The 288358-nt window shown below is 31.8% G+C and overlaps 5 protein-coding genes, 2 long non-coding RNA genes and 1 pseudogene across 15 annotated transcripts; 3 read left to right on the top strand and 5 right to left on the bottom strand.

Annotated features, from left to right (window-relative positions):
• Positions 1-48110: 48110 nt before the first annotated feature.
• Positions 48111-95835, bottom strand: Neurl4 (neuralized E3 ubiquitin protein ligase 4). The gene is made up of 32 exons (XM_088236588.1): positions 95350-95835; positions 94771-94884; positions 93715-93828; positions 90612-90734; positions 89824-89965; positions 88246-88327; positions 86602-86734; positions 84074-84229; positions 82993-83133; positions 81771-81855; positions 80835-80973; positions 78993-79169; positions 77368-77461; positions 76583-76700; positions 74311-74404; positions 73733-73929; positions 72983-73147; positions 72783-72907; positions 72560-72651; positions 69851-69980; positions 67852-67993; positions 66095-66264; positions 64981-65125; positions 64740-64874; positions 64179-64261; positions 63542-63697; positions 62049-62234; positions 59961-60984; positions 54049-54226; positions 51678-51755; positions 50929-51022; positions 48111-48262 (listed from the first exon to the last, which is right to left on the bottom strand). The coding sequence occupies exons 1-32, from the start codon at positions 95500-95502 to the stop codon at positions 48242-48244; spliced, it is 4986 nt and encodes a 1661-aa protein (XP_088092714.1). The 5' UTR covers positions 95503-95835; the 3' UTR covers positions 48111-48241.
• LOC148284705 (uncharacterized) lies at positions 68189-76726 on the top strand. The gene is made up of 3 exons (XR_015824198.1): positions 68189-68314; positions 72195-72258; positions 76597-76726. It is a non-coding gene; the product is annotated as an uncharacterized LOC148284705 (long non-coding RNA).
• Positions 95836-102081: 6246 nt separating the features above from the next.
• LOC148284703 (uncharacterized) lies at positions 102082-110839 on the bottom strand. Of its 2 annotated transcripts, none has more exons than XR_015824195.1 (4): positions 110732-110839; positions 108938-109149; positions 108474-108528; positions 102082-105354 (listed from the first exon to the last, which is right to left on the bottom strand). It is a non-coding gene; the product is annotated as an uncharacterized LOC148284703 (long non-coding RNA). The 2 variants fall into 2 exon arrangements; XR_015824196.1 differs by lacking the exon at positions 102082-105354 and adding an exon at positions 106984-107164.
• On the top strand, positions 105469-117811 carry LOC148284702 (fibroblast growth factor 1-like). The gene is made up of 4 exons (XM_088236568.1): positions 105469-106009; positions 106803-106966; positions 111236-111342; positions 112758-117811. Exons 1-4 carry the CDS (start codon positions 105870-105872, stop codon positions 112941-112943), a joined length of 597 nt encoding a protein of 198 aa, XP_088092694.1. The 5' UTR covers positions 105469-105869; the 3' UTR covers positions 112944-117811.
• Positions 113905-148979, bottom strand: LOC148284701 (putative sodium-dependent multivitamin transporter). Of its 3 annotated transcripts, XR_015824189.1 has the most exons (13): positions 148762-148979; positions 146377-146514; positions 145709-145930; positions 142309-142465; positions 140992-141175; positions 140644-140740; positions 133109-133209; positions 129099-129318; positions 124711-124935; positions 124097-124284; positions 121987-122284; positions 120737-120922; positions 113905-119435 (listed from the first exon to the last, which is right to left on the bottom strand). XR_015824189.1 is itself a non-coding variant. In XM_088236553.1 (12 exons), the coding sequence occupies exons 2-12, from the start codon at positions 146494-146496 to the stop codon at positions 120896-120898; spliced, it is 1839 nt and encodes a 612-aa protein (XP_088092679.1). In that variant the 5' UTR covers positions 146497-146514; positions 148762-148979; the 3' UTR covers positions 113905-120895. The 3 variants fall into 3 exon arrangements, 2 of the variants coding, with proteins under 2 accessions (XP_088092679.1, XP_088092671.1); XM_088236553.1 differs by having other exon boundaries at positions 113905-120922; XM_088236545.1 differs by lacking the exon at positions 120737-120922.
• A 7269-nt stretch (positions 148980-156248) lies between these two features.
• On the bottom strand, positions 156249-197753 carry LOC148284700 (uncharacterized). Of its 2 annotated transcripts, XM_088236532.1 has the most exons (13): positions 197040-197753; positions 192986-193078; positions 190131-190251; positions 188974-189010; positions 186573-186649; positions 175546-175997; positions 173789-173896; positions 172758-172895; positions 170986-171117; positions 167929-168159; positions 166282-166412; positions 157568-157792; positions 156249-157230 (listed from the first exon to the last, which is right to left on the bottom strand). In XM_088236532.1, exons 1-13 carry the CDS (start codon positions 197427-197429, stop codon positions 157134-157136), a joined length of 2232 nt encoding a protein of 743 aa, XP_088092658.1. In that variant the 5' UTR covers positions 197430-197753; the 3' UTR covers positions 156249-157133. The 2 variants fall into 2 exon arrangements, 1 of the variants encoding a protein (XP_088092658.1); XR_015824184.1 differs by lacking the exon at positions 166282-166412.
• A 6720-nt stretch (positions 197754-204473) lies between these two features.
• On the top strand, positions 204474-239554 carry LOC148284699 (uncharacterized). 5 transcript variants are annotated; one of them, XM_088236517.1, is made up of 12 exons: positions 204474-204710; positions 211560-211687; positions 218094-218161; positions 218258-218431; positions 219113-222804; positions 229381-229540; positions 229623-229694; positions 229811-229988; positions 231401-231592; positions 233517-233851; positions 236772-236916; positions 237962-239554. In XM_088236517.1, the coding sequence occupies exons 3-12, from the start codon at positions 218145-218147 to the stop codon at positions 239201-239203; spliced, it is 6207 nt and encodes a 2068-aa protein (XP_088092643.1). In that variant the 5' UTR covers positions 204474-204710; positions 211560-211687; positions 218094-218144; the 3' UTR covers positions 239204-239554. The 5 variants fall into 5 exon arrangements, with proteins under 5 accessions (XP_088092643.1, XP_088092634.1, XP_088092628.1 ...); XM_088236508.1 differs by having other exon boundaries at positions 204475-204710; positions 211537-211687; XM_088236502.1 differs by lacking the exon at positions 218094-218161 and having other exon boundaries at positions 204552-204710.
• A 17599-nt stretch (positions 239555-257153) lies between these two features.
• On the bottom strand, positions 257154-264592 carry LOC148284698 (endocuticle structural glycoprotein SgAbd-2 pseudogene; annotated as a pseudogene).
• Positions 264593-288358: the final 23766 nt, after the last annotated feature.

The raw sequence follows: 288358 nt of genomic DNA, 5'->3' as shown, positions 1-288358 counted from the left end.
TCCTCAACTCTTCCATCTGTTTACTTTTGCCTAAAAAAATTCCAATTAACTAGGTGTACGACTTGCCGTTGGCTGGTTTAATTAGCCGCTTTACACATTGTGTAACACTTACCATTCTGTCTATGTTTAAATATCCACATTTTCTCAACTCTTCCATCTGTAAACTTTTGCTTAAAAAAAAATAATTTTTATACTTCTTCACTTACCAGTTAGTTAATTCAACAATTTTTTGAGTATATCCAAATGTTTGCAGACAGGCGGGACTTCCTCCCTAATTCGGATCTAAATTTGTTGCGAGTTGCAATAGAAGGAAAACATTTTTGAGCAGGGAATATGGCAGTAAACATAGGCAGAATGGGGAATGTTACACAGTGTATAGAGTGGCCACTTAAACCAGCCAAATAAGCCTAGACTTCCATATTCCGTTCTCAAAAATGTTTTCCCTCTGTTGCAACAAATTTACATCTGAATTTACTCCCTAGGGAGGAAGTCCAGCCTGTCTGCAAACATTTTAACATACTAGAACATTGTTGGATAAAAGAATCTGCCTAATGTAAATAGCCTATACGGTTTTAGATTAATTAAAATGGTTTTCATTAGTATGATTAGATTGGGTTGTGGTCCTTTGGCTAGTGTCTCGGACTCACGGACCAAAGGTCTGTGGTTCGAATCCCACTTTACCCCAACTTGATTCCATTTTCTAATAGTGAGTTATTTACAACTCGTTGAAAATGGCCCTCAAAATTAAATATTTGGGTAAATCATAAATCAAATATTTCTTTTTCTAAAAAAAAAAAATTATATTATCGCCTTATTTCCAGTTTTTACTGACATCCATTCCATATCCCCTGTCTGTATTTTTTTTGTTTATTTTTTTTGGAAAGCACAGCCGTAATGTCAAAGTTTATTTAACGGAAATGTAGATAATGTGAACTGCCATCAACAGTACTATTCAATACTTCCCATGACACCAAGAACAATTACTATAGTCCTTAAAATTTAGCTTGATTAAAATGACAGCTGTCAAACTCATGTCAATAGTGATGAAAAATTACTGATCACTGACCATGTACCGATCAAAAATCGATTTTATCAGTTTTTTCATGCAAACATATAACTCTGTTTCCGAAATTTGATATAAAAACGTAAAAACAAGCCTATTATAGAGCGTTGAATTCAATTATTCACCAAAAAGCGAAATATTTAAACTTTTTTCGTGAACATTATCAAACGAATTATTTTTTTATTCGATCAAATTACATTGATCAATTTGTCCCATCTCCAACGTTTTTGCAAAATGATGTAACCTTGAACGCCGTTAATAATTAGGTTTATTTTTGTTTTAAATCTGAATTTATATATTTATGTTGATTTATATGTCAAGCATTTTATTAAAAAAATAAATTAACATACCAAATACGAATGATTTTTTGTGTCAATATAAATCACTCCTTAGACGTTACTGCAAAGTTATGTCGTCAGTTTTTCTAACAACTGTCATTCTAATCATACTATATTTTAGGGACTATACAGTTACTGATGCTGCAAAAACAATTGAAAATAAACGCAACATTCGGTCAAAAAGGGTTGGTCTTCTTTCTATTGCCTACTTCCATTGTGCATTGGGAAAATTAGTAAATAATTTCATTATAAAATCGTTGCTAAGAAATTGATAATGGAGGTGGAATTAGAGGTGTGTAGTTCGCGAACGACTCGGTCATACTGACAAGGTCGGAAACATTGAACTAGAGATTCGTTTCTCACATCTCGGTCAGTTAGCTCTCGAACAAAAATGGCGCCGAACTAAATTTCGTGTCATTCATATCTTCGTGCTTTTTGAATCTCTAGTTCATTTAGTTCATTAATTGAACGAGATCGTGTCCTTATCTCTGTGGTTAGTAGGTAGATTAGGTAATATGCTTTGTATCTATAGTGGGTACCTAAATGCCTATACTGGCTGCTTTGTTCCTTTTCCTTTATCGCCCGCGCGCCGTTTTGACGCCGGCTGGTGAAGGAATCGCACTTGAAATTTAATTGACACTAATTATCAATGCGCACTTTAAAAACGTCATTTTATTTTATTTTATTATAATAAACGGCACTTGGTGCCATTTAAATATTAGTTACAAATAACGAATTTACGAATTATTATTTATGTTGAGATGTAAATATTATGTTTTCACATTTCATTTATGCCTTTGAATGTGAAAAAGACGTTAGTTTGTTCACTCGTTTTTATAAGTTATGATATATTTTGCTCTTCAGTATCAATATTTAAAGAAACACTTTTATTAATTCATTTATTTATTTTTTCATTATTTTTAAAAACATTTATATTTTACCTATTATGGCTTTTTAGGCTGTGTCCGTCTTAAGTTATAATAATAAACATAAAAAATAAAGAGTATTTTACATAAAATAAATACAGATTAAAAGAATAAAACTAAAGAATAGCAATCGAAATAAAAGATAAAACCTTAAATAATAATTACAAATGAAATAATGTAAAAAAAAAAACAATCTACTGTGGAATATCTAATAAGGTTAGTTATCCATTTTGTGATGGAGGTGATGTGAGGCTGATTATGGTTTTTTTTTTCATTTTATTTACATTTTTTTCTCATCTGCTTTTATTTATTTTATAATATATTGTATAACTACATACGTTATAAATATAAAAACCTACTTTATAAAATAAGAAAATTCGCTAAGGTGGCTTAAAATATTTATAATTTAAAAAAAGGAAAACATAAATTATAAAAGTAAATAAAAAATAAATAAACGTTGCATGAAATATAATTTCTGTGTTAATTTGTTCAATTAAAAATGCCGTATAGAATTAACATTCTTTTTGTAAATAAAATAATTTATCTGTTTTCCACAGGTTTGCATTATTACAATATTTAAAGAACAATATTATAAAATCTTTAAAGAAAATAATGTTGATAAACCAGCCAAAGGTTTAGAATTATTAGTTTCATTTACCGCTCGTACACATTCGGCTCAAGCACACAAAAGAACTAAACGAACTAGAGACACGAAAGATACGAAGATACAAATTATACGAAGATGCGAAAGATGCGGAGATATGATGACCTATATGAGCCGAATGAGCTTAAGAACCACTTAAAAGATTCAGTCACTTTGGTGATGCAGATCAAGTGATACGTATCCTCTCGGTGAAGGGTCTTACCCACGTCCGGGCCCATTACAATGGAATTTTAACATGTATCTTTAATTTTATCTACAAAGTACAATTAAGTTTTCCGTATGAAAAGCAGAATACGCATACATTTTTTTCATTTGAACATGTTTAATTATAGGTTACCGATAAAGATACTTTAAATGTTCATGCAAATAAATGTACTCCTTTTCGTACACAAATATTGATTTTTCTTTATAGAACGTCGAAGATAACCATTCCATTGTAATCGGGGCCCAGGTGACATACGCACGGATTTATGAGTGGATCAGGGCCAACAGTTAGAGAATGTTTTTTATTTATGCAATTCATCCCACAAAATAAATTTATTAGTTATCGGCTAAAAAAAAAGTTTTCGCGAAGAAGAACCTTTTCTAGTTTTATGCCTTAAACGAACGTTGTAACGTTCATTGAAGAGTTAAAATATGACTGTGTATTCCTGATTATTAGCAATAATCTAATTCCTATAAGTATGGAGAAAAAAATGATATTCTTCCAATGTTAGATTTGATTCCTGCAATGTTTGAAACACAAAAAACTGAAAAGTAAGGAATTTTGACTTATGTGATTGTTCCCCCCGCCCATAGAATTGTAAAATAATTGTAAAAGAAATAAATAAATGTAAACCCTTGAGATAGTTACCTACGTCGCGCGGTCTAGAATGAAAGTGAAATAACGTTTGGACGATACTCACCTACTTACTTGCTCGATAAGTACGAGGCGTCAATTTTTTTATTTTTTTTGAAATGTTTTCATTTGTTTATTTTTCCATACCCATATTATTTATATAGAAATATAATTACAAAAGTACACTTTATAAAAATACATCTTAAAATTAAACTATAACATGAATTGGAAAAAAAATGCCCACAAAGACTACAGCGTCTGAGCGTGGGCCATTCATTTTTTAATTATTAAAAAGTTTATAGCACCATGAAAAAAATAAATAAATAAAAGAATAGAAAAGAAAAAAAAAAGAAAAACCAAATTAACATATGCTGAAATTACGAAAATATGATTTATTTGCAGTATATATTTTTATTTTTTTTAAGAATGTGTATCTGCTCCTTCCATGCTTATCCAAGATCTCAAACCTACTTTAAACTGTACCAGTGATTTAATATTTTGTAGTTCCTTGGTTAGAAGATTGAAGGATCTTGGACCAACAAGTAAGGAGTGCCTCTGTGCGAACTTAGTTCTGCATCCTGGAACTGACAGTACACTATCAGATCTATTACTAATACGATTTAAATTATTACTAAACAATTCCCTATTTAAGTAAACATATTTCAGGCACTAAAATAAATATAATTTTCCAAAACTAAGGAGTCCACTCTCTGCGCATAATTTATTACTAGGAAATAGTATATGTTTTTTGTAAATTATTTTAATTTTATTTTTCTGTGCAATTTCTATTGAGCAACCATGCGCGTCCAAGACTCCTCCCCACCCTATTATTCCATATGTTTTCGAAGACTGGATTAAGGCATAATAAACTATTTTTAACTTTTCTTTGGTTAAGATATTTTCCTGTCTTTGGAAAATATAAGATAAATATCTGAGTTATCTGTTAGTTTAGCTATATGTTTTTTCCCATTTTAGCCTATAATCTATGTATATACCCAAATATTTATAGCTTTTCCCTGAACTTATTGTGTAGCACTTATTTTAAATATCAACATTACATTCTAAATCATGGATTTTAATTGACAAATTCCGCAAAAGGCCACTTTTGTTTGAGATTTGAAAAGGCAAATACATGGTTTTTCCTTGATTTAAACTAAGTAAATTTGTTTCAAGCCAGTTATTAACTATTGTAATACTTTTTGTAGCGTCATTAAAGGTTGACTCCCATGTTTTATTATAAACAATAATAGCAGTAATAATAGCAATAATTCTCCTTCTACTTTAAGATCACATAGATACATATAAAAATTGAGAGTAACACAATCATCACAGTTACTCGTTAATATGAAAAAAAAATGTCTTTGAATTACAGAAACGGTAATAGTAAGTACGTAGGTTGCTTTACTGAGCATCATTTTTCATCGTGACGATGACGGCAAACAAAATTGACCTAACATATTACAATAGAGATGGAGAACATTTAAAATAAGGGTATATGGAAATATAGGCATTTACAGGGCTTGTGAAACGTTTACACACTATCCAAGATTCGCCATTATGCCTATTTTTGAACAACCGTATTTCATCAATTCTTCCGTCTGTTGATATTTGTGAAGATAAAAAGCTAAAATTTTTATTGCTGTATTTATTTATTTTCAAATCACATATAAAAATGAATACATTTATATAAAGTTGCTTTGACTGTCTAACTAAAGTCTGTTCATTATTACAAGAATTTCCAAATAAACAAACCAGCCGCGTGATATCCGACAGAGAATAGCCTATTTTAAACATATTATCTTAATCTAAATGGCACGGTAAAATTATAGTGGATGGATATTTATTAGATTCGTTTGTACCTATTTAAATTTGATAATATTTGTATTTTTTGTTTTTCTTTATAAAACTACATAGTTAATGATTTTAGTAAAAATATCAATAAAAACGCCTCGGTTTATATATTAAATAAAAAATAAACATTCTTTAAATAATATAAGTGTTTTTTCAATTCTTTATCGGCCTCCTGGTGTAATGGTCAGCGCGTTTGCCTACTATGCAAGAGGTCTTTGGTTCGATTCCCGACATGGTTGATATGAAATGTCTATTCAAATGGGTGTTTTTACACCAAAAATATTTCATAGTCCTTGGACTGGTACCGAAAACGTGAGACTGATCATCTTACCTATATGTAACAAAAATGATCAAGACACGCTCCGATCGGTGTACCAATGCAGTTCCCTATGCACCATTAGGTAAGGAAAGGGGATATAGGTGATGATGATGTTTTTTTAATTTACCCAAATTGGTGACCATTTTTAACGAATCGTGAATAACTTACTGTTAGAAAATGGAAATCGTTGGGGTAGAGTAGGGTTCGAACTTCTGACCTTTGATCCGTGAGTCTGCAATACTAGCCACGGGACCACAACCCGATTAAAATAATATAAAACTTAACAAGAGAGATTTTTATGATAATTTGATTAAAATCATTATTTGAATTTAGCGAGTTAAATAAAAATAATTGTAAAACAATACATATCGATCTACCGTATTATATTTTATTAGGCCGTGTAGATTTTTGCCGTGGTGTGAAATGGGCCAATCATGCGATATCGCGCTCACGCAGTGGGCTCGTGGTTTGCACGTGCACAGCGGTTCAGTCTCCGTGAATGTGCTTTAGGGTTATTTTCCCCGTTCTGATGCGGGGGAGATTCATCTGACTTGATTATCTCACTATCAATGCTTAAAGCATTAACATTTTTGTTAATATGAGTATTTAACTACTCAATGACTTTTTATGCCTACTGGTTTCGAAACTTGCCCGTATCTTCGTCGGAATACTCACTACACCAACATACAAATACTAAAATACACTTTCACACTTACCGTCGTGGTAGTATTTATAGTATTCTTACTATCTTGAAACCGGTAGACTTAAAAAGTCGGTAAGTTGTTAAATACGAATATTTACTAACATCAATTTAATTTATTATTTCACTCAGACGAGGTAACGCCTGAAAATATTGCTCAATTTTATACTTCAACAAAACAAACCTTTACGCTGTTTCCCCATGGGGGTAGGCAGAGAGGGTAGAACACCACATCACTCTTTGCATACAAATATCGCTTCATCGGAGATTGGAGATTATCATATGGACGCGACGGTGGAAAGGAAAAATTTCCTATGCGACATGCAGCTAACTTTACAGAACAGCGAATTAGAGTTTTTTTCAGTTGGAAAAAAATCTCGTATAAAAGTTTTATTTAAATTAGATTTTTTATCAATAAAAAAAAACAAAAATTGGCTCTTGTGTAATATTGCTACATATCGCTTAGTAATTTTTGCTTTTCTACCGTCTATATAAAAAAAAAAACAAAACAACTACAATCGAGTTGTGGTCCTGTGGCTAGTGTCTCTGACTCACGGACCAAAGGTCTGTGGTTCGAATCCCACTCTGCCCCAACTTGATTCTATTTTCTAATAGTGAGTTAATTGCAAATCGTTGAAAATGGCCCCCAAAATTAAATATTTGGGTAAATCATAAGAACGCAAATATTTCTTTAAAAAATTTTTTTTTTTAGTATTAGCTAATTGGTTTTCACAAGTAGCGACTTACGTATGAATGGCTTACACAACATGAATTGATATCAACAAACATACAAAAATGTCTTTAAGTTGTATGAATAAGCTGCCGAAGGCTTAAATAATGTGTCATAGCGAAGCGTACGTTCATTTTGTACGTTTGTACGTTCATTTTTATGAGAGCGTATAAAATTAGAATATCCTTAAACACCAAAATATGTCGATTTTTTACTATTGCCAAATATGTTTTTTGTTCGTTTCTTTTATTTTCATCGAAATGTTTTTTTAATCTGTGGGAGAGTAATAAAATAAATTTATTTGAAAATAATAACTGTTACTTTTACACAAAAAAATATTCAGTAAATAAGATTTAAAAAAACAATAATTATTCTTAGGAATACCTACCCGAATATAAAATATGTGATAACCTCTTAAAACGACATATTTAACTCGAATCTCTGTGAATTCAAATCATCTCTTTATGAATATTTTATGATGTTCTATGGTCTATGGTAACGGTTAAAGATAATTTTCAAAAGTTACTTATGCTAATGATCTGCAGTTAACTCATTTTATATTCATAATAAACTTACCGACTTTTTAATATTTTTTGTTTCCTGACATACATATACCGATGTGTATATAATTTTCTTGATATTTTTATAAATTCATGTAACAATATTGTTTTTTTTTTTTTTTATATGACTGAACTCAATATAATGTTTTACTTTATATTGTAAAACGCACATGTGCCGTATAATAAATAAATAAATATAAATGTTATATTTGAAACTTTATGGTTATTCATTATTTATTTATATAGTTCAAGTAACCTTTTACAATAAAAAGTTTTTCAGAAATAATCACAGCAGTGAATAATTCATTATATAATATATAATATGAAATATAATAGAATAATTAAAACTAAACAACTTAGTGAAAGTAAAATATAAAAAAAAAACAAATATATAATATATATCAAAGTAAAGTTGAGAAAAATTTAACATTAACATAAAGTGGCGAGTGTTTAATTAGATAATTATAAAAAAAGGCAATGCTACAATAATACTTTATAAATAATAAGTTTTTGGACCAATATGAAAACTTAAATTATCTAAATAACACATTTATTTTATCAGTTGGTTGGAAGAAGTTGCCTTTTGGCAATAAATCCACAAATGTGTAATTAATAAATATAAAAAAATAAAGAAAAATACGTATCCAAGAAAACAAAGATAAATTTAATAATATATAAAATAAATAAAACTACTTTGTTTTTGACCACTTTTTTTTTTACCGACCGGTGTCAAAGCTATACAAGCTTCTTTATCAAGGTATACTTAACTAAATATTAAAATAAATATATATTTTGAAAAAACTTTGCATTATTTGCATTAGAAGCGTCGTTGAAAATATCTTATGCGAGAAAGATTAGAAAAGTGCTTGCATCTTAAGGGTCGGCATTTAGAAACTTTTGTCTTAAAAAAATTAAATCCACATAAGGACATTCAACATTAAGTGTTATTTAAATAACTTGTCTATTTATTTTGCTGTGTTTTTTTTAAGTTTGAAATTTGCCACTGGTCACTTGTACCTATATATAAAAAGAAAATGTAAAATAAGAAAAGACTTTCAATTGATTTAAAATAAATATTTTTAGTCCCGAGACATTAGCCAGGGGACCATCAATTATAATGTATTACTTTTAAAAACTCTTACAAATTTTCTTCAATTTTAATATTATTTCCATTTGTAAATACTCACTACAAACTACAAACTTTAAAATATCTTTTTTTTACTTAAATTTTAATTTTTAAACAACTTTCATTTATGTTTTTTTATTTTCCTTCTCTTTTTTATACTTTCATAATTAACCTTACATATAATTGCTTTATAATATGGAAACTTCACCGGTCTTCACTCTAATGAGTTAAGTCTAATTATGTAAATATTAAACTTTGCAACTGTACTGTATGTTTCCTAAATAAAAGAAAATAAAAATAAAAGGATAAAAAAATATAATAAAATAAATATGTTTGTGTATATACATTTATGTTTGTGTATGAATATGCATATATTATTCAGATAATAACTATTATAACTGGGAACATACATATTTATATCAAAATTTTTTATCAAAAAGAGCAAATCATCTTCAGAAGATTGGGTTGGAATAGTTATAATTTGATTGATTAATGTATTTTGTTATTGTATAATTTCTTTAAAATATGTATGTATTTCAAGTAATTAATAATGTGTACAGTACGAGTATATTAATATTTCACACTCGATTTTATTTTTTTAAATATTTTTATTTCTAAGCACTCTTTATACCACATATATGTAAATGGCAGAAATGCCGTATATAAATAAATAAATAAATAAAATAAAAAATATTTTTATTTATTTAAACGAATAACCTGTCAGCAGGTGGGAAATAGGATATGGAGGAAGACACTACAATACCCGGACCAATTGAGAATAAAATCTATCTTCGATTTTTTTTGCAATTAGTGAGAAACCCGGGACTCCAGTTTCACAGTTAGCCGTCTAACCAACAGCTCCACGGTGTTTGGCCTATTCGCGGGTCGTGTCCAGTGAGTTGGTCGTGTAGAAAAAAATAAAAGCATCTTGTAAAATAAAGAAATAAAAGCATATATTTTTAATTTAAGAACATTCATAATTGACAAGTGAGCCGTTTCTGTTCCGAGTAATTTACAGGATTTTTTTGTCGTTAATATGTGCTAGATCATGGAAATCAATTTGCGAGATATAATCCTAGTTCGAACCTTGGACTTCTGATTCGTAAGTTCGGGACACTACCACGGGACCATAACCCAACTCGGTTTCCAAGTAAGTGTGTACTATTCGATCATTTGAGGGGAGTTTATGTGAATTCCACCAACTTACATAATTACCTCTATAAAGGTTTCAGCTCTTTTACTTCAAAAAATCTAAATTAAAAGCCACCTCCACTTACGCGGATCCGTTCTAGAGGTTGTGTGGCCTCTATTAAAAAATAAAATTAAGCTTTAATGGACGAAAAATAAAATTAATTAATAAAATAAAAAGGTTTATTGAAACATGAAATATCGGACGTTCGAATCACTAAGATAAAATAATTCAATTTAAATTACACTATCTGCACCCAATGGTGCATAAGGCTGCACACTGGAATATCAAATACAGCATAATTTTAATAACGTGTTACATAAAGGTAATGTGTTCAGTTTTACGCTTCAGGTGCCAATCTAGAGGCAGTAGAATATTGTAGTATAAAAACACCATTCAAATAAATATCTCACGTCAACCTACCATGAATCGAACCCGGGTCTGAAAGCATGATAGGCAAATGCATCAACCACTACACCACGAGGAGGACTTATCACCACTCTATTTACATTTTCAGTTCTTTTACCAATTGTATTCTTCATTCGCTCGGTCACAGACAATATATTTATCAAGTATCATAAATAACAGTATCGCTTTGATTTAACCTTATTTAAGTATACACATTCGTGTACAGCTATCTATACTGACTCTAAGTATTTAACAATGTTACTAGTGAATGTATCTACCTACTAACATAATTGATTTTGAAGTTCCGGTTGGGATATATTTCGAGGGTCTTATGCCACCCGATTCCCTCTTGGGGGAGGGCGTTCATCCCCAATCTATAGAATTAATTCAGCCAATAGTACGTCCGCATTGCCACCCCTTTGGAGGAAGGCCACGCCCTTAGGAGGGTCTCCTAATATAAACTCCCCCTTGTGAAAGACTAATACAATGAACTTTCAAGTAGAATGTGGAACATTTGCAAGGCATAAAGTCGTGTAAGCCTTTATTATACATAACCAGCATTCTATTTTAACTTTTTATTGCTTCTGCTATGAGTTTGTGGAATTATGATTTAATTAGTAAGAAATAATATTTGTACAGAGTATTATTATCGTTGCTATTATTACTAAGGTCGCTTCAAAAAAGTGATATTAAGATCAAAACTTAAGTATTTCATCATCATACTTGTATGCTAGGATTTCGTCACCAAGCCGATACCTACGTCACGGCTGGCTGGGCCATATGTTGAGGGTGGCTCCCGAGAGCCGTAACCACGCTTGTACAAAGCCTCGTGGTTCTAGCGGTCCTGGACGTTCACGGCTGACACTCGTTGGCGGTTCATGTCTTCTGAACGCAAACCTGGCGTGAGAGGGCGCACGAGAGTTGCGAGACTTTTTGGATAATGTATGCTCTACCGAGGGAACGGCAATGGATTAAGTAAGGAATTCTTCGAAACGATACATTTAAAGAATCAGTGTGAGTTTTACGTTTTACGTTTAACGATTTCGCATTTCCGGGAGAGCATTCCATGCCAACACAATGACTTGATTGTACTTCAGTGACATACTCGAATAATTATTATGATAACTTATATGAATCCATTTTTGTTATATAATATCTCACTGACCTGCATTACAAAAGTGATTCAGAGCGCTATTAAATTCAAGTAAAACAATTTATTTTGCCATCTAAAGAACAGGGGTTATATTTTTTTTTCGAAACATTATTTCACTCTCACAGTTTTATACTTTTGCTGGGAGAGTATTTCATGCCATATTACTTGCGACTGCAAACACGCTTTTGTCGAATTTAGTATGCTGGTTTCGTACATGTGGGTGTAATTAATTTTCATATTGTTATACTGCCGACCTAAGCAAAAAATTACAGTTTTTTAGCAAAAAATAAATATGTTGTAATTTTCCATATAAAAAAATCGAACTGTTTGAAATACATTAAAACTGTATTTATTTGTTGAAAATACTAAATATATCAAATATGAGAAGTGTTGTTTTATCATAAATAAATTATCTAGATGTCAACCCTTTGGTACTGTGGTTAGCGGTATTCTATTCTATTCCATAAGCAAAAAACAGCTTTTTATCAAAAATCACAAAACGGATAAAATAGAAGTCAATATTCTTCAAGAAATTCATAACCATTTGATATATAGCTATGAGCAGTAAAAAAGACATTTCAGTTTTAAAAAAAACGAATACCCTGATAAAATCAGGCGAGAGTGTAAATCTGAGTCAGGTATAATTAATAAGATTATGAAAGGGTCTCTGAGATGGTTTGGTCTTGTAAAACGAATGGACTTAAACCAGCCAATGACAAGTCATAAGAACTGTAGATGCCTAGACTTCCATATTATAACTTCACAAACATCAACAGATGAACGAAATCGCGGGTTCGATTCCCGCCAGTTGCAAGAAAAAAATCCAAGTTTTTTTTTTTCTTAATTGGTCTGGGTGTTGTAGTGTATTTTTCATTACCTCCTTCCATATTCCCTCTATCCCACCTGCTGACAAGCCTTAAAATAGATGCTTAGCGGCAGTGGCGGTATTTCCATAGAAGCCCATAAGCCGGGCTTGCCTATTAATTTTATTTCAAAATTACCAAATCTGGACCAAACGCTTAAAAATAATTCATTTCGTTGTTTAAATTTCGCACCAAATGAGAATTAGAGATCTGTTCGACGTTAGTACTGTCACAGATTATATTGTACGCATCCCGAGATCCGAACCGTATGAAATCCGTGTGCGCGAACGACATTCTTATCTCGCTCTCGCACGTGGGGTTCTTATGGGGCTTATTTCACGGTGCAATTCGCATGTAATCTCATAAAATGTTTGTCTGTATATGTTGAGTTTTATATGGGAATCTGAAGCCAGCTTCTTTAAGGTAAAGTTGGCAGAGAGCGTATCTTGTATTTCGTATCGAACTAACTTTACGATTGTTTATTATGTTTTTTTTTGCAGAATTTGATAATTTTAAACGGTTATTTTTATCTTCATTGATCAAAGACCCGTACTGGTTAAGATTTATGATAATTTACTTCATTTTGTGCAAACGTCATATTTAAAAAAAATTTGGAGATGGCCGACGTTTCTTTTTTATTTGCCTATCTACTATCCTTTTCCAATATTATATATCAATTATAATTTATCTTTATTATATTTATGTATCTATGGGTTCCGATGACTATTATTCTACTCTACGCATGCTATATTTTATTAATGTTACTTATTGGTAATGGTTGATATCTGAGGAATTACTTTATATAAAATAATATTGTGTTTTCTTTATTTCGTTTATTTAAACGAACTCAGAAAGATTATCCTATGCATATTTTCATAAAATATTGTTATTCATCATATTATACCTTTTGGATGCTTTGTAGACTGTACAACTGTAGTAAAGAAAGCATACATCATGTTTTCACAAAAGTGAATTCATCATCATTCCTTTTCCGCACCTAATGGTGCATAGAGCACTGCAATCGCAGTAGGTATATCTTAATATTTTTTGCTACATGAAGGTAAGATGATCAGTCTTACGCTTCAAGTACCAGTCCAGGGACTATGACACATTCTAGTGTAAAAACACCTTTTAAAATAAATATTTCAAATCAACTATGTCGGGAATCGAACCCGAGACCTTTTGCATGGTAGGCAAATGCGCTGACCACTAAACTATGAGGCCGTCAGGGAATTACACCACATGTGGATTTAAAAATATATACATATATGGGCTTGCCTTACTCGTAAACCCTAGGCACGCTACTGCTTAGCGGGTTATTCCTTTAAAAAAAAATTTGAGGGAATACAGATGTTCAAATATGGGCAGAATGGTAAATGTTACACAGTGTGTAAAGTGGCCACTTAAACCAGCCAAAGGTCATAAGCTCTGTAGATGCCTAGATTTCTATATTACCTTATTTAAAATGTTCTTCATCTCTGTTGTAATATGTTAATAAAAAAAAAAAGTATCTTCGTCAGTAACCCGTGATAAAACATATCGCGTATTTTTCATATAGAAAACATAATTTTACTTTGTATAATCTGGCGAGAGTATAAATCTAAGTCAAGTTTGATTGATAAGATTAAGATGGTTTGGTCATTTTGAACGAATGGATGACGAAAGAATGGTAAAACAGGTAGGTATATATGGCGGAAAAGAACGGTAACGTGGGACGAGGACGATCAAGGAAGACGTGGCATGATCAGATAAACGAAAATCTTAAGTCTCAAAAGCTGACAGAACCGAAGTACATGTGTGACAAAATATAGAAATGTGGAAGAATCTAGAAAAGTATGCCAGGATAGACGTGTGCGGCAGTCCATTCTCGCTGCCTACCCCTACGGGGAAATGGCGTAATGGTAGTAGTAATAGAAAACGAAATTATGTTTTTTAAGTTTTTAAAGCAATGACACAATATCTAGAGATCCTTAAGCAAAAAAATAGTGTAGATATGACAAACATTAGTTTTATGCTTTAGAAACTATTGACATACTGTGTTCTTACTTACGATTATTTTCAGTTTTTTCTTGAATTTGTATAAAGTTGATAAATACTGAAAAGCGTCATGTCTCAAAATATGACATTTACTTGTGAGGGCAGTATAGATGTACTTGATCTAACCAAGCGTAGGATGTCTACAAGCTAGCTCATCTTAAATACATAGTACTTTTGGATATTTGATTTATTTATTTTAAATATTACAATCAACAATATGAGGATATAGCATTTTAGAACGCTATGTAAAAACGGATACTTACTTACGTAAGCCATCAAAGTTTGTACTCCACCCTTTGTGGAAAACGTAGCTAGTGTAATTCCCTAAGGTATATACTGAATTTAGAAAATTATTCTAGAGACTTAGTACCTATTAGTAATAGTAAGTACGTTTAGTCTGGGTCTACGTTCAATGCGCACGGAAGGAATGCGGTTATGTGTTTTGACGCTGCCTGATAAAAATTTGCCACCAAATTAAAACATAATGTAAATGGGGACTAGATTTCTTACCGTCTATGCGCTATGTAGCTGCAAGACGTGCTGTAATATAGCTCTGTTATAATTGAAATATTTCATAATTGGAAACGAGGAACTAGAATCTCAATCGTCCTTGCGCTTTGTAGCTGCTAGACGTGCTAGGATAATTATTTATTAGTTGAATAATTAATACGACGCTTTTTTTTAAATATCTCTATTGCATCAACATTTTACAAAGAAGCGATCGTTTTTTTCAATTTATACATTGAACCCATGTTATACCTAGTTGATTAAAAATAAATATATTCGTTTTTATTATTTACCCAAACATTTTGGTATTAGGGGCCGTTTTCAATGAGTTATAAATAGCTCACTATTAGAAAACGGAAATCAAGTTGTGGTAGAGCTGGGTTTAAACTTTGGACCTCTGATCCGCGAGTCCGCGACACAACCGCGGAACCAAAACCCGGTTCTAAAATCAGTCGCAAATCGATTTAAGAAAGCCTAAAGCCCATATTGAATAGATATTGCGTTGATAGATAACTCCTTTTTTAAAAAAAAATAATATTAAAAGAATGCCGCTAAACATCTATCCGTGCCGATGGCAAAGCTTAAGACAAAACCATTAACTTCTCTTTAAGGGCTCAACCCAAATCCTTTCTTCCTTATAACTAAATCAACAAAGACATATGGCTGCCTAGTTGACTACAAAACCCAGTCAACATGTGAAACATAAAAAAATATGCATATTTATAGATCTTTCTAAATATATTTTTTTATTGTGATTACAAAAACTATATATGTACTTCCATAAAAATAGGCCCACGGGCAAACAAAATTAGACTAGCCATGAATAATTTAACTTGAACTCGTGTTTTTTTTATTGCTCCTTGTTGAATTAGGTATAAACTTTAGGAAGTTTGTTCTGTTATGATTTTTTTACGGCAACAATTATTTCCACTTCTAAGGACATTTTAAAACAAATTCAGTACCTACTTTGGTACACAATATATTTTTTTTAATGTCAGCAGCAGAGCAGAGACTGAGCAGGGTCAAACTTATATTACAAGGGTAAACATAATAATATGTATAAATGTAAGTTTTTCCAAAATTAAACTCAATTAATTCAATTTGAATTTAAATAAAACAATTTTGTTTTTAACCTCTTATTATTTTATTTTTTTACCGACTGGTTTTAAAGCTATACAAGCTTCCTTATTGAGGTATAGCTTATTAATTATAGGAAGTTTGCGTAGCTTCGAAACCGGTCGGTAAAAAAATAAGTGGTTAAAAACAAAGTTGTTAATTCTAATCAATTATCCTTGCTTGGTTATGAAATAATAAAAAAGGTTTTAAAAAAATGACTGGTTAAAAACCTAGTTGTTTACTGTCATAGTTCATAATAAATTGTTTTTTCTCGGTTAATGGAATAATAAAAAGATCAAAAAATGACTGAAATAATAAAAAGGGTAAACAAAAACAGTCAAAAACAAAGTTGTTTTATTTTCATTTTAATTACTATATAATGAATGACCACAAAGTTAATGCTACAACTATGAGTTTAATTTTAAAAAACATAACAAAAATAACTACAACATTACCTATGCGAAAAAAATGTTGTTTCAATTAATATTTAATGTATTATTTTATTTGTGTAAGTAATAAAAACATCAATATTTTTTTATTCAGTAAAAGGCTGAATAGTGCAAGGCCAATTTTACCATATAACACTTTTAAAAACATATTTATGTTTCATAAAACAACATAGAAATAACGAATATAGTGTATTAGTAAATAAAAAAAATAAATGTATTGTAAGGAAAACAAATACATGAAAGAAATAAATTTAAATATAATATATCCTAATGGCTGTCTCAGAATTTGTAGTCACTGCTTGAACAGGGGTGAGTGGATCCGCTCTGCAGTGGCTAGGAGAAGTGTATTGTTGGAGCCTTTTTGGCGTTGCCATGCCATAAGTTCCAGGCTTGTTAAATAAATATAATAATAATCTATGTAAAAAAAACATTTGTAAAAGCTCACAAAAATAAAATTGTAAATTTAGATAAAGCAACAAATTAACAGTTTTCCACGGCAGATAGAATTTATTATTTCTTTTAAGTGCTGTAATTAAGTACACATGCTGATACGGGTTGATAAATGCGTAGAATTTGTGCATTTATGAAAGCGCTACTTGCAAGGCAGGTATTTACAAAACCAAATACAATTTAAGAGTACGCAATATTTTAATGCAAAAAATAATTCTTGTTTAGTATTGAAAATCAGTCTTCAACTGGGTTTTAAAATGCGGAGCAAACCGCGAAAAATGTCGAAAAATATTAAGGAGATCTATTTAATCCCGGGAAGATGCCGACAAAAGCTTGCTACTGGTTTCGTTTTATCCCGGGATTACCTGGACTTCCTCGGGATCCGGGATTTTTCTGTGATTTAGAGCTCTGTAAACTTCACCATGTCTGTCATGAATCTATACAATTCCAGAATCTATTTCGTATTCTACTTAAATGCCCAATTTCGGATGAGAAGAAGCCTGCTTACTGCCTGGAATGCCGTAATTTATTTACTTGACAAATAACAACGTTTTGTGCTTAGGATAGGTCTCTTTAGGAAATCAAATATATATCGATTATTTTATTTTCTGTGGTTACTTACTATTTCGTAAGATGATTTTTTTAAATTATAAATTCCAAATGTGCCGTGCCTGTTCTGAGACTGCCGATTTGTGAAAACGACGAAATAAAATAATTATGAAATCTATAAAAGGGATAAGTTTTTTTGCAGTACATTTTATGTAATGCATATATTTTTCAATATTTACAAAAAGGCTTCCTTCTTAGTTAGGTAAACAAATAAATCTATTGCGGTATTTATTAGTTATTACATATGAAGTAGATTAGTATGCTATTATGTAAGTATCCTGATGACTAACTTTATTTGTTATTATTATTTTTTATTTTTTTATTTGGAAGTTCAACAAGGATACATAAAATACATACATTTTTAAGTAAGAATTACTAACATTCTTTATATATATATCCTCAATTATAGAACTCCACCATCTTTCACAAATTCTATGAAATAAGCGTGTAAAATCAATTTAAGTAATAATAAAGATTAAGTTTAGTGAAAGATAAAAATTAAATTGAGTTAAACATAAGAAACTACATTTTTTTTTTAAGAAAAGAAAAGAGAAAATAAAAACATATAAGATGTAATAAAATAGACTAAAATTAATTTACATTCACAAAAATAAGGGTTAGGCATTTGACACATAGTAATATATTTTTTATAATCAATGAACAAAATGACTCGCCTACAATCTGTATTGAATGCCGAGGCGAGACTTATTTTCGGAATCTCTAAATTCAGTCATATCACTCCACTACTTCGGTAACTACACTGGCTACGTTTTCCACAGAGGGTCGAATACAAACTCTGTTGGCTTATGTATAAGTCACTGCACAACTCTGCTCCGGAATATCTAAGGGAACTATGCATTCCAGATGAACTAGCTGACAGGCGTCTAACGCTTAGATCAGCTACGTCTACGGCAAGAGGAAAAGTTATTTTACCTCTACGCAAACAGCGCACTAAATTTAGTGAACGCGCATTTGCGGTCGCAGGCCCTATGGCATGGAATGCTCTCCCAGCAGAGGTGCGAGGCTGTGAAAGTGAAGAGATGTTTCGGAAAAAACTTAAAACCCACTTGTTCTCTAAATCATTTGAATAAATCCGTAGCATGTGACAACAAAATAAATTATTTTAATTAAATTACAAATTTAAAAGAATCACTATGTAAAGCGCCCTTGAGGTATTTTGTTACGAAAATGGCGCTATATAAGTTATCCATAATAATAATATATTATGATAAATGTCAATGTTAACTTTTTCCTCGTCTTAACACACTTGTTAAATGATGAATTTATTTCAATACATAAAATGTATAGAAGAGGAAGAAAATAGAACAACAAAAAGATGACGAGGGCGCAATTTTAAATAGTTATTTAATCAATTTTTTTATTGATACAAACAAATACAGAATTTTCGAAATATAAAAAACTAGTAATTTACCAGGTTTAGGTCATGTCATAAATATGCATAGAAATTATAACCAAATAGTCAAACTTTAGATTAGACGTGAAATGACGATTACCACTTATTATTTATTGCATACGAATAACAATGGGGTCCTGAATTGGAAAATGAATGCTCGTTCTAGGGGCATTACTTTACAAAGTTATATCTGTGTAACCGACTAATGAATGCCAAAATGGTGAATATTAAAAATATATGAGGGTATTAGATTGATGCTAAAATAAACTATACATAAAAAAACCTACCTAAATAAATAATAGCGTAATTAAAAAAAACTCTAAATCTGACAAAAACTGATTTCAATTTTCCTACATGACATCGCAAACTTAGCATTCTCCAGCTTAGTTATTGAGTTAGTGAAGCATAATAAGAAATCTCACAATGCTTTTTTCGAAGTTTTTCAAATGTGTCATTAATTTTAACTATCCACAATTTAAATCACACCTTGAATTATTCAACATGCTGCCAATATTTGATCCTACATGTTTCTAAAAATTTTTGAGCTCATGTGATGCGTATTGATAACATCCGCAGACATGTTAAATTTTGAAAATCATTAACGCAATTAGTTTTTTATTTATCGTGTTTGTACATTTCAAAAGTTCGGCCACCCACTTTCAATAATGAATATTCTCCGATGATCTACCAACCACCGCGCGCCGCACCGTAATGATCCTGTTAACATTGTGCTAGACGAGACGTCAAGCTGACAGCTGTCAAAAATGACAACCGAGACGAGACACGGCCGTTTCCGACAGCAAATTGCCAGTGTCGATTTACCAAAATCGTCAAATAAATGCGTCAGTTTTTACTTTATATTACCTACCAACCTTCTTTGAAATCTAAAAAAATATCGTATTTTTTACTATTATTTTCTATCGAAAACATATTATAATACATACTAATATGTTTGTATTATGTCCATGACTTCAAAAAAGAAAGCTTTCTGTGGGACAATACAATGAAATTATTGTACTGTTATCTGGTGCGGTCTTAGTTAGAATATGCATCTCAAATCTGGTCACCTACATATTTATATTACAAACAGAAAACACTTTTAAGTTCTCTTTAGATAATCCAGATAAAGTTCCTGCGATACAAAAACACTAACATATGGATATTAGAATTTTATAAATATTCTCGCTTTACACTAGGCGCATAATAGATGTTGGTAAATAAAATAAACTTTAGGATTCCATATAAGACCACCAAACTAAGATGTGCTTTCCACGCAAAATCCATTCAAACAAACTATGCCTAGTTTTTTTAAAAGTTAAAATGAAATATTTACGTTCTCACGATTTACCCAAATATGATATTTAAATTTAAAGGCCATTTACAACGAGTTTTAAATAATTCACTATTAGAAAATGGGAAGTATGTAAGTTAGAGCAGAGTGCGGTTCGAACCTCAGACCTCTCATCCGTGAGTCCGCAACACTAGCCACGGGAGCACAATCCAACTCACTCGTCATTAGGGCGGTATCATCTGAATGCCAAAAAATTGGACGATCTATTTTATATACATTTTTAATACATCAACAACAACAATACTTCTCCAGCTTTAATTAAACGAAAAAAACATGTCGAGTACATTATAATTAGTACTTAGCAAAAATAATGTTAAAATTATTTACTCCTATACTACTTCATTATTATGTTAGTAAATGTTTTCTTGCGTTTGTTTATATGAATATTTGTGTGTGTATGTATAATAATGTATGTTTATTTTTATGTTATGTGTGTGAATCAAATCGCCCACTTAAAAAAAACATTTTAGTTTTTTTTTGTAAAGTTTTTTTCTTTTAGATAATAAATATTAGTATGCAATATTACTACAAAATACAATTTTTATATTAATTAAATACATATATTTACATTAACGTTGCGTAAATAAAAAAAACAATTCTTGTGTATACAATAATGGGGAGTGACGTCCTACAATAGTTTTTTAATTTTATTTATAATTATTAATATTTTTAGGGTAACACATAAATTACATTTAAAAAAATTATAAACGGTGTTTTTAATCAGTGCTACACAAAGAAGAGTTATAAATGTCACTTTTTACTTCTTGCTTAAATATATTGTATTCCTGACTGCTCTTTTTATTTTCTTCGTTGGAAAGAAGTTTCTTTGTTAGAAAAATATTCCTCTGTAAGTATAATTGTGCTGTAGTTGTTTTTAATTTGGGAATTAAGATATTACCACCTGTTGTAGATCGCGTACTTACGTTTTGTGGCCTAGAAAAACAACTAGTTGGCTTCTTTTAATTGAGTCCTTTAACTGAGTAGGTACAGAGTAAGGGGCTAAATTGCCACAAATATTGTTTTTTTAATTTTTTTACTTTATTATGTAAACATTGTAAAAGCCCTCTGGGCGTTTAATGTAAAAAATAAATTCCATCCTATCGTCGTTATTCCACCTTACCTTCATGTAACAAAAATGATCAAGATACGCTGCGATTGGTGTACCAATGCAGTGTACTATTTATTTATTTATTCATTTTTTTCCATAACCACTTCCTAGTTAGAGAATATAGTGTTTACAAAGAATCCCCAAGCTATCTCTGTCAGCTGCCAGCTCCAAAGCATCCTTTCAAGTCAGGTTCGCGTCCCGTAGTTTTGACATGAAATCCTGACAAACAGTCAGCAGCGGACGTCCAGGACGTCGAGAACTTGATGTCGTGTAAAAAAGGCAGGTGTAGTTAAGGCTCTTAGGAAGCATCCGCAGTATATGGCCCAGCGAAACGCATCGCCTTCGCTTACTTGATGGTAGTTGTCACTGGAGTTTGCTGCGTCCGTTCTCTTATTCTTTATTCCTCGCAAAGTCAATCAACCTCACACTTAAGATTCTTTTGGGACACCAATTTCCGAAACTGAGTATTTTTCTGTACACAATTTGATATATTTTTGACATGTAAGTAAGTGTATTGCAGAATTTTGAAAACAATCATCATCGCCATTCCCTTTCTGCACCTAATGGTGCATAAGGAACTGCATTGGTACACCAATCGCAGTGTATCTTGATCATTTTTGTTACCCGAAGGAGAAGTGATCAGTCTTACGCTTCTAGTACCAGTCTAGGGACTATGAAATATTCAAGTGTAAAAACACAATTTTAAATAATATTTTAAATCAACCATGCCGGGAATCGAACCAGAAACCTCCCGCAACGGTTGGCAAATGCGCTGACCATTACACCACGAGGCTGAAAATTCAGAAACAATAATAAGTACACATTAATAAAAAAATTAAAATGCCAACAATGTCACAAAGAAATAAAACATAAATTAACTTTTATATTTTTTTTAATCCAATACGAGTTTGGTATTTTGGGATCTTGTAAGAAAGAGAATAGACAAAGTACCGCCTGGCCACTACAATTTTTTTTTAAATTTTAATAAATATATTGACTTCGCCTACACATATATGTAGGTACGTTGTCAAATGGCGTTTTTTTTTCAAGTATACGCCTCGTGGTCTAGTGGTTAGCGCGCTTGCCTACTATATATGAGAGCCTTTTAAAATGTTTTTTTTTTTTATGGTGTTGTGTTCATTGATTACAAAATTGAGTTATTTTCTTAATTTGTTAAGTATTACATGAGAATTTATTTACTTCACAAAAATCAAAAGATGAAAGAATCCAACGATGAACATTTAAACATAGACAGAATGTTAAAATTACAAAATTAAGTTATTTTCTTAATTTATTGAGTTATAAAGGATCAAATGAGAACGTATTTACTGCAAAACAGACTTCCATTCCGTGTGCCATCTAGACCGACAAGACAAAATCTTCTGTTTTACACAGACAACGCGTCAACAGACTTATACCTATAAAGCGAGCAATATAACAATAGATTTACCGAGGCTGATATTTTTTATTACAATGTGTGTAAATTTAAGAAAAAATCACAGAAATATTGAGAAAAACAGATATTCAATTAATTTTATTATTAACAACATAATATTTTTCATTTTTTATCTATTACATTTGCTATATTTTTAACATTTTTTTTTGGTGTGTGCACGAGCGTCCTACACTAATGGGGAACTTCAGCCCTACGGGAAATTGGATACAAAAAATGTTTTCTTGCGCGCGGTAAAAATTAGAGCATTAAATTGTACCGTAAAATTTCTTTAAAATGTACAAAAATTTATTTTTAAATAAAAACGCACAGCTTTGAATGACGTCAAATACGCACAATGTACATCTCTGTTGAGATACCAGTCCATATTGTGTTAGCGTCCCGGCACACAATGATCACCCAGCCGCCGCGCCGGGCCGTAAACAACCGACCGGATGCGGAACCTGTCCAAAATGGCGCTATATTTAGGCCGTAGAAACATGTGGAAGGCGTCAACACACGAACATGTTTTTGGGGGTATGTTAGCTACCAACTACTACAAAATTATTTTATTGTGGGTACATTTAATTTATTAACATATTACAACAGAGATGAAGAACATTTTAGAGAAGGTAATACAGAAGTCTAGGCATCTATAGGGCTTATGAGCTGTCATTGGCTGGGTAAGTGGCCAAATATTCACCATTCTGCCTATATTTATCATACAGAAATTTAAAAAAAATAAATTCAGGCGTTGCCTAGTATGTAGGCGAAATAATTCAAATAGATGAATCTCACCCGCATAAATAAAGGTTTCAGCTCTTTAACTTCACAAATATCAACAGATGAAAGAATTGAAAGAACATAGATGTTTAAATATGGGCAGAATGGTGAATGTTACACAGTGTGTAAAGCGGCAACTTAAACCTGAGTTTGAAAAAATAAAGTTTTGAATGCTTGAAGGTCAAATTTTGGAAAAATCTCAATTAAGTATGAAAATTGACATATCTCCCAAACTATAAAACTTTAGCTAAGGAAAGTAAGGTCCAATAATTAGCAAATGACCTCCTCTAAATGTGAATTTGCTATGGTGGGTTCAGTTTCAGTCACCATGTTTATATTATATATATGGTGGCTGAAACTGAACACATACATATAAAATAAAATAAATAATTGAAAAAAATAAAATATAAAAAATAAAAAAATCATGTAAATCGAGCTCCGTCTCTAAATACGAGCTTTCGCTTTAGAGGTAGAAACTTTATAATTAACTATGTACGTAAAAAACATTTATAACTTTATACTTACTTTATTAACAAAAAAAAAGGTAAGGGCAAACACAATATATTATTGAGCACAAAAATTTCTTTCAAATGACGAATAACCTTCACTATCTTGTTTTGCTGTTTGTACTCATTTTTAAATTTGAAAATAAAATGGACAAAACTTATGTTAACACTTAAGAATTAACATATAATAAAAATACTATTTTAATTTACACAAATAAGTATCTATACATGCAAACATTTAATATACCCATACGCAGTACCTATCCACTTAGTCTAGAAGGTATTACTTTTTTTGATACACAGTTGTAAGAAGGCCTAAAATGTTAACAACTTCGGTAACAAAATCGTTTCAGACCTGAAGTCATTTCTTACGATCAAAAAAATTCAAGTTTGTTGTAGGGGAGGCCAAAGCAAAGCCGATGGGTTGAGGAAAATATTAAATTAATCATACAAAACTAGCATCTTTCAAAAACTGTTATAATGTAGTCTTAACACAATTATTAAATAAAATGAGTGTTTTCTCGAATAAAAATGTTTAAATAATATGTTTTACAAGTCCTGTTATTATTGTTGTTGTTCCGGGTACCAAAGCAAAAAAAATTAAACGTAGTTATGCAAAAAGCAGCCAGTCTACAATTTTGAAAAATAAAGATATGGGTGTTATCGGGTACAGTAAAGTCAATTATACTCTGCTAAAAACAGCCAGGCCGCATTTATACAAAAACTGTAATAATCACCTTCTGAAAATATTGTGGATCACAGAAACGGTATTTAAATTTGTTGCAACAGAGAGGGAAAACATTTTTGAGAAGGGAACATGGGAGTCTAGGCATTTACATTTATTTCTGGAGGCATTAATCTTCTCATCAGCATCTATACCGAAAGATTTTTCTAGTGCTGTGGGTGTTTTCTGCAAATTGAGAAATACCCTTTCAACAATGTTTTGAGTATGTCCAAATGCTTGCAGACTGGCTGAATTTTCTCCCAGGGGAGTTGTTTATATTTAAATTTGTTGCAACAGAGAGGGAAAACATTTTTGAGAAGGGAACATGAAAGTCTAGGCATTTACAGGGCTTATGACCTGTCATGAGGAAATGTGGATGTTCAAACATGGGCAGAATGGATTTTTCAATTTCTATACTTCTTCATGAACCAAGTAGATTTATCAACAATAGTTTGAGTTTGTCCAAAACTTCACAAAAATCAACAGATGAAAGAAAGAAAGGAATATAGGTGTTTTAAATATGGGCAGAATGGTGAATGGTACACAGTGTGTAAAGTGGCCACTTAAACCAGGCAATGATATATCATAAGCTCTGTAAATGCCTACACTTCCATATTTCCTTCTCAGAAGAGTTTTCTCTCTCTGTTGTAACAAATGTATACCTAACCTTCATATTTCGCAAGAAAATCCACGAAAACAAAAATTTTAACAAAAGTCGCCCACACTCCAGTCCAATGATATATACATACAAAGTGTCATGGTGTCAGTTGCGATGTGTCACACTGATTGTGAGACTTCAAAGGGTATCTTGTTTTAATTTCCGGAAATATTAAACTCATTCGCTATCCCCGGTCCATCCGCTTTTCCTGGGTCTGGGTCTCCCCTATTCTCTTCGTCCTTTTTTATCAAATCAAGTTTTACTGAACTGCATGAAATGCAGCTCGTCACCAGGTGCTGATAGTTGAGTTCTTATATTGAGTACATACTCGTAAATACATATATATCAAATGAACACAATCGAAAGGTTTATATCAATTATTTTATTTAGTCCAAATTAAATATGCACGTATACGTTATTATTTTTGTGTTTCGATTTACATAAATTGTGAGGACGGAAAATATTGATAAATAGGTATTCGAACATTGTTTTCCTGTCACTGTCTCGCGATGTCTCCCCGATACTGTGCGAAAAAGACAACTGCATGTCAGACCTTTTATTCGAATAGACAAAATCAACGTTTCGTTGTCTCGTTTTCCACACCTCAAAACTCAACCAATTTTGTTAATTTTTAGAGAGAGTATCAGAATAAGCTTTCTGTATCGGTACGTTTTGTGTTTAAAAAAAATAGTTTTTATACCGTGCGCCCGAAGACAGCAGATCAAACTTTGTCAAGTTCCCATAGTAAATGTTTTTTTGTAAAAACAGAACAATAGGGACACGCCAAGAGTAAATATCTATTGTGTGTGGAAAAAAACACTGCTCTAGTGTCATAATTCAGAGAGAAAATACGGGAATACGTTTGTATGGAGAAAAATCGGACCGCATTTCCTCTTAAGATTTAGTATACTTACAAAACTTTACTTCATAATGCTTTTATGTAACCATAGATACAAGTTCGGTGTTCTTAATTAAAACTATCTACCTATTAATACTCAAAGACGCACCCGGAAAAAAATATGACACTTAACTCCTTTATTTATTTATTTATATATACGCCCAATGGACATTTTAAAGGAAATATTTATACATAGAAAATTATTATAATGGAAAGTAGAAAGACACAATAGTATATGGTAGAATTGGTGGGAGTGGAAGCGGGAGAGAGGTGTTTATAATTGAATTTGATTCAGTGATTGTTTGAAGATCTCAAGTATGATCATGATATGATCATGTCAAAGGCAGACAGGTCAAAGGACATGTATGAATGCGAAAGAAGCTAGGAATGTATGTGTGCCTACCCTTGCGGGGAAATGGCCTGATGGTAGTCATAGTAGTCTCGACAGGTCAGTCGTGAGAAATGCATTCTAAGTGTATGTGTTGGAAAATAACATTTCACGTAAGTATAAACGTTCGTTCCAATGCATCGTACGATGCTGTTTACGGTTTACGCCTGTTCAATGTTGCTATCGACTAAACAACCTCTCAACTCTTTATGCCACTACTTGCATAGCGGGAGACTGCATACATTGAATAAAAATACAAAATAATTCTTCTTAACCAAAAAGAGCTAAAATTTTAAATCTATGTTATAAACTAATGTGAAAATTAATATCATAATTCTATTCGCTATCGATAGGGCATAAGGCACTGCATTAAAACTCCAATCGAAACGGTTTAGCGATGATTTATAATACACGTGAATGTAAAATGTCTTCACGGCGATGTGCGCCAGTCAGTGCTACCGTTATTGATTTATTAATTTAATTAAATTTACAATACAGCACAACAACCAATTATGCTGTACATAATATCGAGGCTTTACTGACAGAATCCAACTAAACAAATTCCGAGATAATCGCCTTTAAAGCTTTTTTATTCTTTCAACGCAGTATTTCTCCCATGATTATCTTTTTTTTTAAAGCTTTAAAAGAGTAATCTTTATTCTAGGTACAGCATAAAATTCGAAATCAACATCTTGCACCTATATTTAAAAATATATCGAGGCTATACTGACAGAATGCATTAAGTCAACAGAATACAGATTTCTCTTTTAAAGCTTTAAAAAAAATTAAATAAAAGAAAAATTTGGGAGAAATAATGCGTTGAAAGAATAAAAAAGCTTTAAATGCGATTATCCCGCAACTTATTTTAATGCCTTCAGACTTCACTTTTAATGACATACTGTCAGTAAAGCCTATATGTATGCTTAGTTTTACAAAGGCTCGTTTGAAAAAGTTCACGATGTATTTAATAAGATATAACAATTATTCCATAAAAACTATAGCAATCAAAGACAACTGTAGCATTTAACTGAAATGAAATAGTTACAATCTGAATATATAAAATATCTACAAACATATTTATAAAGAATTCACTAATATAAATTATGATTTGTTGGAGAGAACAGGGCCTGATTAAATTAAATAATATACATGGCTGAATAATTGTATACCTATACCCATATTGATATAAAATTATATTAAAATGTAATCATTTATGTAATCAAACATGGAGAAAAGTAGGTTGAATACTGTTGAAATCCGATCTCTCGGGCGAGTGTTTGGTAAAACTTCGTATGATAGTTGCACAAGAGTAAGTATGTAAGGCTGAGACAAGCGCCATCGACAAAATTAAAAAAGAGGAGCTGCGTTAGTTTGGGTATGTTGAGCGAATTACGATGTGAATGTTGATAGATCCAGAAAACGAGAAAGACCGATAAAGACATGGCATGACCGAATCCTACAATTAATTGAAGATGGCCGTATCAAATCGAAATAATCGCCGTGCAAATGTGGAAAGATATATGAATATAGAAGAAGCAAGATCCGTCTGCAAATATACTAATATGTGTGGTAGTTACTGGTACAACTATCATCACACCATTAGAATAGGCAGAAATAGGCAGAGAAGATGGACTGCAATACGCGTCTAATCGTCATTCCTAGTTTCTAATACATTCATAAATCTTATCATACATGCCCTTCGGTTGTGTGTTTTTTTGACATGATCAGACTTGATATTTTAGTGTATCTGATCATGCCACGTTTTTCTTAGTCGTCCTTGTCCTACGTTAATATTCGTTCTTGCCATATACATATTTCTTTTTTACCATTATTATATCTTGATTTTACTTGCAATTTACTTTATCTAATTAATCCAAATAAGTGGATTATAAATGTGTTATAACACATGATTAAATGTTTGCCTCAAAGTTTTCGTAATTTTTTACTAACTGAAAAAAATGTGTAATTAAAAAAAACAAAAGCAACAGCACCCGTAGTAGTGTCTGTTTTACCACAACATAATTGTAAAAAAAAGTTGCGTAAGCCTAAAAATATTTTTTTCCGTGTAACAAACTACCGAGATTGAGTATGGAAAAAGCTATTAAGAATTTGGTATTCGGTAAAAATGGCTTCAGTCAAACGGTGTTGCGATTATTTTATGTACATTTTTTATTCAATGATTACAGCTGTTTGCTTTAAAAATATAAATAAAATTTGCATCGGGTTCGTTACCCTTTCAAATGTATGTAATTTTGGTACATTTTTTTGTATGTATTTATTTAAATTGATATAAAATTAAAGAGAAATACATTCAGAAATTCACTAAGTAGCCTGTGTCTAGGGCGTCTGGGCCAATGAGGAATCTAATTATGTGTGATAAATAGAACCAGAATCGCTACAAAAAACCTGAAAAGGGAAATTGAATGGAGATAAGTCCGTCTCGTAGTATAAAGGCCAGGGGTTTGATTCCTAGCAAGGATCACGTGAAACACTAGCAGAAATAAAAAGAAAAATAAAGTAATTTTATTTCATTCTAATTTGACAAAATATGTGTTTAACAAATAAGTTAATTCTTTAAAAAATTAAAGTGTATTACAGTGTACTTGATATTGATTGACACTCGGAAACACAAATTTTGTTGACTTTGATATTAAACTTTTTTTTACTGAATTTTGAAATTTGAATAAAAAAATTCCCCCGGTTTTTAGCTGTCAAGTTAACTTTTTGTGCTAAAGGATATCCTCTTTTTGTCCCAAAAGTCGTACAAAATGTGCATACAAAGGAATATAAAGAAATAAAATACCAAATATACAATTCAAAGAATGTATGAACATCTTTTAGTTAATTCTCGGTGTCATGTAAGGTTTTGCCGCGACCGATATTTGTATACTTTCGAGGGCCTCCTGTGCAAAAAATATAAGTATTACAGAATATCTAAAACTATAACTGAATAGTCAGTTTCGTCGACTACTGGAAATGATTGGTCACGAGCGGAGGGAGGATTGCGAGGTGACGTTACTGCGCTGTGCGTGGGGGTCTGAATTTGGGCTTGTGTGGGCATGGCGCTCGTTCAGTTCACTTGTATCTCCGGAACGAGTGGGTTGATTTTAGTAATCAAGGTGTTGACAGAGAGCTGGGAACGTGAGTTAGATGTTTATTTGCAAATAAAATCAACATTGGAAAACATAAAATATTAAGATATTGTGAAAATGCCGCGTCTTCAGAAGAGAAAGAAGGCTGTCGACTCTGGAACTCCGAACAAAATGCGCGCATCATGACTTACACACGCAGAACGTTGTCGGCTACGTCGATTGTAACAAAAGGAATTGGAAAGATGACGCCAGAACTCGAATTTGGAATAATTATTCATCAAAATATTTCAATTTCAGGGCCATTTTAAAATGGATGTAAATATTTTATTATTTTTGCAACGCAGAGGGTTAACATTTTTGAGTAGAGAATATGAACGTCTAGGCATGTAAAAGGCTTACGACCGGACTTGGTTAAGTGGCCACTTACACACTGTGTAACATTCTCCATTTTACCCTGCTGTTTAAACATTCAGATTTCCTCAACTCTTCTTCTTGACTATTGTGAAGATGTGAACCTTTGTAGATGTGACCGATATCGGTGAGATTCGTCTGGCTGAATTATTTCACCTACTGGGCAACGCCTGAAAACATTTTTTAATTTTTGTCTAAATTTTTTTTTGTCAGAAATAAAAATAAGAAACGCAGTCTGACTTTTCTATATACAACGTATTCCCGTATTTTCTTCATAGATTATGGCACTAGAGTAATGATTTTTTTTCAAACAATAGATATTTACCATTGTCGTGACGCTATAATTTTGTTTCTTTTTGATAATTTTTTTACTATGGGAACTAAGACCACCCAAAAACCTCTATAAGCACCCAATTTTATCTGCCATCATCGGACGTATGGTATAATATGAAGTAACTAATTTTGAAAAACGCAAATAATTCCGACACAGAAAATTGTATTTTATACCCTTTCTTTAAAAATCGACCAAATCGATTCAGTTTTATAGATTTTAGTTGGACATAATCAGTCCAATATGCAATTGTCTTTTTCAGACAATATCGGGGAGAAATTTGCGAGAGAGTTACGGAAAAACAGTGTTAAAATTTATATTCATCTAAATTCCCAGCCACGTATATCCTCCCAATGACATGTACGTGCATGTGTGTGTGTGAATATGTGTATACTTGTAATTTTATATTTTAATTATCTGTTCTTTCTTTACTCTTGTTTGCTGGGCAATTTTTTTAACAAAAAATTACAAAATGCGTAAATACCGTATTTTTCGGACCATAAGACGCATTTTTTTTACTCTGAAAAAGTAACCGAAAATTGGAGTGCGTCTTATGGATCAAAAATTTTTTTTTCGTAAAATTTGACAGATACATTTTAGGGAGTGTCCGCAAAATACGGTAATTTAAAAAAAACGAGAATACATTCTACATAGTTCCTATAGACGTAACTAAAGCTCTTGTAAATGCTTATGTCGTTTCGCGTAATAGATTACTGTAATAGAATATACTAAAATCTCCCAAAATATCAAACTAATAAACTTCAATCGGTTTTCAATGCAGCAGCAAGGCTTATTACGGGAGTAAAAAAATATTCTCACATCTCACAACATTTTCGAGATTTGCACTGGTTAAAAAACCCAGAGATAATAAAATGCAAGCTTTGCTGGACAGTATTCAAATCCCTTCATGAAATGGCTCCAAGATACCTATCGGACCTTTGTATTAGGGAAAATACATGCCAAAGAAAATATACTCTTAGGTCAGCTTCATTCAGGAAGAGGAAAACTTGTCGAATTTTGTCGTTGAGATGTTGCTTTTGCTGTTGCCGGCTTCTCTGCCTGGAACCAATTGCCTTCAAACGTACGAATCAACGACAGTCCCAGTCAGTTCAAATCCCAACTAAAATCTCACTCCTTTAGATTATCATATCCTCAATTTTAAATCAGAAAATATAATATGTCACTTTCACTTAGAATGTAGGTATACAATTTTAAAGCGCTCTTGAGGTGGTTTTCCACAAAAATGGCGCTATATAAATCAGCCAAATATTATTATTACTAAAGTTCAAACGGCGTTTGTGTTCATGTGAAGCAATGGGTCTTTTTTCAGGCAACATGAAGACGTGAGGGGGTCGAGACAAGAGAAAATCACGACTTTACGATCGACAGATGCAAACAAATCTCATAAACTGGAAATACACTGCAGTAGATCAAACCTACCACCACACTGTTTTAGTGGGCAACTCGTAGTACCCATTGGCGAGAGGACAAGTGCTTAGTTTTTACTTATTATGTTTATTGAATATATTTTTTTATTATTTTTTTGCGCCCTTATTAATACTATTACAAAAAAATTAATTTTAATTTCATCATCATCATTCCCTTATCTGCACCCAGTAGTGCATAGGGCACTAAATTTTAACTCTAATTCCAGCGTATCTAGATCATTTACACGAAAGATAAGGTAAGATTTTTAGATAAGATTAGATTCTTATTACACGAGATAAGGTTTTTTGAGATAAGATTTTTATTACATGAGATGAGATTTTTATTACATGAGATAAGGTTTTTTGAGATGAGATTTTTATTGCATGAGATAAGGTTTTTTGAGATGAGATTTTAATTACATGAGATAAGGTTTTCTGAGATAAGATTTTTATTACATGAGATAAGATTTTTATTACATGAAACTTAAGAACATCGGTAGTTGCTCCATCTTGCGAACAATAATATCATAATATGTGAAAACAGTGCTTTATGTATTAAGTTCTTTATTGTTTACTTTTTATTATGAACACTTGACTAACTTACTACTCTGCTAATGCGTGTTTTTTATTTGAATCAGTGTCATAAACTATTAAATAATTTCAAACTTAAAATTCATAAATATGGTTTAGAATTCAAACTGTCTATGTGCGCTGTAGCTGCAGGATATGTTGTAATTAGGATCTTATTTGTAAACGATTTTGAAAAAATGATCAGAAAAACCAAAATTCAATTTTTAAATAATGTAAATGGGGCTAGGCTTCATACCGTCCATGCGCTCCGTAGCAGCAAGACATGATGTAATCTAGCTTCTATCTGTTATATGTTATTGAATTAAATTATAATTTTAAACGAGGAACTTGAATCCTAACTGTCAATGCGCTATGTAGCTGCGTGTTTAGATATTGTAAAGCGCCCTTGAGGTGATTTTCACAAAAATGGCGCTATATACATTATCCACAATAATAGTGGCTGCTTCAATAGGTAAATGTTATCTACTATTAAATACCTAAATTTAGTAAATGGGGTCTAGAATTCCAACCGTCCATGCGCTCAGTAGCTGCAAGACTTGTTGTAATCTAAGTTCCATTTTGATAAATTAGTTTTTAAGTTAGTTTTTAAAAATATCACTTAAACTCTAAACTGTCACATATTATATACATAAAAATGCAAATAGGGGCTAGATTACTTAATGTCCATGCGCTCTGTAGCTGCAAGACGTACTGTAATCTAGCTCCTATATATCAGAATTGTAGTTTATCATAATTGGAGACAAGGAACTAGAATCCTAATCGTCCATGCGCTCCATAGCTGCAAGACGTGCTGGGATATTTATTTATTGTACAGCGCCCTTGATATGATTTTCACAAAAATGGCGCTATATAAATTATCCATATAAATATATATATATATATATATATATATATAATAAGGTGATCAGTCTTACTATCCTTCAGGCGCTAGTCCAGAAACAATAAAATATTGCAGCGCAAAACCACCTTTAAAACCAATATCGCTGCCCTAATTCTTGTATGTTCAATAGACCATTTTGCAAATTTTGCAAAAGATATTTTATTCGTTTTTAAAGTCAAATAAGTAAAATTAGTATGGGAGATTTGTACTAAAAAAATGCCTTAAATACATTATAATTTATCTACATGGACGCGTAATAAGATAATTTCTATTTTGACTAAACTCAATTTTGCTAAAAATGATCTATTGAACATACAAGAACTATGGCAGCGATATGCCATGTCCCCCTTCCAGGAATCGAACCTAGAACCTCAAACATGGTAGGCGAACGCGCCAACCACTAAACTACGAAGCGAACTTATCTCGATATCCATTTTCAGGAGTTCGACACTCGTCCGGGGTTCTGGTTTTATTTCACACACTGAACTGTATTCTTTATGATGCTAGGTGCGGATAGGGAAACGATTATGATGAAATAAAATATAATAATCAAGAAACAAGTAGGTGAATCAAATTGTGGTCCCGTGGTTAGTCTCGCGGACTCACAGATCAGAAATCCGAGGTTCGAACCCACTCTACCCCAACTTAATTCCCATTTTATAATAGCGAGTTATTTACAACTCTGTGAAAATGGCCACCAAAAATGAAATATTTGCGTAATAATAAATATAAAAATATTTTTTTTAACAGAAAAAACAAGCACAAACATTATCAACTAAAAATTTTTTTTTTATATAATGTTATGAATTATTAAATTACGCGTTTATTTTTAGTTGGTTTCATGAGCATTTTAACAGAATGTGATGGTAAAACTTTTTATTTTGAAAATAATAACAACGCGGTTTTATAAGTTTGTCCAAAGTTTGGAGTAAAGTTTCTAACACGGCCACGAGGAGATCGAGTTAACTAGAGAGCGACGAGTATCCCGTCGGTGTACAGAAACCAATCAAGCGGCGATAGCCAAAGAAAATATTGACACAGCCCCACGCGGCCAGAAGGCATTTCAATTTGTTATTATTTGCCGTAGTTAACAATGAAAATATCCTCCCAAAGAGCCCAAATAATATCTAAAGCTTATCGGTTCCTGATTCCCAGGGGCGTTTCGTAATTTATTCATTTTATTTATTTAACTTTTTGTACAAAATGTTATTTGTACATTGGCGGGCTTACTGCCAAATGACAATTTCTTCCAACCAACCAATAAAATAAAAGTTTTGTTTTTATAATTCAAGTTAAAGAACATATTTAATAAAAAAAATAAATTAAAAAGCTAAACATAGAAATAAACGTATTTGTTTATAAATGACCTTAAATCAAAACTATTACTCAATGGGGAAAAGGAAAGGAGGACAGATTAGGGAAGAGAAAGGAGATGTTTCTTCAGACGTGATTTAAACAGAGATAATGTAGTAACATCTTTGATGGTGGGTGGGAGATGATTCCACAGTCGAGCCGCATGGACACTATATGAGTTAGAGAAGAAAGAGGAATTGTGGATGGGTATTAAGAGAGTGCCTTGAGAATTAGGACAAAGAGGTAAACCATGAACTGATAAGCGTTGAAATTAAATCGTTTAAAAAAACAGAAAATTAAATCACCAAGTGCGGAAGTAAATAAAAAATACATTTCGGTTTTCGCAAAATATTCAACGCCCCGCCGCACTCTCTTACTGCGTTTCGCCTAAACCTACCTACTTGTATTATAATATCCCGAGTAAGAAGTACATACACATATACGCATGAAATCTCTCCGGCCCGTCTGCATCCACCCCACATCCGCGCAGTCCCGTGACCTTGTTCATCTATCTTTAAATTAGAAGTCGTGAGACGTTACCGTTATAAAATATCACAAAAACTTAAGGTATTTCCACAACGGAGAAACAAATTAAACTGAAGCAGTGTACTAACCAGTTTTAACCTTAAAATATTTCAAAAGAACGGGAAAACTTTACCGTTTTAAATAAACTGTGAAGACACACAACGGTGTAGGCACGCCGCGCCGTTTAAAAACAACTGCGTTTCAAATAAATCCGGTTTAAATATTACGGGGGTGATAATTTTTGCATTTTCGACACATCTATCCAAACTCAATTCAATATTATCGGAATTTACATACAGTAATTTTACATTGACAATTTCTTGTATATCCAATATTGATAATTTTACGTGGGTAATTTATTATAAATGTTAAATTAATCATTAATAACATTTAATAGGTACGCATATAATCCTAATAGAAACATAATTACAGGTATAAATGAAATGACATTTTGTGAATTTAAAGGTCTCTATTTGCATTTAATAAAAGTTTTAAACTAAAAGTACGAGTATTAATGTTATTTCCTAAAATAAGGTTCCTATAAAAAACATTGAATAGTAATAAAAAATATTTTAAAAATTAGCAATTTTTTGTTTCTTTATTATCAAAAATTGAGCAACGGAAAAACTTTCATTTTTTTCATATTTTTTATTTTATTAATAACATAATATAATATATATAAGGAGGCATCTAGTTGGCATCAGGATTCTGGTTTAATGTCAAACAGAACTTTATTCATCACCAACCCGGGCATGGAAAAAGTTAATTATGATAAAATGACTATTTATGTTTATTTAATTCTAATAATTATCTCGACTAATTTCCTATACCTATAAGAAATTATAGGTAAACGTTAGTTTTATTTTCAAGTAGTTTTCATACGCGTAGTCGATTCTTCTCCGGCGCGACAGCACTGGAACATATTGGAGTGTGGCCAGGTGGCGAGTAAAGACAACTTATGGAAATAGAGCTGCCACTCGTCATCGCCTATACTCCAAATGCGAGTAAAGAGAGAGATATCCTCCAAAGGTCCACAGTATCTGCCATAATGGTTAAAATATTAGACTAAATAAAACGTCTCGTCACTAACGCGTTTATAAATGTTTTCTTAGGTTTACACCAAACCTCAGAGAAAAACTTACAAGGACTGTTTGCTAAACTTTATGTAGGTTTCTAACCCTTTATCACATTTATTGTTGCTTTTTCGGATTTTATTAATACTATATAAACTATTTATAAAATGTGTATTTTTGTTCTCTTTATATATTAAATTATTTAAATTTTAGGCCAAGCCACATTCAGCCTTTTTACTGAAATAAAATTATTGTTACACCTGATTTTCAAGGAGGTAAAAATATAATATTCATAAGCAGTGAAATTGAAATGATGGGTTGTATCCTTACATTACTTTAATTTAAATTTTATTTATAGGATAGGTTTTTTTAACGTAAATGCTTAGATATTTATTTATTTCAACTTAATTAATCAGTTTGTTTTTTTTTAAATTATTTATTTTCTCAAAATAAATAAACATACACAGAAAGAACAAGAAAAACATGTACTAGGTATTTTAATTCCGTGGAGCTGCCAGAAACCGCTAGGAAAAAAACTACATAGGTACTCGTACATTCCATGTCATGTTAGATTATTGATGATTTAGGGGCCATTTGAACTGAAGTACTCTTTTATGATAGAGAAAATCCAAAAGAAGTTTCTGAGATATCTCTACATGAGAGAGCGCGGTTATTATCCTTGGCTCTACCCAACCGAGTTTCTCCAGAGTATGCTTAGCTACAACAGTTTAGAAACTAGAAGGAATGTGTATTTGGCTACACATTTTTATCGATTTTTACTCGGTATGATCGATAATTCTGAGATTATGATGATCGTCGATTTGTATGTTCTTGATAATTACCTAAGACAGCGTCAGCAGAGATAGTTTCATATTCCGATATGCATGACCAACCTGCCGATGATTATGCCTGTTAGAAGGGCTAACGCTTTGCTGATCAACATCGCTCTAGATGTTGATCTGTTCCATGTATCCGAAGGGGTTTTCCGGAGCAGGATTCTCCTACTATTTTGACAAGAGTCTCTTTATGTATTTTTTGTCTTTTTATAATATGTACGTCTTGTATTTTAGTTTGTGATGTACATGTTACTTTAAATAAATTAATTGAATTGAATTGAAAAAATAAATAATTGGGTTGGATCTAGGTTCACAATTACTGCATAATGATACATATTAGTTCCTAATAATGATTAATTATCTGTCAGTATAATATTATGTAAATGTGTCTATGTATATCACTTGAATGATTATGTACACAGCCCCGACTTAACACGGATTTATCTAGCGAGTCGGGACATTAAAATAATTAAGAATTATGTCTTTTGTAATTTTGTATACATATATCATTATAAAATTAAATTAGTAAACTAGGATAAAAAATGATAACAGGGCAAAATATCTACAAAAGGTTGTTGGCTTAATGTCACAATTTTGTTTCATAATTTCGTTCGTTCTAACGCAATCATAGTTCGCTCTCGTTCCCTCTCACACGATACAAATGAATTTACACAATGAATTAGCTACAGAATAAGGCCACTATTGATGTCTATCGGTACATATCGAGACGGTATAAAGTGAAATCGATATTTATGTACGAAAATGTGTATATTTGTTTGAAAATTTAAAGTATCTTCGTCGATAACCTGTGATTGAACATGTTTTATTTTTCATATGGAAACCTTAATTTTACTTTGCAGTTAACATTGAAGATAAATGTTGACTTCCCATTGTGATACGGGTCCAGGTTTTCTTAATGAAATTTTCTGCACTTTTCGCAAACGAGAAGTTCCCATAAATCTGAAATTCCCTCTATTTTCAACACTACACATATATGTAGATAGCCAAAAAATAATATCCACTTCCGAAACATACGAGTATATTTAGAAGTAAGTATGCTTTTATCGTATTGATGGCATCGGAATTCAATGTGCAATTAATACTTCGTGATAAATAAATTTTATAAAATATAAAACTTTTGTATGTTTCTCCTAACTTTTATTCCATATATTGTCTATTATTGTATATTAACATTCGTTCTAAAAAAATAAACTATTCAAACAAAATCAACGAGTTGATTACAAATTCTTCTTCGGAAGTCCGTGACCTTAGTGTTGTACTCGATAGTAAACCTCCATATAACAAACATATTGAAAATAATGTAGAAAAAACTTACAAAATATCAGGGTTTATCACACGATCAACCGAACCTTTTACAAGAACTGAAGCATTAGAAAACTTTTTTTCTTTGGTTTGGCTCTCCGATTTGAAATTCTCAAAATAATATTAATAAAAATCGCATTGAACATGTTCCAAAACTGTTTTCTTAGGCAACTAGATTTTTGAAACGTTTTCAAGTAGGGCTGAGTCCGCTAATTTTTATAAAATTAAAATCCCGCAACTCGGCGTATCATACCGTTGGATATGAGCTTTCTCTATAAAATTCTTAAACCTTCTTAAAACCTAATCGATAGCCCAAAAACTGTTAAAAGCATTTCATATCGAGTCCCTGTCCGTAGAACTCATCATTCTGCAGACCTATGACCCTAGACACCCCCTTCACGACCATCGAATGGCTCCTCCGAGACTGGGATCGAGAAGAAGTTTCCTCAAAGTCATAACTGACTTGGAGACCTCTGCAGAAAAACGCAGAGAGGATCTGTGGAGAGAGGAACTCGGCGATAGGCTCTGTATAACACCGTCCACAATTTGGACTTCCCTTCGTGGAAAGTTCTCAATAGACTAAGGGTAGGGGTGTCTAGGTGCAAATATAACCAACGGAGGTGGGGTTTTTTGGAGGGAAATGACATGAGCTGCGATTGTGGAGAGGTGCAGGATGATTCTCAACTGCTGCGGTGTCCACAAATGCAGTTAACTTGTGATGATAATGATTTAAGGATGGCCACTGACAAGGCGATATCTGTTGCTGCACACTGGAGTGGCATTCTAAAGTCCAGACTCGAGAAGTAAGTAAGTAAGTCATTCTGTACTCTACGACATCCCGAGCTCACAGACTAATTATATGCAAAATAGCACTCTTTGAAGAATACAGACTACCTGCAATGACAGTTTTAGTGACAGCGACATACACTGTAAATATGTACTATAGTTAAACTAAATTTATTTCCCAACTTTTAACATTTACTTTTACATGAATTATTGTCGCTTGTGAATTTTCAGTAATACATATCAATGTTCATGGAAGCAGAGAGAGAAGGGAGGAAAGTAAAGTTGGGACTATACCATGTCTTCTCCCTTTTATGTACTTTTTATTTAATTTTTAAAATATTTATTTTTTTCCCCTTTTTTTCTGTAATTATAATAAATTAATGTGAATTCAGTAATTGGACTTTTTTAAAAAAAAAAATTCTTGTACCTTGTGTTTATTAAAAAGAATATATGATTTCCATAATAAATAAATATAGGTGATGTTTTTGTTTGGTGTTTTTACATCATTAACTGTGTTCGGCATTTGTAAGTTTAGTTTAGTAACACCCGTTGATAGTTCTCTCCCGAAATTACAGTCGTGTTCTTTAAACATATTTTTTTTAATTGTTTGTTTATCTTTTCATCTTTTAAGAGTTAAGGGGTTAACAGAAATCTAGGGACTAGAAAAACTTGAATGGTAGCAATAAGGGATATTGACATTCATAGTTTAGGTGTTCATTTCTTAAAATAATATTTTTCTTAAAGTTTTATTGACTTAAATTACCAAAAACATCCTTAAGTAGGTCCTTGCGTTCTAAGACCTTCTTTGAAAAAATCTATTTAGTATTTTTTTATAAATTCCAGACTATCACAAATTTTCCGACTGAATCGATAAATATTGAGAGTATTATTGAAGATGGGTTGCTACCCGAAACCTTACTTCACCCATGTCCGCTCCCAAGACTCTCCAAGCCTCTCTGTCAGCGGCGAACTCACGTCCGTCCTCCCGACGAACTTATGCCTCGTAAAGAAGGCAAGCGTAGTTAAGAAGAAACGCGGTCTGACTTTTTTTCGTACAAACGCATTCCCGTATTTTCTGCCCTGGATTATAGCACTAGAGCGATGATTTTTTTACATATTATAAATATTTACCATCGGCGTGTACATATAATTTTGTTTTTTGAATAAATTGTTAAATATGGGAACTAGAACCATCCAAAAACCATTATAGGCGCCTATTTTTATCCGCCGTCTTCGGACGTCGGTACTTGTATACAAAAATGTCAACTATTTTTGAAAAACGCAAAAGGCACTGAGACAGAAAATTTCATTTTGATACTCTTTATTTAAAAAAAAAAACATAAATCGGCTCGGATGCGGAAAATGGGACAGTGAAACGTCGATTTTAGTTAGGCATATGCTATTTAGCAAGAAGTATAGGAAACTAATCGATTTATACGAACATAATATAACTGTAATAATATAAATGGTCTTGTCCCTTTCCCCTTCTCTATGATTACCGAATGGAGCTTCTCGCTACTATCCGTGGCCCTGTTATAGGTCCTGTCGGATATACGGATCTGGTGGCTTCCAAAAATAATTTCTAGGCTTTTTAAAAGTTTTGTAATCATTTCGCCGAATTGATCATGTCCAATCAATTTAATCCCAGTCAGTGAAGAATTCACTTCCCTCTCTTCTCAATCCAATGAAATACATATTTTGTACTTCTGGATTACTTTCTTTCAGCACAAAGATGCTAAGGCTACTAGATTTTAGAGAGCTCCTTCGGGCAGCTTTTCTCGTTTGACAATGAGCAAATTTTCCATGTATGTGGGCACCGCCAAGGAGACTTATGTCCTCAGATGCGGTGTGCGGTATGTGGTGGGCAAGCTGTAATAAAATAAATAAAACAACTTTGTTTTGAACCACCTTTTTTTTTTTCTACCGACCGGCTTTAAAGCTATACAAGCTATTTAAATTTGTTGCAACATAGAGGGAAAACATTTTTGAGAAGGTAATATAGAATTTTAGGCATTTGCAGGGCCTGTCATTGGCTGGTTTAAGTGGCCACTTCACACACAGTGTAACATTCACCATTCTGCCTGCATTTGGACATGCTCAAAACATTGCCATACAAACTGTGAATAACCGCAAAGTTTTTTTTTTAGGAATAACCCGATAAGCCTATATTTTGAGGCTTGTCAGCAGCTGGGATAGAGGGGATATGGAAGGAGGTAATGAAAAATACACCACAACACCCAGAACAATTAAGAAAAAACCTTTCTTGGATTTTTTTCTTGCAACTAGCGGGAATCGAACCCGAGACGCCAGTTTCACAGTTAACCGTTTAACCAAATGCGCCACGGCGCCAGTAAAATATAAAAATAAATAATAATACAACTGTTTTAAAAGTAGGAAAGTCGTTTTTATAATTTTTTTAATGGCACATGAAGTTGAATTGTATCAATTCTAACCCGAAATCTAACCCTAACCTAACCTAACCTAACCCGAAATCGACAATATTTGTGAGTAGCTACTCATATTATTGTGATTTCTTATGTAACCACTTATTTCGTGGCGTTTAAATTATTTTTGATGTCAAAGGACATAAACTTAAAGACATGTTCCGAACAAAAAATAGAATATAATTCGAAAACACCTATGCTAATAAAATATATATCGCATTGAATATTAAGTCTAAAGAAAGCTTTTCTGGTTACGAAGCTGTTTACATTATTTCATTATTATTTACTTTTATTTTATTATAAACTTGACGATGATTAAGCGAGTATTAATACTTCTGTCGAGATAATTGTAACAATCAATACTTCGAATCATTTTCAAAAGGAAGACTTTTATAACATGTCTTACTAATTTTCAAGAAACCAATTCTCAGGTAAAAACAATAATAATACAGAGGTAAATGTACAATATTCTGCTCTAGGGCCCCGATTACAATGGGAAGTTAACATTTATCTTCAATTTTATCTACAATGTAAAATTAAGTTTTCTGTGTGAAAAGCAGAATATGCATACATTTTTTTCTTCTAAATATGTTCAATTATAGATTACCGACAAATCATGGAAATTTATTCATTTTCGTACACAAATATCGTTTTTTTCTTTATAGACAGTCGAAGATGACTCTGTTAACCTCCCATTGTAATCGGGGACCTTATGTAGGTATATATCATGGAACATGTAAAAAAAAAATTGGTTCCATATTCTTATAGCGAAGAATCGGTTGACGAAGAACGCACGAAAATAAAAAGACGACCGCAATATGAAATTAAGCCTAACAAATAGCGAAAGAGCGAAAAAAACGGATAACAATGAAAAGGGGCTTAGAATCGTATTTACTTCTAGACATATTGTATGATAATATAATTGTCCAACAGTGAACTAATTGATAATAATTATGTACAATTTTTTTATTATTATTTACAATAAATATGCAACTCTGCTTTCATATTCATGTCCCGACTTGCAAGAAATAAAACCCGTGTTAAAACTATGTTTGTATATAATAGTATATTCCTAAAGATGCACTCAGAGCAGACTATCATACCGGTCAGTCGCACAGTGAGAGAAATTTCAAAAATAATCTTTTGGTTTTCGAAAATTATGTAAACATTTTTTTGTAAAAATTGTTGTAATTCATGTTTACGCCTTTTATGTAATTTATATGTAACAAGCTTTAAGCTTTTCTATTAGGAGAATAGCATTTCAAACATTTTTTTCCTAAAGACCATCTTTGATAGTCCATCTCTGTTGACACCAGTTCTTTCGCCCGTCCGTCTTAGTGGCGCTCCGCGCGGTGCCGTGTCAATTTTTGGCATTATTCATATTTAGAAGGAAACGAAGCGGACGGTGACGGTCACGTGACGGGGAAACGTTTTTGTTGCAATATTATTGCGAATATGTCTAATGAATGTCATTGTTTTTTTGAAAGTTTATTAAGAAAAAAACATATATTAACATTTCCCATAACGTAAAAGAAAAAACAATTTTTATGTACATAATGGGGAGTGACGTTTTAAAATACTGTATTTCTTTTAACATTTTAATTAATAAATATTTTCAGTATAAAATGTAAATAACAAAAAAATATACGGTGTTTTCAATAAGTGCTACACAAAAAAGAATTATTAGTATAACTTTTTTCTTATATTTACTTATTTTTTTAAACATTTGCATTTATGAACTGTATTAAAATAATGGAGAATATACCTACATATTTCGCAAAGTTATTAATTGTTGTTTAAGTTTAATTGGTGGATTATTGGTAATAATTATTAATTTTAAAAATAAGTAGGTATTCCATCTTCTGTTGTCAGCAGGTGAAGCGGAGAGGTGAAGTTGATTTCACATTAAACCATAGAAAAAGAAGCCATCTATATACTTCATTACGTATGAGTATGTACATGCAGGTACAAATTGTTTAGATTATAATTATGTTCAATCAGATATTTTCAACATGAATGTCTTTCACTTCTTTTCACATAATGCAAAACTACTACATCCAACTGGCAGTGGATTAATTATTTGGCCTTATGAAATACGAAAATCATAAACTTTTAACACTATTTTTTAAATTTTGTTTCAGAGATAAAATAAAACAATATTTTTTTATACACCAATATTTTATTTGAAAAAACAAAAAAATATTATGATAACCCATACATAAAGAAAAAAATAAGGAGAAATGAATTTATTAGGTGCTTACCTATAAAATTGCCCTTTTTTGCAAACTGGCCAATTTGAATGTGGCTAACTTTCCTTTGCGTAGGGATTGCAAATTTAATATATTTTTTGCTTTAACGCCATATTATTTTTTCTCAAAACCAGTAAGTCATCTGTTTTTTTCGTCGCTTGTTATTGCTTCGATATTTTCATTAATTCAATGATGAATAAATTGAAAATATAATACTGAAAGCAAACAAACTGCACATTTTTGGTTTGATCACTTACGTTCAGGAAATTTAGACCTTAACAAGAAAACCCGTGGAAGACCGGAGACTGAGTTTAAAGAAGAGGGAATCAAAGCAATAGTGAAAGCAGACCAATTTCAAACTATGACTGAGTTAGTATACGCTTTCAACTTAAGTAACAAAACAATTTAAAGTCATTTACTTACAGTCGGCAAAGTAAAGAATCTTGAAAAGTAGGTTCCCTATGAGCCGAATAAACACCTGTGGCAAACTCGCGATGTTACCTGCATTGCTGCATTGCTCGGCTGAGCCGACACAATAATGAAGGAATTCTTAATCGGATTGTAACTTGCTAATAAAAATGGATCTTATACGACAATCGTAAGCGTTCATTGCAGTAGTTGTATAAAGCTCTATCAAGCTCTATCCAAACAATGCCCAATGCGAAAGATCACCCAAAAGAAGCTTATAGTAACGGTATGGTGGTCCAGTGTCGGCGTTATCCACTTACAGGGGAAAAAATTCAACTTCAAAGAGTTGATGAAAAATGCATTCATAGCATTGGTCGATTCCCAGCCACAGGACTTTTAAAGAATAGGAATCAATCAACTACCATTAAAATATTTAAACTAAGTAGATAATACATATTTTAACTTATTCAATATATAATTTTCAAACAAAAAAATTGTATATTTTTTTGTTTGAAAATTGTATATTTTTTCTATACAACACGACAATTTCATAGGTAAGCACCTAATATATTTTTTCATGAAACACTGGAAAACAAGTTTTACTTTCCCTTCCAAACTTCATTTTTTAATAAAAACTGTGTTTAATTACTTTCAAATAACAAAATAATTAAAATTATATAATATACTGTAATGGACAAATATTAACAAAGATGAATGTTAATAAATATGGCAATGAATAATATGAAGCACATCAATACTTAACACTACTATTGAAGTCACTACGACACATAGAGATGACATTTTAAATTCAAGTGGAATGGAAATTTGTTGGAAAAGTAAAGAAAAATTATTGTAAACTGATATTTTTCATATTAGAAAAAAGTTTAATTTAATCAAATCATTAAATAAATGCATAAAACAGGGATTTAATGAGTAATATAGAAGCACATTTATACTTAACTTTAACATTGAAATCACTACAACACTTCAAGATTACATTAAAGTGGAATGGAAATTTATAAAAAGTGAAGAAAATCGAAAATTGATATTTCAATTTATAAAAAAGTTAAATTTGACTCAATAAATAAATAGGGATTGAATGAGTAATATTTGAGCACATTTATACTTAACATTACTAATGAAATAACTACATTACTTAAGTATTACAATTAAGTAAAATGGAAATTTGTAGAAAAAGCAAAAAATAATAATCGAAAATTTATATTTCGTGTTATAAAAAACTTAAACCTAACTCAATAAATAAATGCATATAAATAGGGATAAACAATAATTACACAATAAAAAAAAGTCAATTTTTTTGCTAAATTAAGACTTTAGACTAGATTTTTTAACTGCTTAAAATTTAATTTACAAAAAAAAAATTCTTTAGATTTCTTCATAATACATTAATCATATTTATGATATGATTCTGATAAAAATAATTATTTAGAAAAGCAGTAGTATTTCATTTAAATAATAATTGACATAAAATTATGTAATATAAACAACTTTAAGCATTAATTTTAAAAGGGGTAGTATGTCCATTATTTATTGATATTTCTCATACTAAACATTTACCCCAGGCTAGGAATCGCTGATCTATATAATTGATTACTTACAGTGTTTAATAAAGGTACTAATATAATTCCAACAAAAAGAGATAGATAAAGAGTTAGAAAAAGATTAGAGGCCTGTGAGATGTGGTGCTACAGAAGAATATTAGAAATTTCCCGGAGTGACCACATCACTAATGACGAGGTTCTCGGTGGAATCGAAGAAGGAAGGCACCTAATTAAAACCATCTCAGAGAGACGAGCCCAATGGATCGGCCATATCATGCATTATGAGAGTCTCCTGCATGATATTATAAAGGGAATGGCTGAGAGGACAAATCACAGAGGGCGCCCCCGATGGGAGTATTTGTAACAAGTGTGCGAGGACTTGAACTGCACCTCATATGTTGAGCTGAAGAAGGCTGCAGAGTAGCTGTAAACCAATGCCTGGGATAGAGAGTATGAAGAAAATAAGGTTGTAGATAAAAAGAAAATAGTCAATAAAGAAAACTATATTATGCCTTAGAAAAAGGCTACTAGATTTCTATTTAGTAATAGAAAAGTTTAAAGATAATCATTGTTATAAAAGATGACAAATATACCACTGATATCAAATCATGCAATTTATCACTATCAAAACACATGCATATTCATGTGTTCTTTACATGTATAGCATATAATAGGTAGATGTATTGTAATAATTGTATAAATAAAGGGATTGCACATGGGCAAACCAAGTTTACTGAGTATTATAGAAGATTTTGAGCATTATTAGTTTTAGTTCATATGGATCTGAGACATATGTTTGAAAAAACCTGAATTTAACAATAAGAACAGAGTATTTCATCGAACAATAATATGTATCTTTATCATAAATTTCTGAATTTTTGTGACTCGGAAACATTAACCTTTCAATACAATAAATTGTCCCTAAAAATGTATTTCAATACAATCAATGAGCCCCCATTTACAGCATTAGTGTCAGTAGTGTGTGTAGTTTAAAACAGGGCATATAATTTTTTTTTTAATAACTCAGCATACTTTCTAGATACCATAATAATCCAATATAAAATATGAGTATTTGCTGGAAATGTTTTGCTTGAAGCTTAATAAATTGCACACTAATTTATAATTTATAATAAAAACTATATCTACTTTATAATATATTATAATAGATTAATATGAATATGTACACAATTTTAATAAGAGATAAATAACTCTTATCAGATTTGAAAAAACATTTGAGTTATAAAATTCTGCATTTCAATGCTTGCCAAATATGGATTTAATTAAACAACCCTTGTTGATCCAAGATCACTCGTTTAAATAATTTCAAAGTTTGTTATATGAGAACTTATTTTTTGCAAAAGATGAAACAAAAATCTTGGTAGAATTTCTGAATTTTTTTTCAAATTTGTGTGATCTTTAATATAAAATATTTACTATCATTTCATAAATTAAAAAGTTCAGAATTAAATCGATTTCCCAATTTAATTTAAATTTAATATTTTTAATAATAAATATATGTAGGTATATATTTATGGGACTTAAAAAAATTAAACCTACCACCTCAATCAATCTTAGTAAACTGGTATCCTTGATCCGCATCAACCTCAGACTTTAAACAATTAATATAGCCAAACGCCGTTAAGGCTAATTGGCAATATTAATTTACACTGTAACCTTCGATAAGATTCGATAACGAATTCTTTCAATCACTTCATTTCCATTTTATGTTTTTATACAATTGTGATACAGAATGCACTATGTTAAATTATCTTGTCTTGAGTTCTCTTCAAATTTAGTCCTCATCCGAATCCACCTAAAATAAACATATGTATTTCATAATATTTAAATTTGCTATTATAATACATCACGGAGAAGAAGTAAAATATTTTCTAGCAACAATATATCATTGATCTATAAACAAACATAATGTCAAAATTATTGGAAAATTGACTTCCGAACTGGGAGGATACATTGGATATATATTATATATATAATTTCGTTATACCCAAAAGAAATCAAAGTAGTTTTTTAAAAAAATATTTAATGAATTACTTTTCAATAAAACTACTCTAAAGTACTCTCCATTGGAGCTAATGCTGTTGTCCAATATTATATTCCATTGTTAAAAACATTTTTAAAATTAGTTTTTCATGATGCTTGAGAGCGCCTCCGTTGTTTTTTTTAACCTCAGCAACGTCGGTAAAATTCAAAGGAATAAAAATAAGTCGTAGGGAGCTAGATCTGGTGAATAGGAGGCGTGAGGCACAGCGATCATATTCTTTTTGGACAAAAATTGGCACGCAAAGAGAGCAATATGAGAGCAAATTTGGTAGTCATCCTTGTCATGCTCAAATCTTTACTAAAAATTCACTTCACTGAACTCCAAGTCACTCCAGATAGCTTCACAACTTCTTTGGTGGTCTGTCGTCGGTTTACCAGGATGATTTGTCGAAGGACGTCCAGAGCGGAGTTGGTCATCAATTGACTAGAGACAACTACTCAAATACTTGGGTTTTTCTCATAGCATCGTGTTCGTTAGACCATTGTTAACATTTCAAGAGGTTTTGTGCCAGTCTCAATCATCTGTGGTAAAAATGACGAGCACACAAAACAACTGTCACAAAAAAATTCACACCAGCCACTAGCTCTACATGATCCTATCAGCAGAACCCCATATAGCAAAAAGTCCGCCCACCAAATTATTAGTTTGATTTTGTATGCTCAATGCAATACCATTTGAAAAAAGTACACCAAAATAAAGTGGTGTAGATGATGGAGAGGTTTCCTAGTTTAAAAATTCAGGATATCAAAAAACTCAACTGTACATCAATTCCTTTTTAAAAATGCTAAAAAAGATTAGGTATTTACTATCACTGTCAGACAAAAGAGGTACCTGTTTACCCACATTTGTTACAACGTTGTTCAAATCAGTTAAGATTCAGATGTCTAGAGTCTTCCGTATACCTCTATACACCCACCGAATAGTAGGTAAGAACATGCAAGGGGTATATGTAAATCCAAAAATAAATACATAGTACAACTTTTAGGCATTGTTAAATTTATGTTTGAAAAATATAAATAATTTTTGCATCATGTTATTTTTAAACTGTGTGAAAAAAGTGTAAAATGGTAGTCAGGTGTATGGTCAAATTATTTGTTGATAAAACAGAATGAACCTATATTAATCTTTATTTATTTATAAACGCCCAGAAGAGTACATAAATTATTATAGCAATTTCTTGAATTTAATTTTGTAATGTATATGCTATTTTAAATAAATGAATTGAATAATTATTAATATATATTTGCATACTATTTAATATACATATCATAATATGATTCATGTAAATACCATACATTCACGGAGACTGGACTGCTGAGCCACGAGCCCACTGCGTGATATCAAATGATTTGCCCATTTCACACCACGGCAAAAATATACACGGCATGATAAAATACAATACGGTGGATGGACATTTATTGTTTTAGAATAATTAATTTATTTAATTCCTGGCAAACGAAATAACCAGTACACCATGAGGCCGACTAATCTTCAGTCGATTTCCTTTGGCACGATTTTTACCTGAGAGTACTCTCTAAATTTAAATAATGATTTTGATAAAATTATCAATCAAATCTCTTTTGTTAAGTTTTGATATATTATTTTAATCGGGTTGTGGTCCCGTCGCTAGTGTTGCGGACTTACGAATCCGAGGTCCGAGGTTCAAACCTCGCTTTACCCCAACTTGATTTCCATTATCTAATAGTGAGTTATTTATAACTCATTGAAAATGGTCACCAAAATTTAAATATTTGGGTAAATTATAAGAACGCTTATAATTATGTATACATATATATATTTTTTTAATAATATATTAGCCGAGGCGTTTTTATCAATATTTTTATTAAAATCATTGACTATGAAGTTTTATAAAAGAAACGAAAAACATAAATATTTTCAACTTTAAATAGGTACAAAAGAATCTAATAAATGTCAATCCACTATAATTTTACAGTGCTATTTAGATTAAGATGATATGTGTGAAATAGGTTATTCTCCGTCAGATATCACGCGGCTGGTTTGTTTATTTGGGAATTCTTGTAATAATGAACAGACTTTAGAAAGAACAATAGAAGTTTACATATTTACAAAAAATTCCACATAGATGTAACAATAAAATTTAAACAAATTAGCTTTTAAATCTATATTAGCTCTTACATCTATATGTACAATGCGTCGTAAAAACAATTCTTTATTAAATAATTTTTGGTATCGTACCCTTTTTGTTTCTTTTTGTCTCATAATTATATTTATATATTTTTTACTATAATATATAAAAATTACAAAACAAGCTTAATACAATTTTCTTCCTCCATAAAACAAAATTTAAATATCAAAATACACAGTTAAAAAATTAACAAAAATTAAATAAGAGCAAGGACGTTTTATATGTAAAATAAGTTTTACAATATTCATACCTCGTTAACAATCACAAAGTGAAGATGCAGAGCTACAAAGCAGTGAGAATTCACTTTATCCCAAGAGCCATACATACACTGACAGCCACCGCATCTATAAATGATTAAAAAACAATTATATTTAAAATTTGGGCAGTGGGGTCGATAGAGCAACAACTGCAAAAAAAAAAGATTTGTGAAAGAGGCAGAATCAAGGATCACGTTGCAAGATGTGTGACGATCCATCCTCTCTACCAACTACCTATGGGATAATGGGGTGATAGTAATGATACGGTAGTAGTAGAATTTTTTAAATATTATTTATTTCCCTGTTGGAATTCAAATCCGGATTTCAAACCTTGGGAACCGATGATGCAATTAGTACAACATACATTAATGATGAAAACAAACTAATATATCGTCATCATAACCCTATCTTAGACCAAATAAACACATCTCTATCATCTGTTACAGGAATATAAAGTGATCAGTCGTATGTTTAAAATACTAGTCCAGTATCTATGAAATATTGCCAAGTGAAAAACCACTGTTAAAACAAATATTTAATGTCGACTTTGCCAGGAGTTGAACCCGAGACCTCAAGCGTGGTACCAACCTCTGCACTATGAAGCGGACTTAACTCCACTTAATTTTCCGCTTACAGGATTTTAAACTGAGAGAAGTCATCGAATCGAAGAGGATTCTGGTTCTATTGAAATAAACCAGAATCCTTTCAAAGAAAATGAAATGATTATAATAATAATAATTACTTTTTGTTGCTGCCGATACATAAAGCCATTTCTAGAGCTGCTCCAACATAGTAGACATCCCCGTTTTCTGCATTATATCTAGAAATTTTAATCAATGCAATTGATTATTTTAACCTGTTACATTAATTTTTATTATTTATTTATAATATTAGATGAACAACTTTGTTTCCGCCGCTTTCTTTTAAAATTTGAGGCGTTATTGTAAAAAACTGATTAAACCTTTATGATTCAAAGTATTGTCCATCGCTGGCCACTACTTTCTCCCATCTTTCGAGCAGTGTACGAATCCTGCGTTGAAAAAACTGGTCATCTGTTGAAGTGATCCATGAATTGATCCAATTTTTCGCTTGTTCTCTAAGACCGGAAGTGCTTCCCATTTTAATGTTTCCAAGTATGTTTTGACCACTTTCGCAACATGGGGTCGATCTTTGTCATGCTGCAAAATCACTTTATCGAGTTTCTAGTTGTATTGCAGCCACTAGTCTTTCAATGCCCGGCTCAAACGCATTAATTGTGTTCGATAACAATCGCCTGTGATTGTTTAACTCGGTTTTAAAAGATCATAATGCACTGCACCGAGCTAGTCCCACCAAATACACAGCATGACCTTAAAGCCGTGAATATTCAGCTTGGCCGTCAAAGTGGAAGCACGGGTGGGAAATCCCTATGATTTTCTGCACTTGGGGTTATTGTAATGGACCCATTTTTCGATCCCAATCACAATGCGATGCAGAAATCCATTCTATCTTTGCCTTTCAAGCAAATGTTCACAATCAAACAAACACAGTTCAACATCTCTCGGTTTCAACTTGTACGGTACGCAATTTCCTTGCTTTGAATCATTTCCATGGTTTTGAGACGTTTTGAAATTGCTTGCTGAGTCACTCCCAATGATCAAACCAATTCTTATTAACTTTGACATGAGTCTTCATAAAGTAATGCCTCCAATTCTGCATCTTTGAAAATCTTCTCTATTCCACCGTTATAGCAGTCTTCGACGTGAAAATCACCGTAGAAAATCTTGAACGACGACACATTCTTTCACTAATAGCGGCCTCACCATAAGTATTTGAGAGCATTCAATGAACCTCAGCAGCAGATTTCTTCATATTGAAGAATAAAATTAAAACTTCCTAAAAATGATGACAATTTGGCTCGTATACTGTCATTTTCATTTTCAATCAAAAATAACTTTATGATGCAGACACAAATCGACTAATATTTCTATAAGGTTATGTTGACAGATGCTCAAATTGATTGCATGACGTGGATCTATTTATTTCGACCACTACTTGCCGCTAAAGCCATTTGCAGAAAAACGGCGGAAGCAAAGTTGTACACCTAATAATTTAAAAGATATATTTGATTAGTTGTCCACATTTCTACTCTGATATATGTTCATTTATTCAATATAATCAGTATAAAGTCGAAATATTAAAAAAAATGTACATTCTTTATTTTGCTACAATACAAAATTGCAAAAACATTGCAAAAACAAACACTATTATAAAAGATTTTTAGAAAAAAAACTTAAAGTCAAAACAAAGAAACATTATTTAACCATGCTATTCTAAAACTCTAAAATAGCATACACAGAAGAAAATGATAAATCAGTAAAAAAAGGTCAAGACATCTCGATCTAAAATCACCTTGTAACTTTTGAACTTTTCGAATTTGTAGTTTTATATTATTATCCTCAATCTTATTAGCGTCAAATCTTGAAGCAGTAAGTAAACCGTAGCGCAAGTAAAAGAAAGCAAAAACATAGAAAAAAGGGACCTTTTGAATATGTGTCACCATTTATTGTTACAACAGGGTCTCTGTCAAATATGATAAAAATTTAGATTGTTGATAATATAATATTATTGTAATAGAAACTAAATTATGATAGGAAACTTTGTTTAAAATCTTCGATAAAATGCTGACAAAAAGAACAAAACTGATCTTTCATCGTACAATAAACTAAATAAATATTCATAATTCTAGCAAAAGTATAGCTAGTTGAATAACTTTGCTAAGTTCCAAGAATTTAGCTAGAATTAAATACATGTAATTTATTTATATATATGCGTTGACAAAGAAAGTTGTATTCCAAACAAGACAATGATCTAATATTATAATGTAAATTTGTCTTTTTTGATACAGACTTGTGTGTAATAAACCTGACTATAGATAATATAATCAGTCCCACATTTCAAGTGCCAGTCCAGAAATAGAAACAGTATCGTGGATGAGTTGATAACATCTACGATATTGGTTATTGGTTTTTTTTCACACGCAGACCTGCGCACTATTTACTTTCCACATGGATACGGACTTGACAAAGTTAATAAATCTATATACATTTGAATTATCAAATAATGAAACAAACTTTTGCTTGCTGTCTTTATTTCCACGAATAGGGCGAAGAACTTTCTCCAGTCGGAATAGTGACTCAGACTCCATAGTGATCAGCGCTGGGCCTACTTCCCAGGGTGGAATATGCCAAAATCCACGGTCCCAATTTTGATCTACTGACTCGAACCCACGAATCGGAAAGCGAACCCAACCTAAACATGGTACAGAATTATTTATGAAATGGACATACATACATAATAATAAATTATCATTATACGTGTACAAGTGACCATCAGAATAAAACTCATTTTACAGTTGAGCAGTTTTTGTGATATATTTTTCTTTAATAATTCAATATTCGAGTCAACAATGAAATTATTTCAATGATATTTTAACAGAGATTGAGAACTTCTATAAGAAAAATTTAAGGAATTATTGGGAAATATGAAAGTCTAGGCATGTACAGGATTTATGGTCTGTTTAAGTGATCACCATTCTGACTGTTTCCAAACATCTTATCCATCTGCTGATTTTCTAATGACAAAGCCATAAGCCCTGTTTATGTCTAGATCTCCATATTCTCTTCACAAAGAAGTTTTCCATCTCTTATGAAATAAATGTCAATTTTAGAGGATTTTCTTCAGTATTCATTTGTCTACATTTGAAGATGATAAGAATATTGTAATAAGAATAAATTTTCCTCTTTATAATTTAAATATTAAAATTGTGAAATAACAACCTTGAAAAGTATATCAAAAGCAAATGATATTTGCAAATACATATATTATATAGCTCGTGCAAATCGTTGGTGTACTGATAAAGTCCTCTAAATGCACTATTGCCTATACTGAGAAAAATCTATTTAAATGTTTGACTCAACAAAACTCTTTTCCGGTCTTCCTGATTCATATTTTGGACATGATACCTACTTAAAAGCTGGAAAAATACATAGGAACAACTGCATTTTTAATTTGCTTTCTAAAATTCTGAGGGTCATTTAGAGTTTTATCAGTAAACCGACGAAATGGGCAATGGCGAATTACGCAAAACGCGCACATGATCAATTTTGCTTACAAGAGAAATATTTATACCGCGCAAATGCCAGTGTAAAAAAGTACTTGATCAATTTCATTTGTAAAATAAAAATAGGTATTTGTATTCCGCAAATCATCATTTGTCCAGCAAAATTGTCCATTAGTATGTGATCTGTTTTGATTGTGTAAGCGTATTTATGTAGATCGTGATTTCTTTCATCTGTGTACTTCTTCATGCAATAATTTTGAATGAAAATTGACAATTTTCCATGCATGATAAAGCTTATTGAATGTTTTTTTTTCACTATCAATACAGGGTTTAATATATTACAACAGCGATGAAGAACATTTTAGGGAAGGGAATATAGAAGTCTAGGCATTCACAGGGCTCACGACCGGTCATGGGCTAGTTTAAGTGGCCACTTTACACACTGTGTAACATTCACCATTCTGCCTCTGTTTGAACATTCATATTCCTTTAACTCATCCATCTGTTGATTTCATTAGGTAATAGATTTATTAATTTATTATACTTTATACATTTACCTTGAAGACGATGAGGAGGGGGAGGGGGTTTAGAGCGACAGTGTAAGGGACATTGAAAGTTGTAAATGTAAATATTTGTTCGCGCTTTTCCTTACTGAATTTGGTTAGTAGAGGAAGAAATATAATCAATTCATAATGAAAAAAAAAATGCTTGCTTGTATGAGTGAATCCGAAGAAAGATGTTTAGTCTTTAAAACGGATTCGGGTATGTGGTAGATGCATTCAATGTTTTTTTTTTTTTAAGTTAAAGAGCTGAAACCTTTTATTGATGCGGGTGAGATTCATCTGACTGAATTATTTCACCTACATACGAGGCAATGCCTAAAAATAATTCGAAATTTTATACTTCTTGCTCTGTTAATAATTCCCTAGGAGGTGAAATCCAGTCTTTGACTGCAAACATTTGGACAAACTGAAAATATTGTTTCATTTACTTAAGATTAATAATAGGAAGATAAAAGAAAAGATTTTAGTAGGAACCTACCTTTTATGCGTTAAAATAATACGCGTCATGCCTAGATTGTTGAAACATAGGTTTGTCTAAATTAAAATCTTCAAATAAAAGTATTACATACATATATACAGACAGACTAATTAATGTCTTTTAAAATTACACACTAGAATTTATTAAAATTAGGACTATTTAAATTTACCAGCAGGCTTAGACAGGTTCATATACTGGTCGCTATACCAGCGGCAACATATGATGGCACTTTTGATAGATTACAATACTGCCCGCTAAGCTTAAAAGGTGTAATTAAAAACTTTTAGTTTTGTTTTTGTAATAGATATTCGATAGCCATGAACAGCCCTGTTTTTGCTTTTAGCCCACTCGTTTATTGTATTTTAAAAGAACTTTATTTATTTATTTTAATTGGTTATTGAACAAGAATACATAAATGCAAGGTAGGACAAAAAAAAGAAAAGTTATAGGATAACAAAGATAGTAACGGTAATACATTAATAGTGATGATATTTATAATAGTTAATGTGTTATATAAATGTTATGTCTAAATAAATAACATTCAATAACAATAAGTTACTAATTTAAATTAGCGCTTAACATAAGGTCGACAAAAGATAAATGCGGGGGTGGGATTAAATTAAATTACAGGTAGTCGTTGACTTACGACTCTTTGACTTTACAACCGAAATCCGCGCTCAGCTGGACGTCTGTGCTAAGTGTGACGATAGTGATACGAGCATTTTTCAAGCTGTATACAGAAATGAAAATGACAATTTCTCAACGTGGTAATGCAAAAGTGAAGGGTACACGGGAAAAATGGCTCATTCCATTTTTTCGATTTTTGAGATTAATAACATATTTGAGGGGGTTAAAAGCAAAACTGCCACTGTCCATGATCACTGTTGTTGGAAAGACGAAACCAGTAGCGAAAGAACAATTTTAAATAAGTTCAATGCGCAACTTGCGCATGGTATAACGGGTAGTGAAAAGACTTATTTGTTTAAAAATAAATAGTCTTTTTGCTACTGGTTTTGCCGGGTCTTCCCAAAAATAGTGATCATGGACAGTGGCGATTTTGCTTTTAACCCCCTCATTTTCTCCTAAGATAATGAAATATTATGAGCTATCAAAATGTGTTTTATTGTTATATAAACTATAGGAAACTCACGACTGGCAAAAAAAACAGTCTTGCGGCATTAGGCTCGTTTCTGTCTGTTCAAAGGAGTTCTTTTTTCAATTTAAAGAAAACGTTTTTGTTTCCTTCAAGCGATTATAACAAGAACAAAGAAAACAAAGACAATCTAAAAAAATAATTAACCATAGAATTCGTTTATCGTAACTGACTGTGGTCGTAAGTCAACGACTACCTGTAATCGTATTGTGAATATTTCATGATAGACACACAATATAATATTCAATATAATGTCAATATAGTCACTTGACAGTAAAGTAATAACTTCGATGGTACGTCACTTTTGTGGTGACTACAACAATGAAGTATGGTATTTGATCCCTACACTTAGCTGTCAATATTTACGAAGCATGTAAACCTCAAAAGTACCATCATACTTGGTAAAGAAAATAAATTAGGGTTAAATACTAAAAATTGTGACTATAATCTTTGATTATTACATGAATGGTGAAGCCCTTAAAAGAGTTACGGTGTGTTAAGATATGGGAATTGTGTTTGGAGTAAAATTGGCTTTTGTAGAACACATAAATCAGTTACTTCCAACATGCCATAGACTACTAGGAATTATTTGTGATTTGAACATGCAAATAATTTGAGAATACTTAAGCGATGACAAGTATGTTAAGTGGATTAGTGCACTCGAAACTTGAATAAGCTAGTAGAATTTAAAACCCCTATCACAAGAAATATATTAATCAAATAGAGCAAATTCAGAGAAAGTTTATCCGGTATTTTCATATTAAAAGTTATGGAACATTTCCTAAATTTATGCACCATGATGAATTATTATTTGACATTTTAAGTATTTTAAAAATAATTAAAACTTAACACAAAGGACGCTATGTAAAAGGGTGATACACCTGTATTGTCACAATTAATATATATACACACTTACCTATACATATATTATATATAAACCTTGTCATTTCAATATCGAAGGCTTAATGTTAAAAAAATATTATGGATATACGAAAGTATAACTATGCAAACAGGTATTTATATTTTGTTGTGCCTTGATTACGCACATTTTTTGTATGGTATTATATTGTGTAGCACCAAAGATTTATAAAGAACAAATTCAATATTTATAATATATTAAGTGCTTATCTATGAAATTTCCGTTTTGTATAGAAAAATTCAACTTTTTGTATGAAAATTATATACTGAATGAATATAATATTGTCCCATATTATCCATTCAGTTTTTCCATTTTAATTGTGGTTGATTGATGCTTTTGCTGTAAAAGTCCGTTGGGCAGGAGTTGACAAATGATGCGAAGGCATATTTCACCGACACTTTGAAGTTTATTTTCTCTTGCAAAAAATATCAAAATTTCCAAAAAAATGGTAATCAATTGGAGCTAAGTCCGGCAAGTTGATTTCAGCTCTTGCAGCTTAGAGACTGACGGGCGTTGTCATGAAGCAACAGTGAGGATGAGCGATTGACCAGCTTCAGTAGTTTTACTGCAAGCTTGTCCATCATTGCCAGCTCTAAGCTATAGTTGATAACGTCAACACAGAACAACCATAAGCTTATTTTGGGTGGTCTTTCGTTTCAACCACTGCAATGAACGCTTATTGTCGCCATGCAAGATCCATTTCTCATCGCAGGTAACGATCCAACTCAGAATTCAATCCTTATTGTGCCGGCCCAGCAAAACATTGCAGTCATCAATGCGTGCTTACCGTTGGAGTTCATTCAGCTTATAGGGTACCCGCATCCCAAGCTTCTTTACTTTGCCGACTTTATTTATACGAACTTCCGCGGAGTTCATTGTTGAGGTTGAAATTTCACAAAAGCAAGCAATCAAACCTAAAACATGCCATGTGTTCGCTTGCGGTGTTTGGCCCTACACATAATTGATGTTGCGTGTTGTCTGCACCGCATTAGTATCACAACAGAACTCGCATTTTAAAAAAAAAGTTAGTTTTGAACTTATCATTAAATTCATGAAAATACAAATGACTGATTTTGAAAATAAAAAAAATATGGCTTTAAAAAAAAATTCATTTTGAAATTCCTACACAAAAGAAAGTAAGCCACGTTTGGATTGGCCAGGTTGTAAAAATAGAAATTTCCTAGGTACCTAAGCAATTAATATAATATGAATATATTACAAAACATTGGGTATCTGGTCCGGAGTCCGCAACACTACCACAAGACTAATTACGTTATGACTTTTATTCATTTGTCAACAGGTATGATACACATGCTTAATGATATATTTTCCAAATATATAATGTTTCAAGACAATATTGAGGTAATAATTATAGGCAGGTAAATATGTAAACATTTAAATTAATACTTGTGTATAAATGTTTACATGCCTGCCAATAAAAAAAATTAAAATAATCAGATTGTATTTTTTCCAAAAAGGAATATTTCCATTTTTGGGTATCTGGTAAATTATTTTCTTTGAAAACATCCTCTGTTTGAGAAATATTTCTCGAGTGCAGTAATTTCATTCTCTGAGTACAATATTTTTAAAAAATATATAAAGCGCAAGTAATACATAAAATTTTCACGCTACATAATTTCATAAACAATATACATAAAAATATTATAAAACATATTGCTAATAAATATCATTATTTAAATACAAATTAAATCACTAATACTTTTTTCACAGAAACGCACAAAAACAAAATTGAAATAAATATGTACAAATCGCAAAAAGAAACCAGGTAACAATTGAGTGAAATACGTACCACACGGCATAAGACTGCTTGGCAATGGGTTAAAGCATGTGGTACAATAGCACCTCGGATATATGTTTGAAAACACATCAGGAAGAAGCATTTTATGTTTATACAGAATCATCTGTCGCAAATACGTGCAGTTCATATTGTTCACGTGAAATCCTTCAGTCAAAGGATCTCCATCCACTACGCAGGTTCCGACTTCTGCTCCATCGGCAGTAAATCCACAGTTTTCATCATCTTCTGGGTTTTTGAACTTGTTAAGGTCTCTTAATGCTGCCTTCATTTCTTTCTCCTGTTTCGAGCGCATAATACTCATTTCTTCGGGGGAGAGAGCGCTGTCAGTTTCAATGAACTCTGACATAGCATGCATGATTTTTGAAAATTTTCCAAGATCCTCGACAACCGGAGTAGCGAGAAATACTGGAACATGCTCGTCTGGTAGATCGCATTTGCTGATGCAAGCAAAGGCTTCAGGAGGGGCTATAGCTGAGGCAGTAGCCAACGATAATTGTTGAGATGAAAGGCTTTTGGAGAGAGAGCTGTGTCCAGCTTTATCATCTTCAGATATGAATGGAAATGAGTGTTGAAAAGACGAACGAGGATCTGTCAATAAATCTGACATCGAAAATTCAATATTGTCAAAGCATTTGGTCCACACATTACTGCATTCCTTGCGCTGAATGGAAAGAACGGATTTGTTTTTTATCTCAATGTTCTTAAGCTCATTGGCAACACAAGGGTTTTGTAGCAAAATATCCAAACTATCATCATAAGAAAGGCTTTTACTTATGGACGACCCTTCAGGCACCTTAGCCAAATCTTCATACCCGTGGAATGTTTCTTTTTCATGATATTCCAAATCTGCCTTCTCACACTGAAGAAGAGTAGCGTCATATCCCACAGGAATATTGTCGTTACTCGTATCATCGATTTGATTTCCTTTCACTGTTACCGTGACTGGATTGGATAAATCATCTATCATGGACACTTCGACAGTGTCAGCTTCCTCTATTGAGTTCATAAAAGTAACCTGTAGAAAATTTTAAACCATAAATAGGTATTTGTTATAATAAACTGATATGGAGAATATATTGTTACAAATAAATTTGGCGTTCAGTAATTAAGTAAATTAAATTAAATCATTTTAACAATTTACAACAGAGATACAGAATATTTTAAAGAAGGAAATATGGAAGTCTAGGCATTTACACGGCATATAACTTGTCATTGGCTAGTTTAAGTAGCCACTTTTACACACTGTGTAACATTTTGCCTATGTTTTTACATCCATACTTCTTCCATCAGTTGATTTTAATGGGTAGGTACCTTCTTACTAACAATCCATTCACTTTTGTTTAAATTGAAGTAGTTAATACCCTTTAAAAAGGCAGTGCCACATGCATAATTGCGGGATTTATCTTTTGGTGACTTATGTGAAGGGCTTCGGAGTTAAGTAATTAAATAATAATAATAATAATCCAATCTGATGTTACTAAATTTATCAAATTACAATAATGAATTACAATAATAATGGCTATTGTTTTATAAGTAAATACAGTTTTGCTACCATTAATTTTTACAATGAGGATAAATGAAAATATCCATTAAAATAAAATAATATAATTCAATTAAAATTGCAATATACACAATTGAAAATTTTAAAAGAATAACTCATTTATTAACAAAAAAAAGGTTTTTTGTATGAGTGAAATCGATGGGAAGACCCACAGTCTTTAAAACAGTTTCGGGTATGTGGAAAAATGTACTTTAATGTCGATTTTTGTGAAGTTACACAGTATGTAAAGTGGCCACTCAAACCAGCTAATGGCAGGTCATAAGCCCTGTAAATGCCTAGACTTACATATTTTCTTCTCTAAAATGTTCTCCAGCTCTGTTGCAATTTTTTAATCTTATAGCTCCCCAGGGGGTGAAATCCAGTCTTTGTATAGAAATATTTGGACAAACTCAAAAAGATTGTAAATCATTTTAATTTCGTGTCTTCTACACTGGCACTTAATTAGTTTCTACTGAAAATTTGGTATTCAACAAATCAATTTCTAATAAAATAAAAAACGTTTAATAACTAGGACTTACCTGTTCGCATTTCCCATAGACATCTACAATTGGATAAACTTCCCTGAATTTCGGGTTAATCTTTGCAAAAGATCCAAAATTGACACCATCCACAAACAACTGAAGCTCTCCAGATTCAGTGAACAATATGGATGCAACAGATCCAATCCGTAGACGATCCAAGATTTGTCCATATTCTGTCTTTTTCTGAAATGGAATGATTTGTGTGAAATTCAAATGTTCAATTTAAAACATACTCAAATATTGTAATGTTATCTTTTCAGTGATATAAAAATGAAAATAGTTCGGTATTGTTTTAAATATTTTCAATTTTACTATATTCAGCATTATTAATAATATTAATAATAATAACAATATTAACTAGCAGGCAAAAGCCAACGATCGCCGACTGTTACATGCTAGGAAATTTGGCCCTTCAGGCCTCAGTTGATTAATTAGAATCTCACAACAAAAAATTAAATGTGATTTTTCTCAAAAAACAAATAATCGGTAGGGTGCCAACCCGATCCTCCCAAGATCTATCGATTTTGAGTGAAATCTAGCGATCATAAATGAATAAACAAAATACTCACTTTTTTCTGTTTTCTAAGAAAGTTACTTTTTCTGCCCGTCTGTTGTTAATTTTTTTTTTTCAATTACACCACAAACCAAATACTCACTTTATTCTGTTTTCTCAGAAAGATACTTTTTCTGCCTGTATGTTATTATTTTTTATTACACCACAACAGGCCAGGAGGCCCAATTACAGTGGTGAATTGTAGCACAGAATAGTCAGGCTTGAGAAAAATCACATTTTAAATTTTTGTATTCTCACCGGGAATCGAACCCGAAACCTTCCGTTCGTGAGTCAAGCGTCTTAACAATTACACCACGGAGGCCGCCTATTATGTTATATATATTACGCCTATACGAGAGTTGCTACTTAAGTTTTGAGATAGACAAGTAAAAACAAATATTTATAATCGAAATTGGCTTTATTGTTTTTCAAAATATTCTCCTTGAAGGTCAATACACTTTTGCATGCGTTTGAACTAATTTTCAAAGCACTTTTTCCAGTCCGATTGAGGTACACATAAACATGTGATTTGAACGTATCAACCGCTTCTTCAGGCGTCGAAAAACGTTGACCTCGCAATTTATTTTTGATATGGGGGAATAAGGAAAAATCATTGCGTGCCAAATCAGGACTGTACGGCGAATGACCCATCGATTCGATGTTTTGAATGCTCAAAAATTCACTTGTTTGAGCTGATGTGTGACAGCTTGCATTGTCGTGGTGGAGAATGATTCGTCTTCTGCAATTGGTTTCCCTTATTTTTCCGAACACTTCTGGCAAACAAATCCCAAATATTAATAATTAAAAATATAAAAAAACTGCTGAACCCCATTGCATAAGTATCTTGTCTAAATACAAATAGCACATAATAAATTATTTTAGACAGTTAAAAAGTATTAATCTTAAAATAAAAAAAGGAATAAAATCGATTATGTACCTTATAGCCATCGAGATAGAGTGTATCAGAAGAGACCATCCAGTAGCCAGCACTGAGGTCAGCAGCTGATGGAGGATTGCAACGAGGAAGCCAGTACTTACTGACACCCATTACAAGTCCAGAAGACCACTTGTTATTTATCTTCTGCACCGAAATCTAAACAAATACATATTACATCATTTATAATGAATGAGCTTGTGTGTGTTATGTGGTTTACATGCATGTACGTAGTGTAGTGGTTAGCGTGTTTGCTTACCATGCAAGAGGTCTCAGGTTTGATTCTCGACATGGTTGACATGAAATATTTATTTAAAAGGTATTTTTATACTAGAACATTTCAGTGGCTGGTACATGAACCGTAAGACAGATCACATTACCTTCATGTAACAAAAATGGTGTACCAGTTTAGTGCCCTATGCACCATTAGGTGCGGAAAGGGAATGATGATGTATGTATGTATTACATGTGTGTTTATTTATACGAAATTGTAGCTGGGTATTTTTTTTTTAATGGCTCCTAAACCATGAATACTATAAAACAGCTATGTAAATGGTATTTTTGATCCAGAAATTTATTAACAGCTACATAAATTTTATTGGATAATTTTTTAACTATTTTTACTAAAAATGTGCATTACCTGATAAGACTGTCCTCTTGTTATTTGGCGATTTATCACAACCAGACCTTGATTGTAACCCCTAATGCGATGGGCAGAATGAGCTATAAATCAAAGAAAACTTTTTTTAGCATATATCAAACTGATACACAAGATAACATAGGCGCACCAGCAAAGGCTGCTTCCCTACAACAAATAATAATATGAAATACAAAAACCCTTACAAGGTATGAGAATATAGAAGACTGGGCATTTACAGGGATAACGACATGCCGTTGGCTGGTTTAAGTGATCTCTTTGCTCACTGTGTAACATTCATAAATTAAACACACAAGAATACAATTTACAAAATAATATTGTTTATTTTTATTATTTTATTTACTTTATATTTTACGTTTAATAACTCTGAGTGTGGATAAAATGATTAATCCAAAAATAAAATTTGCTCAAAAGAATACAGGCGCACTAGCGAATCTTATTTTTTTGGCCAGCCAGAATTGTAAAATCAAAAAAAAAATATTTTGATATTAAATTCAAGTCAAGGTATTGAATTTGTATTTTAAGAGTTTAAGGATATCCTACCTTCATTATCCATAACAATATTGCTTCCATGATGACAAAAGAACTCTGATGTGTGGAAACTTTCCAATGGAAGACTCAGCTTGCGCACGGGTTGTGTTCCTTTCATGAAGCGATTAACAGGAGCGTAGCAACAATCTGGAAAAGAACTTACAAGTTTGAAAATAGTTAGTAAAAAGAACAGGAAGATCCTTATAAAATTTATGATGAAATCAAAATGGTTGCATGCTCAAATAAATTAAACCTTCGCTGTGGTATCCAAAAGAATCCAACATGTGAATACTGTGAAGATTATCATCAGGTCCACCACTCATATCCAACTGTCCATCTAAAGAAGTTACACGCAGACCCTGGGGTGGTCCAGCCAAATCAATCACCACAAATACCTTCTGGAATCAGAGAAATCATACAATTTTAGATACATACGAAATTATTTATTTTATTTGAATATTTAAATTTTAAATAGCAGTATTGAATCAGAATGTTGCACATCCGATGAAATACAGTCATACCTCAAAAAAATCTGATTATTTAGTTAAGTATACAGCATAAATTATTTTTAAAAAGCCATCATATGCTAAAAAACTGACATAATTCTAGCCTTACGATTTACCCGTTTGATGGCTGTATAACACACTTACACTAACACTTATTTAAGCGCCGTCATTATCTAACAGCGTCATACTTAAAAAAAATTTTGGTCAAAAAAGTCAAATCTAAACAAACTTATCAGCATTACTTTTAAGGGTGTAAAAAAAAAGAAGAAAAATACACTGAGTTATATGTGCTTATTGAAACCATGGTTTTGAGATAATAGCCTAAAAACTAACATAAGATATTTCATTATTAGGCTCTCCTGAAAATTCAGCTTTCTTGAGTTATGACTCTATTTTATCAAATGTACCATATACAATCATTGTAATAATGATAATAATCATGGCCCATGTATATATCGCCGTTTTTAAGACTATTATCATCTTAATTCCATATCCGCTTCCTAATTGAGAGCATATGGCATTCACAGCCTCCAGGCCCATATGTCAACTGTGCGTCCTCCTACACCGAGTTCGCGTACTGTGGTTCTGACATGAACTGCCAACAAACAACTGTTGAAATCCAGGACCAGAGAATCTGATGCCATGTAAAGTAGGCATGCGTTATAAATACTTTTAGGAGGCATCTGTTGTATGCAGCCCAGCCAAACATATTGCTCCCACTTAATGACATTTGGATTCATCGGAGGTTGCTTCATCTGTCGTCTTATTTCTATGTTCCCGAAGAAGTCAAACCACCGAAACATTTAAAAATGACATACTTTAATAAAAATATATTTATGAAATAAAATTTTAAAAACTTACATCCGGGACATTTTCAAAAATAACCCCACGCTCTACAGAATTGATAAGCAAACAAATGGCATCCGTGTATCCAATACGGCGTAAAGCAACTGTGTCTTTGCTTCTCAGGTTTCTCATATTGAAAGTGGCAAAGGATGTATTAGAATTCATGTTATTCTTCACAAAATTTTCTAAAAAAAAAATATTAATTATTATCGGTGGTGGGGGAGGGGGGGCAATTACAAACGCTATCTTCATCGGTATGTATCGAAAAAGCATACTTAACTTTTCTACCACCTCTATCTATCAAAATGTTGAGCAAACACTTTAATAATCCAAAAGCTCTAATAAAATTATATCTTGGGCCTAGATCTAGAAGGGCCAATATCAGATTTCATGTTTTTAAATATAAACAGGATAAAATATAAACAGAGATTTAATGGGCCGCGGCAAAGGGGGTTCTGGAGCTGTCCATTCTATCGACGTGATGTCTCCAGAATCTTCTCCTCGTTCTGCTCCACCATACTATGTCTCGGGTATCGCAAGTCCGTCTAATTTCTTGATTCCGGATTCTGTCCCTAGGGTTTTTCCTGGCATTACCCTTAGTACTTTTATCTCTGACATTCTGAGCACATTTTTTGTTCTCATCATATCTGCCCTCGTCTCTACTGCATACGTCATGATTGGTCTGACACATGTTTTTTTTATATACGGACATGTGTTGTAATGTTTTAAATTAATATTTGCTTTCCAAGACGTCAAACAATTCATTATAACGCCACAAAATGATATATAAATTACTCTTTAATAATATTACGATTAACGACATTGACCCTTATAGCTCCAAGCTACAGATATAATGCTTTTGTTAGAAGTTACTTAGAATATACATCTCACATATGGAATTCCCAATATAAAGCAGGAATAGAAAACGATCAAAATAATTATTTACAATATAAAACATTTGTATATGTCGCCGCCAAATTGTTAAATCAGCCACTCAATTGGACGACTAGGCTATTCATTTAATGCCAGCATTCAATCGAATGGCTAGGCTGTTCGTTTAATGAATTAAGATAGCTCAACGTTCAACATGTTGGCTGGTTAAAAACTAGCCCTTTGGAAACAGCTGACCCAAAAGCCGCCTGGATAGGTAAGGTTAGGTTGGATAAGGTTAAGTAAAAAACATTATTTTTTATTATTATTAAACTTAATCCATCCTAACCTCACCTAACTTCACATAACAAAATAAATTTTTAAATAAAACAATTAATATTGTTGTATTAAAATTCAAAGCGACGTTCAGCCCTTTCGTTAAACGTTGCCTTCAACATTTTGGCTAAGCATCTGTTAGCCATTCAATTGAATGCGGACATTTAATGAACATCCTAACTGTCCAATTAAGTGGCTGATTTAACTATTTGGCGGCGACATATCTTATAAAATTACTATGTTTGGAATTGTGTTGACATTATTTATTTATTAACACCCATAGCCCATAGGGCATATACATATACAGAGGTTATAGACAATTTCCAAATATAAAATATACAATTTTTAATTTTTAAAATATATGTATACACAAAAAACAAAAGAAAATACTAGAAACTCAATTATTATTTAAAAATTTTAAGAATAAATGGTTCTTGAAGTTTGATACAGTAAAAACACTTATTTTTTGGTCATTAATGTGTTATGTGGATATATGCAATTCGATTATTATAAACCACTTTGTGAAGGTTTTTTTAAGAAATAGCCAAAAGAACAAGATAATTTACCATCGATGAAATAAGTTAATTTCGGCAGACCCTCAATGTTTTCAGGAATGTTGCTGTTGACGTGTGCATTCAAGATATTGAAATCTGTTACACCAATTTTCATTGAACCGGTTATATCAAAATTACATGCCATTACCTCCACCTAAAATGAAACAAAAATAATTTTATCCCACAGTACCTAAATAAAAAATATTATACACAAATTTTTCATAGGTGTAGTTTATTGAACCAGTGATCGTTTGTTTAAACATTAATCACAACAGTGGAATTAGATTCTATACAACTGTTTAAATAATTATTGTTATCCAACTAAATAAATTTGCACATATTTTTTTTTGCATCACAAAAAGCCAAGAAGCCCAATAACAGTAGTGATTTACAGCTCCAAACACCCAAGCATGAGATTACACCGGGGTCCGGCAGATGAAACTGGAAAAATGACAGATTTTTTTCAGCAAAATCGGTAAATCTCTTACATTTACATTGTAATATGGGTCCAGTAAATTAAAGTATATTTAAATGTACATATTTAGTTTTTCTGGGTTAATGTGACATCAACCCTGATATGGACGGCTGCCATGCATGTCAGCGAAGAGTGCAAACGACACACGCCACATAAGGAAAATTCAATGCCTCTAAAAAAATGCGATATGTTTGGCATTGATAGTTGTGACGTCAAGATTCGTGACGATGTTTTATAAGAATTTGAATGGTTTGGAACAATGTTGAAAATGAACATAAATCGTGACGTATTAGGGGCGTGGCCAATGCAATGATCGTTTTTGCGGGAATTCAAAATTACAAATTTAAAAATATTTTTTATGATACTTACAAGTAGCAAAAACATTTTTTTCTGGACTGTATTTCATAGAACCCTTATTACTTTAAAAAAACGTGATATTGCGTAGCACTAATGATAAAGTAATTTTTATAATAATGTATCACAAAGTGTGATATTTAACAACTTAAAAGTGAAATAATTAACAAACAAGTTACTATGGGTATTCTAAAATTTCTTTTAATTTAATCTAATTAATTTTACTATGTATTTTTTATTGTTAATTATTATGGCTTGACACGGGCACAGCCTAAAAAGCCTTAATAAGTTCATTAATATTTAAACAAGTGTAAATGAATTAATAAAGACTCCAATAATATAAGGATCGTCAGTATACTGATAAAATCTATTAGATGCTCGAAATTTGAGAAAATAAATTTAAAATGAAGTTATACCTATTTTTAAGATTTATCAACTGATAAAATCCTCTAAATCCTCCGAGGTTTAGTTTCAAAGTTAGCATGTATAGAAACCCACAAAAGGTACTTTAAAAAAAAGATTTCTGGTGAAAACCATTCATTTCAATTACCAGATTTTTTTTCAAAATATCATTTGTAGAAACAATTTGAAGGAACTAAGATAGTTTCATGAGTATGTATTATGCCCAAAATATGAATAAGAAAGACTGGAAAAGAGTTTTGTTGAGTCAAACATTCATTATTATCCATATATGTATATCATCACTGTCATACGTAGTATTATAAAACGTTTCTACATTCCATTTTTTGACATGTATAAATTTTTATTATTTATATTTTTCTATTATTATTTTGTATATTTCTCTATTATTATTTTGTATATTGTTTTGATTATTTTGCATATTGTTTTGATTATTTTGCAAATTGTTTTGATTATTTTGCATATTGTTTTGATTACCTGTATATTGTTTTAATATGTAAATAAATATTTTTGATTTATATATCGAAGAGTCCCGACTTAACACGGAATTTTCTAACAAGTCGGGACATAAAAAACATATAATTGTGTCTATGTAAATTTGTGTATTTTGTGCAATAAATAAATAAATAAAACATTAAAATGGAAGCAATTATGCAATTAGAGGGTTTTATCAGTATACCGATGATACATAATACAGGATGTTCACAATAGTAAGAAATCAAAAAATATAGGAAAGCATACTAAATTTAAGTTCATTCAGACCTCAAAAATTTCATCTGGTTTCAAGAGAGAAGAACTGAAAACCAGTTTTCCTTTCGGTTTGGGATTAATAACTAGTACCCGAGATCCATCTTGAAGGACTTTGAGGTTCGGGCCGCAGTATTCTGAGAATCTAAAATGTAAAATAGGAAAAGGTATGATATACAGACAACAATATAATTATTGTGAGAATTAGAATAAGTGTGTTCAAGTACCAAGAATGTTTTAATCAAATAGATAATACGCCCAAGTATGGTATTTAAGCCAAAACAATTTACCAAACAATGAAATTGTACTATTTCAGATAACAACTGAAGTACGATTTTTTTCAAATGGTCAACTGACATTTGGGAAACTGTGAATAACATTATTTATTGATTTCCAATTCAGAACAAATGAATTAATTCAGACATTTTTGTAGTAACACCTATCATTTTGATCTATCAAAATAATTTAGTATCAACAATATTTTAAGTATGTCCAAATGTTTGCAGACAGGCTGAGAATTATTTAAATCTGAATTTGTTGCAACGGAGAGGGAAAACATTTTTGAGAAAGGAATATGGAAGTCTGGGTATTTACAGGGCTTATGACCTGTCATTGGCTGGTTAAGTGGCCACTTTACACACTGTGTAAAATCCACCATTCTGCCTGTATTTGAACATCCACATTTCCTCAACTATTTCATCTGTTGACTTTTGTGAAATAAAAGAGCTGAAACCTTTATCACATGGGTGAGATTCATCCGACTGAACCAATTCCCCATTTTTATACTTCTTCTTATACCAGTTAGCCTAGACTTCCGTATTCCCATATAAATGTTTTCCCTCTCTGTTGCAACAAATTTATATAATTTAGTATGTTTACATTTTGATCCTTGTTTTACCAAACTTAAACATAAAGTTGCCAATTTGTACATAAAAATTCAAGTTTTTTTTTGTATGAAAATTATTTATTGAATTAATTTAAATATTATCAATGCAGTTTTGCTGGTACTTGACCGATGCCTTTGCTGTGAAAGTCCTATAGGAGGGAGTTGAGTGAAGGGATTTATCACAGACTCTTAGTATAATTTTTCCCTTCAGCTTAGAAACCTTCTGCTTAGAAGTGAGCAGCCGGGTGTTGACGTGAAGTAACAGTGGCAATGAGCGATTGACTAGCTTCAGTTGTTTTACTGAGAGCTTCTCCATGATTGTCTGCAATTCTTGACAATATACGATTGCAATTATAGTTGGGCCAGATCTCATGAAATTGTAAGGGTATCACTGACACAGGATCCCATACCGTTACCACAAGCTTCTTTTGGGTGATCTTAAACTATTGGCATTGTTTGGTTGGAGTCCCTTTATCCAACTATTGCGATAAACGCTTGCCGCTGGCAGTTGATTTGATTTTGCACATATAGTTTTGTCACTTACGTTTTAAGCTGCTGCCATTAAAGTCGTTATTTAATATGAGTCCGCTTCCACAATCGCTTTTAATCCTTCATCTTTAACATTAGTGTTCAGTCTTCCTAGGAGAGTATTATTGAGGTCTAAATTCGCCAAACGGAAGCGATCGCTTGCTGTGTTAAGTCAATACTTACTCATTTTTGGTGTTCATGCCATCTTAGTACCGCGATAGAACTCGTATGCAAATTTTTAATTTATCCATCAATAACTACATGTAAATATTTGAGCAATAAGAAACAACGTTAAAACAAATATGTAACTACTCGTAACTGATTTTGAAAAAAGAATAACATGGGTTTAAAGCAAAAAACATTGAATTTGGCATTGCTACCAAACGAAAGTTAGTCATGTGCGAACTGGTAGGTACATATTGTATTCATTGTCCTTTTTCCAATTTCCTTAATTTGGAATCATTCCTACATTTCTAATACTTTTAAACGTTTGGCAACTGTTGTTGTTTTTTGGCAACATCTGCATGTTGTTTCCGAAAGAGCATGGTCGCCGTAAGTCTCCACAAGAATTCTATGTGCTTCATTTGCAGATTTAAAATAAAAAAGTAATGCAGTGAAATTCCCCACAAGAATCTTTTTTAGGGCACGAAATTCAACATGTTTAATGCGATGAAAAAACACACTTCGGCGGAATAACATATATGCTGTAATTTCAAGATAGAAATTGGCTGCAGTATTTCCCGATATAAAACGGCTAAGATAACACCATCTGTTGTGAAACAGCGAAAACTTATTCAAGTCTCTATTAAAAATATTTTTAATTTTATATACTTACAGGATTACAAAACTTTGACTGTAATTTTGTGGATCGAATTTGAGAATCACCACAGACTAAATAGGACTTTCAGAGTGAAGCTTTTTCAACAATCATCCTTTTTTTTTTAGATAATATTACTGAAGAGTTGTCACTTGCAAGATATCGCACTCGTCGCCTGACACGACACCACAGGTATGGAAAGAGTTTTGGTCGTGGCACTGAGCAGGTTAAAATTAAAATATAAATTGATTGCGTCTTTTCCCGAGGAAGTTACAAACTATTTCAAATTTACTGTTGCATTTACTTTTACTCGTACAGGTACGGTAATGGAATTTTCAAAACAACAAATTTTCAAATCAGACCATAACTTTTACACCAAAACGAGCGAAAAAAAATATTCAAAAATGACCCACTTCACAATGAGATAGCTTCACTTTTATGTGTGCTTTAATACAATATCATATTGATTTAAACATAATTGATATATACATACGTATGTTGCTTCATTTGAGATGATCCAGTGTAGAGCATCAAGGAATTTTCCGAATTTGCAAAAGCTCGGGGCTTCGGTGGTGTAATGGTTACCTAGAATTTAATATAAGCATTTGAAATATATCTTTTCAATCATTTGAATTATAAAATATTTATTAGAAACCATTTTTCACTGCAAGAAATCATTTACTGATTAAAATTTAAATGATAATAATTACAAATACCTGTGTACATTGTCCAATCAAATCTATTACTGCATACATATTAATGCTTTGAATATCCCAAGATTTTCCTTGGTCTACTCCATCAACGTAAAAATGGACACTTCTGTCTGCATGGCGCATTATACCTATAGAAATATTTTTATGAGAAATGTGTATGTTAAATTATAAGAAAATAATTTTAAATAAATGAGATAATATACCGAGCAAAGTTCCAACAGGAATAGAATCCAAATCGAATGTGTAAGGACGCCGATTACCAGTTTTGTAATTATATAAAACATTTCCATCTAGCATGTATACTTCTTTACACAACTCGGCGGGAGTAGGGGGCAGAAATACTCGTGTAGGAAACACAGTTGTTATACCTTTAAAACATAAATAAATAACTTGGAAGCTACACTGATAATGTTTAATGGGGTTATTTTGACATGTATATCGCTAGGCCTTTCATCTGGGCTGATGTTTTGATATTTATTTATGGTTCGAAGAACCTTTTACAAAATAGTTTAAAAAATGAATTACAATAGTATCAAACATGTTTTAAATACAATCAACATACAATATAATAAAAGAAAAATGGAAATGAAAATAAAAATAAAAAACAGCAAAAGATAAGAATTGTGTTAAAAGTTGTTTTCAAAAAAGCAGAGGAGAATATTATACATTATATTAGGAATGTTACTGAACTCCATGACGGAATCCAATAAAACATTATTAATCCTATCCGCATCTAAATACGAGATATTATATTCCCAAAAACACTGCATACAGACAAAATATCAGCCCGGGTGATGATGCGGTTTGAAACATTGGCCAAAAAAATAGTCACTTTATCGACATACAACATTGTAATGCAGAATAAGCAAAGGGTAGTAAACAATCTACAAACTTAACGTAGAAGCTCAGTTTCAGTAAGTTATATAAAAGTATTTATTTAGACTATTTCTTACCGATGGAAATTAACCTATGGCAACTATTGTACTCTCTATTATCAACTCGAATTTGAAACATTTCAAATTCTCGGAGGGGTCTGTTGCTGATAAGAATACAATCTTGGGTGAGAGACTTCTTGTACCTATACGCCACATCTCCATTTCTTCCAATTGTTACATTATTTCCGCAGATGCGGTGAAATGCGAGTTCCCCGCTAAAAATTATAAAAAACAATATTTTGAGTATGTTAAAATTTTGTAGACCAAGCATGTCAAACTCGCGGTATGGGGCCTTTGACAATAAGTTTTCAAAGTAATAACTACAAACACAATTCCTCCCAAATCAGGAAAGATAGTAAGCAGTTTCCATGAAAATTTTGAAGATTTTCTTTTCTTTTTTGGGGCTTGTGTAAACTTAAACCATAAATATTTGGCACAGCTTTTTAGTTTGACACGCTTGTTGTAGACAAATACTGGATTTATCCCTCGGGGGGTTTTATCATTCCGAATAATTATGATGCATGCAGTTTCGTGTTTATATAACAAAATAATAATACTATGCCTGTGTATATTATAAATCAAATGTGAAAACTAACCCGTGCAAGGTTGTGTTTGAGTATGATGAATGTAGAGACTCTGAAGGGCTAGGAAGGCGAACAATCGAAGCTTGAGCTGCTTGCCCATAAAGATCTAAAACAAAATTAATACATATATCGCTGCAACTTTACCATATATCAAATAAAATGTTTTAAATAATATACATACAGTAAAACCCCTGTTTTACATTTTCCAAGGGAGCAACAAAAAAGTGTAAAACTGAGGAAAACTTTAATGTGAGGAAATGAAAAATGTACAGAAAAAATGAAATTTCAATAAAATATAATTATTGTACAAGACTATACTAAATATACTGCAGAAAAAATGTAAGAACTATCATGATTGGGGATTAATCATATTTACCAATGATTTAATGAAATTTTTTTTGTATTTTTTCAAGCAATACAATGTGTTATTTTTTATTGAATTTATAAAAACACATGTTTCAATAATTTTATCTAGGTACTAAACTCTAAAAACACGAAAATAAAAATTTGAATTTGCATAAAATGCATACAACAAATTTTTCCTAAATATTGGCAAATTTTATTTATATGGTATCACTTTTTTTGGTATGACACCACAAAATTTCAACTGTAATTTTCATCGCGGCAAAACTGTTTCACACTTTTATGATAACTGTTTAAACTATCTCCTTTTCACATTATGTTTATAACATCAAATATAATTTCTATTGCCAATTTTCTAAACATTCGGCATCGTAATTTATTGATGTAAAGACTTTATTCTTCCTAAACATGTGTCAATTGCATGTCACTGTTTAGTAAAATGTCAAAATTAGACACTTGAACAAAATGGTCAATTGCACTGCACTACTTTGAATTTAGTTTGAGCCAATAATTTACACATTTTTTTTATTTACCTTGATTTTATGCTCCATTCACGCGGCGGCACACAGCTCGTCTTTTGACAGATCAAATGAGTTATGAAAAAATTTCGACGTAAAACCGGGGTTATGAAAAACCTTAATTGGGGGGAATATTTGGATAAGAATGTATGGAATAAAATGGGACCAAAATATTTCGGTGTAAAAAGCGGGAAAACGTAAAATCAAGGAACGTAAAAATGAGGTTTTACTGTATGTAAATTTACATAGTTGGCTCTATGTATCCTGATAGGTAAATATTTTTTAAAACATTCCAAAGTTGTAACATTTTCTAAAAACTGATAGTGGGTAGGTAATAATGCCTTTTATAGTTACATATCATCGGTGATACTGCAATACCGCGTAACTATCAATTGATTTTGTTTGGCAAAGGAACCTAAAAAGTGTTATATTACTTATAATTTTAATAAACCAAAAATTTTGCTGGAGTATCAGAAAAACTATAATCATTTAGAGTAAAAATAGCAATAGTTTAAAATTAACAGTTTTTAGTCCATGTAACAAATTTAATATGCAGTAAAACATTTTCATTAAAAAAACAGGTTGCGCAGTATCATCATCGATATTCTTGTTGCGCCAGCAATATCTGTTAAGCGATATTGTAAAGATAGTTAAGGAGAATAATGTACCTTTTGATGATGGATTTCTTTAACATATTTTTTTATTAAATCTTCAAGTACAGTAGAATTCTAATTATCCGAACTCCGACTATCAGAATCGCTGATTATAAAAAAATCGCCTTCAGAATTCAGAAAAAAATAATTAAGACGGAAATTTACTTGTGATTTGCAAAATAATGATTCTGTCTATGCGCACTATTGTCCTTTCCTCCGCAAATTGTCCTCCGTTTCTCCACTGTTTGTTTCGATTAGTCGAGTCAGTGTGTCATTGACCTGCTAAAAATAGTTTTTTTCTCCCATTTTCAACATACATACAGCAATTAATTAAAATAGACCCTCTTTACGGAAAAAATCCAATTTTCCCAATGGGGTCCAGTCCCAATTGATTCGAATAATTGGAGTTCTACTGCACAAACAATAAGTACTTTGGTAGACTTTTCGTCAAAAGTACTATCTTCCAGCCAGCTAAAAAAACAGACTGGTAAACAGAAGAGCTGGTCAAAAATTTATACTAAAAAACATAATCAAGAAAGATACACTCATGAATTAATTCAAAATAAAAGCAAAAATTTTATTTTGAAAAAAAATTCAAGTTTATTTTGTTGAAACAAAGAATTTTGTTATCTTAGTGGGAAGTATTTTAAAAAAGAACAATCACTTAGCAGAAATTGCCGGCGCAACGACGTTATACGTAAATGTATTTTACGATAAAATGGTGTACCTGTGAAAATTAATAATGTTTACCTATTACTCCGTAGATCTCATCAGGTATTCCACTTGTGGCAGGACCTTGATCAACACCATTTACAAAGAAACGAAGAGTTCCACAAGACTGGCGCATCACACCAACACGGTCTCCAACCTAAAATTAAATTATTTAAAATAAAGATGAGATCTGATATTGGTCTTATTGTATCCGAGATACAAATTCATTTTTATTTATTTATTCTCAAAACCAGCAGTTATAATTTTATACAGTAAAACAATATTACAAAAGTTTAAAAAAATACAAGACTAATAAAAGGTTTCAGCATTTGCCATACTCATAGATGAAGGATATATTTGTTTTTTGCCCATATAGATAACTATAGAGTAAAGCGTACAAAACTTAACACAATGTTGCTCGTGTGTGTCCATTTTAGCACTGAAAAGCATTTTGCAGTGGCCTGATGGCCAGACCGATGTCTGCTGTAAGGAAAGCATCGCAGGTTTTAACCTGTCTCTTGGTACTTTAGACGCAGGCGTATTAGGCTACGTAATAAATACACATCTGCTCGACTGGCCAACTCGAAGCGTGTCAGGGGTGGAAAATATCAAGTAGCCCTCGTATTTGAGTAAAAAAATGTAATAACTAAATATAAAATCTATTGATTAAGTAATATTAAATGTGGCTTAAATATTTTACTAAAAAATATGACAATAAATGTACATTTTAAAGATAAACAAAATATTGAGAAATATATAAAATAACACAATGTATTCAATGAAAAAGTTGTACAATATAATGTCTACTGAAGAAATATACGTACAACTAGCTGATCCAAACTGCTAGTGGCGTACTGTTCACGGACTGTAACACGATTGTGCATTATACCGATTCCAGTCATCATCCAAGTTCCCGAGCTGAAAGATATACAAAATAAATTGAATTCATTGATATGTAACAACCCCTTAGCGTGGTTTTTCACCCGTTTCAATTGTTAATAAACCAATGGAATGTACACAGTTTGATAAAAAAATACACGGAATTCATGTTTGTTTAAAAACATATAAAAAATCTCAATATTAATATTGTCCCCATCAAAGTAATCGTAATCAGATATGCCACTTATACCAACGTTTTTTCCAATCCTTAAAATATTTCTGGAATGCACTTTTTAGTTTGACCTTCAGTTCCATCAGTGATTCGGTCTTTATCTTCTTTATGGTCGTTTTATAATCCTCTCCGTCTTTGGGTACAGAAAAAAGTCACAGAGGGCCAAATCAACGGCAAGGGGCATCAATGCGGTCTAATTTTTGCCAAAAAGTAGCGAACAAGCCGTGAGGCTAGATCTGGTGTTTGTCGTTTTTAATCTGGAATAATCTTTAAAATTTTCACCGATCACACTGAAACGCTTACTATTCTTACTATTTTATTTGTCAAAAACAAAATACGCATCCGAAATGGGTGAAAATCAATTATAAATATGCGTTCTAATCTAGTTAAACAAATAGGCTGCTACAATTACATATTTAGATTCAAAATTCAAATATATTAAAAATTCAAAGGTATTTTTTTATCAAACCTGGTACATATGGTCTCATTACACAATTTCGTACCTACATCCTCAGCTTTAACTTTCATGAATGAAATCTAGGTTTGAAATTTTAGCATTGCCTAGCTGTATATATATACATAATTTCACTATATTAAAAAACCAAAGCTATGGTGGCCAGCAGACGGAGAGGCATTAGCATCCATCTCACTATAGATGGTAGTGGGATAGAACAGATTACCCAATTTAAATATTTAAGATGCTGGCTAAATGACAAGTGGAATTCGGATTTAGAAATAAAGACCAGAAATGAGGTTGTGGGATCAGTGTTCTATAAAATGCAGAAACTATTGAGCAACCAAGATCTGAAACTAAGCACGAGATGGAGAGCAGTGTTGCTGCATGCAGTGGAGGGTTGGACTCTCAAAGTCTCAAGGATGAACAACATTGAATCCTTTAAGCTTTGGTTGTGCAGAAGAATGCTTTGAATCTGATGAATTGATTGTGTCTCCAATGAAGTGGTTTTAAGCATTACGAACAAAGAGAGGGAGTTACTGACCACCGTTCAAAGAAGAAAAACCTCATACTTTGATCACATATTCCATAATGAGAAATATGCCCTTCTCCAACTTATTATGGAAGGAAAGATAGAGGGCAGGTGGGGTATGGGACGAAAAAGAGCGTTGTGACTTAGAAATCTTGACAGTGGTTTGGTGTGCCGGATGCAGCAGTGCTGATTAGACTGGCCCAGGATCGTGATGAATTCAGAATGATGGTCGCCAACCTTTGGTAGGAGCAGCAAAAGAAAAAGTCATTTAAAAAAAAGAAGTCTAATTGGAAGGGGATTTCCTAGTGAGGAATACTTTATAAACTGAAAAAGAACAAACAAATTTTCTTACCGCATGTTGGTCATGGTGAAGGGAAACTCCAAATCATTGGGAGAATGCATGGTTACTCCGATTTCAATGGATCCAGCCCACTTGCTTATAATTTTTTCCAAACGAACTTCAAACAACTCATCAGCTTTGAGAGGGCGGTTAGTCAAGACGACACCGTTATTAAAGTCATCGGTAGCACTGAAATCAAGATTTTTCTTTTATAATTTTTTCAAGGAGGTTTTGTTAGATTTAAAGTAAACAAGAGGTACACATGATAAATTATTTGTATCTTCCTTTGTTTTGAATCCATACAATAACCTGACTAATGCTGACCAATCTATGGTAGCCAATCACACTAACCTCTACACCACAAGGAGGACTTGCCAGTCTGGATTCATTGGGTGATTTTAATGATTAAAAACAATGTTTATTTGTTTTTTTTGCACAACAAGCCAAAGGTCCAATTACGTAATCTTAGCTATTTTGCACCACGGAGACTGCCTTATTTAAATAACATCATCATTCCCCTGACAGCTCTAACTATATGTAATGATACATAGCATACTACATTGATGTGCCAAATCAAACTTATTTCTATTAAGATAAATTTTCAGGTGCCAGTCCGTGGACATTATTAAATGTTGCAGTAAAAACACAACATTATCAATGGTCGACTATGTCGGGAATTGAACCCGGACCACATACATGGTAAATATTTCAACAAACAGAGAACTTTGTATGAGAAACAAATATGAAAGTATGAAATTTACAGGGCTTATGCCTGTCATTTCAACGCAGGGAAGAATTATAGCAATACGGATGTTCGAATATAGGCAAAATGGTGAATGTTACATTGTGTGTAAAGTGGTCACATTGTCCGTCTTATGGTGTAGTAGTCAGCGCATTTGCCTACCATGCAAGAGGTCTTGGGTTCGATGATTGACATGAAGTATTTATTAAAAAAGGTGTTTTTACACTAGAATATTTCATTGTCCCTGGACTGGTACCTGAAGTGTAAGACTGATCATCTTACCTTCATGTGACAAAAATGATCAAGATACACTGCAATTAGTGTATCAATGCAGTGCCATATGCACCACTGCCTATGGAAAGGGAATGATGATGATGATTAAAGTGGTCAGTTAAACCAACCAATGACAGGTCATTAGCTTTATATTATGTATACGTCCATATTTACTAAAAGTTCTCTATGAATTACCGATCAAAAATTCCAATATTAGTAGTTTAAACAATATGTGATAGTAGTGTTAACAAACAAACTATCACACCGTTTTACTGTAGGGGTAGGCAGAGAAGACAGAATGCCATATCACTCCTCTTCCTCTTTATTCATACATCTCATAATATTCCGACTTTTGACATATTCATCTACAAGTATTTGTCAAATTTGCTCGTGCCATGTCTTTCTCAGCCTTCCTCGATTTCTGTATCCAATCGTTTTAGCCGTTCTTTCGCTGTCCAATCACTTACACACTACTACATATCCAAACCAACGCGGAACTCTTGTCTTGATTTTATCGACCATGCTTAAAGTCAGCCTTACATAATGCACGGATCTCGTCATTTATGCACCTATCATACCATAGTTTGACCACACAGAGATTGCAATTCAACAGCATTCAGCCTACTTTCACCCTTGCTTTTCCAATCCCATACTTCCCTTATATAAATAAGGGTCGGCGGCACCAGGACTCACATTAACATTTATTTGCCAAAGTTGGTTTTAGTGCACCGTTCCCCCTATTCCCAGCACTCACCCCCCTTTCGACATATTTCTCAGTATTTCCATCCCTAGTAAACATACGAAGTGTATCATTATGATTAATAAGTGTATGTATTAACTAAGGTCGGTGTGCTGTCTGTCCTCCATTGATGACTACTGCATGAGCACCACAGTTTGGGTGGAAGGCCAGAATGTCGCTGAAACCGAACCCACCATAGTTGGATGCACGGCGAGGTGGTGGGGGATACATATATGGACCTGAAACAATACACAGTTATTATTCACTACCTTCGCATAATTCATTACATTTATGATTATATGTAATTCATCATCATTATAAGACTCCAAGTAAATGGGACATACAGCCAGGAGGAGAAAGAAGTTTATTTACCGACTCACACAGTTCATTCAGTTACAGTAAAACACACTACAATTTTTAATATACAAATACAATTAAATCAAAATGTTAATTTTTTTAAATAACGACCTCGAGATGAGTTCTGGTCTATTTAAGTGATTGTTTAAATCTAGAAAGACTTACACCAAAAAGTTCAGATCCTGTCTCGAATTTACAATACAACATAATTGGGACATTGGTGCATGCAATCCATAGTTTGCGGTTTGCTGATCGGGGAGCAGCACATCATTATTTAGCAACTTACGGATCGGAACATTAAATGTTCCAGTTACAATGGTATATCAACTAAGCTATTTAAAAAAACCTAACAAGAAAATGAAGTCTATGTTGTTTCTACACTTTTGTAGACTTAAAATTTTTAATATTGACTCTATATCTCCATAAAAGTAGTCTTCCCTCTCAAGGCCAATCATCCATGCTACTTTTCTTAGACGATAATATTAAAAAATTAGGAGAGTAACGCGATTCAGGCTCATACAAAATATGAGTAATTTTGGTATGTGTATATATGGATAATCCATGCAAATTTATCCACATATACTTTGATTTTGTTTGAAATTCAGCAGAAAATGGCACAATAATTTGTGATAAGTACCCATTTATTATTTTTCCAACTTATTTTTTTTTCAAATAATACCTTTTGAGGATTCTCCAATCTCAAGAACATTCATAATATCCTCATGTTCTTCAAGATCTTCACCATCAGGATCCATGATGGAAACCTATAACAGAATATTGTTATGAAATAATTTAATCATTGTAAAATCCAAGTTTATTGTTGTAAAATCCATTGACTACAGAAATGTTTAATGACTTTAAAAAAAAATTTTTTAAGGAATAATCGGCTAAGCTTTTTATTCTAGAGGCTTGACAGCAGATGGAAAAGACAGAATATGGAAGGAAGTTATGAAAAGCACATCACAACACCCAGACAAATTGAGAAAAAAATCTTTCTTGGATTTCTTTCTAGTAACTGGCGGGAATCGAACCTGCGATGCCAGTTTCACGGTTAGTGGTCTAACCAACTGCGTCACGGCGCCTGTTAAAAATACATGTACATGAATTATATACCTGCAGTTGCAAATCACAATATTTGTAATGAATTAATATAGAATTGAAATAGTTAATTTTTGTGCTTTTTTTAATTGTTTTGGATAATCCACCAGTATCTGACTTATATCATCATAATGATCCCGACAAATAAGAAGTTTTTTTTATAAATTCCGCAATATAAAACAATGATTTAAATTTCGATTTTTCTTTTAGTTTTGAAAATCATTATATTAGCTTAATTATTTCATTGCAAAAAATATATCACCGCCATTGATTATCCTTTCGAGTTTTTTTAGAGATGATTAAAATATAATTACAAATATTAAATGCAATTTTCTTATAAGGGGGGTTATTTACCCATGTCAAAGCAGCAAAATCCATAGTTGAATGTGTACAATACGATAAATAAAATAAAAAATTTAAAAAAATATTCTGAGTAAGGTTGAATTGTACATTTTTTCTTAAAAACAAATAAACATTAATATGATTCATTTCATCTAAATCTAGAAACCTAGCTTATGACAAGAATTGTATAATATCCTAGTTAGTTTGGAGCAATACATTGTCAAATTATAGAGTGAGTCAGCAGTTATACCCACGAACAGGCTATGCCTTTGTGGGATTTTTTGTTTACTATTTTTACCGTTAATATGTATATAACTATGTAATTATTCTTTATTTTTTTTACTACTCTGTTTTACCTCTTATGTACCTATATAGTACAAAAAAAAATTTAAAACATGGGGTCTATAAGTAAGTATATAGCACTTATATAAGTTTTTAATAAATTAATATTTGTAAAATACCTTTACTGTCATTCCATACAGGTCCACAACACCCCAAACTTGTTGGTTTATTTTGGAGACAGCAACACCTTGGTCCAATCCATTGATGTAATAATGAAGATTACCATTCCCTTTGCGAATAAGACCAACTTTATCTCCCGCCTAAAATATAAATAAATATTTTTTATTTTTTTTATTAGTTAGGGCAACCCATCCTAACAATGATGAGTTGCGCCATAATAAGTGCTTTAAACATTAAAAAAAATATATATTTTTTAATTTTCCAAATTTATATCATTTAAAACAATAAATTTGAAAAAATTAAAAAATACTTCTGAGGATAGTACGACCAGACATGAGATGGACAATATTAAATTATTATTCTGTCAATCAGTTTTGAGGTGACTTCAATAAAAATAATAACTATTCAAATTGTTATACCGGTGGTTGGAAGAAATTGCCACATGTCAATAAATCTGCCAATGTACAAGAATCATGTTTGTACAAAAAGTTCAACAAATATAATAGGAAATAACAGTAATTTTATCAAGTTTCTCATTTACTTATACATAACTAATTTTTCTACTTTTGATATTCTATAATATAACCATTTCCCTATCCACACCTAGTGGTGCATAGGGAACTGCATTGGTACACCAAGTGCAGCGTATTTCGCTCATCTGTTACATGAAGGTAAGGTGATCAGTCTTACGCTTCAGGTACCGGTCCAGGAACAATAAAGTATTGCAGTGTAAAATGACCATTTAAATCAATATTTCACGCCGATCCTTCCAGAAATTGAACTCAGGACCTCAAGTATGGTAGGCACATGCACCAACCAGTACACCATGAGGCGGACTTATCTCCACTCGATTATCTTTTACAGGATTTTTACATAAGGGTAGAAAAAGCTCGCCCAGGATTCTGATTCTATTTCATACACAGAACTGTATTCTTCATTCGCCTGGACATAGAAATACAAAGGTTTTTTTAAACATAGAAAAAATGGAATCATCATGATTAATGATTAAAACAGCATACTGTGAAAGAATATGCCATTTTTGTGATGGAGGTAAAATGAAATTTTAAAAAACTTATTTGCCTGAAGTTGGTCCAAATTGAAATTTCCATATTCCCTTCGAGTTCCTCTGCCGTTAGTCAGAATTCCACATCCTGACATCATAATAGTGCCGGAACGCATGTTGGTCATGGTAGCAGGAAACTCCATTGCACTAGGATTGTGAGTTGTCACACCAACCTACCATGTGTAAGGACAATCATTACTAAACAATCACAATCAAATTATTCAATGATAAATAACAAGTTTTGTTTTATAAAAATAATAATATATTTTTGCGATATAAAGTTCTTATTTTTAAGTTACACATTTTTTGTATCTTCTATCCACTCTAAATCATATATTTAGTTGCTATTAGTTGTATTATTTTTTATTGAAATGTGTTATTTTTTAATAAATATATGTAACAAAATTCTTAAAAGTTGGGAAAGGTTTTACTTATAGAGTTTTATCAAAAAATATTATGTACAATAAACACCAATGATATGTTCATTTTTTAAACTTTTTTAAATATTAATCAATTAAATAAATATTTCACCTATTTTTAATTTAACCAGTAGGTATTATAGTTTTGCTTGATGCATTTATGTATTTTCAAACTGGTAAATATACAGATAAAGTTATAAAATAAAATGTATCCATATGGGTAATATACGGTATTGGGTATGTGGATGGCCCAATGAATATTGTTATGCATAAAACGCTTTATAGTAAAATTATAATTCTCATTTGAGTCCTCTATTTCCAAATCCGATAATTAAGATTGTCTTTTTTAAGGACCATTAATTTAGTTTTATTATAGAAATCCATATGGTTTTAAAGATAAAGTACACCATAAATGTCCTTTCCCCTGGCTTGCCCCTTCTCCAAATTTTGATATTCAAACATAATTTATTTTATCACTAGTGTTAACCCATTATTCTTCTTATCAGCCCGTTTCTCTCCACTTCTTTTCCAAAAATTTCCGTGTTTTTCTGTCTGGGGCAATCTGTTTCCACCCATGTCCCACGAATTCGACTATGTCGTCAGTCCATCTCCTCGGTGGTCTCCCTACTCTCATTTATTTTGGTAGGGTCTCCGATTCAGTATTCTGGGGGCCCACCTATCATCTTCTTGTCTCGCCGCATGACCCGCCCACTGCCATTTTTGTCGTCCCACTCTTTCTGCAATATCAGTCACCTTCGTATGGTGTCTTATCTTCCCATTATTAATTACATTATATAATCAAAGTTGAATACTTCCTACAACTGTTAAATGGAAGAGCTTTTCATTTAACAACCATAATCATCAATAATTTTTAATTTTATTTGTAGCCCATGAATTTATTAACTCCTCCCTTGGCATTTTTTGGCTTCAAATATTTTCCCTAAAATTACTTGCGGAAAAACTGCAAATGGCCCTGTAGTATTCGCAATCAATTTAGCTACAAGACACGGTATTGTGCTTTTCTGCACAAACAAGCACTGCTTTCAGCCAGTTGATCTTAGCAAATGGCGTATGGGGCCAGTTGTTGATGTCTTTATCAATCCTGTTAAATCACATTTATTTCATATTCATAAATAAGGACGTACAACTAATGTCAATGAGTAGATTTGATGTGAATAAAGATTGTGTTAATGTTTTCTTAGAATTTTAAGTTATGTTTAAATTTGTCACTCCCTTGGCATCTTTCCGCTGGCTTCTTTAGTGCTAGGGAAGATACATACATACATATGAACCAGTGATATACTTTTTCTACAAATGAAGTAAAATTATTAATGTTAAATCAGTAAGAAGTTTAAGTTTGTTTTGATTTATTAGTTCAGGTTACATTCAATTTATCTGTTTTTAGTTCATCCAGTTGGATGTTGTATAAAGAGTAACTAAATAAAATATTATTATAATTTGTATGTCATATTCCAAGATTTTATGATTCCTAATTAATAATTATTGTTTTTTTTTTAATACATATATTAAGGTGGTTCGTCAAATGTTTAATACTACTAAAAACACCATTAACTTAACTCAATTTGTGCTGGTTTAACCAATTAAATTATTCGTTTTGAATTTACCTTAAATTATAACTTATAAAACTTATTGGTTTTAATTTCATGTATCACTGATGATACTATTATTATATTAGTCCTTATAAAATAACATCTAATTAAATTTGACTTGTTCTTTCAAATAGGTATGTTTAAAGCGATAGTCATTTGTTTTTAGTTCAACATAATGATTGTAATGAAGATTATTCACAGTGTCTGATTTCATATAAAAGTCAACTTTATAAACAGATATTCATTACATGTCACTTCCCTGGCCAATTTGGCACTACGCTGTCGACGGTGTCATTCTTTTGGCAGGCGATTTCACCCTGGACTTTATAAATCACACAAAACTTGATGCATTGCAATGGCCAGCTTAGAACTAAGATTTGAATAGTGCCTTGTATTCACATAATCAATATAAAGTGTGTACAATTTATTTTTACCTGGGGGCAAAAGTTCATAGACCAAATCCTAATACCATATATTTATCCATATATGAAACTCATACATCAAAATTAACCTCACCTCAATACTTCCACTCCATTTATTTACGAGGCAATCAATCCTGATTTCAAATAATTCATCATCATACAGGTAACGATGAGTCATAACTACTCCATTATTGAACTCATCAAGAGGGTGCCGGCGTTGAGCAGATCTGTAATGTTTAATAATTCAAATGCTCAATATATTTCAAACAGAAAAATCTACCAACCGTAGAAAATTTTTAAACATGAATGGCATCATTTTTAGGATGCATTTTCCTAAAAGTAGGTACATATATTATTGTGGCCAGCGATTCAATTTTACGCGATAATTATCCCTGTCAAGAAGGGATAAATTAAATCTATTTATGACGGCACATTTAATGGAATTCTTCTTCGCCCAGAGATGGTGGGCATCGTTTTCGCTCGGTCGGTATAACCGCGCCTGAGGAAAATCCGAGTCGTGCGAACAGAGAAAAACACGGACTTGACAATGTTGGTTCTCTCTGACTTGTTCTTCAAGATTTTTATCGCTGCATTGTGCTTATCAAATCCATACAATTCACCACATTGAAGTTCTTAACAAAAAACGGATCAAAACAGATGCCATTGGATATTCAAAGGTCAGTTTTCTTTATCCTTTTTTGACGGGTGATGATTTGTCGTGTTTTGAACTGCTGACAATAAATATTGTATGACATTTTCTATTGAATATGAAAAAGGGCATATAAAATTGAAGTACTATTTCCACGTACTGGAATTTATTATGCATAAAATAGTCCTTCGAGCTGGATATATATTAATACATCCTTAATATTTAATTCATGAATTCTTTCCTGCGGTATTATAAACTATTATAGAGTATTTATTTATTTTAAACTTCTTGTTCAAAATAAATACACATTAGAGGAGTATTTGCTAAATTAAATATCTTCCGACCAACCAAAAACAGACTGGTGTAAGTTGGCCTTAATTTGTATTTTTATTACAGCTATTTTTAGTGGGCAGATAGAGTTTGTACAGTTTACGATGCATTACAGAATAATTCTGTAACATTTTTAATGCTGAGGTAAGAAATGCATAGAATGCGGGATCAGGTGAGGAGTTTGGAAGGAGAAATGAAGAGGATCCTGGAAAAAATACAAATTGAATTATGGGAAATTAGGGTTCTAAGGATATATTGTAATAATTTTATAGGGGTTTAAGGTGATCAGAGGTGCATTTTTTACATGAAGACCTAGTTCATTTCAGGATCTGGCACCTTAAACAAAAAAGGAATTGCCAAAGAATTATATGCCGAAGAATGGAAAGTGTTCTCTCCTGAGACTGATATGATCAGAAAGATAAATGAAGTTTTCAACACAATATTTAGGGTGGTTAAGAATGTTGCAAAGTGTTGTGAAGATTTGCAAACGATATTAGCATAACACAGAGAAGACAAAAGGACATAAATATGAAGACAGTTTTTTTTTTGGTCTTTTAGAGAATGAATTCATTAAACATTATGACATGGTGTATTCAGTTTTTTTTCATTCCAATTTAGTACAGCTGGTTGGCGCAAGGTTTTTAAAAATTCATTCAATGATTGGGCTAGGAAATTATAGAGAGTACAAAAGTCCAATTAAAATATCTCAAAGCATGCATATAATAATGTAAGTAAGTTTATTAAGATCTGTAAAATTACCTGCGACTAGCACTTAGTTTTACTAAACTACCAGTTCTCTTATGAAATCGTAATTTATCTTCATGTGTTTTAGCGGGTTTTTCTGAAAGAATAAAAATATGTATTTAATGGAATACTCATATTTGGTTTTGTTAGTTTTTTGGTTTTGTAATTCCCCATTAACCACTTGAATACTAGAGCGTAGATCTCAGCTCTCAATTTCGGTACTCATTGAGTGCCGGAACTGAACTCTGGGCTACAAAATCTTCAAGAAAAATTCGCCTTATTTTCCTTATTATTATAGACTTTAGGGCCTAAAACGTAGAAAAGATTTTTCGTACTACTTTCCGAATATACATCGGTCATCAAATAACATCGTTAGCGTCATCACAACAGTGCCAAAAACTGCATTCAACAGATTACAATTTAAAGGTTTAGTGTTTTTCAATTTTGAGAGATAAAAAATGTTTTTTCAGAAAGATATATATAAAGGAAACTATTTGTTCATTATTGATTGTATTTAGGGATAGATTCAAGTAATAAAATCGCCACTATAGTCAATATTTTGATAGTTTTATTCAAATGAAGTGACAGTGGAATAAATTGTGGGCTTTTTTATAAAAAGTATTTAACCAGAGGATTTATGCCAATTTATAGAAAATTTTGTAAAGATTTTAGAAATACATTATACTTGATATAATAAAACAAAATTACGATTTTTACAATCAAATCAACACAGTAAGCAGGTAGATTGGTTTGAAAATGCACGCCAAAGACTGAAGAAGGTGCCCATTTTATCCAGTATTTGTGTAAATATGTACTGTTTTACTACTTTTTTGATAGCCTGTATATCCTACATTGGTTTTTTTAAGACACAGCTTTGTGATGCAGTCTTTGAGTTATTCGTTTTTTCTAAGACAAAATACAAACTTTGAGTTATCATTCTAAGAATGTTGTGTTATTTATTTATTTTGTTCATTAACGCCCAAGGGACACTTACAAAAAAATAATAAAATACATGCTAACATACTTAAAAATAAAACACAAAATATACAGAAAAAAGATATGAAATTAGTTAGATCAGTTAAAAATTTAGAAGAAAATATAATAAAAAAGTTATATATAGTAAAAAAATAAATTATAATAACGAAGGTAATAATGAAAAAAACAATAAGCATATAAAAATGCATAAGTTAAAAAAATAAGTTCTGAAAAACAAAGTTAATAAAGTGTTACTGTAGCAAGAAATAAAAATGTGAGTAAAATTATTATCAAGCCAGCATATTATCGCGAAAAAATAAGAAATAGGAAAATATACAAAATGCATAATATATTTACAATTATAATCTTATATAGACATCATTACAGAGTTAAAAGCACGTAAATATACAGTTTATATATAAGGGCCAACCAAGAATTGCGATTATGTTCAGTTTTTACTTAAAAATTACGATAGCAAAAAAAGGTTTAAAAAATCAGGCAAAATGCTCGGCAGTTGGGGTTTTTTGCAATTTGAAACATTTTGCATTCGAGCAGTTAAATATAAATGAGATATTGAAAGCATTACCATCATATTTAAAACAAACGTATACTAATTACCTTTTGGAATAGCCCCTTGTGTGGTAGTGTCTGCCCTTGAAGGACGATTACATTCGAAATTCATTTCGGATAGAATTTCGAACTTAGAAAAAATTTTGTCGGCAGAAATACGTGACACACGTTCGAAAGAAGATTCTTGAAACTGAAAGTCAAACAGTTTAAAAAGGTCAGAAGAAAACAATACAATTAAATCAAAAGATAAAAAAGTACATAGAAGAAATAAATTTAAGAGAAGATAGACAAGTGAATATACTTATAATTAGAACAATGCTTTGGGATTTGCTCTATTTTACTCAAATAAACAAGGTATTTGGTACCTTGATATCAAAGATATTTCAAACAACGGGATATATTGTGATACCAAAACTAGTACTAAAATTTTGAACAATGCTTCCAAAAAGTGACATCTAAAGCGTTTTAGTAATTGTTGATAAAATTCTTAAAATCTCTTTGTGTTCCATTAAATCACATAAAAATGCTTCAAAATAAAACAGTTAATGTGTAAATTTTCCTAAAAAGCCATTAATATTTATTTTCAAAAATGAAAAGTATACAACACCAAAACAAAATTGACATACCTAAAAAGTTGTATTTATTTATATGTATGCCAAATGCTCATGGATTGAAGAGATTGAATTTTGGTGGCGAAAAAATACCGAGACTGATACTACAAATGAACATTTTAAATTATTATTTTAGAACTAGACACGCTATCAAAATTGATTTAAAAATCAGTCTATGAAGTTAGTACTCGTATCTCAATTTGCTAATTATAAAATAAAATTAACCTTGCTATATATTGACACTTGATATGCCAAACCACACAAATCTATAACACCATACACATTTTGTGGAAGGTCTCTTGCGGCTACTCCTAGATTCCTTCCATTCACAGTATACTCTAAGTTGCCCTGAAATTGCAAAATATTTATTACATAATATAAAGGGAGCAGCTTAAAGTTAGTAAACTGAGCATTATCAATTATTATATCAATAAATCATTATCAATTTATTTATTGCAACATAAAACAATATTTAAGATAATATTGGTAAAATAATAGGGTATTTTCACGTTTTTTTTTTATTTTGCAAAAAAATAGAAAAAAAAATTACAATGGTAACTGTACAGTTTTTATTTTTTTATGTCCACGCGTTAATTTTTCAGAGCGGTTTAAAAACGTATACTTTGAATTGGCGCCAAAACGAACATTCGGTTGCCGTATGGGCTTGTGACGTCACGCGTTACGAATTTGACTGACCGTTCAAACAAATTCATACGAATTTGTATAGCCTACGTGTTGTTTTTGTTGTAATTGGTTGTTTTAACTAATTAACGCGCATTAAATGTCTTTAGTTATAAGATACAAGTACTGTTTAATTCCGATGTGCACAAACACTACGGTGAAGACGCAAAATAAAGCTTTTTTCACCATTCCTAGTACCTAATGAAAAAATGCAGAAAAAATGGTTTAACGCATTTGAACGTTATGAAACGAGATGTTAAAAAAAACAAACCACTATTCTTTTTTTCCGTAGGTCTTGTTCAGTACAAAATACTATATTTTATGGTGTAGACTGTAGACTATAAACATTTACTAACAGTAGGTACTGAAATTAGCACTTATAAAGCTTGACAGGTACTACAATACTTAAATAGTTTATTCTTTGAACGTTATTGTTTATATTTGTATTATATTTCTGTACTTATGTTACTTAGTTTAATTTGTGGAACTGTTGGTTTTCTATATGAATAAAAAATTAAATTACAAAAAAAATCCTGTATGAAAACCTACCTTATTTATTTGTGAAATTTATTGCATTTACAAAATGGCAACTGACCTTGAGATGCTGGACAGTCTTCACACTTGCAGGAATCTATTATTTCCTAGACTTCATCGCAAATCAACGTCACCAAGTACGATTTGGTTCTAACTTTAAGTTCTGCTGGGGTGACTCGACCTTTTACCATTCAAATATCACCCGTCCGTTTTACTTGAATGTAATCTATGGCACTGTCTCCGTAATTTACCCTAGCTGATATATTAATAAGTAAATCACATTTAATAAAAAAAGGCATTAATACGCACTCGAGCAACAGAGATGTTTATAAGCAATGGTATTTTATGGATTATGTTGTGTCAAAGTCACGTTACTTCCCTTTTGCATTAAATGTACGCTAAACAATATATTTATAGTACATGCAAATAATACAACTATTTGAATGAATACATTCTGGAAGCAAACATTATATATTTGCTTACCTTACGGCCTTTACATTTCTATACTCGAACTTAAAAAGTTTGTATTGGATGAGAAAAAAATACCCATCATGATTATATCTATTTTGGGCAAGTTATCGGACTTTCCTTGTAAAAAACCAATTTTAGTCATAATGCTATGGATGTTTATAAATGAAAACAAAAAAAAAACAAAGGAAAAGATGAAATTTAACTAGAAAAAACAAATAAAAAGCCACAAGCCGCCCGCGTCGGAGTATCTCAGTATAGGATTTGAGTGAACGTAGGATATATAAGTCACGCGTGACGTCATCAACCCTTTTGGCCAGTTACGGGCCGTTTTATTTCTATCAAACTTTAAATAGGAAATTATAAATGAAATCATTCGTTTCAGATTTTGATAGTAATATGGTTCGAATGGTAAAAATATTCTTTAAATACTGAATACATTAAAAATCATATCCCCAGTTTATGAAAATACCCTATTACAATAATTTATATCATTTTGCACTATATTAAGCCAAGACTTTATTAGAGCACCCAGACTTATGAAAAATCACATATGATGGAAATGTTAGATATTTTATAAATGAAATACATATTACGTAAATCAAATGTTTATTTTTGATTGTAAGATGTAGAAAAATAGCTTTAATGAAGCACAAATAAAAAATACATGTGATCTCAATGGGATTCGAACCATCACTCGTGGGACAAGCACCTTAGCCATTACATTTCATGGTATTTTATTCCACCCGTCGTATTTTATTCCCTTCCCGTACATTACTTATGCTGGAAAAATGGAAATCGTCTTCTGGTATAGTGGAATTTGAACCTCGGACCTTTGGCCCGTGAGTCGGCAATACTACCACAAGACCACAACCCGGTTCGTGATGGACTGGAGAAGTAGACCAATTCTCTTTGACCGAATGTTGTGTTCATTTTGATTGCTTTTGCAGCATCAGAGTGGATTGTCTAGTAATTTTAGTAATTGTGTTTTGTGTCATAAATAAATAACTTTTTTGAATAATTTTTGCATGCATACATTAGTAAAACTTTTGCATAAATTTGGTTTAAAGTCATAACATTAAGTTCTTAGTTCATGTCGAGGGAGCTTTATGTATATGTATATGCTACTAAAATAAAAAATAAATAAATAACAGCGCTTTTGAACGTTTAATGTTTAATAACCTTTGTTTGTGTCGAGGGAGCTTTATGTATATGTATATGCTACTAAAATAAAAAATAAATAAATAACAGCGCTTTTGAACGTTTAATGTTTAATAACCTTTGTTTGTGTTAGACACATGCGCACAGGGTATTAAATATTGGAATGGACTGTTCATTATTGCTTACTTGCAGTTCGTCAGCCGGTTCATTTGTAATATTTTTATTTAACTATTTTATTATATCCCAATACAAAAAATAAACACAAAAAACGAGAAAAGGAAAATCAAGATTAATAAACTAGATGTACTTTGTCAGTTTACTGCATTTCCAAATAGTTTAGATAGAACTGGGAATATCAAATAATACCGCTAGCGCATAACATCCATCAGTAATGTTTTTTTTTTATTTCTTTCTTTTTCGAAATGTTTACCAGAGATTATTTTTGCATGTTTAAAAATATTGCAAAATTAAACAGATGTATTACCTTGTAGGTTCTCACTATCCCAACAGTATCACCTTCCTTCATGGAATTAATATTACCTCCATATCGAACACCATTAAGACTTTTATTGTTGGCCACCCAATCTCCGAATAGAAACTGCAAAAACAATAATGCGTGCTTTTAACTCTTTACTGTTTAATGCTCAATGTTTATTTTTTAAATTTATTAATAATTTAAAGTCACTGGATTTTCACTCGTCCATGCGCTCAGTAGCTGCAAGACTTGCTGTTATCTGACTCCTATTTTTAGTTTCACTAAAACTCTAAACTTCATTGTCAAATTAAAAAAATGTAAATGGGGGCTAGATTTCTTACTGTCCATGCACTCTGTAGCTGCAAGACGTGCTGGGATATTGATTTATTTTACAGCGCCCTTAAGGTGGTTTTCACAAAAATGGCGCTATATAAATTATCCAAATACAAGCAAATGCAAACCATACATTCCACTACATTATTTGCAACAATTTATAGACAGAAAAGTATTAGTATCCATTTTGCATACATATAAGTATTTTTATATTAATTTTAAAACTATTTCATTAAAAATTATCCGCATTTTTGTCACATTGAAATAAAATGAAAATTACTGAAAAAAACAGAACAGATTTTAGAAATGAAAGTCTTTAAATAATAAAAATATGTTATATGTTTAAAAATATAAATAAAATAAAAAAATCGAATTTATACCTTCACATAATTATAGTTAATTATTTTTTACAATAAAGGCAAACACTTTCCAAAAACTTTTGGCTTGTAAACAGATTATTGTAAAAAGACATTATATGTGATGTATACAGAGAAAATATTTAAAAACAGAAAAAATCCTTAGGTAACATCTATTATATTACATATTTGATATAAATTAATAAATACTATTTGATATTATTTCATTGCATGAAAGCAGACACTGTAGGCAGGCAAAAATATCTGAAAACTAAAAAATTATAAAATAATATCCAAACCTAATACAATTAAATCAATAACTTACATGTTTATAATAAATGTTTTTTACGTGTGGGTATAAATAAATATGACATACCCAGGTATCTGCAAATTTATGAAGAGCCTCGACGGATTTTGGAAGAACTGGTGTAGAATTTGGATCTAGAGTTGTTACTCCCAGTTTCATGATATGGTTTCGATGACCTTCATTCTGTGGACATTAAAAACATATGGTTTATTTATTTGAAACAAACTCCATATGTTGAGCTAAAATATATGAAAGAGGTACATACAAATTTATAAATAAAAAACTGTAAAATGTCATCCCACAAATTTAAAAAAGTTTTTAGTTAAAAAGGGATTAAAATCGAAATAAACAGAGTTTAAATTCAATGTAAAAATTAAACAGACATGAGCAAATAAAATTCATATGAAATCTGTGAGCTATTTTTATCCATGGAAGCCACAGGTGATCGTTTTAATAATGTGACGAGTCTTGCATTTAAACTGACTGTTTTAACTTTTAAATACCTATGTACAGTCTGTCGTTTACATTCAGAAGATATTTACTTCTTTTCTATAGTTGGAAACCATTTATTACAATAAAAAGTTATATTTTTCTTCAAAGGAAAACAATGGATGCTTTAGATATTTAGTGAATTAAATCATTACTTACCTTCTTGATTATACGAATGTAGAAGCGAAAATCATTAGTTAATGGATATCCACTGAACAAAAGAGTATTTTGGTTGACATGGGGTACTTTTTCAGCCGTCAGTCGAGCATTCACCAGTTTGATATTCTCGCCACAATTCGGATGGAAAAACATAGTTTTGCTTTAAATGCAATAGAAAATTGTTTTCACAGCATCAATAGACTTAAAAAAACCGAAAAAGGACTGAATTTGTTCGAAATGTCGTCTTATGCCACAACCGGGTACCACTGGTAATAAGCTGTTCGACGGCTCCGCGACCCCAGTTCCCCGGGGATTATCGGAAAACGTAATACACATGAAGTACATACGTACAAAACCCCTTGGTTAGAATCACGGAATTCTGTAAACTTCCATTGCCGTTATAATTTTAATTATTGATCTTCCCATTTATTGCAGGCGCATGACAGCTTCCAAGCGTATTATTTATTTGTTATATTATCCATAGATACATGCAAATACCTATGTGTCAAAATAATTGTCAATCGTGTCTATGAAACAAAAGTACACCAACATTGTTTATGCCTTGGCCACTTTAGTACTGCCGGTGGCAAACTGGAATTACGGATCATCTATGGTTTGCATCATCAGACATTTCTGACGCGATTGTCTTACCGACTCGAATATTTTTTTCTATTGATTGTGCTTAAACCATACAATAATTATAAAAATGATTATGAGTGATAAAATGTTAATAATCCTGTTTGTAAATAAGCTTTTAAGGACAAGAAAATAAATGGAAAACCAATGATTTCATTCCAAAATTAGTTCGTAGTTGCTATTGTTCCAGAGTCTGACCAAAAAGTTTATACTTATATTTTTATTACTAACTCAATTTTACATCTGAAAAAGCCTAAAGCTTTGTGTATAGTTGCGAAAATTATACACTATTATAATATTCTAGGACAGTGTTTTTCAACCTTTTTTAATGTGCAATCATTATGCGACCCCTATAACATAAAAAAACTGGCGACCCCCCTGGACCTTAATTTGATCACATTACTATTATGCCATTGACTTTAACGATAGTGTATTTAATTTTCTTTCCACCAAGAACATATAATTAATTGAAAAATCGTGTGCAAGGTAGGGATGGGGACAGCGAGCTATTAGCACCTTGGCCTGTAAATCTTATAAATCAGTGGTGGCAAAACCATGGCGCATGCGCCAAACGTGGCGCATTGAACGATCACAGGTGGCGCATTGCATTATTGTGGCCATTATTTTTAAACAAGTGCCATGACGTAAATTAATTAATTGAATTCCGTGATTGAGGTATTCATTTTACTCTCATAAGCGAAGCAGTTCCTATTACTATCTTTATTTTACAACTCTAAACGTGAACGTAATAAAGTTTAAAAAATTCGAGTTGTACTGCACATCTGACCTTGTATGTGAAAAAAAAATGACGCATGGTATACAAAATGCTGGCCACCACTGTTATAGATCTTGTTATTGATGGCATGCTTAAAATTAAATTCAATTCCCATAAGATCAACGCCTTCAGGTCGAAGAGAAAAGATTTTTTATTTTAAATACGTTTTCTTCAATGGTGGAGATTTTCTTTTGAATAGACGACTTCGATTAGAAAACGATTTGGTTATTTTCTTCTCTAAAATAGAACCACAATTTGAAAAATTCTTAAAAATTATAAGGCATAGCTATCGCACTTGAATTATTGTATTATACGAACTAAAACCCTAGCTTTTTGGGAACCTACTTGCGATCGCAACCACCCAAGTAAGGTTTTGCAGCCCCCCTGGAAGTCATGACCCATAGGTTGAAAAACACTTATTTGGGTAGACCTAATATTTCTTGTTATATTAATAATAAACAATTAAAATATTATGGTATCTTCACCTTTATTTGGTTCCTTTACAATTAGGAATAGTAAACAGATATTTATTTTATTATAAGCATATTTTCCAAAAAAATGTTGCTGTGTTCTATTTATTTGATTTGTAAAAATGTTTGTAATCCACATTGTAATGCAACCCTATGGCAGCCATTTTTCCAGCGCTAAAGCCGGCTGGAGCCTTTTATCAAGGTGGTGCTGCTATAAAACACAAAAAATATATGATATGGAATATGGTTTATGGTAGCAGGTTGCTATAGTAACCACCAGGATAGCAAAAAGCGGCAAATTCAAAATATTTATTATGTTTTTATATTCAATATGTAAATAGAAATACGTTCTCATTAATTATTTGTATCTCTAGAATAGCATACATTTGTTAAATAAGTTTCCATGATATACTTTTGTTGTAAAATAAGTATTATCAAGATTTTGGGTTTTTTTCTTAATAATGCATATCATTATTTCGATTTTTATTTTATTTCCAATTTTTGTTATTTTAATTTGAATATCTATATATTTTCAAATTGTTTAAGGCTTATTTGATTTTTCTGCCTTGTTTTCTGTATTGTAATATTGTTTTGCTCCCGTTTAACATTTATAAATATTGTATACCTTCGGCTAATATTACCAAGAATGGTATTTTAAAATGTGATTCAACAAAAACACAAACTTTCAAAAACATACAATCTGTAGATATTTGTTGATACAATTTGACAAGAAAAGACAGAAGAAAAACATGCATTTAAATTTGGCATATGACATATTATTATATGTAAGACGAATTATTCTTGTACAACAAAAGTTTTACCTGCGTATTATTAAATATTGTTAACTAAAATGGATTTCTAGGATATTATTCATAAAAGTTGAGAAAGCATAATGATTTAAATGTGTCTATCTTTTGCTATTTCGGCAGTACATATATATATGTTATATTCCTGACACGCAGCTCGGCTCACGTCGCGATGCAGGTACTAGAGCCAGATATGTAGTATGTTGTATGGCACGTATAGTATGTTGCATTTCTTGAAAATGGAGGCAGTTTGAATATATCCCGATGTCCTAGTTTTTATTTGCATTTTATTGATGATTTTATCGGGTTTTTGGTGGTTTATTTCTGGTAGTGCTTGTTATAATTTATGTAAAAACTTTATTAGTTTAGCCGTGTGTTTATTATTGCAACAATCATTTAAAATTATTTTTATGTAAATATTTGCATTGTTTTTGTGTTTGTGAACTTATTTTTATTCATTGTGCTTTCTGGTTTTGTTGTTTATAACACGCTCATAATAATAATTTGTAAATACATTGTGTCATTATTTGTTTTCGGCCGATTTTATCATGTTTTGATAAAAGGCCTCAATGCAGGGAAAAAAATATACATGTAATTAAACTGAAAAAAATATGAGCTTCACAAAGAAACATACTTTGCGTTGGCGTTGGTGCCATAGAACTATTTCCTTCCTTTAAACAAGATAATAATTTGTTTGGTATTTTTTAAATCCCTTTGCTAACCTGCAATATTAAATGGTAAGTGGATTGCAAGACTAAAAATGAATTTTTCGGACTTTTATTTTTGATTTTTCACTGAGTTACTGATGTGCAATGAAACTCCAGCCCCGTTCAATTTACCCGAATGAGTTTCACCTCTAAGCGTGACGGATCAAACTCACTCAATGTCTAGCAAAAGGTGTGTCCGCGGGGCATCGTTTTCACTTAAGAATGACACAAATTATTATTATTGTAATTAATATTCTTGTTGGAATAATTTATAATTTAACGAGAAGTTTAAAAATAATGATTTTTTATGGCTTTTAGATCAATTTTTGAAAACATTTGAAATGGGTACTAAAAATAAAGATTTATTTCAAGATTTCTATTCCTATCACCTCAACTAATAACTACGAGTACATTTACGAATGCTATATCAGAATCGGTTGATTGAAACGACGGAGAAACGTCATCTAACTGATACAGTTTATACCGACTTTAGTAAGGCCTTTGATAAGGTTTTCCATATAATCTTAACGCATAAATTACATTTATTCGGAATATCTGGCGATATTTTAGAATGGTTCAAAAGTTACTTGTCATCAAGAAAAAAATAGGTAAAAGTATTCGGTTATTCAGTTTGAGGCGTCCAGTAGAATACCCAAGGGTTCTCATCAGGGTCCTGTATTGTTTTATTTATTTGTGAACAATATTGTATCGATATTCGACGGAGTAGATGTTATTTTATTTGCTGATGATCTGACAATCTCAATGACCATTACCTCTTCTAGTGATTGTGAGACTCTTTAATCTAACCTTGTAAAACTAAATGATCGGTTTAAAAAAAACAAGATTTTTTTAATGTTGACAAGTGTGCTATAACGTTTACTAAAAACAAAAACCCAGTGTTTTTTTTTGCTATAACATTAATTTTATTGATCTATTAATAGTTAAACAAATGTAAACTTGAGAATACTGTTCGATGTATAATTATTGTTGTTTGCTCCTCAGATTAATGATATTACTAACAAGGCGATGAAATGCCTCGGACACTTGCTTCGAACTGTTAAAGATTTTAATTCCGTTCACTCCCTTAAAACTTTGTTAGCTGCCTTAGTGAGGAGCTTAGATTATATACATATAGTGAGGAGTAACTTGGAATATAACTCAACAACATGGGCAGCTTTTTACAATGCCCATACAATGAAGCTAGAAAAAGTTTGAAATAAATTTCTCAGATTCATCAACTTTAAACTTATTTTTTAGAATTACTTTATTTTTTGCTTGACCTTTTAAACTTGTCATCCCTTTGATATAATCATTTTTTATAAAATGGCACACTGGACGTCCCTGATTTCACGAGACTGATAAGTATAAAAGGACCAAATTGACGCACAAGGTTGTCTACCTTTGTTGTGGCGTATGGTAGACATAATTATTTTGTAAATTCTCCAATCGTCAGACTACACCGGCTCGGAAACGATTATGGAAAAATAAGCATGTTTCGTTTTCCATCGTCAATTTTTAGCTTTAAAAATCTTACGGTGCGGCGATAAAATCAAAATAACTTAACACTATTCGAATCTTAGAGTATGAATGCTGTAAAAATCACTTTGGACTTTTTCTATTTTGCTTGCCTGCACTTAAATAAAACAAGTACCTACTGCAAACCTTTTTTTTTTTGTCTATAACTGGTATATTTTTTCAAACATATTTAATAAGATATATTTCTCAAACGTTTGGACGTGTTTAAGTAAGCTTTTAATGTGATTCCAATTCGCTTTATTATTTCTAGGCAATAAAATCTGGCACTCTAATCCGGATAATTGGAGATTAAATGTTCTTAAAAAAACAAAGCTAGGCCAAAATACATAGGTAACTTTGTATTCCCATCGAATCGATCTTTATTTCTCTAGAACAACCCGATGTTGAAGCTATTTAATACCTATTTAATATTATTTAATATTATTTAATAAGCTATTTCATACCTCCGTGGTTTGAAGGATCACTAAAGCTGCAAAAAAAAAACGGCAGCTCTTTTACATAGATGACATAAATATTAATAAAAAAAGGTACGACATAGGTAAGTAATTAAAAAATCGGAAGCCATGGGTAGTGGGATTATGCGGAGTGCTTAAAATATACTCATGCTCCATCCAGTCAGTCCTAGTTTCAATATCTAAATGGATATATATATGTATGTAGATACCTATATTTGTAAATTATAGTATATATGTACCTACGTATATATACAGCTAACATTAATTTTATGAACCTACTGGTGTTGGCACCGCCAAGTTAATATTAGCTGACTGATCTAAAAATAATATCGTAGGTTAATATTTCCTATGGTACAGTTTTTCACCCAAAATTTACGATCAGAGTGGGCAAAAAAATATTAAAGGGAAAAAAGATATATACACAGTATGCAGAGGACTCAAAAATGCGCATTCCGGGGAAACCTCTTCACAGTGAACTTTATCCACGTACCTTTACGTTTTTGTGTATTTTCATTTACTCAATATGTTTTATAAATAGTTACACACAAGCGGTACACATATGGACAAAAAATACATTTCGAAACTAAAAAATCATGTCGAAAACTCTTATCCGGGATTCTCGTTCAATTTCAAACCGATTATTATTGTTTTATTTAAATTGTTTATTGACTATTCTTGATGGAATTCCATTGTAATGATGTAATAACTTATATTTACATATAAGTTTTTAATTAAAAAATACTTGGTATCCTTCCACTTATTTATTTGACCAATTAGCGCTTTCACCCTCTAATGGACATCTTCAGACTGGGGTGATTATGACTTCAGTCCAGTCTGAAGATGCCCATTAGAGGGTGAAAGCGCTAATTGGTCAAATAAATAAGTGAAAATGTACTAAGTATTTTTTTATTAATAACTTATATGAAAATATAAGTTACTACATGATTGTAATTCTATTTTCGTCTGAACACGAGCATAATTTTCTGTTTTATTAATTATTTTTGAAGTGTTTTAATTATACTCGTTTATATAAGTTAGGTACTTAAAAAAGGCGTCGGCGTCGTTAAGGTAGATTTTCTAACAATTACTTTTTGTGACATTAATTTAAATCATTTATATAAATACGTGTATTTTTCCTCGTAGTGTAATGGTTAGCGCGTTTGGCTAAGTCGCAGAAATGTAGAAAGATTTAAAGACCTTGATTTTTTCCCTTAGAGTTATTTTTTAATTGTAAAACTCGTATGTTCACAAATATTTAAAAATGATATTTCGGTGTTTTCTGATTAAACTTTAAATAATCTACATGTGCGTAAACATTTTATTGCATTATTAATAAAGTGTTGTATTATTTTAATATATATATACAGTGCTCGATTTCAGGCGGAACGCGGCGGAACGGCGTTCCGGAACCTCTCTCTGTAAAAAAACTAAATTATTTGAAAACAGTTAAATTTAACTGATTTATTAAACTTATGTTATTATCTATTATCTATTACGGTAAATTAACTCGCAATTTATTAATAAAGCATATAATTGTAGCTCGAAGCTAACAGATAAACAGATAGACTCATCCGCCGCCGCGCACGTGCAGTATAGCTTCCTCCCCTCCAGGTTAGAGATAGACTCGTCCGTCTGGCGTCTACTCCCCACTTCGTTCATCACTAGATGCTCAGTTGCTCAGTCGTAGTCCCGTAGTCGGGAGTCCGTGTTGTCCTGTACTGTACTCTACTACGCGCTACCCACTTGCACACACGGTCTTCTTTTATTTATCTCTGTTACGTTACTGTTACGTGTTATTGTTGTGAAATAAGATGAACAAAAAGTTAACCGATTTTTTTTTACCCTCGGGTGATACTAAGAGACTTAAGCGAACCATTGATTGTGAAGACAACCTCACGCAACCATCTTCAACGACCTTACAACTGTCAACTAGCACTGAAAAGGTAACCAGTTCAGATTCTGACGAACATCACTCTAAAGAACAAGGACAAAAGGTTGAGTGTAACGACAATGCCTTGCCAGATTGTTGGACTAATTTTCAAAAAACTGAATTTTGCGAAAAATATCACTGGTTGTTAATTAAAAATGGAAAGTTAGGATGCAGTACTTGTAAAAAAGTAGGGATCTTATCTGTTAAGAAAAAAACAGGTATGAAAATTTCAAAAGAATGGGCAAATGTTGAAATAGACAGTTATGGTGACACTAAACAGAAAAAGCAAACGTCTTTAAGGAAAAAGATTTTTGACCACAAAGAGAGTGCTGGTCATAAAGCAGCTGCTGAAATCCTAACCGAAAGTAAAGACGGAAAACTGGAGAAAACTATTTTGAGACAGAACTCTCATGAAAAAGAAATAACGGGGAAAATTTTCCGAACGGCGTACAAGGTTGTTAAAGAAAATCAGTCTTTTAACAATTTTGAAACGGAAATTGATTTGCAAGAACTAAATGGGATTAACATGGGTCGCATTTTACACTCAGACAAAGCCTGTGCTAAAATTGCTTTGCATATCAGTAAGGAAATGAAGAAAACCTTTGTAGATGAAATCATTAAGAATGATACAAAACTTGGTTTGATAATTGATGAATCCACGTCCTTAAGTAATAAGTCAAGTTTAATAGTATACGTTCGGTGTTCTTTGCCTAAAACTGGTATGAGTGGCTCCACTAACGTCTTTTTGGATCTAATAGAACTAGATGGCGTTACTGCTACAGCTGTTTTTGACTCTTTGATGAACTGTCTTCGGTCTAATGGAATATCTGACGTATTTTTAAGTAATAATTTAACAAGCTTAACTTGTGATGGTGCTGCTACTATGATCGGTAAGCACAAAGGCGTTGCAACATTATTTCGTGAGAAATTTCCTTCTGTTATTGTTTGGCACTGTGCAAACCATAGACTTGAGCTGTCAGTGTCAGACGTTATTAAATCTGTTTCAGGAGTTAATAGGTTTAAATCTTTTATTGACAAACTCTATGTTGTCTATCATGCTTCACCAAAGAACAGCAGGGAACTTCGAAGCTGTGCAACTCTTTTGGATACAGAAATTTTAAAAATTGGAAGAGTCTTGAGCACCCGTTGGGTGGCATCTAGTTTTAGATCTGTGTCAGCTGTTTGGACGTCATATGAAGCATTAGTCCAACACTTTAAAGAAGCTTCAAATGACCCGTCTAGAGACAGCAAAGATAAAAGTACTTTTTCCGGACTTCTTAACAAAATCACAGAAACTAATTTCATTCTAGACCTGGGATTGATGGCAGATGCTTTGCAAGAACTTTCAGAACTAAGTGAAGCTTTACAACATCGGAATGCAGATTTGAACTATGCGAACAGAAAATTGCTAATCACAGTTGGTTTATTTGAAGAAAGAAAAACAGTTCCAGGGTCCTACTCAACAATGGCTCAAGAAGCAGTAAACAACTTGTCTTTTTTCGAGGTTCCTCTCCACACAAAAGAAGGGAGATCAGACAATCAGCCGTTGAACCCCAAAATATTTTACGAGGCCCTTAAAACTTCTATTGAAACGAGACTACTTGATGACAAAGATGTTGAGTTAGCTACAACTCTTGAAGTTATGGATACCAAAACCTAGCCGACGAAACTCCCAATAAGTTTTGGGGAAAATGAAATGAGGAAACTTGCTTCCAGGTTCAAACTTAACGAAAGACAGTTAATTACAGGTTTACGCGAATATATCTACTCCAGAGAGTTACCAGAAAGCCTCAATCCTGTAAAACAATCAATTGACTCGGTTGCCATTTCATCAAGTGAATGTGAAAGAGGATTCTCTCAGATGAACTTAATAATTACACCGCTGCGATCTTCACTCAACATAAGAACGGTTTCTGGCCTGATGTTTTTGAAAATTAATGGACCTCCTCTTAGACTGTTTGATCCAGAGAAGTATGTTAACTCTTGGCTGGTTTCTGGACACCACTCGGCGCTAGCTGTCAAGAGTAAGGAAAGATCAAGAGAAGGCAAATACGAAGAAAACATGATGAAGTTTTGGAGTATATTTTAAGAACAATTTTTGAAACAGTTATGTTGTATTGTTTTACTGCTTTTCATTATGTTTATTAACATGTTACATACATAAACATGTATGTTTATTAACTGAGAAGTAAAAACAGCCTAAAAATGCGTAATTTTAAACTGAAATTTTGAAAATTTTCCGAGGGCCCCCGGACCCCCCTTTAGCTGGGGGGGTATGGAATACCCCCCAGACCCCCCGGTGTGTCCGCCCTTAACAGAGTTCCGGTACCTCAATTTTTAGAAATCGAGCACTGTATATATATATATATATATACATAAATTACATTACAATTTCCTACTGGAGTTGAAACAGTTTTTACTCTCCTCTGAACATAAGTAGGCCAACGATATCTTTACCCTAATTTTGATCTAGTAGGTAGTAGATGTGGAACTGAAAATAGCTGTTAATCAAATAACTATAATAATATAAAGGCAACATAGTTTATTTTATCTTCTGCATACCTACCACTCGTACTCAATATAATATCTATACTTTTATGATTCACCTAGTTAGAACAGCGTATCTTGGTGGTTGGTTGTTAGATTAGTTAGATAATAGATGATCCCTCAATCTTTGCCGAGAATTGAGCCTGGAAAACAATTAGGATGGTAACTAATAGTCATTTAATTGATTTTAATTTGAGTATACTTGTTTATTTTGTGATGTTTTTTTGTTTATAACAATATACATAAGAGATAAATCAAAGTATTCAATAAAAGAAATAATTACAAAGCAATGAAATACTTATATATTAATAATAATAATAATAGTAAACAAAAAATCCCACAAAGACATGGCCTGTTCGTGGGTATACAAAAAATGTTTATGAATTGTTTGTTCCTCCAATAAATAGACAGGTATAATATTTTTATATAATATAAGAAAGAAAAAAGTTAAATATCTACAACATTTTTTATGTTTTGGGTTTTTCATTCTCATTGAAAAACTGGACATACCTACCAGCTTGGTTCTGTCAAACTAAGTAGTAAATGTGTTCAAACATTTCCTGCGGTGCTTGGTCAGAAAGAGTAAATGTCTATTCGCAAGTAGAAGCATGTATATTCCGTGAAGATAAATTTCCCATTTTGCTATTAGGCGGTTGCAATGAAGCTTGCTGGCGGCAGTTATCTTAAGCCGTGTGATGGAAGCAACAGTGAAGCTTCTTCGTCTGACGACGAGGAAGATGGATGCCTCTCTAGGACAAGGCGTGGCCTCTCCCATGGATCATTCGCACATGCACTTAAGTACGTCCATTATAATAATTTACATAATGTGTATAAATAAATATTGGAAATAAGGGGTGGAGAACTTTGTTGTGGAAATTCTGAGGTTTACGGCGTCTTTAAATTCTCCGCCCCTAAGATAAAATTGTCAGCAAGTACTTTTAAAATAAGATTTAGACATGGGCGCGAAATATAAGTATTACTACTAACCGGGATGAAAGCCATTGACTTTTATTTAGGTTTCGTAAAAAAAAATGTTTTATGTAAGACATTTGTTTTTTATTTAAATTAATTTACATTGAATAAAAAAGAGGCCTTTATCACAGTACCTAATTACCGAGTAGAGTATGAGCTTTTTATATTTAATATAAAGATTTTATCTACAGAAACATTAAAAACTTTTATCAAAGACTACGGCATGGCAACGAGCGTCGAGACTGTTAGTGTTCATTTCATTTCAACTAACTTATTTTATTTATTTATTGAATTCACATAAACGCCCGTAGGGCTTTTACAAGTATGGTACATAGATAACATATATAAATTAAGAAATAAAATTTAGCATTTGGTACATACAAATACATATTCTTGCATATAACTAGTAGGAATATAAAGATGATATGATGTACATAAATATTGTAAAGCATTTAAAGTAATCAACATACCCAGAAAAATAAAAAAAAATAAAAGTGTTGCTATAGGTACTAATACACAGTTGTAAGCGGGTAGAAAATAACATTTTAAACAAATGCACTTTGTCTTTATTCAGTAATTGGTAAAGGTTTACACCTAATCTTTATTTATTTATTTATAGATCCAGTCGTCTACAAAGTTCAGCAGTAAATTCTTTTGACCATTGGAATAATGGAAATCCTTCTTATCGAAATTTGATGCTTCTTTTTTCTCGAACGGGGTACCATTTAAAAATTACAACTGATGGAAAGGTTTTCGGAACTCAGGACGAATCTGATCCATTTGGTAAATTATTACAAAAATTTATTTTTATACTTTTATTGAATATACAATAAATAAACACGTTACAAGCGCGAAGTCGATGGCATTTTAATTCGTGGGTCTACCTTGCCTTTATTATTTATTCTCCAACAGACTTTCGGCGTGAACAGACGTTACGCTACGCACGGGGCCCTCTTAGGCCATGTTGGAGCTCTTGGGTACCTACAAAGAGTTTGGGGCTCTTTTAGAAAGCAAAAAAAGATAATTTTTGTTGTGACATTTTTTAGACCCCCATCAGACCGGACCGTAGCCCTGGCTACGCGTAAAATGTCCACTTATAATAAGGTCGTGTATGATGAGAAAACTTTTTGCATTTCAACTATGAAAAACAGAACAAATATTATATTCTTTTATTCTAACGGGCAACGGGCGACATGAGTGTAGCGAAAGAGTCATGAACGTGTGGGTGAAAATAGAAGGCCGCAAATAATGGAAAAAAAATACATAAAAAGCAAAAATATGCCGGCATATTTTTGCCTTTATTGAGTATTTTTTTAGCTGTAAATGGGATAGCTGCACAACCAATTATTCGTTCTTTTTAGAACAACGTAATAAATGAAATATTAACTATTTTAAGTTTACATAATATCACTATTAAAAAAGCATATAATCCTCAGAGTAATAATGCGTAACCTAACAATCCATGTGTTCGTTTTGATTTTTTGGAAAGTCTTATTGGTCATACTCGTATTGCGCGGGAACGATTTCGTATTTTCGAATGACCTAACTTCTGTTGATTTTGTTTTATAAATACAAGTCGTAAATACGACTGCGATTTTTTTTAATTTTTAAATTATGCTCTTTTTATTGATTCAATTGACTAGATATTCACTCCCTCTCACTTCTGTTCAATGTACTTCATAGTCCTAACGCTCCTATATACCTGTGTGAAAAATTTCAACGCTTATCAGTTCATGGTTTACCTCTTCGTTCTCATTCTCAAGGCACTCTCTTAATACCCATACACAATTCCTCTTTCTTCTCTAACTCATATAGTGTCCATGCGGCTCGACTGTGGAATCATCTCCCATCCACCATCAAAGATGTTACTACATTATCTCTGTTTAAATCACGTCTGAAGAAACATCTCCTTTCTCTTCCTTAATCTCTCCTCCTTTCCTTTTTCCTCTTTCCTCTTTCCCCTTTTTTCCTTTTTCCCATTGAGTAATAGTTTCGATTTAAGGTAATTTATAAACAAATACGTTTATTTCTATTTTTATATATATTTAAATTTTTAATCTTTTTTTTCTATTGAATATGTACTGTAACTTGAATTATAAAAATTAAACTTTTATTTTATTGGTTGGTTGGAAGAAATTGCCATTTGGCAATAAGCCCGCCAATGTACAAATAATCATTATGTACAAAAAGTTAAATAAATAAATAAATAGATATATGTAACAATTACATTTTTTTACAAAAAATATTTTAGTTTTAATATCCCGATGTTAATAATGGTGGATATACTTACTTTACACTTTATCTTTAAATCTCTTTAACTCTTCACTGCATGACTTGTTTTTTGGCTGAAAAATTTTTCGCCGATAAAAATAGTATTTTTAATAATGAGAAAAATTGTTATTAAAATATTTTTGCATGGGTTTTATTTATTTTCAGAAAAAATGTTACTAAATCATGTATGATGCTTCATGCATTCGAGGCATATTTTTTTAGGGATGTGAAAATATTATAATTCCAATGAAATTCAATAAAGCAGTTTTTGCAACCAAGCATTTACAATCGTCATATCAATAAGGTGGTAGAGTACCCTCATATACCATATCTTGCTTCTGTCGAGTAGATCTACCCCTCCCATGTGTCTGTTATGGTAAAGGGGCAGTTAACCGTTTTTTTTCTCTTTTTTTGTCATAACGTGCAAAATTTATTTTCTTCCATCAAATGTTTTTTAGTTTAGTTCCTTTGTATTTGACTTACTGCAAAACGGTAGATGATCAATATTTTGAATATCAGTATGGTTCCTCATCGCGCCGCTCTGATCATCTTCAGGGACACAGTAAGTTTCGTCTTCTATGCTCTCGTTATTGGAATAATCCATGTCATCATCACTATTTATCATATTCAATTACGAATCAAATATCTATCACGATTTCATTCAATTCTTTTTCAGACAAACCGTTTTGTGCCATCTGAAACAACAAAGGGTACGCAAAAGTCTAGTTCGGAAAACCATAAAAATATGGTCACAATGCATGAAGCATCATATCTGATGTACCGCGAAACCGTCCAATTTTGCCCTGGATAGATTGTTTGCCCAAAAAGTCTAATCTATGATCAACAAAATATATTTACATTTGATTTCGGTAAATTTGGTACATTAAGAACGAAAGTAGATTTATGTCACCAACTTTCCTCAGAAGCTTTAGTCACTAACTTTACTCAGTGGCTTGTCAGAACCTGTCAAAGTGCGCGTGTAATTTGTTGCGGGCTAAGTGTTTTTTAATATACTGCTCGATAACAAAGATAAAGGTAAGTTTTTCTTGTTGCATAATATAAACAACGGTTTTTTAATCATTTCTTGTTTAAATTATGTGTTGTCAGTAGCCTAAATCAAGAATTAAGACGATGGGCAAATTAAAAGGCATAAGTTGAGCCTCTGGGTTGTCAATTTTGCCCAAACGAAGAAATGTGTTAGGGTTGTCACTTTCTTATTTTAATAATTAGTTTAAATTAAATTAAAACTATTATGAAGGTATTTTAGATTTCCAAAAATATTATCATTATTGTGGATAATTTAATTTAATTCTTCTTTGCCTTTCTTAATTCGTTTGATAATGTGTTTTTAAATTCCTTTTTAATAAATTCTGAAACATTTCTCATTTTTTGTATGGTATACAATTTGTTTCTATATTAGATCATTTTCATTATATTTGGAGTTAACCAGCCTCAATTATTATCCACCCTCAAACGATATTTTTTCACTTTCGTAGCTATGGACTTAGATTCCGAAATAATTTATATAAATTTTGAAAATTGATGTCGTCTAGTTTTAACCTTCTTAGCTGTTCGTTAACTATATTCCTGAAACAGTTATTATTTCTCACAACATAGGTATAAGTATTTGCCATTTCGATAAATGTGTGTACCTACCTGATATTAAAAAATGTCATTTAGGTAATTAAGACTAACATTATTGGCATGTGTACTTAAATAAATCATTTTTTGGAATAAACAAGATTTATTAATTTTTCTTAAGTTAAAACCAGATTTTGACAACCCTAACGCCTATAAATCGCTTATAAGAAAAAAATTGTAATAAAGTTTGGCGGGTAAATTTGCCCAATTGTTTTTAGACGAATATTTTATTAGTTAGCTATTGAAAATATGCTCAAACGACAATTTTGGCCTTGAATTAATAAATCAATAAAGTAGTTCTTAGACAAGAATGTCATATGAGCTACAGTTCAACAAATAATGGTTGCGGGCAAACATGGAGGAACATGCAGGTAATTTTGCCCGCCATCAAAATTTTAAATTGCTAGAAACCGCATTTGAATATGGCTGAATTTACAATCGTAACCCAATTCAATGATTACCAGTCATTCTTCGTAATCAAAAAGTAAAGCACGACAAATTTTTTTTGAGAAAATCAACATAATTGCAAAAAAGCGGGCAAAATTGGACGGTTTTGCTGTAGTTATTATTCATGATTTTGGGAATGAATGGAAATGCATTTTATTATTTTGATTAGTGTATATCACAAAAACATACCTTAAGCTTCACGAAAATAATTCATTATAATCCAAGATTAGTCAAACAAGACTATACTGGTTTTAAAAATAATATCCGATAAAACACACACAAGAGAAAATTTCCAACTGTCAAAAAGAATGGTAGTTTTTAAATTGGTTAGAGCCTTAGTTAGAGCCATCTTCCGGAATCCTTTGACCCTATTCAAATAGAAATAATAATTGGGGTGCTAATTGTGTATTTAAAATAAATTTACAGATGTCGTTGAGGAATATAATCAGAAATTGCTCACTAATGCATATATGCTGTCGTATGTAGTGAAGGGTTAAGAGCGGCAGAAACATTTTCATTGCAGTCACACACTATCCACCTAATTGATGAAATATGACTAAAATATATTTACCAACTAAACATTTCAATATAAAATATACATGTATACATACCTAACCTAATTACCAATTTTCAAAGATCTATAAATTTAAACACCCTCAGCGCTCTGGTAAACCTTTTTATTGTTATTTTCAGCAATTATGGAAATCAACTCGGCAGGATTACCAGGACATGTTACTATAAAAGGAAAAGAAAGTAAACTGTACATTGCAATGAATAAAAAAGGACGACTGTACGGAGAGGTTGGTCTTGTTGCTTTTTAATATAAAATAAACAAAGTACTTTGTATTCTTAACTTGGTTTCTTATTTATGATACTCGTGTGTGGAATAAAATTACAAAGTGTTTAATTTATAAATGCCAAAATAACGAATTGTTGCTTTTTCTCTACTTGCTTACTTACTCAGCCTTCTTACTTGAGTCCAGTGTTGAACAAATGCCTCCCATTTGGACCTCCACAATTCCCTGTCAGCTGCAATTCCCTTTGCACTTTGGACATGCAATTCTTCTGATCTCGTAGGACCATCTGATATGGGGCATCCCTGCTTCTGCGTCCTATTCTTGGCTCACTTTTTTGTCCGTCTACCGTCTGACATCCGGGAAACATAACCCGCCCAATTTCACTTCAGTTCCGCAATTCATTTTCCCACATCTTTAATTTTCATACTTTCCCTGATCCATTGATTCGTTTTGCGATCGCCGAGTGAGATGTTTAATATTCTTCTTTTCATTGCTCTGCATGTCATCTCAGCTTATGTAGAATTCTTTTATTAATGGGTGATGTTTCAAACCCATAAGTGAGCACAGGGAGCATGCATGTGCCGAACACTTTTTTTTTTCGAGTGTATTGGGATGCTTCTAGATTTCAGAATATAAGATAATTTGCTGAGTGCGGCCCATCCTAATTTTCTTCTTTCTAATTCAGTTTCCAAAAGTTTTTTTCCTTAACAATCTTTAAAATGTACAGAATGCAATTTTATATTAACCGTGTCTAAAACCTATTGTCTTAGAATTAGAAAATATACATTTTATAATTTACTGTGTTTTCTTATAATTTATAATTATGTATCTACCACACATTATTTTTACTAATTAAAATGCAAGTGCGTAATATGTTATTTCGTTATTCCTTTCTTTCATAAAATATTTTCACGCTTTTCTTTTCAATCAGAAAACAGGAAATTCAGGTCATTGTTATGTGATTCTAATATAATATTATATTGGTGATATTCAGATGTTATTATTTGAATGAGCTATACAAATTGCTTGGCGAGACATTAAATATCTACATATTGAATGGTTAAATTTTCTGCGTCACATAATTGTTTATTATTTAAATATCTTGAAACCCTTAGAAATTACTAACAAATTAATTTACCATCACTGCCAGTTATTTGCATTTTCTTAACACATTTATGTTAGAATGTAAAATATTGAATGGTTAAATTTTCTGTGTCACATAATTGTTTATTATTTAAATATCTTGAAACCCTTAGAAATTACTAACAAATTAATTTATCATCACTGCCAGTTATTTGCATTTTCTTAACACATTTATGTTAGAATGTAAAATATTATATGTAAAATTATATTAAATATAAAAATACGCCGAATTAAATCAATGATACATACCTACCCATTTAACGCTTTTGGTACAGGTTGACAAAAATCGTCAGGAAACAATTTGGCTTGAAGAACTTATAGGATCTTACAATACTTACATGTCGAGAAGTTATGCTCACCTGGGCTGGTTTTTGGCTATAAAGAAGTCTGGTAAGCCAAAAAGAGGATTGAAAACTGGCTGGGGTCAAAAAGCAACACAGTTTCTACCAAGACGTTTTTAGTCCAAGGTGAAGATAACACAAATTCAACTCGTGTTGTCATCTGGACAATAATTATGCATATAAGAAAGTATTTAGAACAGAATCAATTTCTGGCCAAGATATTTATTTTATCTTTCATGTAATTATCAATCAATCAATCGTACTGGAATTTTTATAAGAAAATTAAAATATTTGACAATTTAGTAAGAAAATTTGTCAGGAGTTTGATTATACAAAACTTTATAAACATACGTACTGTATTCCAATTTTCTTATAAATGAATTGAGTTGATCACTGTTTGTTCGATAATAAACATTGATAATGAATAATCATATGACTGGTGAATAATCACATCCACCTGATACGACTGTATGAAGTGTAATAATTACCTGTTTGCAAATTGTGAAAAAACATTGGCACGTCATTCTACCAAAACTACACAACATACCTGTATTTATAAAAATATACCATAAACTTTATTTATTTGATTGCATTTTCCAAGCAGTATTATTTAGAATTAAATTATATATACTTAACGTATTCCTCTGTAAAATGCATTAAGTGTATTAAAATATAAATTAATTTAGTATAAGTAATTTATAAAAAACTAAAAACAAGTATTTTTTGATATCCCTTTCTAACATAAGTTTATATCTACTAACAAAATTAGCGATTTGCATTACTTTATGTATCATGTATGCGTATCATACTAAACAACATTATAAAGGGTTTAAGTGATTCTCTATTTCGCTTCCTCATATAAAAAAAAATTCAAACTTCTCCGTTGCAAATTTGGACATGTGCTTGTTTTTTTTTGATTGGTAGAACATAAAAACAAGAGCCAATTTTAAAAATTAAAAAGAAAGGGGTTTATACCACGGTTATTTTTCCAATGTTGGGAATCTAGTTCATTTAAATTTTATTTGAATTTTTAGAAATTTATTTGATAAGCTTAAAGAGATAAAAGTGGGAAAAAATAAGCAGTTTAATAATTAACAATTTATTTGGTATATTATTTAACAAACAAATAACATTTAAAATAGTTTAATAAAACGCAAACATACATTTTTTTGTTAAACTTTCGGCTCGAATCAATTCAAACTAAAAATAATACAAACACTATTTTGAGTATGTCCAGATGTTGGTAGACTGGCTGGATTTCACCCCCTAGTTATTAAAATCTTAGTTTCTTGCAATAGAGCGGGAAAAAGTTTTCCGGGAAGGAAATATGGAAGTTTAGACATTTACCAGGCTGGTTTAAGTGGCCACTGTATATACTGTGTAACATTCACCATTTTGCAATTTAACAGAGAGGAAATGTGGATGTTTAAATATAGCCGAATGGTAAACGTTAAAGTGTGTAAAGTGGCCACTTTAATCAGCCAATGACAGGTCATAAGCCCTGTAAATGCCTAGAATTCCATATTCCATTTCCATAATTATTTTTCCTTCTCTGTTGCAATAAATTTAGATAAAAATAATAACTCGTACATACATAAATATATAAATATGAAGCTTCTAAATGAATGTAAGCTTATAAAATTTATGCAATGAAAAATTTATGGAATGTAATTTTTGAGTTCATTTTATGTGAAAATTGAATTGTGTTAAAATAATAGTAGGTATAATTATTTGACCCTTTGTTACGGCCTCTAACAAATACTAAATAAATGTTAAAAACTAAAATGTGGTAACTGTAACAGATTTATATAAGAGTTCAAAAGAAAAGAGTGAAAGTTAATTGGAATGTCACATTATATGTATGTATAAAATATAATGTGAATATGTATATGCAAATATATGTATGTTTATGAATGCATTACAAGTGTCCCGGACTCAACGTGGATTTTCTAGCGAGTCGGGGCAAGTTCACAGTCATGGGTCATTTCTGATTGTGTCGCTATGAACTGTGTCTCTGTCCCTAATAAATGTATGTATTATCATTAGGATTTTTTTAATGGGTACTTCTACTACTAATATTTCACTTGGATCTTTTTATCACCAAGATGACTAGGTACATGTGTAGCCAAAATTCAGAGTTTAATAATTTATGTTTCACACAGTAGAATTACTGTTGAAAATGTTTAAAAAATTACTACATTTAACTATATTAATCAAACATGAAATAAAAATTATAATATATGAAAATATAATTGTCAAAAAATGTTTTTTACTTTGAAATAAATCTATTGAATACCAAATAAATATTTGTACAAGTTTATGAATGACAAGGATATGTTAAATCAACAGAATTGATGTAAAGATAAATTTGATGGTCAAAATCAAATAAAAATGGCAAAAATTAAAGAACAAGTCACTTGTCGTTGTGTAAATAGATTTACACAATTTTTTTATCAAAATCAAATTAAAAATCACATAATTTGTAAGCACCCTTATATTACAAAAATGGTGCAATATAAGTAACCCATACTCAACATAATAATAATACAGGCGTGAATAGAATTTTTAGCAGTGGAATTTTTACGTAATAATGGAATTAATGTTTCTAAAGTTGATTCCATTTCATATTAATCTTATGTTTGAACATCAATACAATATATAGCGCCCACACTGCAGATCATGTAAGAAAATTAGGGAAACTACAAATATGGGTGACATCATCAACCGTGAGCCATTATTATAGTAAAATTATGCAGAGGAAATTCACAATATTATTCGAAAATGCATCATATTTTGTTGATTTTAACAACCTTGTCAAAATGCATTACACAAAATGATATATATGTACATGTTTTTAAAAAAACATGAAAAAATATTATTTGAGAAATATTATGCTCATAAAACCAAACATTTGTAGATATGCATTTTTTTACCAAAAACTAGTGTACATTGTTAAAAATATGAATATAAAAATGGTAAATATAATGATATGTATGTTTTATTTTTTAATCTGCTGCTAATTATTAATTTTGAACTACTGCTGCATGTGTAATATAATTTAAAGGTTTAATTTTTTATTTTATTTAAGTAAAATGAAATGTTTTTTGTATAATTAATTAAATATTATAACTTTTTTAAAAGGCAATTATACAAAATAATAATTATTCATCTACATAACGTATGTACAAAATATCTGTGGAACATGTTATGTTAACCTAGGTCCTAGAATAACACGAAGAAAAAAAAACAACATTATAAGCTATCTCTGGTTTAAAACATTGAGTAACGTTTAAGTAGGATTTTCAATCCAATTTGGAAGCCCTCGATTAGAACTAAACCATCACATTTTAAAAAATAGAAATAAACATCGAAAATGGTAAAAAAAATAAGTACAATTTTGTATTTACATACTAATTTACACCAAATATTACTTTTTATTCAATTGCGTTCAACATTTTTAAATGTTACAGTTGGTATTACTTAACTTTCAAATAAATAATTACATATTTAAACTCATTGATGTATTTTTTTTGTTTTCAATAAATACATTATGTAATACACTTGTATGGATTTTTTAGTCGTATAATTTTTAATGTTCAAACAACACATATTCATTTATTATTTTCATATTTTTAAAATAACCGATCTGAAAACTTACTGATGCAAATGCAATTACTAAAACAAGAGTGTTTTAGTGTGTAAAGATTTACATAAAAATAAAGTACATTTATCCACTATTAAGTAGTTGAGTTCTAAATTTGACCCGATTTGAGGTAAAGGGTTATTTTTGCCATTTTATTAATTTTCAATTTTGGTTTCAGATATAATTAATAGAATACATTCTGTCAAATAAATACCGGGACTGGGTAATTTAAAAGGCCCGTGTAAATGATTTTTCAGTTTTTTTTTTTCGCTAAGTTGGGACAACTGTACTGACTATACTGTATATTGACGCTAAGTTTGGGCGCGATCTGTCATTTAGTTTGTTGTCAGCAGTCAAAAATATTGGTTGTACTCAAGTGGAGTTTACTATGGAGAAGAAAAAAATTGTGTTACAAATGAAATTTCAGGTTCAAACGTGTTGGAAATGTTGCAGAAAGCCTACGGCGACTCTACTATATCGCGAATAAGAGCATTTGAGTGATACAGAACGTACAAAGAGAATTGTGAAGTGGTTGAAGACTCGCCTCGTCCTGAACATCCTTCAACGTCGAATACTGAAGAAAACATCGACCAAGTGAAGAAATTAGTGCTTTAAAATCTTATTATAGCTTGAAAGATCTAGCACGTAAACTAAACATCTCTTACAAATCAGTTCGAATGATTTTGGTTGATGTTTTGGGTATGAGACGCATCGCAGCATGGCTTGTTCCAATTTTTTCAAATACAGCAACGAACTAAATTGGCTAAGGACGTGCTGGAACAATTCAGAATGGACCCCACATTCATAGAGCGCATCATAATTGGTGACAAGACATGGGTTTATGAGTACGACATGCAAACTAGCCAACAGGCATCGGAATAGTGCTTGTCCAATGAGCCGAAACCAAAAAACCACATCAAAGTTGCTCGATAATCAAGGTCACGCTCACTGTTTTCTTCGATATTCGTGGTATTGTTCACTCGGAATTTCTTCCTGACGGCCAAACAGTGAATAAACAAAATTATTTGAGCGTTATGAAACGCTGAGAGAGAACATCCACAGAAAAGGGCCAGATTTGTGAAAGAACAACTCTTAGATTTTGCACCACGATAATGCACGGTCTCTACAAAGCCATCATTGTGAATTAATTTTTGAACAAAAACTCAACAAATGTTATTGAACAACCTCGTATTCTACTGACTTGGCTCCCTGTGACTTTTTTCTGTTCCCCAAACTTAAATTATTGCTTCGTGGAACTCGTATTGACTCGATTGAAGACATAAATCAAAATTCGCAGAGGGAACTCAGGGCGATTCCAGAGTGTGCTTACAAAAAGTGCATGGATGACTGGATTTTTTATTGGAAAAAATGTATCGCTTCAGAAGGAGCCTATTTTGAGGGAGATTCAATTTGGAAGAATAATTGATTTGTTTTTTTTTACTGAGTTCCGGTATTTATTTGATGGAGTGTTAATCAATAAATGCACTAAAAAGATGTATGTAAATACTTAGTTTATATGAGTCGTCCAATAATAACTATCTAACCATCACACTTTCAGTGGGCAGAAGAGATAAAATACCATACTACACTATCTTTGCATACAGATTTCAATACATGTCGATTATTCTAACATTTAACAAGTCCGGTTTCAAGAAGTTGTTATTGGTTATTTATTTAAGTTTCTTCATACATCTATTTCTTCATCTTCATCTATTATTATATCTCTCGTTTCTGCGCCCATTTACATTCTCTCTATAAGCCATCATCATCATCATTCCCTTTCCACACACCTGGTGGTGCATAGGGCACTGCATTGGTACACCAATCACAGCGTAACTTGATCATTTTTGTTACATGAAGGTAAGATGATCAGTCTTACGCTTCAGGTACCAGTCGGGAATCAAACCCTAGACTCTTGGATGGTAGGCAAACGCGCTGACTATTACACCACGGGGTCGACATTTATAAATATTTTGACGAATTCTTTCGTCTTGCATTCCCTTCACATGCCTGAACAATCAAAACACGCCTTTTACAATTATTATTGATACTTCAGAAAATTGTATTATACTTATGGCAAATATGTTTATAATTCTCAAACGCCTTATGAAAATTCACAAAGTAATAATGTGTTTTCAATGCCAGCATATTTAAAAATATATATTATTTGTATTTATATAAGATAAAGAATCAAAAACAATTTTATGATAACACTAAATCTCCCTTTTGTAATTTACATTAATAATGTGTAGTATTACATAAACAATATGTACCATGATATAACCCTAACCCTAAACACCTAACTTTTAATTTAAATTTGTGGCATCTGAATTATAATAATTTAATCTTTAATACATCAACAACAAACTACTGATAAATGCGTCAATTTAAATAGGGCACACAAAAAGTTTCTTCAATTGAATGTTGGTGTTGATGTAAGTATTTTTAATTAATAAATATAATCCTAAAAACCATCCGTTTTACCATTCCTAAATAAAACACCATAATATTATGTGCGACATATTCAATGAAAGAACTTATTCAACAAAACAAACTATTTCATAATATTGTCATTGTGCCGTCAATATCTGTTAAGTAATATAGTAAAAATTTGTTAAGGAGATTAATAAAACAATGTGCCTTTTGATGGTGGATTTTTTCGGCATATTTTTTTATTGGTAACAAAAATGAAAAATACTTAACTTTATTTTGAAAAAAATATTTAAATATCTTAATGATAATTTAAAAATAGTTTTAAAAAAGAAAAATCACTTAACAGATATCGCCGGCACAATGACAATATATAAAATATATTTTATTTTTAAAAATTTTGCCTGAGTTGTCCTTTATTGTGCTATACAAAAGCCGTCAAGTATTTGGGCCATATTTTTAAACATAATTTTGATTTAAAAGACAATAAAATCAGTAAGTAAAATCTATAAATCTTGGACGAATGGTTTTAATTCCATCTGGAAAAAAACAATGTTACAAAAACACTTAAAAACAATGTAATCAACAATATCTTTATTAATATTGAAAGCATTAAATTTGTGGTCAAAGACTTTACTAAATATTGTTAAATATTTTTATTCTTTCATTAAAAGATTCCTCCGTTTTCTCCATTCTATTTCATTCCACTTTAATTGCAAGTAAAATGCAATTTTTCAAATTAGCAAGAAAATTACAGAGATGGAGAAAAATTTAAAAGAAATATGGAATTCTAGACATTTACAGGGCTTATGGCCTATCATTGGCTGGTTAAAGTGGCTACTTTACACAGTATGTAACATTCACCATTCTGTCTATGTTTACCAATCCATATTTATTCAATTTTGTATTTGTTAAAAATGACAAGTTATTGCGCTTTTATGCTTATTTTTATTGCTAACTAGAGGATTTTTTGGCTGAAATAAAAATGTCATTACATTATGGGCAAATTTGGTCAGCATTTGCTAATTGAGGGGTTTCGGTTATGTGGGTAGTGTCGCGGACTCCAAATTAGGAGGTCAAAAGTTCGAATCCCGCTCTACGACAACTTGTTTCCCATTTTTATTTATGATTTTTAAAAAATGGTTTCAATACTGAAATATTAAGGTTAATAATCATAATAACACAAATGTATAATAAATACTAAATAAATTTTTTTAAGTGTTAAGTACTCTAACAACGATTTTTGACCCAAACTACTATGTTTATCTTTGTGTTGCACAGTCTGACTTGTTTTCTATTAATTTTCACTACATTTTACCAACAAATTTCCAACACCCCCAAGAGAAACTCAAACCAAAAACCCCACTCCCCTGATATTAGTGAAAAATATTCAAAGAAATTGCGAAGCGTGAAAAAAAAAGTTTACTTTTATGTTGTTGACAGTCTAATAAAGCAAGATTTGCATTTTTTTATTCCCTACTGAAATTCATAATCACCATTTACTTCTAAACATCAAATAAATTAAATTAAATAGTTTAAAAAGTAATAAATAGGTGCAAGAATAAAGCTAGGGTTTCCTAGGACAGCGGCGCCCGTATCTTAACGGCCGTAGTGAACGGTGATGTGGTGGACAGCCGTCGTAACGGTGACGAGAGAGTGGTTTTCTAGGAAAACGATGTTGATAACACCGTTAAAAAATAAAACCACTCTCTAGTCACCACTTCGTCGGCTGTCCACCGCATCACCGTTTACTACGGCCGTTAAGATACGGGCACCGCTGTCCTAGGAAACCCTAGCTTAAGCGATAATGAGTATTAAACTAAGCAAATATAATACATACCTCATGTAATAAAACAATCCAATACTATATTTCTAATGTGTAAAGTTTAAATAAACCCATACCATTACAACTTTTTAAAAAGTAGATAAATAATAATAAAGATAGAGTCAATAGTCGATAGTCCAGTCAATATATTTGGTGCAGATAATTTACTAAAGTTCAATGTGCTTTATTACCAGGTGCCATCTATAAAAAAAAGAATTAAAGTAAAGAGTGCAGTTACACAAATAAATGATATATTTATAATAAATATTTGAAGCACCTTTTTTCCTTTATTGAATAACATTTTATGTAAGTAAACTTTGTTTTAGATCTCTTATACGAAGTACGCCAATCGTTTCAGGACACATTTTATTTATTAATGTGATAATAAATTATTCAATTCCTCAATTATACGTATAACTATCATTAATTCAGCTGCATAATTTTAGACAGTATAAATAGTTAATAGCGAGCACTGGAGACTGACGCATTTAGGGAGAATCACAGTGATATTGTACTAAAAATAAAATTACCCTCCCACTGCTCCCCCGCCAAGCTGAAAGTTTATGTTTTCTCATTCTGTTTGTTGTTTGCGTTTGGAAGTCTGTATTATTAATTACAAAGCGGAAATTTTTGAAAAGTTACAGTAGAAAATTAGTATTATCCTGCTGTGAAGAAAAAATAGCTTTAAAAAGGTTTCAAATAGCCGTTAGATGAAAAAGCGAGTTGCCACGATGGCAGGTACATTTTTAATGTGTTTTAGCGATGCCATATACAAAAACATTCTCAACTATAAGGGAAAAAATCGTTTATATATTTTATGCAATATTTCATCAAATATCTTTTTTTCACTGTGAAATTACAGTTTTACACATTTAAAAATTAAATATTTTAAAATAATAATTTAAAGAAATATTTTTTGTTGTTTTATTTGTGTGAGTAAACACTTGAATCGTTAATATGTCCACTTTGTTGTATATTTTCCCAAAAAAAAACTTAATGAAATAAAATACTTAAAATGCAAACAAATAATAAATTAAATCCTTCACCAAAAATTTGGAATGCCACCAAATAGGCAAACTCCAAACATTATCATTTTTGTTTAAGATATCCATACAATATGTTCTTAAAGCATTTAATCAGTTTTTTTCAGAATGCAAAAAAATATACTCTACAGGAAGCAATATAAGAAGCCAAACGTAAATCTTACCCAACTTCAATACCATTGGAAGATGAAGAGAAAGAAATAAAAAAAACAATACACTTACCATAATACTTGCATCGGCAATTTTTTTATCATTAGATTTTCGGATCCAGCCACACAATATCGGTGTAAATAAATCAGGATTTGGTAATGAAGATTCCAAGTATGCGTCAGCTGAAATGGCATTGTTGGGTTTTGTGCTATTCTCTCCCCTACTTTTAGGTTTTTCCCAACTATTACCAAACATCTTGGGAGATATTTTGAAGAGTATGCACGACATGATATAACCAATTGTCATTGTTATCAAAAAGCCAAGAACTCCTGACCACATATAAGATAGGCGATAGAGATAAAAATAATGTCTGGAAAAAAACAGTAAAAAAATATATGCATGTGGACAATTTTTTGGCTTGGGAGTAGCAACTAATCAAGGATTCATTTTAGAATAAAGTCAATTGTATTGAGGACAGAACTTTTAAAATATACTATTATCATTGAGCAATAGGAAATTTTGAAACATTTGTAGGTAAATATCATATGAATAAATGATTTTAAACTGGCTTTAAGTTATAGATACATAGTTATTCTGCACATTGCATTTACGAATTATAAACTTAATTTATTATTGAATTATTTTCTATTAATTACACAGTACCAGTAGTGCACCCAGTGGGCAGGCGGCCCTGGCCCCATGAAAAAACAAAGATAAAATAACAAAACAATAAAGGTTTATCCAAGGAGGAAGATGCGTGCATTGGTTGTATTATTTTAATTTCCAATGTTATTGATTCAATTGAGCAAAGGAGTTATTGTTGTAATTAATAAGCAAATTCTCTTTTGTAAATATTACGAACTGCAATTCACGGTGTTAAAATTACAATATCATATTTATTTATTTTTTACAAATTCAGCAGTGTTAAACGCAGAACTCAAATGAAGGTATAAAACATTTTAACAGTCTTTTGTGATAATTTTACGCAAAAGAATCTTCGATGGTGTTTAAAAATGTGACAGAATGACATCCTAACATACTGAATGATATAACCTATCAGATTACCACCATAGTCATTGAAAAGCTAGGTAAAACTTGGGACACCAATAGATACATATTATTTGCAACCACACAATGAATTTTCATCCTTCAAGCCCCAAAATGGAAATAGTATTTACCACTGACGTATAATAGGGTGTACGATAAAAAACTTTTTTTGGAAACTCAAAACTTCAAGTTGATACAAATTTGTCACCAGTCAGACATTAATAAAAAAAAATTTTAATCAAATTAAAAAATATTGAGGTCTCCCGGAATGAGCCTAAAGTTCGATTCTTTTTGTCAAAAGCGCAGATTTAATATAAATACAGGACATTTTCAATAGTAGTTCAGGTTTTAAGATAATCTTTGAAATGAGGAACTTCAGCCCTACGGGAAATTGGATACAATAAATGTTTTCTTGCGCGTAGTAAAAATTGTACCGCAAAGTTTCCTGAAAATGTTAAAAAAAAAACATTATGATAAAAACAAACTACTTTGAACGACGTCACTGGTTCATATGAATCAACAAATGATGAGAGTTTTATGGAAGATTTCCAGTTTGCTTGCCGTGGATGGACCAATGGGCAGAACTAATTGAGAATAAGCGGAAGAGAACCTATGATGTCATTGCGGAGTTATTTCAGAAATACAAAACTTTAAAAAATCGTAGCACTGATAAAACGTAATATAAATTTTTTTTTTAAAGTTTTTTGGCTTATTTTAATAGTCTTTCAACAAATAAAAAAATAATTAAAACCACTGAACTTCCTCATTAATAAAAAAAAAACATTAACAAAATTTATAAACGTCGGCCTTGTGGTGTTGTGGTCAGCGCGTTTGCCTACCACGCAAGAGGTCTCGGGTTCGATTCTCGACGTGGTTAACATGAAATATTTATTTAAAAGTGTGTTTTTACACAAACATATTTCATAGTCCCCTGGACTGGCGCCCGAAGCGTAAGACTGATTATCTTAACTTCATGTAACAAAAATGACCAAGATATGCTGTGATTGATGTACCAATGCAGTAACCAATGCACCATTAGTGTAAAACAAGGTTTTCAATTTTTATTTGAACAACTATCTAAAATAAATACGTTACGTTAAGTGCGGAAAAGAAAAAATTATGAATAAATATTGACCTTTCATCTGTTTCGTCTCTGAAAGCCTCGTAAACGTTGATATGATGGTAGTTTACACTAGCAGTAGAAATTGTCAAGTTAGTGCACCCTGCTATGCTAGTTGGCAGATACGGTGGAGGAGGTTTAGGTCCCCCGAATCCAATCCAAAGTGACATTGCTAGTCCACAAAGGAAACCAACCATGGAACCCTAAAAAACATAAAAATTATAAAAACAGAAAAATAAATACGAAAAAAGTGAGTTGTGAGCATTTCAAAACAAATTTTAACATTTTAAATCTGAAAAAAAGTCATGTTTCATGCAAGTTGCCCGGCACATCAATGTGTAAGTAATAAGTACAAAGAAATTTCCCGATAATAATGACATAAAAAAAATCAATTAAATTTCATTCAAAATAACAATTGCGTATTGGCTTATTTAATGTAACAAATGGCATCCCTGTCACATAGCCCACTTTTTTGCAAATTTTCAAAGGTGATTAGATCTACTCATATTAGGTATGTGTACAATACAAGTCTAGTTAAATGAAGATTTATTTGATTATCTTCTAGAATGTTGTTACTTTCTATAACACTGGGATTAAGTAGTAGTAAAATACATCTCTTAATGAATCACCTTTTCGTTTGCTCGCAGAGTAAACATTCCCAGTGTAAAAACTCCAAACAGAGGGCCACCGACAACACCAAAAATAGTTAAGGCTGCTTGAAGGACTCCGCCTAAGTATTGTGCAAGGAATGCTATGGCCAAGCAGATGAGTCCATATATGCAAGCCATGATTTTTGACTGCAGAGCCATTTTGTTTTCTGGAAGAGGTGCCTTCTTGATATGTTGATACAGTGGCTGTTAAAAAATTAAGTTATCGTTGAATTAAAAAATCTATTAACATATATCCAGAATCGGTAGATGAAGGCTTTCATCACATCACAACTACTCGTATACTCGTACTCGTAAACACATAATACAAATATACACATATATATAATTAAATTTTAAGATCCGTGAAAAACAGAAGCGTTCACTTTCACCTTCAATAATTACTATAGACTGTCAATGTATGGTAACATATTTATTTACATGAAAAAGAATACTTCTTTATTTCTGACTCGCCTATTATTGGTGGGAATATAGAATTCGCTCGCGTGTGAGTTTTTGTTTTACAGTTGTGTGATCTGATAACATTTTGACATAAACATATATAAAAAAGGAGCATAGTAAAATTAGCAGTGCAGCAATTGATAAAGAATAAAAAAAATGGTTAGTAAAACACATACATATTAAGTAGCTGCAAAATATATCGTCACCGTTCAGGCCAAAGTCACTAACCCAAAAAACATCATTTAGAAAAGTCGCAATTTGAAAGTTTAGAGACCAAGGAAAAATCAGATTTTTGTGTTTTGGAGGTTTTATGTACACAAAAAATTCGTTCGTGTCTTTTTAATAAACTCCATTGGTAACTTATTCCTTCTGATACATTTTGAAATATCTGGAAGGTTTCTAATGAGGCAAGGTGGCTAAAATTTGGTTGGGTGACTTTTGCTTATTTATAATCTGGACAATGCAAGCTATAAAAGTTAGTGAAAGGAAGGAAATATTAGAAATAATTATTATAACATTTATAAATAAAAAATATTTTTTATTTAAAGAAATATTTTTCGACATGTTTTTTTAATGTTTTAATTCATAATAATCATAGAATTATAATATACCAGAGGGAGCGTGACTGGACTATAAAAAAAACGGATACTTTCATTAGGCAAACATATAAAAAACATTAAATTATTATTTAGTAATTAAGTAAAATGAATAGAATTTAATATTATACTAAGGCTTATTAATAGAAAGCCGGGTAAAACAATTGACTACCCTGGCAATACTAACAAAATGTCCGCCTTGTTTTAATATAATCAAATTATTTGTGAATCCGCTACTTACAGATGAAATGTAATCCCACCCTATCCCCTTTTAATCCCAGCAGTATTTTAATACTTAAAAACGACACAACACGGCGTAATTGAATTTAAATCGGCAGTTGCGTACTAAGCAACGTCTCCAGAGTACCTAATGGCCAAAACGTAAAACTACTCATTTCATCATGTGCGTACGCAGTTTTCGGACTATTATGATTCTATGATAATAACATTCTACAAGAGCCACATAATAAGAAATAAAAAAAAATCTGATTTATGCATTTATTTCTAACATTCCCTCGGTGATGTTAGCCTCTTAACTAACATTATTTTAAACTTCGAATGGCATATTTAACTCAAACTTAACGGCAACGATATAATACATAGATCCTACGAATGTATTCTGGCATTAATTTTTTCTTGCTAAGAATCTGTTGGATCAAGTGGATGCCAACTATTTTAATGAATGACAAAAGCCAAGAAATATACACAAAAATATTATGCAAAATCGCACTGTCATAAATACAATGTAAAAATACTCATATTTCTTTTCACGCTTAACATATAAAATATTACATATTATGCATTATACATGTACTATTTTTTATACACAGAAAAGTATGCATGTAAATTTGAATTGACTATAAGTTCAATGATTTTATAATATATAAATATTACTAAAATATCTTACGCACATGTAAATCTCTATTAAAAGTCGCATGGGGGTATGCTGTAATTGTAAAAAAAAAAAATAAGGGTACCGAAATAAATAATGGAAACTATTTGATAATTACAAAAAAGCTAAATTAATTTTTGATTATAGAGGCCAAAAATTCTTAACATAGAACCACAGTTTATCCATAGTAGAAAAATAATTATTTTAACCATTCAATAAATTATTTTGAGTTTCATAATTTATACCAAATTTAATTTAATAAAATATAAATCCTTTTTACAGTGAAATAAACCAGTAAATAACTATTTAATTCATTATAATTTGACTGTGGGTAGAGTACAAAATGTCAAATAAATGTACCATGTGCCCCGAGCTAATTACTGCCAACAACTCATTTACGTGCCCGAGTGTAAAATGGTCACTTCATTACAAGTGTGGCAGTTTACCTGAGGGCCCATCGAAAGCTGATAGACGCCGGGCGCTGAAACGCACTCTATGTATCCAGATTTATGTAGTTTTTTTTCTAACTATTAATGTTACATTATATCCATTTTTGTTCTGTGTGAGGATGCAATAAACTTAAGTGAAAATCATTAAAAAAATTTAAAAAAATATTATAATTTATTACAGAAATAAAACAATAAAACTTTCTTCTGATCTACATACTTTGGATATCTAATGATTGATTTCTTTAATTCCGAAGCCATCTGTCATTTATAAAAATATATATATATATATATATATATATGTATATATATGAGGTGTGTTCAGAAAATAATGGGAATTTTTAAAATTTCGCGGGTTTGGAGAGTCCGATTGTCATTTTTTTTATTATGTTGGTATACGTGCCCCTGAAGTATGCTAAAAATTTCAGCTGTATTCATTGTTTACTTTGTCTGTGGCAGCCGCTAATGTTAGACGTGTTTTTATGAGTTGAGTTTGTAAAAAAAATTAATCAAAGAATTTGTATAAATTTTTGTGTAAAAAATTCAATAAAGTGTAACAAAGTGTGTGAAATGTTAACACAGGCCTATGATAAGACTGCTATGAGTAAAACAAGAGTTTACGAGTGGTATAAGCGTTTTCAAGATGGCCGTGTAGATGTTGAAGATGATGAACGGCCCGGACGCCCCGGACGAATTGACAATCGGACTCTCCAAACCCACGAAATTTAAAAATTCCCATTATTTTCTGAACACACTTGGTATATTTATAACGAAGTGTTTTATTATATTCCAGGTGATTTCAACTATCAGTAATAAATCTGTGGCTTCGATCTAAAAAGGCCAATGTCAAATTTCATAATTTTCTTGCCACCATTGTGTAGAGGGTTGATGTCAATTAAAAGAACTAGTATATTTAATTATTTTATACACACATATATATTGTAATGTTTTTTATTAATATTTGTAATAAAATATGTCAAACAATTATTTATAACGCCAAAAAATGGCTAAATAATTATTCTCCTGCAAGATTACAATTTATGATATTGGCCCTTATATGGACAAATAAATATTTAAGTATATTTTTCTGGTAAACTTAATTATATCTATAGACAGGGTTGTTCAAGGCCCACAGAAGTAATGCGGTAATGTGTTTTGACGCTGCCCGGTTGAGTTTCGATAAAAATTGGAGCCTTAATGTTCAAGAATATGACATATTTGTGAATATCAACCAGCTAATTTTTATCTAAACTCAACAGCGTCACAACTCATAACCACATTCTGCCCATGCGCCTTGAACGAAGACCCCGACTATACGTACATGATATGTCAACACAATTTTATTTAAAAGGGAATATTGATATGCAAGTATCTACAGGGCTTATGATCAGCCATTGGCTTGTTTAAGTTGGCCTTTCACATACATTATTTACGATTCTGAGAGCATTTTTTTTCAATTTCTTAAACTTATAAATTTATTGGTACGGATATTCCCTTCTTAAAAATATTCGCAAATAAAAATATTTACTTTGACGCTTAAATCCAGAGCTAATACTCAAAATATTGTTGATTACATCGTGTTACTAAAGAATACCGCAATGAAATTTTTCAACTGTTTGTAAAATTCAAAATATCACAAAAACCTTTTTCCTTCATCTCCTAATAGGAACAATATGTATTTATTGTGTATGCAGACAATCGGTAGAATTTTATATAAAATTTGGTAATGTATCCAAAATAAAACAGATTTATTAGATTTTAATTCTACTTTACTTTTTAAACAATATACCCTCTTGTATATTTTTTTAAAAAAGGGTAGAATTAAAATCCAATAAACATGTTTTATTTTGGATACATTGCCAAATACAATAAGTATTTCTGAGTAATTGTCAATATTTATATTTATTAAACAATCCACAAATTAATATATTCTAAAATAAACAAGTACCAAGGTAACAATATACTTATTTTAACCTTAACGTAATCCTGCAAGGTGACAGCTGCTAGACTGTTGCAAGCCGCAGACACAGTGGACAGGGAAGCGCTGAAGATACCGGCGATGAAGAGTCCAGCTAAGCCGGGAGTTCCACCCATTGTGTCCACAACATAAAACGGCATTAGCTGGTCACTAGATGATATCTTCCCAGCCTTCACGGGGTCACAATTGTAGTATTTAGAATATATGGCGAGACCACTAAAATAATAATACAATAAAGATTTGCAATATTCCAATTAGTGAAATTTCTAGGTATCTTTCTTTCACCAGACCAGTCTCTTATCATGAGACCGATGAAATCAGTGGCTGAATATCAAACCAACACTTTTCATAATAATTTAGGTTTTGATGATTTACCCAAATATTCTAATTTAAAAGTAGTTTTCAACTATGTAGTTTTAAAAATATTCTAAACAGAGTGATATCTCAGAGGCAAAGGAATAATCATTGATAGATATCTTAACTGAGATTAAAGGACTGTGGAAGTTATTTACAGGGCAAATAACCTTTTATTGGTTGGCTTACGTGATTACTTTACCCTATGGTTCTACAAAGATTTAAAAAATATTGTATTTTGTGATGTCTGACCGTCAACTGGAAATTTGACAAATATTCCAAATGATAGAAATCACTCGACAGAACAAAATATTGAATACAAATAAAAGAGTTTAATAAATAATGGCAAGTTTTGCATCAAATGTTAACTTTTACAACAATACGAATTGTAAACTTATCACCTTCTTTAAAAAATAGTTACCTATTACTATTAACTATAGTAAACATGATAAAGTGAAACATTTTTTAATTACTAATAAAGGTGTACCTAATGTATGTTCAATACTATGATTATCAAAAAATATATATACTACCGTTGATTATCAAAATATTGTGTGCCAAAAAGAGTTATAAATTCATCATCAACAAACCCTAATCCATACCTGGCGGTGAGTTACAGTTAGTATTATAATACATATATATTTAAAAGGCAATGCTCGTATGTGTGTCCTCGATGGGCTGAATAACTACTGGACCAATTTACGTGCGGTTTTCAGCGAAATATAGATCTTTGACATGAGCATATTAAAAACTCTTAATATCGTCAATTTATTGAGTAGAAAAAAGTTAAGAGCGAAAATGTTTTTTCTCATCGCCAAGCATGCATATACAAAAAATGGAGGGATGTTACTTTTTTGTTAATGTTTGTTTTTGAATGTTTACAAACAACTTTAGTTTTTTATGGATCACAATCAGATTATTTCCTATAATTCCTTATATTTTCTAACTATTTATTTCTTTTTACTGGATTTTTGGTAATACTAGAAAAATATTAACTGACATTTGGAATTTAACCATAAACAAGTACCTAGGTACCAATGAAAAGTTACACCATCTTTTTAAAGTTAATCCGAACGGTTTTAGCACGCTTTCACAACACAATCAGGTATTTTGGTTTTAAATTAAATGTCAAGCTCACATCGACAGCAATTAAATATGAACAAAGAACGACTAAATATGTGTTGGGCATGAGTTAAGTGTCATAATTTTAGAGTGCTCAGGGTGTGTGTGTATTAATAGGTCGATGGTTTTATTTAAGAACACTGAACATATTAATATGGTTAAGTAAAAGTAAAGTTTAACTTTAACTTTAACTTAATTCCATAAAATTTTGGTTGTGTTCATTTAATCTACATATATACGAGTATATGCTCAAATCTAGCAATAGCAAAGCATTGCCGGGTTCAGCTAGTATATATATATATATATATAATAGGTTGATCAAAAATAAATTTTGTATTTTTCAAGTTATTTCAAATGTATTTTTTTATTTGCTCAAATAAACAGAATCAATCCAAATACTGTCCATTATTATTGATGGTCTTTTGCCATCTTTCTGGTAAAGCCATGATCCCATCCTCATATAACTTGTGGTTTGTGGGCAAAAAACTGAGACAAGTGATTTTCACAGTCAATTCTTGAATTCAATTTCTTTCCCTGTATAGTTTTGAAGAGACCGAAACAAATAATAATCTGAAAGCGCAAAGTCAGGGCTATACAGTAGGTGAGCCTAAACTTCCCAGCCAAGCTCCTCCAGTTTGTGTCGGGTGACTAAAGATGTGTGTGGTCTCGCGTTGTCCTGTTGGAAGAAAACGCCATGGGATTTTAACAATTCTGGTTGCTTTTTTAAATTGCTTCGCTTAGTCTTGTTAGTTGTTGACAGTAGTTATCCGAATCAATAGTTTTGCCAGGCTGGAGCAGCTCATAGTGAATGATACCCTTGTGGTCCCATCAAACACATAGCATCACCTTCTTATTCGTTAATCCCGTCATTGCGACTGTTTCTGGAGCTTCAGATCGCTTCTCCCACGACTGTTTCCGCTGCACATTGTCGTACGTGATCCATTTCTCATTTCCAGTAACCACTCATTTCAACAGCTGCTTGTTTTTGAACTTTTTAAACAGCTCATTTGCACACGGAACTTCGGTCCATAAAATTTTTTGCACTCGGTTTATGTGGCACCCTCTTATCGAGCTTCTTGACCAATCCAGCGGGATGCAAATGGTTTGAAACAGTTACATGACCAATGCTTAACTCCTGAGCAATCTCACGAGTGGTTGCATGTAGATTTTAGAATACTTTTTTCCATTATTTCGTCGACTTTTTCCATGATAGGCCGCCCAGAGCGAGGTGCATCTTTGACATTGAAATTTCCCAAATGAAACCACTTGAACCATTGTTGTGATACACATGTTATTAGAGCATCGTCACCACAAACTGTATAATTTTTTTCACGGGCCTGCGATGCATTTTTGCCTTTTAGGAAGTAAAACTTCAAAATACCACAAATTTCTTCACTCGACACATTCATTTTCAAAATGGGATAACTTTTACACGATTGATTAAAACGAAGCTTTATTTCATTGAAAATATTCTTTGAAATGCTACCTTTCCAACGCGAGCCTATTTGTCAAAATCGGTACAGTATTGCCAGAACAAATTAAGTTCAACCCCATCTTGCGACAAAATACTACTACTTTTTTTACAACCCAATACATATATATATATAATATAATAGTAATTACGTCTTTATTTTAGAATTCATCATGAATAGCAAAATTTGAAAAAAAAATTATAACAAAGAAATTATACATACTCTAAAAAAAAATTTTACTCTCTGAACGCATCTGTATCATATGTATGTGACCCAGGCTCCATACTAGATTTCTTTCGGTTCAAAGCAATAATAAAGGATTTAGATACGCCAAACTTTGGCAGCTGATAAAATCTTTAACTTGCTCTCTATGATAATTCTAATAATAAGTAAGTGGGATATTTGAAACTACTAATGCCATCTATGGTTTGTCAACGAAAATAATATGTTCGTTTATTTAAAATCCAGATCTAACAGATTACTTATTCGGGTCGCAAACCAAAGAAAACAGCTTATTACTTCGACATTCGTGCGGGCTAGCATCAACCAATAGTGCCTCAGGCTCTTCTCACTAACAACATCAGAGTCGTGCGCAGTAGGGTAAACCTAGAGGCTAATATTTTGATTCGTAATTTGTATACCTTTGAATTTGTGTGCCGAATAAAGTTTTGTAAAATGTGTGACATTACAAACAATTTTTTATAATTTTTTTTATTATAACATTATGTAGTGCTGCTTGTTTATTGAGGCAAATATTTACTTGAAAATTAATCCTAACATACACAAATAGTAAGATACCACTGTTCCCGAATCTCATATTTTTTACACACTGTCTATGCTGATGGTTTGTTAACGTTATCTTCGTAAATCGAGGTATGGTAATGTTTATTTTAGTTCCCCAAAATGTTCTTTGTACAGTTTATGTCTTCTCAAGTTTATTAAATAATTAAGTGCCTTATTCACTATACAAACATATAAATAAATATTTAGTGAACAGTTTGTTGATAGATTACTAGAACATCAGATATGGAAGGATAATATATAATCATATAACACACCTGAAAGATGTGCTGAAGCTGAGTAAAGACAGAATCGGCCAATTCCACCAAAGACATTTCTGTGAAGTTTTCAAATCCTTAACAGTCAAAAGCCGTTGGACCTGAAAAAAGAGTTGGACATGTTAAGTACAGTGGAATCTTGCTTAACGAGCACCTTTCATAATAAGCAAAACAAATTGTTAAAAAATATTAATTTAACAAGAGTCGTTTCGTATAACGAGTGACAAGAGAGAATACAAAAAAGTCCTGAATCATAAGACCATGGAAGAAATTTTGGCCAGACAGCGTTGTTGAACGTGGCTTTTAAGGGTTTCAGACAGTGCCTGTTGAGCATGTAGTCAATGAGATGTATCTTTGGCCAACATCATGGGAATGAAAGAGGATAACAATGATATTGATGAGCTTGTGTAAGAGCACAGCCAGGAGGTGACCATTGAAGAGCTTAGAGCAAGAAGCTGCAGAGGAGGCAGCGGGTAAACTAGCTGTAAAGTTATTTATAGATAAAGCTGTCGCATTGTCACAAAATTTTGAAGCTTTGACATCAGAAAAACGAATGTCTAGACAGCTTTCTAGTAAAAAAAAAAGTGTAATTTTGTTTAATTAAACATAATTTTATGAGTAGTATTTTCAGCATTGACTACATTAAAATGGGGAAAATTGTTTCGCTTAACGAGTGTTTCGCATTACAAATTGGATTTTGGAAAGAATTATGCATGTTAGGCGAGATCCCACTGTACTAATAATATATAGAAGTATTGTTCTGTAGCGCTATTGGACAAATACAAAAAATATCATCACAAATTTAATTGATCATTATCATTACCTAAGCAAATAGTTGTGTTTAGGTTTGAACTTTTTTTATTTTATTATTATACACGGCTTACCGCCTGATTCCAGCTCAACATTTAACCTTTCAGTACATTTATTATAATTTATCTGAATGGACGAAGACACAAACAACAACAAATATATCAACTTATTATCTCAGTAGCCAATGTGTTAAAGGGTTGAGATTTAATAGTTGTAAATCATGTGATACAATTATATGACAAAGTTATCTTTATTGTTCAGATGATTGCCAGATAAGGAGACAGCCACACAATATTAAAATGAAGTTAAAGATCTTATCTGACATTTTAAAATCAGCATATTTACTTAAACACAATAAAATTATAAGATTAAGGGAGATGACGCAATTAATTAAACAAACTTACACACAGTGTAGAAATACATACATATTTTTAATTATTGGTTTATGAGTTATATGAAATAATTCAGGACTAATATATGTAGTTCTTCGAAAAACGGTAAGTCAATTATTTATTAATTGACCCTTCTTCGAAATTCACATTATGGCGCTTCAGTCATTTATCGTGAAAATGTATAAATAATTATATTTTTGCTTTCCTTTACTTCTTACATCTCTATGTAACACCAACAATGAGATTATAAACCGATATATTAAAAAATATATGTACATGTAAAGGTATCGATATTTGACATGACTTCATAAGAAATATGCCGATATTACACCGATAAATAATCTCTATTCTAAGAACTGACTGATGTATACATTCAGGAAAAAATGACATTGTGCTTTATGGCAGAGATTATTTAATTTAATACAAGTAAGGGATAATGCTAAAAATTTCCTTATAATGACTAATATCCTATCGCAGTGGTTCACAACCTTTTCGCGGTCACAAACAGAAAACTAAGAAAAATTAGCGGACATAACTTTTATTTCATTGATCAGGAAGGCCAAACTCATACTGTGTACAGGCTGCCGCATGATGGATAAAACCAACGGCAGTATTTTGGATACATGCAGCCACGGTAAGACCTGTGGTCACCTATGGATGCATAGATTGGCACAAAATAACCCAACAAAAGGTATGCAGCGGTGCATTATCCAGCCTACAAAGAATGGCCTGTAGCATTACCAATGGAGCAATGTGCTCTACTCCAACTACAGCAATGGAAGCGATGTCATGCCTAAATCATCTACACATTCATGTGCAGATGGAGGCGGGCATGGCCATGCTATTACCATGTAAATCTAGAACTATGAGGAATTTGCAGCAATACCTCATCTATAATTCGATGTTAGCTATTCAATCGGATATAATGATTCGGAATTCAACTTCCAAAAGCACTTTAAGATCTTTATACCTGTATACAGAACAATGGCTGCCCAATAGCCCCCTACCTTACAGGGAAGGAAACATTGTGTAGTACACCGATGGCTCCAAGAAAGATGGGCAAGCAGCTGCTGGGATACACGGAGTTAGACCCAGTAAAAGGTTTTCCATTTGCCTAGAGCTCTATCCCACTTTGTACATGAAAATTTGCACAGACAATACAAAAACAAAATAATGTTTATTCTCTCAGACAGTTGGGTTGCTCTAAAACCACTGAGCTCGGTCGAGATAAATTCTAAATTAACTTTAGTATGCCTATATACTATACACTATAGTGTAACATTGATTTGGATACCTGGACACTCATACATTGACAGCAACGAAGCAGCTGATGAATCGGCAAAGCTGGGAGCTGAGACACCCCAATAGGCTCTGAGCCCTACTGTGGGTTGCCCAAATGTGCTCCTTGTAATGAGCTTAGATCAAAGCATAATGCTAAAGCAAAAAGTACCTTATAAAGGGGTACTAGCAAAGGTTTGCTTTCGACCTAATAAAGCTCAGCCGAAATCAATTGAGGGTTATCATAAAACAAGCCACATCCTCAGGGGACCACTGGTTAAACCTGAGGATGCTAAAGAGCTCACCCTCAACATAATAGCCAGATACTTTACGGATCTGGGCTTGAAGGGGGAGATAAGAACTCTCCCAGTAGCCAAGCTCTTTAAAGGCTGGACTTGGAGGGCTATTCACAAGAACCTGTCACAATAGATTTTCACAGCTCGCAATGACGTCAGGAGCTTATAAAGTACAGACGAAAAGAACTCTGTTTACAAAAATCGGTATTTTGCATTCTACAAGGTGGCGCAAAAGTCATCACCCTATCGGAAGATGCCATAATTTTTGCAAATGGAGGCAAATGTCAGTTTTGCTTTGAAGTAAACAGATACAAAATACACAACAACAAGATATGAAGCGCTATACTCCTCAAAAATGCCAAAAAATTGTTTGGTTTTTTTTGCGGACTAATTCGCCAGTGGTGTTAGCGCAGCGAGAATTTAGGTGCAGATTTCCGGTCGTCGGACACTAACTGGGCAAACACTAGGGAGTTTAGCCGCTCACCTAAAAGAGTATGGGACAACACAAGATGTTGCCAGGTCTGGTCAGCCCTGGAACAGCCATTCTGCTTCTCGTGGTTTAAGATATTACAGAGGGCCCTGGAGTATCGACCGTAACATGCAATTGGGCATCAATCGGTGATCTTTACAGAGAATTTTGGTAAAAGACCCGAAGATGTTCTTTTACAAAATGCAAACAATGCATCAGATGTTAGCCGTTGACCGTCAAGCGCGTGTAACCTACGCTCAAGCCATCCTAAATCTCGACCACGAGGAAAACAACTTTTGAAAATCATCGTGAGCGACAAGGCCCATTTCCATCTTTGTGGATATGTAAATAAGCAGAATTATCGCTTCTAGGGCAATGAAAATCCACGTATAATCCACGAAGAGCCATTACACCCGCCCAAAGTTACTGCATGATGTGGCGTTTACGCTGGGGGCGTTATCGAGCCTAATTTTTTTGATAATGCTGAGGGCCAAATGACTACTGTGGACGGTGACATTTTCCTTCCTAAATTGGATTTTTTGTTTTTTTTCATAATTTTCAAATTTAAATTTTTATGTTTTTACTAAAACTAAAATCCCACCAAGCCACTTTCTGTAGACGAATTGGGATCGGAGAACATATGGTTCCAACAGGATAGAGAAACGGCGCATACTGGACGAGCCACAACCAATATTCTGAGGGATGCATTTTCGGGTAGCCTAATCTCTCGTTTTGTTGATTTGCACAGGCCGGCAAGATCGCTTGATTTAACCATTCCAGTCTTTTTTTATGTCAACAAGCCTCAGACTATTGAAGCTCCCAAAGAGAACATCTGTCAAAAATGCGAGAACCTATCGACGGAAGTTCTGGGAAGAGTGATAGAAAATGCCATAAATCGGGCCCGCATCATTTTCTCAACATAATGGAAAATTAATTAAGATATCAAATAAACACAATTCAAAAGCAGAACCTAATTTTTTAATTCATAAAAAAAATTACAGCCAAAGAACATCGGGTGACAACTTTTGCGCCACCTTGTATATACAAAAATTTATTAGTTCTAAACTGTACAAAGGTCATTCACAAAATGAAGCTAAGGGACTTTTTTTGTTTCAAAGTTGGCACACCTGATGTGTAGGGGAGATGTCCTAATGGTCATTGATTTGGTCGTGCGTGTTTGTCGCAAATTTTGTTTAGTTGCAATAAATTTTTCCAATGGAGAGCACATTGCCCACTCCCGCCACCTCCCATTTGTGCGAGATCCGCACGGTGATCCAGTTTAGGACTTCTTTGGGTTTTTTTTCGTTAGGTTGTTCAGAGAAGGCTTATTGATACTCACGACGAGACAAGGAGTGGGAGACCATCAGTGATTGCTGACGAATTTGTGCAAAAAAATTTAAGAAAGGTGCGATAGGACCGCCGTGTGACGCTTGGCAACCTTCACGAAAACTTTCCTGGCATTCCTCGAAGTTTTCTTCGTAAATTTATGTCGGAAAAACTTGGTTACAAGAAGTTGTGTATGAGGTGGGTGCCCAGAATGCTCACACCAGAGCACCGTCAAAATTGCGTGACCACCGCACGTGAATTATCGGATCGTTTTGCACAGGAAGGAGAAGCTTTTCAGGACTATCATAATGGGGCATGAGACGTAGGTGTGTCACTACACCCCAGAATCTAAAAGAAAATTCACTTCAGTGGCGTCATTCATCTTCCCCGTCCACCAAGAATTTTAAAACGACCCATTCAGCCGAAAAAGTTATGGCATCAGTTTTATGGGACCGTGAGGGGGTCCTTTTGGTTGATTTTATGCCTAAAAGGACTACCATTAATGCAGAGGCTTACTGCAATTCCCAAAAAAACTCAAAAGAGCCATACAGAACAGCAAAAGGGGAACGCTGACTCGAGGAGTAAGCCTCCTGCATGACAACGCTACGCCCCACACCGTGCGAGTTACACAGGAGCAGTTGACATTGCTTGGATGGGATATTGTCACCCACCCCCCCTATTCACCCGACTTGGCGCCTTTGGACTATCACTTTTTCACTAAATTTGAAGAGTTTTTAGGTGAGAAACGTTTTTACAATAATCAGGAGGCCGAAAAAGCAGTGACACTGACAAGAGTCTAATATAATTGTGAATTATTCTGTGAATTTCAATTAAATACAAGCATTTTTCAATCCTACATAAATGTTGTAACCTTATTTTGTGGATGACCCATGACACTTGAAAACACTTATCTTTTTTTTTTATTGATTTCAGTGGTAAATGACATCACAGAACATCTAGGCTTGAGAAAAATCACATTAGATTTTGCGTTCTCACAGGGAATTGAACCCGGAACCTTCCGTATGTGAGTCAAGCGTCATAACCACGGAGGCCGCCATTTTGAAAAGGTATATGCTTCTATTTAGACCAGTTGTTTTAATTTGCTTGCCAAAAATCAAGAGATAAAGTAGTAATAGAAATTAGGCTTAACATTAATGGACTATCTTATAAATAATTTATGTTTAATTCTATGATGCATATATAAATGTATTCTTAAAAGTCGATTTCATAAAAAAACATCTACTAATTTTTGTATATGTGACTATTTGATTCAAAATTAAAGCCGTTCATTTGTAAATAATTCCACTTAAAAAATTAACATAAACATGCATGAATTAGGAATGTCACATAGGTTAAATTTAGTTGGGAATAAATACGTATTTAGAGCATATGATGTCAAGAACTAAAATAATTAAATAATCACAAGAGTGTTGCATTTTTAACAATACAATTTTCAACAGACTACAGTATGCATTGTGCCCTTCAAAACTAATATTTAAAAAATATTCGTTAATAGAAATTTTAAATGCCATACAAACTATGTAATTGTTTTTAAGAACGAAATTAACATATTGAATTATTCTCCTTTTTTATTTGAGGTGCTGTTAATTTTTTTTTTCTTCATTAGTCCTTTAAAAAAGTAAATCTTTATGACTAATAGGGAATATAATTTTTAAAAATGTACAATTTTAAAGTAATAAGGGCATATGAAATACTGTCGATTAAAAAAATATTTTAGCATAAAGAAACTTAACTAAAACTTTAAGTACCATAAAAAATATTTTTTAATTTATAATTTTTAAATCCCACGAAATTGGTCATTGCACTGGCCACGCCCCCTAATAAGTCACGATTCATGTTCATTTTGAATGTTGTTTGAAACTGTTTCAATTTTTATATAACATCGTCACGAATCTGGATGTCGCAATTATTATCAATGCTAAACATGTCGCGTTTTTCTAGGGACATCTTTTTTTATAATTCCTTTTTCAAAGTTATGTATGAAAACATTTCTTTACAATATCCACATTGATTTTGAAAATACAATTGATTTTCCTAAACCCATTTCATATATTTTTATTGGTATTTGTAGTATGTGATATTTCCCTATTATGACTTATCATTTACTAGAATATTCAATTCAATTTTGATCTTTATATTTTTTAATAGTTTACATAGATCAGTAAAATTTAAGAAATATTCAAATAGAAAGATAAATTAGACAAGTACGCCTCGTAATTTCATGGTTGGCACATTCATTTATCATGCTTGAGGTCCCGGAGCCCGTATTACAATGGGAAGGTAACATTTATCTTAAATTTTATCCGCAAAGTAAAATTGAGTTTTCTGTATTAAAATACAATAATAGATAAATCATACACATTTTCGTGCATAAATATCAATTTTACTTTATACGGTTTTGATTTGTACTGATGAAGATAGCGTTTGTAATCGCAGCCCAGATTCGATTCCTGGCAAGGTCAACATTAAATAATGATTTAAAAGGTGGTAGTACATGGCAAAATTTCACTGTCCCTGGACTGGCACCTGAAGCCTAAGACTAATCGCTTTATGTAACAAATGATCAAGATAATCTGCATTTGGTGAACCAAAGCAGTGCTCTACGCACCACTGGGTGCACACAGGGAAACGATCAAGATAATGTAGGTCTTGAAGACCTTATCACCACTCATGATAATGTAATATAGCTGTAACTTATTATTTTTATTTTTTTTAAATAAATTATTCAACAATATTTTAATTTTGGGGACATTTTTCACGAGATGTAAATAGCTCACTGCTAAAAAATGGCAATCAAGTTATGGTAGAGCGAGATTTGAACCTTGGCCCTCTGAGTTGTAAATCTGCAACATTATCACAGGTCTACAATCCAATACATATATTAATAATTTTCATAATCAAATATTTTGGTGATATTAAATTCAAAGCTTTGTTAATACTAACCTGAGTTTGATTTACAGCGTACAGGGAAAGATATGTAACCATTCCACCTATTATAAGAGACCACCAAGTGTGTCTCACGGTTGGATCCAGGCTGAAACTATAAAATAAACATTCAATTATTATGAATATATTTTATTAATTTATGTACCCTTCATCATACATTTATACATGAAAAATTACTTGCATTACATCTCCCTATTTATTTGAATATTAAATTCACTAATTTGCACTTAACGGCACATAGGGTACTGTATTGGTGCAGCGATCGCAATCTTTCAAACTTAAAAAGGGAAAGATGATCAGTTTTATGTCATATTTTCTGTGATGTTAATATAAATAATAACTTACTTGAAGAACTCAATTCGGCCACCATCTTGAGCGATTCTCCAAATACTATCCAATCCACCGGCGGCTATGGCCGCGTATATTATGATGCTGTACACTGCAGCAAACATCAACAGGGATTGGAACACGTCAGTCATCAAAACGGCTTTCATTCCTCCAATTGTAGAGTAAAATGTACAAACAAGGCCTGAAATACAAGCGCTTATTTATTTACTAGACCTCTTGAATTTAATGTTGAAACACCAAAATGATTTTAAAAACGTTTGAATAGGATTTTTTTGTATTTTTTAAATAAATATTTTCGTTCTTATGGTTTACCCAAATACTTAATTTTGAGGGCCATTTTCAACGATTTGTAAATAACTCACTATTAGAAAATGGGAATCAAGTTGGGGTAGAGTGGGATTCGAACCACGGACTTTTGAGCCGTGAGTCCAAAAAACTAGCAACGGGACCACAACCTGATTCATACGAACCCGATTCATAAAAATTATGTTTTATTTATGATTTGTTAAACAAATACATCCAGATAGTTCTTTTTTTATCATTTAAGAAAACAAGGCAAGGTGGACTTCCTTGATTTCCTTTTTCAAGATTTTTACTTGAGAGCAACCATAAGAGAGTATCATATTATAATAAATCCTAAATTCGTAACCCTTCAGGATGCCAACTTAGGCGAAAGCGTTTGTTCGAAAGGTCAACAAATACATAAGTTAACTAAACCAAGAAGCTTGAATGATACTTTGTATCAAAATTAAAATCTAAATTCCTGACCGTTTATTTTATAGATTCAAGTTTATTCACATTTTGCTATTTGAATTTTCTAAAATATTACATTTTAAATTAGCCACAATTAATTTTACTATCAATAGCAATTGAAAATAGTTATGCGGAAAACAGCCAGCCATAGAAAAGTAAAACTGAGATAATAGCGCCTTTGTGAAAAGAGTGAATAATCAAATCTACACAACAGTTGGAATGTTTTTGACTTTGACAAATCTGTTTTTTTATACTACAAACAATAACCTAAATTTGTATTTGACCAGTTTTAATGATTTTTAAAGTATCGTAAGTTGTTTCTAGTTCTGTGGGTGTTTTCTGCAAATTGAGAAATGCCAATTTTGTGATCGACAGTTTGATAGTTTTTTGTATGAAAGCGGTCTGGCTGTTTTTAGCAGAACATAGAATTGACCTTACTATATCCGATAACACCAATATCTCATTTATTCCAAATTGTGCACTGGATTTCTGCATAACTACGTTCAATTAATGGCTTTTAAATTATGTTATGTTGAAAATAATATTAAAGAAAAAAATTACCAATCAGCAATATTGAGAATGTTTTCGATAAGCCAGTGACTGCTTCAAGTGTAATTGCTGGAGCATATAGAACTATTCCCATATATAAAACCATTTGAAGAGTATATGCAATAGATGCCAGCAGCCGTAATGAAGATCCGTATCGTAGACCCAAATACTAGAAAAGTAATTGATAGCAATTAAACTCATTTGAACCTTAAGAGTCATGATACAAGTGCACATTTCAAAATGATTAAACCAATCATCATTACAGCTCATTGTAGATGTCAAGTTAATCAGTAAGTTGGTTTTTCAGCTTATAAGTATAGCCAGTAAAATAAATGTGCACAACCATAATTAATGTAATAAGTAAGAGACTAGTATTATTGAATTTAGTAAATTCATTACCTACTTGTTATCCTTCATGATCTTGATAGACATATATTATATTGAAACTTATTGTATGAAACATCTCAATAATTGGTTTTAGGTTTTACAATATTAATCTTTTTTTACACCAAGACAAAAAAATTATTTGATATTTTCAAACATCTATATTTCTTCATTGTTATGGTTATAAGTGATGTAATTGTAAATTAATTTATATCAGAGTAAGGCTTTAATTTGAACATTGACTGCAAAGTTAGCGTTACATTTAGTTAAATTAAAGTGTTAGATGCATGACACACATTTGTACCTATCATAGCTGATAACATTAGGGAAGTTATAAAACAACTTTTTGTTAAAAAATAATTTTTACATGGTCAAACAAACAAAGACTATGTGCTTAGCGTATTATTTATTAGATTTTAAACAAACTGTATTGAAGGTAAACTCCCCTCTATTACACCTGTTTTTTTCATTACTTTGAAGTAAATTTAACTGTATTTTGAGTTTGTCCAAATTTTTGTAGACAAGGACTGGATTCAACTCCCTGGGGAGCTGTTTATATTAACATATTACAACAGAGATGAAGAACATTTAAGAGAAGGATATATTACCTTCTTTATTAAAATTTGGACAAACTCAAAATATTGTTGATAAATCCACCTGGTCCATGAAGAAGTATAGAAATTGAAAAAAATAACATTTTCAGGCAATGCCTAGTATGTAGGTGAAATAATTCAATTAGATGAATCTCACCCGCATAAATAAAGGTTTCAGCTCTTTAACTTCACAAACATCAACAGACGAAAGAATTGAAGGAATATAGATGTTCAAATATAGGCAGAATGGTGAATGTTACAGTGTGTAAAGTGGCCACTTAAACCAGCCATTGATAGGTCATAAGCCTTGTAGATGCCTATTACCTTCTCTTAAATATTTTTTATCTCTGTTGTAATATGTTAAATTTAACTAATTTAATGTACATTATTTTCACAATAGAGACTTGAATAAGTTCTCGCTGTTTCCTGACAGATGGTAATATCTTAAGACTTTTTACATAGGGCAATACTACAGCCAACTTTATCGTGAATCTCCATCATCAGGCTTGAAATGGCATTTTACGTTATTCCGCCGAAGTGCAAACAATTATTTTTATAACGTAAAACACATAGAATTATAATAGTCCAAAAACCGCGATAAAAAATTTTGGCCATTAGTTACACTGAAGACGTCGCTTAGTACACAACTGCCGATTTAAATTCAATTACGTTGTGTTGTGTCATTTTTAAGTGTCAAAATACTGCTGGGATTAAAAGGGAATAGGGTGGGATCACATTTCATGAGTATGTGGCTAATTCACAAATAATATTATTTAAGAATTTAATTACTTTAACCGTCTGTCAGATTATCAAATAAAACAAGGCGGACATTTTGTAAATATTGCCAGGGTAGTCAAATTGTTTACCCGGCTTTCTATTAATAAGCCTTAGTGTAATATTAAACTGTATTTATTTTACTGAATTACTAAATAATAATTTAATGTTTTTTATATGTTTGCCTAATAAAAGTACCTGCTTTTTTTTATAGTCCAGTCAGTAAAATATTTTTTGTGATAAAACATAATTCAAAATTATTTTATTTTTGTGTTATAATAATAAAATGTTCGCGGTTTAGCAACATTACGCGGTCACTTCACGCATGTGCGCAGGTGGGATGTGGTGCGGGGGGGAGAGCATTTGGCATTTTTCGAACACAGTGCAATGTATGCGAACTTGATTCTACGCGCCTTCTAGTATATTGTAATTCTATAGTTAAACATAACAAATTTCGCGCCAAAAAAACAGTAGTTGCGGGAGTTTTACTGCTATAATTATTACGAAAAAATCTCCGGCTGAAGCGCATACAATTCTTGCGGAGACTTATGGTGACCATGCTGTGTCGGAACATCACTGAAAGAAAAACAGCTGCGATACGAGAAAAGACACAACAAAGCAATTTTGTAGCTTGACAATGCTCGGCCACATGTTTCAAAGTCATAACACACTTGGAAATGCTTAAATCGGAAGACCTACCCCACCCGCTGTATTTATCGGACATTGCTCCTTCAGATTACCACTTGTTCCGATGAATGACCAATGGCCTGGCTGAGCAGTACTTCCATTCTTATGAAGATGCCAAAAAATGGCTCGATTCATGGATATCGTTCTTTTGAGATGATATTCGTATGCTGCCAGAAAGATGGAAGACAGTAGCCGAAGTGATGGACAATACTTACAATGACATGTTCTTTACTAATTTTTAAGATAAAGCATCAATTTTCACAAAAAAACAGAGAGAACTTATTCATGTCCCCAATATTATATATTTCTACATACTTCCACAACAGCCATTACAAAACATGATATAGTGAGTTAGAAAATTATCCTCATGGCAACATTTTATAATTAGCTAAGAAATATTTCTGATTATTTTTTATAACATCTTGCTACAGTTAATCAGACTTTATATAGTGTACACAATTTTATCATTTACATCTCATATTGATTAAGTGCCGGAGATTATGCGTCATCATAAATAATATGTAAAAGATTTGAAGAAATACATAATACAACATAATACATTTTTTTTTACTATATGGTAATAAACTCAAGTAGAAGAATACAGTGTGATTATAAAAAAAAATTGCCTGAAAGAAATAAAAGATAAACATTTACATATTCAAAAAAAATATATATACCTATACATTCTTTAAAAATTGTCAGCATATTTTCCAATGAATGGATAAAATAATATAATTGGTTACCGGCACACATTTTACATTGACTTGTAGAACATCAAATGAATGAACATAAAAATTAGCATAAATTACTAGGTATGCATATAAAAAAAATCAATCCTTAGGAGTCTCTTATATAAATAAATAAAATCTCAATTTTAGTCTGTTGGCAGAACAAGCTTATCTCGATCAGACCATTTTCGGGAGAAACGTACGACAATAAATTATTCACAAAATAAAAATAAGATATGTACTTACCTCATATGCACTAATTTTTTGTAATTTGAAAAACACTGGCAGATATAAATAAGCTGCTATCGGTGTCGAAAGGCCATAAGATATATTAATGATGACGAATTGAGTTCCATAACTATAGTTTTCAGTTGATACTCCAAGAAGTGTGATGGCAGACATGAATGAAGCCATCAAAGAGAAGCTCACAGGAAGGAATGACATGTTTTTATCAGCTAGCAAATATTCCTGTAAAAGAGGATATGTTTTATATTTTTTAATAAAAAAAAAAATTGTACATGTATAATAAATAACTTGAAAGGATAACAATTAACAATGCGTTAATTCCACCATGTCAGACAATAATTTATATATGAAGGAAAATAAAAACAACAATTATTTATGCATTCAATAAAAATACATAGGTGTAAATTTTCACGGTTATTGCTATCAACATGTATTGTAAAAGGATGTGTTTGTTTGAACAATAAAAAGAAAGGATGCAGAAAGTTACGCAAAATGATAAAAAAAAATACTTGTGGTTTTTATCTAAAAATGCCAAATAAATATTTATTATTAAGAAACCTAAAATTACCTTCACTACTACTCCACTTTTATATTACAATATAAATCATTTACACATTTTCATAATTTTAATTGTATAGGTACCATCAATAAAATACAATAAAAATTACCTGAGTTGTTTTCTGTTTTCCTCCAGTGAATCTGTAATAGACCCCTATTCCTATTGATATTATGATCATCAAAACCATAATAGCGTAATCCCACCCATCAAAATTCATTTTACTTCCCATTTTAAGAACTTTTGTACACTAAAAAAAACAAAATAATACTTAATAACAAACAAATATAACAGGATGAATGAACTAAAAAAATTCTGTGAAAATTAATTGCGAGTTTGGGCCAAAAATAGCAAACCTTTTTCAAACTAAAATTTATCAGTTAAGATATAAAATAAAACTTAATCAAATCTGGAGTCCCTAATTTAAAAAAGACATAGATTTGTTGGAGAAAGTCCAGAGAAGAGCAACTAAAATGGTAGTTTATCTAAGAAATAAATCATACGAGGACCGCTTAAGGGAGCTCGGGTTAAGTTCACTGGAAGGCAGCGTGGTGACTCGATTGAAACATTCAAAATCTTAACTGAGCATTATAATGTACCAAAGTTGAAATCAATGTTCACTATGAATGAAAACCACCATCTCAGAGGTCATTCATTAAAACTAAACCCTACCTACTTCTCATCCAACCCCAGGAAGAACTTCCTGACAAACCGAGTTGTGGAGAAATGGAATGGCCTTCCCGAAAAAGTGATTGGTGCTAGTTCAGTAATGTATTCAAAAACCGCCTAGATGCACACATCAATTTATAATGTACACTTGATATACAAGCATCAGCTTAATAGCTGCTAGTGTATTATTAATAATAATATATTATCCAGAGTATTTTAGATGATGGATAATTGACATTTACTATACACAATAGTTGTAGTCACATTTACAATAAAAGTTAATAAAAACCATTGAAAACAAGTAAAATAGAAGGCCTGTTTCTATCAATTGTAGGGCTTCTTTTGAATGAGTTTTCTCTTAGCAAATGTGGTGAAATTTCCATATAGGTCAACAGCCAAAATTCCCTTACTTTCTTACAGAACTCAGATATGATAACCGGGGAAAAAATCCATTCGTGAAATACAAAAAAATAAACAAACTATCATGCCAATTTGCCAGTACGCAGAGAAAGATAGAACTTCACACCACTTTGTCTTTGCATACAGACCTCGCTTCCTCTACTCTTACATTTTAGAAATCCAATCACCCATGCGCTCGGTAGCTGTAGGACATGTAATGGAGCTCATATTTTTAAACATTTTTTTTTTTGAATAAAAACATTTAAAAGTCCATTTTTAAAGAATGTAAATGGTGCCTAGATTTCATACCGTCCATGGGCTGTGTGGCTGTAATCTAGCGCTTTTCTGTTATGAAATTCTATTATACAAAAAACATGTTTGAGAAGGGAGAATACTAGATTGATTTAATTAATTTAGTTGGAAATGAGAAACTAAAATTCTAACCGTTTGTAGCTGCAAGACAAATTGGGATACTTATTGTGCAGCGCCCTTTAGGTGGTTTTTTACAATAATGGCGCTAAGTAAATAATCCATAATAATTTGATTTACAAGATAAGTATTTAAGTTTTCAAATAAAAATGGCTTATTATGGCAAACTATACACTATTAAAATATTTAACGCTGATCCCGCAAATAAAAATTTAAATATTCTTTGAAAAATGTACAACAGAGATTTATCTAAGGGGGCTTAATGCATCAAATGATTTGAAATTTAAGTTCTTTAGAAAAAGTCAGAATTATAAAAATGTACCTCCGTGTCCTAATATTATTGGAGTCTTTGATTGAATTAAATGAGTAGTAAAACTCACTCAAGCAGAATTTCTAACCTCACCTAATTATATTATGAATATTCTCAAATAATAATCCAACTGGAAACAACACTATTAGCACATTCACTGCAAGTAAAATGTTCACTCGTTGGATAATCATAACCGAATGAATGTATTTTAACAATAATACTACTGAATAATAAATAATTAGTAATCTATAAAAATTATATTCATGCTTACAATGCAAAAAATTCTAATAGGTATTGTTTACACGAGAGTATAACTGGTTAAATCTTGGTAACAAGATTTAATTGTGACCACTTTTTGTGTGTTGTTGTGGACAATTTTGTTTTTACTTGTAAAATTATTTAAAAAATTAGTAGACAGTTTGAAAAGACGTAATTCTAGATTTTTTTATCCTAATAATCAAATACTAAACTACGTTTTTTTTACAAACGTTTGGGTTTATGCAGAAATAACTTATTTAAGTGTTTGTTAAAAATAAAGAAAATTAATAAAGAATCACTGGAACCTCGAACAGTTTAACATGAAATAATTGTGAAACCTTCTCGAATACGCAAAAGTTAAGTATCGTATCACAGATTATATGGTGTATCGTATCTCAGCTCAACGATATTTGCGAATTACTGAATACGTACCTAGGTATTTTACAGAAAAAATCTGCTAGCCACAATTTCGAATAATGGTTAATTCAGAAATTCGATGGTCGATTCCTATTATTCGCATGAGAATAATTATAAAACTAACATAGAGACAAAAAAAACTATCTGGCGAATGGAATGTTTGAGGTTAGGTTTTTATTTTAGGTTGATTTGTATATTGTATAGCACTTGTATAGCGAATTGTAGCGAATCGCAAAGTTTAAAGTTTAGAAACTATAGAGTATAGAGTAAACCACAGATTAGTAAACACATCACAAATGTCAAATTTTACCCGAACGCCTAGAAGTAACAGGAATCTGGCAAAAAATATATTATTTTCGTTTTTCTTGCAATAGTTTATGAGGCCTTCCTTTTTCCTTATAAAGCCAGTTCCAAGTAGTATAAAAATCTAAGAAGTATTTTTTTATGAAAACGCAACTAGAAAAATAATTTTATTTGTAGTGCAACTTGGTTTTTTTATACTGCTATTAAAATATATAGTGTTTGAAATATGCCATTATAAATAGTTGTTTGAAATAGTTGTTATAAATTTTCTAAAAACCGAGAAGAAAAAGTGTTTCATTTGATTTCAAGAAAGAAGCGAAAGCGAAAAGAGATTCACGATTTATTATAAAATATTGTATTTAATTATTACAATGTAACTAAAGTTTTGGTTAGACTGTAAGAAATTGCTAGTGTCAATAAGTCCGCCATTTAACTATGTATGCCTTTGTTATTATTTTTGTATGTATGACATTGTATGTTATGGTTAATAAAGATATATTATAATTATTATATTTTATGTCAGACCTTTTTTTAGTACCTTTAATAAAAACACAAATTGATTTAGCAGAAAGAGAGAAAAAGCTTTTTTGTTCATCCTTTGTATACTTTTTTCGAATTAACTTCTTGCCAAGTCCTCTCCTATACCTTCTCCCTTATAAATATATATTTGGTCAATTCAAATATTTAATAACCTCTGCTTTATGTGTGCGTAAAAATAAGTTTTCATATAAATCATTCTAGTGTACCTAATACCAAACGAAATTTGTATGACTTGGTTCACCGACAGGCACTAACACATTAATAGAGGGTTATTAAATATTCAAACACAGTGCACATTTTTTTACTACGCACTCACACACATATTCCTACATCCATATACACACACATTCACATCACATACCCACATAAAACTCTTAAACACAAACGTCGCACACACACGATTATGTGAACTATCTTCCAATTGACAGTGGATTTTTCAGAATTGCCTCTAGTATTGTTAGCATATTTATTCTTATTGTTGTGTAATATTATATGTACCCACTGTAAAAGCATATACAACATGAGACTTGAATGTAATTTGAGACGAAACTTCTGCGACACGTAATATTACATGTGGTACCATTTGCTACTCAGCCAGCACTGGCAGAGACGGCAGTGTCCTTCCAAAGTTTTTTGAGAAAACTCAAGTATTTTTATAATTAGGTACGACTAGTGTTATTTTATTACAGAAAAGTACAGACTGTGAATATAGTGTATGCATTTTAATATTTGTTTATAGTTCTAGCGTTATACATGTCTCAAATTACACACAGTCTTAATTATGAGTTTTAAATTAGTTTTTTTTAAACGATTTTTGAAAGAGGTTTAATTTTGTTTTTGATTGGATTTTTTTTTATTTGCTGACGTCTGCATTTCAAATCATATCATGCTTTTTAAAGTTGAAAATTTGTTTGATTTAATTTCTCTAATTGTGCATGACATATTTACAATAGGTATTATTGATGGAAACTGAATATTTAAAAAAAAAAATTGTCTCTAAGTTAAAGCGGTAAAATGCTACATGGGAAACTACTCTTTCTTATTTTGTCTCATGTTTCCAACAATTTGCAGGCAAATTGGGACAAAGAAAAAAAATATTTGAGGGATATTAATAAATTTATTGTGTATGCAGACAATTGTTAGAATTTCATATACGAAACGCATCACAGTAACTATACCCTTTGTATATTTTATAAAAAATAAAGTAGAATAAAAAAAAAACTTGTTTTATTTTAGAAACATTACTAAATTGGATATTAATATATCCACACATGTGGTATGCTTCTGTAACCTGAAACATAAACTCAAATTTGTGTTGAAATTTGAAAGCGTAATATTAAATATATAAAAAGCTATAGTCAGTTGAAGTAGAAAACTGTCTCAAGTTGTATGCTTGAACGATAGCTGTAAAAAATCACGATAAAATAAAAAAATTCTATTATTTAACAAAAAAACATATTATGTATACCATACTTGCAGCTGCCTACTCAATACGTACAGTAATCACCATCATATTATATATTATACCATCGAAAACTCTAGCTAGTGTACCTATCAATATTCAACCAAATGTGAAACTTTATGAAACTATATTTTATATAATTTCTAGAATTTTTGTCCGGCTTTGCTCGGGATCGAGTTAAAATCAATTTTCATTGGTTATAAAAAATAATTTCTTATTTTAATTTTGTACTCCTTGCAATGTGATTTCATCAGATAATAGTGGTCTATTTTAAATTCAACACCGCTACGACTTACCTTCAGCATGTCGGTTATGCACATTTACAGGTTGATTTTAAATTTCCCATCACGACTTACCGTTGAAAAGTCAACTTTATACCAAGGAGTCCGAGAAAAGGTTTGCCTGATTACAGCAGGGTTGATTTAGCAAAGGAATTGGAATGTTGATTCGAAATTTCACTTTGTTACGAATTACCATTGAAAAGTTCGATTTTATATCAGAGAAATTCCTAGAAAAATTTGGCTTTAAATAGACCAGTTGATTCTGAAAATGCATTTAAAATTCTGATTTTAAATTTCACATCACTACAACTGGTATGTCGTCAAATATATTTGACATGTAAATACTAGCCCATTCAAATAAATTGCTTGAAAACAGGATAGTTTATCCAAAAATTGTTATTTACGTGTTGATTCTGTATTACCCATTGAAAAGTATATTTTTTTTAGAGGAAGTCTGGGAAAAGGCTTGCCTGAAAACAGCAAGGGTTTATTTTTAATTTTTAAAGGAATAACCCGCTAAGCCTCTATTTTGAGGCTTGTCAGCAGTTGGGATAGAGGGGATATGGAAGGAGGTAGTGAAAAATACACCACAACACCCAGACCAATTGAGAAAAAATCTTTCTTGGATTTTTTTCTTGCAACTGGCGGGAATCGAACCCGCGACGCCAGTTTCACAGACAGCCGTCTAACCAACTGCGCCACGGCGCCTGTCGTTGATCTACCAAATTCATTATGATTGTTATTCTTTGTTTCACGACGCTGTGACTTACCCTTAATGAGTTAAAACCAAATAAAAAATATTTATTAAAAATTTTTTTGAACTGCAATCATTCCTGGACTGGCACCTGAAGCTTAAGGCTGATCACCTTACCTTCATGTAAAAGATTATGGAATGGTGCATTTGGTTTACTGCAGTGCCCTCTGCAGAATGTTGGTGTTTTTGGTAGATATTTTGTGATAAAAATATCAATAAAATTCTTGTGTTAAGTTTTATTTATTATGTAAAAGGCAAGTAAAGAATATATGGAGAATGCAAAAAAGTGGGAAATACAACTTTTAACATATTAATTAGGTTAGCATAATACCTTCCGTTTTATGACTTGTTTAATCCCAATTTTAGTCCAATAACAAACTTTCCTAACATAAAAATGAACTGTTTTGCCAACTACTTAGTTATAATTATATTATGTTGTCTGTCCCTAAAAAAAATACTTATTTGATGTTCTAATCTCCCAAAAACTTGTGTATAAGTTGAAAATGTTAACGGTTTAACAGTCCGGAAGATGCCTATATGTCTGTTAGGGGCGTACAACATATTTACTCATTGTGCTTGTGTAGCGTCTGTGAATAAGCGCTTGGCATAAAGACACAAGGTATACGCATGATGAAAATACTTTCTGTTTCTCTCGCGCCCAGATACGCTTGATGAGCGCAACAAAGACAACTATTGTTGCCAACTTTTAATATTTTTTATTTATTATATATACAGCCTAGCCCAACAATAACAGTTACATGAACATGAATAAATTAAAATGACGATTTTAATAAGGATTCAGTAGTTAAAATTTTACAATCCAATACTAAAAAAGGACTTAAATTAAATAATGCGGAGGTGTTTCACATTAAAAAAGCTTTGGAAAATAATATTCTCCTAATATGAAATCAAATATCTTTTTAATATGGCCCACTTTTTTATTTAAAAATTAATCGGTTGTGTAACATTCAACCTTCTAGTCCCTCACATTTCCAAACCCCTACCCATTCTCCAACATACCACTGGATATTATTTGCCTAATTTTAGCGCATGTTCGGACATGGTGGTGTTTGCATCCCCTTTAACTCTATGTAATTTATGTATTTTTTATAAATATTATGTATACTACCGTGATGGTAAAGGTGAAAGTGTATTTTAGTGTTTGCATGCTGGTGTAGTGAGTGTCCTGACAAGGAGAGGGGTATGTCTTGAAACCGCTAGACATAAAAAGTCGGTAAGTGGTTTTATACTAACATTAGTTATAACAAGGAATACTAGAAAAACTGGGAGAATGCATAGGTAAAGAAGTAAATAAAATTAAAAGATCGATATTGAGTAATTTAATTACCTTCAAAGCAAATCATGTCTTAGTTATGTAGTCTATTAAACTGTGATGAACAAATTGATGGATATATTTATGTACATAAATTGTTGTAGGCTAAATATACAAGCGATGAATTCTTTTAAATATTTTTTTGCTGAGAGTGAGCTATCATATTCACTTTTTGATACTTCTTTTTATACAAGTTATTTTTAAAGAATATTTTAAGTAAGTGGAAATATTTATAGACAACGACGAGATTAATTAAAACCCAGTGTTTGTTTACAAAGATTTTGAAAACATATTTAGAAATAACTGATATAAAAGGAAGCAAATCAAAAATTAAGTTCAGGCTGCTAAAAAATTCAATAAAAAATTTAATTCCAATACACATTTTACTGAAAATTAATTAATTTTATTTACGAAGCTTTTCTACACATATCTTTTACAACATCAAAAGCGCATTTATCATTGCATGGCAATGTTTAATGACTAAAATTTCAAATAACAGATAGTAGGATTTTATGAACTTGATAGAATGAATAGAAATAAAATCAATTTATTTAAAAAAAAACAATCCTTTCTAGAGATACTCGTATTAAAAGATATTATGTCTTTGTGATAGAATATTGTGTAATTAAACTACGATTGTATTTTATATAATAGTAACATTTCAGCTTAATATGTGTTGCAACCATAAAGTATTTACACACATATTTAAAAATAAATAAATAAATGAAAAAATAATTGACAACTTAAACATACACATAAAAGTATGATGATAACTTATGAGTTGAAAAGAAGAAAATAATTAAAGGGTATAAATATTAACATTAGTATGTAGTATTAACATTAGAAGTACTTGTACCATAAAATTGCTACACTAACAAATTGACATAATATAACATTATAAAAAAATAAATTTGTAAAAAGTTAGTTACTGGGTTTAGGTAGAGAAAAATCAGAAAATTTACTCAAAAACATTCTTAAATAATAAATGGTATAAATTAATATTGTATAACTGTATAATTAATTTAATAGTAGGTAGTATTGTTATTCTTTATTTTGCATAAAAATGTCCCCCTTTAAACAGGCTGTACCTAGTTAGGCAGACTAGACATGATCCAGAGAAATCTATTACCTAAGTGTGTATGTAGTAGATAAATAAGTGGTTATTTTTTTTAATAAACCATAATTATTATTACTATGCACATTAATGACAAAAAATCACATGTCCTGGAGCCAACCAAGTCCAAGACTTTATAGTGAAGTAGAAAAAAAGAGAAAAAAGGTATCAGAATTGCACTTGCAATTGTTAAAAATGAAAACAAACAAAGCGACATACAAAATTAACAATATTTCCAGTAAGTCTAAATGTTTGCAGGCAAGGCTAGATTTCACTCCCTAATGAGTTATCAATATTAAAATCTATTGCAACAGAGAGGAAATTTTTGAGAAGGAAATATGAATGTTCAGATATTTATAGGGCTTATGACCTGTCATTGGGTGGTTTAAGCGGCCACTTTACACACTGTAACATTCACCATTCTGCCTATGCTTAAACATACTAATATCCTCAACTCTTATATCTGTTGACTTTGGGGAAGAAAAGAGCCAAAACCTTTATTGATGTAGGTGGGATTCATTTGACTGAATTATTTCTATTTAAATTTTCTAATTAATTTTTTTTCATTCAACTAACTGTTATATAAATTTAAAAGTATTTTTAGGCTTCGCCAAGTAGGTGAAATAATTTGAAAAAAGATTAATCTAACCCACATCAGTAAAGGTTTCAGCTCTTTACTTGACAAAAGTCAACAGATAGAACAGTTGGGGAAGTGTGGATGTTTAAATAGGCAGAATGGTGTAGGTTACAGTGTGTAAAGTGGCTACTTAAACCAGCCAATGACAGGTCATATACAATGTAAATGCACGGACATTCATATTCCCTTCTCAAAATTGTTTTCCCTCTATATTGCAATAGATTTCAATAAAAAGATGTAATAAAAACCATTTGATTTGTTATAATTTAGAAAAACACATACAAAACAAGTAATTTGCAAAATTATTTAAGAAATATGCGATTAAATTAAAAACAAAAAAAATACTGCTTGTGACCTTAACGACCCTTTAAAGTGATTAAGTGAGAAAATAAATAATAAGATATCCCGAGATCTTTACAAAGAAAATCAAATCATTAGGATTATCTTAAATAAATTCACTTATTTAGTGTTAACATCTGTGTCTGTCTTTTTCAAAATTGAAAAATGACGATTAAAAGTAAAACAAAATAGTGAAAGGCATCATTTGAAAGAAAATTTTCTGCTATACACGATATTGTGTTTGCTTTTACATTATTTAATCTGATTACAAGCCTTCAAAATGAAATCTCAAGTAGAAGAATGTGAGCATTTCTGACACCTCCTTCTGTTTGCGTTCAATCAAGGAAATAAAGCTGCCAAAGCTGCTCACAATTTTTGTGCAGTGTATGGTGAGGACGTTATAAATTATTGCCTAATTTTTTTTTTCCTCTTGTTCTTTTCATTTGGAAAAAACCAGACACAAATTATTTTGACACATTTGTAGTTACATAAATATTAATAAGAATTTTCAACAGGTAACAATTATTTACGAGTTATTAGATTTAATCTCTTAGCGCATCTCTCTCTCACCCTGCAGTTTGGGCTAATTTGTATTTCAAGATTATGTCAAAATTTAAACTGTCAATGACATCGGACGATACCTAGAGATGTAAAATTACCGAAGCACCCGTAAGATATCGGGATTTTACGGTAATTTATATACTATAATGTGGTAATTTTACACAGGAACATGGGAGACTTTTTATTTGTTTTTTACATTTTACAAAACAAACTTTTCTATGTAATGCTGATCACCGAGGTTAAAAAAAAATAGAGACACACTTAGGGGTTCCAGTTGTTCAATAATAAACTCGTCGCTTTTGAATTTTGGTAGGTACGAGTAAAAACAATCATAAAATTCATGCATATTTATTTGAATGAACACCCGGGCTGAAAGAGTTAAAAATAATTTTATATGTGTTCCAGCAACATCATATAAAATGGCAAAAGAATATTAGAAGCATAAATGAAAGCGGGGATTTAAAAAAACCCTTTTTCATGAAAAAATCTGAATGTCGTTAAAATAACATGAAAAATTTTTATTTCAAACCATCAAAAACAGATCATTACAATTACAAATAATATTTATACTGCTAACCAGTCCAAAAATTAATAAATATAAGCAAATCAAATAGTATTTTGCTTAAAATTAATACAATAATAAATAACCATGATACGTCTTATGCAAATATTGCTTTTTTCTTAGAAAATAGGAATTGACATCGAAGCCGAATATGTCAAACTGGATTTAATTTCAAAATTCATATAGCAGGTAATTGGCTAAATATTAGCCAAATACGGCATGAATTAAATTAGATTGGAGCACTAGATAGTAGACTTACTTTAAATGAAGCAAATATATGTAGTAAAATCACCTAAAATATTGCCAAAAACTAAAGCTTTATTACATTAACCTTAATACTAAGGATAACCTAATGTGAATAACAAATATGAGATCTGCTTTATGTTCTTGATACGTTTATTAAATAAGGAGAAACTAAAGGTGAAAAATCAAAGGATAATGATCTTTGAGAACGTTTTTGGGATCTTTGAAAATGTTTTTTGGATCTTCGGGAATTATTTGTCATTCATCTTTGCCTTTGGTTTTTTTTTCAACATGAAGATGCCTTCTGGACTTCTTCTTCCCCTTTTGCTGTTGAATCCACGGCAGCCGAAATTTGCTGTAAAAATGGAATTAGATACGATTATTTCAATAATGGACCTTGAACATAAAATAGTACATATATTGTCGCTCTCAGGGAACAACCCTCCAGTAAACAATATGAAATCTACGAGATAGAAATATTTTTAGTTATTTTTAAAACTGAAATATTTAAATGAATCTTGTTGAATAATATTTTTAATCAAAAAAATATATAATTAACTGACATCAATTTCTCCTTAACTAATTTGTGTTTTGTTATTGAGGCACATTTATTTATTTATTTGACGGTTTAAGGAATCGTTAACAAAATATATACAACATATAAATACAATATTGTACTTAATAATACATACCGTGGTTTGAAAGAGGGTATTGGCTCACCAAATGAAGTTACAGGCAAATTGTCAGTAATTTCAATGGCTAAAACATTTTCATAAGATTGCCAAAGAGAATGAGGAATAACTCTTCTGGGCTTGTATGGACGATAGAGTAGTTTTTTACCACCAGGGTTTAGCTTTTCTTGCCTTTCTTTTAGTTTTTTTAAATGCAGTTGTTCTTTTAGTCTTTGAAAATCCCATCTGAAATACATATATTTTTTTTTAAATAACACAAATCCAAATAACCAAACAATGCTCGCAAAACTGGCATTATTTGAGAGAAACAATAGTTTATTAAGTAAGATCATGCTGATATTCAGTAAACAAAGAATCAACTATTTTATTGCAAATTAATTAGTCTTTTATTCACATAATGTATTATGCATTATGTTTTAAATCCAATTAAAATAAACAACTTTGATGTTTGAATTTTGCTTTTGAATAGGAATATTCTCAATTGAAATGTTATTAGAACAGGGGGAAAAAATAAAGAAAAGATTTCAATATAGGTACATAATATAATCTCTTCCCGTATCGGCAAGTGGCTAGTATTTTATTCTTTAAAAATGTATTAACCCTTTGCACTAAAGGTTTTTGTTTTGAGCATACTACGGACTTGAGGCATTATTTAAAAAAAAAAACATTAAGAGTATTGCAGTAAGCCTCTGCATTAATGGTAGTCCTTTTAGGCATAAAATCAACCAAAACGACCCTCTTACGGTCCCAGAAAACTGATGCCATAACTTTTCCGGCTGAATGGGTCATTTTGAACTTTTTGGTGGATGGGGAAGATGAATGATGCGATGCCACTGGAGTGACTTGTCTTTTGGATTCTGGGGTGTAGTGACACACCCACGTCTCATCCTCTGTTATGTTGGAGTCCAGGAAAGCTTCTCCTTCCTGTGCATAACAATCCAAGTCACGCAATTTTGACAATTGTGTGAGCATTCTGGGCACCCACCTCGCACACAATTTCTTGTAACCAAGTTTTTCCAACACAATTTCACTAAGGAGACTTATCTCATCACATCACTATTAAAGTTCCACGAGCTCCCAATAGATATTTACGGCGGTATTGTTCTGCAAAGTCAAGAAACAGATGACCGAGCGGATCTCACATAGATGGGAGATGGCAGGAGCGCGTGACGTGCTCTCCATTGGAAAAATTTACTCGACTAAACAAAATGGTTGACAAACACGCGTGACCAAACAAACTGACCGTTAGGATCCCCCCTTCACGTGAGGTGTGCCAACTTTGGAACGAAAAATTCCCACGGCTTCATCTTTGTAACCTTATTTTGTGGATGACCCTCGTATGAGAACACTGCAGGTCAGAGTCGTAGTCTTTGCGCCGTATGTAAGGATGGGTAAGTCTTTAGGGAGATTGGAATGGAGCTTTGAAATGTGGAATTTAATTTATCAAATGCCACCCAAGCGAGACCTATCCTTTCTACTTCACTGGTTTGATTATCCCTGCCGACAGTGGATTTATGAACCAAGTATATATTTATATACAAGTGTTTCTGGAACAAGTTGATAACTAGTGTTTTATTAGAAGTGAGATATTGCACTTTTAAAGTTAAAATCTCATCCCAAATCAGCAATTCAAATAAAACTGCTCTAGTGAATATTATAAAATAAAAAATATTTTTATTAACTATTTAAACAAATATTATTTTATGCCAGTTATGAATCAATCTCATTTTTGGAAAATTTATAGCTACCAACTTGTTCTAGAAACCGGACAATATAGTGGTAAACCTTGTCTACAGGTAGTATTCTGCTATTGGTGTTGATGTTGTTCATTATTTTTGTTTTGTTGAGGTTCATCTTAAATCTAATTTTGGCAGATATCATTAAATCATTAATCATCCCATTCATCTCATCCACGCTCTTGGAAATCAGGACAATATTGTCTGGAAATCTTGGTAGTGAAGCCTCTCCCTGTCAATATTCAGGGCTCTATAAACTTATCAGTAAATAGTTTGGAAGATGTTGTATCGCCTTGTCTTACACCTCTTTGCATGGCAAACTTATCAGTATTTTCATGCAGTTTAATTATTGACGTGGCATTACAATAAATGTTCCTCAGGAGGGGGCATATCTTTCCCACATCGCTATATATAGATAGCCCACATCTCAACGGAATCAAAACCTTTTCCATAGTCCACAAAGGTAACAACTAGTGGTCTTTTGTATTTTTTTTATCTTTCAGTCACCATTTTAAGGATCTGGAGATAGTCATTCGTGCAGCCTTCCGAACGAAACCCAGCTTGTTCCCGTAGCTAATAGAGATCTAACTTTGCCAAAACCTTTGTGAAAAGCTTGTACAGATGAGAGACAAGACTTTTTGGTCTATAGTTACTAATATTGTGGTGTCACCTTTCTTGTGAAGAATAATTGTTGGGTTGCTCTAGTCTAACGGTATATTCCAAGCATTTGTTTAACAAAAGAGTAAAGATTAAGTGACTAGTTATTTTTAGTCTTTCGGGAATAATATTTTTTTTTTTTTTTTTTCATTTGCCTTAGTGACATATTTATTTAATCCACAACTATACTAGGTGTATCTTCTGATTGAGGCTCTTCCTTGATAATTATAGTTTACAGAAGGGGCTAGTCTTGTGATTTTTGACTTATAAGGATTTTCATAGAATTTATAAGCAACATTAAGTTTAATAAATCATCTCGGTTTATAACAACTTCACCACTTTCATCCCTCAACTTAAAAATGTCTTGTTTTCCGCTTGATAGTTAAGGTATTAACACCTTTCTACTACCATCATATCATGTATAGTTTATTCAATGTTTTGTATGTTATATTTTCTTATGTTTGGAAAGGCAGCACTTTCCAAATATTAATATTTTTGTTATATTATATATATAAAGCATTTTGAAACTAATAAATAAACATAAAGCAATAAAACACCAGATGTAAAAAGCACAACCTAGTATATTGGCTGATGACTGAGATACAGTGGGTTAGTGCAAAATATATTTTTAAAAAGTGCAATTCATGTAATATGTGTATGAAGGGGTTGAAGTATAAATCGTTGGCTGTATGGAGAACTATAATAAATGGGCCCTAAAAAAGTATTAAATGAGTAAAATATTTCAATATTTTATGTTTATCCAAATGTTTGTAGATAAAAGACCGGATTTCATCCCCTAGGGAGTCATAAGATTAATCTAAATTATTTATGTTTGCTAACATACTATCTACTTACATTGTGCAGAAGTATTTTAAGTGAAACATGAATTTGATTTTTTACTATTTAATTATAAATTGCTCTTCTGTTAATTTGAGTAAAATGCAATTCTAATAGTTTTGAATCCAGCCAACGAAATAGTATCTGTCATATCCAACAGAAAAAAATACTTAACAGAAATACATACTTTCAAAATCATTAAATTTGAACAGTGATATAATAGTAAATTAAGTTATCTAAGATATGTACATACTATCATTCTTTATACTCAAACCCTTCATAAAATTTAGTGAAGGACATTTGCAACCTCGGCTTACACTCTCAAATATCTCCTAGCACAGAGGTTCTGAACTGTCAGATAGTGGGGGAGGGGGACGATAGACAATAAGAATGTAATATCAAAGCTAAAACGCAATTAATAGCCTGTAAACAATACTGAAATATAAAATTTAGAAATAATAAAACAGCAGACAAGAACAAAGTGATTTCAAATTTTACGTGAAATGAAAAAGGGTTTATGTTTTATTTCAAAAATCGTTTGCATCTTTAATCTTAAATGTCTTGATTATAGTGCATTTATTTTACTAAATATAAGACCTGCGTAAAGATAAATCTAACTAGTAACCTTATTTTTATTTGTGTTAGTTATATTTTCATGATTTAAGAACAGCAATAAAACAGAGGGAACTAGGTTTAGTCACAGAGGAGGTGGGAATTTATTTTATTCAAAAAATGTTCTATGTGAGAACCAGTAAAAAAATACTTTTAGCACCCTACAACTTCAATATTACAGAGAACATAGAAAAAAACGAACTAAAATTACAAAACATCTCATAGCCAATGTATTTGTTGATCATCCGCATAACGGTGAGAAAGTAACCTGAATGAGTGAATAATTTTGGACACGTCGTTGATGAACAGTGTGAAGAGCATAGGACCAAGCACGCAACCTTGTGGGACGCTAGATTGAAGAAGGGTAAATGAAGACTTTTTACCTGCAACTTGAAGTGATTACGTTCGCTCTGAAAGATAATATTGGATCCATGCTTTAGTAAGTCCAGAAATTTCAAAAGTTACTTCTAATCTTTCAATATGAAAACTATGGTCAATTTTTTTTTTACATAAACGGCATAAATTGCCTTTAACATATATATTAAAAAAAACATTTATAAATACATAACAAAAAATGATAAAATTGCATAACTATAACAATAGTAACAAGTAGGTAAATACACAAAAGCAACCAAAAATATTAACAAAATATATACATAAATACAAAAAATCAAAGAAAAACATTTTTAAATATAAAGAAAAGTTTAAGAATTATATTGCGAGATAAAAAAAAAACAGACTCGTTTTATAACTATCAAGTCCAGAACCAAATATATCAGCCTTATCCTCATACTGATTACCATATCTGTGAAGCCTAGGGATAGGCGAGTGCATGTGATAGTTGGTTTTAGAACTTAAAGAACAAAAAGGAGATCTGTGGCGGGTATGTCGACCAGGTACACGGAAACACGCCAACTCCAGCAAATCTGGACAGTCAGTGAATGAATTGATCTTCTGGACGCGCTCGAGTTAGTCAGAATGTACACTATAATGGGGTGACCAATTGTGTCAAATGCAGCACTCATGACAAGGAGAGCAAGTATCGCTAGTTTTCCAGACTCATTTGCTAGAGCTATGTATATCTGATAGAATCCTCAACAGTCCTGTTTCAGTTGAGTGAAATTTTCCATAAGCTGATTGTAGGTTAGAGGGCAAGCTGTAATTGTCTGTGTGAACTGAAATCTGTTTAGCTAAGATTTTTTCTAGAATTTTAGATATAATTGGAAGGTTAGATACTGGACGAAAGTTCGCCAGATCCTCGGAGCTCAATTTAGGTTTTTTTGAAAGGGGGTAACAATCGCTTCTTTAAATGATTTAGGAACCTGTCCTGTGATAATAAATTCATTGAAAATATGAGTTAAATATAATGAAAGAAGATTGATACATTTTTCAATAACCAGGTGGGGATTGGATCTAGGAGCACTGTTTATTTGGAGAACTTAAAATTATGTTAGTAACTTCTGTGACATTTGTTTTAAAAAAATGCTCAAGTATTCCTCCAACATTTAAACTAAAAGAAATAGGAGTGTTAGTACTAGTAGAGGCTCGAATACACTCAATTTGATATCTGAAGTAGCTTGCAAAATCTTCTAGATCATAGTCAAAGGTTGGCAATTATAAAATACGAGCTGAACCCAGTGCTTTGCTATTGCTAGATTTGAGTACGTACTCGTATACAGATTAAATTAACACAATCGAAAGTTTGATATCAATAATTGTATTTGGTCCAAATTAGATATACATTATTATTTTTATGTTTCGATTTACATAAACTGTGAGGACAGATAATTTTGATAAATAGCCATTCGAACATTGTTTTCCTGTCACTGTCTTGCAGATGCCTCCACGATACTGTGCGAAAAAGACAACTGCATGTCAGATCTTTTGTTAGAATAGACAAAATCAATGTTTCAATGTCCCGTTTTTCGCACCTCAAAACTGAACCGATTGATTTTGTTATTTTTTGAGACAGTGTCATAATAAAATTTGCTGGATCGGTATGTTTTGCGATTTTCAAAAATAGTTATATTTCTACACTATGCGCCCGAAGACAGCAGATAAAACTGTACTTTTTTACGGGTTTTGATGGTTCTAGTTTCCATATTCTTTTTTCAAAATTTCAAACTACTTACAGATCGGTTTCTTCTATTAATATTGAATTTTCAGAAATTATCAACTGTAAGTGGCCCGATCGCAAGTGATCCGGACGCGCGGGCTGAAGAACAAGACCGCCGATAATTATAATATTTTTTTGATTATGTGTTTAATAAAGATATTAACTAGTATAGGGCCTCGGTATATGTAACAAAGTCAAGTGCTGAATCCTCAATAAAGACGAGTTGTTTCACTTTCGGATTCGGCCTTGACAAATACCGAGGTGAAATAAATATCATATAAGGTAATTTAATTTATAAAATGTTGGATATTAATTTTGTATGATGTATGTTTATTCATATGCATTCTAATATGTTACGGTCGACTAAACCTGCGCGCGGGCGGACGACGCTATTTACGTGGCCGGCCGTTGGGCAGAGAGTGGGGGAGGCCGGGCGAGTGGTTTCAAATTTGATCAAAGAAGTTAATTTTGATTCTTGGAAAGTGGAGTGGAATTCTTCTGAATTGTCAAAGGAATTTTTTTGATAGATCCAGCCTGATATTTTCTTTGAACCTTGGTACAATAGCGCGTGTAAGCTCAATAGGTCTAGGATTGTAATTTTTTGCCGAATCAGGTCTGGCCACTGTTTTACTCCATCCCATCTGTTTAAAATTAAAATTTTTGACTCCAATGCCTTCAAATGTGGAGGCATTGGAGATCTAAATCACTTTTTTTATGTCCTTTAATGACTGGGAGGCAAAAATTATTTGATATTTTACTTATGTTTTTTATAACCTTTCCAATTCATTTATCTTAATTATTTTTGTACAATTTTTTTATTGATCAATTCTGTTTATATTCAAATTGTTCCTTGTCATGATTTGTAATATTTGTTTCATTGAAATAATTATGTTTAAATTAATTCTCATTTTTTTTTACAAAAAATCTCTTATATTTCTAGGGTTATATTAAATATTTATCATTATTATAAGATTATGTTTGTTATTAAGTTTTATCTTTCGTTATTTATTTTATTGTAAGTTTCTCTTTTCTGTTAAATAGGCCCTATCAGATTTTGGTGGGTATTTTCTGTTCGTGACTATTTCAATTTATATTGAAATTTTGTTAGTTTAGTTAGATGTTTATTATTACAAATATTATTTTATGTTATTTTTGTACATACATTTTTGTTGTCTATTGTTAGTATCTATATTAATATTTCTTTCTGTTTGTGTTATTCTTATATTTATTGTAAATTAATGTAACTTGTTTTTGGTCAATGTATCATGTTTTAGTAGAAGGCCCTAATAAAGGAAAGAAAATACAAAAAAAAGACAGGGGTGGATTGTATTCAGGAAAACGATTTTTAAAAATGTATAGAATGTCAGTTGATATTATTTTAATACATATTACCAAAAATCCAGTAAAAAGAAATTAATGGGTGGAAATAATAAGGAATTTGGGGAAATAATCTGATTGGAATCCATAAAAAACTAATGTTGTTTGTAAACAATCAAAAACAAACTTTTTTTTGTACAATAAAAAATAATATCTTCACAATTTTTTTTATATGCATTCTCACCGAATGTAACCCTGGTGATGGATAAAAAACATTTACGCTCCAAATTCTTTTTCTACTTAATAAATTGAAGATTTTAATAGCTATAAACCCCCTCATGGCAAAGATCTACATTTCGCTGAAAACCGGCCTTAATGGTTATAGTTATTCAGTCCATCGAGAACACACAAAAGAACACTGCCTTTTATATATGTAGATTGCCTTTAAAAAATTCACATTCATGAACACTAAAAAAAAGTTTTTTTTTAAATACCATAATTTTCTATAATTTTTTAAGGTTAGAAATATGCCACTGGATATTTTTGTAACCATGTATGGAAGAAACAGATATGTGTTTTGGCGGTTAACTCAAAAATCCTAATTTTGAAGTTACCTAGTTGTAATAATTACCCCCCAAATTGGTTCTATTACATTTAAAATTATGTACGACGCTTTCTGTTTTCGTGTCAATTCTGGATTTATTTATAGAGAAAGGCATATTATTATATTTGTACATTTGATATATTAATCTCCTCTGTGGATGTGAATCGTGGCACCTCACTGAGCCCAAAACAGCAAAATACTAAGTTTTGAGAATAGATGTCTCAGAAGAATATTAGGCGTGCGGTGGTTTGACTTTGTAAGGAATGGAGTAATAAGAAAATGGAGGCAGCAAACTCCAATAACAACTGTCATCAAGTGGAGGCGATACGGTTGAATGGGCTATATACTGCGGATGCTTCCTGAGAGCCTTAACCAGACTTGCCAACTTTACAAGGTATCGGGTTCTCGAGGTCCTGGACCTCCGCTGCCGACTGTTAGTCGCCAGTTTATGTCAGAAATACGGGACGTGAACCTGACTTGCGAGGATGCGCAGGAGCTGGCAACTGACAGAGATGCCTGGAGGCTCTTTGTGGAAACCGAATGTTCCAACTAGGGAGCGGACGTGGAACGATGATGATGCAGGCATATAGGTATACTGTCCGGGATATTATCATTCTTGTAGGATGGCGTTCAATATTTATCAGAAGAAAGGTAAATTAACAGGCATGGTCATGCACAAATATTTCATTGTAAGAAGAATCAGAACCTCTGACTAGAGAAAAATAAAATATGCTTGTTAGTAAAGTCAAAACTAATAATTTGGATGCAGATTTGTTCATACGTAAAGAACACGCATCTAAAAATTTGCCTACATTTTATGCCACCTAAAACTTACCTTTTAATTCTCCGTTCCTCGATTTCCATTTTACCGTGTCTCTTATTGAAAACAGAATCATCAACGTTTTCTTCATTTTCAGAATAAGACAAGGCTTGAGGCCGAATTCTTCGAATACGCCATTTCGGAACCTAACACAATAAGTAGTCATTATGACAAATTTTGGTTTTCCGATTACTTGGGCATTTTAGAGTGGGAGCCAAAGCATTTTAGTTTAAAACGTTCAATAAAACATGCAAAATCAAACATTCTTGCGACGTATAAAAAATAACAGTAAAATAAATTATGTTGCCAGCCATATAATTACTGTTTTTTTTTTTTAACAAACAGATAAATCCATTTAACAGGTAAATTTTATCCCTTTTTAAATAAATTATTAAAACAGCCATAATTGAGCCATGATTGCTAAAACATCGTAACCGACAGGAGCAAAATTTTGCAGGATAACAATAAAACAAATAGTGGAAACAGAGTTTATTCTCGAAGTCTATTCCTTGTTAATTGAGAGGACGAAATGTTTTCCTGTAAAATATTGCTTTTGTCGGTTACGACATAACAAACATAAAAATAATAACCAACCATGAACTCAATATAATATTTAATCAAACTGATTGCTCATCAATAAATAAATATTGAAATGATACAATTTTTTATTTAAAATATTTTTATTATTAAAAATATTTTTAAATATGAAGTATATTGACAAATTAATAGGTGGCATTCGTTTATGAATTAAACGGGATAAAATTTATATGTAATACATTTGTCTGATTATGACAAAAGTCACCCCACCCCATTAGGTATGTCTTCAACTTTAGGTCCATGTTTGAAACAAATTATTTTATATCAGGTGATTTATAAGCGTGATACTAAGTTGAAATAAAAGAAGCAAATATTTGTTGGAATGAGTTTGTTCTTATCGTGTTCAAGAGAATGAAAATTGTCAATTAAATTTAACAATCTAACCAGAAATTTAAAAAGAGATTAATTTATCGAAAATGATATCCAACTAATCATGTCCTCCGGAACAAGCAGTTACGTAGCACACTTTGTCAGTCCAATTTTTGGCAACTCTTTCCAACAAATTTAAAGCAGAGGTTGCTCCGATGTTTAATCTAATTTTTGGTTACATTTTTTAAAAAAATATAAAAAACATTAGTCATCCAAATCAACCAAAAGAGCCATAAAATTGATAGTAATAATAGAAAAGTTTATATCAAAATTAAGACAGCATAAAGTCTTATAATTTTTTTGAAAACCACAATCACATTCCAGATTCAGTATTTTATCATGCTATTATTTTCTGGGAAAGCAAAACCATATTAATATAAGAAACCATAAATGCCAGACTGAATAGGTTTGCAACACAGCTTTAAACAATTAAAGACTTTATGAACCATTATTAAACATATTGAAGATTTTTTTTAAAAAGTACCAATTTCTTTCGATTCAGTCAAAAATTTAACTACAAGGTAGATTTTAACTCATTATTGTATTGAAAACACCACAACTACAATTAATTGATTTTAATTGATTAGACAGACCAAACAGGGCGATTTATCATGACCCATTTTTCATTAAAACATTTAATATAAAAAATATTTTTTAAAACAAAACCAAATTAGTAAAAAAAAAGAAAAAGAGTACCTCGAGGTTATTGGTAGATTCCTGCTTGACAGGCTGAGCTGCAGCCCCAACAGGTGTATAGTACGGGTCTACAGCAGAGAGTGGAGCAAGAGATTTATTCTTGAATAGATTTTTGTCATCTGGAATGCCGAGTACACTGGATGCAGATTCGGCTTGCGAAACGGCTGAGACTCTGGAAGAAGTACTTTGAGCCCGTTTCCTTGCTTTGGTAGACGCAGTAGGTTTATCCTCCTTCGGAAAAACACTCATAAAATATTAGTTATACTTCTTTTCAATGCTACATCTCTGGGCGGAATTAGGTCCCTTTCACAAATGCAACCACTATTTTCAACATTATCTTTTCATCACCATCATGTCCCTATCCGCACCCAGTGGCGCATAGGGAACTGAACTGCTACATATCTTGATAATTTAATAAACGAAGGCAAAATGGTATTCGCTTCAGATCCAGTTGCGGGACTATTTTTTTTATTTTTTTATTTTACAGAAACAAACAGTCGACAACGATATAATAAAAAAAAAAAGATACGGTTTAAAGAGAGACCAGCAAAGTTTCTAAATAAAAATCATACATATCAAATTGTGGTACAACAAAGGGGAGTGTTTATGTATATTTGTATGAGAGTAAGTGTATAGGTGTGTATGTGGGAGTAAGTGTTCAGGTGTGTCTAAGTGTGAGCATCATTAAATAGCAAGTGGGATCGTATCGCAGCCAAAAAGAATCAGTCTTAATTTATTTTTAAATAAGTTAATGGGCGTGTTAAATATATCAATAGATGAAAAACTATGAAATGAACTATGAAATATAGTAATGAAAATCATCAATTTCAATAAATATTTCATGTCATCCTTGCCAGAAGTCGAACCCGAGACCTCAAGCATGGTACGCGAGTGCGCTAAGCCCTTCATCACAAGGCGGACTTATCCCCACTCAATTTCCTTTTTCCCATGTCCGGGGGGAATAAAAAATACTATCCCATGTGTTTTTGACTCAATGGCAACTCTTACCAATTATTTTTTACTTTTTAAAAATCAACAGATGGAAGAATTGAAGAAATGCGTGTATATTTTTATGTTTTCTGGTGATAACTATTAATTCCATTAACCAGATATTTTATTTTCGAAATTTCTTCAATTGAAATAATTTAAAGGAACTAAGATGGTTTCATTAGTATGTATCATGCAGTGGCGAGTTTTTAAATTGGTAAGCTACGAAAATTATGATATAATGTCCATAGCGGTAGTATGGCATATAAAAAACAAGTCTATTTTATATTTGATAAATAATCCCTAACAAATGGCTCCAGCGACTAATAGTTTCAGTAAAAATATTTTCTTGATTTATTGATTGATTTGGTGTTTATTTTGTAGAACTCCATATTTAAACTTATAATATTAGAAATCAAGCACTGATTTGAGTCTACTGAACACAATGATCAGTAATTTCTAATATTATAAGTTTAAAAATATTTTCTAATGTAGCACAAACATTTGATTTAAAAAATACAATTTAAAAAAACATAATAGCAAAAAAAAAATGGAACCCTTAAGACTCGAACCCCCGCCTTTGTCATTAGAAAGCAATTACCCATCCGCGCAGCTATTACATGTTTTGGACCAAGCGCCGAAAAAGTCATTAATAAAACTGGATAATTTATTAGCGTACCGGTGCATCCTTGGTTAAGTCTGACTATTATAACTTGTCTTGAAGCAAAACACTATATCTTAATAAATGAGATAAAAACTAATTTAAAAGTATTCCTTACCGAGTACGATAGTTCACCAAACAAAACATAAATTACGTTTTAAGAATCATTGTTTCATCGACTTTTATATCACATTATTATTCACAAAACGACATAAGTTATGCATTTTATAATTCTTTATATATATTTATTCTTAACACTATACACTAGTTACATTTTTATCATAACTCAAACTTAATTTTTAAAGTTTAGATGGATACTGAAGAATAACCTACAATATTCAACTGTCATCGTATGCACAAAAACGAATTACAATTAAAAAACAATTAGCGAATCTTTGTTTTTTAAAACCCACTAAAGGATTTATACTATATTATGGATTAAAATATCAATTCATTTCGATTAAAATATCAAAATGTTAATTTATTTTAAAGCGAATTTCCTTTCAAACCACCGAAACATAAGTATAATCAATTACTTACCTATTATTGTGACTTCCGTGTTAAGACATACAAAATATATTGGTTTTCTCTTTCTCACACATAACGAGTGCGAATATTGTCACCTCCCTTAAACTGTCGTAAGTCAAATTGATGTATTTTAAAGAATACTAGCCCTTATGAAAAAGTATTTAAAGACTAAATTGCATTAATGAAAGCTGCAAGATTTTACTGTAATCGCGAGTGTAATTTTTCGAACAAGATTCAAAAGTTTTAGATTAAAGACGTATTTGAATTTGTGTTTTTAAGTCAGCAGAGTAATCTCGTGTAATCCAGTAGTAATAATTTTGGCCAATAGAGGCGCAAATGGTCGCTGTATGGAATAAAGGAATATGATATCAATTTACTTACCCAAGAAAAGTAATATATTTTTTTGGTGATGTGTTTTTTCCTAATAATACTGTAACATAAAACATAACTTTCGATGTCAAAAAAATATGGTAAGCTGCGTGTTATCAATTATAAGGAGCATTCGCCCTGGTATTATGTCAAATTCATTTGAATTTATCACTCAACAAGTCTTTTCAACATATTTTGGACATGATACATACTCATGAAACCATCTAAGTTCCTTTATATAATTTCAATGGAAGAAATTTCGAAAAAAATATATCTTATAAATGGAATTTAAAAATTTTTCACCAGAAAACCTTTTTTTTATTTTTTTTTTTATTCATCGGTTTTTATCGATTTCATATATATAGATACAATTTCACAGCTGTTCGGATGCCAATAAATTGAGTTTTTTTGGATACTACTTTGAATACTACTACTAAAATGTGTGAATAAAAATTAGCAGTTATAGTGAAAATTGGCTTAAAGCATTGAAGGATACAAAAAGTTATAATTACAACTCGGGGTTCTCCGAAAACTCCAAAAGCTCGCCCTCTTCTTTTCCCCATGCGGTTGAGGGACTCTGTAACACTCAACTGTGGTTCCATCACTTTGCGGCTGTCGGCTACTTTAGTATCTTGACTGTCCTCCTGAAATCACCATGATTTATAATCACATTAATTTATCTATACCAATGCAATGCTTACTTTTATTATTTGTTAGAGGCAGGCAGTCTTTGCTGGTGCGCTTATATCTCATGTACTGCTTTTTATTTGCGTTCTTCTTCCTTCAAAAAAGCATCCAAACGGTTATTTAACTGGTTGACCGAAATGGATAACTGTGCTTGGCAATTTATTCCAGTCTGAAACTACCCTGTGCTGGAAAGGACACGCTTCTTGGAATTGAGGTGGAATTGCAATTAAATTCTAGAGAAACTCAATTGTTTTTTGCTTATTGCTTTGAACGGTGTTTTTCAGTGCAAGAATATAACACGATTTGAGTCAGTCAGCTAGACAAGTAAAGTAAATGATTTATTATTTTATATATTAAGTATCTCTAGAGATAGAATTTAATTTTTAAAGGCTGAAAACTATTTTACAAAAAAAGTAAATACACAATTTGAATATTTGTGGAGACTTAATTGATATTAATTATGTAAAATAAATCATTTATTTCCTATCTTATATACATACATACATAATTTTTAAAATAAAAAATACTGCTAGTTATTATAATTATAATAAGATGTATGCCCAATAGTAGGCAGCATAAAGGGTTGAGCAGAGGTCAACAAAGTATGGCAATTTTTCTCATACAAAATATAAATATGTGTAACTTGTAGGGTTGTAACGAAAGTATTTCATAGGTATATAAATGTGTATGATTTGGTTATAATCAAGGCTCAAGAGTTATCTTAGCAAAAGGAGAATTGCTATAAATCAAAATAGCTATCACTCTAATGAATTAACAGCTAGATCGGGGGTACCACAGGGTTTTCATCTTGGTCCATTTCTATTTGTACTATTTATTAACGATCTACCCAAACAATTTTCTAATGCAGAATTCTTACTATGCTGATGATTTGGAGTGTGATTTGATTTGAAATAAATTGCACAAATGACATACCTTCAAGGGATAATCTATATACTTCTTAAGTGGTATGAATCCAACCATTTGTTTTTAAATGTAAACAAATGTTTTCACATGTCTTTTTGTCGTTCCCGAAAATTAATCCGTAATCATACTCTATTAACAACACTTTAATAACTACTATCCCACAAATCAGACATCTCGAGGTAACTTTTGATGAAAAGCTAACCTTTACGCACCATAGAATGACAATTGCTAATAAGGCTATGCAGATGTTGGGCTTCATTATCCGGAATACAACAAGTTTTAGTAGCATCGTTTCAATAAAATCTTTGTATTGTGCTCTGGTCCGATCACAACTGGAATATGCATTATCGGTCAGGAGCCTTTTTACAACTGTTTAACTTTAAAGAGTTCAGTGGAAGTTTTGACAATACATACTGTTCAAAAGGGGCAAACCTGTAGATGAAATTTTGATGTCTGAGTTGAGGTTACAATTGCTCTTCACCAGAAGGACAATTGCTGACCTCACTCTAATGCACAAAGTGATATGCACCTCCATACAGTACCAAAAATATTTATCAGGAACTCTGTAGTTTTCAGTTATTTAGTCATTCCTATTATTTTGGAAAAATCCCAACTAATGCATTAAAGAGAAACATCTGATATATTTAAAAAGAGTTTTTTAATAAATACTTACGAAAGAATATACGGATGCTGATGGAGAAGTTCCGCGTTTGGGTAGATCTTCTTTCTTGTGGAGTAAGTCAAGGTTATCCGATGGGTCACAATCGTAGATATTGTGATGAGTTTTCTTTCGCAGTGATGATTTGGGTGGCTGGGGAAAGAAAACATAGTTCAATTAATAAGGTAAGGTAAAATTTTTTTTTAGTCACAACATATTTGGTGGCCCGCGAGGGGTGATGGCTAAGATGCTTGCCTCACACACGAAGAGTTCAGGGTTCTAATACCTAAAAAACACCCGAGGAAATATGCATTCACATTTCCCAGACTGAATAGTGGGAAATACTGCAATGTCAGCACACAGATCGCTTGCTGCTTTCATGTTCCACTGAACACTCTCATTGTCAGTTTGTCCTGAGACCTGACTATAGCAGCCATACGATTCCAGATGCCGTTTCACTTGACTACACCAATCCCACTATGCCTAAGAAGTTAAATCACATAGCGAGATTAATTCCAAATTTACCCCTCAGCTCAGTAGGAACCCTGACATGACCCAACTCCATTCTAATAATAAAATTGTTAATCAATGCTCTATTTTTTAACAAATCAAAACAATGCTTTATATATTTATTTTTTGAACTCATTTTGTTTTAATAACTCGCCAAGAGGCTCAATTACAGTGATAAATCACAGTAAAATATACTGAGGCATGAAAAAAATCTCATTTGATTATCATGATCTCACCGAGATTTGAATGCAGAACTCTCGGATATGTGTATTAATTCATTGATCGCAACCTCTATGATGCAATAACGTTACTTACACAATATATTTTAAAAAGCACAATTGTTCATGATGCCTGATTATTCATTCTTCATATATATTATTACTGTTTGATATCACAGATGACCTAGTTGCCAATTTTTTTTAGTTATTGTTTCAGTAATTTTGTAATTTAATCCTGTTTTAAACTGGTATAAATAAGACAGTGCATATTGTTAAAAAAAATAAAAAAATACTGTGGATAAGATGAATATATTTTACCTCATCAGCGGAGACGTCAGCCATGAACATTGACCTAATGATTGCATTAGAGTCTTGCTTTGTTTTAACGCTCTTAGAATCATCAATGTTCGAAATGTTTCCAACATCCTGCAAAAATATGCAATAAAAATATGAGGTTTATTTTTTGCATAGTACTCGTGTATCATAATAATGTACATAATATATAATAATGAAAGCAATTTTTTTTTATAAAATGGGATTCTTATATATTATAAAACTTTAAAGCTTTGAACTTTGCATTTTATAAAAACCATACCTGTTTTCTTTTCGTCTGAAAGTAACATAATAATTTTTCAGTATTTTTAGAGAAGAGTCATTTATCCAAACTTGATTTGACTGACCCAGATAAATTATATATAATAAAACATAGAATTATGCCATTGATAATAATTTTGATGAAAGAAATCAATTAATCTTCTTTGTTTATTCTCATTCAGTGATAAGCTCCTGACATCACTGCGACCTGAGTAGATCTTTTGTGATGAAATTTTTTGTTTGTTTTACTAATTTCTTTATTGACCGACAAGCATTTTCGCCTAAATAAGCATCTTGAAAACTGATAAACTGTTTGCAACATTTTCAACTTATATCTTATAAATCTCTTCCCCAATTTATTTAACAGAAAAATATCAAGAATATTATCACAAAACCTAAAATATAAAATTTAAAGAAAGTTTTTAAAAATCAAAACATCCTTATTTTAAAGAATTTCCACAAAACAAGAATTCTTTATAATGTAAATGTGCATAGATGTAACACAAATACTGCATAATACCTTTACCCCTTACTAGGAAAAAAAGAATTTTGATGAATTAAATTAACAAAAAGTACCCGGAAGTTGTAAAAAAACCACATAAATTGTTATTTAATTTTCAAAATTTATTTTGTCCCCTTCAAAGTAGGCTCCATCGAGTGCAATACAGCTATGTCAACGTTTAACTCAATCCTCCATACACTGCTCATAGGCCGCCGAAGTTATCGCCTTCAGCGAATTTTGTTTGATGGCCTCACCATCATTTCAAAGCGGCGACCCCGTAGTGTCAATTTTAGTTTTGGAAATAAGAAAAAATCACAACGAGGCATATCCGGTGAATACGGTGGTAGCTTGGTGAGATGGTGCGTTGTCGTCGAGATGGCCGACCGGTGCAAGGCAAATCTTCGATGATTTCACGGCCCGCAATTAACTCCTTATACTACTCTTAAGCCTGTGTTTTGGACATACACGAATCACCAAAGGCCTTATTTAACATTTTTAATGAATCTGCACATGAAATTTCATTTGCGACACAAAATTTTGAGCAAACGCGTTGTTCTACTTTTTTAAAACAGGTTTGGTAATTAAGGAAGGGGCTACCAACCCTATTAATCGGTTCATTTAAATCCAAATTTCCAGGTACTTTTTGTATGTAACGTAAGTTAGATAGTTAAAATCCAATGAAACCCACATTATATTAACTTACATACTGTATTAAACATTTTTTTAATTTATTATCAACTATTACTTTAAAAAACAATGAATGAAAAATTAAAAAATGAACACTCTCTAAACATGAGAATATTGCTCCATTAGAGAGGAAGCAATGTTATAATTGTATATAAATGCACCTATTTTAAACTTTCAAATAAAATAAATATTTTATCAAATATTGCTCCTACATAAACCCTTTATGATTGCTGCCTATATTTACTATTGGTAAATTAAGAAAAATTATAAAATAAATTTATTTTGTACTCACAAATGATGGCGGAATGCTTGAAAGCATTGGCTCCTTAATGCTCTCGTCGATACTTTTGAAAAGTGCATCATCATCAGGGTTTGGCCACATATTGAAAGAGGAATATTCATTAGCAGCATTGTTAGCCCTCTCAATATTTGACAGAATATCATTGCCAATATTGCTTATAGATTCACCATAGGAAAAGTCTCGACAACTGGTTTCAATTTTTCTCAATGACTCGTTTGGTTTTTCAAGACCATAATTTTTCATGATATAGGCAGTTTCCACTGAATTTTTACGGCTGCATGGAGAGGAAATGTTTCCAGATTTGGTGTATGGTTTTGTGGAGGCGAATTGAAGAGTAGTGGATTTTTTGGAAGATTTAGACTTCCCGCCTTTTGAAGATTTAGGAAGGGTATTGAATCCATATTGGACGGCAGTCTTGTCTGTGCAAACTGAACTTGCAGAAACTGAATAAATAAGAAAATAAAATACCATTAGATACATGCTAAAAAAATAATAACAAGCAAAAAAATACTTAAAAAAAATAAGAACAAAACCAAATTAATAATGAAAATTTAATATTTTTAATATTAGGTGTACAACTGTACTGCATCCGTTTTCCTGTAGATGTCTTTAGCGGTAAATAGTGGTCGAAATAAATAGATCATACACGTCACACAATAAACTTGGGCATCTGTCAATATAACCTCATAGAAACATTAGTTGATTTGTGTCTGCATCATAAAGGTATTCTGGATTGAAAATGACAGTTTACAAGCCGAATTCTCGTCATTAGCGGGAGGTTTTAATTTTCTGCTTCAATAAGAAGAAATCTGCAGCTGAAGCTCATCGAATGCTCTCAAATACTTATGGTGAGGCTGTCATTAGTGAAATAATAGTGTCATGAGTGGTTTCAATCCTTCAAGAACAGTGATTTTTACGTCAAAGATTTTCAAAGATGCAGAATTGGAGGCATCACTTGATGAAGACTACTGTCAAAGTCAAGAAGAATTGGCAAGATCATTGAGGGTGACTCAAAACACCTTAGAACCATGGGAATGATTCAGAAGCAAGAAAATTGGGTGCCAGAGGCATAGAAACGAGAGATGTTGAACGGAGTTTGTTTGCTTGTGAACAGTTACTTGAAAGGCAAAGACGGACGGGATTTCTGCATCGTATTGTGACTTGGGATGAAAAACGGGTCCATTGCGATAATCCCAAGGTCAGAAAATCATAGGAGTTTTCCTGACGATGCTTCCACGCCGACGGCCAAACCGAATTTTCATGGCTCTAAGGTCATGCTGTGTATTTGATGGGACCAGCTCGACATAGTGTATTACGAGCTGTTAAAATCGAGTGAAACAATCACAGGTGATCATTATCTAACGCAACTAATGTGTTTGAGCCAAGATAAAGTGATTTTGCATGACCATGCTCAACCCCATGTTGTGAGTGGTCAAGACCTTAATCCCTGGAGGTGATTTTCACAAAAATGGCGCTATATAAATTATCCAACTATATATATCACTTGTTTCGATCAATAGCACACGGCCTAGCTGACCAGCACTTTCGGTCTTATAAAGAAGTTGGATCAATCGTGAATTGCATCAAAAGATAACCAGTTTTTTTAATGCCGGATTCGCACGCTGCCCAAAAGATGGACAATACTTTGAATCATAAATGTATGAATAGTTTTTTACAATAAGGAAACAAAGTTGTACACCTAATATAACTTGAGGACTACTAAGGTTTTATATTTAGATTTAAAAAAACAGAAAGTCCTAAATAAATTAACATAAAGGCTTTTTTCAATTATGGATTGTTATATTCTAATTGCTGGTGTTATTTTTTGAGCCATTCCTTGAATTAAATCTTTTTGTAGTGAGAGAAAAACAAAAACCATCAAGTTGAATGTATTGGACTTGATTTAGATTGCAGAAAAGGGAAAATTTCGCTAGCAAAATTACAAATTAATTTTTCATCAGTAAAGCGTTCATGAAAGTGCAAAACGCCAAAGATAGGATAACTGATAGTTAGTTTTTATTTAATAACAAACAATTCATTTACAAATAATTGTGTGAAAATCAGTTTATGAATATTCGGGTAAATGAAAAAAATTTGAACAAGTTAAGCTTTTAAGTACACGTGAAGCACATTACCACCATCGTATTTACGGTATATATTTATATTTTATTTTAATTCGTATGCACATAAATTTAAATATGGTTTAAAAATAAACTTAAAGGGATTTGAAATTTTTTTCAAGTGGATTAAATACAGTCGAACTTGGTTATTACGAGGAAGATGGGATCCATTGAATTTGCTTGTTGTAAGCATTACTCGTTGTACAAACATACTACTTTTGAAATTTACAATGCGGATAAATGAACATTTTTATTTTTCCACAATATTTACACTGTGGATAAGAAGATTTTTCACATACCTCAAGATTTTTTGCGCACATTCTATTTTACAAATAAATGCCACTTTTCACAAATTGAGAAACACTCCCCCTTGTTAGTAGACATGTTTATAATTCAGGGGTTAGTTGTTAACTGATCTGACATCACCCACTCGTTATGTTTATTATGTACTGATCATTGAACATTAAAAAAAATTTAAAAAGCATTGTAAAAACTCCCGAAATAAGGATGTCATTCATAAACTACAAAAGAAGTTGTAAATTGTAATGTGGTGTAGTTCACAGAGCTTGGATTTTTTACACGCAATTTCAACCATGTGTGTAATATTTATACAATGTTGTCGGCAAAAACACCAATTAGGTACTTGGACAGTTATGCAGTGTCATAAACGTCACCCGATCCCGATGCCCAGCGGCATCAGTCCTAAGTTAGCCGCTCGTTTAGGTTTAACAATTCAGGTTCTTATTTTTAAAATTATGTTTTGAACGATTTAAGAATTTTTTCTCAACTTTTGGCAATATTTTTGTTTGGTATGTCCGAGAAGTAGCTCGTTATAAAAGTGAATAAATGTATGGAGAAAACCATAAACTAAAGTGTCTATGAATGTTTCCTCGTTACATTTTAGATCTCGCTATTTCCGTGATCTTTATAACTAAGTTCGACTGTACATCAAATGCTCGATTTATAATTAAAAATTCAAAGATTTCCTTAAAAGCTTTATTGTTTTTGTTTAGAAACTCTGCAGCTGATAAGTTGTATTACCTTTCGATTTCCAATGCTTCTAAAATAAATAGAAATAAAATAATAGTTTAAATGGAACCCACATTATATCTCGCATTTGGCAAGATTCGACTATGAAACTACAAGGTCGATAGACAATGACCGTTTTTAGCTGTAACGGTGAAAGTAAAAAGAAAAAAGATGGTATAGAAATTTCACTACATTATAGGTAAATGCTATGTATAAATATTTTTTTTGTATGCACCCAGGAATGTAATCTGCTCGGGCATATAGAATATAAACAAACTTACACTATTTATAATTGGTAAATAAATAATAATTGATTGCATCAACACAAACTGTATTACAAAATAAACTAAAATAATGTACTATATATTTTTAATCATGTCCGGAAATTTGTTCGCCAACAGTTGTTCGCAAGACATTTGTTCCCGGGCTTTTCTTCGCAGTCAATTCACCGCCAGCGACTTGTTCGCCACAGCACTTTTTCGCTGAACATTTATTCGCAATGACATTTATACGTTAAACATTTAATCGCAAATGCACTTGTTCGCGAAATATTTAATCAACAGATTATTTTTAAGCAAAAACGGAGGATTTAAATTTTGCTCAGATATTTCGTTTAAAACACATTTAAGTAAAAAGGTACAACTTATGGATGAGAAAGGATAAGTTAAAAACTGTGACTGAGAAGATAAAATGACTCATCTGTATAAAGGGGTTGAAAGGGAGGATAGAACGCCATACTTCAATATTTTATAAACATAGTTTAATATTTAAAATGACATACGAGTATTTATTTAGGGCAGGTAGGAATTTCTGAATTTTAAAAAATATGTATTTTGTGGCGAATTTTTTTATTGATAATATTAAACGCTGGTTTCCTGGAGAAGTAAATATATAAAATGCCATACTTATTTATTTAGAAAAACATGTGTTTTTCAGAAATATTTCATTTTCTTGCAACATATATTTTGAAAATATGTATCGCCTTACTAAATAGCATACATTCTACCCGGAGACGTAAACAGAGAGGATAGAATGCCGTACTTTCTAGTTTTTATACATTTTTATATGTTTCTAAAATTTCACGGCTTCACCTGAATGGTAGGGAGAGTAGATAGAGCGCCATATTTTTTACAGTTTCATATACACAAACTATTTTTTTTTAAAGTATTTTTTTAATGTCTTTTCAACACGGTGTGCTAATTTCCCAGAGTAGGCTGAGGATAAAATGCCATGCTTTTTACAGAAAACATTTTCTTACGAAATTTTGAATGTTTTAATTGACCTACTAAGCAGTGATTCAATATATTTACAAAAAATGACAGATCATGGGCTCTTTATAATAAATAGTCTTTGGCTTTGATATTAAAATTACTTTTTAAGTAACTCTTTATTCCTATTGAGATACATTACGAAATACAACAAGACATACAAAAACAAACCGTAACGCTGTTTTTCCTTAAGGGTAGGCAGAGAGGATAGAACGCCACATCACTCTATCTTTGCATACATATCTCGCTTCCTCTACATTCATACATCTTCTCATGCTCGCGCGCAGATTATTCCGACTTTTAACATGTCCATCTTTAAGTATATGTTGGGTTTGGTCATGCCATGTCTTTCTCGGCCTTCCTCTATTTCTGTATCCATCAACATTAGCATTGTAAATATTTGTAGCCATTCTTCCGCTGTCCATTCGCTCTACATGTCCAAACCAATGCAGAGCTCCTTTCTTGATTTTGTCGATATTGCTTATCTTAGCCTTAAAAATGTACGGATCTCAACATTTGTGCATCTATCGGGCAACGCTTTATCACACATTTGCCTGAGAGATCGCATTTCGACAGCATTCAGCCTACTTTCATCCTTGCTTTTCCAAGTCCATACTTCGCTTCCATGCTTCAGGGTCGGGACCAAGACTCCATTGTGAACTGCTAATTTTGCCTCTTGCGACAATACATTCACTCTGTTCCCGGCATTCACTCTCCTTTTAATATCTTTCTCAGTCATTCCATCCCTAGTAATAACAATAAAATATTTGAATCACCTAATTTTATGAAACTTAATTAACAAATTACAACAGGGATGGAGAATACCTTAAATTAGGGATTATGGAAGTCTAGGCATTTAATATTGTAATGAAACCAACTGGTCCAAGAAGAAGTTTAAAAATTGAAAAATTGTTTTCAGGCGTTGCCTAGAATGTGAAATAATTCAGTCAGATGAATCTCTTCACAACAATAAAGGTTTCGGCTCTTTAACTTCACTAAAATCAACAAATGGAAGAATTGAAGAAATACGGATGGTTAAACATAGGCAAAATGGTGAATGTTACACAGTGTGTAAAGTGGCCACTTAAACCGGCCAATGACAGGTCATAAATGTAAATGCCTAGACTTCCATATTCCCTTATTTAAGGTATTCTCCATCCCTGTTGTAATTTGTTAATCTTAATGACTCCCGAAGGGGTGAAATCCAGTCTTTTGTCTACGAACATTTGGACAAAATCAAATATTGTAATGAAACTTAATTAATATTATATTCTGAATTAAGAATTAATGAAAACCAAACACTAATAAATATGTGTAAAAATCCAATATGTGTAGACGGTATCTACATTTAAGGCGCACGAAATGTGATTTGACGCTACCCAGTTGAGTTTTTATAAAAATTGACGCGTCAGTATTCACGAATATATAATTTTCATGAATATTACTAGCCATTTTTCACCAAAACTAAATCAGATAGTGTCAAAATATTGTGCGCCTTGAACGTAGACCCTGTCTATACACAAAATGCTATGTTTATAATAATAATCAATCTTTGCTAAGTTATTTTGAAATGTTTTGCTGCATCGCAAATTGACCTGGGTACTAGGGCTTGCTTCTGGAACGCTAAAAAAATACATTGGTTCAACGTTTAACATGTGTTTCAGTCACATTACTCAATTTAGGTATTTAGTGGCCTTTCGGGTAGCATTGAGACAAAAGAAACAATAATGACCAATGATAAACCGACCACCAGAAAGTGGTGACCGATACTGGAAGGGTCAATTTTTTTTGGTAAACGGGGTCTATTGTCCTTCAGAAAACTGAAAAAATATTTGGTTCACAGTTGCATTCTATCTTCTCTGCCTTCCGGGTATAATGCGTGATATTTAGTTGCACAATATAATATAAATCTATACATCTGTTACTTTTCATTTTGTCAGTATAAACATGAAGAAGTATGGCATTATATCCTCTCGGTCTACCAGGGGCAATTAGTATATAATTGGTACATAATAATATATACTGCCCTTAAGAAATTAAAGACAAACTAAACACTAATATGATTAGAAATAATAGCAATGATTTCACATATCTAGTAATAAATTGAAATAACAAATCAACCAACTTCACTATATATACTATAATAAATAACTGCGAGTATTTTGTGGCGTTATATTTTATTTTACTAAAATGCAGTGAAACCAAAATTGATATTATCTTATTAAAAAAACTTGACTTGACTAGAACGAAAAAGAATGGGTCATTTTTTATTTATACTTTTACATTGTTTGTATTCTTTTTTATACAGAATAATGTTCCCTCACTGTCCTGGGGTGTCCTACGCCGAGGGAAACATTTTACAAAATGTGAAACATGCCTAAGATTAGCTATTTAACAAAGTTAACATAATAATAACAATAAAAAAAATGTAATTCATCCAATTAACCTAATGAAGAATTCCACTGTTTCCTAATATTTTTTTTTCTATTAGCGTACTATTTAACTAAGCAAAAATATATTTTTTTTTTTTTTGTGCGTTATTTACAAAGATATGATTTTTTAAAGTTACATTTATCAAATACCGCGCCAAATGACTGTAATCAGTGTGTCACTTTTCAGTAGTGACGTCATGAAACTGTTGGCGTTCTTACTTTCACTGACCTGACAAGAATCTATGGAATATTGCTTTGATTACTTCATTTAGTTGATCGTAATTTGCTCATTTCTAGGTTATGGTGGTTTTTCGAAGCGTTTCGATTTAGAAAAACCTAGAAAGGTGACATAATCTCTGGTTGAAATGTCAAATTATACAAATTATACTCTTTTTTTTCTATGGTCAAAACGTTCCTTACAAGGTGCGGGGCTTTAAGCGGAAACTGGAAATACTACACGTAGATATAAAAGACGTCATTATTTACGATTTTATTTATTTTTGCGTGCGTTTTTGAGATATTTCATCCTACTCCAAAATGTTTAAATATTCACGTGTACACGAAACATTTTTTAAATTTAATTCCGGGTTGGGCTGGAACTCCTCATTATCATTAACATAATAAACAATAAAAAACTAAAATAATCATAAAAAACATAACCAATTTATATAGACCAATAGAACAAAATTCATAAACAGTACACACATTTTACCTATTTGGCTTGATCCACTCATCGATCCGTGTGCAACCCACCTCCACTATCCATTTCTTAATAGCAATTTTATATTCTGAGAACTTACTAATTGTCCTTTTAGATAATGGAAATAGATTGTACAATTTAACCGAGTAGTAGGCCAATCCTCTTTGACCGAAGGTTGTATTGATTTTTTCATTTTTTTGCAGCATCAGGGTTGAGTATCTAGTAAATCTTGTATTTGCAACGGAAGGTAGAGAATAATGTTTACGTGCGTATAGTAACAAAGCTTTTACATAAGATTGTTTTATAGATTTTACATTATGTATTTCAAATATACCGAGGGAGCTTGTTCTGATTGGGACTCTTAAATTTTAAATTTAAAAAAAAAAAAATTTAAGATAATTTTTATTAAAGCTCTTTGTGCAATTATTATTTGCTTGATCAGTGTGTCATTTGCACATCCCCATCCAATTATCCCATATTCCAAAACAGATTGAGTTATTGCGTAATATATTTTTACAAGTTCTTTTAAGCTAATTATATTTCTTATAGTTTTAAAAAGTAAATTTGCTTTTTCAATTTATTTTTAATATGATCAATTTGATTAGTCCATTTTAAATTCCCATATATTTAAATTCCCAAATATTTAATTGAATCTACTCTGTCCAACGATTTACAAATACATTTAATATTCGGAATTTGGTTATTATACTCGTAATTACAGCTGTGAAAAGTCAAGGAAAGATTTGGATTACTTATAGTTTTATTATTCATTTTAAATGCATTATGAACCCGAAAAATCAAAATATGTAGTAGATTATAAACTTTTTTCTTAAAACAAATCAACATTATATTGATATGTTTGAATTAAATTCTAAATATTATTTTGTATTCCTACTAATAATAATTCCTAGTAATCTAAATGTTAGGTATTATGAATGATGGTTAATTTATTAAACATGCTATTTTATAAACATTATTTGGCTAAATTTAGGGGAACCAATAGTTCCATGCGTTCTATGAGCGGACCGCGCATGCGGTCTACATCTCCGGAAAAATGCGTGATATTTAATTAGAAATTTAAAAATACCTATAAAAATGTACAAGAATGGCGTTTTATCCTCTCTACGTATTCGGGTAAACTGAGTAAGGTTTAGATAGACAATAAATACTTTTTAGAGATTTACCCAGGTAATCAAAGTCAACAATGTTTTGAGTTTGTCATAAATTTTGTAAAGTTTTTTTTGCCGCGTAAACCAGCCAATGACAGAAGATAAGCCCTGTAAATGCGTAGACTTCCACTATTTCTTTTATAAAGTGTTTTTAAAATGTGGGTGTACAGCGTTCTATTGTCTCTGCCTACTTTGGTGTAATTAGCACATCGTGATGGTAAGACGTATACATAGAACACAATTTAAAAACTTTACCTTAAAAGGGCTTGTGCTAAAAATAAATAAGCTTGTGTGGACAAAACTGTAAAAATATGGCATTATATCCACTTTTCTTACCATTCGGAGAAAGCTGGGAGATTTAAAATAAACGTGTTTTAGGTTAAAATACGTGAAAGCATGGCAGTCTATCCTATCTACTTACATCTCCAGGAAAAATGCGTCCTATTTGTTTAGACTAGAAATATATATTTTTTTTAATATTTGTGATGTTATACGTTAGTATGAAAATGTATTGATTTTATTATTCACTTTCGTCGTAAAAATACATTTTTAAGTTTTAAAAAAAATATTTATGGAATCTTCATTTTAATAAAATACACTAGTTATAACAATACTAATACATTATAAGAAAAAAAACATAAGGTATTAAAACATATTTGTCTATAAATTAAAATATATGTAAACGAGGAAATAATTATTTACAAAAAAATATTTCCCTAAAAACGAAGAAGTTTGGCGTTCTATCCACTCTTTCTAACTTTTCAAGAAACAAACAATTCAGCATTAAAATTTTAGAAAAAAAAATATCTGTCAAGAAACCATCGCGTGAAGTGGAAATGAATATGTATTTAAAAATAAAAAGTTTGTAAATTGTTGAAGAATAGCGATCTATCCTCTCTGCTTACCCCTTAGAGTAGTCTGCGTAGTGGTGTACCGATAAAGTCATTTTATCTTTTCAGCCAAAGTTTTTGACTTACCCACCCTTTCATGATTTGTACCTTTTTACTTGAATGCGTTTTGTACAAAATATTTTAGCAAAACTTGAATCCTCCGTTTTTGGTTAAAAATAATCTGTTGATTGAATATTTCGCGAACAAGTGCATTTGCGATTTAATGTCGAGGATCTTTAATCCACCCCTATAAAAAAGGCGAAGAAGCGCTGTGGCGAACAGGTCTCTGGCAGAGAATTGTCTCTACGAAGAAAAGCCCGGGAACAAGTGTTGGCGAACAAATTTCTGGGAAACATTTTTAATTGTTAATTAATTTGGCTTACCAAGAGCACAGCTTTAATAAGTTTATGAATATGTTAACTAATGTAATTTTGAATAATTAAATAAATGAATGAATACATGTAAGTAACGCAATAAATACATCGCATTTTTAAGATTACAAAAAACATGCTTATAAAAGAGATAAATAACTCAGACACAAAAAATAATACTTTATCTTAGGTACATATCCAATAGCCATAACACCATATTTGGCAGTTAAGAAGATTGTTTTTATTTGAAAATATAAATATTATTCTATGATATTTCCCCATAAAACAATAAATTAAATTCTAATGCAGAATGCAAAATATTCATTTAGTTATATATTTTGTTTAGTATTCAAAGTTGAAAGACAAAGATATTTTTATCAAATAATTTGCAGTCTTGATAAAATTTATTATTAAAAAATAGTTCTTAATACATTGACAATTATTATCATGTTTTTTTGGAAAAGGCAGTTTTTTTCCATCCTTTATCCTATTAGAATAATCAATATTATTTACAGCTCTCTATATAAAATACTTTTTTTTTTACTCTGTGCAAATTGTATAAATTACTAGTAACTAATGCTAGCCTGTTCCACAACCACTATCGTTTCCTTTGTCAAGTCACTTATTGTAATTTCAAATTTACATAATTAAAATTATTATTAAAGGATGTATATGTTGCCTGATTTTTTTTTCTTAGTTTTGAAATGGAAAAAATGCTTTTCACAAAAAATTTACCTGTTTTATGATGATAAAACTAAAGGAAAAATCCTGTAACATATCTCACTATTAACACAACATTCAATAAATAAAAACAACGCTTTTTAAAAATAATATCGCTGCAATGACATCGCTCTTACTTACAAAAAATAACACTAAAAATTCTGAATTTTAAAAACAATGTATTATTACAAATGACCCATAATTCCAATATAATACTGTTAAAAGAAATAGCCTTAAAACACTATACAAATGACTATAAAAAAAATACATATGTATCTAAATGTAAAGGAAATAAATATTTAATAAAAAGATAAATTACTCGGCTTATAAGCGTTGGCTTTTTCTGCATAGCGCCCAAATGATTGCGTTTTGGACGGTCCACTCATGTCATATGATCTGTGAATTTTTTTTACAATTATTAGTAACATAGTATTGTAAAAATTTCTGGTAAAAAAACATATAATCGCTGAAAATGAGGAATTAAGGAAGCTTAATGTTTTTTTTATTTACATATTTATAGATTGAGTTTTTCTACAGACATTTCTTGATGGTAATGCATTTTAATTATAATAATAAACATATATATGTTGTTTTATTCCACTTTTATTTATAATTTTTACCAGTGACCGGGTTTAATCGTGACCGACATTTTCAGCTGTCGGTAACAATATCGGTCATTACGAAACCTGGTCACCAGTAAAAATTATGAATAAAACTACATACGTATTTTCATTATTATATTTACATACATATTTTGTAATTTGAACTATTTAACTAAGCCAAAAGTAACAGTTTTTTTTCATCACAATATAATTTTTAATTGGCAATACTGACACTCTTGAACCTCTACCACTTGAACAACGCTAGAAAATTGTGGAAATCTTTTTAAAAAATCAGCAATCAGATCGCCTAACGTACAGGGCTCTTCGTGAAACTATGAATTCTGTAGTTTAGATCTATAAGGGCCAATGGCATAAATCGCAATAACACAAGAGTAATTTTTCAGCGATTTTAGGCATCATAATAAACTGTTTGACATGTTTGATGACGAATATTAATAAAAAACATTACCATAGATGCATGTGTATACAAAATAGTAAAATATATATTTTTTCAATTAAAATTGTCCCTCTACAAATTGACAGTAAGAAAAAAGTAAAATTTGACGTTGGCCCTTATAGAGCCAAGCCACAAAATTGACTGCATGACAAGTTAGGCGACAACATTATTTCCAGAAATTGTCCCATTAATTGGCTTCCTTTATCCTGTGATTTGACCCCATTGGATTATTTCCTATGGGGCTCCGTTAAGTCCATGGTCTTTGGAAATAAACCAACAACTCTCGAAGCATTGGAAGCCAATATAACAGGCACTATTTTGGAAATAACGCCAGATTTGTTTAAGTGGCCGAAAATTGGACCGATTGAATGTACTTTCATTCTTTCGAACACAATAAAAACAAATTCATTCTTATAAATATTTGCTTCTCTTTTTTCAGTTTATTGAAAGTTGTATCATGCTAAAAAAAAACAGTCGATATTTGTATTTAAAATTTAGTTTGGTGTTATTTTCAAGGTGCTACAATTCACGTTTTTAAAATCCGCATTGGGATTTGGTATGAAGATGCCGTCACAAGTCTGATGTCATCATTTATCCAGCGTAGATTTGTTAGTTTGATTATAGCATCATTTTATATATTTAATATTTACATTTTATACAATTAAAAGGCAGGAATAGGATAATCATTGACACTTTAAATGTGTATTCAATCAAAAACAATTTTAATGACTTTTTCCTTCTATTTAAAAATGTTTTGTCTTACAGTTTGGTGGTAGTCTGATGGCAGAAGGGACCATCTGTAATTCTCAAAAATTTCAGGAGAGCTGAAATAAGATTTTAATTCAGTCTACAGACTAAAATGACAAAAAAAAAAAAAAAATAGAAAAAAAACAGACTGAATCGACTGTGGTCCTGTATGTAGTGTCTCGGACTCAAGCTTGAGCTCGGGCTCAAAGATCCATGGTTTGTATCCCATTCTACCCGAACTTGATTCCCATTTTCTAATAGTGAGTTATTTATAACTCATTGAAAATAGACCTCAAAATTAAATATTTGGGTAAATCATAAGAATGAAAATATTTATTTTTTACAAAAAAAAAATTAAAAAAATTAGGGTGTTTTCTCCAGTATTCAAAAAAATAAATTAGTTTTCTAAATACTGTTTTTTTTTACTTTTCTATGTGTATTCACTGAAATATTTATTAAAACAGTCGTCTGACTACCGGATTAAATGTTAGCATTGTAATAATAATAAAATCCAAATTCAAGGAGTATTAACTTCCTCATTATTACCTCTGAATAAATTATATTCAGAACTCACGGGTTTTATGTTCTCTTCGTTGGAAATTCATTCTAAGGAAAATAATATAATGAAATATTTTCTTTCCGTAAAATCATTACATATATTTAATCTGCCGACCGGTTAACCTAAGGTTTTTCTCAGTCAGGATTTTTACAGGATTATTATTTATGGTTGAATGAATTAAAGTAGAGATTCTTCAAAGAACCTTCGCCTGACAGTTCTAGTTGTGAATGAACCAATTTAGTGCCCTATGCACCATTAGATGTGCATAAGGGAAAAACGACATACAAGTACTTATTTAATTAACTTCAGGTTTAAATATTTTAACTTAAAAAAAAAAAAAACTATTTTTACTTACTTTGTTGAGCTGTGAGATGCTGAAGTGTGGCGACTTACTGAAATAGTAAGAAACAAATATTATCAAACATTCTCAATACAGAAATACATATTTAGTTATTTTTATTTATTTAAATGTTTTGACTCTGTTATGTGAATTAACTCTGTGAATTAAAATTCACAGTAAAAACGCTATAGGGTGCCCATACGGATGGAAATCATTCTAGGACTATTAATCACGAAGTTAGCATTAGTTTACAGCAAAACAATGGGACGTAGGTACACAGGTTGAGAATAGCAAGCGCAATGACAAAACCGTCAGTTACATGTTTGTTGCTAAACCAAAAATTTGCAATGCTTTTGATCTATGCAATAGTGACATGTCGTCTCTACAGCTGTAGCCCACAATTACTCGAGTGTTTTTAATACATATATTTGTATTTTCATACTTTATTTGTTTTTGGCACCACCACACAATCACGGCGGCGAACAGCACATAACGCCTAGTTTCATTACTAGAGTGGTAGTATTTTATGAGAAATAAAATTCCCCCTCGACTTCTTCCTTCACCCCTAATGTTGACATTTGCGTTTTGAATTCTATATTATAATTGTGATGTGGAAAGTTAAAAAAAGTGGGAGTTGAAAGGTTTGAGCACATGTTATAAACTACTGTGAAGGAGAAAAGTTTAAAAAAAACCTCCAGAAAACTTTTATATAATCTTAAGAAAGAGTTGCCGCGATGACAAGTACTTTATTTCCGATATATTTAGTAATGTCATATAAAAAACATCTACATCCAGAAAAATAGTTCATGATATGATGTTTTGTAACATTTCTTTTTTTTTGTTTGTAAATTGAACTTTTTACATTGCGCTCATTAATTAATAAGTTTTATTTAATATTTTTACTCAATGTAATAGTTGTCATTTAAATATCGTAACAAATATAAGTATACTCTTGGATCTTTATTTTAGTTAGTTTGATTACCATTTTACAATCAGTATTTTCGAATAGTGGAAAATGGCCCCAAAATTCAAATATGCATTTGGGTTAATCATAAGAACATTATTATTTAAATTTTAAAAAATATTTTTTGTACAAGTTTTAAAAACATTATTTAAATTTAAAAAAAATTGAGTACGAATTTCCCAATACAAAAAATATTTGTATAACTCACTTTTTACTTTAGGCATTGTTTGATCAAATGTTTTCAACTCTGCGATTTGCCCAGGAAAACCTTGTCCTGATGTTGAAGGACCAGCAGAAATTAGTGTGCCAGTAAAGGGTACAGAAAAGGTCTGAAACAAATGCGACATATTTTATTTCATATAATATAAATATTATCATAATTGCATTTTCAAAACTCTGTGCCATTCGTAAAAATGTTCAAAAGAAACAAAAAACAGCATATATAAATGAAAATACCAGATTACATGATAATAGATGTTCCAGGGTTTGAATTCTGATGGGAAGTTAAAATTTTTCTTCAATTGTATCTACCAAGTAAAATCAAGTTTTCTGTATGAAAAATAGAATATGTTTATAATTTTTTTCTCTAAACATGTTCAATTATCGGTTAATGTCGAAGATACTTTGAATTTTTATTTTAATATACACACTTTTGTGCATAGATATCAATATTAGTTTATACTGATGAAGATAGCCATTCGTAATCGCGGCCCAGACACGCCAAAGGTGGAAGTCCTAGGTAGGGACTCTGGTGTCTGTAAGCTAAGTTCTCGACTCAAGTACCTTCTCGGTTTCATCTGCTTCTAAAAAATATTTTGATGACCTTGTTCTTTTTTCCAATTTCTTTTGCTTGTTGATTTTTTTCTTTTTGAATTTCTTCCAATCTATGTTTTTGGGAGTGTCGGTGTAAATAAGTTATATTGCTTATCTCAGCCTTACAAAATGTACGGATCTCAACATTTGTGCATCTATCTGGCAAAGTTTTACTACACATTCGCCTGAGAGATTGCATTTTGACAGCATTCAGCCTACTTTCATCCCCGTTTTTCCAAGTCTATACTACGCTCCCATACATCAGGGTCGGGACCAGGACTCCGTTGTGAACTGCTAATTTTGCTTCTTGCGACAAACATTTGTTTGTTCTGCTGTCTTATATTTTTTATTTAAAATAACCAATAAGTTGGGACGGTTATTTAATGTTCATTTTGATCAAAACTATAAGGTTTTCACATTAAAGAAATGTTCAAAATGAGATAGATTAGATAAAATATTCACTCAAAGAAATTTCAAACCCTCGTAGTCGTAGGAATACTATTAAACCCAAACTCTCTTATATTGAAGTCTTATTATCCTTTTTCTCGTACGTATGGCATAGCGCTGCTGCCACAGTTGTCTTGTTTTGGCACTCCCGTGTCTTTTTTTTCCCCATCTTGAGGATAAAAATAAGACAGAATTTTTATTTTTTCCCCCTTAATAGTAATAGTACAATTGTCAAAGAAAATGTCTAATATGATGAAAGACTATTCAAACATATACATTTATGTCTAAAATATATACATCAAACTAGATTCATTAGTGAGAAAATATAAAATATATAAATTTCATCTCATTATTACCCCTCCAGACCCTGGGGAGAAATGTTCCTATGGATGCAACTAAAGCTTGATGTACTTGAGGTAATTTTTCAAAAAAATGGCCTTGTATGAACCAGCCAAACATTATTATTATTATACCTAAGGCATAAGACCAATCACCTCAATGTAATAAACTACCAATAAATACTGCAATCAGTGTTTCAATTCAGTGTCTTATGAACTGTAGGGTGTGGCAAGGGTGACAAAGGAGATATTTTATAACCGAATACATATTGTATAAAGATTAACAAATTACAACAGGGATGCAGAATACCTTAAATAAGGGAATATGGAAGTCTAGGCATTTACAGGGCTTATGATCTGTCATTGGCTGGTTTAAGTGGCCACTTTACACACTGTGTAACATAAAGATTAGCATTTTGCCTATGTTTGAACATCCATATTTCTTAAATTTTTCCATTCCTAGACTTCCATATTCCCTTATTTAAGGTTTTCTCCATCCCTGTTGTAATTTGTTAATCTTAATTACTCCCGAGGGGGAGAAATCCAGTCTTTTGTCTACGAACATTTGGACAAACTCAAATATTGTATAAAGATTAGCTTTTTGGTAATTTAGAATATTGTTACAATATCAAAGAAACGGTTAAGTAGGTAAATCACAATTTCTATTTAAAAAAAAATATGTGTCCTTATTCAAACACAAGGGGGCGCTTCAAAGCAGCACAGAGTTATTCAAATGTTTGATTCAATATCTACACAGGTAGTTGTCAACGTACGACCTAGACGACTTTGGACTTTCGGACTTGACAACCACAATCCACGATCAGTTGTCCGCCTTATAGTGATAACACTTCCTCCACATACTCAAAAACCATTTTAGGACCGAGTGTTTTCCTATTAGTTTCGCTCATACTAAAAATAAATTTCATTAATTACTTATATTTTTAAATGTCAATTTCATACACCGTAATTTAAAATTAATTTAACTCTATTGCTTTCATTGCCCATTTCACTGTGAATTTGGGAAATTGTATCCAAGGCTTATGTCGGATATTGTCATTATTCATGACCATGTTGCAATTACAAAAATTGTGTTTGCTTGTAATAAATTCAGTAAAAACTCCAAAAACTGATGTTCGCCTGCGTTAAGCGTGGCGAAAGCAGTCCAAGCATTTTTTGAGCCCTTCCGAGACGCCTACAATAAAAATATGTGAATTTCTCTACCAGCAAAGAGGCCATTGAAAAAAAAATAGAGGAACCTGATAAAATGACAAGTGGTGACACACAAGAACGTAGAAACAAAGGCAAACTCGGAAAATAAGAAGAATAAACCAATAAGCCAATAAACCAATTTACTAACCACCTGTATATCAAAGCTGACTGTGGTCCTAAGTCGAAGATTACCTGTATATATGGAGATCAGTGTATAGTGAATAATTGCATAAAATGTACAATTCTTCTTAACTACCTGTAGATCCTGGTTGGTAAACACTGTTTCAGAAACTGATACAGCCGACTGGGATTCTTCAATTATTCCACACCTTTGTAGACGCAATTTTAACTGAAAACAGAAAAATATGATTTTTAGTATGTTTCACCTAGTCTGTATTGAACGCCGCAGCAAGACATATTTTTGGAAGTTTCGTCATCACTCCACTACGTATTGGGGTCAAGATAGCAAATATTAGCATAGCACAGAGAAGACAATAGAATAGATTGGGTCATATGTTTTGGTTGTGGTCGGAAGAAAATTCTGCAGTCTTTTCAGTGAATGGAGGGTGCGATGAAACTTCTTCCCAACCTCAGTAATCTGTTCTTGCCACGTTAAGTGTTGGTCCATAATAATGCCAAGATTTTTAACTGTTTTTGTGAAAGGAATCCCATTTTGGTCGATCACTAAGGCAGGAAAAGTTGAAAAATTGAGAAGGAAGGTTTGTCTATGGCAGGGGCGAATCGTCAAAGTAAGCGATTATGCACAGCTTACCATTATATTTGACTTTAAATTGTAATAATTTTTAGTAACCATGTTTATGGGAAAATATATAAAGTAATTGTTATTTATTGTAAATCACCGTTTATATCTTTCTACAAAAATATATCTATGAAGTGCGCCCAGCGCCAGCGCCCAGTCCATTCTCACTGAACGATAAAACTAGCCGATTACCTCAGCTTATTCTTCCATACAAAAAAGTACACTGTATTTTTCATCTTTAACCCAAGTTGGCTTTTTTGTACTAAAACTGTGTGACTAATGTCTAACTAATGTGTCATTCCAATAGCAAAAATAAAAAATTCAATTAAGGGTGAAGAATACAGGCCAATAAACACCCTTCCAAAATATGAACAATTATTGGAATATATTGTAAAGAATGAGTTAGTTAATTTTTTGGAACAATGGGAAGTATTATGCAAAGAACAATGTGGATATCGAACCAATCAATCTTGTGAAATGGCTATTAACTTGGTTTTAGAAGATTGGAAAGAGGAAACCGATAAGAACATGTTCGTAATTGCAGTTTTTTTTTTATTTTAAAAGAGCCTTCGAAACAATAGACCGAGAAATAATTATTAAAAAATTGAAAAAACTAGGAATAAAAGGAAAAACTATAAATTGGTTTGAAGAGTACCTTGACGATAGATACCAAATAACGAAGGTAAATGATGAAATTTCCGAGCCCCTCAAAATTTCATTGGGAGTACCACAAGGATCGGTTCTCGGACCGGTTTTGTTTATTATATACATAAATGATATTGTCGAAACATTAAAATATTCAAAAATAAGACTCTTTGCAGACGATGCCTTAATATATATATCGGGAGAAAATTATAAAACAATTATGGACAGACTAAATCATGATCTCAATAATGTATCACTGTGGCTAAAAATTAATAAATTAAAATTAAATGTTAACAAAACTAAATATATGAATATAGGAAACAAAAGAATAGAAATTACACCATCAATTGTAATAGAAAATGAAAAACTTAATGAAGTCACTGAAATTAAATATTTAGGTGTAATGTTGGATTCAAAACTTACATTTCACCAAAACGCTAAGGTGGTAATAAATAAGATTGCAAAAAAAATATCAATTTTGGGAAGGATCAGAAGATTTATTGATAAGGACTCTTGAAAAACTATTTACAAAGCAATTATTGAACCACACGTTAACTACTGTAGTAGCATTTTATTTTTATCAAACAAAGAAAACATAGATAAACTAACTGTATTACAAAATAAAGCCTTTAGAATCATTTTGAAAAAAAACAGATACACGAGGGTAAAGTCGATGGTAAATGAAATGAAATTATTAACATATAAACAAAGAATATTTTACAATACAATGATATTTGTTCATAAAATTATAAACTCTAATAAAAAAACAGAATTTTGGAAAAAAATTGATCGGAACCAGCATGAACACGATCACAATACTAGAGAAAAGAACAAAATTAGACTTCCATTTAGGAAAAAGTCAAAAAATTCAATTTTATTTAAAGCAATTAAAAAGTATTACGAAATGGAAAAAAATATTTATGAAGAAAAAAACATATCAAAATTTAAAATAATGGTCAAGACATATGTGATAAACAATTTATAAATTAAATATATTTGCAATGTTATTATTAGAACACACATAACAATATGTATGATATGTGTGCCCTACTTTTAGATTTAAATAAAAAAATAATAATAAAATAAAAACTTGCAGATTACAAATATTTTTAGAAGATTCTCTATTTGGAAACTAGTATTTCGAACAGTATTTCCGAAGGACTATTTTTCTTTGATGGGATACCGTTGACATATTATGTATCACATAGATAGGACAGGTGGTGTTCGCAGTGGCCGTTTTAGGCATTATTCATTTTAAAAGAAATCGGCCAGTGCTCAAGTCTTGACAGTACTGTCAATGACAGATCATAATGAAAATATCTGCTGAATGTCATTGTGGTATGTGTTAATAAACTTTTGTACAAGTTTAGTATTTTATTAAAATAGTGTAGAATAAAGCTACGTATATCGCGTGGTTAGTAATAATTGTTGTTTGAGTTGATTTTCACAGAACCACAGAAAAAGTAGTAATTTATAATTACATTACTTACATGTTATGTAAGTACTTATATGTAGTACAAATTAATGAACATTTTTAATAGATTACCTATAAAATAAATCACAGCTAGCCACTGGTCTATGGCTACTAGTTATAACAAATTGAATTAAAATCAATAGTTAGAGAGTCACTTTATAAAGCGCCTTTGAGATATAACATTATGAAAATGGCACTTTATAAGTTATCCATAATAATTACTGTTAAAGTCAGCCACATTATTCGGGGGTTATAGATTTTTGTGTAAAATACATGAGCTAATTTTAACCCATTAACAAAGCTCTTTATCTTATCTATTGGCGATGTTTAAATTTTGGTCCAATAATGCCTTAAATTCGCACCCAATTATTACACCGCATTAGTACACTGAATGCTTCAGAGTAGCGCTGTCCGCTTATAAAGATGCCCTAGTGCATAAAACAAAAGTGTTCGGTTAGCAACAACTTCACATTGCTGGCAGCCCTTATTGTTTGCTTTGACAACGACTTTTAACGGGCGCTTCTGTCGCTGTGTTTGGCTTTGCTCAGAAATAATGTAGCGATTTCCTTATCATAATAATAAAAGACTAATTGTAGAAATATAAATTGGAATAACCCTGACATGATAAATATACAATCCCTACATTTTAAGGAAATAAATACATGGGTATATTTAAAAGTAATTACAATGCAAACTAATATCGATTTGGCAATTCTTGACCGAGAATAGCCCATTTTTTTGCTGCAATCTGTAGTTAACTTCGTGATTGATATTACTAGATCAATTTTTGTGCATATGGGCGGCTCAATAAGCGGTAGCGCGTCTGAGCTAAATGCAGAATATCTTAATCATGCTTTGAATGAGTCAGCATTACGCTTCAAGGGCCGGTCTATGAAATATAACAGGGAAAAGCACATTTTAAATTTAGTTTTTTATTCATTTGAATATTGATGTTTATTTGAATGAAATAAAAATAAAATCGCCATTTCAGTTCAGTGATGTCAGAAACATCACATACAATGGGAGTGTGTATTATGGTAGTTAAAATGTGCATTGTCTGAAACAGTTTCATATTTTCAACACATACTGGTAACAATAGTTTTGCTCGATGGTCACCGATGCCTACCAATGCAGGGGCCCATACACCATCAGGTGGGGAAAGAGAATGATGAAGATGAGATGACGATTGGACATATACATATCCTTTTGGTGTGATAAAACTCATATCGTTCAATGATAAGAACATTAATATTAATTAACTGAGCTAGAAACTTGCGAGGAGTTAGCAACTAGAGAAGTTTACAGAAGTAAACACAATCCCCAGTAGTGAGAAAATGTCAAAACAATTCACTACATGAGAAAATGTAAAATTATACTAGAAATAAACTATTTGAAGTAATATTGATTAATTAAGGCATACAATTCACTTACAATATCATTTTCAACCATATACGCCTTCACTTGTTTTTCTTTGGTGGCAATTATATCACTTTGCTTTTGTATGAGATCTAAATGGGCTGAGATCAAAGCTTTAAGTTTTTGTACTTCAGTTTGAGTCCCATTTAGGGAATTTGTCAGTTTTTCAACTTTCTGTTGGGTTTGTTCCGCTTGCAATTGACTCGCGCGAACGCTACTCTGCTGATTATCGGAGAGGACAATTGTTCTTCCACGTACGTTTGTATTTTCCGGTGTAATAGCATATATGTGATCAAAGGCAAAGCTTAAAACTCCTTTAGATTCGATTGTTTCTTGATTTTCCTCTGGGTCGGAATCTACAGAAAAATTCACGTCGTCCGGGTCGTCATTGTTATCATTACTCATCTTTACTATTTAAAACATGTAATCGATCATTTGAAAGGACGATATTATTGAGTTACAGGGTACAACAATATTTTCATCCTTCAAATACGTATGTGATCTGCGACGAACCGTTTACATCACTGATAGTTGCGAATATTACACACATGTATGCGTAAAAAATAAAGTAGAACATAATTCTAACTTAAGACAATGTGTAAAACTATTTATTTGAGGCAAACTGACAAACTATATGCGCGACTTAAACTAAGAAAAGCGCACCGCGTACGCGCTAGCGCTTACCGGCCGACATAAATATACCTCCGATAGGGAATTTTATTATCTATTAAAAAATAGAACAGAAGCTGTCACAATTTTGTCCGTGGAATACAAACGCACATAAACAATATTCCAAAAATTCTATGATTCCATATTACCAAAACCTACAACAATAATATAAAAGGTAATAATATACATCGGCCTCGCGTCTGCCTACCATTCAAAGGTTTCGGGTTCGATTCGAAAAATATGTCATATATCATAGTCCCATGACTGGTACTTGAAACGTAATACTGATCATCTTACCTACATGTAACAAAAATGATCCAATACAATGCCCTATGCATCATTATGTGCCGAAAGAGAATGATGATTATCATAAATTATGAACGAAATTATTATTTCAGAGGCCTTTTGCGCCTTTCTATCACAGACGAATAATGCGAAAGGTCAATTTTTTGTATGATTTCTTCTAGTATCTACCTGTATTAGCTTTTATTTGCTTATTCAGGCCGCATTGCTTTCTTCATAATTTTACTCCGTTACGCTAGAGGCTAGAGTCTAGCCGTCTGCTAATATTATGCACGTGGCCATCTCCTCGTATCTCGCAGTTGCAAGCGAGTACATTATGTATTATTGTGACCAATCGAGCCGCAAAATCGAATACAGCGGCATTAGAACGTGCAAAATGCAGGCAAAAAATTATTTCTCTCAAATATTATCGAAATAATTTTAACGACAATAAAAATTATATCCTCTGAGACAGTTGCAAGCGAGTAAATTCGTATCGCCAATCGAAACTTAAATAAACTGACATTGGAATGTACAGACGAGCCAAATTGACATTTTCTCTCAAGGTCTCGAAGATTTAACTATGAATAAAACGCAGTGTAGAAAAACTGAATACTTATTTATCTAAAGTTGCAAATATATTATTTTATAATTTGCACCGTGCCACGATCGGTCACGGCGCAAATTGCAAAAGTGTTCATTTAAAATGTTTTTTTGTTTTTGTTACACTTGCGTTCAAGTAAAAAAATCGAATTTTTTATTAATTTTAAAAAAAAACCTGAGGTTTATAAAGTCCAGTCCTTATAACTAACTATCGGAGTAGAAAAAACTATCTCTTATTAAGAGGGCTTGCTTGTGGCACTGGATATAAACATGGATTTTTACATAATAAAAATGGTAAAATTATAATCTGTAAAATCAGGTGGTAAAAAAATTAAAGTTTAATGATTTCTTCAGATTAAATTAGCCCAAACAGACGTAAAACCCAGGTAGATACCGAAAAAGGCAAACTTTGATGCAGCCGCTCAAGACTCTATGTCGAGATATTTGAGCATTTTAATATGGCTCGAATGGCTCGATAGAAATCGTATGAAAAATTAAAAGTAGGTATGCATTGTTGTATGGCAAAATGTAGTCTATGAAGAAATAATGATCGGTGAAGACCGCAGCAAAATCGGTCTTCTGGTGCATCTGACATTATCTTTTCCATCTCGCGCTGCCCGGATGTTAAATTTTTCGCTTTCAGCCCAATCCAATGATTTTTTTTTCAAATACAATAACAAATGCCTCGAAGGCCCGATCCCACTGCGGAGCCCATCAGTTCTCACATATTTGATTTCTTTCCCTAATTTACACTAAAAAGTTATAAATTAACAAAATAAAAGTTGGTTCAAAATACGTTTAATAGACTGCCTCCCGTCGCGTTCAAATCGCGCTAGTAGATTTAAAGAAAATGTGAATTAGTCGTCAAATGAATGTAATTATGAAAAATATTAAATAAATTACATGTGTAACAGAGAATCATTGTAAATTATTAAAAGCGGAGTGCATCGTACTTTAAATTAAACAAATGTACATCTATAAATTTGTAAAAAATGTAAATGTTATTCTAATAAGATTATTTTACCTACGACTAAAAAAAGCATATAATCGAGGGTTAACTGATAGAATGCATTAAGTCAACAGTCTTTATATATTTCAAATATTTTAAAGTAAAGGTGCAAAATGTTGATTTCAAATTTTATGGTATGAATAGAACAAAGATTACTATTTTAAAATTTAAAAAAAAAAATTTAACAAAAGAAAATTGTGGGAGAAATGATGCGTTGAACGAATAAAAAGGTTTACATGCGATTATCCCGGAATTTGCTTTAATGACTTAATGCATTCTGTCAGTAAACCCTCGAAATGGTGTCCGATACAATATCTATAATATGTAGTCTCTGCTATGTTATGTTTGTGATCTGAGACATCAATTTATTCCAGGCTTGTGACAGATTTAGTTTCTCAGTTACGCACTAAGCGCTAGTCCCGCTTTTGCCCGTTTTCCACAGATAAATTTTTAATACAACTTTAAGCCGCCATCTTGCTTTGAGAGCGTTGATGCAACACCGATCTACATACAGGCCTAAACACCGAAACAAAATGGCCGCCGCATGGGGCTATAGTAAATCTGCGTAAGAGTACAGCTGTCAAATGTTACTACTGTGAAGTACCTGCGTAGAGACGAGTTGCAATGAGTTGAGTTAACAGTATTATAATATAAACCTTACATTTTTGACAGAATTAACAATAAATAGTTTGATTAAAACAATATGCATATATATTATTCATTACAACATATTAATATATTTCTAAAACAAGACAAGGAAAATCAAAACTAATAAACCAGGGTCTGAAATTATACAATAAACTACCAGACAAAACTAAACAAAAGACCCAGACAAACTTTTCAAAAGAGGTAAAAAATATTATTTTGAATAACAGAGTAGGAATAAAAAATGTTTATATTATTTTTGTAAAATGAATGTAATAATCCGTAAGGGTTTATAAATATTTTTTCAATAAAAAAATAATAATTCATTCATTCAAATGGTTTCATAAATAAAATTAGACAGTTCTACTGAGTACCCCTGTAAAAAAATAATATTCATTTAATTTGAATTCATAAATAAAACAATAAATACAGGTTTATTCAATTTAATCAACACAATGAAGTTACGATACACGTATATGTAATAAACGAATAAAAAAGGTGAAAGACAGTTATGGCGGTATCTACAATTGTTTGAAATATATCAAACCTATCAATTTATAAAACAAAAAATTTGAGCTATTTTATAAAATTTTGAAGATATTGGTACTAATACAAAAATATTTTTTTACTAAATTACAAAAGGCAATCAACATACAAACAGAAAAATTTATTGATTATATAACACCTTTTTTTTATTAATATTATATATACTCAATGACCGCAAAAATATTGATTAAAACAAGTTTACTATAGTAAAATACAGGGTGTTCTTTAAACTCTGTCACATCTGAAACCACGATGATCAATATGGGCAAGAAGACATATTAGCATATTTATTTAATTTTTTTAAAAGGAAATATTTGAATAAACAAATGGTTCCGTACTTCTGCAGGGAAGAAGCGAAGGGGGCAATGTTTTGAGTATGCCCAAATGTTTGCAGACTGGCTGAATTTTCTCCCTAGGGAGTTATTTAGATCTGAATTTGTTGCAACAGAGAGGGAAAACATTTTTGAGAAGGGAATATGGAAGTGTAGCCATTTACAGAGCTTATGACCTGTCATTGGCTGGTTTAACTGGCCACTTTACACATGATAAATGTTTCAGATCTTTAACTTTACTAAAATCAACAAATGGATAAGTTGAAGAAATGTGGATGTTTAAACTTGGGCAGAAGGGTGAATGCCACCTTTATAAATGGACAATTCTAACTCACTATTTGCACTTACCGATACACTTAACATTGGGATAGGGGATGGTTGAGAATATTCAAAAGTAACTGCACTTTCCTTTTTAAAAATGGTCCATTCTTTTGGTCATTCTGTCATTTTGGTTTTCGTTCGTAGTTCGTATGGCGTTTGAAGACTGTTTAAAATGCCATTTATTTGTTTGCTGCTTGTCTTTTAGCTGAAGTTGAGAATCAAAATAAGCCAATTTCTTTTTATCACCGATAAATACTGATTTGAGATTGTGTAATAGATGGACTGAAAAATGGAGAGTCAAATTGTTCATGGGTGCAGTTCAACAAGTGAAACAAACGGCATGTTTTATATTCCAAGGAATGATGCACTGAGAGCATTGTGGTTATCTTTCTTGCCTTTACTCAGTGGTCAAAACAAGGAACAATTTGTCACCAAAAGAGCGTGCCAACTTCATTTTGATAGGATGGAAATAGATATCAAAACTTCGCCATGTACTGGGACAGGTATTTAATAATAATTTCTGTTTATTCACTAACGTTATGATTTTGCTCTCGGTTAATCAATTCGTTAATTAGCTCCACTTATGTAAATATTAAAATATGACTTTGTATAAATTGATATAATTTGTTGATTTTTCAGTTAAAACTTATATTCAGAAGCAAAAGCTTGAGAAAAGTAAATGCTTTATAAAGAAAATTTGAAAAAAAATGTCTGCACTCAAAAACAGACACCATTCAAACTGAGCAGAGAGGCGTTTGCTCTTTGTGGCGTCAAGAAATTACCTATTACTAAGTGATAGGGACCATTTCAGCTGCAGATTTAATGAAAATTTCAAAGAAACTCATTTTTAAAGTCAGAGTCTGGTTTGGTAACAGTCACCCTGGTTCTATATTTAGAACCGTAATTAAAAACAAATGGACACTGGACATAGAAGACATAAAAGGCGAATGAAATGGTAAAAATTGTAAGAAAAATGTTATTTTGATAATGATTTTTCATGTTTGTTGATAACACATATAATAATAATTGAAATCATTAATTTCAGATGCAACCATTGATATTGCCGGACAAAAAATGTATTCAATATTATGGAAGACATGGTCTTGGACAGAGGAGAGGGAGGGAGAAACTGCTTCATGGGTTCACATTTTTACAGTTTACAACTTGGACAGTCAACTGGGCCACAAAAACAACCTACCTCAGATAACATGTGATCCCAGACAAAATAATGAAAATGAAAGTGAAAACAGTCACGCAACTGCTCAGTGTACTTACAATTGCCATGTTTTTTTTTTAAAGTTTTGTAAGTTAGCTGTATACTCATTTTGTGTTTTATATAGTAAATTAGTTTTTCAATTTAGATAGCTGTCGATTCCTAACAATTGCGTAATGAAACAATGTTTATTTGTATATAACCACGTACGGACTTCTAGGCCTACCAGTTTCGAGACATACCCGTATCTTCGGGTTATATACAAATATTGACTTACATTTATTTATATGTTTGACCAAAAAGTTAAAGCTATGAATATGAATGATATTTTGTGATTGTTTTAGAAATACTCCAAAATGGCGAACCCCAAGAGATCCGAACCATATGAAATTCATTATGATAATTTAAATAATATAACAAACGTCAAGAAACTTTTATTAGATCTCGAACGTTAAGTGACTTATTATGGCGATGTTAAAAAGTCGCTTTTGAAAAAAGATAGGGTTTGTTAGAAAAAACAAATAAAAAATATTTTTACACTATTACAACTCGATTCCCATTTTCTTTAATGGTTATTTCTGACTATTTGAAAATTCCCTCAAAATTGAAATATTTGGGTACATTATAAGAACGCAAATATTTTTTTTATTTTTTTTTTATTTACCAGTTTAAAAGCAGTTCTTTCTTAAAATTACCGACATTCATGACAAAATGCCAAATATGTTTTTTGAAGAAAACTAGAAACATATTTTTCAAAATTTGAGTAAGTAAGTGTGTATATTTAGTTCTCTTCAATTGATTACATAATTTTAATTTGTTTACCTGAAATCTACTAAAATAAACCTTATCCATAATTATATTTATGGTTCATAATAATTTATATTAATGTCAGCCTTGTGGTGTAATGGTCAGCACGTTTGCCTACCATGCGAGAAATTTCAGGTTCGATTCCTGACATGGCGGATATGAAATATTTATTTCAAAGGGTGTTGGTACCCGAAGCGTAAGGCTGATCATCTTACCTTCATTTAACAAAAATAATTTTCACCATTAGATATGGAAAGGGGATGATGATGATATTACGGTTATAAGCGTAGACTATACCTTGTCTGCGTAATCTATAAGTGTGAAAGTACTACAATTAATGATATGAATAAAAAAAATAATGATATTATGTTTGTTTCCCTATCTACAATGAATTTTTTCGGATGATGAATTATTATATAAGCATAAAACTTTGTTACTACACGGTGAGCAATACCTGTATTTATAATATTAATTTTGTATCACCCAACGATGGGCGGAGTGTCTCCCAAAAATATAGTTGCGTTCTGTTAATATAATAAACGTGTAACGCTAATAACTAAGTTACTGTTTTTATAATAAAAGACATTAGTTGTTTCTTAATGTAAATCAATATTGTTTTGTAATTTTTCCCTTGTTATTATGCTATAAAATTTTTAAAAAAATATTCTTATTTTAAGATTGTTTGTGTCATACTATTAATTTTTTTGGACATATTTTTTGTGCAGTTTTTTGATAGTAATTTTATGTTAAATTGTTTTTTTTAGATGTGTGTAATGTATATTATGTAAACTTTTATGTTACTGTTTTTTTTGTTGGAAATATGATTTATTAGTAAAAATGTAAAATATCTAATGGTGTTTTTGTTCTACTTTTGTTCCTAATCATGAATTTAATGCACCAATATCGACCGCGTCGACCAATATTGATCGATTTGGACATCATTAATACATCAACATCGATGATCGAATTCGCAATGTGGCGCAACACTAAGTCAGTTACTGCATAGTCTATGATTAAGCGACACTAGCGCTTCGTGTGTAACAGCGTGTCCTATAATTTAAGAGTCCTGTCTATATATTAGTATTTGTAATCTGTGATTTATTCTAATTTATTATCTATGGTTCGCTGGTGGATCGCCTCTGTCTTCTGTCGAAAGTCGCGGACAATGTTTTTAACATTTTTTGGAAATTGTGTAAATGTGCACTGAAATTTGTGTTAAACATTAGATAGGACAAGTTTTTTCTAACCTTCCTTTACATGTAAGTTATACAGTTTTTTTTGTTTTAATATTACGCTTCCATTTTAGTGATTGCCAAACCCACCGCGATTGTTTCACATTCAATGGTACACAAATGGCGAATTGTCGATAATTTGATATAAAGTGTTTACGCGCTGTTTGTAGTGTTTTCCATATGTAATATTGCTTGCGATGCGTTGCGACATGAAGTGAAATTGCGATATGTGTTTAGAAATCGGCTTTCACATCGTGTTTTTTTTTTACATATGATTATTAGGTACCTGTTTTTTGTTCATAACATTAGTACATCATCTGTTATATTTACGCAAAGTTGTCATTTATACTTCTCTAATTTAATATCAACTTCGGCCGAGTATTGATTTACATTAATCTACTGTTTAAAACCATATATAAATAATATTGGCGCAATGATGAATATGCTATTACTATATATTTATTTTATTTATTTATTCATTTCATATTACATTTGTAAACATATTCACTAACATATTATGGCTTCTAGGCTGTGCCCGCGTTAATCATTATAATATGTACTTATATTGTATTATTATAATAATTTTTTTATTGGCTCTGCACCATTAAGTTCTTTTACTGGATTCAATAAATATCATTATACACACATAATAGTATAATCTGACAGGCGTGCATTAAATAGTCTGTTATTGTATTTATTGTTAAATTGTGTTTAGTTATGTACTTAAATAGTTATTGCAGTAAATAATATGATAAAATTTATTTATAAGAAAATTCTTATTACAAATTTATTAATGCTGAGATCTAGGAACTTTTGACACAACCATTTTAAAAACAAAATTAACTTTGCCGCCTGACTTATCAAAACACAAAATAAATAAAGCCTTTGAGTAGTCTTAAACGTCGGTCTTCGCAAACTTGTGCTGTGCACTGTAGACAAATAGGTTTTACGCAGAAGCAACAGGCAAACCGTGTTTGACGCTTCAGCCCTGGGCAGATGCGACACAACTTCTTTGCGGATGATGTGCCATGGTCACTTGGCGGCGGAGAAAGTGGTAAATAAAACGACACGAAGGCATGTGCAATTCAGTCAGGGTTTTTCATTTTAAACACGCTGTTTCAAAACAGCGATCGGAGTTCTCTAATTAGGTCCATAAAAAAATCTCTTCTCAATTTAGTTCCTTTACAATCATGTGATCTCTTCATTAGTTTTAAATGTATTTTTTTTGTTAATAATATTATATTGCAGAAAATTTGTAATGTATTGTAATTTGGAAAATAAGAATTAAAAAAAAAAATGCTAGTAAATAAAATAAAAAATGTACTGATAGGTGTCAGCCATATTGCCCAGTAAAAGATCTTAGCACATTTTTTATCTATTTCATCCACACCGCCTTTAGTCCTTTTGTAATCTGCAATTGTTGCCATTCTTATCTCTATCAGTGCTGACGTTGTAGTGACGAGTAGATGCTTGCGAGGTTTACTGCTTTGTATGTTTTTGATGCAAAAGACATCAACCTGACCGTATCAACTTTTAAAACCGTAAATATAACTTTAAACATCTCTATTTTGTTTTGACCGAACTCTGGTAGTATTTTGCATTTATTTTCTTTCATTGTACTCAAATATTTCAACCCTTTTTGTGGGATTGAGTCTAAACAATTATCAGCTGTTTTATTTCAATTTTTATTTTCTGTTGGCTCAATGACTCGTGATACAGACTGTGTAGACACAGCCAGCCTTTTCTCTGTCTCTGTTACACTTAGTCCATTAGAACCTTTTGCGTGATAAATATATATCTATAGGATTTTCAGACATTACTTAAAATCATCATCTAAATTCCAAGTTTTGCAGGTTTTTTTTGTTAAAAAAAGTATAAACATCGATAGCTATTAAGGGTATACTTTATACACACATTGCAAATGACTAAAATTCGTGTTAGCTTTTATTTCTTTTTTTTATTTAAATGATTTTGAGGTTATCACACAAGGCTTTCCAAAATACGAATGAGAAATAAGTCAAATATTAACTGTTACCAATATGTATATTACACAAACACCCAAATAACATAAACTGAGATGACGGGTTGAAATTAAATTCGACATGGTTCCCAGCACTACAAACTACAAAAATGACACTGAATTGCCTACTGCCGACTGCGACACGGTAGAAATTACAAGTACATAAACACATTTCTCTACAAAACACACACAAACACAGTTTACCCTGAAGATGGCTCCTGCAATGGTGGCTGAAACGTCGGAAGGAATCCAACTTACACAGGATCACCTATAAAAGACACATATTGAGAAATAAGTCGGTTTCATTTAGACCTTGGGGGCGGAGCAAAGTTGAAAAATTAAGATTTGAGAATTCAACGTACAGCACATTCTTCTGATTATTTTTCAGTTCAGAAAAAATAATAAATTTACACTTACAATACTTTTATTTTTTTTACAAATTTTACATTTGTTTTTGATTGAATTACTCGTTTTTTTCAAATAGAAGAGAAAGGATTTTAAAAAAAATACAATCGCCATTAAACTAGCAATCAAATAAAAATACATATAATTCATAAAGGTAATTAAATAAAAAAAAAACTGTTAAGGAAAATTACAATAAATGCCAACAATTATACCCATCACGACACCAAGTATCTGTACCATGACTCTGAAAGTCATAATTCAAACAAAAATACATAATTACAATCAATTACGTACACATTTTTCTGTCAAACATCTTTTTTTCATAAAATTTAGAATTGATGCTTGTTTTATTTATTTCACTCTCATGGTTCTCAAATTTCCTCTCAAAGCACTCAACCTTTAAAAAGACTTTTGGGTAGTCTCAGTGCTATGCGAAAATCCAATATATCATGATCTCTGGAGATTGTCATTACTGTCTTCGTCATCACACACAAAATGATCTATTTCATAATGAAAAAAGAAATGTTATTACGTTCCAACCAGACAATAACAACGGTATATTGTATTCCTTGTTTTCCTTCCGTAAATCAATTGTCTTCTTCATTTTCCCCTGTAAAATATCTATTTCATTTTCCACATTGTAATAAAAAAGAAGAAATAATTGAATATTGTATTCGAAGAAACATCATTCCATGCATCATTCAATAAATTTAATGAAAGATTCTAATTTAGCTGCCTTTCCCTTTGTTTAATAAGGTATAATACTGCAAACCTTTTATAAAAACTTAAACTGAATCTTGGATTTTTTCTATCAACACATTTTTCACCTTTAAACTTGAACGTAGTGTCGGGTGTTACGTTATAGAAAAGTCCTGTTTCATCTATGTTGTAGATATCATTATCATTGAAATCCTTTCTTTTTTCTGACCAAACAGTATCAACCCACTCACTTGCCATTACACCGTCAATAGATGCTGCTTCTCACTCACTTTTGTATAAACAATATTGTGTCAATTTTTAAAATGGTCTAACCAGTCATTATTACACTTGAAATCGTCGGTTCCAAATTATTTCATTCATTCTAGCATTCTAGCAATGTTTCAACATTTGTACGATTGTACTTTCTAAATTTTGTTGTCCTTGATGTTCTTTTCAAATGCAGATAAATAAACATTCTTATTTTTTCACAATGTTGACAATGTGGATGAAGATAGAGAAAACTTTGTACACGATTTTTCTATTTCATGAATAATTGCCACTTTTTCACGAATTAGGAGACACTTCCTCTTGTTATTAGATATGTTTATAATTTAAGAGTAAGTTTTTAACTGAACTGCTCTAGAACAAATCTGATATCACCCACTCGTAATGTTTATTATGCATTGACCAGTGTAAGAATTGAACATTGATAAATCTGAAAAACATCGTAAAAACCCTTGAAACAAACATGTCATTCATAAACTACAAACTAATTTGTAAATTATAATAATGCGCCGAGCTGGTACTCGTTGAATTACAAATTTGGATTTTTATATGTATTTTCAACCATATGTGTAATCCTTTTTCAATGTATCTAATCCGATCTCAACACCCGGCGGCATCGGCTCTAGAAGTTAATCGCCCATTTGGACTATTATTTATTCGAAAATTATGTTTTTGATTAAAGTTTTGACAATATTTTTGTTCAGTATGTCAGAGAAGTAGCTCGCTATGGAGAAAACCACTAACTAAAATGTCAATAAATGTTTTCTCATTTCCTCCAAGATCTGTTTCCGTGAGCGTTATACCAAGTTCGACTGTAATAATTATATTCATCTATGAATCAACCATTAAATTTTTTGATATAAGTATTATCGTACAGAATGCAAGTTGCAGAATGCAAATGTATGTAAATGTTACGATACATCAGGCTCCAGTCCGTTTCAGCCTGGGTGTTCATTCAAATATATATACAATATTTAAGATTTATTTACTCCTTATATCAAAATCAAAAAGCAGTTTATTTTTTATCTACTGGTACCTAAGTACGTTTCTATTTTTTCTGTTTTATTTTGGTAGTCAGAATAACACAGTCAGTTTGTTTGTTTTGAAGTGAATTGGAATGATGGAATTCCACTGTAATTATATAATTACAATGGTATTTTATCAATAATTGTCAATAAATAACATAAATTGAATGTATTATTTGTTATAGGCAGTCAACCTTAGCTTAGCTGGTTCGTCATATATTGTAAGATAATAGAACTTGTAACGTCGCACTTTGGAACCAAATTCAGAATTAGCGATAAAAAGTGTAAAGTTTTTAAAATAAATTTACAACTTATTCAAAAATAAATTATGTATTAAAATTTAAAATACATTTTCAAAATCAAAATAACACATGTTTCATAAACTTTGTTGATTTATAAATGAATGTAATGATTTAGAAAATTGGAAGTAACAGAAATTTTCAAATATTTTTTATATCCACAGGAATAAATTATTTTCTGAATGTCTGTACAGCTGAATCAGGTGTAACTTTATTTGGCAAAGTTATTGATAGCTAAGAAAATGAAATAACTACTACCTCTCCTCTTTAACTGACTCTCTAGTTTATCACCATTTAAGTAATTCTGAACTGTTTCAAACCTGATCATTTCTATATATACCTCTGAATTCTATGTAACCTTTTGATCATCCCAGATTGGTCATCTTAACATAATGCTAATTTTTTTATGTTACATCTGAGAGGGTTAAGAATAACTAAGTAGGTAGTTATTTTATGTAAATATTCTATTCTTAAGTCTATTCTGCGTTGTATTTTTATAAATTTAATTTATTCAATCGGAGTTTCTAATTTTGTTTTGCTGTTCTTTCTTCCTAAAATGCTCTATTCAGAAAACCTTTTTCCTGCGAAAATATTTTTGAGTTTATTATGCATTGCACAGTCTATAAACTGGATAAACTGATTCATATCTTTTGTATTTTAATTGCCCATTGAGACATTTTTTTTTGTTGTAGACAGCTTGACACTTTAATTCACTGAGTTTGATACGAGGGTGTATCATTAAGTCCGTGACTTTTTGAATTTCCCACATTGTACTTGAAATGCGACATTGCTCCCGTCAACTGCCATCTGTCGATAGACTGCTGCGATATTTTAAGCAATCTGCGTCATTTAGTTTGTGTTTGACGAGCATTATTTTTTGTGGAAACAAACCAAGGATAAATTTGATAAATACTATGGGAACTCACCATAATTTCAATGGTAAAGAAGTGCTTTACTGAATTTTGTTGTGGTCGCACAAACACGAGTGACACTTAAGGTTCTGGATGTACACCCAAAGCAATTGAAAAAAATCCAAAATATGGTGTTGGCCAATCGGAGATTGAAAGTGCGTGAGATTGTAAAAGCCATAGTCATATTGCATGTTTCAGTGGTTTCTATTTTGAATCATCATTTGAGTATAAAAAAGCTATCAGTTTATTAAGCAAGTGTTTGCTCACATTTGACCACAAACGTAATCGTGGAACAACTTCGAAGGATTGTTTACAGTTGTTTAACTGTAATCTTATGCTGTTTTATAACCGTGGACGAAACATGGGTCCACCATAATACACCAGAGACCGAGCACCCCAGAAACAGTGGGTTTCTCCTGGCGATCAGCGCCGAAGAAGGCCAAGGTGGGTCTGTCGGCCAACAAAGTCATGAAAATAGTTTTTTGGGATGCATACGGCATAATCTACATCAATTACTTTCAAAAGGGAAAACATTCAACGACTCATATTATGTCAACTTATTGACGTCGAACGTCGATTTGATGAAAAAAATAGGAAATTTGACCAAAAAGAATACCCCCTTCCACCAAGACAATGCACAGGTGCATTTTTGCGTAGTTGCCATGTTAAAATTTTACAAGTTGGGCTAGCCGTTGCCATATTCTCCGGATTTAGCCCCCAGTGAATATTTCCTATTTCCAAACTTGAAGAAATGGCTTGGCGGAAAGAGACTTGGCTCAAACTAACCTATTTTGAGGACCTCGACAAATCTTATTATTTGGAGGGGATCAAAACATTCTTCAATCGTTGGACGAAATGTATTGAGCTTAAAGGAGACTAAGTTGAAAAATAAAATGTTTTTTGCCGAAAAAACTATAGTAAAGGACTGAATGATCCACTCTCTTAGACCAATGTTCGATGAAACCGGTTATTGTTTTATCAAACTAAGTAGATTAAAGTTTCAACCTGCCATTCTTTAATAATTTTATTTTATATAATGAACTTCCAATAAGAGTTTCAATAATTTGAATGTTTAAAAATGAGGACTTGCAAGCATCTAGGCTTTAACTAAAAAATACTCTTATATTTTTCATTATTTTCTGCATTAATATTTCTAGAATGAGATTTTTTGTGTTTTAAAGAAAATGTGTTGTGGGTTTATTTTATAAGGTTCAATTGGTTGCTTGGATCAGATCTTTGGGTGATGGTTGATGCAAGGCGGGCCGGGTGCCTCGGATGGACCTACTGACTCTGACCTGAAAGCTCTCACCCACAGACTTAACAATCACATCCAGCTTGGTCTTCAGAATGATATTGCAAGGTGATACTTTAAATTATTTATTGTTTCAGCATTTGCTTTGTGGAATAACATTTAAAATGTGTTTTAAATAAAACACTTCTTTTTTATAATTTTAATTAGAACACAACAAGTTTCAGGTTCATTCAGAATGACCCGTCATTAGGTTTAAATATAAACTTTATATTTATTATTATTATGGATAATTTACATACAGTCTTTTTGTTAAAATCACCCCGAGGGTGCTGTATATTAAGTATCCCAACACGTCTTGCAGCTACAGAGTTCATGGACGGTATGAAATTTAGCCCCAATTAATATTATTTAAAAATAGACTTTTCTAATTATTTTTTCAAAATCGTTTACAAATAAGAGCTGGATTACAACACGTCCTGCAGCTACAGAGCACATGGATAGTTGAACTTCCATATCTTTATGAATTTTAAGGATAAAATAATTTAATAATTCATGACATTTAGACACGAAAGCTATATTAACAGACGTCTTGCAGCTACGAAGCGCATGTACGAATGGAATTATAGAAATCTAACTATGGTTTAAATTTTAAATAAATAAATTTACACCTGATGGGGGTGATGGGTAATTCTAAATACCTGAAGTTTGTGTTCTAATTAATATCAAACTCGTGTGTGGCTTAAAAATACAAAGTGTTTTATCAATAATGTATTTGTTAATTTAAATTTGTAATCAGTTTATGTTATTTTACATTTTAAGCTCAAACTTATTGTTATTATATTACATATCATCGGTCGGCGTGCATTACCGCCAATCTACAATTTTAGCAAAAATTATCCTTTCATATTTGAGAATTTTTAACTCTTATTAAATGTTCCCTGATCATACGATACGCGCGGGACCAATAGTAGGCAAGCTTTCTGAAGGTGAACAGTATCGCGGATCGGAGTGAATGATGTGTTAGATATGATTTTGAAACAGATTTTACTATCTCCTGGGAAAAGTTGATTTGGTAGATTGGCGGTAATGCATGCCGACCGAGGATATATATATTATATGTATGTTTATACACAAAAATCAGTTTTAATTTATTAAATTGTAACAAACAGATGGTTGATGAGATAATTCATAACTAATATTAAAAATATTATATTTAGATATTAATATTTTTTATGCAAGAAATTTACAAACTTTGGCGACCTCTAATGAGTTTGTTAATCCTCACGCTCCGGATCTTTGGATATAGACCCTTCTGTAATAGTAGTAATGTGTGCACACTAATGGCTGCATTAGATGGTGCAAGAAATGGTACCTTAAGTTGTACCATTTTTTATAGAAAATTGTGTGCAGGTATGCACGCCATAACTTTATTTTCAACCACATTGTACCCGGGAAATTTAATAATGGGAGTGAAATCGTAAAAATAGTCAGTAGGGATGAGGCAATCTGTATTTTACAAAAATTTTAATGAAAACTCACATTAATTTATAAAAACTATTTACTAAATAATTTTATTGTAAAAGTCCCGCTGAATTGCAAGCATGCAATTCATCAGTAGGTTCTTATATATTTTTTATATCAGATACCCTACTTAAATCAATAATTTTAATTCAATATTACATATTTTATTTAACAGATTGTTGAAAATATAAATTATTCTCCATTCACCACAATTTTGGCATGTTCTGTAATTTTATTTATTTCATAAAAATAATGTTGATTAAAGAGGACATTCAGTGTTACGGGAAATAGGAGGCAAAAAATGTTTTCGTACACATGGTAAAAATTAAAGTATTTGATTACTCAGCAAAGTTTCTTAAAAATTCATAAAAATAAACTACTTTAAAGCGTCATAGGTTCTGGTCAACAGCTATTTAGAATAGCCAATCAATTATGTGTTGTGATAGATTTCCAGTTTGCAGGAAGCGATATTTAGCATGTTTTCATATGTATGGGATTCTCATTTTAAAAGTCAGCTCAATTCGCCAACAACAACTCTAAGGTCACAGGCGGAATACAAAATTACAAAACTTTAAAAGAAACATAGTGATAATAATACGATAAATAAAATTATTTATAAATATATATTTTTACTTAGTTTGAGTCTTTTAACAAATAAATAAATAAAATTGAAACACTGAATTTCCTCATTGTATAAATTTTGCAATATTCATTTGTCATTATTTTGTACACAGATTGTAGTATTTATTTGAAAAATTGTAGTCCGTATTTGTTGTTTGTGATTTGTTTAACTGCCCCCTTTAAATATGTTGCATACAAACATAAACATCTTGTATATGCAGTGCTGTGAAAAGGTATTCTATCTAATGTTTATCATGGAAAAGTAAAAAATTAAATTTATAATACGGTGTTGTTGTTATAACTTCATAAAAATATATACAATTATTTATTAATTTAGTATTTTGTATGACCACCTGTATACACATGAACACATGTATATTTTAAGGTTTTTTTAAAAACATTTTGGCATGCTCAAAATTATTATTATTATTTTTTTTCTTTCAGTATTTTTCTCCATTCTTCAAGTAGCGCAATTAACAAGTTATTTCTATGACACCTTTCTGTTTTTTCCTGTCAAGTTGCCCGCAAATTTTCTATTAGATTTAAGTCCGGGCTTTTCCAAAACTTCGAGATGTAGATTCTACAGTGCAGATAAAGAAACACCAATATACATTTTATGTGAATATGATGTGTTGCCGAAGCGCGCGTGCACCCGGACTGGAAGGGTCTCGGGCGGCCACTAGGCTAATGAAAAATTTGGCAATCCAACTCCTGCTCCAGTTCCTGGTTGTAAATCCGGAACCGAGATGGCGCGTCACTAGCAACGTCAGAACTAGCGTGATCCATCGTGAAATGAATACAGGGATCGTGCACCTGGCTACGGCCTCAATCCATGCAGCGTTTGCTCCCTGAGGGGGGTACTAGCGTTGGGAGAGAGGTCGTGGTCAGGTGTCGCTGCGCAGACGCCGCTGTCCCTAGTGAAGGTCGATCGCCCAGCCCTGCTTCAGCTCAGAGGCCTGCAGCGCAGAACCTCATTGCTTAGTCTGTAGGATAACCACGTCTAGAGTCTGGCTTACACAGCGGTCTGCAAGCAGGAGGAACCTTCGATCAGGCGTTTCGTTTTACCCACAGGTAATATATCTAGATTTGCGAAGTGGGCGTGGCCACATCTCCAAATTGACCTAATATGAAATTTGATCAAACCTGGCGTAGCAGTCGCTTTAAACTTGCGGCTGTGCTCAAAGCCCTAGTACATTTTGAAAATGTCAAGTTATGCAGTGAAACCATCCATATTATTGTACTGGCAAGTGCATAAAAATGCCGTGTTTTCTATGTATAATACATTATTATTATTATATTAATTTTAAGCGAGCACCTTAAAGCAGATATGCTTTAATCTATTTTAACGAAAGTTAGTTGTTGGCGCACTTAAACTTTTCCGAAACAAATCTAGTCCATTTTTGAATCCGACTACACATTGAGATCAGCCCTTGTGGCAGCTTATTCCAACCATCAACAACCCTTTTGCTCAGGAAATATTTCCGTGGATTCAGATTGAATCTCATTTTCTCCAGTCTGAGACTGTGGCCTCGAAATCGAGCATCTTTAAGCTTGAACTAGAGAAAGGGGTGACCTGATAAAGACATATAAGAGTATCTTGTATGTCTTTATCAGGTCACCCCTTTCTCGCCGTTCCTGCAGCATTGTGAGACCGAGAGTTTCCAGTCTCCACATATGAAAGCAGTTTTAGTCTCGGCAACAACTTTGTAGCTCGTCTTTGGATTCCTTCCAACAAGTTGATGTCCTTAACCAAATAGGGATTCCATATCTGAAACCCGTATTCGAGAGTAGGTTTGTAATAGGATTTTTATATTTTAGTAGCATATTCTGTGTTATATTATTTTGGGAAAAAAGTAATTTCGTATTTCACGCCCTTTTTTTCAACTAAGTATATCTCATTCATTATTGGTCACATCAGATCATATGATATGGCATTGTAAAAGTGTAAGTGAATACTACAAACGCTTCTTTGGCAGTATTGCGCTTGGTCGGTTCAGTCGTGAAGTATTGTGCGTCGAGTATGGAGGTCTCAAAGGAAGTGAGTGAATGTAATTTTTGAACAACTTCCAGTTTTCATCAATGCCAGTTTTATGAAAATGAATAGATCCTTGTGACAACAGTTTATTTATATTTTCATTGTTGGATTTATAGTAATTTTTTCTTTCACATTTAGATACTTTATTATCGGTGCAGACGGATGCTTGTAGGGTTGTAACCATAGATACATGATCATCATCATCAGTGGCGCTACAGCCCGTTGTGGGCCCTGGCCTCCTCCAGAATTCGTCTCCATTCGTCCCTGCATCCTGCGGCTCTTCTCCAGTTCGTCAGATCAATCGCTCTAATGTCACTTACCACATAATCCAGCAATCTTAATTTTGGTCTACCTCTGCTTCGTCTGCCTTCTGGAGTGGTATAAAGAATCTTTTTTTGGGAGATGGTTATCATTCATTCTGTGCACATGGCCCAACCATTGTATCTTCTTATTTTGATGAATTGTGCAATGTTGGGTTCGCTATACAGTGCCTATAATGGTCTTAGTTTTTAATTTGGATCCCAGATGTTTAAACAAGCCATTGTTACATGATCACTTTTGCCTATGCACGGTAGGTATTCTATATTTGTAAGCAGATTTTCTTCGTTAGATAGGATTATATCTAGTATAGACGGGGTATCGTTGTTCCTGTAACGGGTTGATTTATTTACCAATTGGTCCAAGTTGCTATCAGCGAACATATCCAGGAATAGGTTTTCTGCAATTCGCATATTACCAAGGGATTGAAGGTATTGAATAAGTTAAATCTGTCAAACGATGGCTGCCATTAAAACTGACATAAACATGCGATTATTTTTAAAAATTGTGATGCGAACATCACTATTTTATTCTAAAATAAGTCAACTGTGTTTTAGTTCTAATTAATTTACCGTTTTGATTTTTGCTCGTGTTGTTGAAATATTAATTGATGAAATTAAATGATAAAAGTAATTACCTATTTAATCAAAAGTCAAGTAAATATTTATTTTATTGAACGGTATCATTCCCTATTTGAAAAATTCAGTTTATTAAAGAATTCAGGTCATCATTGAAACCTACTAAGCTATGGAATTTAAATTACCTACAACAAACTTTTTTAGTTTTGAGTGAACGCGGTTGAAATGCGATCTCTTAGACGGATGTGTGGGAAATCAATGTATGACAGGGTTACGAATGATGAAATCAGGCGAGAGTGTAAATCTGAGACAAGTATAATTGATAAGGGGGGAAAGGGTCTCTGAGATGGTTTGGTCACGTAGAACGAATCGACGACGAAAGAATGGTAAAACAAGTATATATGGCAAAAATGAACGGCAATTTTAGACGAGAACGACCAAGGAAGACGTGGCATGATCAGATAAACCAAAATCTTAAGTCTGGTCATGTCAAAAGCAGACAGAACCGAAGAGCATGTATGACAAGATGTATGAATGTGGAAGAGGCTAGGATTGTATGCCAGGATAGACGTGTGTGGCAGTCCATTCTCTCTGCCTACCCCTACGGAGAAATGGCGTGATGGTAGTAGTAGTAGTAGTAATGGAGAAGGATAAAAATTATGTTTTTAGTGAGTAACTCACAAATGCTGATTTTGAAGTTACCTAGTTGTAGTGACTACCCCGCGATATGATTGCGATGGTCTTTGTGAAGACTTTTCACAGCACTGTATATTTATGATTTATTATTGTGTGCACATATTATGCAGAAAAAGAACATATTATGTATTGTAAGGTTATTTAAAGATAACATCGTCTGGTCCATGCGACTGTTTTGAATATGAAATTTTCATCAAAATAATAGATATTTACATAGTTGCATTATAATAATATGAAACACACATTTTAGATTGTAGTCATTTTTCATTTTTAAGGCAATTTAAACCTTTAAAAAAAAAACAGGATTATTTTTTTACTGCCTGTAATTTATTTTTTTTAAACTGTTCTGCAATTTTTTTTGCAGATTTGCAACATTCTTACGGACCTGACTTGTTGTGTATAAAAAAAGTGTTATTATTTTTACCAAGATGTTTTCATACATTGATCCAGTTTTAGTTTTCAGTGTTATTATTTTTATTTAGTTGTTTATTTTGTATGTAATATGTACTCTTAGCAACACAATATTTGTATTAATGGATTTTTTATACTTTGTTTCTCATAATTATGTATTTGTATTACTTGTATTGTATGAGTTTATATTATTGTGTAGTGAATTAATGAAATTCAAAATATTTTTTTTGTAAAATCTTATCAAAGTAAATATTTTATCTTTTATTTGATGATTCCTCATATGGTATAATTTATTTTGGATTTCATGCTTATTTAGTTTTTTTTTGTTTTTCAGATATGTTTTTACTAATAATGTTTGTGTGGTGTATCCAATTTTCAACAATTCATGACAAATAATTTTAGGTTGGTTTATCTTTTTTTTATGTTTGTTTTTTTCTTTTAATTTTTACCTTAATCAATAATATTGGTCTTCTCCTTAACAAAACCTTTGCATTTTAGAATCTTCGATGAAACTCTATACACTGACATTGAGCTTATTCTTGGAAAATTAAAAATATCCACTCATAGATGTATACTGAAAACTAGATCACCGAGGTTCTATGAAACATTGGATAGTATTTTGAAAAAAGGAATAAGCAAGGAAACATTTATTGAGATAGAATCTTTCATAAGGTAATTTTGTAGTATGTATTGCATTAGTTGGTAATGTATTTGGAATAATTATTATATCGGAAATATTGGTTGGTTAGGAGCAATTTGAGTACTGTAGCCATTTGGCAATAAGCCCGTCAATTTATAAATATGAACGCACAAAAAATCAAGCAAATAAAACTATTTGATGAAAACTAAATCATCGAAGAATATATCAATATCGCAGCAGAGATTGACAATGTTTTAAAAAAAAGAAACGGGTTGTGATTCCGTTGCTAATGTCATGGACTAATTGATCAGAGGTCTGAGGTTCAAACCCTGCTATGCCACAACTTGGTTACCATTTTTCTAATAAATTTAAAACTCGTTAAAAAATTGCCCCAAAATTTCAATATTTGGGTTAATCATAGAAACGTAAATATTCATTAAAAAAAAATAGATGACTGCCTTGGCATTTAGAGGTTCATAATCCGTTCATTAGCTGGTATATGTGACCACTACACATTTTGTAATATTCACTATTGTGCTTGTTTATTAACGTCCATATTTTTCAAGCCCTGTAATTAAAGACTAGATGTCAATTATTCCTCCCCCAAAAAAGTCTCCACTTCCCTTAAATTCGCCAAGGATAAATTCCACTACTTGCCTAAATTGCTTTGGACATATAAAAAATATTGGTCACTAATTATTACTTTTTTGTAGTGACACATACTCTGAATGCAACATTAAAAAACAAGAGGATGAAATTTTGGAGTATTTACAAGACAATACAGCTGAAGAAGATTTAGTGAACAGTAATAAATTCTCAATTAGAACACTGGAACCATTCACACCAGATACCGATTTATTCCTTACCCCTAAAACTAGTCCCTCGTATGTCACAAACTCTTTGAATTCAACCACAATAAACTCTCAATCTGCAGAAAACGTAGATGATAAAAATGCTGCCCATCAAGAACCAAATCTTCTAGAGAGAGAATTAACAGAACAAGATGAATTATTAACGGCATTTCAATCAATATTGAAAACTCAACAAAATTCTCCCGCAAAACAATCTTCTACATCAAGAGTCAAACCAACAACACTGTCATTGAGATCTAGTCATACATCAAAAGTATTCAAACATTCCGGCAGCTGTGATTTTAGTAGATTTAAGAGATTAAGTAATCATAATATATCTACAAATCGAAATAACAATTATAAACCTAAAACCGAAGGGCATGAATGGGCTAACCCAGCCTCGCAGTTTTACAGTCCCTGTATACCCAAAGTTGATCAGTCCATATTAACCTATCACGATTCTGTAGATAAGGATTTTGTAGAAAAGGATATTCAAGTTGATTCTCAGGATGGTGATCTTCAAGACAGTGAAGATTTTACACCTGATAGCTTGATTGGTGAAGATGATGATAATAGCTCACCATCTGATTATTTAACTCCAGCAGCAAATTACTGTCCGTCTCTTTTAGAAAATAAAGTCACCAACCACACTTTTGTCAAATCTCGGAGTCATTCAATGCCAATAGAAATGGAAAATCTAATCACAACGATTGACTCTGGGTTAGAAACCACAAGTGCTTCTAGTGGACTAGTGGAAAGTTATGGCAGTCCTAAAGAGCACACTGAATCAGAAACTTCTGGAATAGATTTCACCGAATCACTTTTCTCCACTGATCCTCTAAAAGATGATGATTCACAAAGTTATTCTTATAATTATAGTCAAAATCCTGAATTATCTCAACAGGATTCAACAAATATCAAAGAATTAACTTCAATTTGTGAAAAGGGAGACTCATCTTTGGCTGGTCAAAGTTCCCATGGTTTTATCGGAGAAACATCCAATTCTCTTTTTTCTGGTAGAACTAATGATAAAATAAATAATACTCTCCTTGGTAGTCAAACCTGTCAAGATTTGGTGGATTTGGGAATTTCTGTAAATTCAGATTCCCCTTATTGCTCAGAATGGGAGTCTGAAAAGTTTACTAATAGCAATACTGCGGAAATTGACAGTGATGATGTAAACTTGCAATATAAAGGTGAAACTGAATATTGCAAAACATCAAGTAAAGAAGAAAAAGAGCGCTTAAATGAAGAAATTGTGATTCTCGAGTCTTCGTCAGTATCATCTGAAACAGGCTCTTGGGAATCTATTTTTCCTCCTAAAAATGTATTAGCAATTAAAGAAGTGTGTAATGCATTCATTCTGCATGAAAAGAAATATGTTTCAGACCATAGTATACTGGTGGGTCATGATACTTCTGAAGTTAGTCTTATATCTGGTAAAAAGAAAAACAATGCTTGCTTTATTGATGCTGCTGCTTTGGCAGATGATGGTGAGTTGTTTTTGAACTCTGTAGGGATTGAAATTCCTTCTACCGAAAAAGAACAAGATAAGAAAAATTTAGAGTTCAACAATTGTACTCTAAAATTGTTAAATGTGGAAACTGAAAGTTCTGAAACAAGTAATAATGAAGATTCACTGGAGTTAGAAGAATTTGATGCTATGGAAAAGGCGGTTGCTGCAAGTGAAAACGATTCATGTTATGCTGTACATAGCATTGATAAAAATATTTTCAATGGATCTTCTGGATTTGATGCAGAGAACGGTTCCAAATTTTTAAACACTAGTGATTATCAGTCGAATTCATTGTCCATGGACTCAACATGTGTAGTTCCCAAAACTCCAAGTAATTCAATCATGCAAATTGATTGGAAGGTGCCCGAGCCCAAAGAAAATTCCCCTTTTGAATCCCCCAAAGTTAAATCACATGTTGATTCTCCACGCAGAATGCAAAAGTGTGATGAATCAATGCCAATAGTCTCTGGCGGAGCAACCATTGAAGATTTTGTAACAAATATTCAATACACATCCCATTCCTTACCTAACAGTCTGTGTCCACTCGAAGAATTTAAAGCGCCAACCAAATCATCGTGGATTGTGGATATGAGTGATTGTAAAAATGAGTGTCACTTTAAAGGCGAAAAACAATTTCCTTCTTTCAATCAAAATGAGAAATTGAAAGGATCATTTGATAAAGCGAATGAAGAAAATTATTTTTCAGAAAAAAAGAAATCACTCGGATTCTATGTTGACTTTGCTAATATGCCCAATACAACAGAGTCTAAAACAGGAAGTGATAATGAAAAATTGAATCAAGCCAAAAAAAGTTTGTTTTCCATGTACGTGGATATTGGAGAAAATAAAAGCTTGAAGGAAATGCCGTCTAGATTGTCTGAAAACAAAAAAGATGTGGTGCCGCCTTTGAAAGTTATTCCAGAGAATTTAAAATCAAATGTTTCCACAGTTGAAAATTCTGGCGAGGCAAAACCTAATGCCATTGAAAACCTGTTAAACAAGATATCTGATAAAACAAATCTACAGTGTAAATTTTTCAAAAATGACACTGAAAATTCCAAAAAGATTAAGCCAAGTAATGCCAACAGGCATTCTTGGAACTTCAGTGACTGCAATGTTGAAGCGGATTCTCAGATTAAACTTAAACATTTTCAGAAGCAAAAGAGTTTGAGTTTAAGTAAATTCAGTGAAAGTTCACCAGATTTTATGAACCAGATTCACAAGAAAAAAGATTCAATTTACTCTCTATCTGATATTTCTTTAGCTGATGATATGACATATTCAAAATCCGAAAGTAGCTATTCAGAAAATAATGCTATTGCAATAGATAACAAACAAGCTAATGATCCTAATCCCGAAGCAACTAAAGCTAATCAACCCACCAAGAAACATAAATGTGATGCAAAGTTAAATGAAACCTTCGATAAGAGCAGTACATGTTCAGAAAAAAATAATTTGACTGATGATACATCTCCTACTATCACCGATAATGATGATATGACATTTCACCCAGAACAAGTTAAAAACGATGTTGATGATCAAACCATGACAAGTTCTATAGATGGTCAAATTGAAGAGTTACCAATATCTAATCCAACAGAAACAAATATGAACTTAAAAGTCACTGAGAAAGAAATAGAAAGTGACCCATCGAAAATATCTTTTGTTAAGTTGTCAGATTTGGATAAACCACTTCCAGCTTTGAATATTGATATAACGAGAGAGCATTTAAAAAATCCAATGAATACTCGCATGACAAGATCTATTCCAGAAGCTTCTTGGGGTGAGGATAATCGAATGACCCACTCTACTGAAATATTTTCTTCTTTCCACTCTGAGAATATATACAGCCTAACCCGTCTGTTTCCTCATTTGAAAAATGAACTCAGTAAAAGCACACCTGGGAGTCTAGGATCGCAGAATAGATCTCTAACATATCTTCCAACTCCTGGACTGTACTATAGAGATTCTGAACTTCAAGTTTCTGATGTCACGGAGCACAGTAGTTTGCAGAGCAGTTCCTGTTTTTCTGGGAATGGTGAGTTTGCAATTAATGCTGAAATTTACACTTATACTAACCCTTTGAATGGGACTGTAACATATGTTGTTACCCGACGTTACATGCTAGATTTCCTTCTGTTCAACGCGAGCGTAAATATGTTGTTACACTTACCTTTGGCGGCTGATAAAATCTTCAACTTGTACCCTATGACGTTTGTGTATAGGATATTTCATGCTACTAATGCCATCTACGGTTTATCAACTAAGATAATACGTTTGCTTATAAAAAATCCAGATCTAAGAGATCACTTATTTGGGTCACGAACCTAAGAAAACGGCTAATTAGTTGAAAATTCTGGCGGGCTCACTTCGACCAATAGTATCTCGCCGGGCTCTTCCCAGTAACTACGTCAGTGTAGCATTGTGGGCAGATAGGATATACACAGCAGCGAATATTTCGATTTGCAATTTGTATCTTTCGATTTTGTGTAGGTCCCTAATCAAATTTAGTTAAGTGCATGACATTACAAAATTTGGTTGACGAGGAAATTTCCAAAATAACTGGAGAATTATACCATGGCATTAGACTCCAATTACGAAATATTTTCTGAGGATGACACAGAGGTAGGTGATCTTCATTTTGATATGGAAACAGAATCTATTGAGGACCGTGCCAAAGAAAGGGAACAATTAAATTCGTGCAAATCTGGAACTCATATTCCCATAATAAATGAATTTGATGATTTCGAATCGGATATTACTGTCGACAACCTCTCCAGTAATTCAATTAAATGTGATTTTTTCGAACATTTTTTAAACATTCAAATAATGAGCGTGATTGTTTCAGAAATTAGTAAATTTTATGTATATACAAATACGAGGGCTGTCTGAAATGTTTCCGACCTAACAATGAAACAAGTCATATTCATTCAATTTTTTTTTTCTTTATAGTCTTCTTTTACATCTATACACTTCTCCCAGCGATGCTCCCATCTCTTCAACCCATCCGAATAGTAGCTAAATGAGAATCTCTGTCCTCCGAACGCAACTTTTAGCTTAGGGAACAAACAAAAGTCACTCGGGGCTAGATCTGGTAAGGAGGGTGGTCAAGCAGTTCAAACCGTAATTTGTGGATTTTTGCCATGGCAACCGCTGAGGTCTGAGAAGGTGCATTGTCTTGGTGAAACAATTTTTTTTCCTTTTAAATGTGGGCGTTTTTCCGTGATTTATGTCTTCAACTTATCAATGAATGATGCGTAGTATGCTCCCGTAATAGTTTTTCCTTTTTTTAGGTAATCGATGAAGATAACTCCATGACTATCCCAGAAAACAGTCGCCATAATTTTCCCAGCCAAAAGAACGGTTTTTGCCTTTTTTAGGCCCGATTCCCCCTTTGCAGTCCACTGTTTGGACTAATTTTTTGTTTCTGGAGTAGCATGGTGAATCCAAGTTTCATCTACCATAGTTAATCGGCGCCAAAAGTCTGATTTATTGCGCCTTAACTGCGCCAACAGAGCGGTCCAAATGTTCATTTGAATCGGGCTGTGGTCCTGTGGCTAGTGTCTTGGACTCACGGACCAAAGGTCTGTGGTTCGAATCCTACTTTACCCCAAGTTGATTCCCATTTTCTAATAGTGAGTTATTTACAACTCGTTGAAAATGGCCCTCAAAATTAAATATTGGGTAAATCATAAGATTGCAAATATTTCTTTATTTAAAAAAATAAATTAAAAAAAACCTGTTTTTGGTCCGGAGTGAGCAAACACGGCACCCAGCACGCCGTCAGCTTTCTCATGCCCAAGTCTCGTTTTAATATGCAACAAACACGTTCTTTGGACATGTTCATAGACTGCTATCTCTCTTACCTTAATCCAACGGTTGTCCAGCACCATTTAGTGAACTTGGGCGATGTTATTTTCAGTGGTTGCAGATTTTGGCCGTCCCAAACGTTCGTTGTCATCCAAGCTGGTATGTCCACGTTTAAATTCAGCTGCCTAACATTTTACTGTGGTATACGATGGAGCAGAGTCACAGTGTCTAACTCGTCTTTAATTTGCGTAGGCGAATTGCCTTTCATATTTTACAACAGCTCGATACTCGTTTTTTTCAATTTTTACCTAAACACTTATAGAAATTCACTCAATTGACTGTCAAAAAATAACTGCGCGTCCAAAACGACCGAAATTTTTATGGGTACCTTTTAACGCAAGCGCAAACACATTCCCTAATTTTCGTTGACAAGTGCTGCCATTTTCATGCTGAGGTCGGAAACATTTCAGACAACCCTCGTACAAGTAAAGAACAATGGCTAAGTTCTCGCACACACAAATGGAAAGTTATCACTGTACCCGAATTATATATTTTTTACGCTCTGTCTATGGTGATGGCGAAATGTAAGCATTTATCTATTGAACAGCACTGGGGTAAACATTGCCAAGGGATTGGTATCAGTTGATTTTACAAATCCAAATGACACATTGTCTTCTGACAGAATTAACAATATAATAGACCACATGAGAAAAAATTTCAAAAAAATAATGGTTCCACACAAAAACTTATGCACAGATGAAAGCATGATAGCATTCAAGGGAAGATTTAAGAAATATATCCCGTCAAAAGGACATTGGTTTGGAATTAAATTGTTTGTGTTGTGGGATGTGACAACACAATATATTTTAGATTTTATCATTTTCTGTGGAGAAGGAACGGACATAGTAGATGATCAAAATTTTAGAATATAAAGAGCTGTAGTCACTACACTTTAAAAATATCATATTGGAAAAGGGCACAAATTATGGTATGATTTGGTATTCAAGTCCGGTATTATTTAAATATTTTTATGAAAATAAAACTAATGTGTGTGGGACAAAGGGGTAAGTGTAAGCTAAAGACGACACTCCATTATTACCCTGAAATGGTGTGACAAGAGAGCGGTCCATATGTTGACAACAATGCACGACAACTCCATGGAGCCAACTGGAAAACTGCATTATTGCACAGGATTATTATTGCACAGGATTATTATTGCACATCTATGATAGAGAAATTCCAAAAGAAGTTTCTATCTCTACATGAGAGAGTGCGGGGTATTATTCTTGGCTCTACCCGACCCAGTTTCTCCAGGGTATGCTTGGCTACAACAGTTTAGAGACTAGAAAGAATGTGTATTTGACCATACATTTTTATCGATTGTTGCGCGGTATGGTCGAAAATCCTGAGATTATGTTGAGCATTGGTTTGTATGTTCCTGATAATTACTTAAGACAGCATCAGCATAGATTGTTTCATTTTTCGATATACAGGATCAACCTTCCGATGGTTATGCCTGTTGGAAGGGCTACAGCTATGCTGAACAACATCGCTCTGGATGTTGATCTGTTCCATGTATCCGAAGGGGTTTTTTGGAGCAGGATTCTCCTTTACTTTGACAAAAGCCTCTAATGTTTTTTTTTCTTGTTATAATATGCATGCCTTAAATTTTAGTTTGTTATGTACATGTTATTTTTTCAAATAAATGAATTGAATTGAAAAAAGAAATGAATTGAATTTAAATAATTAAGCCAAAATGCATAATAAATTATAATAAATGTGGATAACAGTGGATAAAGCTGATATGATCCTTAGTAATGTAACACGCATGAGGAAATCTTTAAAATGGTACAAAAAGGTATCATTTCATTTTATAGATTTGTATTTATTAACTTCATTTTATGGATGGATGCAGAAATAGAGGAAGACCGAGAAAGACATGGCATGACCAAATCCAACAAATACTTAAAGATGGACTTGTCAAAAGTCCGAATAATCGGCACGCGTGCATGAGAAGATGTATGAATGTAGAGGAAGCGAGATCTGTATGCAAAGATAGAGTGTTGTGGCGTTCTATCCTCTCTGCCTACCCCTATGGGGAAACGGCGTGATGGTTTGTAACGGGCAAAACAATAAGATTTCCATATTTACAAGAAAATGTTACAACGCGACTATTAGCAAAATATAAAATACCAATTATAAGGACACCACATCCCACAGTCTCGACAAGCCAGACTCCACACAGATTTTTTCCGAGGGGAGTAATGTATCACATTCCCTAGTTGATTCTGCCGAACCCTAAAAAACAAATGCGAATGAAGATGTTGTCATGTTTGTGGGAACACAAAATTAAAACCAAAAAAACTAAAATGAACTCGATACTTTTGCTCTCTGTGCATATCAGTGCATTCACTATCCTACCAAGGAGCATTACATGTTACACATTACATTACGTGACATATTATGGTGGTTTGAAGAAGGCGCTCATATTTTAACCGCATATTGAATTGCTGAAAGCAATGTGGGAAAGGCTTCAAAAATATCTTCTGGATTAACTAGCGTTGTTAGATATGACATACTATTTATTAAAGTTTCTGTATATTTACTCCAATCTGTTTTGTATAATGAAAATTTTACTTTATTTGACTGAGGTGTTTTGATAGGAAGAGATGATGTCATTGTAACTATGGGGAAATAATCACTAGAGGATCCTCTAATAACAGCCAAGAGGAAGACGTCACTAAGCCAGATGAGCATAGTGATAAGTCCACCGCACTCGGCTTCTGTGAAGGGTGATATAATCTAGTTTGAGAGCCATAATTTAATACGCACATTATTTGATTATCGATAAATGATAAAATCGAATTTCCAGATCTATCTGCATACCCACAACCCCACGTCTGGGAATGGGCCTTAAAATCCCCTAGAATGTAAAAGGATTTGGATAATTTTGGGACCACTGCATCCCAGTACTGGGAATCTAAGTCAAGATTTGGATGAATATAAAAGGAGACAAAAGAAATGTTATCGATAGTAGCAGCTACTGCTTTAAATGATAATGAATATGGGAGAGGGATGTGGGAGTACAATACGGGAAAATGGGTATAAAGGGCTGCTCCATCTTTCCCATCAGGACGGTCCTGACGGAGACGAGAGTACTCTGGAATTGAAAAGTTCCGATTTGGAACAAACCAGGTCTCAGAAATAGCGGCGACATTTATTTTATGCTCAAGTAGTAATGACGTCAGTTCATGTTTATTAGAAATTGTACTTCTGCCATTCCACTGTAGAATAGCAAAGTGCAAAGTTTTATTAGGTCTTTGATAAGCCATCGATGTTGAGTATAACCTTGTTTCCCCAGCGCAACAATTTGCAAAAAGAATTCTATATTTGAAAATGAATTATTTTAACTTTTGGAATTCAATCATAAACAAGTACCTATCCATGTTGATGGTTTTATTTAAAAACACCGAACCTGTATCTATGGTTACATAAAAGTATTATGAAGTAAAGTTTTGTAAGTATACTAAATAATGTTTAATCTTAAGAGGAAACGTGGTCCGAATTTTCTTCATTCAAACGTATTCCTGTATTTTCTCTCTGGATAATGACACTAGAGCAGTGATTTTTTACACACTAGAGATATTTACTATTGGCGTGTCCCTATTGTTTTGTTTTTACAATAATAGTTTATTATGGGAACTAGACACAGTTTAATCTGCTGTCTTCGGGCGCATGGTATACAAACTATTTTTGAAAAACGCAGAACGTACCAATACAGAAAATTTTATTCTGATACTCTGTCTAAAAAATAACAAAATCGTTTGACTTTTGAGGTGTGGGAAACGGGAAAACGAAATGTCGATTTTGTCTATTCTAACAAAAGGTCTGACATGCAGTTTTCTTTTTCGCACAGTATCGGGGAGGCATCGAAAGACAGTGACATGAAAACAATGTTCGAATACCTATTTATCAATATTCTTTGTCCTCACAATTTATGTAAACCGAAACACATAAATAATAATGTATATCTACATATTTAATTTGGACTAAATACAATAATTGATATCAAACTTTTGATTGTGTTTATTTAATATATATATATGAGTATGTACTGAAATCTAGCAATAGCAAAGCATTGCCGGGTTCAGCTCGTTAAATAATAAATTGACCAATAATAAAAGTATGCCGTGAAGGATTGATTATTAAATTACTTACTGTAGAAGAGATAAAAATATTGTTTTTTGTAATACATATCATCGGGTTTCTGGTACAATTTGGGAACTACACATTTTTAAAAAATAAAATGGCATTAAATAATAATTTTTTAAAAAGCAAATAAAAATATTTCATATTTTATAAATACAAAAATGAATATTTTAAAATATTCAACTAGCAGCTTTCATTGTTTTAATATAAAAAAAAAGGAATAACCCGCTAAGCCTCTATTTAGAGGCTTGTCAGTAGGTGGGAAAGAGGGGATATGGAAGGAGGTAATGAAAAATACACCACAACACCCAGACCAATGGAAAAAAAATCTTTCTTGGATTTTTTTTTTGCAACTGGCAGGAATTGAATCTGTGACGCCAGTTTCACAGCTGGCCGTCTTACCAACTGTGCCATGGCGCCTGCATGAAGTGTTGATTTGGGAAGAGCTTTAAATTTAAAAGTTCAATATCTCACAACTATTAAAATGTAGTTACCAACTTGTGCAAGAAACCCGACGAGATAGGAAAAAATGTGTATTTTAGAAATTATGTTAATTAGAAAGTGTAAATATATTTATGAATGCAATCCACTGCAGATGCCAGTATCGACGACCAGCAATCCAGTAGCCTTTCGCATTGCAAATCTCGCCTGGGTGAGGATCTCCTTAGAATGTTCTTAGAGGAAATAGCCCCAGATGTTACTGTAGATGTTGGTGGAAGGAAAATCAGAGCACATAAATGTATTCTGTCTTCTAGGTAAGACCAATAAACCAGTTTAATAATAATTGTCTGAAGCATTTCCAATTTGTATAATATCAAAATATTTCTTATATTTCAGATGCCTTTATTTTGCTGGAATTTTGAGTGGATGTTGGGTCCAGAGCTCTGGAGATGTCATATCTCTCGATGGGTGTGTAAACATAAATCTTAAACATGTTTTTTTTAAAATTGGGTTTTCAAGCAGCAGTTGACCAGCCTGGGCTTCTAGGACCGAACCTATCTAATTTATTTGTGTTTTTATTTTAGATTTTCTTTTAACGTGGTTCATTTTGCCCTGTGCCACATATACTCCGGAGCTTCAACAATCCCAGATTCCATCAGTATATTTGAACTAGCTGCTCTATCAGATATGCTCTCATTAGAAGGTTTAAAGGAAGTGGTCATGTATACACTGAAAGTGAAATACTGTCACCTCTTTCATAAGGTATGTTTTATTTAATCCATGAATTGTATAATTAAAAATAATATTAAAATATTTAGTGTTTTCTACAAAAGCATTGTATTCCTATTGTAGTATGGCCAGTGTCATTTATCCTCTTGTGCCCTAGTATAGCGAGGAAGTACAAATGACTTAGGAAATTTAGGTTGACAGCTCTTATACTTTTCACAAAAGTCAACAGATGGAAGAGTTGAGAAAATATAAGATGTTTAAATGTAGGCAGAATGGTGAATGTTACAAACAGACTATGACAGGTCAAAAACCCTGTAAATGCCTAGACTTCCATATTCCTTTCTCTATTGCAATATATTTAGATCTTAATAACTCCCTGCAGAGTGAAATCCAGTATGTCTAAAAACATTCGGACATATTAAAAATATTGTTGCTAGTATTTATTTTTGAAAACCATTTTTTTTTCTTAAATAACTTTCCTGCTCTATTCATTATCTTACAATTATACAAATTTTACTAAAACACTTTATCTTTATGTACATACCAAAGTTTAGTCTTAATTCTGAGAAGCGTAATCTGCTGGCCGAAAAGTAACTATATTTTAGTTATATAAAAATTATTGTTTTTCTCTATGTTTATTTACTGGATTTTTTTAATAGCGCGATTTTGAAAGAAAGGTGTTTTAAAATGGAAAAATAATATGATTTCCTTTCTTTTCATTATACTACAGCCTTAATGATTTTATTCAAGCTTGTAGATGGAATTATTGACTGCGCTGATTTAATTATTTAAAACATTTTTTATGTAACATATCTAATCCTTGTCCCGAATTATTTTACTGCACTTACATTAACACAACGCGGCAAAAATTCATGCATAAATAGAATATTCAATGTATATGTATAATAGCCTCATTCATTATTATTATTGACAGTCAAGACTCTCAGGCCTTGGTAGAAGGATATTGGTTACACTGAGGGTGATAGGTATTGAAAGCAGTAAATGTTAAATCTTAAATAGCAAATCCTTTCATTATCTCAAAAGTTGCTTTGTAGTGTGCGGAATTAAAAAGGGGCCACAGGGCCCCTAAAACAGATCCGGGTTAGAGGTCCTGTAAATGCCTAGACTTTCATGTACTCCTTTCTCAAAATGATTTGTCTTTGTTGTAAAATATATCAATCTAACAAATGTTATTGATTGCATCAGTATTTTGTAGATCTTCATTATAAGTCATTGTAAAATTAAAGTTTATTTTATAACACAATAATTTTATTTAATAAAACAAGAAATATTTTGCATTCTTATGATTTACCCAAGGAAATGGAAACGGGAATCAAGTTGTTGTAGAGTGGGGTTCCAACCACAGGACCGTAACTTGGTTTAGAAATGGTTACTAGTCAGATTTTTTGAAGATTTGTATTGTATATGTGTTATTTATTGTCTAGCCATGTACAGTTTGCTCGGTTGGTGTGTTGGAATGTCTTCCCCTCTCATCTGCATATGGATTAGATGAGATCTACAGAAAGAGTTTAGACTGGATAACCAAATATTTTGTTCGCATTTGGCCCACCAAAGAATTTGCGGCTCTGCCCCGAGAACTCATTGACAAATGCTACCAGCAACATGTTGTTTATATGGTGAGTTCTATTCAGTATTTATTTATTTTCGTAAAATTATTAGTTTATATTTATATGAGTTGACTAAAATCTCAAGCACAATGTATTTGCACATGCTTGAGCTGACAAGGTAAGAAGAGAGCTTTCTTAGACTAGCTTGCTTCACATACACAATCTTTCTCAAAATCAAGTCTTTTGATACTTAGGTAACATATGTCAGATTTATGGGTGTGGTTCTAATAGTTGAATTAATAGAGAACTGGCTAGATCATTGAGACGATCATTGGACGATCATTGACTCAACAAGCAACTTCAAAACTATGACGCCCATAGCACACCTCCACTGCGAAACCATAATAGCGGAACCGCAGTAATTTTGCCATGTCTTGTCCGTATGTAGGAGAAGCGGAACACTAGCAAAACTGCCTGTTCAAACGCATAGATTTGACTATAATTCTATCTCTTTCCCCCCGCAGTTTCGTTGATCTGCTCCGACGCCAGTCACACTTCCACGCTCCGGCCGCCACTTTGTTGCGGTGCTGTGTTGTGTTCGCACGTGTTTGTGGAAGTCAACAAAAATAAAAAGCAAAAATACATTTTTTTCATAAAATGGACGTCGATTTCACTGAAAAATTTATTCAAGAGGTCAGAAATAGACCTATTCTCTATTTATTAAATCATCCAGACTATAAAAAGAATATGAAAAAATTGCGAGCATGGAGAGAAATCCAGAGGAAATTAAATGCGGATGATATGTAGTCTTTTTATAATAAAAATAGACTGTATTACATGAATTTGTATATTTATTTATTTGTTCATAGGATAACATTATGTATAATTATTTATTTGTACTTAATGAAGATAACATTATCGTCAAAATGGTGGCACACATCATTTAATCCTACCATTGCTACTATTACTCTTACAAAACTCTGGGCTCATTCTAAAATATGTATAGAAGCGATCTTCATGTAACTCTTGTTCTTTACATAATCGGTTTTCTCCTAATTTCTACCTTTTTCATTAATCTCGTGCACCCAAATTCGCCTTTTCAAAGTTAAAGTCCACAATAATATTGCTTCCTCCTCTGACTATGATAACGACGACATTTCTCTGCGATTGCCTCAACTAAACTGACTCGGGTGACGTTCCGACGCCCAGTTCCGCTACTCGAACCACACTTGATCGCAGCGGAATTCATCCATTGGTTTCGCTACTTGTATTTCGCAGCGGAGGTGTGCTAGGGGCGTGAGAATGATTCAGAAGCAAAATTCAAAAGGAAATTGGAAAACAAAACCAGAGACACGATAAAGTGGTTTTGCAGCATGACAATGCTGGACTCCACGTTATGAAAGTGGTCAATGCAGACTTGGAAACATTGAAATGGGATGTCCTACCCCACCCGCCGTATTGTCCTGAAATTGCTCCCTCAGACTATCACTTGTTTCTATCAATGGCACATGGCCAGGTTGACCAGTACTTGCGGTCTTATGAAGAAGTAAAAAATTTGATCGATTTGTGGATCGCTTCAAAACATTACTAGTTTTTTCAACGCGGGATTCTTATGCTGCCCGAAAGATAGCTGCCCGAGGAAGTAGTGGCCAGCGATGGACAATACTTTGAATCAAAAATGTATAGTCAATTTTTTTTACAATAAGGCCTCGAGTTTTGGAAAAAAAAATCTGCGGAAGTAAATTTGTAATATAAAATTAATGATTGATGAAGTTTTTATTGTCCCCTGTAAAGTTATTATTTAGTGACATAATATATTATGTTGTATTCAAATTAAGGTGATGATATTGTGTTATGTACGTAATTGTTACTGTGTTAGGTGTATATTTTTTTGGAATATTTTTTTGGAATATTTTCTGTGTAGGTATTAACCAACTAGGCACTGTGAGCACAACAATAAATATAAATAAATAAACAAGTATATAATTCGCAGACTGCGGAGAATGTGTTGGAGACAGTGGCCGACTGCGATAAGGTGCTGGCGCTGCTGCCGCGCTGCCGCTGGAGCGCGGGTGTGGCGGCTGCTGCGAGGCGCCTGCTAGGCGCATGCGTGCGTCTGGCGGGCGCACGCCTGCCGGCCGTGCTGCGCGCGCCGGCGTTACGCGCGCTAGCCGTCGCGCGCGCGCCTCCGCGCCTGGAGGACGCGCTTGCCGCGGCCGCCGAGCGCGCCGCTCCTCGGGTGGCCTGCGAGGCACTCGCTGTGGCGCACCGCCTTATGACCCAAGAGGCCGCGCACGCCTCCGCCGCTTTTCTCGACCTCCTCAGAAGGTATACTTGTATATATGAATTATTTTAATCCCTTCATGTAGTTTAGCTAATACAGGGTGCGGTTTAGTTGACTGACGAGTTTTGAGGGGTCATTGTTTGGTCTGGGGTTAAGGTAGTGTCATTGTGTTCTCACCATCATCCCGTTTTTAGTCGTTTTCATGAGTTGGACTGAAGTGCATCGAGGTTTTGTCGTGTGCGCATTTTACAAAAATATCAGTGATCACGCTTTGGTTGTGATCGCAAAGTGTTTTTTATTTTTGCAAACTGTTTCTCTCCCTTCTGCTAACACAATCAAATATTGTATTTGATAATTGGAAGAAAGTATTATTACCCTGATATAAGGGAAGGTGGATCACAATTGAGCAGTCTAAACACTTATATCGGAAGCACACAGTTGCTACAGGGATGTTACACCGCCATTTGATGGGACCTTATAAACTTTTTCAAAGATGAGTAGTAATCATATTTAATGTAGTTACTTCATATATGATTTTCTGTTTTTATATATATTTTTATTATAAACCTTATTATGTTTAAAATTTGATTTACTTTTTATATTAATTTTTAAAGTTCTCGTATACTTTTTATTTCAAACTTTTGTTTTATTTAAACTTTTTTTTTCTTAAATATTATGTTATATAATTTTTAGGCTTGATTATTGTTCCTAAGTTTTGAGTGCAAATATGTAGTTTAAAAAATATCAAACCTTATATGTTTATATTATAAATTTGTAAAAGGCAATTATGCCGTGTATGTTAATAAAAAAAAAAAAAAAAAAAAAAAAAGAATTGTTGTTTCATCCCAACAAATTAATACTTGTTCAAGAATTTTGTGTTATTGACTATGCAAACCACTAAAATCAGTGTTAGGAATTCCTTCACCAAATTCCTCAAGGAGCAACTTTTTTCTGTAGCGATGGGAAGTCCATTTTCATATCTGGAACTGTCAATAAATAGTATTTTAGATATTGGGCTGAAAATAACCCACGGCATCTTCATTAAAATATAAACGTTGCCGTACCCACCGAAATGTGCCAGAAATCACATGAAAACTTCAGAAATCACTTCATCAATGCATTGCTGCTGACAACACCATCATCTTGAGGTATTATATTACGAAAATGGCGCTATATAAGTTATCCATGATTATTATCTTGTAATTTTCAAAACATGATGTAAAGAATGAGATTACCTACTAATTTTAATAAAATAAACCGCTTTTCTTTAAGTTATATCATTCATTTTTGTCCCCTTAAAACTAATCAGTCGGCTCTGCCTCACCCTGTAGCATTAAATGTAATAATAAAATAATGTAAAAAATCATATAATTAAAATCCAATCCTTAGATTACACCAGCTAGGTAATATGTGAATGTTTGACATCTCCTGTCATTTGTGTACAATAATGTTTGCAATTTAGTCATGAATCGCTTTCCATTGCTAGAGTGTTAGTTTCTAATTTCTAAAGAAAGGATCATTGAACTTGAGGCCATTTGTTTTGTTATTGGTGCCATTCAGCCGGAAAAATATTGTGAATTTCCAAAAAATATGGCAAGTTGTTCATTTCTAAAAAAGACTCCAAAACATGTTCCAATGCGAGTACAATAGGACAAACTTCACCCGCCATTGTCCCCTGGCACGCATCCACAGAACAGCAAATAATTATGCTGATCTGTTGGACTTGCTCCACACCACTAGTGCTGCAATTAAATTAGCTATTCTTTCCATTGAATGGCCATCCCCCAATTCTCCTCTTTTTGATTTCTATTCATCTTTACTTTATTTCCTTTTTCGTTTAAAAAAAATAAATTATTAACTCATTAGTGAAATAATTATGATTATATTTAATGTTGATTGCTATAATACTTTATGTACTCATTAATTAAATATTGTAAGAGCCGTCTGGGAGTTTATAAAGAAATAAATAATATTCTGCTAGACTAACAGTATTGCACATAAAATGCCTGTCTAAATAAAAGCAACGTCCTTCAGTACAATAATATCGTTCCTGCCATGAAGACGGAATGCAGCTTATAAAGAGACTACAGGGCAAAGTAACAACCAGTCAGCCCGAAGAGTCAGCGCAACAAGTTAGCTCAAACAAGTCGTGCTGCAAATCAGTTCCAGCATGTAGTTCAAGTGCAGTCAGTTCAACACATCATCGCCGCTATGCTCGCACTACACAACAAAGTTCCATATATTTATTGGACATGTTTTAAATACACCTTGGAACACCAACATCGTGTTTTTTGTCCACCTCCAACTGGGGGTAGGATCACCACCACATCCAAAATCCTACAAACTTAAGGCCAACGTTTATCTTGTTATTGGCGCCATACAGTCGGAAATGCTCCACGGAGTTTTCGAAAATTGGTGTGATCGAATTGGCCAGTGCAAATTATCAGTACAGTTTAAATAATAAGATTCCAGATTCATTGGTTTAGAGAACAGTTTATTTTTAACATATTACAACAGAGATGAAGAACATTTTAGAGAAGGTAATATAGAAGTATGCATCTACAGGGCTTATGACCTGTCTTTGGCTGACATACTAGACAATGCCTGAAAAAAATTTTTTTTTCAATTTCAATAAAAATAAATAAATAGAAAGAATGCACTGTAGATTATTTTTATTTATTCACTTTATTTTATAAGGTGATTCAGCAAATATACATACTAGAAAACATACAATTTAAAGGTATTAATCGATGCAGATTTGTTGTTTTATTTGAGTTTTTAATGGGAAACTTGAAATTCCACTCTGAAAGAGAGAAAGAAAAAATTTTAGTAACTGAGGTTCAAATATAATATTTACTCACAAAAATATTGGATTAACTCTAAGTCTGTATGTAGGTATACCTAAAATCAAACCTAGGGTGTTGGTGTATGAATTCGGTAGTCATTATTTAGATGAATTTTCAGGTTGGTCGTACGATGCGAAGGTGTCCTGGTTCGAGCCGGCGCTTGGCGCAGCCTAGTACGGACTCCTGCCTGGAATGCTCTGGATGCACGCACACGCACTCGTCTTCAAGAACTATCATGTCTCGTTAGGGCACCGAGGACTGAGGTAACAATTTCGACCTGATTCCAACCAGACCAATATCTCGACAGAGATGAAGGAAGTAATTTTAATGGATTTCTCAACCAAATGAAGGCATTATTGGGGAATATGGAAATATAGGCATTTACAGTGTGTAAAGTGATAACTTTTAAGTTAGCTGATTTATCAGCTAACGACAGGTCATAAGTTCTGTAAATGCCTGGATTTTCACATTCTCGAATAATTCCTTCATCACAGTTGAGATATCTATCAAAATGTTATTTCCTTTGCCTGTTGAGATATTCGTATCTTTAAGTAAAATCCTAAGTGAGTTGAATTCCAGTATTAGTCTACAAACATTTGGATATAATTAAAATATGGTAATTCCAGTTACCTTCAATTGAGGAATAAAATAACTGCAAGAAAATGTAATCAAAACATAGACTAATGTTAATATCGCCGGAGGAAGTTTGAAATGCTGTAAGGGGCTAAGAGTGCATTAAAAATAAATTGTGTTTCAGTTTTTTTTTTGTCAATATAACAATAGTTGATATATAAAAACAAATATTTACAATAAAAATAAGTTTTTATGTATACAAAAACAAGAAAAAAGAAAAAAGTTTTCTTATTTTTTCATTTTCAAATTAATTTATTTTACCAAAATAACATTACAAATAACCAAATATTTAAGGCGTTATATTGGGACAACATATCGAACCAGGAACCCTCAAGCAATGGTTTGATATAATTAAGGTATAATAATCTCCAATAGCAAGAGTATTTGTCTCATAAACATTGTCTCACTGATGTGAAAGACGTCAATCTGCAAAGTGATTATGTCCAGCTGCCTGATTGCTCTTCCAATCGGCATAACCAGAGTCAGGTTGATTCTGGAAGCCGGGAGGTAAAACAGTCTTATGCCCCTATACAGAATTTAATATTTCTTCCTGTAAAATGATCTTAATATTCAAAATCTATTTTAATCATAGTCATTAGAATTAGGTCTTTACATTATACTGTATAAATAATAGTATATAACAAATACTTAAATAGTAAAATTGCATTTATTTAGGAGAAGCAGAATGTGAATGGTGCCAAGGTGTTAGACTTGCACCAAATCAGAAGAACTATCCAGAGTCATTCTACTACTGGCACTAGTAGTACTCGAAGTGCTTCTAGCAGCTCCAAAGTTTCTACAGCAATCTACAGTCAGTCAAACCATGCTGATAATTCAGCCCTTAATGGATCCAAGCGTAGTCTTCCAGCTATCAACAAGTCCCAGGATTCCAAAACACACAAAAGTCTGATTCCTCGTTGTCGGAATTCGAGGTTTGAGAATACTAAATCGAGATACTTGGAACCGAGACCTGTGTATAAAAGCACAAGTGATTTAGTCAGTCAACCTGTCATTTCCTCTGGTGAATCATCTCGCAATACAAGCCCAGCTTTGAAACGTGGTCCACCATTTTTAATGAAAAATGAACAAAATTCTTCCAAAAACACAGAAACAATAATCTTGAAAAAATCCGAGCAGTCTTTATCTGAATCTTCTCCAACAAAATCTCTTAAAACCACCCAGACAGATAAGATAATTAGAAATCAATCGGATACCAAAGTACCCAGATTACTTTCATCAAATAGAACATCTATGATACCTGCTGCGGTTCATAAGAGTGAAGAAAATATTAATTCTTTACGTCTATCTAAAGAAAAAGATGTCAACAAAAAGCCAATGCGGAACTTATCTTTAGTGAAAAACAACACTAAAACATCCAAAATGCTCACTGTGGAGAGTAAAAACAAAGTAACTCCATTGAAAAAACCTCAAATAAATGGAAGTAATCAAAACAATGTACAACTTACCAAGATATCATCACCTCTCTTAGACGCAAGGAAAATTATTTCCAACAAAACTCTCAGTAATAAAAAAGTATTGCCTAAAGTGAAAGAAAAAGTTGCCATCAAAGCTGTTACTAAAACTGCAATAAGGACCAAACCAGATGAACACGTAAAGAGCGGTGGTCCGACTAAATCGAGGCACTCCCTCTACAACCCGACACAGAGCACTAAAGCTAAATCTGTTCAGCCAAATATTGATACTAAGTGCGCATCTAATGGTTCTAGTAACAATGAAGCAAAGTCAAATGATAATCAAGGCAAAAAAGTAGAACCATCTCTTGAAGAAATATTTGAAGCCAAACAGGCCTCTATTCCTCCGATGGAAAGATCTGGTACTTTTTTGAAAGATGAACCTACAATTATTGATAAGTACATAACAACTGATTGTACATTGGAGATGTATCCACAGCACTAAATTATATTAAATAGGTATGTAGCATGTAGATAAGTGTCAACTTACTACCTTAGTAAATATTTGTTTAAAAAATCATAGTTTTTTATATTATTATTTAAAAATCAATGTGTGCACATAATATTGTCATCCACGAACGCATTTTATCAGAATTGCCTTTTATTTATAGAAAATGTATTTTTTAGTCCACTTTCTACACAGCAGACATAAACTCGAAATCTACTCTACTAACAAAAGTTGTTAATTGTTTCTACTTATTATCTTCTCATTATAGATTATGTTATCCATTCTTTTGATCTCTGATATTTTGTACTTTTTTCCCATAGAGATTTATTTTGTAATTCTGATGAAAAATTTTCCTTCATGGATGACAATATTATGTGTATTTATTTCTAAAACGTTTCATTTTTGCACCTTTTTAATGATAAGTACACAATAGCTATTTTCTAAAACATACTTTCTCTCGCCGTATTGAAAATACTTCATTATATTTTATTTTTTAAAAAAGACCTGTTTATTTTATTATTAAAAAATGTTTTTTTGATTGTACTTTTTGTTGGAGCAACTGTATATGACAATTTATAATAAGGTACTGTAAATGTATCGTATAAATCGATTACATTTCTTTACAGTAAAACTTCATTTTTACTTCCTTCAATTTGAAGTTTGTCCACTTTTTAAGCCGAAATATCCCAAGTTTCATTTCTCTATGCAATTTCATACAAATAATTTCCCCAATCAACACTGATTGGACTTTTCATCACCCTGGTTTCCATAAATTAAAATAAAAAATCATCCCATGTTTAAAAAAGCCAAAAGTAGATCAACATCAAAACAGTATCACATGCCACTTATAACCATTCTTATACTAAAGAAAACTGCATTTAAACGACTTTTTTCTTGTCCCATCATTTTTATTTAGTATACGATTTTAATATAGAAACTTAAACATCTCAATAATTTTAACATTGAAGTTAGGTACGACATTACTCATTTCATAGTCGAATTTGTGGAAATGAAATCTGGAAATTTCCCAAAGGATATGTAACATTAGGTGAGAACTAGTACAGAGAGTTAAACCATTATACAGGGTGTTCTTTAAACCCTGTCACATCCGAAACTACGATGATTAGTATGGGCAAGAAGACATATTAGCATATATTTTTTTTATTTAGAACAAAGATTAAAAAAAAAAATTAAAAAATTAACAAATGGTTGCTTACATCTGCAGGGGAGAAGCGAAGGGGGCGTGGCCGCGCGGTCTGTGGTGTATCAGACTCCCCCTCCCCCTCCTCGTTTCACCCCTGCAGTAGTAAGAAACCATTAGCTTTTTTTAATATTTTATTTTTTTAAAATTTATTTGTTCTAAAAATTTATTTTAATGTGCCAATATGTCTTCTTGCTCATACTGATCATCGTGGTTTCGGATGTGATAGGGTTTAATGAACACGCTGTATACAATAAAATTTTAATTGGGTCTTGCCATAGAAAAATGCTGGCAATAGATAATATATGACAGAAAAAATGTCATAACTATATCGGGTTGTTATGTTATAAATGCATAATATATGAAAATCAATGGGGTCGCAAATAATCATAAATGATAAATTGAATAAAATGTTGAATTGAAGTTTTACAGTAATCCTTTTATAGTTTAAGATGTATTTAAAAAATCTACCATATATTATTATGTAGCTTCTTATCATTTTAAGTTCTACGTAAAATTTATGGATAAAAGCATTTAAAATTATTGTTAAAGCAATGTATTGTATATTTTATAATCAACGTTAACACATACGGAGTGAGTATAATATTTTTTAGTAAACATGTGACAATTACTAGCATGGCCATTTTTCTAAAAAAATATATCTGTCAAGACCGCATAATTATTGTAAATTACTCGATTTTTTATTTATTTAGTAGCAAAAAGTTATATTTATCTTGATAGTAATATAATTTTGAATCTTATTCCACTTTACATAATTTTTTACATTCCTATTTAATAGACAAGTTTTATAATGAAGTAGTTTTCTATGTACATTCTATACCTAAAATAATTATTACATTCTAAATATACTCAAAGTATATTCTTTGTACGTTTCACTCCGTATTGAACTAAACACTTTTTATCAAAACTGATATAAAGCTTTTGTAGCTGTACGATGTACAGGCTGCCTTCGATGAAATGTGTCATAAATATAGATGTTTAATAAGGTGAGGTGAAATGGTAATGTTATAAAGATTTGATATTATATGTATCCAATAAAATGGTCTTTACTCAAATCTCATAGAGGTTGGGCTAGTCATATTGGATTTATGTACAATCAAGCATTAGAATTAGTAATGATATAAAAACAGGATTTGTAGTATAAGTAATCATATTACAAGTTGGCGCTTTTTATGCATTGGATCATTTAAAAACGCAAAGCCTATTTTTTAAATTTAAGCACTTTTTTTCTTGATCTCTTGTTAAGCTGTTAATAATGTTTAAATGCTTGGTGTTTTACTATTTTTATATGATATCTATATTATGTACATTGCTTAGTGTCTATGTAATAAGTATGCACTATCTCATTAATATTTGTAGGCTTTGTAAGTTTTCCTTAAATGAAGTATGCATGTTTGGGCTTCAAGATCTCCCGAATGATTGATACGTTTCATTTTGCTCTCAGACATCACTTGTAATTTATTTTTTACCCCAATAGTCTGGAATGTCATATTTTTATCGATGGATGTCAATGGGTTTTGGCTAAGGGTAATTTATACGACTTGTGAAAACATTAATTTTAAGAAATTCTTCCATCACAGTTTCATGAAATTATTATTTATTAAGTGTTAAACACAGTAAAAAAATCACCAGTCAATAATAATAATTAGCATTCTAATGTGTTAAAACATAGTTTTCACATTTATTTTTAAACTAGGCTCTTGCTTAACGGTAAAAAAAGTTACGTGATTATTTTCTTGTACCATATCTTTGTTATACTTTGTTATCTTTAATTATTTTAGTCAAAATGTTTCTCTATGATCTCTTCCTTATTTTCCAGAGCATGATAAGTTTATATGAAAAAAAAAATAGTTTAAATGATGCCAGTTTTTCGTTAACATTTTGTTGATTGTACATTATTTACACGGTAAAATTGAATAAGATAATTTATGAAATGAATGATAAATTTTTATGAAAAATATTGTGCAATATTAAACTAACATTCATTAACATACAAACAATAACTACGCAACATATGTGCCATAGATTTATTTCCAAATATAAAATAAATTCCACTAACTTCAACGTAATTAACAAAACAAGTATTTTAGTTACATAAATATATTTACAAATAAAGGTTTACCTCTTGTTATGTCTTACGTAAATATATTTTATTTTCCTCATTCCTGAGGTTTTTCATAGACTTCTTTACATTTAAAAAATAATCGTACTTAATGATTATATTCTAGTCTTATCACCTGATTTGTACAAGTAATCCAATACATTTACTCATTTTGTTTTAATGTTAATACTGATTCCATGTGTCATTTAATATTATTTAGATTGTTCAGTGATAGAAAAGTAATACAATTATTTTAGAGAATTATATCCATAACTTGAAATATTTAACCAAAAATAAGTTTCAATCTCATTATTTGTCAATACGTACATGGGTATAAAACATCCTAATTAATATGTATTCAGAATTTTTTCCTGTTTGATATTGAGTTCTGTGTAATACATATTCTAGATACTTAATTATAAAAGAAATGGTATTTGAAACATAAATGTAATTTCAGTGCATAAATTGGATTTTGCGTTGGTTTTGAGGCATATTAAATGGATTATACGTGCCATTTCCATCGCAGCTTTGAAATGTGCCATTGTAAAATATAAACATTGTTGGTGCTGTTTTTTTTTGTATTTAAATTTGAAAAAAATTCCATTTTTTTGTGATATTCAGGCATAAAATATACTTAATTATCTATTTTCAAATGCAATTAATTTTTTTTTTGGTATATAACTTCCATAAAGGAAATAGCTTAAGGAAAATTTGTGATTATTTGCTTAGTGCATTTGTACTTCTTTATATTCTTATGTAAGTTTAATTTATATAAAGGTGGGCATAGGAAAGCCTAAACATGTTACCCTATATAATATGACATTGGATTATATTATTCTTAAGGTACATTCTTTAGTGGTATAATAAATAATCAAAGTACAAGTGTTTCTATGTATCATACATATTTTATGGAATAATAAATGTGCTTAACGTAAATATGAAAACGGTTTTATTGAAACATTTTTCCCTTTCTTCAGGCTGGTGTTGCTCATGTTAACATGTTAACATATACTTCTTTCCTCACCAATTTTCGAAAACTGCTCATGTATTTTGTTATTTTAAATCCCAAAAATATTTTCAAATGAAGGGTACAGAAAATAAAAGATGAATGTCAAAAATTAAGTTTTGAGAAAGAAGAAATTTTCGAACCTCTTGAATATCAAAATAATCTTATAAATATAAAGGAACCTGCTTAGTATAAATAATAATGAATTGATGTTTTTTTTAAAGCTTAAATGGTTTTCACTAATATTAAATTACCGCTTTATTTCCAATATTTAACTGACATCCACCCTTTATCACCCTGTATACATTTTTTTCTTGTTCAATTTAATCAAGTTCATCTTGGAAAGTAGAGCCTTTATGTCAAATTTTATGTGAACTGCCGTTAGATCCCATTATTAGTTTGAAACACATAAAAATGGACATCCACCGACCTGACCCGGTGTTTCCTCACCTGCGCTGCAGAACCAACATCTAGAAGTTTCGGAAAGGTTAATTCTAACAAGGCGTTTGTTCAATCTGCAGTGCCCTGTAAGGGCTATAGTGATGTTCTCACATATTGCTTCCATTGTTTCATACTTAATCTACATTCATAATATTTTTATTTGAAAAACTTTACATATTATACCTACCATATTTTATTATATTATTAGAAATTAAAACTATCATTGATACGGATACATTTCCTTACATTTTCTTTATTTCTGCATATCAACTTACTACATGTATATATTTTTTGTAAATTACTTTTTGTGTATACTCAATATGTCTTTAAATACATATTTTTCTATCATCAGGGAACTCGAGTGAAGTAATGAGGAAGTTCAGTGTCTTTTAAAAAAAAAATATTTGTTAATAGACTGTTAAACTAAGCCAAAAATTTTTTTTTTATGTATCTCATCAGCGTTATAATTTTTAAAGTTTTGTATTTCTGAAATAACTCCACGTGTGATGTCAGAGGTTGTTCTCTGTTAGTTCTTCCCATTTTTTCGTTTACGGTAAGCCAACCGGATATCTTTCACAGCTCTTACATCATTGGTTGGTCCATATGAACCAGTGACGTCAATCAAAGAGTGCGTTTTTATTAAAAAAATTTTTTTGTACATTTTCAAGAAACTTTGCTTCACAATTTAATGATCTAACTTTTACCGCGCGCAAGAAAACAATTTTTGTATCCAATTTCTCGTAGGGCTGAAGTTCCTCATTAGAGGCTATTAGAAGTAAAAAAAGTTACATATATATTTTTGACATTTTTTCAAAACTTTAGGTCCTTTGCGTTACAAAGTGTGCAATGCAGAATTTTTCAAAGTATGTTTCTTTTAATAAGCATGTCAGTACGCAGGTTTTGAGCCCTTTTTGAATTCAATAATTGAAAAATCACCCTTTTCGTCAAGTGTATGTATTACATTTTACTTCTTCAATTAATATATTGCTTACGATCTACACTAATTCATTTTGTCCTTGCCTTATTTTCCTTTACAGTTATGCGCATTAATTATCACAAAGTATTCGAAAGCAACTTCATATATTCACGATGTAAATAGGTCTGAATTGGATATCTATATTGACATATTTATATTGCAACGGAAAGGGATGACATTTTCAAAAAGGGAAAATCTTAACCCGCCAATTTTAGGTCTTAAGCCCGGTAAAATTCTAGACCTCTGTGTTCCCTTCTCAAAAAAGTTTTCTCTCTGTTGCAATATTGTAAATGTTGATAACCTCCAAGGGCAGGGATGGCAAACGAGGGACCCGCAGGTCACGCAGTGACCCGCGTGAGAAATGATCTAACCCGCTTGCACATTTAGATACAATTGTTTTTATTTAAAGCTTTCATTTAATAAAAAATAAAAAGACGCCATTTCCGTCTCGCCTCGTAATCTATAAAAAATCTGAAAAATCTAAGCCACGGAATAAAAAGAAAAATAATGGTGCCTGGCGCCAACGGTATTTTTTTACTATACGCCGTTCCCATGACAAGCGTTTGAAAAACGAATCAAAAAGTCTAACCAACTTCACAGATATAATGCAAGTAACATATCGTGGACTTTACCCTAGTTTAGAATTCGTGGTACAAACAAGTGCCACTAACTTCATGCGTTAGTAACTTACTAAGGAAAATTGAAACCAATGATATAGCAATGTAACAGTATTTATTGTGTTTAGAAGAAATAAAAACAGCCCTTTCAGAAAGGTTTCATCAATTTAAACAACTGGAAACAACCCTTAGATTTGGAGAGAGAGTTGGAGTTGGAGTTGGAGTTGGAGTCAATGTTAAATATTTCTAGTCTACAAAAACGTAGAACTAATATTGACTCCATATATATGTTCGGCATACTAAATGGTATAATCGATGTTCCATCATTACTGGGACAAGTAAAATTCAATATTCCGACTCGTAGATTGAGAAACAATGAAGTACTGTTCATCGATCAGCATAGAACAAACTATGGCCTAAATTCTCCAATGACCCGCCTTTGTCGTATTGTTAACTCAAGACAGGATTTGGACTTTTTTGGTTTAAGTTTACAACGATTTAAACGAGCACTAAATAAATAGTCCAGATCTTGTCTCGATGTCCCTTATGTTTGTCAATGCTTCTTTCTTTTTTCTTTAAATGTTTTAAACTACTCTTTTATTGTAATATTTAAACCTTATAAATTGTATACATGGACAATGTCCGTTAATAAATAAATAAATAAATAAATAAATAAACAATATACATTGCTTGCAGGAGAAAAAGAAATGAGACGTACCACCTATCATAAATATAATGTTTTGAGTTCAGAATATTAATGTGTAATGTTAATTAGCAACATGTGTTTCAGAATAAACTATAGGTAATTTAATTTATATTTTAATTATCTGTTCTGAAATGTAGATATTTTAACTAGCAATTACTGAAAATTGTGATATTATGCAACATACATTAGGGGAATGAAGCTGTCGTTCCTTAATGATGCGGGATTATTTTCAGCCTGGTAGTGGAAATCTTGCTTATTCCAACTGATGTTCACGAGCTCTAGAGATCATCCTCGATAGTGTATTGCTGCTAACTGCTGCCACCTTGAGGACATGAATTTCAAAACTGAATATGATTATAAATGGTATATGTATCTACTGCTATTTAAAAAAAACAAAATTCTTTTCCCCGTAACCACATAAAATATTTAAATAAACAATTGTATCCATCTAAAATAATGTTATTGCGGATTTTTAGTTCATCTCCAATTTACAAGCTTACAAATGATGAGAAAACTAATATTTCTATGGATACCTAAAATAAATTTGATTTGTGCCTTAAAAAATAATTCAATATCGCCATTTAATTATGTGCCAGTTTTTTAGTATTAATTTTTTTCGTGACACTTCGCAATTGTTATTTTTATTCAACTTCTTTAGACATTGGTCAGTTGTTAAATTTTCGACCACATTAAGGTATGATAGCACTCCTAAAAAATGTTTTTTTTCAAACTCTGTTTTTATAGTTTTGTGTTTTTTAACCTACTTTATTTAATTAAAAAAAAAAAATCAGTATCCTTATATTAACGAAATAAAGAATCATTATTATCTGAAAAGTCATTTAGACTGAGGGGGAAATTGAGCATACAAGTGTATACTTAAATGAAATAAACGATTTTTCAGACTTTGTCTCACTAATAAGTAACTGGAGACTGGACTATCGATTTGTCCAATTTATCCTAGTTATTCACCAAAAACGTGAAAATAACATTTTCAAGCTTTCCCGTTGCACCAACAGATGTCAAAGCACTGTCGATAAAATATCTATTTATTGATAATATTATGTCTATTCGTATAAATATTTTGAAAACCGAATTTCTTAAAATATTTTTGACTATATATTCAAATGTTATGTTATTTATTTAAGGCAATAATTTATCCTATGTCAGATTTTAGTAAAAGTGCGTAAGGCATCAGAAAGTACCTAGTTACTCCTAAATAACCATTATTTAAGTTCTATAAGTGCAAATATAAGTTACTTGGGGAAATTTGTCAAAATATATCGCACACCGAGTAGAAGATTGCAGTAACTCAAACATTATAAATTTTGAGTTATGGACACAGTAAAACAGAAATTTGTTCTGCGCATTTGATTAAAACAGTCGTAAGTCTTTATCACAAATACCCGAGAAGTTACTATTATAGAGGGATGCTGATGACGCGGTTATTTTTGACTTCTCAGACATGGGTGTTCAAGTAATTGTTAAAAAGCTGAATAGGTAGGAATTACGCAAGGATTGGTTTTAAAATAAATATTATAAAAACTAACTTTTTGTGTAACATTTCGTGCCTAGATGTCCAGCATCATCTGGCTGTAAGGCCGAGTTATCGAAAAGGCCTAGTTTTAAATTTGAGTGTGCATAACGGAAAATAGCAGCTTTTAAAAAGAGCTAGAACTGCAGCTAGGATTAGCAGACTCTACACTCAACATTATGAAAGCTATCTGGAGATCATAAATGTATTCAGTGAAAACCAAATGTTGCCTATACAATGCCAGTATAGCATCTATTCGCCGTAAGCAATAGACTTGAGTTTTGAGAATATGTGGAAATAAGACAACGGACCCAGCTACCTCCGATGTCAACCGTCACCAAGCTGAGACGGTACAGCTGGCTGGTCCATATATTTCGGATGCCTTCCGAGAGTAACCGCGCTCGCTTTATTTACAAGGCATTAGGTTCCCGCAGTCCTGGACGTCCACGCTGACAGTTCGTAGGCAGTTCATGTATGAACTGCGGGATACATCCTGAGACAGAGAGGCCTGAAGAGATTTTGTGGACATCATGTGCTCCTCCTAGGTAGTGGACATGGATAAAGTAAGTCGTTCACCTTATGAGGAATTTGATTAGCGTCACAACCACCCACACATTTATGCCCCATGTACTACTATGTTGCATTGCGAGCAAAGCGGTCATAAATAGTTCAATCAAAAACCCACAAGAAATGTTTATAAAAAACTATACATCAATTTAAAAGTGGAATAGGGAGGTATTGACGCAAATCAAAACAATATGTGCGTTTATGAATTTGTAAATGTCATAATTTTTAATTTTAATTTTAATTCTTAATTTTAACTTTCAATTTAAACTTTTAACTTAATTTTAATTTAAACTTTTCATTTTAATTTTAACTTTTACTTTTAATTTTAATAATTTAATTTAACTCTTAATTTATACTTACCTACATCTACTACCTGCATCGAATAATTTATTGTTACTTGTGATTTTTTTTTTACAATTAAATTGAAATGTTCATGGAAGCAGAGAGAGAGGGAGGAAAGTAGAGTAGCTTTACAATGTCTTCTCCTTTAAATGAACTTTTTATGGAATATTTTTATTTTTACTTTTTTAGAATTAAATTATTTTTCCCCTCTCCTCCTGCATTCATTAGTGTGAAATCTGTAATTGGTCTTACTTTTTAAAATTGTTATTTTGTACCTTGTTGTTTATATAAAGACTGTATGATTTCATTAATAAATAAATAAATAAAATAAATAAATAATGTATCTCGTTCTTTTATTATACATTTTAAAACACTAACAACAATAATCGACACAGCTGATCACGTAAGTTTCGGAAAATAGTGGAGAAACGGCGTCATGTAATCACAAAACAGAGACAATTCGACTTGTCTCCCTTTTCCATGGCAAAATTATCGAAAGAGAAAAATGCAAATGGGCACAACTGGACTTGTCTCCAAGTGCATGTGACTTTATGCATTATGTGACTTAACTCTGTATGTTTCCATCCAATATGTCAAGATATAATTTTTCTACCTGACTCATCTCCCTTTGCCCTGTAGAAAAAAAAAACTACCAGTCGAATGTCATACTTAACTTCATTTCATATTTTTCGTGACTCGTCTCCCTTTACCTGTTTTACAAAAATAAATATAATCTGCAAAAATTCTTCTTTCAGATCATTTCAATATATTTGTCAATAATAATAACTGACTACAATTATACTATTATATTTATTGATGATTATATTTATTGTGTTGTGATTTAATGTTTTTTGTTGTTGCGGAAAACGAATGAATAATTAAGACAATGACATCCAAAAACACTATAGGGGTTAACGACATTTTGAGCATGTCCAAATGTTTGTAGAGAAAAGTTGATTTCACCTCCAGGGCGAAATCAACTTTTTATCAAGATTGGAATTTATAGCAGCAGAGAGGGAAGAGAGTTTTAGAAGGGAATTTAAAAGTGAACATTTACAAGGCTTATGACATGTAATTGGCTGGTTTAAGTCGCCACTTTATACGTTGCAACATGAACCATTCTGCTTATGTTTGAACATCCACATTTCCTCAACATTTCCATCTGGATGAACCACTCACAAGTCAATAATGGTTTTAGTTATTTTACTTCACAAAAGTCAACAGATGAAAAACTCGAATAAATTAAAATCATAAGTCCTGAAAATTCTTAGACTTGCATATTCCCTTCTCAAAAATATTTTCCCTCACTAACAATAAATTGTAATCTTAATAACTCCCAGAGAGTGAAATACAGCCTTGTCTACAAACATTTGACCATATTTAAAATATTTAAATATTGTTGAAGAAATTAACTTGTTTAATTATATTTTTATTCAAAACGCAAGGGAAATGCAGAAAGAGTAGAAATAGCTACTCTTTTCGGATATTATACTAAAAGAAATGATCATGTTTTTGATAGATGTTTAAAAATACGTAGTTTTGTTTTTTTACGGTATTCATATTTTTATAGTTACTATTTTTTTTCTTGATCTGAGTTTTCATTAATAACACATTCTAATATAACTGTGCATTTATTTTTTTGTTTGAATTGCGTCATTTTTATGTGAAGGTAAGCATTTCGAAGGTTCAATGGAAAATTTCAAATGTTCCCACTGCGCATTCCTGGCTCAAACCTTAATCACGTGACGTAGGTTTCAACCTTCATAAATGAACACTGCGTCAATAGTGAATATACGAAAAAATATTTTCTCCATTAATGTTTTCAGAAAAAAGCCAACCAGAAGGTTTTAGAAAAAAATCTATAAATCAGTGAAAAGAGAAGAATGTGAACAATTGACGTTAAATTGATCGATAAAACGTTTTCATTTTTATATTTTGACAAATTAAAAGTGTTTTAATGATTTGATATGTTAATATCCAAATATTAATTTATTAAAGTATCATACAAGATGATGATGATGATGCATGAAAAATTCTGCAATTTGCAAAAAAAAAACGATAGTAAAATAATATAAAAAAGCATAGCTACGGAGAGGCCATGTGGCTTTGCGGTGCGGCGCAGTGAAAGGAATTGAGGCGATAGGTTTGGATCCCAGCAAAAAAGTTATAAGAATCTCTTACTTCGCGGATCGATCCTGTTGAGTTGACTGGAGGCTGAGAGATGGCTTGGGACACTTAACTTTTTTCACTTAATTCGACGACTACGCGGAGATGCGGTAGCAGTAGCGCGGATGCAGAGCGGTTAAGCTAATTGCGGTTGTCTCGATGACATGGTGGTTAATTCGTTACTTACCACTGGGCGGATAAGGTACACGAGAACAGATGCGGAAGAAATTATTTTGTTAAATATGGGTAATGTAAAATACACATAAAATTATAAATCTAAATCTTCTTCTTCCTCTAGGACAGCGCCCTGTTATTGCTCGGAGCCTGTTCCTAGGATGTGGACGTTGAACTGTCCCGCCATCTTTTTGGTGGTCTTCCGGGGGGTCTGCTGCCAACTGGTATTGCACCGACCACTACTCGTATATTCACCACTCTTTCTGAATCTGCTCTCTCCGCGTGCTCTCTCCAGAAACGTCTTCTTGATCTTTCCCGTCACACAACATCTTTGATGTCGCAGATTCTTCTTATTTCGGAGTTCCTTACTCTGTCTCGGATTGTCGTTCTCGCATTGAGAGAAGCAAATCAAAAAAGTGCAAAAGTTCGGAGAGTTTTCATTTCACTCGTTCTTAGGAGACTTTTGTTCCAGTAGTGTCAGCCCTTGTTTCAATACCGTATGTCATGATAGGTCTAATGCAGGTTTTATAAACCCGTAGTTTGCTCTCCTTGATGCTGCTGAATATCTCAACACCCAAGTACTTAAAGTGTTTTACTTGTACAATTATTTTATTGTCTATTGCAAGTTTGCATCGTACTGGCTGTCTTGAGGCTACCATGCTCTTTGTTTCATCTAACCTTTATCTTAATTTATCTAAAAATACATAAGTATATATTATCGGCGCAACCAAGCTACAAAAAAATAATTAAATATTGATAATTTTACGAAAATACGAGTAAAAAAGTCAAAATGGAAAAGTACGTTGTCATGGCGATTTTGCATGAATTTGAAGCGACAAGTTGTATATGGTTGATCTAGTTGCTGCAATATAAAGAAGCGAACTTGTTAAGTTTTCCATTTGCTTTTACAAAGGATATACAAACACTTTAAAGGCAGTTTAACTATTCTTCACTTCGAATTTCTGGATAAGAAAAACTCGCAGTAGTTTTTCCTCCCTCTTGAATGCAAGGCAAACGCGCTGACCATTACACCACGAGGTCTACATTCGAGAGGTCTCGGGTTCAATTCCCGACATGGTTGATATGATATATTTAAATAAAAGGGTGTTTTGACAATTGAATATTTCCTAGTTCCTGGACTGAAGCGTAAGACTGATCATCTTATCTTTATGTAACAAAAATTATCAAGATGCGCTGAGATTGGTTTACCAATGCAGTGCCCTATGTACCATTTAGTGCGGAAAGAGAATCCGGCTGAACCAATGTTGGTACATTTCCTGATTTTTACTTATTATTGTATCTTTTAGCTTTTCTTATGTTATCTTTTATTTTAACTAAATTTATATACTTATGTTTCACTGCTGCACTTGAATATAATTTTTAATATATGTAAAAGCCCGTAGGGCGTGTAAATTAATAAATAAATAAATAAATAATGATGAGTTTTTCCGCCCAGTCGGAAACATTTTAAAGTCAGTTTAAATAAATGTCTATATCCGACATTATACCTTATTTATCCTAAATATATTTCATACTATAATAATATGTAAATTTATTCCACTTGTGCTTGAAGGGCAGACAATATCTATGTTAACTTTAACACAACAGTAAGTTTTTCAATTTTTTTCCAAATTTAAAAATGAAAACTAAAAGTTAAAAAGTATAAGTCAAATACGTCATTCGAAAGAAAATTTTCTGGTGTACAAGATATTTTGCTTTTACGTAACATTATTTAATATAATTACAAGCCTTAAAAATGGCATGTCAAGTAGTAATAAATAATAAATATTTTGTTTGATTATAAGATTGAATATATAAATAAAATCCATCTTTCGTTTGATAACTTAATTTGTCTTTCCTCTCAAAAAGTCACAATGAACCGCAGCGTGATGCTTGTTTATTTTTTAATAACATGGAATTGATTTACAAAACTTTGTCAAAATATATTGAAATTGGTTGAAATTTCGGCAGCTGCATAGTTATACATTGTTTTTGAGAGTAACGTTATTTCTTGGGTTCGATGCGCTGTCTGTTGATTGGCGTACTAATAACCAGCCCATTAAAGAATTGTTGTATAATAGTCCAGTAAAATTTAACATCGCTACAAATATTAAAACGGTACTTTATTTATTTTTATGAATTTGATTACACATTTCTATTTTTAATGTTTTTTAATATTACAAATACAATATTTGGATGGTAGCAATTTCTGCAATCGACGCAGTTTCCTTTTCTTTCACGGTTATTGATTTTTGCAACGCTTTAAGCGCCATTTTCACATTGGTGGGTGGAAATCCCGGAACTAATTGATTTCCGCGTTGAATTTGAAAAGGGTTTATAACGAGCAAATCAAATATGCCACGGAAAAACTACTTTCAACGAGAGAATATGCAATTGAATGGCTCTTAAAGTAATGAAAATATTTGAATTATGTTTTTATGAAACGTTGGTGGATAGTATTGATAAGAATACGTTTAATAAGTATACATCTTCAAAGGGATTTACAACCAAGGTATAGGTATAGAGAATTATTAAATTCATATTTATTATGTTGAATATACCAACTTCCTCGCCTACACACTCTTACTGTTAGTGCACACAACTTATACAAGAAGTCCACTATTGAATATTTATAATAATTCTTAAATGCAGATCGAAAGGAACAGCATTCCTTCTAAGACAATGGGATGATTTGTCTATCTATCTATCTTTATATATATATATGAATGTATGTATGTTTGTCCTTTATAGGCTCAATGACTACTGGACTGATTAAAATTTGTTGCAACAGAAAGGGATAACATTTTTGAGAAGGAAATATGGTAGTCAAGGCATTTACAGGGCTTATGAACGGTCACTGGCTGGTTTAAGTGGCTACTTTACACACTGTTTAATATTCACAATTCTATTTTGGTAATGTATCGGACACGAGTTTGTTTGAAAATGTCCTAACAAGACAAAACGCGTCACAATATACCCTTTGTATATTTTATAAAAACTAAAGTAGAATAATAATCCAATAAACTTGTTTTATTTTGGATACATTACCAAATTAAATATGGAATGCTATACCAATTGTCTACCTACACAATAAATATTCACAATTCTGCCTATGTTTAAACATCCGAATTTCCTCAGTTCTTCCATCTGTTGACTTTTGTCAACTAAAAGAGCTGAAACTTTTATCATGTGGGTGAGATTCATCCGGCTGAACCAATTCACCTACTAGGCAACGGCTGAAAACAATTTTTTACACTGCTTCTTTTGCCAGGTAGTAAATTTAACGATGTTTTGAGTTCGTCCAAATGATTGCAGACTGGCTGAATTTTCTCCCTTAGGAGTTGTTCATATTTAAATTTGTTGTAACAGAGAGGAAAAACATTTTTGAGAGGGGAATCCCACATGATAAAGGTTTCAGCTCTTTTACTTCACAAAAGTCAACAGATGAAAGACTTCAGGAAATTTGGATGTTTAAACATAGACAGAATGGTGAATGTTACACAGTGTGAAAAGTGGCCACTAAAATCAGCCAATGGCAGGTCATAAGTTCTGTAAATGCCCAGACTACCATATTCCCTTCTCAAAAATGTTTTCCCTCTCTGTCACAACAAATTTAACTATGAACAACTCATAGGGAGAAAATCCAGCCAGTCTGAAAACATTGTTGGACTAATTTACATGCGATTTTTTTGCAAAATAATCTGATTTACGTGAATGAGGTTTGTAAATAATAATATTTTCAATATGTTCATCAGAAAAAAGTTAGGAGAGAATGTGTTTTTCATCAATTTTCCAGGGTTGCATTCGACTAAAATGCAAATATTGGAAAATTTAGAGGATGTTGTTTTTTTTGTATATAAAAATAAATTGTATTTCAACGTTTACAAACATAAATTATTTTTAGTGGGGACTAAATTTATTTTCTTGAAATTTCTTAATTTCTACATACTAACTTATTTTTAAAAGATTTTAAAAAATACTTAAATGATTTTAACTGACATTCAATACATTTTTAAAAAACGGATTCTTACACAAAATGCACCATTGTTGGTATATAGCGCAGAGTTTGACATTTGCAAAAAGAATTAAATATTTGAAAATCAATTACTTTATGATTTAGAATTTAATCATAAACAAGTACCTAGGTACCTACTTATCAATGAAAAGTCTTTTTCCTTTTATCCGGACAGTTTTAGACGACACAGTCATTTTTATTTTCTTTTGGTTTCGAATTAATGGTCACGGTCACGTCAACACCCGACTAGCGGTTAAAGAATGACTAAATTCGCGTTGAGCATGAGTTGAGTGTCATAATTTCAGAATGCTCATGGTAAAACGCGGTCTGACTTTTCTTTATTAACACGTATTCCTGTCTTTTCTCTATGGATAATGGCACTAGAGTAGTGATTTTTGCGCGATTTTGATTTCAACACGACGAGGCCTCTTAGTCAATCACACGATGAGATAAAACGAAAAACTAACCCTTATTACGAATACATAAGTAGTTCAATAAAGGCAAAAATAAATATACGAAAAAAACGTTTGTTCAACCAGCTAATAGCAGGCAAGCCAACGTTTGGGCAGGACAACGTCTGTCGGGTACGCTAGTAATTTATAAAAATCCGTCAAAGCAATGTTGTCAAATTGTGATTTCGGCGCTAAATCCTCCTGAAGCTTAATAAGTTCCATCTGAAAATTTGCTGGCACATTGTTTACATCAGCGTCCATCTTAACTATCAATTTTTCTCTCTATTATTTCTCCAATATGATTAAAGGCCGGACAAAATAACTCTGCGATTCTGATCCGGCCCTCTTTTCATGTTCCCAACAGTGTCACCAGAAGTCAAAATCTGCTATTTATAAAATCTTCTAAGAGCAACTTTGGTTTCTATGCCCCAATGTCCAGAATGTGTAGATTAGTCAATTCATCACACGACTTGGAATTTTTTGGGATAGATCTTCCGGCTTTTCGTAGATCTCTTCGTGACTAAACAGTGTGGGATGAAGTTGGATTGGCATGGTTTAGCTTAAAGTTTTAGGTCTTTCGTTTTTTTTAAAAATATATTGTATCCAATTATTGTTTTGCCCTTGTTTGTCTTTGCTAAATAGTTTTATGTTCTTTTTGTTCAATTTCTTGCATTTATGTTTCTTCATGTAACTGTTGTAATTGGCTTACGCCGCATATATAATAAATAAATATATGGTCCAAGCCAAGAATTCTTATTTTGAAACATATATAGTACATATTTAAGAAAAGCAAAAGTCGGGTCCGCTAGTAGATAATAAAAATGCATGTCGTTATTAAAGTTAATAATTTTATTTTAGTAATAAATAATTTACGGATATCTTAACATAAGACATCCGTAACTAATTCAAGTATAGTTCCATAATTCCAAAGACATATTTCCAAAAACATTTTTTTTTCTTCGTAAACCACGTATTAACACCCTGTCAGAAAAAAATAACACATGAGAAAACACCGAACATCCGATAAAAAAGAGTCATAACTCAGAAAACGGTTATTCTATGAGAGCCTTAAAACTAAAATAACGTCTTGTCTTAAAACTATGTTTTTTTTTCTTTATCGAAAAATGCCACTACGTTTTTAAAAACGCATCTCGATAGATATGTAGAAAATAGTTAAAATATGACACTGTTTGAGAATTGCCGCGTTAAAATACAAGCGTTAGTATAGCATGCCAAAAAGCTATCAAGCTGTTTAATTTAAGATTAGTTGTGGTCCCGTGGTAGTATTGTGGACTCACGGGCAAAAGGTCCGAGGTTCAAATCCCACTCTACCACAACTCGATTTCCATTTTTCCAGGACAAGTTATTTACGACTTTTAAGAAATGGTCTGAAAATTTAAATATTTAAGTAATTTTAAGGCTAGAATTTTGTCTATTTTTTAGAATAATATCATATGATAGTTATTTAAATAGTTTATTTTTATTTAATTTCAAAATTAGTTTATATTTGAGTTATGACTATTTTAACGGAGGTGGGGCATGTGATTGATGCCTTTTGTGTTTCTTTTTTGTTTTTATATCAATAATTAAATAATTATAGATATTGACGGGGTGCATTATTGAGGATTTCTTTAGTAGTTGTATCCATTGTGCGAGTCGAAGGACTGCCGGCCGTCGGAGTGAGACTGGTGGGAGGCCTCCTCGCGGCGGATGAGGTCGAGCGAGCGGAGGATGGCCTCGGGCACGGGCGGCGGCGTGGGCAGGTGCTCGCCCTGCGCGCGGAAGCCGTTCTCGTCCGCCGTGTAGGTCACCGTGAGCAGGCGCCCGTCCGGCCCGGGGTAGGAGTACGAGCCCTGGACGGCCTGCGCCTCGTGCGCGCCCCCAGCGTCCTGCAGGTACCCGTCCTCCTGCACCACGATGCCGTTACCGGTCTCGTAACTAGAATAAAAAAAAACAAATGCAGTACGTACTTTGAAAATTAATTTGTTTTGTTAAATAATTACAGTGCTGCATAAAGGAGAGTTTGTGTAAATGAATGACGTTATTAAAAGCCCAGGGAACGCAAAATCGTCATAAAAATATTTGCCAGGACTACTGCGGCTTTGAAATTAATATTGTTTATTGAAAAATTAAATATTGACGTCTTTCCATCATCTTTTCTCTAATTTTTGACCGAAAGTTTGAAATAATTTTTATTTTTTATTTTTATTAATCCATATACCTATTTTATAAGTGGTATATGTTTTTTTAAATCTATAAAAATTTACTTTAATACATCTAGTAAATGTTATAACTACAACTCTCTAAAAAAAGAGACTAACTATTGTTTTTGGAGAGTGAATTACACTGTTAAAGTTATTTATTTATTAGAATTTATACTCGTATAATTTTGAATATCCAATTCTTTTTTTAGATTTTTATAAATACGAGTATATAGGTCAGTAGTTAGTTATTTCTTCAGGGTTTCCTGCTTTAACTATTGGAGTATCAATAGTTTTCTTATAATTGGATAGGAATAAACCACTTTTGAAACTTATATTTATTATATGTTTTAGCGGTGTCGAAATTTGTTTAGTAATGTGTTTTAATGTGTTAGCAGAAATTTCATCGAACCCCAGAGATGAACCTTCTTTCATTTTATTGATAATTTCCCCTATTTCACTCTCTGTGGTGCTTTGAAATATATTAAGAGTGTTACCGCGTTCAGTATTAGTGTACGAATTAGTATCAGTTATATTTTTTTTTTTCTTTTTTTTATTATTTTTTTATTTATGTATTTCACAATTTTAAAATGTACAGAGTTTATTTGTTTCAGGTCCCGACTAGCTAGGAAATTCCTGTGTTTAGGAAGGACCTTATTTTTTTCATGTTTTTTTAAAAATATTTTTAATATCATTAAATGATGCTTAATAAATTCAAAGAATAATAATATCATTAGAAAAAATCAATATAAATATAAATTAGAAAACATGCGAGTAATAATAATAAAAATTGAATCATAAAAATAAATTAGAAAATATGCCATTAATAGTAAATAAATGAGACATAATTATTATAAATTATAAAACATACCGATAATAATAAAAGATTTGATTTTGACAAAATGTCTTGTGCAATATTTCTTCCAACGCTCGAAAAGTATTTCGGTAGTCAGATGGGAGAAGGGACTAACTGCAATTTTCAAAAATGTTCAGGAGAGCTGAAATACGTCTCAATTTAGAGACTTTAATCCACAAACTAAAATATTTTAGTGTTGCTTTTCAATAATAAATTACCATTTTAAATGACGCTGATTTTTTTTCTGCGTGTATTTACTGAAATCTTAATTAAAACTTTTGAAAACTTAAACATAGACAAAAATACAGATGGTTCCTTCTGCCATCTGACTACGGATTTATTAAATATATTTGCGGATGTTCATAGGAATGTAATTTAGAATCTTCATATCCGTTCGGATAAACGTAAAATAAGATGTAACTTTTCATTGGTAAGCAGGTACCTAGGTACTTGTTCATGATTGATTTCCAGAACTAAAAATAATTCATTTTCAAGTACTGAATTTAAGTTGGTACCTTAGAACTTGTTTATATTTGAATTCTAAAACAAAAAATAATTCATTTTATAATATAGAATTCTATTAGCAAATGTCAAACTCTGCTCAGGGGTGCACTTTAGTTAGGAATACGCTTTCCAAAAATGTATCGAATTTTAGTTGATATTATTTTAGTATTACCAAAAATCCAGTAAAAAGAAATAAACGGGTAGAAATTATAATTAATTCAATTAAATGATCTGATTGGGATCCATGAAAAAACGAATATTGTATGTAAACATAAAAAAAACAACTTTTTTGTAAACAAAAAAAATAACATCTGTCCATTTTTTTTTGTAAACGCTTTCTCAGCGGGTGCAACCCTGAAAAAACCATTTGCGCTCCTAATTTTTTTGTACTTAATAATATATTTAAGATTTTATGAACTATAAACCTTTTCGTGGCAAAGATGTTAATTTATCAGAAAACCGCACATAAATTAGTTCAGTAGTTATTCAGTCCATCGAGGACAACCATTCGAGCATTGCCTTTTATATATATTTGATATAGATACGCTTAAATAAGTTTACAATAATTAATACTGTGTACCGTAGAATTAAGAAATTCTTAATTCTATGTTGTACCCTGTTTACCATTAGATTTAATGATAAGGTTCCATGAAATATTATATTATCACGATTCGATTTTAGTTATTTTTTGACGATTCTATAATAGGGAAATATCACATACATACTATGAATACCGATACAAATATATGAGATGGATTTATAATAATTAATTACATTTCCAAAATCAATGTGGACATTGGGGAGAAATGTTTTTATACATGAATGGAAAAAAATAATTTTCATAAAAATACGTTGCAAGAAAAACGCAACGCAACCTGGTTGTTGTGACGTCAAGATTCGTGATAATGTTCTATACAAATTTCAATGGCTATGAACAAATAACATGAATCGTGAAGTATTAGGGGCGTGGCAAATGGAATGACCATTTTTGCGGGAATTCAAAATTACAAATTTAAAAATAATTTTTATGCTACTATTAGCAAAAAAAAAATTTTTTTTTCCGACAGTATTTTATAGATTTTTATTACTTTAAATTACTTTTTCTTTTTTTTGTTAAGAAAACCCTGATATTTCCCCATTGGTACGGAGTATTTTTAATTTGTAACCTATATTTAAATACAAGTAATTATAACACTATTACTATGTTGGTTACGATGGAGTTATCCATGGGACATTTGTCCCGTTTGAAATTGGGAGAAACTAAATATTTTTTATAGTTAGAATAACTATGAGTAGCAGGAAAAATAAATAAATATAAACAGTTTTTGTTTGCGAATAAACATAATAATAATAAATTAATCCTATAATCTTCCACCTCTTATGTTTGTTTGTTCCGTCTGCAATTACTTCCTTAAGTAGAGTTAGTGATTTAGGAACCCCGAGGGTCGTACTAATTGGGATGCAATACGAATACGTCATAAGTGGCTCAGTGGTAGGTATTATTACGATTCCCGGATCTAATGGTCGATATGCGGAAACTATACTCTGCTAAAACTTGAAAACTTAATTCCATTATAATGACGTAGGTACTCGGTTTACGGGAGAACCGTACAAAGCGCATTACTTGAAAGGCTCTTACCTAATAGACGATACAATATTGTTTTCCCGGGACTCGACCACTGTCCACGTGTAAGCACAAATTTGTAGGACAAAAAATTGTCCCGAGACATCGCCTCTGACATAGGCAGACTATCTCCGCGGTACAATGATTACCCGTACTACTGCGCGAGGCTGCCAGCGGCCACATTGTCCTCGTGCAAACACGAACGGATGGGACCTTGTGACAATAGCGATTTACTTGACGTGAACGTATCGCTACTAAAAATACTGAAAATAAAGGCATATTTTTTATATTTTTTTATTAAGTTCGCTCTATAACAATTCCAATACATCTTCGTGTAAAATTAATAATATTAACAAACGCCGTCGTGTATTCGTTTCGCCCGAATTTTTGCATTGTCCCAGCGTCGAGGCTGTTCACGGAGCGGGTAAAAGACAATACTGTCATATAATATGTCCACACGTGAACGGCCAGACAAATAGCAAATAATTTAAAATTATATATTATATAAAATGAGGTTTAATTAAATTAAGACGCTTGACTCACGCGCAGAAGGTTTTGGGTTCGATTCCCGGTGGGAACATAAAAAATAAAAAAGTGATTTTTCTCAAGCCCGCGTGTTCTGTGCAGTAATTCACGACTATAATTAAGTCTCTAAGTGCAAAAAAAACTTTTCATCTTTGATTAAAAATATATCAAAATAAAAAATAAATAAAATGCAGTTCCAACAAGTAATTCAAGTAAAAAAAATCACAATGCGTATAAAAAGTTTTCCAATAGGGCGCTCGAACTTTGACAGTGTATAGCAGCCATGTTGTCGAAGCTACAGCTGTCAAATTTTGAGTTTATAATAATGAATTAGCAAAGGCAAAGGTGTTAAAAATTTCATGTTATTGTAAAAAAATACCGGCATTAATACTGGAAGATACTAGAATAAATCATACAAAAAATGGACGTTTGCATTATTTGTGTTTAACATAACACCAGACGGCTCTGAATGAAAGAACAATTTTACACTGGCTAATGGCAGGAAACAGAAAAAGTCGGGTTTGCTTTTCATCAATCAACTTTAGTGAATATTCTAATTAGATTAAAAGTCGTATTATCTATAAACCTTTGTATATTTTTATAATTACATTATTTTATTCTTAAAAATAATCTATCTAACTACCATACAGTACTTAAGCATATTTCTGTAAGTATTACATTTCACTTGAAAATGAATATCTTTTGAATAACTATCACCATCGTAAAATCCTCAACCGCACCCGATGGTGCATAGGGCACTGTATTGTTAAATTAAATGCAGTGTATCTCGATCATCTGTTACAAAAAGGTAAGGGTCTCACGTTTCAGATAATAAAATACTTCAGTGTAAGACCACCTTTAAAAATAAATATTCGTCAACCGTCAACCGTCTCAGAAATCGAACCCGATGCCGTCGAGCACGGTAGACAAGTATGTCAATCGCTTCACAACGAGACTGGCATATTCCCGCTCGATTTCCTTTCCCAGGATTTTTACCTGAGAGCAGCCATCGAGTCGAAAATGCTCGTCCAGGATTCTGATTCTATTTTATACACAAAACTGTATTCTTTATCTATCCGAACACGGACGGAATGACTAGTAAATTAATACAATTGGCCCCTTTCACTACCGCGTGGTTGTAGTCTAGGAATTAACAGGGCTTATGACCTGACATCGGCTGATAAAAGTGTTATAACTTTGAATACTGTGTACTATTCACCATTCATTGAAGAAATATGGAAGTTAAAACCTAGGCAGAATGTTGAATGTTATTCTATGATAAGTGATCACTACTAGTCAATTACTGGTTCTAAGCTCTGTAAATGCTTAGGCTGCCATATTCCAGACTCTAAAATATTCTCCATTTCTGTTGCAATATCTATAAATCGTAATACATTAAGAGTCAATAAATAACAACAATAGATACATATTTTTATAACTTACGCGTAGTTGTAGCTGCCGTCTCCGTTGTTGTTGTTCACATACTTCAGTATGGGAACGTCATTCTCTGGGGTCCTGTGGCCCTGGTAGGCGGAGCCCCGGAAGGCGGGGGCCGAGCCCTGGAGGCCCCCCTGGTACTGGGAGTTGGGGGGAAGGTACTGGCTTTCCAGACGCCCGCAGGAGGCCAGGCCGAATAGGAGGGTCACCAAAGCCTGGAATAATTTGAGGATGAATTTTTAATTTCTATCGCTACCTTTCTAACGAGGTTGAGAAGAATGAGGTAGGATTATACCATCATTATCATCATAACTCCCTTTTCCGCACCGAGTGATCCATAGGGCACTGCATTAGTAAACCAAATGCAACGTATTTAGTTCAACTGTTTAGGCGAACTCCCTAACCGCTTCACAACGAGGCGGACATATTTTCAATCGATTTCCTATCGTATAGACGAGATTTTTACCTGAGAGCAGCCATCGAGTCAAAAACACACTTGTATAAGGTTCTGGTTCTATTTCACACGCAGAACTGTATTCTACATCTGCCTGGATACAGAACAATAATTATACTATTAACAATTATGGTATGGTTTTAATTATAAAATGAGCTGAAATTTTTTAACATTCTTTTTTAACGTTTATTTATTTTGTTGTTTTTACCCAAGGATATAATTTTTAAATGTAAATCGCCCACCCCGCCTTCATTGTTTGATTGTTCGAAGACCACGCGGGTCGCATGTCAACCGATTTTTTTTTATCAAACTTTACATTAACAACTCGTCTAGGGAATATATAAAAATTGAGACTTATCATCTGAGATTTACGATATTAATATTAAAGAAAAATAATATAAACACAAATCTTCTATCTGTACAAATATGATAATAAATAAATTCGTCGACTTCAAGTTGCTATTTGAACTTATGATTCCACAATAAAGAATCGTATGCAGTATTAAAATTATTTCAATTGGATATTTAAGAAATCAATAATAAAGTTATTGCCTCACACAACAGAAAAAAAATTTAAATCGTGATGAGTTTTATTTAATGGTATCAAAATGTTAAAACTTTTAACAGTAGGAGATTTTTTTATCAAGAAACTATGAATATATTGTACAACTTACAATTTTCATATTGAACGAAAAGTGTTCAAAGCTGTTAACTATATCAGCGGATCTCTGACTATACTGTGATATTATTTGAATAGAACGAAAATATATATAGTGTCTCTCCCTTCTCCTTTACTCCGAAGATTCCCCCTTAAGAAAATTCCTTTCTCAACGATTAATGGATGATCTCAATACGAATACCGTTTTCTTTCACTAAACATCGCATCGGCGCCTAATAGCTAAACAAGGTGATCGCGATAATCGACTGTACTTGTTTCTTCTCCTAAATTACCTACAACTTTTTAGCCAAGGCAAGTCAGTGTTACTTGGTAATGGATAGTCTGTCCAAAACAAAAAAAAATGGCTAATTAATTTTGTATGTTGTTATAACCTAAATAAGGAAGTTCGGCGTAACGTAGGGGTAATAATATTCATATTATTTAATGATTCAATCTAAACGTGGAATTATCTCTATTTGTCATGGATTAATCATTCAACTAATGATTCACTTACTTAGCGAGTACAATCACGATGGTGATGATATCATATATTATATTATATGGTACAGTGATGTATATGTAAGTATAATAATCGACTTGTGTTCAGCCGAACAGAACACTTTCAGTTATTTCGATTTGTCCCGAAAATTCAGATGTATTTTCTTTCAGTTCCGATTATTAATCAAATAATGTGACAAACTTATCATAATATATGAACGTATTTCCAATATTAAACGCATTAAAATTGTGGTAAAAAATTTGAGTAAATGTTCGTAAATATTTGTTTATAACCACTTACCGGCTTTTCCATGTCCACCGATTTCGAGACGTACTCGTCTCCGGGTTAGGACTCTAATTACAGTAGCGGGATTTAGATGTCAGTGTAATTAGTATCCCGACGAAATCGGTAGACACAGAACAGTCAGTAAGCTACTTTATTTTACTAAACGTCACAAAATAGAGTTTGTTATTTCGTGTAAAAAAATATTTTGGTAATGGTTTATTGAGAAATCTAAGCTATTTTTTTATGACAATAAACCAATGAAAATTAATACCTATTGTTAATGTAGTGTAGGCAACCTCTTTAACAATTTGGTATTTAAAAATTATCAAAGTGTATCATCATTACAAAAAATATTTATAATATATAATTAATAAATAAAACTGATTTTTCACTAACTATAAAATGGTGTTATTTTTTATCCCGAGCCTTCGGATTAACTGTTGATTTCTCATACAACATTTGATATACCATAAAGGTGTTTAAGGGGAAATAAGTTTATCTCTATTTTGAGCATCTAAAAACTAAAAATAAATATTACAGTATTAAGAACACAGAAAAACATGTATATAATCGAAGAGAAACTTACTTTAATGCCTCTTATTAAAAAATACCAGATGCTTATGCACAAAAAATCACTGATTTGTCTCTCCTCAAAAGTTGATGTTTTTGGCCTAACTGTTGTTTACCTCTCATATATAGATTTTCACAATTGCTTGGAATTAGCTAATCATTTCATATCTGAAAACCATAATTTCAACCAAGAAACGGACACGGCTTAGGAATTTAGCATGTTCAAAAATGGTCCTATTTTAGGCAAAGTTGAAGGATTAGAAATAAGTAAATTAATATAATTATGTCCATACCGTGGTCTAATGTTCAGCGCATTTGCATACCATGCAAAATGTTTCGGATTCAATTCATTAGCTGTGGAAAGAGAACGATGACGATGAAATTCGTAAACCGAAAACGTTAAAAATTCAATAGTCAATTAAATTCTACATTTAGTATTCTTCTAAAAATATTCCCGTTATGATTCGTACGATTGTAATATTTTTTCTTTCTCTCCATTTTGTCGCTTCTTTCATAATCATAAACAATTATTATTACTATTTTGTATTACTTATATTACATTGTAATTGTTGCATTACAATGCCACAAAAGCGCTTTAAAAAGTGATTCTTTGAATTTATTTTTTTATATAATTGAATTTCAGTAAAACTATGAATTTCGTCATCTCATGCTGCGCATTTATAGTACACGGGGTATTTTTTTTTCCGAAACATCAATAAATTCACTCTCACAGTTTTACACTTCTGCTGGGAGGGCATCCCATGCTATAGTGCGCTTTTGCGTACAGGTGTAATAACCTTTCGAATCGCCGCGCCATAGATGTAAGTAAGGAATAAGAAATTCGTGTAATTACTATAAGTTCCCGACGACGATGAAGTAATTTTGAAACCTGTCGACGTATAAATCAAAAAATGGTTTATAGAAACTTATAAAATAGGCGTTTCGTATGGACTTATGATCGCATAGTTGACGAATACAAAATAACATTGCCCTATGTCGTACTACTTTCAGAAAAAGGCTATAGCTGTTGTAAATATCAAGGACGTAAGAAGATAAGTAATGTGCAGTATGCTTTGTCATGTTTTCAAGATTGATTGTCTTCATCATCACAGTTGTAATTGACGGCCTCCGTGGTGCAACAGCAAAGATGCTTTACTCACACACGGTTCTGCTCCTGGTTTATTTCCCGGTCAGAGTACCATATTTTTTTCTAGTCCGGGTTCTGTGCTGTAATTGACTATTGTAATTGGGCCATTTGGCTTGTTGTGGCGTAAAGAAAGGAATGATTTTTTTATAATATAATGTAATGTATTTTATGTAGGTATGAGCAAATTACTCTACACCAGTACTGGATTGAAATTTGACACATTACAATAGAGATGGCGAAGGTTTTTTAGAAATAAATATGGAAGTCTTCACATTTACAGGTCTTATATAAGGTCTGTCATTAGCTGGTTTTTGTGGTTACTACCACCTTGTAAACATTTATCATTATGCCTATGTTTGAACATTCACATTTCCTCAACTATTTCATCTGTAGGGTTTGATGAAGTAAAAGAGCAGAAACCTTTATTGATGTGGGTGAGATTCATCTGTCTGAATTATTTCCCCTACTAAGCCACGCCTAAAAAAATGTGGCCACTTAAACCAGTCAGTTACAGGTCATAAGCCGGGCTAATGGTTATCAAATTATTATTAACGTATCAAAAATAGCCTTGTGTACAAATATTTGGACAAACTAAAATATTGTTAATTATTTATCTATATTTTATTACATAATTTAATGAAATATTATGGAAGTTTAGATTGAGTGGCTTTCATGCATTTCGTCAGTTTAAATTTATAAAAAAATCTCATATTTTTACTACAATATAATTAAGTAGTTTTTGTTCAATTTTTATAAAAAAATCCTCATATAAAAAGGCTTGTCATTAATTTGACGTAGTCGGGCGAAAAGAACTCTGAACACGAAATTGAGTGGATATAATTCACCCTGTTCCAACAGGTTCAGCGTTTTCTTACAACCACGGTTCTATTCTCTATAGGATCTCAAGTATTTTTTTAATGGACCGAATTTATTTGAGACGGGTTGCAGTCTCATGGGTAGTGCCGTGAACTCCAGATCAAGGGTGCTGAGGTTCGAACCCCGCTCTACCACCTCTTGTTTTTCATTTTCTAACACGATTATTTACGACAAAGAAAATAGTTTCGAAATTCACTATTTATTTTTTATTGAAAAAAATATTTTTTTTAAATTTCAATATTGTGATAATTTTTTTGCAAAAGTTTCAATATTTTTACTGTTTTAAGTACATGAAATTACAAGAAATAAAAATGTTTCACATGTAACTGTATGGAAAAAAGTATTAGATATTCGCAGTGAATCTGCAAATAATATATTTAAATTCTTGAACACGAAAATATTAATCTATGAGTGCCGCCAATTAGTTTTCATGGAAGGAACATGAAGTGCAGATGGCTGGCTAAAAACCCAAATTCACTTTGAAAATTAAGAAATGTTAACTCCAGTGGGCAAAAATGGATAGCTGTTATACCATTGAAGATTAATAAAAGGCAATTAAAAAAACTGAAAAAAGGAAAAGTTAGTTATTTTCTGATTGTACATAATATTATGTTTCGTTTTGAAAAAATCTTGTTTACAGTTAATTATGAATTACATTTGGAAGCTGCAGCGGAAACTTACACACAAAAAACTGTGAAACATCTTCCTGCTATTATAATATGGTCGTGTATTAGCAGCCAAAGATCCGGCTCGTTATATTTATAGGATAGTTCTAAGAATCAGGAGTAGTATAAGAAGTGATAAAAAATGTTTTTTTTCCATTTTTAGAAATTCTTAAACTGGCTCAAAGTTTTAACATTTTTATACACCATCCCATTGGAGACAATCTATAAAAAAATGATATTTAAAAATGTGTTATTGTACATATCAATATTTTATTATTAATTTATATTATGATTTGTTTTAATTTCTTTGTATTATATACTCAACTTGCTATCTTGTTTCAGTTTTATGTACATATTATTGCTTGTTACTTTATTATTAATATTACCCATACCTTTACGTAAATATTATTCTGTCCCGAAATGAGTTTGTTGTAACTCCTGGGAGTACAAAAAAAATTGTATGATTTAATAAAATAAAAAAAAAATCATCATTCTTCTTTGGCTCGACAACTTTCTATACCTAAAGACTGTTAAAGATATCTGTAGTCTGTCAAAAGATATTGTTTTGTTATAAAAAAAAACATCAAAAAAGCCTGCTTTTGTAGCGATATAAGTCAAATTATACCACGTTGTATATTGAGTATTTCTTATAGGATTAAAACGGCAATTCATTCAAATGATGGTAATAACCGATATTAAAGGTATGTATAATATATTTTTGTACGTTTTATATCTAACTATGTCAAAACAATAATCTGTGTTTTATTTCAATTTTATACCTCTAATTTGAGTTTTAAAGTCAGATATCGAAAACCACCACTAATATTGTCCTAATTCGTTAAGTAGATCCTGTATGGAGGCACCATCAAGATGAGAGAGAAATAAGTAAATTATGAAATCGGAATTAATTCTGACATAACTGTCAGTTTTGAATCCGAGCTGCTAGATGCTGCCCTATTTACATATAAAAGCATCTAGCCGTAAAATCGTTGCCACCGTAAAAAAATAAAATAATAATAAATAAAAATAAATAAAAAAAATTAGGTACAAGTGAGTATTCTTTGGTTGAATTTCGATTTATTGGAGTTTATAATCGGTTTGTAGTGGCCACTTTTTAACACAGAAGATATTATATAAAATATGAATGAGAACTATTTTACAATTTCATTAAGTAAGCATCGCGGACTACATTTTCGGCGTCATTCATTGGCTAGATTTGATCATATAGCATCGAGATGACGAGTCGGCAGAACATACCGAGATAGATAGGGATACAGTACATAGTACAGAAGTTAAGTATATCGTCACGGTATGTGCCGATAAATATAGCTTTTATAATCACAGCGCAGGTGTATTGTGATTAATCCCCCTTTTTAAAATTGTTGAAGGCATCACAATAATGTATGCTATATTTTAGATGTACATATTTGATTTAATCCAGCAAATAACAGGTCGTAAGCACTGTAAATGCCTAGAATTTGGTATTTCCCTATCTAAAATATTCTTAATTTCTGTAATACATAAAAGACAAATTATGCTATTAATAAAAAAATTTAACTGTAATCATTATTAATTAAATGTTTGAAAGGGGGTTAAAATGCAATATTTCATTGTCTCTGGACTGATATCAATAAAAATGCAATATTTCATTGTCTCTGGACTGATATCAAATGCATGAGATTGATCTCTGTACCACCATGTAACATATTATTTAGATATAATGCATTTAGCGTAGAAATTAATTGCCACGTGCATCATTAGTATGATCATGAAAATGATGAATATTGCAATGATTAAATTATGTTAACTATACCTACCAGCTTCTTACCTAATATTATGAAAACACATAGATTGTGAATTATTAATTAATTACATTTTCTCGTTAGCAATAAAATTTGCGTCTCAACTATTCCATAATGAAGAATTTTGACACGGTTCTACTCGTAGTTAATACCTTACTTAAATACTGTTTTGAAATAATCTGGTGTTTGTGTAAATAAGTTAAATATTATAATATTTCGATTGAATGTTGGCACTTTTTCCCAATTTATTTATTTATTTGACTTATCTTCTAACTTTCTTCTTGATGGTATTGTTGTTAGAACATTACTCTCATTTATTGTAAACCATAATCTATCAAATAATTATTGTTCAATTATTTTTATCTGTAGAATTGTATACGAGTACCTATGTCAAAATAGTTTCCATTTTATATTTTTGTTGTAAAATGTGTGTTATCAAGGTTTTGTATATTTTTCTTAAAAATGCACATTATTATTGCGATTTTTGTTTTATTTCCAATTTTTGTTATTTTCATTTTAAGATCCATATATTTTAAAGTTGTTTAAGGTTTATTTGATTTTTTGACTTGTTTTCTGTAATATTGTTTTACTACCATTTAACATTTGTAAATATTGTATGTTTTTAGCTTATATTACCAAGAATGGTAAAAGCCATAATATTTTACATGAAATAAATATAAAGAACCATTTATTAAACCCAAAAGATAAGAATCCCCCGGAAACGGAAGCTGTTTATAAACTAAGTTGCCAAGGATGTAATAAAGTGTACATAGGACAAAACAGGGCGCATAGCAACAAAAAAAAAAGATTGACGAACACAATAAAGCGTGTAAACTTGGGCATCCTCACAAATCTACAAAAGCGGAATACTTTATAAATACCGGTAATTTTTTCGCCTTTGAACCGAAAATTTTGCTTAAACCCAGTAATTACAGTGCGCGAATAATAAAAGAGGAAATGAAAATACACAGACACCCGAATAACGTAAACAAAGACGACGGGCTTAAATTAAATTCAACATGGTTCCCAGCACTACATACTACAAAAATGAATAAAAATGTGCCTACTGCCGACTGCGACACGGTACAAATTACTAGTACTTAAACAGATACTTTTTTCTACAAAACACTCAGTTTACCCTGAAGATGACTCCTGCAATGGTAGCGGAAACGTCGGAACACACACGGTATCACCCAAAAAAGAAACATATTGTCAACTGCTTAATGTTCGTAAATGATAATTTTATTTTAAAAAAACGTGTCGCTTTGTTTTAATGTCTTACGTTCAAAACGAACATAAGTTAAAATATTGTTATTATAATTTGTTTTTCCTTTCAGTATATATTATCTTAAGTGCATATGTCACACCTCCCCAGTTAAGGGTGCCGTAAGAAGAAAAAAATGTTTGGGTTAACTTGGTCATTTTTTTATTTATACAAATATTTATTAACCTTTAATATAACACATTCAGTAGAAGGTTAAAACAATTAAAAATAAATGTTAAAATCAAATTAATTAATAAAATATTTTGAAGGGTAAATATAAAAGGAAAATTATAAATCAGTGTTTCATATAAATGTAATACTAAAGGCTCAACTACCATTCACCATCTTTGAAAAAGTTTAATAGGTTTGATCTATAAGAACCATATCCTACACTAAATATCATATTTCCGATACGTGGGAATAACTATTGCCGAGTTCCAGGAGTCTATTTAATAATGCATTACAAGTATACACTGTCCATGAATAATATAATGTTCATAAATTAGCCACTGTTATAATTGTAGACGAAGAACTCAAACCTAAAAAAAAATATGAAGTAAATTGTACCTACACAATACGAGAATATCAGAACAATATTGTATTAAACTTTCTAAAACGAGACAAGGACAGCCGAGACTAATACCCGTATGCAGAGACTAAACTTAAGGTGAGGAAAGTACATCCTAATCTCATATGCAAAGAATAACCCGCTGGTGAAGACAATAGACTATTAAAACCAATAAACCAGGCACTATTCAATAAACTACCAGACAAAACTAAATAAAAGATTCAGACAACCTTTACAAAAGATGTTAAAAATATTATCATTAACAATAGGATATGAATTTGAAAATAAAAAAATATGGTTTTGTTAAATGTATGTAATCCGTAAGGGTTTATAAATTTAATTTATAATAAAAAAAATTTAAAAAATGTGATTATTTATTTATAGTCATAATATATTTATTAATTGTCAAAATAAACTATTAAATATATTTTTTTATAAATAACTGTTGTTATTGAATATATATTAAATCATAATTATATCGACTACATTGTTTTATAGTAATCTGTGGTGAAAACTTTCTAATGTCAAAAAATTCCATGACAATTTTCTCAGTTTGACGCATTTAGAGGTGTGGAAGAGGGTGTTTCTGTTTTTGTTTGTGGGATGGCCTAGGCGGGGGATCAATTGAATGTAGTTCTTCAGAAAGAAGCCAGTCCACAATTTTGAAAAAATGATTTATTGGTGGCACCGGGTGTAGAATAATCAATTCTATGTTCCGCTAAAAACAGCCAGACCGCTCTCATACAAAAAAAACTGTAATAGTCACCTTCTGAAAATAGTGTTAGATCACAAAAACGACATTTCTCAATTTGCAGAAAACACCCATAGAACTAGAAAAATCTTACTAATGCTGTTGGAAAGATTAATGCCCCTAGAAATCTCGTTATCTTAAAAAAATTAAAGTGGATAAATACGTTAGTATTTTACTTTTATAAGGGCATAAATTAAATTAATAATACCTGTAATAAAGAAAATTTAAAAAAATTTAATGTCACCTTAAACATTTGCAGTTTGAATAAGTTATTATTCAATAAAAGATGTGGCTGTTTTCTGCAGAATGCATGTTTTAGGCTAGACTTTAAAAAAACACCAAAATTCCTAAACCACGTAATAAAATTAGTTTTAAAGTTCTTATAACAAATGAATTGAGTGATTATTTACAATTAAGTACCTTAAAATAAATATATAATAACATGTTCAATACATAATGGCACAACATCAGAGTTTTACTAGAGCTGGCTGTTTTCTGCAAAATACTCTTCTTAGACCCTTTCTAGAAGGGGCGAATTCGCCGTAAAACGTTTCGCGCGAATTCATTCGCGCGTTAGCGAAATACAAGGCGCCAATACACCGCGTCCACAAGCATCGCGCGAATTCAAAGCACGCGCGTAAATCGCGTGCACTTCGCCAAACTCTCTACTCGCGCTTGATTCGCAATTACGTATTACGCACGAGAAAATCGCGGCGAATTCGCCCTTTCTGGACAAGCTCTCAGGTCGTGAGTCACCCAGACTTTGAAAATCATTAAAACTGGTCAAATACATAGTTAAATTATTTTATGCTATGTAAAAAAAACGAATGTATCAATTATTTGAGATTTTTCAAAATAAAAAAACATTCCAACTGTTGTGTAGATTTGAACTTTTACTCTCTTCACAAAACCGCTATTATCTCAGTTTCGTTTTTCTATGACTTCATAGAACGATTATTTGAAATGATGTACCGAAAAATGAGCATCGCAAAATGCGTAAAAAGCCAGTTCACTGTAAGTTGCTGTACGTTGCGCTCTTTTATGGTGCTTTACTGACTACTGACTACAAGTTAGGTTCCGGAACTTTTGTTGAATGGAATGCAAGACGGATATTTGGTGCTGCATTTAGAGTATGCACAAATATTAATAATAATAGGTAGGTATAAAAAACACATAATAAATAGTACCAAAACTAATCATGGAAATATTTTTAAAATTACGATTAAAATATACGCCAGGTTTAATGTACAATTATTTATTTTTTGTGATTTTTCATCGAGATAAACCTTTATACAATGAGTTTTGAGGTCACTGAGGTATAATTAAAACAAATATATCAATGTTTGAGGTACTGTTTTTCTTCTCTTGATTTTGTTGGATTATCATTGTGTTTTGTTTTAATTTGGGTTGCCGTTTATTTATTATCAATCACAATTTTAGAAATCGCATAATACTCTCACATAAAAAAAGCAGCCAATAAATTATTTAATGATCTTTTGATGCTTTGACATTACGTTTTTTTCCAAACGAATCGAAATGCGATTTCAATATTGCGAAACTGGAAAATTAAACCGTCAGTCTAACGAAATTTCAGCGTCGCAAAGGAAAATTATATTTATGGTATTTGGAGAGTAAAACGCAATTACGGGGACTGGAAATTAACAGTTTCTTTTACTAAAAATTACATTAAAAAATATTTATATTTTTATTTGGGTGTTCTGTAGTGTAATCCGAGGTTCAATTTTCATTATTTCTCTTATTATATGAGTAAAGTAGGGTAAAATTTTTTACTACTCTGGAAACACTAACGAAATTTCCATTTTGTTTCTTCGATAATCTGACATATTTATTTTATTTTATTTTATTTTATTATTTTTTCACGCCCATAAGGCTTTTACATACATGAAAGTTTTACAAAATATAAGTGTATAAACAACATTAAATTGAAAAAATACAATATAAAGCAACAAAAGATAGAACAGTGTTAAGAAGTAAAGTTGGTATAAAAAAAGAAGATGAGTATATAAACAATATAGATTAAAAAAAAAAAAAACACAATATAAAGAAATAAAATATAGGAACAGTATTAAGAAGTATAGTTGGTATAAAAATAAAAAGATGAGTGTATTAACAACATAAATTTAAAAAATGAAAAAAAACAATATACTGTAATAAAATATAGAACTGTGTTTTAAAGTTAAGTTGGTTTTAAAAAAATTAAAGCAATATATATATATTTCTATTTTTTTAATAAGCTAAAGAAATACAATTAAAGGTTTAAAGCAGCTAGGTACATAATGTTATAAAATACAATATGAACAGAATACTAAGTTCTATTTGATAAGGAACATTTACATTGATATTTAAAATTTACAAGACTCACGCTAAAGACATCGATGTTGTTAGCATATTGGTTCGCGAGTACATGCATCCGCATTACTGGCGAATTCGCGCTGTAATTGGTCGATGATGGACCGCAGTAGAACAAAGTATTACATCGGGTAACTCGACCAGGCACTCGCACATTAATAAAATTGATAAGTTCACAACAATCGAACATCGACATTATTATTTTAAACAAAAAAAGCAAGTCATTTAATTTTCGTCTGTTTTCTAATGTTTGGATGTTTAAATATTCATTTAGGTATGAGTAATTTATGTAATCAATAGGTATACTTAATTTAAAATTGATAAAACGCAAAAATTTATGCTGAACTCTTTCGATGTCCTTAACATGAACGCTGTAATGCGGTGACCATATAACTGAGTTATACTCGAGTTGACTTCGCACTAGGGCAATATACAATGTTTTCATTATGTTTATAGACTCAAAATCCCGTATCGTTCGCAGCAAAAATCCCAAGGTTCTCATGCTCTTATTTGTAATGTTTTGTATTTGTTTAATAAAACTCAGTTTTTCGTCAAAAAGAATACCTAAGTCTGTCATCTCTGTAACTTTTTCTAATGGTGAAGAATTTATTTTATACGTGAAAACGATGGGATTCCTGTTGCGGCAGAATGTCATAATTTTGCATTTTTGAATATTAAGAAATAAATTATTTTTTTTACACCAATTATACAAATTATTAATATTTGATTGCAGAGTTTCACAATGATTAATGTCCGATATTTTTTTAAATATTTTAATATCGTCCGCAAAAAGCAAAACTTCGACATCACGGAAACAGGATGTAATGTCATTTACGAACATTAGAAAAAGAACAGGCCCTAGGTGACTGCCTTGTGGAAGACCACTAGAGGCAGAAAAACAGTCTGATTTTACATTTTTGATTTTTACAAATAGAGACCTGTCAGATAAATAGGCTCGACACCAATCAAGGATAGCTCCACGAAAACCCAAACCATACAGCTTACTTAGTAATATTTTGTGAGAGACTTTGTCAAACGCCTTAGTAAAATCGGTGTATATACTATCAACTTGATTTTTATCATTAAAGGCTTCCGATATGTAATTATGGTAAAGCATTAGGTTTGTGGCAGTTCACCGCGCCTTTATAAAACCGTGTTGTTTAGTGTCTATTATATTTGAGACAGCATGTTGAATTTGGTCAAGTATGAGTGACTCAAAAAGTTTGGGTATGACTGATTGGATGCATATAGGACGGTATTTTTTAATATCTGAGTCGTCCCCCTTTTTAAAAATTGGAGTTATATAGCTAGATTTCCATTTGGAGGGAAAACATCCCATTGATAATAGTTTATTAAAAACCGGGTGAGAGGTTCAGCTATAACTGAGGCACATTTTTTGAGAAAAATAGGCGGAACGTTATCAGGACCTGCTGATTTATTTTCATCTAAAGAGAGTAGTCTCTTCTTACAAGACAACATATTAATTTGACAGATTGAAAGCGTAATTGTTTTATCAAAAGTAAAGGTTGGAATCTTATCATCTGGAATAGGTTCATCATACACTTCCTTAAAGAAATTTGCAAAAAGGTTTACAATATTTTCAGTGCCATTCACTAATTTTCCATCTAGATGCATAGCACTTGGATATTCGAAATGAGAATTGTTTAATTTTTTTTATGTAGTTCCAAAGATTGTTTGAGTTTAACGCCGAATTTTCCATACTTTTTACATACGATTTAAAACATATCTTGGGGAGTGTTTTACATTCGTTTCTTGTTTTGGAAAATTCCTGATAATCATGAATACTCCGACTTTGCTTAAATTTTTTGTGTAGTACTTTTTTTGAATTTAGTAAAATTTTAAGTTCAGCGGTAAACCACTTTGGATAGTTTATTTTAAGTTGATACTCGGGGACAAATTTATCTATAGAATTAAAAGTTATGTCATACATATGGCAAATAGATGTTTCTGTATTATCATTATTTAAAAAAGTCCAGTCAGTTTTAGAAAGTTGATTAATAATTGAATCAAAATCAGCCTTTTTGTAATTTAAAGAAATATCATTGTGTTTTGAACAGGTTTCGTGTAAATATAATGTTAATTCAAGAGGAGGGTGGTAATCATCAATTGGCAAGATCGGATCAACGCTCTTTTCAACATTAAGGTTAGCATAATTTGACAAAACTAAATCTAGCAACTTGTTTTTCACGTTATAAATAAAATTATGTTGATAAAAATTTAAAAAGTTAATCATGTCCAGTATTGGTCGCGCCCGATCGTTCTCACTTTCACTATGAATATAGCCACTCTCACTATTTCCCCACGACAAGTTAGGAAGGTTGTATTCACCAAATATAATTAGTTTGTTGTTAGGGTATTTTGAACACAAAAACTCGATGTCTTCACAATGCCTCTGATAATTTTCTGAATCTGTAAGTGGTGGAAAATAGACACATCCAATTATGAATTTTTCAAAAGCTGTGCTCACTTGAACGAATATTTGTTCTGAGATGAGATTATTATTTTTAAGGTGTTTTGATGAATATTTGTTATTAATTGCCAGCAATACTCCCCCACCTCTTGATTTAGTACTTGTAGAAGGTGAGCGATCACACCTATAAATTTTATGGTTAGGGAAACCTAGTTCTGAAGATTTAATACTTGGATCCAACCATGTTTCGGTGAGTACAAACATATCGTAATGAAGTGTTGGTAAAATTAGTCTTAAATCATTTAATTTTGTACGAATGCCCCGGATATTTTGATAATAAAAGGGTAGTGGTACCCTTCTTAGTTTTTTGGTAGAGTTTGAATTATTTCCGGAGTCGAGTTTATGTATTTGATTGTGATATTTTCTTCACCGTTTATCTTACGTAATTCCAATTCCTCTCGCAATTCTTGCAATTCTTTCTGTTGAAGAGGGCTCAAGTCTGAGTAGATTCTTATATTATTTTTTAATGATGACGAACATTTTTTTACTCTTTTAAATGCATGAATTATCTTAAGGAAAGTTAAAGATAATTCAGGCATTTAAAAGAGTAAAAAAATGTTTGTCATTAATACAATGTTTGTCATCTGTCAGATTGTCGAAGAAACAAAATGGAAATTTCGTTAGTGTTTCCAGAGTAATAAATTTTTTTACCCTACTTTACTCATATAATAAGAAAAATAATGAAAATTGAACCTCGGATTAAACAATGCCGTGGTGGACATTTGGCCGACATTATATTTAAAACATAAAATATTATTTAACATGATATAAAAATATCCGTTTTATGTGGAATAAAATTTGTTTTATATTTTAAGTTCAAAGTTCATTAATTTAACGACTCTTATTTTAATGACCGTTCTTTTTTATTTCCTTTTTCAATTTCTATAAAAAAAAATAGCGTATTATCTTTTGCCGAATATTTTCTTTTTTTCTTTCTAATGATACACAAAAATATTATAACTGTCTATTATTTATTATAGGCGCAAACATTAATCAACATTTTCTTGTATATCCACGAACAGGCCATGCCTTTGTGGGATTTTTTTTCTTACTATTTATACTATAAATATGTATTTCATTGCTATGTAATTATGCTTTTTTTAATACTTTGTTTTTTTATTTATTTATTTTTGTTTTTTACATTTTTTTTTTGTTTTTTAATAAAAAAAATAAATGAAAAAAATGCATCCTAATACCATTTCAAAGATTTAACTAGAGGATCTAAATGTTTCATTTTATGATAGTTTATGATAGATGAAAATAACTGAATGCAGATACTAAATAAGTAAATAATTTAATAAACAAATTTAGCATATTCAATGATCGAGGACCTTGAATAAAGCTTCAAATTATCGTTATCAATCATTTAGATATTTCATTAAGTTTTTAAAAACAAATGTAACTAACATTTTTTGGCGTTTCAGTACGTGAAATATTTGGCAGAAATTTGAGAGTTTACCAAATCGGTCGCTTTATTTCCTAACAAAAATCAATAGATGGCAGTAGCTGCATGCGAAAGTTTCGAAAATAATCATTTTAGTTTTAGTTTATCACGGAATTATCAAATTAACTGTAGAAACTCTTCAATCTGTCATTGTGATGAGAATATTGGTGATTTGAACCACTTCAGTATTTTTTTTTATTCCAGTAAAATGGCTACACATAGTGCAGAGCTAATTCTACCATTTATGTAAAACGTCAAATAATAAATAAATAAATAAAAACATAAACAGAAAACAAAATTTAATATGCGAAGCACTTTATGGTGGTCTTAGCATATCCCGCCATCGCTCGAACAATGCAGTGGCTTGGAGTAGCGCGTTATTAGAGCTTTTCAGGTGTTCCCATAGGCTCCAGGCTCTTTGGCAAAGTAGGGTAGCGAAGGTGTTTACCCGTCCAGCTGTAAACATTTCGGAGGCACTGCAGTACCTAGGCAGTCCGCATAATTGCCTGTATGAATTATCATACGTGACCCTTAATTTATTCCATGCTGCTTGCGTATAATTGTTTCATAGCTCCGCTGTATACATGGATGTCAAATACGATGTAAAGATGATTTTCTTCACTTTTCTTCACTGCACTAAAAGAAGCGTCTTGCTAGCATAGGGGCCCTGCCGTTAATGGCTCTTCTCTGTCTCTCCTTTATTTTTAATTGTTCTTTAATGGAAAACAGAGACGAATTGATTAAGGAAATTCCAATTGACTTGTAACTTTACTAATTAACATCCAAAAATTACTTTCATGTATAAAAACTGAGGTATAATTTTTGCAATATGTAAATGTTTACCTAATAATAATATGTATATGTATACCGCAATGATTTTTAATAATTTCTTTGTCTGTAACTCATTTAAAAAAAGTAAATATTGATTTATTGCTACATAATTGTAAAATATAATCCATAAAATAATAAATTACTATCGTATCAAAATATTTTAATCCTTTAATATGTTCATTAATTTTTATTATCTCTAGAATAGTATACCTATTGGAAACTTATTTGATATAGTATGTCAAATAAGTTTTCATTACACATTTTTGTTGTAAAATGTATTATCAAGGTTTTGGGTGTTTTTCTTAATAATGCATGTTATTACTGAGATTTTTGTTTTATTTTCAATTTTTGTTATTTTAATTTTAAGATCTATTATGTTTTATAGTTATTTATGTTCTATGGTTATTTTCGCCTTGTTTTCTGTAATATTGTTTTGCTCCCATTTAACATTTGTAAATAAAGTATTTTTCTGGCTAATATTACCAATAATGGTAAAAGCTATAATGAATTAAATTTAATGTATTTAATACAATATAAAAATCACAATGTGCTGAATTTCACTAAGCGGGCAGTTCTAGTGGATTTCTAACGAAAACAATATCATAAGTAAAAAGTAATAATGATACAACGTTAAGTTTTACACATTTTCGAAAAAACACGGAAAAAACAATGTGTAATAGTCATTGACATATTAATACACATATACATGCCCTGAGCTCTCTAAAATGACGACACTTGCCCAAACGCTCAGTCATGCCCAACGCGTGTTTAGTCGTTTTTCGACAGCCAGCCAGGTGTGACGTTTAGAATCAAAACCAAAATGCCCCCGTGTGTCATGAAAGCGTGTAACCTTTCGGATAAACATTGTAAAAATGAACTTTTCATTGGTGAATATCTGTTCGTGAACAAGGCTTAAAACAATTACTATTCGTACATAAATATTATTTTTTGTAAACTTCGAACTACTTACTAATTGCGAGGCTCTTTTTACTTACAGGACTTTACTGATTATTGTCTAATGCTGTACTAATATAATTTTTTTATTACTCAAAATCCAGGAAAACGAAAAAAATGGGTCGGAATTATAAGGAATTCAAGGAAAGCATCTGATTGGGGTTCACCAAAAACTAATGTTGACTGTTAACCTTAAAATCCAAACTTTTTTTTATCCCAAAACGTGTATCTTTTAATTTTTGGTAGCGTATGCGTGGTCGTTGAATGCAGCCCTAGTCTAAAAAAAAACTTAGTAACTCTGGGTACGTTTTCGTGTCACTACTTTTAAAAATACTTTTCTCTATAGGGCGTGTCTATGTATTAATATTAATAAACATAAATAAAAATGGCGACGTGTTGAACTCAGAGTTTTTGAAAAATATCATCTTGACCGGTTGCTTCAATAATCCGGAGTGTTCCATCTAAAGTCACGGGTCATCGGTTATCCGGTTCGATTTTTCATCTAGTCCTGTTTCGGACACCATTTGATGTTGATTTTTAGTCGTAATTAAATTTTATAATATTTAAAGGTGTTTTTACACTAGAATGTTTCATTGTCCCTGGACTGGTACCTGAAGCGTAATACTGATCATCTGACCTTTATGTAACAAAAATGATGAAGATACACTGCGATTGGCGTACCAAAGTAATATACTATGCATCATTAGGTGCGGAAAGGGAATGATGATAACGATGTTTATGGATTTATATTTAATTCATTTTAATTTATTTGTAATTTTGAACATTTATATCTCATTGAACCTAAAAGAAATAGTTTTTTCTCTACTAGTTTTGTAGGTCTTCACAAAAACGGTGATTATGGACACTGGCATTTTTGCTTTTAAATTTTAACTCGTATTTTTCTTACTTCAAATAATAGATGTAAATATTTCATAACAATCTGACGTTTAGTTCACAAGTTACAGTAGTTTCAGTAACACTACTTTTGTAATGTTCAAAACAATAGAAAAATCTGAATATCGTGTTTTGCATTTCTTTTTAATAGGAAAAAATACCTTTTAAGCAAAACAATGGCTTGATAAGTGTGTTATTTGGACTCTGTTTCAGCGAGACAAATAGTAGAGAAATTGATTTCAAACGTGACAGTACAGACACCGATGCGATGATGTTGAACGCTCTGGTCACCAAAATTCGGCAGTTCTTCCAGAAAATATTACAAAAAACCCAAAAAATAGTTTTGATCGATCGTAAATTAAATTTGCGAATAGCTGACACCTAAAAGATATCAGAAAGTACTATCTTTACTCTTTTGCATCAACATTTGTTCATGAGAAAGATTTGTTCGAAGTGGGTATCGCGTTTTCTCACAGTTGATCAAAAATAGCAACGCGTCGACAATTCAGAGAGCTGTTTGGAGCTGTTTCAGCGCAATGATTTTTTTTTCATGCGGTATGTGACAATGGATGAAACATGGATCCATTTATTCACTTCAGAGTCAAACCGGTCAGCTGAGTGGACAGCAAACGGCGACAGCCGCCCAAAGCGACCAAACTCGCAAATGTCAGTTGGTAAGGTTTTGACCTCCGTATTGTCGGATACGTACAATATTTTATTCTTTGATTGCCCTGAGAAAAAAAGATCTTTCTATGAACCTTAGAAAAAAGAATCTTATGTGGTAAAAATTACAACGTGTTTTATTTTAAATAAATTCAAAATATCTTTCCACAAAGTAAATACTGAAACAAATAAAAATATTTAAAAAAAAAATGAATAGTGAATATTATGTGGTATTATTGGTGAGTTTGATGGACAAAATTAAGAAAAAACGACACCAAATGAAGAAAAAAATAATCTTTCACCACACAATGCACCGTGTCATAAGTCGATGGTAACGATGTCCAAATTGCACGAGTAGAACTTTGAATTGCTTCCTCACCCACCATATTATCCAAATTTGACCCTCAGCGACTATCGACTATTCGCAGACCTCAAAAAGATGCTTCAGGGAAAGAGATTTGGCTCCAATAAAGAAGTGGTGGCCCAAACTGAAGTCCGTTTTGAGGCCAAAGATAAATTGTTAAAGAAAAAAGGTATCTAAATGGTAAAGAGGCCTTGGAATGAATGTATCACTCCTTAAGGAGACTATGTTGATGAATGCAGTCGAATTATGCCTAAAAGTTGTTGTCCTATTAGTCATCCTACGAACTTATAGAGTAATGTGTCTAAATTAGGAAGTTTCTTGTTATTCGAATTTGGATTTCGGGAATATTTTCTTGACAATTGTAGCAATCACTATCAAACCAGGTAATCCGCATCCAATGGTGCTCCAATCACAGTTCAGGAGGCAGTTCAGCCATCACGAAATATTGCATAGAAAAACCATGTGTCAAATAAACATTTCACGCCAACCTTGCAGGGAATTGAACCCGGAAGTCCCGGGACTTCTGCTATTACCAATGCACTTACTCGTATTATGACGTGGGATAATGTCAATATTCTTCATATAAAATATTATATTTTAAAAAAGCTAAAAATCTCATTTAAGATTCTATTTCACACATAAAACTGTATTATATTTATTTTATTTTATTTAATTTATGGCATTTACGGCTATTTACAAGATTTACATGAAGAAAAATACAAACAAGAAACTGAACAAACCGAACATAAATACATGTAGCAAAGACAAAAAAAATGATACTCGTACATATAAAAAAAGAGATCTACGAAAAGCGGAAAGATTTATCCAAAAGGATTCCAAAGTTGTGCGATGAATTGACTGGTACAAATTCTGGACATTGGCCATAAAAACTTCTTGCTCTTGGAAGATTTGATAAATAGCAAATTTTGATTTCCGGTGACGTAAAGGTTAGGAAAGTAAAAAGAGATAAAACTGAATTTATGATTTTATGCAATGTATAAATTCAGATAGCAAATTAAGCATTAAATTATTATTTTAAAACATTTATAAGACGTTTGTTCCTCACGTTTTTATGATTTCCTTTTAATTTGAAATTTTTAGGTCAACTAAAGATTACTTTTGATAATGTTCTAATAAGGCGAAACAACTGTCAAGTAAAAGATAAACGTATGTGGATTCATAAAACCGTGTTTTTTTTAGAAAACATATATCAACTATTTATCGATTTTAAAAAATCCAATGACAGTGTTAACAAAAACAAATCATCTTTGCATTACAATAGAAAAGGGTACACTTCATATTTAATTAACTGTTTTCTCTCATAACTTTATAAACTTACGCGTCGTTGTAGCTACCGTCTCCGTTGTTGTTTTCATGCTTTAGTAAGAAAATATCATTTTCTGGGGTCTCGTGGCCCTGGTAAGCCTCGGAAGACGGGGGCCGAACCTTGGTAGCCTCCCCGGTACAGAAAGCTGGAGGGCAGATACTGGCTTTCCACTCGTTCAATTGCCCGTCGGAGGCCAGAATAAATACAAAAGTTACTCAAATCTATAAATGAAATAAAGAACTCTGATCTTTGGGAAGCGACAATTGTGACCGAGTTTGAATTTAAAATCAAGTTGCAATGTTTTGGCTATGGGTTTTACAAACATTGTTAATTCATTCTTAATAATTTATTGTTTGTTATTTAACCGCGCTACATTTTTACTAAAGACGAAATGTAATATTTTGTTTTTGTTTCGTAAAAGTTCAGCTAAATGATACAATAAAGTCGTGACGAAATTGTATTATTATGAATGCAAGTACAATAAAAGGCGCATAGCAAAGTAATAAATCACTCGCAAAATGAAAGATAGTCTAATAGAGTTAACTAATATTATCGTATAGAATTTAGACAAATATTGTAATATGTTATATAATAACACTCTGATTTATATTGCCGAATATTTGAAATCAAAAGTAGCTTAGATAATACGAGTATTAACGAAACACGGATTAAACTACTCGTGCTGTAATAAAGTCGAAGAAATCCAAATGTTTACTTATTTGATGCTCATCATCATTCCCTTTCCACACCTAATGGTGCATAGGGCACTGCATTGGTAAACCAATCGCAGCGTATTCTGATAATTTTTGTTACATAAAGGTAAGATAACCAGACTTATTGTATTCTGGTACAAAAACACATTTTTTTTAAATTAGTATTTCATGCCATATGATACAGCCATATCGGGAATCGAACCCGAGACCTCTTACTTGGTAATCTAAATGCACTGACCACTACACCACAAAGCCTCATTTGATACTCACTCATCGAAAAAATAACAAACTATATGAAACAGAATTATATCGCCTTTATTCCATTAAATTTGATCTTGGCTTTTTACGTACAGTAAAAAGTGGTGCAAAAAGGATAATGATCGAGTTAAATAATCAAGACCATCAAGTTGTTTAACTCGTTATTTCGAAGTTGTTAAAAATGCGGACATGAGAAAGAATGCAAGGTTGATTGAAACTGTGAGGAAGATTCGTCAAAGGATCTTAAATGGCAGATGGCGGAACTTTATTCTTAGAAGACCAGCCTTTCGGAGGTTATCGTGTATTATCAAAATAGACCAAATAGTAAAATGGATATCTAATTAATCGCACCTACTTATAAAGATGGTTTCAGTATCTACTATTGCGATTTCAACATACATTGTGCTGTATTATGTTTCGTGATAAAAATAGCTACATGTATTTTGTCATCAGTCGTAAAACATAACATATGCTTATTTTATTGTTATTTGTATATAAACTTGAGAATACACGTAATTCGGAGATTTTACTTTAATATGTGTCCGCACATATACAATACATATATTCAATCCGCATATACTTTCTTACCTAATTTTAATATCCGGGTACAAAAAAAACACTGTTACCATGTTAAAAACTTCATTTTTATCCATTTGTAAATACAAACAGACTGCTATGTGAAGGGCCACTTCAGGCCAACTTTTGTCGGCCCTTCGGGCCAACATTAGTCGTTCTTTCTGGCATATGGTTGTCAGCCTTTAAGAAAAGTTGTTCTATCGGTCTTACTTACGGGTTGCGGTTCCATGGCTAGTGTCAAGGACTCGCGGACAAAGTGTCCGAGGTTCGAATCTGATTCCCATTTTCTAATAGTGAGTTATTTACAAGTCGTTGAAAATGACCCACAAAATTGAAATATTTGAGTAAATCAAAAGAACGAAAATATTTATCAATATTAAAAAAACTTATATCGTCCCTTAGGGCTTCTGTTGATTGGCCGTTCGGGCGTCTAATAGTTAACAAAGATTGTCATCCTTCAGGCCAATCAACAGACCCTGACATAAATTGGTGCGCGTGGCTGACTATTATTGGCCCGAAAGGCGATCAATATTGGCCAGAAGGGGCGACGAACCGGCATCACACACTAGACACACACGCGCACCCACACGCACTTACTCACACCAACACCCGCTCATATCCGCGCACATCCACACACCTACACGCACTTACTCACACCAACACCCGCTTATACCCGCGCACATCCACACACCTACACGCGTACCCTCACACACCCACACACACAATAGAAATGGTTTAACCCAATACTCAATGAAAAATTAAAAAATCTAAGTCAACTTATTCAGTAATATGTAGCATCCATTATATATTATTTTCTGTCTTGGTCCATCTACCACCCGTACCTGTGACGATGCTTGCGCACGGATTCTAGAACAACCAACATATAACTGCCCATGGGCAGGTTCTGGTGAGCAAAATGCCTACTTTGTCAAAAGTTTGCCCTTGCGATTTGTTAATAGACATTGCATAATCTAACTTGATTGGAATTGGTTTTTTAGACATATTGAAAGGAAGTGACGGATCAAAAGAAGTGTTTTAAAATATCCTCCAAATAAAATGGAGATTACCTCTTTTTTCACCTCTAATGATTTATACTTGTACAAAATTACTAATTAAACTTCTAACAGCCATCTTGTTCCATTGCAAAGACCCTCTCTAATGGTCAAATTTCTAAGCAAAATAATTATAGCGCAACCTTTTTAATCCAACGAATGTGGTGAAAATTCGCTAGGATTAATACTATTCAAAAATTGTACTGGATAATTGATCTGTTCACTATCATCCTTTATCTCGCATTCGTAATTGTGTGGACAATATATAAAAATTCTAAGATATGTTAATTTTAAGATAGGTATCTTTAAAGATCAAATAAATTATGACAACTTACTAAACTAAAATCTTCTACAGTTTGCACCAACTATGCACAGAAGTCTCCTCTGATTCGCTTGACGCGTAATTATAATGTATTTTTCAATAACATAGAAATATTTAACTGCAGTAAACTCACTTTTAAAACCAAAATTAAAAAATATAGCCATTAACACCAACAAGAGACTAGTGAAGGCCTTGGTTTTCTCAGTGTGAAGTGTTGGACACATAATCTAAAAATAAAAAAATCGAAGCTTTCGAAATGTGGTGTTGGCGGCAAATACTGCGGATTTCGTGGACGGCCAGACGTACGAATGTATCTATACTCCAGAAACTGGACAAGGGAGAAAAACTGACATTCATGTGCGAGAAAAGAATCCCGCAGTTTTTTGGATGTATTTCCAGGGGAAACTCTGATAGTTTGGAGAAAACTATTTTCCTTAGAAGTGTCGAAGGGACAAGGTCGCGTGGACGTCAACCGACAAGATGAAGCGGCTTAGTCTATGAACTATCAGAATCATCACTGACGAATGCCTATAGAAAAGCACTATACCGTTTCTGGCTTGCCGACCCTTCATATACTGAGCCTACTCCTAGTACTAGCAGAATTTTGCCAGAGTGTTTTTTGTGCCATTTTGTAACATTGTATGTATAAACTAATAAATAAATAAATAAATAAATAAATAAATAAATAAAAGGGAGGGCGACTGTTCATAGACGAGCCATGCCTGGAGTCAGGCGTAATCGAGGTAGTTTTAGCTATTTTGAATTACTAATCGTCAGGTGTAAATATAGTCCAAACTAAAATATACAGATTAGTACTTGGGTAGGGTCGGGTGGAAGGGTGAGGCAGTGTGAGGTAGAGGGGGTGGGGTTTTCCGAATTATGGTGAATATTGATAGCAGGGGTGAAGAATTTTGGAATATAATAATATTATAAGGTTTTGTCTGAATTGTTTTTTTTTTTGGATTTCAATATTTTTTAAGTTATTTGTTATAATACTTCTATTTGTGACATAATATAAAAGTTTTATTTTATATGAATGAAATTAATGGTTTGTATCCATAAAATGGTTTGAAAATTTAGGAAAAATATTGCTAGAAAGTCCACGGTGGTGAAGTAAAAGAGCTGAAACCTTTATCATGTGGGTGATACTCATCCAGTTGAACCATTTCACCACAAGGGAAAGCCTGAATTCAATTTTTAATTTTTAATTTAGATCTAAATAACTCCGCAGGGAGGAAATCCAACAGTTTACAAACAGCTAACAAACCAGCGCAATTTCATGCCAAAAGAGAATCCTGGTTAAACGTGCAGGTCGTATCCTTCTGGATACGAATGTTAGTTTGTAATATTATATAGTTCTTTTAATATGTCAAAAGTTCATCGTTTTAATTGGCATATAGGTGTGACCGCACCATGCGAAATTTATTAGACATGATTATATGATGATTATCTATCAAATGTAGCGACAAATCGATTTTCGATTAAATACATTTATTTATTTATAAATTTATTGCAAAAAAATAATATGCTTACTTAATAACAGGGAATCGATATAAAACCAATTAATGCAAAATGAAAACGGAGTGTTCTCTGTTTATGATAGTCTCCATCTAACATGGCACAGGCTGTTCTAAGATGGAGATTTTTTATCTTTAGAGCGTTAGTAGTCCTATACTAATAAAAAAATAACAATAACATAAAAAAGAAAAACTAAAACTACTTAATTAAAAATGCCTAGCTAATCAAATGTTAGAAATTAAAATTCATTATTATACAAATATAAAATATATATATGTGCCAAGAATATATGTTACTTAAACATAAATAATATAGTATGATATATAATAAAACAAATATAAAGCAATGAAATACATAAAAATATAAATAATAT

Source organism: Micrasema longulum, unplaced genomic scaffold (assembly GCF_059751315.1).
Source record: "Micrasema longulum isolate JH-2025_06_02 unplaced genomic scaffold, ASM5975131v1 h1tg000097l, whole genome shotgun sequence".
NCBI lineage: Eukaryota > Metazoa > Arthropoda > Insecta > Trichoptera > Brachycentridae > Micrasema > Micrasema longulum.
The sequence above is the reverse complement of the archived record's forward strand: the minus strand, read 5'-3'. Positions and strand labels throughout refer to the sequence as shown.

Excerpts from the sequence above, each read along its gene's own strand:
- Neurl4 (XM_088236588.1), bottom strand. The coding sequence starts at position 95,502 with ATGTTTTTCCATCCGAATTGTGGCGAGAATATCAAACTGGTGAATGCT. Across the intron at positions 80,974-81,770 it reads GATTGGAGAATCCTCAAAAG|GTCCATATATGTATCCCCCA; the intron begins GTATTATTTGAA and ends GTATTGTTTCAG. Across the intron at positions 67,994-69,850 it reads AACCAGATGAAATTTTTGAG|GTGGAGGTAATGGCATGTAA; the intron begins GTCTGAATGAAC and ends GTTTCATTTTAG.
- LOC148284702 (XM_088236568.1), top strand. The coding sequence starts at position 105,870 with ATGAAGCTTGCTGGCGGCAGTTATCTTAAGCCGTGTGATGGAAGCAAC. Across the intron at positions 106,010-106,802 it reads TCATTCGCACATGCACTTAA|ATCCAGTCGTCTACAAAGTT; the intron begins GTACGTCCATTA and ends ATTTATTTATAG. Across the intron at positions 106,967-111,235 it reads GGACGAATCTGATCCATTTG|CAATTATGGAAATCAACTCG; the intron begins GTAAATTATTAC and ends TGTTATTTTCAG.
- LOC148284701 (XM_088236545.1), bottom strand. The coding sequence starts at position 146,496 with ATGGGAAGTAAAATGAATTTTGATGGGTGGGATTACGCTATTATGGTT. Across the intron at positions 142,466-145,708 it reads AAAAAATTAGTGCATATGAG|TATTTGGGTCTACGATACGG; the intron begins GTAAGTACATAT and ends TTACTTTTCTAG. Across the intron at positions 122,285-124,096 it reads AGAGACGAAACAGATGAAAG|ACATTATTTTTATCTCTATC; the intron begins GTCAATATTTAT and ends GTTTTTTTCCAG.
- LOC148284700 (XM_088236532.1), bottom strand. The coding sequence starts at position 197,429 with ATGAGTAATGATAACAATGACGACCCGGACGACGTGAATTTTTCTGTA. Across the intron at positions 193,079-197,039 it reads ATATGGTTGAAAATGATATT|TTAAAATTGCGTCTACAAAG; the intron begins GTAAGTGAATTG and ends TTCTGTTTTCAG. Across the intron at positions 168,160-170,985 it reads TTTTCGGAGAACCCCGAGTT|GAGGATAAACCTACTGCGTC; the intron begins GTAATTATAACT and ends GTTTTTCCGAAG.
- LOC148284699 (XM_088236502.1), top strand. The coding sequence starts at position 211,578 with ATGCAAGGCGGGCCGGGTGCCTCGGATGGACCTACTGACTCTGACCTG. Across the intron at positions 218,432-219,112 it reads GAGATAGAATCTTTCATAAG|TGACACATACTCTGAATGCA; the intron begins GTAATTTTGTAG and ends ACTTTTTTGTAG. Across the intron at positions 229,695-229,810 it reads GATGTCATATCTCTCGATGG|ATTTTCTTTTAACGTGGTTC; the intron begins GTGTGTAAACAT and ends TTTTTATTTTAG.